The sequence below is a fragment of the Pinus tabuliformis genome, chromosome J (genome assembly GCF_031772625.1).
Source record: "Pinus tabuliformis cultivar Carrire ecotype Pingquan chromosome J, CPIR1, whole genome shotgun sequence".
Lineage (NCBI taxonomy): Eukaryota > Viridiplantae > Streptophyta > Pinopsida > Pinales > Pinaceae > Pinus > Pinus tabuliformis.
Genome location: NC_142295.1, coordinates 242,854,394 through 243,142,751, shown reverse-complemented (window position 1 = coordinate 243,142,751; position 288,358 = coordinate 242,854,394). Strand labels below are relative to the sequence as shown.

The 288,358-nt window shown below is 39.4% G+C and overlaps 2 protein-coding genes across 2 annotated transcripts; one reads left to right on the top strand and one right to left on the bottom strand.

The window, feature by feature from the left end:
* Positions 1 to 47,243: 47,243 nt before the first annotated feature.
* On the bottom strand, positions 47,244 to 48,209 carry LOC149226659 (uncharacterized). Its single transcript, XM_089380261.1, has one exon. The coding sequence runs from the start codon at positions 48,207 to 48,209 to the stop codon at positions 47,244 to 47,246; it is 966 nt and encodes a 321-aa protein (XP_089236387.1).
* A 5,407-nt stretch (positions 48,210 to 53,616) lies between these two features.
* Positions 53,617 to 283,627, top strand: LOC149226658 (uncharacterized). The gene is made up of 5 exons (XM_089380260.1): positions 53,617 to 54,236; positions 108,754 to 109,727; positions 180,804 to 181,140; positions 181,321 to 181,359; positions 282,885 to 283,627. Exons 1-5 carry the CDS (start codon positions 53,617 to 53,619, stop codon positions 282,982 to 282,984), a joined length of 2,070 nt encoding a protein of 689 aa, XP_089236386.1. The 3' UTR covers positions 282,985 to 283,627.
* Positions 283,628 to 288,358: the final 4,731 nt, after the last annotated feature.

Genomic DNA, 288,358 nt, shown 5'->3' with positions numbered 1-288,358 from the left:
AGGCTAGCCTCCAGACCACTACCCAGAACTTCTTGTAACCTTCCAGAATCATATTTAACATGATGGCAATTCTAAACATTTAAAATTGAATAAGAAACTTGACCTAGATTGTCGAGAACACACTAGACATTTCATTAAACATGTAAGATACAAGTCAAATGCATATCTGATCATAAATTGATGGTATTCATATGAGAATCACCAAGAAGGCTCTAAGCCTTCTCTAACTATCCGCACTAACACTTATTAGTCCATGGATTCATCAATCATTCAATAACTTATAAAAACATGTCAGGATCCATGTTGCCATAATTTTTCTTTCCATTTTTCTTACCAACCTGAATGCCTTCTCCAATGAATTAGGTTCCCAAAGGCAAACCTCATGTTGGATGTTATCCTTAAAAGTCCCTATGAAAAACATCAATCCTATGTTCCTCTAGAATATATTTTACCCTTATATTCAATTTTTGGAAGTCCTCAATGTGCTCCATCATTGAACCCTTTTGTTTGAGATTTATCAATTGGCTAAAAAAAGTGTTGTGTTTTGTATCCTCATAATGTGCTATCATTTCTTCCATAAAAATTTCCCAAATGACAATTTTTTTACGAGAGCAAAGCCATCAATACCATACAAACTGATTTCTTCTCAACACACTTATGACCTTTAGTGTATTTGTTATCACAACTATAACAAATCCATTTTGCTCTTTTTTCTTCCAATTATTGTGGTGTCAATCTTGTAGGTTGTGGAAGGCTAGGGGCAACAACACTTCCATCTTTATAGTTGTGAGTGGTATGCTTCCTTGTTGACAATTTTTCTTTCAATTTTTCTTGCTAACTTGAATGCCTTCTCCAATGAATCAGGTTACCAAAGGTGAACCTCATGTTGGATGTTATCCTTTAAATTCCCTATGAACACATCAATCCTATGCTCCTCTGGAATATCTTTTACCGTTATATTCAATTTTTGGAAGTCCTCAATGTGCTCCACCATTGAACCCTTTTGTTTGAGATTTATCAATTGGCTAAAAAAGGTGTTGCTTTTTGTATCATCATAATGTGCTATCATTTCTTCTCTAAAAATTGCCCAAGTGACAATTTGTTTATGAGAGCAAAGCCATCGATACCATAAAACTGATTAGGTTCCAAATAGAAAGTTGAAATGAGTACCTTTTGTGTGTTTTGCACATTATGGAGATCAAAATATTGCTCCATCTGTAGTATCCATGTTACGGAATCCTTGCCATCAAACTTCCTCATATCGATATTTGGAACATGGGGGGTCTTCAATCCACCGTTAGAGTCTATGAAATCATGATTAACATTTATTTTGTTCTCATCATGAGTTTTCTCTACTACCTTTTCGCCATTAGGAAGCCTTTCTTGTAGCAAATTTGTCAAACCTTCCACATCTTTCTTCAAATATTCAATGTTGTCATTATTTGAATCATGATTAACATTTATTTTGTTCTCATTCTGAGTTTTCTCTACTACCTTTTCGCCATGAGGAAACCTTTCCTGTAGCAACTTTGTCAAACCTTCCTTCCAACCTTCCATGTCCTTCTTCCAATCTTCAAAGTTATCTTTCATACCATCCATATTAGCTTCCATCCTTTTCTTTAAACCATCCATCTTATCTTCCATGCCTTTCTTTAAACCATCCATATTATCTTCCACACCTTTCTTTAAACCATCCATCTTAGCTTCTGTTAATATTGGTGAGACTGAAATTTGTTGCACTTGGTCTCGTAATTTTGATATATCATGTTGCATTTCTTCCTCTTCTTCATGAGTCATGTTAGAGATTTCAAATTTCTTAGTAGATGTTTCCATTTTCTTTCTTCAGTGCATCAATTATTGATAATAATGCTTCACTATGCCCTTTGAATTCCTTCAAACTAATTTTTTAGACCAAACTTATGCAAAATTAAAAAAAAACTACACGCATTTTTTCACTTTGTAGGAGCTCGATATTGAATCTATTATATCCCTGAAATTTCGGATATCCAAGGTCTGAAATTGCATCTTGAGGTATCCCTCTAAGTTCTCTTTCCAACCCCACATGTCTTGATCCAGGTCCGGGTGTGACAAAGGACCCCTCCAAGACCTTTTACATTCGTGATGTGTTAAATTGAATTTTTAAAAGAACATAAATGAATACATGTGCATGCTATAAATAAGAGGAACATGTCAATCATCAACAATATAAAAACATAAGCCGTTGATATTGGAGTTCGTCCAGGAGGGACTACGTCTTCGAGCCCCGGTGTCAAGATGGTGTAGGCCGCTACATTAAGTGCTGTCAATAGTGATGATGTACATAAGAGGTGATGTTGATATCATACAAGGAAAATGCCCTCACACAGGAGTGGCTCCAAGAGATGTTCCACTACAGGAACTCTCAATCAAAAGAACCCTATCAGTATGACACAAACTCATGCTTGATGAGCATCCCGCCAACATGGCATAAAAAGGATCTCAATGCAAACATGCATGATGACAACATGAGTATCCCAGCAACATAAAACAAAGGGATCTCAAAACATAACATGATGAATCATGACAACAAGTACATCACATAGACGATTCCGCATCACATCAAGCAAGGAATCATGAAAACAAGTAACAAACAAGATCCCTCATCAACATCAAACATGGATATGTGCAGCACAATGCATAGAAAAAGAAATACATGAACACACTGCATATACCTCACAACCAGGGGCCATCTAAAGAAGCAAATGTCAAACTGCTGAAGTTGTTTGTGCCATCGATCTCATGGCATCAACCGCATGGAAATGGCTGCTCGCACATGAATGCTGACACCTGCATCCCACTTAGAAAAGTGGCTAAAGAATAGAATGAGAGAATGAGAAATATGAATGCATAATCAGACTTGTGGCGTCGAATAGTGCAAAATCGACTGTACAATTTTGAATTATGAGAAATTGAGAATTTGGGGCTCAAGGAATCTTTTAGATTCCCCCTAGATTCCTCAAAGATTCTGCTCCATGGTTGGACTGGAAATCTGCAACTCAAAAGGTGAATCTGTCCTCGCCATTGTGATCCCTGCGAAAAACCGTGAAAAATGACTATAAACTTGACTATATTCCGACATGGAGAAAAATTACCTCAGGAAAATTTCAAGGATCATGGTTCTGCTCCCTATTTCTGCAGCAATCATGGTTCCACCTGCATATTGAAAAATAGCCAAAAAATGCAGAACTCGGATAGAGACATGGACAACGCCATTGCATTCGCAGCGTCAAGAAGTGCTGAAACCATATAAAATTTGTCAAAATCTGACAAAGTGAAATTTCACCCCTCCTGCAAAATGTTGCCTCACACTGTGTGCCAAGATTCTGCCTCCTCTGTCTCAAAATCTGTGCCCGCTCCTGGTTCCTCTATCTGTCCTGTGCACTGTGCAAATGAGTTTTATGTAAAATACCTCCAGCGGATTTAACAATGAGGCAGTTGTGGTGCATTGGTAAATTTGGGTATTAGTTGAGGAGAGGTTGGGTGGTCAAACCCCGCCCCTCCCTTTTTTTACACAATATCGTTTCAAAAACTGAACGAATTTTAAAAGGGGGTTGGTCCGCATTAGGCGGCCTGCCCCGTGCCTTCGCATTGGCTCGTATGCATATGGTACCGTTCGCAATAGTTATGGGGGCAGTGATCTTTATGGTGGTACCACCCTTTATGGGCTGCGTATTATTTTATGGGGCGGCCCGCTTAGGGGCCAGGCGGGTTCGACCCCCGCCTATCCCGAACTAAATATGTATACGATAGTTGTAAGGGGTTTCGGAGTGTGGACCGGGTCCACCGAAGGTGGCCTGTGCCCACCCCATTAATACAATATGTGTATAGTAGGGTGGTTGGAGGGCTCGGCTGGGGTGATGTCCGCCGAGCCAAGCTTAAAATTTTGATTTTATGTAAGGTTTTAGGGTGCAGTTAGGCCGACGGGGGTCATGGCCCGTTGGCCTTATAATAACATATTTTTTTTGTTATGAAATTGTTGTTGGGCGGTGGCGGTGGTGGTGACCCGCCGCCACAATATATATATATATATATATATATATATATATATATATATTATTTTATTAAACATAGAGGAGATTTTCCAACCTTTAGAAAATAAGGGATATTGGGAAAATTAACGAGGCCACAATTTCGACCAATTTCGGGAGCTAGGTTTCATGCCTCGGGGATGGTCAAACTATAGGACACTTAAACCTGGCCCACAACCCAACTTTGACCAAAACTTTTACTGGCTTGTTCTCCCTCATACGAGCTCAGATTAACGAACCGTTCACAACTCCACGATCAGGACGATGAGATCTACGCTCTGGTCCTAGGTCGACATCATTTTGATCACCTTGATTTTCGATCGTTCATAAGCCCTCTTTGTCCTGTGTGTCTCTGGAGCCACTTGGATCAAACCTCCCCACCAAGGAGCTTTTGGTCCTCCAAAAGCATGAAAAATATTCAACAACTTCTCTGTACCTTGTCTGCATCACAAGCATCCTTAAAAGGTCTCGCTTCCATCTCCTTCACCTTTGTTCTTCAGAGCCTTAAGCGACGAGCCGACACCTGCTACCTTTGCAACTTGTAGTACATTGTTTTGCAAATTACATGTTTGACTTGCATGACCAACTAATGATCCAGGTTCGGGTGTGACGAAGGACCCTTCCAAGACCTTTTACTTTCATGATGTGTTAAATTGCATTTTAAAAGAACATGAATGAATACATCCACATGATGTAAAGAAGAGGAACATGTCAATCATCAACACATAAAAACATAAGCGTTGATAACGAAGTTCGTCTAGGAGGGACTACATCTCCGGGCCCTGGTGTCAAGATGGTGTAAGCCGCTGCATTAAGTGTTGTCAATAATGGAGATGTACACAAAAGATGATGTCGCAATCATACAAGGAAAAATGCCCTCACACAGGAGTGGCTCTAAGAGAGGTTCCACAACCAGAACTCTCAGTCAAAAGACTCCTATCAGTATGACACAAAAACATGCATGATAAACATCCCGCCAACATGGCATAAAAGGGATCTCAAAAAACATGCATGACGAAAACAAGAGTATCCCAGCAACATACAACAAGGGATCTCAAAACATAACATGACAACTCATTATAGCAGGTACATCACATAGAAGATTCCGCATCAAATCAAGCAAGGAATCATGACAACATGTAAGAAACAAGATCTTGCATCAACATCAATCAAGGATCTATGCAGCATAATGCATAAAGAAGATGTACATGAACACATCATATACCTCACAACCAAGGGCCATCTGAAGAAGTGGATGTCACACTGCTGAAGCTCTTCGGACTATCGATCTCAAGGCATCGATCGCATGACAAAACACTACTCGCACATGAATGTGAACATCTGCACTGGCACTTAGAAAAGTGACTATAAGAATAAATGAGAATGACAAATCTGAGTACACCATCACATTTGTGGCGTCCAGTAGTGCTGAATCGATTGTCCAAAATCTGAATTCTGGGAAGTTGAGAATTCTGGGCTCAAGGAATCTTTTAGATTCCCCTAGGATTCCTCAAAGATTTTGCTCCATGGGTGGACTGGAAAGCTACAACTTAGATGGCGAATCTGATCTCGCCATTGTGATCCCCGTGGAAAACCATGAAAAACAAGTATAAACTTGACTATATTCCGACATGGAAACATTTTACCTCTTTGGGAAAATTTCAAGGCTCATGGTTCCACTCCCTGTTTTCGCTGAAATCATGGTTCCATGTGCATTCTGAAAATGACCGAAAAATGCAAAACTCTGATGGAGAAATAGACAGCACCATTGCGTTCGTGACGACGAGAGGTGTAGAATCCATATAAAAAATTTCAATTTCTGACAAAATGAAAATTTTGCCCTCCTGTAAAATTCATGGTTCCTGCATTAAAAAATTAATTAATCAACTGCCTCGAAATCCGTTCCCTCCTTCTACCTCCTCGAACTCTGTGCACTAGTAAAATACGTTGGGTTTATATAATTTTTCCTCTGGTGGATTTACCAAGAAAGTGGTTGGCGTGTTGGTTAGGGCGGAGCTATTAAAGCGAGCAGGTCGGGGGATCAAATCCCGCCTACCCATATATAACATAACCAAACTTTTTATAAAGAAATTCCGGTGGCTGGCCCTGCCTTGGGCGGCCTGCCCCTGAAATCCCCGCAGTATTGCATATCGGCGATCGACGCTTTTGGAAATCGATGATCGACATTGTTCGGTTGTCGGCGCTAGCCCCTGAAATCCCTGAACTATTGCATATCGGCGATCGACGCTTTTGGAAATCGGTGATCGACATTGTTCGGTTGTCGGCGTATTAATCGGCGCATTAAAATCAGCGATCGACAGTTATGGTGGTTGGAATATATAATATCGGTGCAATATATGGTATTGGGGTGATGGGGTGTGGGCCGGGTCCATCGCCGATGGCTTGCGCCCACCCCATAATACAATGTAATATATAACATATATGCGGCAGGCCTTCGGAGGGTTTGGTGGGGGTTATGGCCGCCGACCCAAAACAATATATTGATGCGATTTGCGACTAGGCCGGTAGGGGTTATGGCCGCCAACCCGAAACAATATATTGATGCGATTTGCGATTAGGCCGGTGGGGGTTATGGCCGGTGGGGAGTTATGGCCCATCGGCCTTATAATAATTAAAATATATATTTTGGATTTTTATAAAGAGGAAGGTTGTTTTGAAACTTCTAGAAAATAAGGGTCATTGGGAAAATTAACGAGGCAACAATTTCGACCGATTTTGGGAGCTAGGTTTATGCCTCGGGGTTGATCAAATTGTAGGACACTTAAACCTGGCCCACAGCCCAACTTTGACTGGCCCGTTCTCCCTCATACGAGCTCGATTTGACGAACCGTTCGCACCTCCACGATCAGGACGACGAGATCTACGCTCTAGTCCTAGTTCAAAGTCATTCTGAACACTTTGATTTTCGAGTGTTCATAAGCCCTCTTTGTCCTGTGTGTCTTTCTAGAGCCACCTGGATCAATCCTCCCCACTGAGGAGCTTTTGGTCCTCCAAAAGCATGAAAAATAATCTGCAACTTTCTTTGTACCCTGTCTGCATCACAAGCGTCCTAAAAAGGTCTCGCTTCCATCTCCTTCACCTTTGTTCTTCAGAGCCTTAAGCGACGAGCCGACACCTGCTACCTCTGCAACCTGTAGTACATTGTTTTGCAATTTACATGCTTGACTTGACATGACCAACTAATGACCCAAACGTCCCACACTTACCACGAGTTTATAACACATACTTGGTGGTCAAGTTTACAACAAGATGGACGTAATACCCCCGCTATGACAACAAGGCCAACCTATCATTGTTACTTCAAAAAGTGATGGGAAACACATCATCACTGCAACACATGATTTACATACATAAGGCCACACACTATTGTTTTGACAAGTGATGGAAACATAACATCACGTTCAGAGTGTAAAATACGACTCAAAATATGACCAGACATCATTGTTGTTGAACAAGTGATGGAAACACATCATCACTTTTACATTTTAAATTGCAACAAATGATTTACAAAGTACGACCATGAAATGACAACATGTCTGGAAACCATTTCTCACTGATCAATGTGAATGGGTCGCCTCCTTGTGGTGATTTTGTTTGTCGAACAATGGCTTCACCTAGTTCACGCACCGATGCTTTGTCTTTAAGGGGCTACTCTGGATGGAGCCTCCAACAAGTGGCTCTTTGATGGCCACTTCTATCGCAATGACTGCAGTAGGTTTTCTTCCTCCATACTTGCTTAACCTGTTTCTTTTCATGTTGTTGAGAGGGTCTTTCACGCCTCATCCTTTTGAGTCTTGCCATTCTTTTCCAACACTTAGAAAATGTATGGTTACATAATCCACAAAAGTTGCATGTTTTTCGATGCCATGTTTTACGTCCATTATTATCAACATGATCATAATCGAAATGAACAGTCAAAGATCGAAAGTGGTTATACCTTCCCTTGCTGTCTCTGATGTTAGTATGGCGATGAGAGCTTGCCTCAGCTCTCTCCCTGCAATGGAAACTACCATGGGATGATGGGGATGTTTTCCCATCATTCTCTTTCCTCGACGATGTCTCTGATGAATCTAACACCTTCAAGCACTCTACTTTAGTGTACCTTGAGCCTGCAAATCGATGTTCATGCACAACCTCCAAAGGTTGAGTTATGCCTTGGTTATTAACACCAAGTTCTTCTTTGTCCTCGTGCTTCGTCCTTGTAAGGAGCCTCATGTTTGTCCCTGTAATTCGGATCTCAAAATCTCTAACAGACATCATAATATGAGAAGATGAAACCGAAAGGAAATCAACATCTTTTACCTCCTCTTTCGATTTGGAAAGAACTAATCAGGGCTACTCATCATCCGTCGTTGGTGGTTCGCTAACTGTCATGGCGCATTCCGCAACTTCCTTTCTGACATACCCAAGTCCTGTTTGACACAGTAATTCCTCCACTTTGATGGGGTTGACAATGCCTTGGCCATTAACGCCCAAGCCTTTTCCTTCATACCCCATTCTCTTTAACAGTTTGGAGCCAATTCCTGTGGTGTGATTTTCAAACATAGTGAAATCATCATCAGGAAACATACATGAAGATGGAGAACTACTTTTTACCTGACATGGGTCTCGCTGCAACTTTTCCAAGGCCTCGTCCTTTGCTTGCAACTGTTGTATCAAACTTTGTTTTTCCTCTTTCTCTTCATGTAGGTGCATCTTCAATTCATCATTTTCTGTTTGAAGATTTTGTTTGTTTTTCTTCAGTTCTTCCATGGCCTCTTCCGTGGCTTGCAACTGAAGTCGTAATCGCTCCTTTTCCTCTGTCTCTTTCTGTAGATTTTCATACATACTTTCCACTCTCTTAGAAATGCTAAGCATGGTCTCGCACATCACTCTTTCATCCTCTATCACTGTTCACACTACAATTCACATCAACGCAAAGACCGCTCCGATACCACTTGATCCAGGTCCAGGCGTGACGAAGGCCCCTTCCAAGACCTTTTACTTTCGTGATGTGTTAAATTGAATTTTAAAATAACATAAATGAATACATCCACATGATGTAAAGAAGAGGAACATGTCAATCATCAACACATAAAAACATAAGCGTTAATAACGGAGTTCGTCCAGGAGGGACTACGTCTCCGGGCCCCGGTGTCAAGAGGGTGTAGGGTGATGCATTAAGTGCTGTCAATAATGGAGATGTACACAAAAGATGATGTCACGATCATACAAGGAAAAATGCCCTCACTCAGGAGTGGCTCTAAGAGAGGTTCCACAACCGGAACTCTCAGTCAAAATACTCCTATCAGTATGACACAAAAACATGCATGATAAACATCCCGCCAACATGGCATAAAAGGGATCTCAAAACATAACATGACAACTCATGATATCAGGTACATCACATAGAAGATTCTGCATCAAATCAAGCAAGGAATCATGACAACATGTAAGAAACAAGATCATGCATCAACATCAATCAAGGATCTGTGCAGCATAATGCATAAAGAAGAAGTACATGAACACATCATATACCTCACAACCAAGGACCATCTGAAGAAGTGGATGTCACAATGCTAAAGCTGTTCGGACCATCGATCTGAAGGCATCGATCGCATGAAAAAACACTGCTCGCACATGAATGTGAACTTCTACACTGGCACTTAGAAAAGTGACCAGAAGAATAAATGAGAGAATGACAAATCTGAGTACACCATCAAATTTGTGGCGTCGAGTAGTTCTAAATCGATTGTCCAAAATCTGAATTCTGAGAACTTGAGAATTCTGGGCTCAAGGAATCTTTTAGATTCCCTTGGGATTCCTCAAAGATTCTGCTCCATGGGTGGACTAGAAATCTGCAACTCAGATGGCGAATCTGATCTTGCCATTGTGATCCTTGCAGAAAACCATGAAAAGCAAGTATAAACTTGACTATATTCTGACATGGAAAAATTTTACCTCCTTGGGAAAATTTCAAGGCTCATGGTTCCGCTCCCTGTTTTTGCTGAAATCATGGTTCCACGTGCATTCTGAAAATGACCGAAAAATTTAGAACTCTGATGGAGAAATGGACAACACCACTGCATTCGTGGTGACGAGAGGTGTATAATCCATATAAAATTTGTCAATTTCTGACAAAGTGAAAATTTTGCCCTCCTGCAAAATTCTTGGTTCCTGCATTAAAAAATTAATTAATCAACTACCTCGAAATCCATGCCCGCCTTCTACCTCCTCGAACTCTGTGCACTGGTAAAATACGTTGGTTTTATATAATTTCTCCTCTGGTGGATTTACCAAGAAAGTGGTTGGCGTGTTGGTTAGGGCGGAGCTATTAAAGCGGGCAAGTCGAGGGATCGAATCCCGCCTGCCCATATATAACATAACCAAACTTTTTATAAAGAAAGTTGGGTGTCTGGGCCTGTCTTGGGCGGCCCGCCCCCGAAATCCCCGCGCTATTGCATATCGGTGATCGGCGCTTTTGGAAATCGGCGATCGACATTGTTCGAGTGTCGACGTATTAATCGGCGTGTTAAAATCGGCGATCAGCAGTTACGGTGGTTGGCATATATAATATCGGCGCGATATATGGTATCGGGGCAATGGGGTGTGGTCGGGTCCACCGCCGATGGCCCGCGCCCACCCCATAATACAATGTAATATATAACATATATGTGGCATGCCTTCATAGGGTTCGGCAGGGGTTATGGCCGCTGACTCGAAACAATATATTGATGCAATTTGCGATTAGGCCGGCGGGGGTTATGGCCGTCGGCCTTATAATATGTGATGGTTGTTTAAAGGGTTCGGTGGGGGTTATGGCCGCCGATCCTAAACAAATATACTGTTTATTGTTGCAATTTGGCTGGTGGGGAGTTATGGCCCATCGGCCTTATAATAATTAAAATATATATTTTGGATTTTTATAAAGAGGAAGGTTGTTTTGAAACTTCTAGAAAATAAGGGCCATTGGGAAAATTAACAAGGCAACAATTTTGACTGATTTTGGGAGCTAGGTTTATGCCTCGGGGTCGGTCAAATTGTAGGACACTTAAACCTGGCCCACAGCGCAACTTTGACCAAACTTTGACTGGCCTGTTCTCCCTCATACGAGCTTGGTTTGACGAACCATTCACACCTCCACGATCAGGACGACGAGATCTACGCTCTAGTCCTAGTTCGAAGTCATTCTAAGCACTTTGATTTTCGAGCGTTCATAAGCCCTCTTTGTCCTGTGTGTCTTTCTGGAGCCATCTGGATCAACTAATGACCCAAGCGTCCCACACTTTCCATGAGTTTATAACACATACTCGATGGTCAAGTTTACATCAAGATGGATGCAATACCCTGCTACGAAAACAAGGCCAACACATCATTGTTGCTTCAATAAGTGATGGAAAACACATCATCACTGTAGCACATGATTTACAAAGATAAGGCCAAACACTATTGTTTTGACAAGTGACGGAAACATGACATTACATTCATAGGTTAAAAAGCAACTCAAAATAAGACCAGACATCATTGTTGTTGAACAAGTGATGGAAAACACATCATGACTTTTATATTTTGAAATGCAACAAATGATTTACAAGAGTATGACCATGAAACGACAACATGTCTAGAAACCATTTTTCAATTATCAATGTGAATGGGTCGCCTCCTTGTGGTGGCTTTGCTGGTCGAACAACTGCTTCACCTGGTTCATGCACCGACACTTTGTTTTTAAGGCGCTGCTCTGGATGGAGCCTCCAACAAGTGGCTCTTTGATGGCCATTTCTGTCGCAATGACTATAACACATCTTCTTCCTCCATATTTGCTTAACCTGTTTCTTTACTTGTTGTTGAGAGGATCTTTCACGCCTCATCTTTTTGTGTGTTGTCATTCTTTTCCAACACTTAGAAAATGTATGGTTATGTAATCCACAAAAGGTACATGTTTTTCGATGCCATGTTCTTCGTTCATCATTAACAACATGATCATCATCAAAATGAACATTTGAGTGTCGAGAGTGATTATACCTTTCCTTGTTGTCTCTGGTGTAATTATGGTGATGAGAGCTTGCCTCAGCTCTTTCCCTGCAATGGAAACTGCTATGGGATGATGGGGATGTGTTCCCATCATTCTCTTTCCTTGGCGATTTCAATGATGTCTCGGAAGCATCTGACACCTTCAAGCATTCTCCTTCGGTGTATCTTAGGCCTGCAAATCGATGTTTATGCACAACCTCCAAAGGTTGAGTTATGCCTTGGTTATTAACACCAAGTTATTTTTCCTCCTCGTGCCTTGTCTTGGTAAGGAGCCTCATGTTTGTCCCTGTAATTGGGATCTCCAAATCTCCAACAGAAATCATATTATGTGAAGATGAAACCAAAAGGAAATCAACATATTTTACCTCCTCTGTCGATTTGAAAAGAATTGACGAGGGCTTCTCATCATCTGTTGTTGGTGGTTGGCTTGTTGTCGTGGCACATTCCCTAATTTCCTTTCCGACATACACAAGTCTTGTTCGACATGGTAATTCCTCTACTTTGATGGGACTGACAATGCCTTGGCCATTGACACCTAAGCCTTTTCCTTCATACCCTGTTCTCTTCAACAGTTTGGAGGCAATTCCTGTGGTATGATTTTCAAAAACAACAAAATCATCATCAGGACACATACATGAATTTGGAGAACTACTTTTTACCTCACATGGGTCACGCTACAGCTTTTCCAAGGCCTCGTCCTTTGCTTGCAGCTATCGTAGCAAAATTTGTTTTTCCTCTTTCTCTTCATGTAGACGCATCTTCAATTCAACGTTCTCTGTTTGAAGATCATGTTTGTTTTGCTTCAATTCTTCCATGACCTCTTTTGTGACTTGCAACTGAAGATGCAATTGCTCCTTTTCCTCTGTCTCCTTCTGTAGAGTTTCATACAATATTTCCACCCTTTTTGGAAATGTTGAGCATGGTCTCATACATTGCTCTTTCATCCTCTGTCGCTGCACGTTCCATTGTTCACACTGCAATTCACATCAACGCAAAGACCACTCCGGTACCACTTGATCCAGGTCTGGGAGTGACAAAGGAGCCTTCCAAGACCTTTTACTTTCGTGATGTGTTAAATTCCATTTTTAAAAGAACATAAATGAATACATGTGCGTGTTGTAAAGAAGAGTAACATGTCAATCATCAACAACATAAAAACATAAGTCGTTGATAATTGAGTTCGTCCAAGAGGGACTACGTTTTCGGGCCCCGGTGTCAAGATGGTGTAGGCCACTGCATTAAGTGTTGTCAATAGTTATGATGTACATAAAAGGTGATGTTGCTATCATACAAGGAAAATGCCCTCACGTAGCAGTGGCTCCAAGCGATGTTCCACTACAAGAACTCTCAATCAAAAGACTCCTATCAGTATGACACAAACTCATGCATGATGAGCATCCCACCAACATGGCATAAAAGGGATCTCAATGCAAACATGCATGACGACAACATGAGTATCCCAACAACATACAACAAAGGGATCTCAAAACATAACATGACGAATCATGACAACAAGTACATCACATAGACGATTCCGCATCACATCAAGCAAGGAATCATGAAAACAAGTAATAAACAAGATCCCTCATCAACATCAAACGGGATCTGTGCAGCACAATGCATAGAAAAATAAGTACATGAACACACTGCATATACCTCACAACCAGGGGCCATCTGAAGAAGCAGATGTCAAACTGCTGAAGCTGTTCATGCCATCGATCTCATGGCATCAATTGCATGGAAATGGTTGCTCGCACATGAATGTTGACACCTGCATCCCACTTAGAAAAGTGGCTGAAGAATAGAATGAGAGAATGAGAAATCTGAATGCTCCATCAAATTTGTGGCATCAAATAGTGCAAAATCGACTGTTCAATTTTTGAATTCTGAGAAATTGAGAATCTGGGGCTCAAGGAATCTTTTAGATTCCCCCCAGATTCCTCAAAGATTCTGCTCCATGGTTGGACTGGAAATATGCAACTCAAAAGGTGAATTTTCCCTTGCCATTGCGATCCCTGTGGAAAACCATGAAAAACGACTATAAACTTGACTATATTCCGACATGGAGAAAAATTACCTCCTCGGGAAAATTTCAAGGATCATGGCTCTACTCCCTGTTTTTGCAACAGTGATGGTTCCACCTGCATACTGAAAAACGGCCAAAAAATGCAGAACTCAAATAGAGACAAGGACATCGCCATTACGTTTGTGGCGTCAAGAAGCGTTGAAACCATATAAAATTTTTCAAAATCTGACAAAGTCAAATTTCACCCCTCCTGCAAATTGTTGCCTCGAAATGCATGCCAAGATTCTGCCTCCTCTGTCTCTAAATCCGTGCCTGCTCCTAGTTCCTCCATCTATCCCATGCACTGTGCAAATGATGTTTATGTAAAATACCTCCAACGGATTTAACAATGAGGCAGTTGTGGTGCATTGGTAAATTTGGGTATTAGTTGAGGAGAGGTCGGGGGGTCAAACCCCGCCCCTCCCTTTTTTTTACACAATATAGTTTTAAAAACTGAACGAATTTTAAAAGGGGGTTGGGTCCGCATTGGGCAGCCTGCCCCATGCCTTCTCATCAGTGCGTATGCATGTGGTACTGTTCGCAATAGTTATGGGGGCGATGATCTTTATGGTGGTACCACCCTTTATGGGATGCATATTATTTTATGGTGCGCCTACTTGGGCACTGGCCACGTGGGCTGGGTGGGTTCGACCCCCGCCGGTCCAGAACTAAATATGTAAATGACAGTTGTAAGGGGTTTCGGGGTGTGGGCCGGGTCCACCGGAGGTGGCCCGTGCCCACCCCATTAATATAATATGTGTATAGTAGGGTGGTTGGAGGGCTCAACGGGGTGATGGTCGCCGAGCCAAACTTAAAATTTTGATTTTATGCAAGGTTTTGGGGTGCGGTTAGGCCGGTGGGGGTCATGGCCCGTCAGCCTTATAATAACATAATTTTTTTTGTTATGAAATTGTTGTTGGGGGGTGGCAGGGGTGGTGGCCCGCCACCACAATATGTATTTATTTTATTTTATTAAACATAGAGGAGATTTTCCAACCTTTAGAAAATAAGGGATATTGGGCAAATTAACGAGGCCACAATTTTGACTAATTTCGGGAGCTAGGTTTCATGCCTTGGGTTCGGTCAAATTGTAGGACACTTAAACCTGGCCCACAACCCAACTTTGACCAAAACTTTAACTGGCTCGTTCTCCCTCATACGAGCTCGGGTTGACGAACCGTTCGCACCTCCGCGATCAGGACGACGAGATCTACACTCTAGTCCTAGGTCAACATCATTCTAATCACCTTGATTTTTGAGCATTCATAAGCCCTATTTGTCCTGTGTGTCTCTGGATTTGCCTGGATCACATCTGATCAAGATTGGATTCTTTAAGAAAGACTTATGCCAAATATCCTACGATGGCCTGATTATAGACTGGTTCAGTAGAGTGAACTTGTACGAAGTGCCACGTGTCATTGTTTCAACCTTAGGACATAAAACCAATACATAGGAAACTACAGGCCGTCCTCTTTCTGTAACTGTTTATGAAATTTCAATCTGATGCTCAGAGAGAAAGTTATGACGAGTTTCCCCAGGTCACCTGTTTGAGATATAATTTGGGAGCATGCTAAAACCCTAAATTCCTTGGATCATATCTCCAAAAATGTAGCGAGCCAAGATCTGAAATTAGGACCCGAGGTTCAGCATGATTTCGGCTCAAACAAATTTATTTTTTTTAGCTTCTGAAATGTTGCAAAAATAAAAGTTATAGTGAAAATGCCACAATGGCCTGTTTGGACTAGCGAAACCCTAGAATCCAAAGCTCTGATACCAAATGTTATGCAATGAGCTCATAAAATAGAATAAAAGAGAGATCAATGCCTTCAAAATCAACCTCTTCGAGGGGGAAACCTCCTTTAAATTACACAAATGAGCAATCCTTTGATGATACCAATGACAAAACCTCCTTTCTATATATAGGATTCAAGGGGTTCACAATATAATCAAAGCTGACATAACAATAATAATATAAGGGCACAACAATAACAATAGTGGGCTTCTATGGGGCACAATAATAACAATAAGGGCTACAATGACAATAGTAATGGGGGAATCACTAGTATTATAGGGACCTAACAGCTACAAGTCGAATTCATATCTGATCATAAACTGATGGTATTCATCTAAGAATGACCAAGAAGGCTCTATTTCTTCTCTGGCTATCTGCACTAACACTTGTAGTCCATGCATTCATCAACCATTCAATAACTTATCAAAACATGACATGATCCATAGATATAATACCTCATATAAAAAAAATATAACCAACAAATAAACAATGGAAAATCAATGATAACATCACCATCATAATCAATACAAATATTTGTAGGTCACAATAGGAAAATATCTCATATTAAAATGTGAAAATGCCAACCAAGTTAGGGACTTCCATGTACCACCTGACCATAGATTGGGCTGAACCAAATCTCTCTTTCAACCAATCACCCCTACGCCATATTACAAGCATGAATGTGGGATCTCATGGAATAAACCAAGATAAAACCAACCAGGGCTTCCAGAGGCCAAACCACCTCAACCCTCAACCATAATGATTCCACCTCTACGGTTCAAAAATCACTAACATCAACCATATCATTCACTACCCAAGTTTTCAAGGGCTCCATGAACTAATAAATCAACCCATAACCTTCTAGGGCTCTAGAGCCTTTGTTCCAATTGTGGCTCTAGGACTAGTAACTCAACCCACCAAGTGCTCCAGAGAATTTGTCCCAACCTACTTCTCCTAAAACTAGTAACTCAATCCAAGTTATTATAGGGTTTCTAGAGTGTTTGTTCCAACCCAAAACCATAAATAACCTGAGCACCAATCATAAAAACAAGTGGAAAAATCCACAACACCATGGCTATCTATGAAGTGGCAAGGCAAGGCCGAAACCATTGTCAATCCACACAAATATCCATGCCAATGAAAACACATAACCAAAGAATCACATGTATATATCATGCATCCAAATATTAGCAAGGAAATCACACATGCAACCTATTACTTGCAAGAAATACAACTATAGATGTTGATCCAACTACTTCCTTGCACTTTCCTTTACCTTCTTTCTCCAATCCAAGTGATTGCCCAAGTGCTCCAAGAATGCTCCAAGATTTTTCTAAGTTTGCAAGAGTATGATAGAATGAGAGAATGAAATGAGAAAGCCCAAAACAGAACTGACAAAAGCTGTGAATTGATCATCTAAAGCCTTTTTATCATTGAGGCCTCTATTTTCTTCATATTCCTTCATTCTCCTTTAATTTCCCTTGCATGTATATCTATGCCTCTTCACCTTCCTTTTCTCCTATTTTCTATTATTTTCATAAATAAATGTCAATTATTGCCACTTTGTCTTTGCCAATTTTCATAGCCATTAATTAATCACAAGTGATGCCCACTAAAGTGTTTATCTCAACATTCAACTTGGAATGTGTGTCTCATGACCTTGGTCTTATTTTTATTTATACGGATAATGAACCAGGGGTTGTTACAAACCCCTACCCCTTGGGAATGGTAAACCGAGTAAATTGTCGGCCCTGATCACGAGGCCTCACCCTAACGGAATCGAAGAGAGTCAAAGATATGATCAGTAACAACTAGAAACAATATCAAATAAATTCATGTTTGGCTCTATACCACTTGAGCTAACCCTTAGAGCTTAAAAAAATGATTAATTATTATTTATCGTTTAAAAATAGATAAAACAAAGATAATTAGTTTAATGAAAATAGAGGAATTGACATTACATATCTTATTCGTAGTAAAATTTAGGTAATAGAGGGAATCTCTAACAATATATTCTGTGTTCATTGTATGAGTTGTATATTTCCTTTGAAATGAAAAGATGTAAATGCATTAGCATACACAAGTTTTCTATATTAGGTGTTGTCCTCTCTTTGAACTCAAGATCAAACCAATATCTCAATTCAAATTCACTTGAACACTAGTTTCCAGTGAAATCATTAAACAAATATGGTGAATGGTGTTCTTGAAGGATGTCACCATCCTTGTTTTTCATCCATATCCCTGTAATAGTAGCTCGCTAAAGCCCTTGTTTGGATAGAGAGTTTATTTCCTTCTTAAATTTTTTTAGTCATGTTTAAATATCCTTGGATAGAGATTTTTCTTCCTTATTAATTTTTTTGTAGACATTTTTAAAGATTCTTCAATAGTGTAAATTCCCCTTCCCACATTTACTCACTTTTACAAGTCATCCAGGTGAATGTGAAGTTGAGTGCTACTATGACATAACCTGACCTCCAATTTTCTAGTTAAGGAAGTGGGGCCTACAAACTGAACACTTATTGACATCCTACATGCACTACAAATATCTCAGGAGTTGAACAACCACCCCAAGTGATCAATCCATGAGTTGGAACCCTTTTTCATATACATAACACCCTAAACACAACAAAACAAGGAAAGAGTGTGGTTATAGGCCTCCAACCACACACATAGGCCTGCTTCCATGCAGTTATGGCCTAATTTCCCCTGTTTTGTGCTAGTGGTACCAAGATCTGAGCCACTTTTCTAGGCTAGCCTCCAGACCACTACCCATAACTTATTGTAACCTTCTAGAATCATATTTAACATGATGGCAATGCTAAACATTCAAAATTGAATAAGAAACTTGACCTAGATTGTCGAGAACACACTAGACATTTCGTTAAACATGTAAGATACAAGTCAAATGCATATCTAATAATGAATTGATGGTATTCATATGAGAATCACCAAGAAGTCTCTAAGCCTTCCCTAGATATCCGCACTAAAACTTGTTAGTCCATGGATTCATCAACCATTCAATAACTTATAAAAACATGTCAGGATCCATAGATATAATACCTCATACAACCATTAAATAAACCATGGAATTTCAACAATAACATCACCATCATAATCAATACAAATATTTGTAGGTCACAATAGGAAAATATCAAATATTAACATGTTAAAATGCCAACCAAGTTAGGGACTTCCACGTACCACCTAACCGTAGATTGGGCTGAACCAAGTCTCTCTTTTAGCCAATCACCCCCGCACCATATTCCAAGTTTGAATGTCGGATCTCATGGAATAAACCAAGACAAAACCAACTAGGGCTTCTAGAGGCCAAACCACCTCAACCCTTAGCCACAGTGATTCCACCTCTACAATTCAAAAATAACTAACATCAACTAGATCGGCCACTACCCAAGTTGTCCAGGACTCCAAAAACTAGTAACTCAACCCATAACCTTCCAGGGCTCTAGAGTGTTGTTCCAACTATGGCTCTAGGACTAGTAACTCAACCCACCAAGGGCTCCAGAGCATTCGTCCCAACGTACTTCTCCTAGAGCTAGTAACTCAACCCAAGTTATTCTAGGGCTTGTAGAGTGTTTGTTCCAACCCACAACCATAAGGAACTTGAGCACCAATCAGAAAAACAAGTGGAAAAATCCACAACACCATGGCTATCCAAGAAATGGTAAGGTAAGGCTGAAACCATTGTCAATCCATGAAAATCTCCATGCCAATGACAAAACATAACCAGAGAATCACATGCATACATCATGCATCCAAAAATTAGCAAGCAAATTACACATGCAACCTATTACTTGCAAAGCAATACAACTGTAGATGTTGATCCAACTGCTTCCTTGCGCCTTCCTTCTTTTCTTTTCCTTCTTTCTCCAATCCAAGTGAATTCCCAAGTGCTCCAAGAATGCTCCAAGATTTTTCTAAGTTTGCAAGAGTATGATAGAATGAGAGAATGAAATGAGAGAGCCCAAAACTAAACTGACAAAAGTTGTGGATTGATCCTCTGAAGCCTTTTTATCATTGAGGCCTCTATTTTCTTCATTTTCCTTCATGTTCCTCTAATTTCCCTTGCTTGTAAATCTATGTCTCTTCACCTTCCTTTTCTCCTATTTTCCTTTATTTTCATAAATAAATGTCAATTATTGCCATTTTGCTTTTGCCAATTTTCATAGCCATTAATTAATCACAAGTGATGCCTACTAAAGTGTTTTCCCCAACATTCAACTTGGAATACATGTATCATGACCTTGGTCTTATTTTTATTTAATTGAAAATCAGGCAGGGGTCATTACAAACCCCTACCCTTGGGGGAACACTGTCCTCGGTGTTCAATGATGCTTATAACCAACAAACATGCTTCCCATGGAGCTTTATAACCCAACTCAATGTAGCATTTACATCATACCAAATTGTTGAAAACATGAACACCATACTACTTATTGGAGCTTTATAGCATAGCTCGATGCAATATTTACAACACACCACTTATTGGAGTTTTATAACATAGCTCATTGTAGTATGTACAATACACATATGCATATATATAAACATAAACTAAACACGTCTGTTTAAGCAACAAATAAATAAGGATACATAGCCCACATTTGATCAACCATATCCTATGTAGCTTCATCAGGCCCAAAGTGCTTCCACTACATTTTAACCTACTCAATTGCTTGGTTCCGTAGCATGAGTTGTTTATGCTACAAATTTCACTGAGGTTCTGGCTAGAATTCTCCTTATGGTTCCACCTGCAATACTAACCAATCAATCACATGATCAACATCCTGCACATATCTCTTAAGTAATGAAATATGGAAAGCATCATGGACTTTCACTGTGGGCAGCAGTGCAAGTATGTATTCCACTGGTCCAGTCCTCTCAAGGATCTCAAAAGGCCCGCAATACCAAGGTGCCAACTTGGTACATGCCCCAATCCTCAAGGATCTCCTCTTAGGCTTGATGCACAAATACACATGCTCCCCAACATGAAACTCCTTGAATCATATATGTTGATTTACATAACTCTTCTGCCTATATTGTGTTGCCTATAGATTCCTCTTGATAACCTGCATCTCCTGCTCCATCTTAGTCAACATATTTGATCCAATTAGTACACTATTCACTAGACCACTCCAGCCGATAAGAGTATTACAACTTTGTCCATAAAGAACCTCAAATGGACTCATATTCAAGGATTCCTAATACCCATTATTATATTCAAAGTCTACCCGTGGAAGATACTCCTCCCACATTCTATGATGATGCATGACATACGTCCTCAACATGTCCTCAAGATTCCTACTAACCCTCTTTGTTTATTCATTTTCTTGTGGATGATAAGTTGTACTAGTGTGCAAAAAAATCCCTCCAAAGTGTGGAATTGAACTTGGCATATTTTTCTGATATGATCTTCTTGGGAACACAATGCAATCTCACGATCTCCCTGATGAGGATTTTAGCCACCTCATGAGCTGAATTAGTAGAATTAACTGCAATGAAGTGATCTACCTTGCTCAACCTGTCAACCACAATCATGATGGAATCACGTTGTCTTGATTTCCTTAGAAAACTTGTAATGAAGTTCATGGAAATTACCTCCAATTTCCATTCTAGAATTGAAATCGGATGTAAAAAACCAACTGGATGCTTAGACTTTGATTTTACCTTCTGACAATCCATACATCTAGCAATAAAATCAACAACCTCTTTCTTCAAGTTTAGCCAATGATAGAACTTCTTAATAGCTATCAAAGTCTTCAGATACCCTAGGTAACCTAAATACATCTTGAGCTCACTTTTATCCACACATAAATCTTGTTCCTGAATTTGACCAAACCATCTATAGTGAGGTGATACTCCTCATCCCTATCATCTTCACCCTACTACTGCAATCTGTGATTCAACTAATAATACCTGTCATCATGTTGTTATGCCTAAAAGATCTGCTCCTGTAAGTCTTTCCCATAAGAAGTTACTGTTGAATGGTGATTCATCTACAGTCTCCTACTGAGAGCATCTACAACCATGTTCTCCTTTCCCTTGATGTATCTGATCTCGAAGTCAAACTCACTAAGGGTAGCCAACCATCTAGCTTGCTTGGCATTCATATTGGGTTGGTCAAACAAGTACCTCAGCCCACTATGATCACTCATCAAGATGAAACTCCTGCCAAGAAGATAATTTCTCCACATCTTCAATGCATGAATGATAACTACCAACTGAAGATCATGAGTCACATAGTTTTTCTCATTCTCGTTCAATTTCCTTGACTCATATCGCACCACTTGTCCTTCCTGCATCAGGACTCCAACAAGTCCTCTATTGAAAACATTTGTACATACCACGAACTCCTTATCAGGATCCATAATCTTCAAGCCCGAAGCATTTGTAAGCAAATGCTTCAACTACTCAAAACTAGCTGCACACTCCTCGATCCATTCAAACTTCTTTCCTTTTCGCTTCAAAGATGTAATAGGATACACAATCTGTGAGAAGTTCCTGATGAACCCCCTGTAATAACCTGCTAGTCCCATGAATTATCTAACCTCATCCACATTCCTAGGAGTTGACCACTCCATGGTATCTTTAATCTTTTTCGGGTCTATCGTTATACCTTCCTCAGAAACAACATTTCCCAAGTAATGGATCTGACACTGAAATAAATTGCACTTGTTGAGCTTGGAATACAACTGATTCTCTCTCAACAATCTTAACACTATTTATAGGTGCTCTGCATGCTCTTCCTCATTCTTAGAATATGTCAATATGTTATCAATGAAAATGGTCAAAAACTTGTCCAAATAAGGATGCAACACATTGTTCATAAAACACATGAAAGTAGTTGGAGCATTAGTAAGACCAAAAAGAACTACCATAGACTCATAATGCCCATACCTGGTACGAAATGTAGTCTTGTAAATATATTCTTATTTGATGTGCACTTGATGATATCCTGATCTCAAGTCAATCTTTGAGAACACTATTTCTCCCTTCAACTGATCAAACAAGTCATCAATCCATGAAAATGAATAAATGTTCTTGATAGTCACCTTGTTCAACTACTTGTAGTCAATGCACAATCTGAGAGTACCATCTCTCTTCTCCACAAAAAATATTGGTGCACCCCAAGGTGACACACTTGGCCTAATTTATCCCTTATCAAGCATTTCCTTGAGTTGCAACTTCAATTCCACCAACTCTGGAGTACTCATTCTGTAAGGTGCCATTGATGTTGATATTGCTCCTAGTACCAACTCAATATAAAATTCCACCTCCCTATGAGGAGGAAACTCTGAAATCTCTACTAGAAACACATCCCGAAACTTCTGCAAAATAAGATATCTCTTTAGAACTTCATCATCCTCAACATCCTTTCCTTTGTCACTAGAAATATGAACTGCAAACAATACACATCCCTTTCTGCAACTGCGCTTTTCCTGCATAACTATAACCATTCTCACTGATATAGGCATCGTATTACCTTGTGGGACTCTTCTTTCCCCGTCATCATCTGGGCACTCAATAGCCTTATCATAGTAGTCTGCTTTAGTCCTATGAATGCACAACCAATCCATGCCCAAAAACATACTATATGAACCCAAAGGAAGCACATTTAGATGTGTTGATGTAGTCATACCATTCAACTCAAATGCACAATCTCTCACCCAATGATGAACTCTTTTCTTGGTCCTTATAACCAACTGCACCAACCAAGACTCTGCATGCACTTTTTTACTCAAGCCACACTTATCGACCAGATCAGGACTGATATAACTATAGTTATATATAGGGTGAATCAAAATAGAAATAACTTGATCACAAAGCTCACCTTCCATCTCAATAATGGATGCATGATGATCAACCTGCCTATTATCCATCGTTGCATAAATCTGAGGCATAATTTTCCCAACATATCCAACTGTTTGTGCCTCCTAATCACTATAAATCTAAGGTCTGCCACCCTGATGTTGTGGAAAATATCTCTTGCAATTCTCTCCACCACAAGTCCAACATTGAAAAGGCTTCCTTCCATCACCCTTATTTTCTCCTCTGGCTGAGACCCATGTCCTCTGTCACCTGCATTGAACTTCTTGTATGGCACTACATTCTCTTTATCACCTGCAGCTTGTGTTCTTCCTCACTTCTTAACCCACTTTCCTTTAGTCTTGTCATTCCCTTTCCAATCCCACTTAAGCTTAGACTTATGCTTCAACTGCTCATAACAATGTTTCATCTTTCCAATGACTTCCTCCAATGACCGAGGCTCATCATACTCAATCTGATCCTTAAATGCTAAAGGAAATCCATTGATGAACCTTTGAACCTTCTCCTTCTCATCCTTAAGATATGGCACATACCTTAACAACTCCAGAAACTTATTAGTATACTCTTCATCTATCATAGATCCCATTTTCAACTCATAGAACTCCTTAGCCTTTCCATCGTAATATCACTCGGATAAGTACTTCTTTCTAAAGAGTCTTTTAAACTCATTCCAACTCAACCCCTATGTCTTGATTCCTTTGACACACTTCACATCTTCCCACCAGATATGTGCTTTTCCCTTGAGACTGAAAATAACTAGCTCGGCTTTCATATTCTTTGTATAATCAGGCAACTCAAAGAACTTCTTCATCCCAAGTAGCCATGCTTCTTCATCTTCCAGTTTGTTCAACTCTCTATTAAATATAGGAGGATTGACTTTCTTGAACTCATCTAGCAAGTAATGCTTCCCACTGTTCTTATAAGGATGAGAGTGGTGATCTCCATGATGTCTCTCTGATCCAGAACTAGAATAGAACCCATAACCACCACCTCTCCTATTAGGTGTATCCAACCATCTACCACCTCTAATTGTGTCATCCTTGTCCAACCTGTATCCTGATTGAAACCTGCTACCATACGCCCCATTAGTCCTTTCCTCCTATCCATGATTGATTTTTGGTTGTCCCCATCTCTACAAATATGATAAGCTCTAAAGGATCACTACATTAACCTCTACTCACTTATCCTGAGCTTTAACAAGTATTTCATGTGACTGAATTATCCTGTCATTATCTTCCTTACAACTTCTGCTTTCCGCCTTCAAGTTTCTCAGTGTATCTGCTATATTAGGAGAGTGCTCATATCCTTGTTGCTCAATTGATCTATAATTAGAGTCACGTGAACTATAATCCACCATTTTGTTCATCATCTTTGATCTTGTATTTCCTGCAAACATGCTATGTTAGATAAACCAAATATAGACATAATCAAAACCATACCTTAGTGGAGTTCAGGGGAGGCTATCTTGTCTGCATGATCATTCCATATTATCACTTTATATATAACCTCTACTTTCTTATCTTGAGCTCTAGCAAGTATTTGTTGTGACTAAATTATCTTGTCTTTATCTACCTTGCAACTTCTGTTTTTTGCCTTCAAGTTTCTTAGTGTATCTACTATATAAGGAGAGTGCTCATATCCTTGTTGCTCAATTGATCTATAAGGAGATTCACGTGAACTGTAATCCACCATTTTTCTCATCATCTTTGATCTTCTATTTCCCGCAAACATGCCATGTTAGATAAACCAAATATAGACATAATAAAAATCATACCTTAGTGAAGTTCAGGGGAGGCTATCTCATCTGCATGACCAATCCACGTTAGCACTTTATATATATGACATTATGATATTGAGGTGTTGATATATATATATATATATATATATATATATATATCATAATGTCATAACATACCAACATCATAAAACACCAATGTCATCATGATGATGCAAACTATAATAATAACCTTCACAATGCATGCACAACAAACACATTGACAACTAACATGCATACATAATAGTCACATTTAGTCCATGCAATCCAAGTGTTTGAACCTGGAAGCTGTTATACCAATTTGTGGTATCAAATATCACCCAAAGAGAATGAAACTTTCTCTAATACCAATATGTAAATGCCCCTCCCAAAATTTACTCGCTCTTACAATCCCTTTGGGTAAATGTGAAGCTAAGTGCTATTGTGACATGACTCGAACTCCAATGTTCCAGTTAAGGAAGTGGGGCCTACAAACAGAACACTTACTAACATCCTACATGGACTACAGATCACTCAGCAGTTGAACAACCACCCCAGGTGATTAATCCCTGAGCTGGAAATTTTTTTCACTAACCTAACATTCCGATCACACACACAACAAGGAAAGAGTGTGGTTATATGCCTCCAAACACACACACATAGGCATGCTTCCATGCAGTTATGGCCTAATTTCCCCTGTTGTATGCCATCGGTCCTGAGATCTAAGCCACTTTTCCAGGATAGCCTCTAGAGAACTGCCCAAAACTTCCTGTAACTTTCTAGAATCATATTTAACATGATGGAAATGCTAAAAATTCAAACTTAATTCGAAAACTTGACCTAGATTTCCTAGAACACTCTATACATTTCATCAAACATATGGCAAACATATAAGCTACAAGTCATGAATGCATATCTAATCATAAACTGATGGTCTTCATCTGAGAATCACCAAGAAGGCTCTAGGCCATCTCTAGCTAGCTGCAATAACACTTATTAGTCCATGCATTTATTAACCATTCAATAACTTATCAAAACATGATAGGAACCATAGATAGAATACATCATATAACCAAAAAATAAACGATGGAAAATCAGTCATAACATCACCATCATGATCAATACAAATGTTTGTAGGTTATAATAGGGAAATATCTCATATTAACATGTGAAAATGCCAACCAAGCTAGGGACTTCCAAGTACCACTTGAAGACTGAACCAAATCTCTCTTTCAGCCAATCACCCCTGTGCCATAGTCCAAGCATGAATGTGGAATCTCATGGAATAAAGCAATACAAATCCGACCAAGGCTTCTAGAGGCCAAACCACTTCAACTCTCAGCCACAGTGATTCCACCTCTATGGTTTGGAAATCACTAACATCAACTAGAGTGATCTCTACCTAAGTTTTATAGGGCTCTAGGAAGTAGTAACTCAAACCACAACCTTCGAGGGCTCTGGAGCATTTGTTCCAACCGTGGCTCCATGGACTAGTAACTAAACCCACCAAGGGCTCCAGAGCATTTGTCCCAACCTACAGCTCCAAGAACTAGTAACACAACCCATGTTGTTCCAAGGGTTCCAGAGCGTTTGTTCCAACCTACAACCATAAGGAACCTGAGCACCAATCATAAAAACAAGTGGAAAAACCCACTACTCCATGACTATGCAGGAAATGGCAAGACAAGTTTGAAACCACTATTAATCTAGGAAAATCTTCATTCCAATGACAACACATAACCAAAGAATCACATGCATATACCATACATCTAGAAATCAACAAGGAAATCACACATGCAACTTGTTACTTGCAAGCAATCCAACGGTAGATGCTAATGTAACTACTTCATTCCTCTTTCTTGATTTCCTTTGCCTTCTTTATCCAATCCAAGTGAATGTCCAAGTGCTCCAAGAATTATCCAAGATTTTTCTAAGTGTGCAAGAGTATGGGAGAATGAAAGAATGAAATGAGAGAGCCCAAAACTGAACTAACAAAAACTCAACTAACAAAAGCTGTGAATTGATCCTCTAAAGCCTTTTTATCATTTAGGCCTCTATTTTATTCATTTTCCTCTAATTTCCCTTGCATGCAATATTGTGTCTCTTCACCTTCGTTTTCCCTTATTTTCCTTTATTTTCATAAATAAATGCCTATTATTGCCACTTTGCCTTTGCCAATTTCCATAGCCATTAATTAATCACAAGTGATGTCCACTAAAGTCTTTTTTCCAACATTCAACTTGGAATACATGTCCCATGACCTTGGTCTTATTTTTATTTACATGTAAAATCAACCAGGGGTTGCTACAAATAGATAGTTCATTTCCCTATTAATTTTTTTGTATACATTTAAATAAAACTAAATTATTAAACTTGTTTAAAGATACTTTAACTTCATCATAAATTAGACTTAAAGAACATATAAATATGCCTTAACTTCATCATAAATTAGACTTAGGAGTAGGTTTTCCATTTTCTTTTTCCATTCATTCAGTGGATTAAAATCATTGAGTCGTTGAAAACATGAAAGTTTGAAATTCTTTCTTAGGCATGCAATTTTACAAAAAGTTTTAAAGTATGAAACTTAGAATAATTATTGGTTTTTTGTCATAATCTAACCTTAAATTTGATGTGGATGAAGTCGTTTAGAAAATTTATACCTCCAACACCATTTTTTGGTGAATTAGCTTAACTAGATTTGTTGAAATACCCCTAAGCTCCATATTTATCAATCCAAGCATGGAATGGTTATGTTTCATTAGTGGCTTTCGAATTAGAATTATACTTGAGAAAAAATAATTGGCTTGAGAGACATATTGGAAAGTAAGGATATACCTATCCTTAAAAACCCTCATATTCATGTTTGACCAAATACCCTGAGAGATAATTAAAAGAACACTTTTGAGTTCTTTGAGTTTTGGCTTTCGTATCCATTTCCTAATACATTCAACAATAAAGTCTCCTTGCTAGATGCTCTCTCCCTATCAAAGGGTCCATTTCAACCCAAACTTTCTTTTTATATGGGTAAGAGATTAGTAAATGACCCATGTTTTCTTCTTCTCCTTGATATAGATTGCATCTGCTTGGTCCATATCTATTCCTTTTTAGAAGTACCTCACGTATAATGGGGATTTAGTTTCCCATAATGCCTTCCACCACCTTTGAGTTATCTAATGTATATCTTTCCTTGTATACTAGTTTTGAAGTGTAAACTCCTAACCCTTGGATTGGATAAGTTCATCTTCAGTTTCATTAATTTGGACATGGCTCAATTTTAGTTGTTTTGTATATACTACCCATTGAGTTTGTTCTTTCCCTTCCTGGTTTATATGCTTTGCTCTCTTTTAATATGGTTGCCATATGGAAAAGGTCTCTAAGGAAGTTGCTTGGGAAAAACTGAAAATTCCTACTCTGTGATCTTATTTACTTTCATCTACTATTATTATCATTATTTTTTGGGCGGTTTGAGGATTTACATCTATTTTATAAGTTAATGGTAGAATTTTCTAGCAAAAAAACATGAATAACAAAGGAGAAGTGAGTTTAGCCAATAAAGGGGTGCAATTTTGTGCAACATAGGCGTAAGTTCAAAAGGTTTTCTTTATTTTTAAATTCGTTTTTTCTAAGATGATTGACTCTTCACTTTGGTTTAAATGGATTGTTGTTCCACTTTGATTTAGACATATCAATACTCTACTTTGATATATGGGCATTCTTGTTCTTATTTAGTTTGGATGCATTAGTACTCCACTTTAAATCTGTATACACTATACTATACTAAACAGCCTTATTTTTCATTTTCCTTTCTCACAAATGTACCCAAATATTTAAAATTCTATATTTTTAATAAATATTTTAATTAATTTTAAATTTGATTTATGTATTAATAAATTTTAATAATTCCATTAATTATTTTCTAACTCTAAGAAAAAGCGAAAACATCACATTCTCAAGTATTGATATTCTTTTTTATAATCTCACTCAACGGGGAGACCAAAAGTATAAGCCGAAGAAAGTGAGGATTTTTAATATTATTTTTCTTAATTTTTTAAATTAAATTTTCTTTTTTTAATATCATTATTTTATTTTTCTTCCACAGGCACGTTAATAAGTTATTGATAATTCTTTTTAAAGTTTTGAAATAGCAAACATGAACAAATGAAGGACAAATTCAACCATTAAGGAGTTCAATTTTTATTTAATATGGACATAAATTGGAAATGGGTTTTAATTCTCTTTATTTGTAAATTTAGCTTTCTTAAATGTGAACTTTGAAGTATATCCAACAAATGAGGGACAAGTAAGGACAAATTCAACCATCAAGGAGTCCCATTTTTATTTAATATGGACATAAATTGGAAATGGGTTTTAATTCTCTTTATTTGTAAATTTAGCTTTCTTAAACATGAAGTATTTCACTTTAGCAATAATAAACATATCCAACAAATGACGGGCAAGTTTTTCCAAGCAAGAATTTTGCTATGCTTTTCATTTTCAAGTTCAATTTTTATAAGATGGATGGTGCTACACATATGAATACTCTATTCAAGATACATTATAACTCACCAAACAATACTAAATATTATACTCCCCACCCATGTGAAGAAATAAAAATTTTCAATTTCAATTTTTTACTAATAATTAATATTATATTTAACTTTTAGTTTTCTAGCAGTGAACTTTCATTCTTCCACCACTAAGTTTATTCTATCTCTAAAAAAAATTTAAGAACCAAATTCTACGGTTTGGATGTTTATATAACATTTTCATTTGGTGAGGGGAAGATGGAGGACAAGAGGAAAGAGGAAGAGAAAGAGAAAAGGAAGCTAGTGATGAAGGAGAAAGGAAATTTTAGGTGAGGATTTCTTTACTATTTTGTCATTCTCTTGTTATTTTCCCATTTCCTATTGATTTATTAATTTATGGTTGATTTTGTTTGCTTTCATCTATTACTATTATTTTTTTGGTGGTTTGACCATTTTACTTTTGTTTCACAAGTTAACAATGAATAATTTTTAGGAAATTATAGCATAAAACATGGCCAAATCTTCGGAACACACTTGTAACAAGGAATGGCTAGGTGATGTTTTTGAAAAAATTATCTACCCAATAATGCAACTTGTATGTTTCCCAACCTCTTGTTGTAGTGGACACCATCCACATCTAAATGAATTTCCCATGGAAGAACCATACTTAAATCCACCTAAAATATTCACTTACACCCAAATCAACCAAAACACATATCAATGCACAAGTAGAACTATGGTTGGATATAGTATTTGGGGAGATAGAAACAAATCTTCTAAGATAATCACTCATGATTTCCTTAAGGGCTTTCTCATTCCAAAAGTAAAGAAGGAGGTTTAGAATTATAACATAGTATTAACAGAGAATAAGATTTCCATTCTGGTAAAATGATCAATACCAGGGCCACATGAAAAATCCAACTCAATCCCCTATGGATTTATTCTAATGGTTGGAGAAGTTCAATATTGTTTAAGAGGAAGCCACCTTCCATTATGAGGGTTAACTCATATGCCCAACAACATCTCTAAAAGGGAGAAGGTCTCTCCCTTTCTGGAGAGAAGTAGAGGGGCTTAAATTCGCTAGAGCAACGCTTGTCCACAACTAATTCTAGACAATAGGTAGCCTAATTGAGAAAAGAGAGTGAGAATATCCCTTGAACTTATTCAAAGATCCAAATAGGTGGACAAATTAAACATACTAGATTGATTAGAATATACGTGTAGATGAATTAGATTATGTTGAGAATGAAATGGAAGAACACACTCTTGAAGAAAATACAACACAATCAATTTCCATCTATAGTCAAAACCAAATTTTATCAATAAATATATTGTGGAAAACACTGAAATATACATAAGAATACAAAGTAGCTAGTGTTGAAATGTGTAGCTTGGGAGGGACTCCCAGAATCCCTGCAATATTGGGTTTGTGAGGAGTTGACCCACAAAAACAAATCTTTGTAGGTAATGTACCCAAGTGGTTGGTTTTGTATCCAAAGTTGTGGGTGCAAGACCAAGTGGAGAAATTGATATTTTACTCATTGGATGCATGAGGGGCACCCTTGAAGGGCTAAGGGGAACCTAAGGCTTCGATGATGTGGCAAATATGAATGAGATAAATTTAGTCTCGTGATTTAGTGGTGTTTGAGCAAGATTGCTTAGGTCAACCTAAACATATGTGACGACTCTTGGTGGTTAATGAACATCACCATGAACACTGTAAAAGAGAGACATGATTGAGTCATTTGACTCATCCATGTGAGAATATTTTCTCAAGAGATTGTTGTCCAAAAGAAGTGTGAGTTCTTTAGGATAGCCACAGACCTTAAGGAGGGATGAGTTGGAGCCTTGAGTGTCTATTCTATGCTTGGAGGAAGTTGAGTAAGCCTAGGTATGAGGACAAGTTTATGTCTATTGTTTAAGCCTTTGTGAAGGTCTGTTCTGGAAGAAATTAAGGATGTCTTCTATGTAAGTTCATGCCCTAGTTTAGGGATCCTTCTATGGTACATTGTGTTATGAAACCAACGCAAGAAAAATATAGAAAAGATAGATCAACGCCTTAGAATTCAGCCTCTTCGAGGGGGCAACCTCCTTTACATTACATAAATGAACAATTCTTGGATGATACAAATGAAAAGACCTCCTTTCTATGTATAGCAATTTAAGGGGTCATAATATAATCAGAGCCGACATAACAATAATAATGTAAGGGCTTAATAATAAAAATAGTGGGCTTCTATGGGGCACAATAGTAACAATATGGGCACTACATGGGTACATCAATATAGTAAGGGGGTTGTACTAATAAGAATAAGGGGTTACTCTAGTAGTATAGGGGCCTAACACACTGCCCTTGATAGGTCTGTCCTAAAGTCTGTGTTTTGTATGCTCAAGAACTGTACATAAAAAGGAGGGGTCGAGACCCTAAGAGAAGTAAGGATAAATCTTCCCTATCTCCATGATAAGGGTCGCATAATCTCAGGACCTACACACTATTTCTATGGTTAGTATGATCTTAAAGTGGGTTGCATTCTACTTCAATATATGTATAGTAATGCGAGTTGATGGTAAAAAAGTAAGGGATCACATAGTGAAGAAAGAAGGGTCATTTAAGGAGTAAAATTTTTGGAGATAAGTGAAACGTTGGTGTGTAGTAAATTTCTGTCCAAAATATGTTTGGAGAACATGTTAATTAGCTCTAAGTTTTGTGATATTTGATGTGTCAAATTCACAGGTGTGTGGGTTTCCAAGTGTTCCCTAGATTAGTCAACTTGAAGTATTCAAAGGGACCGTGTGAGGGTTGCTTTATGTTCCCTATGTTCAATGAATTGATGTGAATAATTCACGGTGATAGGCCCAATGGTAGAAGACCTTATGTGTAGTGACATTAGTGTGGGAAGTCATTGTAAGAAGGAAAATTGTCTAGCTCATGAACAAAGATCCTTGGAGCACCTAGGATACTGTTAGGAGTTGTGCATTGAAGACCCTAAGTACATTGACTTAGGTGGAGCTGAGTCATTGTTAGAGGGAAAATGTTGAAGTCCCTAAGAGTAGGCATCTTGGAGGAGCAAGAGGGTTTGTAGAGGGAAGATCTATGAGCCTAATATTAGTCACCTTTGGAATAGCTAAGGAATTGACAGAGGCAGTTTGAGCAGATAAAGATGCAAGCATTTTGAAGTTGCAAAAGTACTTATGAGCAATAGAAGAGGTGGCAAAGGACTTTCCAAGTGTTCAAGGTACGTCGACCAAAAGTGTTGAGTTGAGCCCTCCTTCAAAGTAAGTCAAGTGTGTCTTATTCAAGGGTAGATTGGTTGTCATACATTGTTGACATCAAGTGCTAATTATTCTTGCATCAAGGCTAATTGTAAGGCCCATGATCCCTGGTACGGGAGCCCTATGTTTTTTGTATTAAATTTTGTAATATAACAAGTTTTATGTTGAAAATTTCTCTTGTGGACTACATTAATTCATTGTTGTACATTTTTCATTGTGAAAAGTGCTAGTGTTGTGGCATTTTAGCGTGTTTGTGATTGTGTTCTTAGACATAAACCTAATTATGAAGTGTCAAGGAAAAATCAACATGATATTAGAGCTACTTTGAAGGGACAATTGAATCAGAGTGTGCAGAACGAAGCAACTTAAGAGGGAGATGTTGAATTGTATAAAATATGGAGTAGAAGGTTCAATTAAAAACATGGAAATGTGGTATTGATTGGCTATGTGACGAGATACGCAGGGATATCTGGTGGATTGGTGGAGAACCTGGTGAACAACAATTTTTTGTGTGGCAGGTTGCATATCATGGACTTCCGATGACTTGTCAAAGATTGTTGGGATTACTCAAGGGGTGCTTTGGCATGAATGAGCTAGCTCTATGTGAAGGATGATATGATGGAAAGCTAGTATCTTCATTGGGTTGTGAAGTTGCACATCTGACATTGGAGTCATGTGCGAGTGAGGTATTTGACCTAGGAGGATGTGATTACTTACTGAGTTGAGTTGCAGTGGTCTAGAGTGATTAGACCAAGTGTTCTACCACAACTTGAATTGACCTTGGAACGACACAAGTTTAGTAGTAGAAATTTCCAAGAGGGAAAGCAAGGTGGTCCAATAGAGGTTATGTAGACTCTGAGTGAGTCTAGCTTCAGAGGGATATTGTGAAGGATTGTAAGTTGCCCTATGGAAGTTTGAATATTTAGGTTCTGATGAGATCGAGGCAGGGACACTACCAAGGGTAGTGTGGTTCATTATATAAGGTATGTTGCAGTGATGAATGCCAGAGATTAGGCTAGTGATGTTGATGCTGATGAGATACTTCCAAGTGGTGGAAGTACCTCCCTCTGTAAGAGGGAGTGTTGAAATGTGTAGCTTGGGGGGTACTCCCACAACCCTTTAAGGTATTGGGATTGTGAGGAGTTGACCCACAAAAATGGAGCTTTATGGGAAGTGTACCCAAAGTTCTGGGTGCAAGACCAAGTGGAGAAACTGATATTTTAATCATTAGATACATGAGGGGCACCCTTGAAGGGCTAAGGGGAACCTAAGGCTTCGATGATGTGGTGAAAGATGAATTTTTTTTTTTTTTGTCTCGTGTTTTAATGGTGTTTGAGGAATATTTCTTTGGTCAACTTGAACATATGTGTTGACCCTTGGTGGTTACTGAACAACACCATGAACACTATAGAAAGGAGACATGATTAAGTCATTTGACCCAACCATGTGAGCATCATTTCTCAAGAGATTGTTGCCCAAGACAAGTGTGAGTGCCTCAAGACAGTCGCATGCCATAAGGAGGGATGAGTTGGAGCTTTGAGTATCTATTCTATTCTTGGAGGAAGCTGAGTAAGCCAAGGTATGAGGACAATTTTATGTATGTTGTTTAAGCCCTTGTCATGGTTTATTTTGGCGGATATTGAGGATGTCTTCTGTGTAAGTTTGTGCCCTAGTTTAGGGCTCCTTCTACGATCACGAGGGCTTCACTCAACGAACCTCAGACATAGCACGTGCATTCATGTTATACTAAAGAATACCCTTAATTTGACAACATATTGGAAACTACCTATTAAAATCACATTATTTAACCTCCTACTAATATGAACCTAATACGCCCTCCCAATTTAAAAAACCCCTACTTTCACTAGATATTGTAGGTATCCATTTTTTCATTAATTTTTTTAATACCCTTTTATATTTTCTCATTAACTTTAAGCTTAATTTTTTATACCTACTAATATAAAAACCCTTTACCCCCTATTATGTGCTCAATATATTATGTCATTTTTTCCTCAATATATACCCCCCAATATGAATGCATGTGGCATGGTATTTCTCCCCCAGTGAAGCCCCTTTTTCTATAATACACTGCCCTTGATAGATCTATCCTAAAGTATGTGCCTTGTACGTTCAATATCTGTGCATAAAAGGGAGGGTCCAAGACCCTAAGAGAAGTGAGGATAATATGTCCTATCTCTATGATAATGGATGCATAATATTAGGACCTGCACATTGTTTTTGAGGTTAGTTTGATCTTAAAGTGGGCCGCGTTCAGCCTCAGAATATGTACAATAATGAAAACTGATGGGCAGAAAGTAAGGGTTCACATAGTGAAGGAAGAAGGGTCATCTAAGGAGCAGAATAGTTGGATATAAGTGCAACGTTGGTGTGTAGTAAAGGTCTATCCAAAAGATGTTTGGATCACATGTTAATTAGCCCTAAGTTCTGTGATATTTGGTGGGTCAAATTTAAGGTGTGTTGCCTGCCAAGTGTGCCCTAGATTAGTCAACTTGAAGTATTCAAAGGGGTTGTGTGAGGTTTGTTTTATGTGCCCTATGTTCAGTGAATTAATGTGACAAATTCACAATGAGAGGGTTGCTGGTAAAAGACCTTATATGCAGTGACATTAATGTGGCAAGTCACTGAAAGAAGGCATATTGTCTAGCTCATCAACAAAGATCCTTGGAGAAACTAGGAGACTGTTAGGAGTTGTGCTTTGAAGGCCCTAAGTACACTGACTTAGGTGGAGATGAGTCATTGTTAGAGGGCATATGTTGAAGTACCTAAGAGTAGGCATCTTGGAGGAGCAAGAGGTTTGCTAGAGGGAATATCTATTAACCTAAGATTAATCACATTTGGAGTAGCTAAGGGATTGATAGATGTAGTTTTAGCGGCTAAATATGCCAGCATTATGAGGTTGCATAAGTATATGTGACCAGAATAAGAAGTGGCAAAGGACCTGCCAGGTGTTGAAGGTACGTGGACCGAAAGTGTTGAGTTGAGCGCCCCTTTAGCAAGTAATTCAAGTGTGTCTTGTTCAAGGGTATATTGGTTGTCATACATTGTTTACATCAAGCCCAAGTTGTTCTTGTATCAGGACTAATTGTAAGGGCCATGATCCCTGGTACGAGAGCTCTATGTATGTGGTATTAAAGTTTTTATTGTAACAAGTTTTGGGTTGAAAAAATATCTTTTGTACTACATTGATTCACTGTTATACATTTTCCACTATTCAAAGTGATAATGTTGTGGCATTTTAGTGTTTTTGTGATCATGTTCTTACACATAAACTTGATTCTGAAGTGCTGAGGAAAAATCAAGAACTAGAATGGTGGTAACTCATCTATGAGAAGGGATTTCACGACTACATTTATTCTAAAAAATCCCATAACATGAGGGTGAAACTAACTTTTTTCATTATGCCCAAAACCTTAAGATCTAAAAGTGCTAGCCCTAGGAGCTACTATATTAAAAGGATTTTGGGGCTCAATGAGCCTAGTTGGAATGCCAAATTCTTGGGGCCATAACTTTCACATACATACTCAAGTTTGGAAATTCTTTTGATTGTTACAAATATTGCTTTGAGCTCTACAAGTTTGGAGGGTTGGGACATTTTAAGGGCTCAAAATGTGTTGGAAGTCCAAGGCTTACAAAACTACAAAAAAATTGGCATTCAATATCATTTATGAGACAATGTTAGATCAAGCTTTCACTTGAATCAATGGTCCCCCCTTAGGAATAAATGGTCACCATTGCATCAAGTTCTTATGTCATGTGGGGATTTTTTTGTTGAATATGGTCCTTGATAAAGAACTTTCCCTTATGAAGACATTGCTTTGCTTCAACAACCTAATAGAGTTGTATGTTTTGTTGTTGGGTTCTCTTCATCTTCGTGTCCATGATCCAATCCAATGTAGCTTGCTCAATGTAGTGAATGTTGATCTCTTTAGGGTTCAAGTTCTATACTACCTCAAATGTTTCCAATAGAGGCAAAAAGTATGGTCAAAGAAAATCCACATTGAAGACTAGGTGTTAGTGAAGGACGTGTGCAAGATTTAATTCAAAGGAATTCTCACACACAATGTTAGTGATGGTGCAAGGCCCGTATTTTCAAGCTTGTTACAAGGGACTAGATGAGTTGTTGATATTTCTGTAAGTGCAACTAAACCCTGTCATCGACCTAAAAAATATGTGAAATTTGATGTTGATCAAGTTGATGCTTATATACTTTACAATATTTTTTTGTAAAACATCATGAACTTGTTGTTGGATGTGTTGAATCCATTCAACAAATTTGGATTTTTTTTCTACCTTACTCAAATTATGGGAATATTCTTCATGTGTTGATGTAATAAGAAGAGCTACATCAATTAGGGCCAATGACGTGAACCTAGGAACACCTAAAAAGTGAGGTGTCGATATAATTGGGAAGACTTCCCTTATAGTTGCGATGAACATACAAAATATTTCATTTGATGTACATGGATCCTTATAGTTTCACATTCGAAGGATACGTACAATGATTATATTGACCACTCTTTTCTATCCATCAGTTTTGCGATGGAAGACAAACAACTTGGTAATCTTAATGTCCATCATGGACCAAAGGCATGACCAAAATATACTTAGAAATTCATTGTACCAAGTGGAAACAAATGTATTTGAAAACCCAGAATGAACACAAACATGCTAGGGGAAGTGCTTAATAGTGGCCAAGTGATCAATGCAACATGAGCCATCATTTTATTTCTCTATTGCTCAAGGGCTATTTGGAGCAACAATTTGATAGGATCCTCACATTTGTTAATGTTTTTTGTTTTTTGTTTTTGTTTTTGTTTTTTTTGTTTTTTGTTTTTTGTTTTTTGTTTTGTTTTTTGTTTTTTTTTTGTTTTTTCCATGTGATGTTTCTTGGGCAAGTAAGGGATATCTTCACTAGGCTTTATTAAATTGCATTCAACTTCTCTATAACTTGACCTCATGGGGTACATACATGAAAAATAAGAGAGTAGAATGCTTTGATACCACTAATTCAAATTATCTTGAGAATGGAATTAAAGAACACATTATTGTAGAAAATACAATAGTGTTAAAAACATGATATGAAGTGAATATCAAATTATACTAGCATTTGCACCTAATGTTGCAAAGGAAACGCCGTAAGGCATAGAGTGGGGAAGAATAGCGACATGTAAATGGAAATGATTGAAAGCAAGGGTGGATGATCAGAAACCAAGTGACCAGTGTGTGTTTAATCAGAAGACTGGGCAAGTGCTCTTTGGATTGGTGATCATTGGTAAAATTCCAAGGAGGAATATATATATCAGTAAAATCTCATTGTTGGGAGAACAATGAGTGCAATTTGACTGCAATATCTTTTCCTTCTGGCACTTTTGTTGCTATATCTTTTCCTTATGCCATGCTCCTGCTCTCTAGAAAGTCCCAGAGAGCAGTTTCCCTTGACTATTTGTCATGCTCAATTGTGTAGATTTTGATTTCAGTTGGAGCTAGAGAAAGCAATGTAAGAATGTCATTCTTGATCACAATAAAACAAGTGGTTGGAGGATATCAAAAACAAAGTGACCAATACATGTTTAGTCAGAAGGCCAGGCAAGTTCTCTGTGAATTGGCGATCATTGGTACAATTGCAAGGAGGAGAAGATATAGCAATGTAAGTTCACTGTTTGGAGAACATTGAGCACACTTTGACTGCTATATCTTTTCCTTCTGGAACTTCTACCGCTATAGCTTTTCTTTCTGTCATGCTCCTACTCCGATATACTATTATCTCATTCCATTTTCATTAGCAAACACAGTACAACTATAATCCTAGGCACACCTCTCTCTCCATGAATTCCAACTAATCTTATTCCTTCCATGATGACAAGTTCTGGATTTCATTCCAAAAAGGTGCATATGTCTGACAAATTTGATATGAAAATCAAGTTTATATCTATAAAAGTTTGTATATACTAGGCATAGTCACTGCCTACCATGTAATCACATCCTTTGCATTCGTTCCTTCACTCAATAAAATGCAGCTTAGTTTCTCACACTAACATCTATCGATCTATCTACATATATGTCTAGCAGTCTCCACAAAAGACAGGGCTCATAGGTAGCTAAGTCATTAAAATTAACACTTGGATTGATTTTCCTTTCGTAGGTCAGTTCACCCTGATAGGTGCTGCAATTTTAAATGGCCAAAGAAGATGCTTCAGCCATATCACTTATGATTACAGCTATCAAACCATGTAATGGCACCCACCCTGATAAGTGCTGCAATTTTAAATGGCCAAAGAGGATGCTTCAGCCCTATCACTTATGATCATAGCTATCAAAACATGTAATGGCACCCAAAGACACTAGGAATGTTTGCAAACAAAGATATGAATATCCATTAGGTACAGTGTTGGTGGCATTATCGTTCAGAAAACCTTCTTTTCTAAGGAAGTGTAATATTTCTTGCTAATTAGAGGTATGAGATATGGCTATTCCATATTTCTACTAGAAAGGAACAAATATATCATATGACACAGTTTTTACAGTGCTGCAATTTTAAATGGCCAAAGAAGATGCTTCAGCGCTATCGATTATGATTATAGCTATCAAACCATGTAATGGAACCCACCTTGATAAGTGCTGCAATTTTAAATGGCCAAAGAGGATGCTTTAGCCCTATCACTTATGATTACAACTCTGAAGTTGAAGAACAAGACAACCATATGTCTAAAGATAACTTAAGTCAAAAGCCAGACACTTAATATATTTGTTCTTTTGAAACAGGTCTATTCATTACAAAGATGTAATATAACTCTTCACAACAAGAAGCTTCTCCATGCATGTCTTTAGGTGCCAACAAAACCACTTATTATGGTATTTCGGCAACACCAACAAGGTGGAAACTGACAAAGGTTGCACTTTCCACTATTCCCTACATGATCCATCCTTCTCATTAAAGTTCGAGCTACTGGTCTATCCTTCACTTTTTCTCTGAGAAGAAACCCACTGATTTATTATTCAAAATGCTTGATTGAGTTTGCCTAGTAAATTATATTAATTCGAAAGAGACGGTAATTGGTTTTCACCTGTGTTCATCTGGAAAGAAACATACAAGAATAAAAGCTAAAGAATGATGTCCCATTCAAAATTAGTGGGCCTCCTAATAACATTGCCAAATCTGCTTTCACTCACTCCCCATGAATTTAGATAAAAAAAACATTCTAAAGAAGAAATAAATATTTTTTATATAATCTAGATCTATCTCTATAAGCACTAGACCCTAGCAGAGCAGTTTCCCTTGAATATCTATCATGCTCAATTGTGTAGATTTTGATTTCAATTGGAGCCAGAGAAATAAATGTAAGAATGGCATTCTTGATCACAATAAAACAAGTGGTTGGAGGATATCAAAAACCAAGTGACCAATACATGTTTAGCCAGAAGACCAGGCAAGTGCTCTATGAATTGGCGATCGTTGGTAAAATTGCAAGGAGGAGAAGATATAGCAGTGTAAGTTCATTGTTTGGAGAACATTGAGCACACTTTGACTCCTATATCTTTTCCTTCTAGCACTTCTACTACTATATATTTTCCTTCTGTCATGCTCTTACTCTGATATACTATATTCTCATTCCATTTTCATTAGCAAACACAGTATAGTTATAGTCTTGGACACACCTCTCTCTCCATGAAGTCCAGCTAATCTTATTCCTTCCATGATGACAAGTTCTGTATTTCATTCCAAAAAGGTGCATCTGTCTGACAAATTTGATATGCAAATCAAGTTTATATCTAGAAAGTCTATAGATACTCGGCAGAGTCACTTCCTACCATGTAATGACATCCGCTGCATTCATTTCTTCACTCAATAAAATGCAGTGTAGTTTCTCTTATTTTGTCTGATTTCATGTTCAAGTTTTTAATCTTTTTGCTAATTATCACTTCTTATTTGTTGATTTGAGATAAGCCTCTCAATTTCTCCATCATCTTATAATTTATGCAAGATTTTCCGGTTGAATACTCGTATCTATGGTGAACTTGATGAGTTGTATCTCTTTCATTTAGCGAGCTCCTTGGTTCAGTGCTTTGTTAACTCAACAATTTTAATTATTATGCAAATGCAGGTTTCCATATCTATTCAAGTTGGATTATTGTTTCTGGATGTAAACCGCGTGCCAGCAAAAGGAACGTCTTCAAGTTGGATTGTTGTTTTTTTATGTAAATTATGTGTGAGAAAAAGCAATGGCAAAAGTTTCTAGTAGACACTCCATTTATCATCCAGGACAAAGATGATAAAGTTGCTTAAAAAAGATTTTATTGGTTCTTGATGATGGGTGGAGTGTCCATCAGAAATATCCGACATTACTTTCAGTCACACACAATTTTTCTTTAACTTCTTGTCCCAAATAATAAGTGGAGCGTCTGGCTGAAACATGGAAATTACTTTCACTCTCACACAATTTACATCAAAAACAATAATCCAATTTAATTAATATCAAACGATTAAACTTTTATCGATGTGTTTTGGAATGTCTCATCCACAAAGGCACATTGTGAACATTACTTTGCAATCATTGTGATCTCCAGTCGGGAGCAAGTTTGCAAAGCTTTAAATTCTGATTTGAATTTTTTTTTCACACAGAAAAAACCAATTGTCCTTTATATAAGAAATATTTTACATTTGCATAGTTTTGAATCTCCTATCATTGAGATTGTATCAAAATCTGTCTAGAGTGAACCCATAATCTATATTTGAATTGCTAAATATTGAAATACAAAAAAGCTCCCGCTCGATCTAAAATCTACTCAAATTTGCAATGAAAAACAGAGTTGACCCATAAAATCTTAAGACAAACAGGGTGTCTCCATTCAATACGTGTGATTTAGTAGTTATGACCCACAATAAGCAACACTGACCAAAAACAGGGGAATAACATCTTAACAAAAATTTTGCATATGATGGTTGGGTCCTCTTCGAAGTTAAAATAACTCAATTGTAACCTTGCAACTGATAAATGATCATAAATGTTGATACACCAATGGAGTAGTAGAGGAGACATAAACACCGACCATTATAGAAAGAAGAAACCAAAGCTTTGCAAACAATTATTGATGAAGGTCTTATAGGAGATAACACTCGACATAACAGTGCACCCTCCTTTGGATAGGAGATAGGCCACCTTGTTCTACTCTTTGTATATGTGGGAGAAGGAGATGTTCTTAAAGGACGGCTTCAAATATCTGATTTGTTGCTTCCAGTGATATAAATAGGGCAGACCAAAAGCAGAACACCGTTGTACCCACTCAATTACTGATTTGGAGTCACCAACAACCTCTATCTTCTCTATTGCCATCCAGCTAGCACAACGCAGTAACCCCATAGAGAAAGCAACTATGTTATTTGTACCTTCACCCCCAAACCAATTGAAGTGATAGCATTACGCGGAAACCAAAACAATGTGTTGCCCCACACCCACATACTCCATTTGTTGAAACACCATCAAAATAGCCCACCCATATGGACGAATCAATTTCTCTATTGCAACACATTCTCCTATGTGATTTTTGACACCAAGGCCCAATCTCCTTGAAATATTCCACAATCTTCAGGTTTGTTTTTCTCACTTGTGGGACAATCTCTTCAAAGATTTTGGTGTTCCTGCTCCTATAAATACCCCAAATGATGTAGAAAGGAAGTGCCCTATTTTATTTTTGTCTCTCGAACCAATGTAGTACATTTTCCAATCGAAGATCTATCCACATCTGCTTGAATATTTAGAAAACTTGTTACCTCTTTCCATATATAGAAACGCGAATGGGCATGTGAGGAAAAGATGGAAAATTCTGATATGATGTTTTGTGACAGACCATAGCTTGTTTTCATGTCAATGTGTGATTGCAAGAAAGGATGAAAAAAGTGTAGTTTCTCACACTAACATCTATTGATCTATCTGTCTACATATATGACTGGCAGTCTCCACAAAAGACAGGGCTAGCTATTCCAAATTTCTATTAGAAAGGAACAGATACATCATATGACACAGTTTTTACAGTGTTATTTAATGACTCTATAACCTATTGTCTTTTCAGTACTGTTTGTTTAACTTGATCGTTAAGACTACCAATTGGATTGATTTTTCCTTTTGACTGAATAGTTTATCCTGTTGAGGGCAAGGTTCCGCAAAAGGGTTATCTTTGGTGGTAAATTTATTTAAAAATAAGAGAAATAAGTTATTTTTTGGGCCAAGACAACTAACCAGCAGCCCAAAAAATGTTCTTAAGTTCAGGATGTGAATACTGGGGGATGAGTGAGCAGAACCCAGGGCTAGGTTCCATTCCAAATTTCCATATTAAGAAAAGAAACTCAACGGAAGGAAGTAGGAAAATATATCTTGCATTCTATAAATTGACTTTGTAGATACTAAGCCAAAATACATTATAAGCAACCATCAATACTAGGGCACAATATTTAGACTATATATATATATATATATATATATATATATATATATATAGGAAATATAATACTTGGAATATTGGAAAGCCCGAATAACTGCAGTAATAATAGATTCTACCATTTAATAAAGAGGGATATTGTAGGCGATAGGGTCTACCTAGTGAGGAACCATACCGCAGTAAGATACTTTAAAAAAACACTCACAGCATGACTGGAGATTTGGGAGTAATTATGTAATGGTGTCATTAACCGAAGTAAGGAATATTTTCGATCTGAGATTTTTACGTATCAATCCTGGAAAATAGCCACACAGGTGAAACTAAGAAACAACGTATAAAAATTTATTGATCACATCTAGAAGAAAATATTACCAATAATGGTGTCATTAACCAAAGTAAGGAATATTTTCAATCTGAGATTTTTACGTATCAATCCTGGAAAATAGCCACACAGGTGAAACTAAGAAACAACGTATAAAAATTTATTGATCACATCTAGAAGAAAAGATTCCAAGTATGCATAACTACATAAAGAAATAGTAAATTCGAAGTTGGGCTAACCACCCTTAAACAAACAAAAGCATAACATAGTTGTCCATATAGTAGTGTAAACTACCAGGAAAATGGCATACATCAAAATTGCAGATAATCTCATTCCATTTTTAAAATCCATTTCTGGATTTGTTCAACCCGGCAAATTAAGAACACTAATATGTTACAGAGGGAGCCTCACACTAACATCTATTGATCTATCTGTCTACATATATGACTGGCAGTCTCCACAAAAGACAGGGCTAGCTATTCCAGATTTCTATTAGAAAGGAACAGGTACATCATATGACACAGTTTTTACAGTGTTATTTAATGACTCTGTAACCTATTGTCTTTTTAGTACTGTTTGTTTAACTTGATCGTTAAGACTACCAATTGGATTGATTTTTCCTTTTGGCTGAATAGTTTATCCTGTTGAGGGCAAGGTTCCACAAAAGGGTTATCTTTGGTGGTAAATTTATTTAAAAATAAGAGAAAAAAGTTATTTTTTGGGCCAAGACAACTAACCAGCAGCCCAAAAAATGTTCTTAAGTTTAGGATGTGAATACTGGGGGATGAGTGAGCAGAACCCAGGGCTAGGTTCAATTCCAAATTTCCATATTAAGAAAAGAAACTCAACGGAAGGAAGTAGGAAAATATATCTTGCATTCTATAAATTGACTTTGTAGATACTAAGCCAAAATACATTATAAGCAACCATCAGTACTAGGGCACAATATTTAGACTAAACATATATATAGAGGAAATATAATACTTGGAATATTGGAAAGCCCGAATAACTGCAGTAATAATAGATTCTACCATTTAATAAAGAGGGATATTGTAGGCGATAGGGTCTACCTAGTGAGGAACCATACCGCAGTAAGATACTTTAAAAAAACACTCACAACATGACTGGAGATTTGGGAGTAATTATGTAATGGTGTCATTAACCGAAGTAAGGAACATTTTCAATCTGAGATCTTTACGTATCAATTCTAGAAAATAGCCGCACAGGTGAAACTAAGAAACAACGTATAAAAATTTATTGATCACATCTAGAAGAAAAGATTCCAAGTATGCATAACTACATAAAGAAATAGTAAAGTCGAAGTTGGGCTAACCACCCTTAAACAAACAAAAGTATAACATAGTTGTCCATATAGTAGTGTAAACTGCCAGGAAAATGGCATACATCAAAATTGCAGATAATCTCATTCCATTTTTAAAATCCATTTCCGGATTTGTTCAACCTGGCGAATTAAGAACACTAATATGTTACAGAGGGAGGCCTCTGTATAAGACCCTAAGGCGTAGGAGTAATATAAAAAAATATAATCATAATTGCATGCATGCTCAAAACCCTTTAAAAATCTAGCAGAGAAGGACTGGAGAATTACGACTGCTAACATTAGCACTGAATAACTATATTATAAATTGATAGACTGTAGTGAGAAAATTCAGAATGACTTATGATTTCATGGAAACCTTTGTCAAGCAGTTTATAAAAAGAAAATTTTATTGATCTCTTTTTAAATGGCATTATCAGTCATAAAACAATCCCAGTGCTCATAAAAACTACAGGTCTCAAGTTCACGGGAGTACACTTTCGGGGAAACTTAACAGGAGTATAATACATAAATCTAATTAAAGAGAAAATTCCTTTGAGGGTAAATTTCCTCGAACAATCCAAAAATCCCATGGCAACTGTGCTGGATAGCAAATCCCTATCTATAGTTCTCAGAGAACTGAAAATCATATATAAGCGACTGGAACCTTGGAGGGTTTGACCAATAATGGACAACCTCCAACATACATGTTAGAGGGTTGTGTGAGAACCTGGGAATTTCGAGCAAACATGAAACCTTTCCTTTAGGTAATTCTGCCGACAAGTTTACCTGCAGTTGAGAAGCAACGAGTGAGTTGATTGGCAGACCCGGAAATATGTGTAGCATAACTGATAGAAAGATGAAATTAGAATTACCTGTGGGGTTGAGACCAAGGGTCGCCATGGCCATTGCTCACGCTGTGATAAGGAAGCAGGAATTAAATTTCTTGATGAACCCAGTAATTTTGAATACAATATATTTAATGGTTGGACCTTGCATGAGGTTGTGTGAGGGTTTGGTTGCAGATCAAACCTTCCCTGAGGTTGCGCGAGGATTTGGTCTCAAAGACTACCAAGACATTGCAATTGGCGTGTGCAGGGGTGAACTTCATAATTCAATCATCCCAATCATCCCAACTCAGAATTCAATGAACTTCAATCCAATTCTTCAATCATCCCCGGAATTTACAATCATCCCCCGCTCACAATTTAATTTGTCCTTTGGAAATCTGATGGTTCTCCGTAATCTTCCACCAAACTTTTAAGTTTTTTGTAATATGATTTACACCATTATGTTTATTTAATAAAAGATTGAAAACAAAAGAGAAAAATGTCATAGAAATATTTGATTGTAAGTTTTCACTACAAAATTGAACATAAATTAAAAGCATACAAATGAACAAAATTGTAGCCAACAACATCTAACTTTTTCCCAATATTCACTAAATAAGTAGGAAATACATGGGAGTAAAAGAAGAAAAAAATAAATAAATGTCACGACTTACAATCATCCCCCGCTCACAATTTAATTTGTCCTTTGGCAATTTGATGGTCTTCCATAATCTTTTTTTTTTTAGTAGAAGAAGCCCTTTGAATTGTATCGCATTTGAATTAGTGATATCCTCTACAAAGGATAGTGAATTTTCCTAAAAAATAGAGGAACAAAATAAAACAACATGCAAAATTTTTTGAATAATATTTCACTAATAAACATATGACAGGGGAATGACTTGGTGAGCACCGGAATGTTGCCTGCATATTCCACAGTTGTATGTCAATCGCATTAATCAAACTTATCATCTACCCAACTCTAATATTTGTTTGGTATCTGACAAGTTTGGCTAGTGTCTGCTGAGCGGCTATACTGTCAGGATGATCTACACCCAACATTATCGTTCTGATACTGATGCAGGTTCTACAGAGATCCTCCCCTCCATCATATAGTCCACCTCTGAGAATTAGTTTTGCCTTCATTTCCAAAAGCAAAGCCTTCAGAAGTGTTACATTTTGCCAGAGATACTCATCCAATTTAGTATCAGCGCGACCAAGCATTCTCCAACATGTGGATTTATCCAACCAATTTTGCACTTGAGAAATAAAGGACTCTTCGACAGCCTCCAAGGCACAGGTGCAGACACGTAGAAGTTCTAAAGCTGCCTGGCATCTTGAAAAGGAAGTAAAAGAATGAAGTGCCAATGGAATTGCTACTCTTTTAATGAAGGAAAGTAATTCAGATACCTTAGGTTCTATAATCACTGGGTCATTTCCAAATCCAAGTACAAGAAAACAAGCTGCCCATAAATGCTCTAAATGTAGGGAGATTGCCCCTCTGCTACCAACACCTTGGAACATAGCTCTGGCAGTGGAGTTGCCTCCTTTTTTTCTCGCATATAACTGAATCATCTCATACATGTTAATCCATCCCTCTCTGGTGCTACTTCTTGCAATACCAAATCTAATCAACATAGTTGATGCTTCTACTTCTGATTTTCTTATCTGAGATACCCTACAACAAAAACCAATTGCATGCAGGCATTTCTTCTGTAGCTGCAATCCACTTGCTCTTTCAGGAGCCTTGTGTGCTGCAATTAAAAGAAGAGAGATAGGAATAGGGTAAGGAGCAAACCAAGCACCAACCAATAACATCTTGGTAGCTAATTTCTTTGGTTTATTTGCATGATCAAGAATGTTGAAGCATACATCCAGAAGCTGCATAAGAAAGGGATGACTTCTCAAAGTTGAATATTCTCGAATACTCCATAACATATCTCTCAAGGACACCCTATTAATGATATCAAGGAGTCTAGAAGGTGTAATGGGAAGCTCTGATAGGATGGAACCAACGATCCCGAGGCCTAATGTTAACTAACCCAACATTTCTTCAATTGTTCTTAGCGCATCAAGCTCCACTACTGAAAAATCCCTCCTCTTTCCCTTCATCAAAGACATAGCTTCCACACTTGATAAGTATGACAGCCTCACTGGATCTAGATTCATCACACAGGAGAGTCGAGTAGAAATTATCACATGCGTTGTTCCACCAAAACGTGGAAGAAGCTCCAAAAGGTCCCGACTATCCCACCAATCTCTCTCACTCTCCAAATTGTCAATCACAAGAAGGCAAGGAATGTCTCTACTAAGCTCCTTTCTCACTCTCTGCAAGGCTTCCATTTCCTGCTCCTCAAATGTCTTATTCCTACCTTTCTATGAGGCAATATGTGTCTCATTACTCACATCCAACCCAAGTAACCGAGACAGATTCAAATAGTTATGTCTCAGGTAACGAGCTTCTCCACCAACCCATAATACCATCCTATACCTCTGTGCATATCTGTAAGCAAATTCCAGTACTAACTCGGTTTTTCCAATTCCTGAATCCCATCAAACTTTTAAGTTTTTTGTAATATGCTTTACACCATAATGTTTATTTAATAAAAGATTGAAAACAAAAGAGAAAAATGTCATAGAAATATTTGATTGTAAGTTTTCACTGCAAATTTGAACATAAATTAAAAGCATACAAATGTTTTGAATCTCCTATCATTGAGATTCTATCAAAATCTACCTGGAGTGAATCCAGAATCTATATTTGAATCGCTAAATATTTAAATACAAAAAATCTCTTGCTCGATCTAAAATATACTCAAATTTGCAATGCAAAACAGAGTTTCCCCATAAAATCCTAAGACAACAGAGTGTCTCCATTCAATACCTGTGATTTAGGAGTTATGACCCACAATAAGAAAAACTGACCAAAAACAGGGGAATAACATCTTGACAAAAATTATGCATATGATGGTTGGGTCCTCTTCGAAGTTAAAATAACTCAGTTGTAACGTTGCAACCGAGAAATGACCATAAATGTTGATACACCAATGGAGCAGTAGAGGAGACATAAACACGAACCATTATAGAAAGAAGAAACCAGAGCTTTGCAAACAATTATCGATGAAGACCTAGGGTCGCCATGGCCATTGCTTACGTTGCGATAAGGAAGCAGGAATTAAATTTCTTGATGAACCCAGTAATTTTGAATACAATATATTTAATGGTTGGACCAATCCAGCAGAGAAGGACTGGAGAATTACGACTGCTAACATTAGCACTGAATAATTATATTAGAAATTGACTAACTATAGTGAGAAAATTCAGAACGACTTATGATTTCATGGAAAGATTTGTCAATAATTTTATAGAAAGAAAATTTATAATAAGAGAACTAGAACCTTGGAGGGTTTGTCCAATAATGGACAACCTCCAACATACATGTCAGAGGGTTGTGTGAGAACCTGGGCATTTTGAGCAAACGTGAAACCTTTCCTTTAGGTAATTCTACTGACAAGTTTACCTGCAGTTGAGAAGCAGCGAGTGAGTTGATTTCCAGACCTGGAAATATGTGTAGCATAACTGATAGAAAGATGAAATTAGAATTACTTGTGGGGCTGAGACCTAGGGTCGCCATGGCCATTGTTCATGCTGCGATAAGGAAGCAGGAATTAAATTTCTTGATGAACCCAGTAATTTTGAATACAATATATTTAATGGTTGGACTTTGCCTGAGGTTGTGTGAGGATTTGGTTGCATATAAAACCTTACCTGAGGTTGCGCGAGGATTTGGTTGCAAAGCGAACCTTCCCAACTGATGATTGTGAATTTCGAAGCAGATTGAGAATTAGTACTGCATTCCTTTCGAACCACCCATTTTGAGAGTTGTCGGAGTCCTGTAGGAAATATAAAACTGAATTAGGGTTTCCAAACTCTTTAAGATGAAAAGTTAAACCTTGGTACATACCTCTGTCGACAGAGGAATGCAGAGTTTCCTTGGTGAATTTGAACCCTCATGAATAAGGTCTCAACCCAGTCGAGTGAGGTGGCGGAATCGGTCACCTCCAGACTGCGATAGACCCGCATTTCTGATGGTGAAGACAAAAATAATAAGCAAACCTCCCCGCTGCTGCAACAGAAAAATTATGACAGGGTTACTGCTTGAAAGATGGAGGAAAGGAAAGAAGTTAACTCTCAGAATAATGAGCTGAGGTATTACCGGGCCTGGCGACCGTAGAAAACCATCCAAGAACCTGCATCTGTAACCCCAATGGTGAACTAGTTGCAGAGCTATTCTCTTAGTCGAATCACGGAGCAAATTGTAGTGTTTTCCTTGCTTCTTCGCTCCCTGCACTCCGTGGCCCTCCTCATCCTGCAGTAAAGAAGAAGGTACTACCTCCCTGCCCTTCGTGGCCCTCCTCATATCCTCCTAGAGCAATAAGAAGGTATTCGGTCCTTCTCTACAGCAAAGCCGCTATCTGCCCGAGCACGAGTAATGAGAATTAATTAAACTTTTAATTAACTAATTTTATATTTTAAAAGTTATTTAATGTTTTTCAATTAAATTGGACAGCAGACCATTGTTGAATCATCTAACAATGGATCTAACGGTTAAAATTAAGACAGAAAAACAATTTGGGAGTTGATTTAAGAGGGAACGCCTTATGGCGTAATAAATGAATCAATGGTAAAAGAACACTATAGTGTACATACCAAGACAATGTTTCAAGAATAATGGTGGCCCATTTCTAAGCAAAGATGTGATGATCACACTTATTCATAAAAAATACCAAAACATGATGCTAAAACCTACATTTTTATCATAATGCCAAAATCCCTAAGAGGCAAAACCCCTAAGATCCAAAAACCCTACAATACTTGATGTGATGAAAGGAAGGTGGACCTCAAGGATCTTAGTTGGAACATCAACTTATTTGGGTGATAAATTTCACATACAATTTTTTTAGCATTCTTTGGATTGTTACAAAGCTTATTTTGAGCTATACTCCTGAATTTCCATAAATGCATGGAATGGATTGAAAAAGGTGCCAAAAGGGCTTGTACATCTTGCAAGATTTGGGCCATTTAGAAGATGGTGGTAGATTCAAATGACCCCTTGGATTAATAGTAGCATGGACATAAACATATGGAAAAATTGAATAAGTTATGAATAAAGCAAACTAGAATGTAACAATACTTTTTATTTTTGTGTGGACATTCTGTGATAAAGAGCAAGAGAAAGGGAAATACAATTATTCTATGGTCTATGCTTGATGCTATGCTTCACATCATGCATAATATACATAGGAACACATATAAATTACAAGAACGTTCATACTATTGGAGAAATGATTTGATATCGTTGGTATCCATGAGGTGATTATTTGTTTGGTTGGTATAATGCATGTTGTTATTAACATGGACTATTGGGCATAAAATGCTATAGTGGGCATGTGGGATATCACATGATACATGGTAATATTGATGTAGATATATTGTTGGGTGTAGAATTTAGTAGTGGGCATGTACAACAAATTTGGCACATTGGAGTGCATATAAGAGTTCAAGCAATTTTTGCATAAGGTGATATTTTCTTCAATTGCGATTGGGGTTTTGAAGCATTTACTCTTGACCCTACTTGTTAGCAATGACAAAATAATGCTAGGGACACTATCTCTTAATCCTATAAGAGGAACTAAGGAACAAGGATGACTTGGATGAAGGAGGTTGGCACAAAGATTCAAACACTTTCTAACATAGGTGAAATTGTGTAATAAATACTATCACTATACTTGAATCACCTATTCCTTTGAGACACATAAAATAAATCATACCCTTCAAAGACAAGATAACAAAGTCAATTTCCTTTATTAGGATGGGATCGACACTAGAATGTAACAATGTTTTTCATTTATTTATAAATATTATGTGATAAACAACAAGAGAAAGAGAATATAAGTATTCTATGCTTTGTGCAGGATGCTATGCTTCACATCACATAATATACTTAGGAACACATCTCAACTTTAAGAATGTTTGCTTAAGTGTTGAAGGCAATTCAACATTGTCAGTATTCACTCAGTATTGATGAGGCACAATTTTTTTTTTCATCATGTGGTTATTAGTGTGGAATAATGTTTAGAGTAAAAGACTATAGTGGGAAAGTGGGATATTGGGGCATATGATGCGTGGTAATATTGATGCACATATACAATTGGGTGTAGAATGTAGTTATGAGTGCATGACACATGTTGGGCACATTGTAGTGCACATAAGCTCAAGAACTAAATGCATATGTTGTTCTTTGCATCAATTGTTGTTGAGGTTTCGAGACAATGACCCTTGACCATTAGCAATCATAGAATATTACTAAAAATGTTATCTCTTAACCTTTTACAAGAAACTAAAAAACTAAAATAACATGAATGAAAAAGATTGACATAAAAATAATCATTTTTAACGTAAGCAAAATTGTATCTTAAACACTATTACTATACTTAAATCACCCACTCCTTAACCCATAAAACATAAAACCACACAAACAACAAAATAAAAAGTAATAAGCATTAAACACCTCAATACAAATGCTTTGAATGTTAGTATGAACAACTAAATTCAAGGATCCAATAATATACAACCAAACATATAATACATACAAATAACAAAACAATAAATAATAAAATATTAATTATATAATATTAAACGCTTTATATGATAGAATCAACATCATTAAATCCGAAAATTTTCTTCAATACTTATCACTTTAAAAATGAAATAGGAAATGAAACATAGAAAAACCATAAGGTTGATCCTACGATAGAGGTGCCATAGATGAACAGGTAGTGTAGGGAACATTGACAATGACTAGGTCATGACAATGACATATTTTACTGTTCTTTCAAATAAAATATCCACCGTGTTTAATTTACATAAACGTAACACATCCACATCATATTTGCCAAAGGAGATTAAACCTGATAGCCAATGGTCAAGACAAAAAACCCTTCAATTTTAGGTCACGTTCATCAACGGCTATATTATATTCCTTATCCAACGGTTTAGATCGTCCCATTTTCACTACCGGAAGTATCAGTCAACTCACCCATCTTGACTGGCAATCACCTGTGCCTTGAATCCTCCTTGAAACGCGAGCATTATAACGAGTCCAGGTAATTTGTCGCCGAAAATTCATCCCTCGAAACAATTCCATTGGTTTAGAGTCCGACTGCCAAAACATCTGTAGTCTGTTTTTTTTTTTCCGGGGATCTGTAGTCTGTTTTATGCGCCATATGTTTATGAGACTTGGAATGTGTATTTTGAAAGCGAGATTGTCCTTCGACTGACAGGAATGGCAGGTGCAGAGCTTCCGTCTTTCCATGATGCCTTCGTCAGGATTATACAGGACCTGGAACTATTGAAGCAAATGCATTTAATGCAAAAAAACACGTCGGAAAATTTTTACACGGCAAAGATTGAAATAGCCAAATCAGAGCAGCATTCAGATGCCGAAGTTCCTGGCATGAGTGCAAAGATTCAGAGCTCTCCCGCTTCTCAGAGCAACCCAAGCTTCAGAAAACGGAAAAGGAAGCAAGAAAATGACAAAATTTTTAGGGTTGACATTGCCAAGGCAGAGGAGGAGGATGTGCTGGAGCAGCTCAAAGCAGAGGAATGCCGATATTTTGTCAAGTATTTTGGTGAACTTCTGCCAAATTTCACGCCAGACGACGCTGTGCTGAAGGAGACTGCCAATTTGAGCCAGAAATTGGAAGTCTGCAAGAGACTAATAGGCCGAGCCGGGCGGTTTATCAGAGAAAAGAACGTGGAGTTAGAAGCCGAGAACGCTAGGTTTGAAGAATTAGAGGAATTCCTTAGCAGGGAACAGAAATTCAAGGAAGAGTTGAGAAACAGGCTGGTTGAGCTGCAAGACAAAGTGAAAGCTATTGTTGTTACTACCGAGGAAGGAAGCAAGTATGTTTTCGAATTTTTTCCCTCTTTTATCGCATTTAATTAGGGCTTTACTTCCGCGAATGCCTGTACTTTATTGTCTGAAGTACGTTTGAAGTACTTCTGTTTAAAGCATTAGAGAATATCTCGATTTTTTTTTTCATTCAATGCTTGTAGCTTACTGCTTGAAATTGATTTTATTTATGTCAAATTAAATTCTATTTTGCGCAAAAATTGTATTTTACATTTTCAGTGAATGCTTTAGTTTACTGTTTTTTTTGTCAAATTAAGTGCTGCATTGCATGGACTGATAGATTAAGTAGCCGAACATATGCAAATATTGAAATTTAGTTTGCCAGTAAATGCTTATAGTTTATTCTGTTTCAAATTCGAATTAATTTAATAGAATTTGAGAATAGTCAATTTTAATTTAAAATTCACTTATCAAATTTAGTGAAACTTTATAGTTTGATAATTAAACTGGTGCGAGTAATATCGAGATTTAGTTTTTCAGTGTCAATTGATTTTTTTTAAATGTATTTGAGATTCGTGAATTAAAATTCACAATTCACTTATTGCTAAATCCAAATTAAGTGCAACTTTGCGTTAAACTTGTGCAGATTATGAAATGTAATTTTTCATTGATGTTTTACTGTTTAAAATTGATTTTATTGAAATGCATTTGAGAATTCTAAATTAAGACACCCACAGCTATGCCAATTAAGTACTACGTTGCATGGACCTATATATTTAGCTAAGTTTTTGCGAAGTTTGAATGCTTTCACTAAACGCTTTGATTTATTTTGTGTCAAAGTTGAATTTGTTTATATGTACTTGAGAAAGGCTACCCGGAGATGCTATCTGCTCTTAGAGCCCAGTTTGATATGCATGCTAATAAAATAAGATGAAAATAATAATAATACCGAAAGGGTTGTTGGCTAGTGAAAACGACGTTTTGTTATTTTCCAATACAGGTTAACCTACTATTTTAATTCGATGATTTTTAGAATGGCAATATTAATAACATAATCTAGCATATATTGATCTTAACTTGATTTTTTAATTAAAAAAAAAAATTAGCTTCTTATATGGATCTTAACTTATTTTTTAATTTAAAAGTATAAAAATAGTTTTTAGTTTTTTTTTTCATCCCTCTGGATACACAATATATCGGAAGTCAGTTAACAAGAAGTTTTAATTTAATCTTTAGCTTTTTAATGTTTAATAGATTTAAAATTGAAATAAATTTATATTTTTTTTTTCAAAATACAACAATTTTTTTAAGTAAAAAATATTATTTTTATAAAAACTGCAAAATTTAAGTTAAACTTTTAACTTATTTATATGGTGAAATTTGATAAGAAATTAATGCAATACTTACTTTTCTTAGAGGACTTTTTTTTTTTTTTTGTATGTTTGTTAAGTGGTTTGAGTTTATCAAAGATTGCATAGGCTTGACTTGGACATCTAGGCCATCAAAATTATTTGGGGATGGCACGAGCCTAGGCCACACCAGCCCTAATATGATTAGATTTTTTCCATAGAATTTAGAATGAGTGAGGTTCACATCAAGGAGTGACTTATCACAGTCTATTCTACACCCCTTAAGCAAAAAAACCTTATTTTTACTATCTACACTTACTTAAAAAAATACTTTCTTACAAAATTAAAACCTTTTACACATCTGCCAATTAAATTTACTTAAAGAAATTAAATAAACTATTTAGTTGATTTTATTTTAATCAAAACACTTTTACCCATTCCTATATCCACATAAACTACACTTTTACAGTTTTCTATATCCACATAAACCACAATCCTGATTTAATTATTTTCACTTAATTAAATATATTGGGAGAGGAACCAAAAGAGCAAGACTTTTTGTGTTCATTTTCTCATAGCTGATCCTATAAAATACAATATCAAACTGCGAATAAATCAGCTAAGAATCTATTCGACTTTATTGTATTTAATAATATCTTTATTAATAACTTTAGGTGAAACCAACCAGGCTATAACCCCACAATTGTATTCTTAACTTTTTCTTTAACTCATTATTAGTCAAAAGAATGAAGTAGGAGCTTAACTCCTATTGCCACGTGAGTGCCAATTCTATAAACTATCAACGGGGGAACTTATTGCTAGTGAGTTTGCTACATCAAGTTCGCTTAATAGTGAAGTATATGGTGGAGTTTATTCTAATTTTAGATGAAAGTGCAAACTACCTCTTTTGAATATTGAAGCCTTATGTCAGAATGCTGTTCACGCCAATGGAAATGATGTCAGAATGGGAGAATGTTGTTCATGTCAATCGCATCGAGTTATGCCTCTTATTTAACACTTGAACACTTTATTTAGGTTTAGATATTTAGTTGGCTGATTATATTTGTATCAGAGAGAAGTGGAGTTTTTTGTTTTTGAGTTTGGTTTATATATTTAGTTGGTTGATTATATTTGTATTAGAGAGAAGAAGAGTTTTTTGTATTTGAGTTTAGTTAAAAAATATAGTTAAAAGGATAACTCTCTTGTATTTGAGTTTTGTTTAAAAATATAGTTAAAAGATAACTTTCTTGTATTTGAGTTTGGTTAAAAAATGTAGTAAAAGGATAACTTTTTTTTGGTCAAAATTCTTTTTGGGAAAAGAGAAGAGCTACTTATACTTGAGTTTGATTCAAAAAAATAGTGACACGAAGAAGAATTTTTTTTCTTGCATGGATCATGGAGCATTGCTATTGTATCTGCATAACAAATTACAAACATGGATGCCCTCTAGCATGATAGATGCATGGCCTCTAGTCTAGAAATCTTGGCCAAGGTGCATTTTTCTTTTCATTGTTGGTTTGTGGAATTCCAGTTTGGTTTAAAAAACTTAGGGAAAGGAGAAGAGTTGCTTGTACTTGAGTTTGGTTCAAAAAATACTAAAAAGGAGAATTCGCATTTGGTTCAAGAAACTTTGGAAACAAGAGAAGAGTTTCTTGTACTTGAGTTTGGTTTAAAAAAATAGTGAAAGGGAGAAGAACTCCTTTCTCGCAGGGGTCATGGAGCTTAAATTGCTATCTATACCTACCTAACAAAATAAACACTACCTAAATGCCAGCACTTTAGTCTTAATGTCCAATTTAGAAATATTGGCCTAGGTGTATTCTTCTTTCCATTGGTGACCTATGAAACTCCAATAAGCTTATGGAGATGGTTACTAAACAGTAACTAAAATATTCATTTCATATTACATTCCACTTAGCTAAACCATTATAAGAATTCATGGCTACTAGTATTTTTGTAATACACAAATGTAAAAAAACCCAATGAATCTTATGATCCCTTTATGGAGAGGTCTTAACCCTCTTAACTTTTAAGGTATCCACTGCCCATTTATTATTTTATACAAGGTTATTTGTTTCCTATCATGCATAGGTGCCTAACAAATGTAAAAGAACCCAATGAATCTTATGATCCCTTTATGAAGAGGCCTTAACCCTCTTAACTTTTTAGGTATCCACTGCTCATTTATTATCCTATACAAGGTTATTTATTGCCTATAATGCATAGGTGCCTAATTATTCCTGTCTCAATATTGAGCATTACCTTATGCCATAGTAGCCCCTTCCCCTTATGGCCAACAATGTTGCATGTGCTTTACTATTTATGTATCTCTTTTAATTAATAGTCTAACCCGAACTTTGTTAAATACAAACTTTATTAAAACTAGAAGTTTAACATTTGTTTTATATATATACCTTAGTTATGGATAAATCCATAAAAGTTCCTTTAAATTTAAAAAAAATAAAAATATCAATTTTTTTTTGTATATTCATGAACTTTTTATAAACATTTTATTCATCTTTATCTTTTTATTTTTCTTATCCTTAAAACTTACCCAAATATTTTCAAAACAAATACATAACTATCTTCATTGCTAAATCTTTTGTTTTTTCATTTTCCACTCTAATTTATCATCTACTCTTTTCCTTTTTCCTTTTCTCTTTTACTTCCTTTAATTCCTTCCATTTTATTCCATGTTTTTTTGTTTTTCATCCTGTTTATTTTTCCTGGCACGTGACTATTTCGTCATTCCACAATTTGTCGTCTTTAGTACCTTGGTACTTACCATTTAGGAAAAATAGTTATAAGCTTGCAGCCCTGTCTGTCCCATTCAGTTATGTCCATGCCTTTTATCTCTTCAAGTTTTATCTTTACTCTTCCATATTCTACTGTCTTTCCTTTCAAACAATTGTTGTATGTCATATGGCCTTTCTAACAACGGTTGTTCGTGATACGTAGTCCCTGTTGATAAACAGAATATCAGAAATGGTCGTTTTTCGTTAACTGCACTGCTTGCTAGAGATCCTATATAATTTTCTTAGGCTTCTCAGATAGAGAATTTGTTGGGTTTTGTACATAGGCTTCTCATATAGGAGCATTTGTTCAGTTTTATATATTCTCAAAGAATAGAACAGTTCTGCGAATAGTGAATGATAGATGGTATCTATTACACGTTGATTAGAGAGGAGAATAAATTTATAAAGTTCAATCTTGAAGAATTTGTAATTTATCAATATTTGTCCATTCAAGCTAACCTACGGTCATTGTTAATTGATTGCTTGCTACAGTTTCTGTAGAATTTTCTTACCCGACAAATAAAACAGCGTTTACAAATAAAATAGCCTTATTTGTCGGGTCTTGTGCATCCTCAAAAGGCAATAACGGTGATTCGAATGGTGAAAGGTGATGATATTTATTAAAAAACACACATCGATTAGACGGAATAAAATACATTCAATATTATCAATTTGTAACTTATCAATATTAGTCCCTCTAAGCCAATCTGCAGTCATTGGTAATGTCACATGATCTTAAATAGGGATATGACTACAATATCTTCATAAGTCTTAAAAGAATATAAAACACTAAACCCTTTATTTGGAAGCCTATGATCGAATCAACTTCATACAAGTTTACTAAGTATTTTTTGAAGTGTCTTTATATGTGTGGGGGATGGATGGTCATTTACATGAAATATTTAAGAATAATGTCAAGTGCTTATGGAGAGTTTTCACAAGATTTTTGTGCAAACTAATTTTGATGTGGGTTCATTGGACATCTTGTTAAAATTGGAAACTAGGGTTAAATTCCACTCTGGACAGCTCATTTGATGGAGATGATGATTGCATTGAATTCTTCTTTTCGAGAGGAAAATCGACCTAAAAATCATAAAATTTGGACAAGGGGAAATATGTTTTTTAGGTCAAGCCCACACATGTGCAAATTGTGAAGTGTCGTGGAAAAGAAAGTTCGAATTTCTCACTTGCTGAGCAGCTAAGCAGTGCTAAGTAGTGACTAGAGGAGTCAGTTCGACAGTTGGGTAAGATGGCATCGCATGGGCTCAGAGATTAGGAAAGGTTGGAAGGAGCTTCCAACTATGTCATATGGAAGACCAAAATCTTCGCTGTTCTAGAGGAACATGATCTCGAGGCCTACGTCAATCGTGTTGTAGCTGACAACGATCAAAAAAAGAAATACAAGGCCGAGCACGGGAAGGCAAAGAGGCTCATTCTCAATGGAGTTCGAGATCATGTGGTCTCACACTTGCAGGGCAAGGATACAGCCCGAGAGATGTGGGAAGCCTTGTCTTCTCTATATGAAGGCTCTTCCGAACAGCGGAAGATGTATCTGGAGCAGAAGTTGTAGCGGACTTTGATGAAGAAAGGAGAAGGGGTGAACCTCTATCTTCAGCGTCTTCAGGACACATGTTCAGGACACTAGAGACCAGCTTGTTGCAGTGGTGTCCACTCCTTAGCCAACTGCAATGGTGAGGATAGCCCTGAATGGAGTCTCGGATGAATGGCAAGTTTTCGACCAAAGCATATTGGGCAGAGAAAAACTACCTTCATGGGAGGAGATGTGGGCGGCTTTTCAACAGGAGGAGTTAAGGAGGGACCTAGCGAAGGTCAACCTCAATGGTAGCAGTGGGAGTAGCTCAAAGACGAAGGAGGAGGATGAAAACGCAACTCTGGCTTCGAAAGGGATAGCAGAAGCCAAAGCGAAAGGAGGACATTTCGAAGGTGAAATGTTTCAGTTGTGGCGAGTTGGGCCACTATGCATCCCAGTGTACTTTGAAGAAAAATGACAAGGATGAGAAACATGATCCTAAGGCTGCTTCAACAAAGATTGACGAGGATGAGTTTGCCATGAGTGCCCACGCATCTCCAGGAGGGATATGGGGTGATATTGAGCTATAGTCGGGAGGACTATATGTGGGTAGGGTCCTTGAGGAGTCCACCTCTTGGATCAATTCCTTGCCACGGGAGCCCAAGATTCAGTAGTAGCGAGATGGACTTAGTGTCAGATGATGCAGTGGAGTGTTTGGAGGAGAGTTGCAGTAGCTGGGGACCAAAGACTGATCAACGCAGAGCAAGGTTGGCAGCAGCGCAGGAGTCAGCAGCAGCGCAGTTGGCACAACGTAGGAGTCAGCAGCAACGCAGTTGGCACAACGTAGGAGTCAGCAGCAGCGCAGAAGACTCAGAGGGTCAGAATCAACAGCAGTTAGATTCCAACATTCATTGTATTATGTTGAACACAGTTAAGTTCAACTAATTTTGGATGTTTTTCAGTTGCTTCTCTCAGCAATTGAGTTGCAGTACAGATGTAGTGTTGGCAGTGGCAGTGCTAGCAACATAGCAAATGCAGCATTTGAGAGGGAGCTGTAGTACGGATGCAGCAGTGGCAGTGGCAGTGTCATGGGCAACAATACAGTTGCAGCAGCTGCACAGTTTTGGTGGTAGAAACACTGCAGAAAGGAGGTGCTTCAGAAACAAAGCAGCATGCATGTGGACATTGTTGCTAGAGCACTTTCCTCGCTAAGAGGGAGGGTTAGTTTTTGGTAGCATCGGAAATGTTCTAGCCTTGAAAATTGGTGGAGAGGCTAAGGCACATGAGTTCTAAAGAACCCAAAAACCGTTTGGTGAAATTCCACCCAAATTGTATTTTATTAAAATAATTAATATTTTTAATGGGGTTCCTAAGTCTAAACTTAGGGAAATTAAAATATTAATGACTATTAATCAAAATATGGGTGAGAATGATCTAGAAGGTGGATGAAGTCATGTTTTAATCTTAGCCGTTATTAGAGACTCAATCTCGGTTGTTGAAGACTCAACAAGAAAAGTATAAAATGGAGGTTTGGGGTTCATTTGGAAACACACACAAAGAGATTGAGGAAATCAATTTTCTAAGGTGAGAAGTTCTCAGGGGGAAAATCGATTGGGGAGATATTGTATCTGACGGGTAGTGAGAATTTGGGAGAAGGACTTTCCGAAGAATACTAACAAAGAGGCGGAGAGAGCTTGCAGAGAGGCAGCGCAGTAGCCGGGAGAGATGACGCAGAAAAGCTGCCTGTCACACAGAATCTAGAACTGTCGGAACAACCGAAACTGCTGGAACTGTCGGGACAGCCAGGAGAGCTGACGCAGAGGCAACGTAGTAGCCGAGAGAGTTGACACAGAAAAGTTGCCTGTCATGTAGATTCCAAAACTGTCGGAACAACCAAAACTGTCGGAACTGTCGGGAATTGTCAGAACAACTGGGAGAGCTGACGTAGAGGGCAGAGAAGGTGATGCAGGGTTGATGCAGAGCCTGAAAGGCTGACGCAGGGCCTACGTAGGGCCAACATAGAAATAGCCAAGGCTGGCCAGCCTTGTGCTGGATCAACTGGAATTCTGCTAGGTGAAGTGAGGTAAAACTCACTCAGATTTTTCGCCAGTATTTTCTTTGTAAAGGATTGCTAGATGAGCATCCTAGATTTGTATTCAGATATTTCTCTTGCATAATAATAAACCCTCAAAACTGCTACGTCGGTTTTCCCGCATTGGGTTTTTCCGGGGATTATTGTGTCCAAAAATAAGTGTGTCCTATGTATCTTGTTCTTTGCTCTGTTTCTGTTTCATGAGATCAAATATTTAATTAGTGTAGGTTGCAGAAGTAATTTGCTTCAGTATTCAAAAGAATAACTTAATGAATGTAATTTAAAAATCAAGTAGGTGAAGTAGATTTAGATTTGCTGCAGTAGGGGTTCCTTTAGTGTAGGAATTTTCATACTGCAAGGGGAAGAGAGCCCTCGGTTAGGCCTTGGAGGCCTCAAATTTTTTTTGTATCCCTGCAAAAACAAAGAGAGTTACAAAAATACAAAAAAAATTACCATGAAAACCTCAAAATTTACCTTGTAGGGCCCGCGACCTTTCTTCTTGGCTTAGAATTGAGGTTCTAGGGCCTTGGGAGGCTAGATCTAGGCCTCTAGGGCTTGATTCAACCCTTCTCAATTGAGCAATTTGGACAAATGGGCTAGACGACTCCTCTTGGAGGTGAGAAACCCTTGAAAACCTAGCCTTAGGGCTAGTTACTCCAACCAAATTCGAATATCCTTCAAGCACTTGAGAATTCACCAGTACAAATGAAGAGAAAAATCCCAAGAGCCCAATATATATACAAAAAGTTAAATAAATCCCTAAAAGCTCAAATGCTACAAAAATAAAACAAGGGTTAGATTTATTTACAAATATTCATAATATTTACAAAAATAAAATAATTGCTCTCAGTAGCCAATTTGATCTTTATAGTGCAAAATTTAGAAAAATAAAATTTTGAGATTTTAGAGTAGATAATATGGATGAATAATTACTAGCTAAAACACTCCTGCAAAATCAATTGCCAAAATGAAAGCTCAAAGCTCAAACAAGGTCGATCCTTCCCCACAATCTGCGAACTTGGAGTCTAAGGGCTAGTGTACCTGTAGATCTCTGTGTAATCTTAAAAATAATTTGTTAGATCACGGGGTGAATCAAATCACCTAAGGTAAAGATAATTGTACCAATAGAATGTTCTTATTACCAGCAACTGAAATTACGATTATGAATTTTAGCATAATATAGAGCATGAAAGAATAAAATACTAGCACATACCACAAATCAATAGATAGAAGAACACCATGAACTGAAACCCCAAATTCTTTCTATTATGCAAAAAATAATTCCAGTAGAGCAAGGCTGAATACATGCGTTACAAAATTAAATCATCCGAAGATGAGATGAGAAGCTCAATAGCTTCCTTATATAGAAAATGAGAGAGAAATAAACCCCTCCAAGTGGAAATAACGGCTAGTTGGTTTGATTCTCGTCAAAATAATCTCATCCGTCGAAAATATCTTGATCTTATTTTAATCTCCACTGTCGATTTTTCATTTTTGAGGAAAAATTCGAATTTATCTTGAAAACTATTTTTTATTAATCCAAAAATTAATATTTTGGACTAATTTCCTCAAAAAAATCATTTTGACTTAACCACCAAGGTCCAATGGGTCAAATTTTCTTAAAATATCCATTTTTCCCTTGGTGGATGACATTTAAAAATTAATTTCTTTTTGATGCACGAATTTATGAGTATTTTCCACTTGGAGAGAATTTAATTATTTTCAAATTAGCTTTGATTCAAAATTAATTAATTTTTTGGCTTAAGATTTTTATTTAATTTTGTTAGAAAAATTAATTAATTGACTCTAAAGGGGATTAATTATTTTCCACCCTCAAATATTTTAGCCATGGTGTTTAACTATGAGTAACCGTGTACTAATTTTTTTTTACATCAAATTATTACAATATCAACCCATAGAAGGGGAAAATACATTTAGACATAGACCCTCAAGACATTACCCAATTCTGCGAAAAAATACGATCTAGTGTGAAACCAAGTGTGTTTATAATAAAATAATTTGGCCATGGTGTCTAACTATGAGTAACCATGCACTAGAATTATTACTAAACACGCTTTTACACAAACTTGATAAACACTAGGATTCACCTAAGACATTGCCAATGAATTCCACCTTAGCTTTGAGGTTATAACTAGAAAAAAAACTTTGCCGATTATCCGTGTTTACAAACACACATAACTTTGCCGATTATCCATTTGCCGATTATCCGTGTTTACAATGACACATAAGAATGATGAAATAACTTTGAAATTCTATAGTGGAAATTAGTGTGAATTTAGGAAAATTTGTCCAATGTGTCATCCATAGATCTCGTCTTTAATTGGGTTCGTGCTTGCCAACCATAGGGGGTGTCTCTAGCGATTCACACATTGTAGTTAATCTTGAAATCTGTGTTGGAATTTTAGCTATGGTCCAGTTTCATAATTATTATTTTAGTCATTGATGTATTTGTAAAGCATGTTCTTCATGCTATTGTCAAAAGATAAAATTCTAGGGCATGTTCTTCATATGTTCTTAAAAGAGGAAAATTTTGAATTTTTGAAAAATTGTTTTTTGGCTCCAATGAAGCCAAGTCAACCCCAGTGTAGAGGCACCCATTCGGCTAGCATGACCATTATATAAATGAGGCATTCGACCTCCTTCAAAAGCAATCATTCGGATCATCTGAGGTATGAGGACGAGGCAAATTTGAGGCACATCTTTGATAAAGAAGGATGAACTGATTTCAAGGCAGACCGAGCTGAAAACCAGGAAGTTGAGGATCGAATTTCTGAGGCAAGGAAGCTACAAGGCCGAATTTCTGAGGCAAGGAAGTTACAAGACTGAATTTCTAAGGCAAGGAAGTTGCAGGACCAAATTTCTAAGGCAAGGCAACAAACTGAATTCTTGAGATGGTATAGGACCGAACCTATGAGGAAAGGCAACAGATCATATAAGTCAAAGATTGTTGGGTAGACTTATGACTTGACTAGGAGGTAGTGGACCAGGTTTGACCAAGTCTCTTTAATGGTCAGTTTGACCTTGTAAATGACTAGATGATCTAGGCATGTCTCTTGTTTAAATAAAGAATTTCTTTAAGGAAAAGGTTGCTGGGTTTTCCCAGGGTAAATGCTCTTGTTCATGATTTGGCTCTCTTTATGATCTTAATGTCTTTTTTTGAGGATACTATGTGTAATTGCTTAATAATTAAAGTGAATATGAAATAATCTATAATGAATATCATTAGAAGTAATTACGAGTAGAATACCTACAAAAAATCAACATGGTATCAGAGCTAGGGCATGAGAGAAGATTTGAAGCAATTAGCTTGTTTATCACAGTCTAAGTTCTGAAAAGGAAGGATTAGATCCAAAAGAGACCAAGATTTGTTTGTTCCCTAATCCTAAGTTAGAATCAAAGGATCTCTGAGATGGTTAAGTAGATTGTTGTGTGAATTCAAGAAGCCCTTGAATCTTAGGTTTGCCTTGGAAAGACTCATCATGCTCCACTCTTAAGCCAGTGAGAAGGCCAAAGCATATTTAAAGGAAGATCAAAATATTAGTAAGGTTAGGCAAAAACAAACTTCTGTATATAAGTCTAAGAATTTGTGACATAGGTCTGATAAGACCTCATGACTATTACAGAGTGGCCTTAGGATGACCAAAGGAAGGCCGAAGAGCCTTAGCATAACATTCTTAGTCTCCAAGAAGTCTCAGACACAAGGGTTACACTCCTATTATGCAAGCTCTGGAAGAAGAACAAATTATTGGTACAGTGATTGTTAGACTGAATTGAACCTGAACCACTTAATTTCTTAAGGAGACAAGTTGATGTCACTTTGAAAAAGTTCTATCTGAGAACAAGCCAACCGAGTTGTCTATTTGAATAGATGTTTTAGTTTAAAGTGTGTTTTGGACAAGGTCTGACAAAAGATACTCAAACAATTCAATTTGTCTCTAATTTGATAAGCCAATATCTAACGTGAGTATGCGACCTATGGAGCAAAATTGCAATAATTAAGGAGCTCCCAATGCAAAGGTTAAAGAATGTCAAAAGATAGTCTGAAAATGCTTCAGCTAGCGAAGGCACTTTTCATGGAATTTACTAAAGTTTGATTGTATTGCAAGGCATGTTTGTTTACTCTCAAGTCAAAATTCTTCTTTGGAAAACAATCACAAGGATCTATGACATGAAGCTTAGAAGCCTTTAACTCTAGAAGTGTAAGTATAAATGCCTTAGTAGGCCTTTCAAGATGAACATATGATCTTTGAAGTCTTGTTTTATTGCAAGCTCCATACGAGGAAAGGAAATAAGTTTACGTGATTATTCAATGTTACATTGGAGATTAAATTCTGGATTGTGCAATAGTAGTCCTAGACCTGGTTTGATTAGGAACTATAATATTATTTTGAAGATGACCCATTAAGCCAATTGACTTTGTTGCCTTGTGATAGAAAGCACAATGTTATCCTATAGATCCAAAGGACTTTGCTTTCATGCAAAGGATATTACATATTGGTTCCAAGGATAGCACATTGTTTCTATAGATGAGTATGACGCTGCCAAAGTCTAAAGTTTGAAGATTGGAATGTAAGTCTTGTATCAAAGTAGTGACCATAGGAATGTATCAAAGGTTTAATTTGCTAGGGGTCCTCGAAGAAATCATTAAGGGCATTCTTAAATAGGTTGAGAATCTTTGTTTCAGAAGAATTTCAAAGCCCTAAGTTCTGAAGGTAACAATTTATTTGTTAAAGTTTCGAAATACATCAATATACAAAAAGATTGCAGACCAAGTCATGATAGAATTCTAAGAAGTATTCTTATTATACTAATCTTTGTTCAAATGTCACAAAATTCAATGTGTAATCATAGTTCAAGTGCACTACATACATAGATACTTGAATGCTCATGCTGATCAAAGGAATACAAAGAAGAAATTGAAAATCAATATGGTTTCTAGAACCATGGTAAATTCATAGTTCAATGAAATAAGAGTTTATTTGCTGTTATATGAGATATAAGGAAAAAATGGTTCCAAGTCAATGGCGTGTTGCAGGAATAGAGTGCATTTGGATTCAGTTTGTATTGCATAATGGTCCAAGATAAAGGTGTCAGTGAAAGAGTTTATTACCAAAAAATTGACAAACTCATAATATTTATGATGAGCAAAATTGTTTTGGGAAACTTGAGTATATGCCATTAGGATTTGTGTAGCATTGTTTGGCCAAGAAGGTCTGTCTTATTAACTCTCGTGATGAAGAGAACTTATTGAAAGATCCTTGATTGACATTAAGATGAAACATCTTTGATTCTAAAACTTGAAGACTCTATTTCAACATTTGGATATAGAAAAGAGAATTTGCTAAGTCTGGTGGACCTTGCAAAAAGGTGTAAAATGAATATTGCAAAAAATCAGGGTTTGTAACCCCTAGAGTAATTTTTGAAGGGTAATGAAGCCTTAGGGTTTGGAGATAAAACCCTAGCTAGACATTTTCGCTAAAATGATGACACCCCTAGATCATGGAAGGAAGGAATGACATCATGCTGATGATGTGGGCACTAATGATAAAGTCGCAAGATTAATAGGGAGTTGACATTTCCCTATAATCCTCAAAAGATAAGTATTGTCTTTTCTTTAATTATTACTATTTTTTTATTTTATTATTAATTAGTCTCTTGTCTTTGTATCCTTTGCTTGGTTTTAATTGTTCTTTCATGGCCTCCTAGTGAGGATTGCAGGTACATAGTAAAGGGTGCCAAATCTCTGGTAGAAGATGAAAGTAACGAAAGAACAAAACAAAGGCAAGAGGACTTTCCTAGAATCGTGATCTATAGGTCAGAGGGAGTAGACAAATCAACAAGTTTGAAATATACTTTAATTGTGCCGAAGAAAATGAATGCTGATTTCCAAATGTATCTATAAGATCTAGCATGCAACATTTTGCAGTATACATAAGTACCAAGCAAGAGTTGAGAAGGTTCTCCCAGTAGGAGGGAGAAGATCATGACAAAATTTTTGCTCCAGTTGTTACGTACGCTTCTGTTAGAACTATTATCATTGCTTTGAAATTGCACCAGGGGGATGCAAAGATTGTTTTTCTCAGTGAAGAGAAAGAAGTATACATAGAAGGCTTTGAAGTACATGAGAAGAAGTCTCATGATTGAAGAAGGCTTTGTACGATCACAAGAAGACACGTTGGGCATGATATTCTTGGATTGATGAATATTCGATGAGCCTTGGTTGATCTTATTAATATATGATTTGTCTCTGACAAAAGTAGGACTCGTGTCGGAAGGAACAACTGTGGTAGAAAGAATTGCTTATGTATCAGAGAGAGCAGTCAGAGAGCCTTGCTTTAGCTTAAGAGGGAGTAGACATCTGAGTTTGAGATGATGGACTGTTATTAACATTGTTAATCTAGATAGGTAATATGCTAGAAGATAGCAATTGTAGAGGGAGCAACCAAAATTACCACAACATGATTTGTTTCAGTGTGAGACGGAGCACCCAGTCAGGGTGACAAAAAAGCGACTGTGGTGATGGACCCAGTGAAAGAAGCAGATCAGTTTTATGAAGGCATGCTACTTAACATTGGTTGCAGTACCACCATGGTATAGTTGGTCATAGAACATTGAGTTATTGTTTGAGATTTGTCTCAAACAACAAAGTAAAACTACAGGGATTCATAGATTCAGATTGGGAAAATAGTGTAGAAGATAGAAAGAGTTATCAAGGTATTGCCTCAATTTGGGCTCCATTACAATTTCTTGGATAAGCAGGAAGAAAACATCTGTTGCACTCATTATTATAGAGGTTGAATATATTGTAGCTGGATTGGCAAGTTGAGAAGTAGTATGGCTTCAGAGGATACTTGCAAAATTGTCTTGATCAGGTGCAGGTGACGACCATGATGACAGGTCGAAGCACAGTGATATCTCGTATCGAGAAATGGTACAAGGAGGAAGTATTATGGCTCTAGTATTATTCTACAATCAAGCATATTGCTGATAAAGCCTCTGTCCTAGGGCAAAGTTTGTATACTTCAAGGACAAGCTTGGACTTGTTCAGAATGTCTCTCTTAGTGAGACGAAGTGTCGATGAGATAGCATCATGGACCTGGCATTCTCCCTGTGTCAAGTATATTGACCTAAATTAGGGAGACTGGTCCAGTAAAGTACAAGTCATTTTTCCTATGTCTAGTATGTTGGCCTGAATGAGGATTAATGGTCCTGGAGCATCAATATCGTTTAGCCTTAGGCCCCGAATTACTCAGTTAGAGTGTGGCCTTTGGAGATTCACTATGTGTCAAAGATATTGACTTGAATGATGGTGAACCAAGACTAGTGTGGATACCATGTGTTAGGTACCGACCCGAATTATGGTGGCTAGTTGATGCTAAATGATGTACCATGTGTCTGGAGTACTAACCAAGATTATGGCGAGGATATACCAAAGGTCTGAGGCACCAACCCGAATTATGGTAACTTTTTGATGCTGTTGATTTACCATGTGTCAAAGTTGTTTGATTAGATTATGGTAATTAATTGATGATACTGATTTAACATGTGTCACGATCGTTGACCAAATTATGGTAACTTGTTTTACCATGTGTCAAAATTGTTGACTTGATTATGGTAATTGGATTTGTTATAATCTTTTATTCGAGAAATTTGTCAACATGAGAGCATTTGGATAGTCATTATGAATACCTTCCTAGCTAAGAGGAAGCGTTGAATTTATGGTCGGTCTTCAAAATTATTATTTTAATCATTGATGTATTTGTAAAGCATGTTCTTCATGCTATTGTCAAAAGATAATACTATAAGGCATGTTCTTCATGTCCTTTTAAAACAGGGAAAAAATGGATTTTTGGCTCCAAAGAAACCAAGTCATCCCTCCTCCTAGTCAAGTTAGCCCCAGTGTAGAGGAATCCATTTGGCTACCATGATCATTATATATACGAGGCATTCGACCTCCTTCAAAAGCAAGAATTCATATCTCTTCTGTTCAAAGATAATTCAGATCATCTGAGGGATGGAGGGATGCAAACGAGGCAAATCTGAGGCACATCTCTGATAAAGAAAGACGAACAAATTTTGAGGCAGACTGAGATGAAAGCTAGGAAGTTGCAGGACTAAATTTCTGAGGCAAGGCAGTTACAAAATCGAATTTTTGAGGCAAGGAAGTTACAGGGCCGAATTTCTGAGGCAAGGAAGTTGCAAGACTGAATTTCTGAGGCAAGGCAACAAACTGAATTCTTTGTTGGAAATACTGAAAGGGCATTGAATCAGAAATCGGCGATATATCGGAAATTGCGCGATATTTTCAATCCATTTTGGCAGCCAATGTGTGATGCTATTGCTGTTGTGGGCCCAGGGTACAAAAGTGCCACATATGAGGAGTTGCGGGGGCCAATTCTTTAAGCAGAAAAACAGGACATCAACTCTAGATTGGCGGAGTTGAAAAAGACATGGGAAGTCACTGGATGCACAGTGATGTCTGATGGTTGGACAGATAGGAAGGGTAGGACCCTTCTAAATTTCTTGGTACATTGTCCTAAAGGTACCATGTTTATTAAATCGTTGGATGCATCAGAACATATCAAAGATGCAACAACGATATGTGAGTTGTTAGATGGGTTCATTCGGGAGATTGGTGTGCAGAATGTGGTGCAAGTCATAAGAGACAATGCAGCTAATTATGTGTCTGCCGGCAGAATGCTTATGGAGAGGCATCCCACATTGTTCTGGACTCCATGTGCAGCGCATTGTCTTGATTTCTTGCTTGAGGATATGGGGAAACTCTCCTTCATCAAGGAGGCAGTTGATATGGCTAGGAGCATCCCCAAGTTTATTTATAACCATGCTTTTGTTCTTAGCCTTATGAGGAGGTTCACTAGAAACAAGGAGTTGCGGCGTCCTGCCATCACACGTTTTGCCACAACCTTTATTACTCTTCAGTCTTTGCTTCGATGTCAGTTCGAGTTGAAGCAAATGTTTGTGTCTGATGATTGGCGTAATTGTAGATACAACAGGAGACCTGATGGGAAAGCCATTGCAAAAATGGTGTACTCTGAGACATTTTGGCATGGAGTAGAAGAAGCATGTGCAGTTAGCGAACCTATAGTAAAGGTTCTTAGATTGGTGGATGGAGAGAAGCCTACAATGCCTTATTTGTATGAGGGCATGGATAGGGCCAAGGAGGCCATTCGTTCCTATTATGCAGACAAGGGTTCTGCTGGCCTTGATAGGCAGATGATGTTATGGGATGTGATCGATAGTCGGTGGACAGGGATGCTTCATCGACCCATTCATGCAGCAACACTCTTCCTCAACCCCGCATTTTCATGCAAATGCAACTTTGATTTTGATGGCAAGGTGATGGAAGGGCTCCATTCCTGTATTCAGAGGATGGTACCTGATCCTGAGCTTCGTAGCAAAATCAATCACGAGATACAGTCTTATCGGGATTGTGTTGGCCTATTTGGCTTTGATGATTCCATTAGGGAAAGGAGCCTCTTCATGCCACGTAAGTGACAAGTCATCACTCATTAGAAATTAGAATTTTAAATTTAATTATGTTTTAACTTTTAAGTTTTTGAATTTTTTATTTCATTATTTTGTTGTAGATATTTGGTGGCAAAGCTATGGTGCAAGGGCACCAAATTTGCAAAAATTGGCTATACGAATCTTGAGTCAAACATGTAGCTCTTCAGGGTGAGCGCAATTGGAGTGTATTTGAGAAAATACACGCCAAAAAGCGCAACAGGTATAGTTTTGAACTCAAGCCTTCAGTTGAGCAATTACACTTATTGTAATTTTTAATTTTTAATTTATGACCTTCAAGTGTCAAGAGTCAAGAGTCAAGACTCATTACTTTTTTTGACACTCTTACAGGTTGGAGTTCGCACGCCTCAACGATTTGGTGTATGTGCATTACAACATCTGACTTCGAGTGAGGCAAATAGAATCACCAATGGATCCAGATGCCATTTCCTTAGACAATATTGATGTATTGTCTCCGTGGAGGGTGGAGTCAGAGGAGCCCATATTGGAGGAGTCACCTTCATGGTTAGAGCCAGTGGCAGATGATCCATTAGAGCAGGGGCAGCAAGAGGCGGACTCGGAGTCAGAGGAGCAGCAACACTTAGAGGAGGAGCAGGAGGAGGAGGAGGAGGAGGAGGACACTGCGGGAGCATCAGCATCAACACCATCTGCTATAGATATAGGAGAGCATAGCTCCATACCTAGCACTCATTATTTGACATTAGGTGCACAGGCAGGGTCAGGGCCTTCTACTACTAGGGGCAGGCCTGGCAAACAGCCCATCATGTTTTCCCGTAAAAGGGGGAGAGGGCAGTAGATAGATAGCTGCTAGTTTTATTTGTTATGCTACATGTAACTCATGATGATGAGATACTTTTATATATGTGATGTTATTTTGTATTGGTTCTCCACATTTGAGTCCTTGAATGGACAATTATCAGGGATCAACAGGATTTGGTATCGCCTTTGATATATCATTTCTATTTGACATCATATATATATCAGTGTTTTCTTCATATTTATGTGCCAATGTGTTTATTTCATGTTGTTATTGCTTTATATGTTTAAAAATCTGAAAAAAATGAATATATTATGCATTTTTTATGCTTGCCGATATTTGCCGATATTTTCGCCGATAAGATATTTTCTGGACCCTCGCCGATATTTTCCCAATACCAATATTATCAACACTGGTACTTAAAACCTAAATAAACAGTAGATAGTGAACAGAAAGATTTTTAGGTGGAAAACCCCCTCCGGGTCAAAAAGCACCAAATGCTTTTCTAACAAGTTCTTTTAATCTTCAGCTCCAACTAAAAAGAAAGCCCCAAATCCCTAGAACTCTAGGAAAGCATTCATTCTCCATCTCCCACTGGAAGGACACCTCAATGTGCTGGTTTTATTAGCGGTCAGCCGAAAGGATGCTCCAACACCCTAGCCAACTCCTACTTGCCCTAGCACGACCCTAACCCTGAAGTGTTTTCAGGATCCAACCTGAAGGTGACTTCAACCACCTCCCTAGCACCACCTTACCAACCTGAAAATGACAAAAAAAAATACAAATTGTGGATTCCCGTACAAAGGATAATGGTCCACTTACAATGATATACAACTTTACTTCAATTGACCAAAACCATAAGACCTAAACCATTGTCCCAACAAAAAACACTAAGACCAAATGACTCCCACAATTCCTTGCACAATAATGCCTTTTCAAAATTTCATAAGATTCTGAATTCACATATCACAACTGTATAATGAAAATGTCTCTTGAAGTGAGGATGTTGTTGATGATGAAACCTTGAGTGCTTTTCTTCCTTTACTGCTGTAGAGAATGATGAAATTTCTCTTCCCTCAATGATGAAAAAGTTGCTCAGTCCTTACTGCTATCTGTAGAAACCCTTGCTTGTAATACTGTTGAAGATGAAACAGTGAAATTGTTGTTGTTGCAATGAAATGATGAATTCTTAGCCTTTCGACCTCTCTCAAGGACTTATCACTGCTGTTATAGAACTTCTGCAAGAATATTATTTTAACATTGTATCTTCACTGTGCTGCACAATGCTCTCACTAACAAATGTTGCTACAGAAAGAATATGATAGCCCCTATTGAAACCCTTTACTGCAAGAGTGATACACTTATCAAACTTTTTACTGCTACTAGATGAGCCTTTTTATCATACTTTAGCAAGCCAACATAAACCTTCAATCAATTTATCTTTAGGTCTTTGTCAACAAGCAAATACTGATGTACAATTCTACAAAAATTGCTATGTGGTTGAAACCCTATCAGTATAGAGAGTTGCACAAGTCGAATTTTCTTTAGGGGTATTGAATCAAAGGTATATATATATATATAAACATTGTCATGTCTTGGAGTAGCCTTATCACTGAAAATTCCTTGCACCGGAATAGGCCTTTATGCACAGGTCATTGCATTTAGAATTAAATTTTAATATTCAGATCAAGTCCTCTTGTTTCAATAGGATTCAAAAGATGCGAAGGTGATTGTTTCTAAACTTCAATACTTCTTGGCTCAGAGAGATAATAGTTGCTTCAATTAGACCAAACTTTGTCTTGGCTTAGCGAGATAATAATTACTCATTTGGATTGAACTCTGTTGTGGCTCAGAGTGATAATCTTGACTCAGTTAGATTGAACTCTCTCTTCAGAGATTTTAACCGCAGGCTTGTTTAATTACTACACCCTTTTGATGGCTGCAGGAATAGGGATTTTAAGCCTCGATCTTAACAAGGTTCAAGCCTCAGACGTCTTCGCTATATTAAAAGACGAGCCTACAATAAGATTTTGTCCAATGATATCAAGGTTTATGTCTAAAATTGATAATTTATTGTTGATGAGGAGCACAAAGTTAAGCCCTAAATGAGGGCTGAAATTATGAGAGATACTTAGCATAGAACCCTACAATAGATTCCCAAAACGGATCCCAAAGACCTGCAATGAAAAGCCCAGAAACCAAATCCCAAACGAAACCCTAATCCAAAAAGGCAAACAAAAATAATTCCCAAACCCTATCTTTAGATATCTTCGCTAACTCCACAGGGGTCAAATTTCAGAGATTAATTGTTCAAATGATGTTCATGATTTTCACACATTATGATAGTAAATGAAATGTTCTTATATAGTTTATTCTTGGATAAAAAAGGGGCTCCAATGAGTGATCCGTTTGAGGAATTTTAAGGAGGATAATCCCTTTTTAATTTTCATTTCAATTGACATCCAAGGATGAGGTCGATTATCCTTTTTGCTTTTATTTATTTTTAATAGGGTTCAATGCGCCTTCAAACCCTTGATGTGATATGATCTTTTGACTTGTCAAAGAGGGGTTGCCACCTTAGTAACTTTTGGGGTTTTTTTCTCACACATTAGGTTCTTCAACTTCAATATGGAATAACTCACACACAGTGAAGCCTCTTGTGCTACATACCACCATAAACATCTTGACATGGAGAATCCATCAAGGATGATCCTGACACGAAAAACCATGAATTTCCATTTCAAATTAGTTGACAAAAGGTGGGGCATCTCCTGGTGCTACTTGGGTTGACATCAATGACAACCACATATCAACTAAGTCACCTGAGACGGGGATTCAGGATTCAACGGATGTTAATCTAGGATGTCATTGATGTCAATATGGTAGTGGCCGGGATGGAAAATATTCTTGAGATGCTACAATGTCATTGATGAAGATGCCAAGCTGCTAATGAAGAAGTGCCAAGTGTACCTTGATGATCTAGGAGCTCTTGATGACATATGCGATGAATGTCCTTACCTTTGATGGTCTTGATGATCTTATGGAGCGATAACCTTAGATGTCCTTACCTCTAATGGTCTTGATAATGGAAGACTATACGATGATGATGAAAGACTACATGCTGCATATAATTAATGACACATCACTATCTTGGGGACATGATGACATTTATGAGCCTGGGAGCCTTGATGAAGAAACTAAAGAAAAGTAAGCTCATCCATGAGAAGCCCATCCATGGAAAAATGTTGTTGTCCTATATTTCTGCACTAAATAACGACCAGTCACATTAAAAATTGTTTTTCACCTCCTTAGAGGCAGAATCTCACCATGAGACCTTCACCGTCTTGAAGAGCATAATTTTTCCTTTCCAATGAGCTATTACACAACCCAAAACTCCAAGCGGTTTGAAAGTTATGAATTTTGGAAGTTAATTTATTAAATCTGGACATGGAGCCAACCTGAACAACCTACACAAGTCGGCCTCCAAACAGGGACGTGACTGTTCGTTTATGGATCACAAAAGTGTATATATAAGAGGTTTTTCGACCTCCCTTTTGGCTTAAAATTTCGGACCTGTGAGAAGAAAGTTTGCTCGGTTCACTTAAGGACAGAATCCCGGACCAAGCTACAGGACTTCAGACCTTGACCTTGAAGCTTGGATCCTCCTGTAGCTCATATAGAAGATCTCAGACTTGGACTATGGTAGGCTGTACTGTTGAATAATGATAATCTTTCTATAGCTCGGATACATCATGAAAGGCTCGGTTGTGATATGAAGTAGCTCGGATCCTTGTGGCTCTGTCAACACCTTTTACATTGGCTGGATCTTGTGCATGAAAAGCTCAGACCTGTGGCATAATTCTTGATATTCTTCTTTGAGATCAAAACTGAAGGAAGATACTTTCCCTGTCCTTGGAAGACTGACTTGACACAAGATCTGAAATAGTTTTTTCTTTTGTGCCTATTCTGGAAAATATTCAAGCAGATTTGTGGACAAATTTGTGAACAATCTTCGAGCTTGTGCAAGCTGACCTGGAGCACCTGTTTAAAAATACTTATAGCTAACCATGGATAGAATATTGAAGTTGATCCTATAGAATTTATGATGCAGCATGTTTTTGAGTATTCATTGAAAATATTTCAGACATTGGTGAGACCAACTTGTAGAAGATCTATTGTGCAGACTTAAGTTGATCTTGGACTATATATTGGAGCAGCCTTTTGAAGCATATTGAATCAAATCTTGGAGAGTACCGTGGAGCATCTATTAAAGAGCCGATGGAGAGTATTGAAGATACTCTTTAAAAGGTTAGCTTGAAGACATTTTTGAGACTTTGATTGAAGCCGTTGTGGAGAGATCTTGAAGAATATTCCAGATTGGAGACATCGTGGAGACACCATTGAAGACCATGATGAGGACAACATGATGAGGTGACCTTGGAGGATTTGCTTGGGTATGATGAAGTGTAGTGGCGATACCTTCTAATTGACAAGGTTTTCATTGATGATGTTGCGTGGGGATTACAGTGAAGCTGAAGATTGACAAGGCTCGGTGAAGAAGGTGTTTGGGAGCCGTGAAGTACAACCTAACATATCTTGTCAAAGCAAAGCTATAGGATTGGTGTCCTTGGAGTTGGTGCTCCTAAAATCAAGGTTGGTGCCTTGGATAAGATAGGGTCAAAGCCCTAGAGGTCGGAGCCTCACTAAAGTCCAAGTAGGTGCTTGGCACATCCCAAGTTGGAGCTTGGGTGTCTTCATCAAGGGTTGGAGCCCTACCCATATTGTACATGATTCATTATAAAGATTATATTAATAAAAGCATTTACTTCTATTGTTCATTTTGTGTTCTAAATATAAATGATCTAACTGGTAAAAGTAACAATTGAAAAGAAACACTGATTCACCCCCCCTCTCAATATTTCCAACAACGGATACGGGGATTCGAGTGTTAGATACAGACACTTTGACCCCCCGGACTAGAACATGTTCAGATACGTTATATATATATATATATATATATATATATATTAAAAATTAGATATTTCTTACACAAATTCTCATTCATGATACAAATTCATTGATTTCAAACATAGATCTTCATCTAGATGTAAGTTTTACAAAGTAACATTATGCATACAAATACAATTGTGACATAAATGATAAATCATAATAAATATTCATTTCATCAATGATACAATAGGAGAAAGACAAGATAGTAAGATAAAGATACTGTAGTTTTCTCATTAAGTCATCAAAATCAAAATATGTTACATAGGTAGTGCAATGCCAATGAAAAATAGAAATAGCAAATACAAAACAAATACAAGTATACAAGCCTCATGGCAGTAGGTAGCTCATGACTCATGAGTCATCAATCCTCATAGCCATCATCAAAATTAGCATCATTGTCCTCATCATCATGGTCACCACTGCTCTCCTCTGCTGCAATCCTCCTCCCCTGTATCCAAAGTCATATTTGCATCTGCTGTAATAAAAATGCAAAAAAATAGAGAGAAAATGCACTTACCTGTTGCTTGCATCTCTTTGAAAATGCTCCCACACCCTTTGATCCTTGCTCCCAAACACCCACAACAAACCCACAACAAACTAAACAAGTGAATATGCAAATAGAAAGGCAAAAACTGCCTTTATATTGCTCGCGACATCCTTTTTCCTGAATTCGTGTCCGAAAATCGGGACACATTCCTAATTCAAACATGTCCCGATCAGACACGACGTGTCCCAATTTTTGGACATGAATCTGCCCGAATCGTGTCCGATTCACCGGATTCGAGACACGTAGGACCTGGGGGATGAATCCGGTTTCATAGCATATCAACAATCTCCCCCTTTGGCATTAATGGAAACACACATACTCTCCCTACGATCACTGCTCCCCCTGAATCCATGCCTTTGATCTTCCTGACCTGCTTTCTCTCCCCTTTTGACATCAAGGGCAAAGGGTGACTCCCCCTGACAAATTGCATGCTCCTGTGAACTTGTAACCTGCCTCTGCTCCCCTTGCCTGCTTGGCTAAATAGAAAGCATCTTAATGTGAACTTGGGAGAATCCAAAATTTTTGTCAAAGATACTCAAACGTGTCACGCGATAATGGTTTAGTGAAGATGTTAGCTATTTGTTCCTTTGTCCCAATATATTCCACTTTGATGTTTCTCTCTGCAACCTGCTAACGAACAAAGTGATACTTGATAGGAATGGGTTTTGTTTTTGAATGCATGATAGGGTTCTTGGAGATGCTAATGACGCTGGTGTTATCGCAGGACATCGGAATGAGCTCATCAAATTTCACTGAAGATCTTGCAATGTTTGTTTCATCCAGAGAACCTGAGTACAACATGCTGTTGCTGCAATATATTTTGCTTCTGTTGTGGATAAGGAAATCGACCACTGCTTCTTGCTCGGCCATGATACAAGAAAACCACTTAGGTAGAAAGTTGCTCCACTGGTACTTTTGCGGCCATCAACTCTTCCTACCCATTCTGCATCTGTATAAGTTGTGATATTTAAGTCATTTCCTTTTGGATACCATAAACCAAAATTTGTTGTTCCCTTAAGATATTGAAAGATTCTCTTTACTGCAACGACATGGGATTCTTTTGGTGCTTCTTGGAAACATGCTACCTATCCAACTGCTTGCATCACATTTGGCCTAGATGCTGTCACACATAAAAGATTGCCAATCATAGATGTATACATCCTCTAATTCGTGTCTTTGGATAAGTCATCTATCCTCAACTTGCAACTTGTCACCACTGGGGTGCTAACTGGTTTACAATCTTCCATCTGAAACTTTTTCAACATTTCCTTGATATATTTGGTTTAATAGATAAATACCCCCTTGTCTACCTAAGTTATTTGAAGCTCCAAGAAGAATGTCAACTCACCAAGTAACGACATCTCAAACTCACTTTGCATATCTGCTGCAGATTCTTTCTTAATTTGTCATCATCACTGCGAAAGATAATGTCATCTACATATACTTTAATGATGGTCAAGTTGTCATGTTCAACATTTACATAGAGGTTGCTATCAACATTTCCTCTCTTGAACCCTTGCTTTGGCAAGTACCTGTCAAGACGAGCATACCAAGCTCTAGGAGCTTGTTTGAGACCATATAATGCCTTCTTTAAATTGCAAACATAATATTTCTTGTCAGTGAGCAAAAATCCTTTAGGTTGTGCTATGTATACCTCTTCCAATTCTTCGTTCAGAAAGGATGATTTTACATCCATCGATATACTTTGATCTTCCTCGAACATGCATAAGACAAGAGCATTCTAATGGCTTCCATTCTAGCAATGGGAGAAAATGTCTCTTTGAAATATATTCCTTCAACCTGAGCATACCCTTTGCAGAACAACCTTGCTTTGTTCTTGGTAACGTGTCCATCCTCATTCAGCTTGTCCTTGAAAACCCATTTTGTGCCAATGACATTTTTTTCCTTTAGTCATGGAACCAACTCCCATGTGTCATTCTTCTCAATTTGATACAATTCTTCATTCGTAGTTGCTACCCAATGTTCATCGTGACTAGCCTCTTCAAAGTTGCTAGGTTCAAATGTGGCCAAGAATGCTAGATGTGCTTGTTTTGGATTGTGTATCTGTTGATTTCTTCTGGTTCCTATACCTTCATTTATACCCCAATGATCTGATCTGAAGGATGATTCTTTTGATACAATTCTTTAGGATTCTTTGAAGATACTTGTTGATCATTTCTTGCTTCTTCCTGATTGGCATTAGTTTCTTCATTCAATTGTACTAGCTTTGTGCCTTCCTCTTTGACTTTTTCTAGTTCTGTTTTTGTGTCTTTAGTTCGCTTGTATATGATATTCCTTATTTAGCCTTTGATCCATGTACTTCATCAAATGTTACATTGATGCTCTCAACTATCCCGTTAAGTCTTTGATTGTAACATTTGTATGCTTTGCTTTTGCATGAGTAACCAACAAAAATGCCTTCATCTATTCGAGAGTCAATTTTTCCTATTTTTTGATCTTCCCTTTTGATGTAGCATTTGCTTCCAAAGACTCGAAAATGTTTGACATTTCTCGGTCTTCCCCTCCATAGTTCATACATAGTCTTATCACAGTTGGTTCTAAGTAATCCTCTATTCAAAATGTACATGGTTGTGTCTACTGTCTAAACCCATAAGTTGTCTTCCAATTTTGAATCATTTAGCATTGTTTTGGCCATCTCTTCTACTGTCCGGTTTTTCCTTTCGACAACCCCATTTTGTTGAGGTGTCCTAGCTGCTGAGAATTGCCTCTTTATGCCATGTTCTTCACAGAGATGTTGAAATTCCTTGGATGTGAAGTCACCTTCATTATTTGATCTCAGACATTTGATTTTCAAATCATTTTCGTTTTCAACCATTTCCATGTAGATTCTGAAACATTCGAATGCTTTGGATTTCTTCTTCATAAAAGTGGTTGTTGTCATCCTGGTGTAATATTCAATCATCAACATGAAATATTGTTCACCATTCAGTCCCTTAGTCTTCATTGGTCCACATAAGTCAACGTGTATCAACTCCAAAGGTTTTGACAAGGATTGTTCCTTGGTCTTGAATTCAACTCTCATTTGTTTTCTGTGTTTGTTGTTACCCACAATTTTGTGGGTGATATCCCTAGGAGAATTTTTTTTTCTCCAAGATGGTCCTCAGCCAATAGTCAGCAACCCCTCGCAGCCACCAACTAGCTCATTATGCCATTTCTCCGCTACCTAAGCTAGCCATGTGGTCCCTCACCCATCTGCCATGATCGTATCTTTGAAGGTGGGCCTCTCGAACCTAAAGGTATGCATTGTCATTTGGTAATTGAGTATTGTAGTTTGCTTATCATAGATAATTATGGGCATGGATTAATGGGGGGATTCAACGAAAATAATGGGCTAGGTCTGTGCTCTTCTCCCCTAGACCCCTTTGGGATGCTAACCTTGGATTCTAGTTCCGTAGGATCTCTTTTACTGACCATTTGGATTTAGGGATGGTATTTCATGGGAAACCCCAATTTTGGTTGCGTGGTCCCATTCACTTATCCGCATATACTGCCCTCTTTCCACTCATTACTTCCCCATTCATCATTTCTCCCACTTGGGTCCACATTCCTCCACTAGGTCCACATAGGGCTAGCTCTCCCCTTCCCCATACCCACACCTTGGGTCAGGCCTTGAATGATGCCCCAAAGGTTGATGCAGCTAAAAAGAAAAGTAAAAGCATATTTGGCTACACTTAACAGGAAAATGTACCACAAAATGCAAAAGATGGTCGGGACAACAAATTTAGCACGTGGGCAAAAGTCAATACATGAGCTCTACCCCATCACCATGGTCATCACCCTGGTTCCTATAGGTTATATGAGCCTCCTTCACTAAATACGAACCTATGATTGTCCCAACCCCTGGTGGGAAATGAACTGCCTTACCTTAAAAGGGGGTATCCACTACTATATCTCATACATCATGCTCTTAACCCTTGAGCCCCGAGCAGTTAATCAAAGTAAAATCATAAAAAGGAAAAAGGCATATAAAAAAGGGTGGAAAAACCAAGGGTGGGCACCTCATATACCACGATGTTGAAATTTGATGACTAAAATGTTTCCCGCAATCCCAACCCGGTTTTCATTTCACCTTATCACTCCCATAAAGTTAAATGCCCTTTCCCATAAACATACATTCAACATATAGAATTCTGGAAATGAAATTTTCAGATTAAAACACATGGGACTGTCAACACATGTTGACAATAAATATGGACATAAACAGACCAGCAACAAACATAAAAATACACAGGTTTTTGGTCAACTTAGACCCAGGCAAAACCCCTTCAATCTTCTCCGGGGAAAACCTGTTAGAGAGCTCTTCAAATTTATTTATCTTTCAAGTTAAAGAAATATACATTTGCAGACAAAACAAAACAACAGAATACAACCTATCTCTTCATCCCAAAACTCCTTGAAAACTGTGCCCTCTTCGCCTCGATTTCTGTGCCCACTTGAAGCTAAAAATATGTATTGTACGGATACAGACTATACAGACTTCTGTACCGCTATAAGGACTGTACAAATTTTTATTTATTTATTTATTTTTTCAAAAATTTCTCTCGAATGGTGTGCAGCTCACAGCATTAAATGTTGTTCGTACTGTACTTTCTTTTGTCTTCTATGCCTTGATTTCCGTGCCTAGCTTTGCCCAAAAATCACTCCTTCATCTTGCTGCAACAAATTTCTCCTTCAGAACTTTTCTCTAGCTCTCAGCTTCCTTTCTCCAATTTGCTCATGAAGAATGAATGCAATCTCTCCTTTCTTTTCCCCCTTTTGTTTTCCTAAATGACTTTTGGGCAATCCTAAGATCTAATAGCTCAGATTCATTTAGATCAAAGGATGAGAATAAATGTGCATTTAATTCTCACTTTCTATTTTTTAACTCACCCATTAAATTGTTAAAATTTGGGTACCAGAGGGCAAGTGGTTCCCTAAGGCTTTGATCTTTGGCCTAGGGAAAAGTGTCTAAATTTATTTGTACTTTTCTCCTAAAGTGACTTTATAAGTGGTAAAGTTACATTCTAATTTAAAAGTGACTTTATAAGTGGTAAAGTTACATTCTAATTTAAAGGTGACTTTATTAAAGTCAATGAAGAATTAGAAAGTGAATAAGTGACTATGGAAATAAAAGGCTAAGTGGGTCTTTATTTAAGTGGGTGAGTTAAAAAATAGAAAGTGAGAATTAAATGCACATTTATTCTCATACCTAGATCTAAATGGATCTCAACCATTAGATCTTAGGGTAACCCAAAAGGTCATTTAGAAAATAGAAGGAAAAGAGGAGGAAAATATCAATTCATTCTTTCATGAGCATTTGAGAGAAAGAACAGAGAGAGTAAAGACAAAATTTCTGAGTAGTAAGGAAGTGAAGGAGAGCAGCAAGAAGACATTTCAGCAAATCTGGGCAGCAACATTTATTGGCACACATCTCAAGGCAAAATCGTACAGCAGGAGAAAGGCACAGATATCGAGGAAGAGGGATAACACAGAAATCGAGGAAGAGGGATAGCAGCAAGGGCATGAATTTAGAGGCATCCATACTGCTGAAATCGGTACGGTCCGTACAAGTTATGGGCACGTTTTTCGAGGCAAGCCGTACATAATTTAATGCTATTTTGTTGTTGTAAAAATTTTTGTTTTGGCTTTTTCCTGATTGACACGATTTTCGAGTTCAAGCATAGAAATCGAGATAAGTTGTAATTTGTGGTTGGAATTTTTACTGTGTATTTCAGTTTCTCTGTAAAAGCATTTTTAGAAATAAAGAAGAGCTCTCAAACTGGTTTTCCCCAAGAGTTGTAGGGGTTTTTCCAGGGTCACATTGACAAAAAATCAGTGTTATTTTCTGTGTGGCTGTCATAATTTTGCTGTGTTTTATTTATGTAATTTCAGCAGTTGTGAAATCTCTAAATTTGTGTTTTCAGAAAAATATTGTCATTTCCAGATTTTAGAATTTTTATCATGCTTGGATTTAAAACTAAATGCATGGAGTGATAAGGAAAACAGATAACCGAAGTGGGGGTTGAAATTTTTCATGGTATCAGGGCTTGGTTGGCTGAAAAGTGTAGTTTGGGACAACAAAGTGAAAATTACAGCAAATTGATTTTACACAGAAAACATAATCCTTTACCACAGATTTGAAAATTTTAGTTTGGTGGGTCAGTGAAACATGTCTTTGGGTTTGAGAGTTGAAGACAAGTTGGATGGGCAGAACAACTACAGTGCATGGAAGGAGAGAATCCGGAGCATCTTTGAGGAAGCAGAAGTCTGGGGCATTATGGTAAATACCACATAGAACCCAGTAGTAGTACCTGTTGACCCTGTACAGTTGGCAGCAGTGTTACTTGGGAGCGGGAGCGAAAGCGGGAGCGGGAGCGACCATTTTCAGAAGCTCCCGGTTTGGGAGCGAATCCCGGAGCGATTTTTTAAAAATATATATATTTTTTATATTTTTTAATTTTTGATACATATATGTCAACAAAAACATGTAGAATGATGAATTAGATATAAAAAACATAAAAAAGCATAGATTGAACCATATAACAACAATCATCTAGAAGTTATAATCTTCATCAACCACGTCCGCAAGTTAGTAACATAGTAACATACACCATATTGAGTCTCATGATTCATCAATCTTAAAGTTTCAAGCTTTCAAAATTCAATATATAACATTTATCATCATTGATCACCAAAGTTGTACTTGTAAGCTAAGTGTAACCATTACAACAAATAATATCTAACATGAAATGAAATGTTATAAAATGAAACGAAATGAAACAACTTTCAACTTTCATGAAGCATCATATTCATAATTCATTACTAATGAGTTATAATTGCCAACTTCAAACTTAAATTGTCATATATTGTTTAAAAAAATATCATAATAAATATGAAAGAGTCAATAGTTATAAAAGCTACTAGAAACTAGAGAAGAGAAGTAAATCTATTATCTATTTCTTATGCTTGGGCCTCTTGCCACCACGAGAAATGTCTAATTTTTTAGTCTTGTTGCAAAATCAGGATCTTTGTTATTAATATCACCCTCCAAGCATTAATATCCAGAGGTATCTTTGTCATTACCTTTGTATCTGTATAGGGATCTTTGTCATTAATATCACCCTCTAAGCATTAACATAAGATAGAAAAAGCATAGCATGTCAAGTCAAGATTTTGTTTGAGTGATGCGTACATTTTTAGAAGGGTCATGATAGAGGAGTTCGACAACCAATGTCACTAACATCAAGGTACATAGAGGGATTGGTACTCTTGATTAAATATGAGTTCCATACCCTAATACATGACAAAATTCAATGGAAACATTGCAATCCCCCAATCCTGAAATCCTGAAAAACTGATAAGTCTGCTGGATTTTGAATGAAATCTAAAATTCTACTTTCTCCATATGAAATCCAATGAGGACGAAACCACTCTCAAACATCCTGAGTCATTTCATGGTAATGTTAAAAATTTAAGTAAAAGGATGAAAATGAAAATTAAAGAAAATGTCACTTTTACTTTAAGAATTTAACATTACCATGAATAGCATATCAATACTAGGGCCTAGACTTGATCATTAAGTTGCCCCACTCAAAAACTATTTGTTTCTTTAAAAAAAATTTGCATTTCGAACATTACTACAAAAAAAAAAATGCAAAAAAGGCAAAACGCTCCCGAAAATGCTCCCGAAAAGGCAGGGAGCGAATTTTTTTTTAGGGAGCGCGCTCCCGAAATCGGGAGCGATTTCGGGAGCGCGCTCCCGACCCGCTCCCGCCCGGAGCGCGGATCGGGAGCGGGAGCGAGGGGGGGGGGGGCGCTCCCCCGCAACACTGGTTGGCAGAGTTTAACAAAAAGAATGCTAAGGCAAAAAGTTTGATTCTGGAAGAAATCAAAGATCATGTCATTCCTCATGTGAGAGGAAAGACTTATGCACATGAGATGTGGACAACTTTAATCAATCTTTACCAGAGCTCAAATGAAAACATAAAAATGGTCCTAAAGGAGAAACTGAAGGCCACTAAAATGGCTAACACTGACAATTATACAACATACTTCACAAAGATCGCTTCAGTGAGAGATGAGTTGGCAGCCGTAGGTGAGATCATTGCACCCACTGAGTTGGTGAGGATTGCTTTGAATGGTCTTCCCAAGACTTGGGAGAATTTTGTGGATGGCATTGTTGCACGGGAAAACCTTCCTGATTGGGAGAGGTTGTGGGATGATTGCATTTAGAATGAGATCAGAAATAACCATCTTGGGGCAACGAAATAGGTGGAGGAGGGTGACAATGTGGCATTGTTAGCAAGAGGCAAGAAGGGCAGAGCAAAGAAGCAAGCTTCCAACAGTGGAGGCAAAGGCAAAGGTAAAGGCAAGCAGCAAAACAAGGAGAAGGACTATTCCAAAGTCAAATGTTGGAATTGTCAAAAGTTGGGACACTATGCTTTTGTGTATCCGAAGAAGAAGAACAAGAAAGGGAAAGACAAACCCATGTCAGCTTCTGCAAAGATAGAGAGCTTCTCAGAGAGCTTTGATCGAGAGTTTGGGTTCATAGCTTGTGAGGCCACTAGTGCAGGATCACCTGCCATACAGGTTCAGAGGGAGTGTGCATTCCCCGCTACTAGCAGAGCATCTTCTAGCATTTGGTATGTTGATAGTGGCGCTTCCCGCCACATGACAGGAGTCAGAGAGTACTTCTTAGAGCTTTCAGAGGGTGATACTGATATGGAGGTAGTACTTGGTGATGACATCATTGTTAGAGCAGTCGGTGTGGGGACATTGACATTTGATAGGGGACCCAAACCTCCCTTGAAAGTGTCAGATGTTCTATATGTGCTTGGAATGAAGAAGAACCTGATATCCGTCTCAGCACTTGAGGACAGAGGGTATGATATGTTGTTTAGGAGAGGGCAGGTGCTTATATATCCTAGGGGAACTCCAGCTTCTTCAGCTAGAGAGATTAGTGTGCGCCATGCCAAGGTGTACAAGTTTTCATTCCAGCCCATGATGGCATTGAGTAGCAGCATCGAAGACAGGAATGACAACAGATCTAGTAGTTCAGAGTTGTGTGAAATTTGGCACTGCAGGATGGGGCACATGTATCATGGGGCCTTGAGTACATTGCGGGAGATCACCACTAGTGTGCTAGATTTCAGTTTTGATCACCTTGATGTATGTAGAGGATGTGCTATGGGGAAGTTTGCCAGATCCCCTTTTCCCAGCAGCGACAACAGAGCGACCGGGATCCTTGACTTGATTCATACCAATGCCAGTGGTTGGATGTCTCATGTATCCTTGAGTGGCTATGAGTACTATGTTTTATTCATTGATGACCACTCCAGGAAGACCTGGATTTATTTCTTGAAGACCAAGAGTGAGGTTTTCAAGCGGTTTCAAGAGTTCAAAGCTCTTGTGGAGACCCAGATAGGTAGGAATATCAAGGTCCTTAGGTCTGACAATGGAGGGGAGTATACCCTTGGTGAGTTTGTTGATTTTTGTGCTGAGGCGGGCATTAGGAGGGAGTTCACAGTTCCTTACTATCCCCAGCACAATAGGGTTGCAAAGAGGAAGGATAGATCCATTGCAGGGGCTGCCAAAGCCATGCTTCATGATCAGGGGTTACCTTTATTTTTGTGGGCAAAGGCCTACAACACTGCTGTGTACTTACAGAACAAGAGTACACATCATACCTTGGGGAATGCGACTCCTGAGGAGGCTTTTTTCTGGGAAAAAGCCTGATGTTGGGCACTTTCGTATCTTTGGGTGCCTTACATATTCCTATGTCCCCAAGGAGAACAGGACCAAGCTAGAGCCCACTGCAGACAAGGGCATCTTTGTGGGTTATAGTGAGACCTCGAAAGCTTATCGGATTTATATTCCTGTGCAGAGGAAAGTGGTTGTTAGGCGGGATGTGAAGTTCGAGGAGGAGAGAGCTTTCAGGAGGTCACGGGAGTTAGAGTATCTAGAGTCACTAGACCCTCAGGAGCAGCTGAGTCAGTCACAGGGATCTAGTGGTCAGGGATCAGGAGGTACATCGATTACAGTGTCAGGTCCATCAGTGAGCAGTGGCTCTTAGAGTCAGGTGGGTGGTTCTTCGGGCAGCATGCAGGGTAGTCCACAGAGCAGTTCACAAGGTAGTCCACTAATGGACAGTTCACATGGTACTTCAGCATCTACAGGCACAGATTCAGGCATGAGGTTAGTTGGCAGGCCTTCAGGAGTTCAGGCTTCTGATGATGATGAGGATTCTTTCACTCCGATGGGAGAAGTATGCTCAGGGAAGAGGAAGCCCAAGTGGCTTCAAGGTACCTTGTGCGAATTCACATCAGTCGCTGGGCCAAAGAGATAGGTTAGAGAGAGTAAACCACCTGAGCGGTTTTGTAGTTACATGGCATTGGTAACAAGCATTGTTGACTCCGAGCCTTCTAGTTATGAGGAGGCAGCCAGCTAGCAGGTCTGGAGAGAGGCCATGATGGAGGAATATTTTTCTATTATGAAGAACGATGTTTGGGAGGTAGTACCGAGGCCTGTAGGTAAATCAGTTGTTACTTCCAGATGGCTCTACAAGATAAAGCATGCTGCAGATGGCAGCATCGAGAAGTTCAAAGTTCGATTTGTGGCGAGAGGGTTCTTCACAGGTAGAGGGAGTTGACTACGAGGAGACCTTCACTCCCGTAGCTCAGTATACATCTATTTGCTCCATTATATCGATTGTAGCAGATATGGGTTGGAAGATCCACCAGATGGATGTGAAAACCGCATTTCTCAATGGCTTCATTAAGGAGGAGGTTTATATTGAGCAGCCACAGGGCTTTGAGGTGCATGGGAAGGAGTCCCATGTATGCAGATTGAAAAAAGCACTCTATGGCCTGAAGCAAGCTCCAAGAGCTTGGTACTCGAGGATTGATACATACTTGCAGTAGTTGGGTTTCACAAAGAGTGAGGCTGATCCGAACCTATACTTCATTGTGGTGGGAGGAGCCTCTCGTTCTGGTGTTGTATGTTGATGACTTGATCATCACTAGTGTAGAGAGACTCATTGAGGGCTGCAAGAGAGATCTTGCTTCAGATTTTGAGATGAAGGATATTGGCTTGATGCATTATTTGCTGGGATTGGAGGTGTGGCAGGAGGAGGGGCATTTCTTCCTGGGACAAGGGAAGTACATTGTGGATATTCTTAGCAGATTTCACATGGAGGACTGCAAACCCATGTCTACACCTATGATCACTAACTGGAAGAAGCTTCACGTTTTTTATCCCGAGTTGGTGGATCCTACTCTATACAGACAGCTGATTGGTTGTTTGATGTATTTGGTCAACACTCGACCAGATATATGTTTTGTAGTTAACACTACGAGTCAGTTCATGTGTGAGCCCAGGAGAGTGCACTGGGTGGCTGCAAAACACATTCTTTGTTATTTGCAGGGGACTGTGGATTTTGGTCTGGATTATAGACAGGGTGATGGAGTGAGACTAGCAGGGTACACGGATTCAGATTGGGCAGGTTGTGCTTCAAATAGGAAGAGTGCTTCCGGGTGTTGTTTTGGGTTGGGTTCGGCAGTTGTGTTGTGGATCAGCGAGAAACAATAGTCAGTTGCATTGAGCTCAGCTGAGGCGGAGTATATGGTTGCTAGTTTGGCTAGTTGTGAGGCCATATGGCTTCGCAAGATGTTGTTTGGTTTATTTGGTCAGGCATTGAGACCTTCAGTAATTTACTGTGATAATTAGAGTTGCATAAAACTCATGGAGAATCTACTTTTTCATGAGAGGTCAAAGCATATTGAGATCAAGTATCACTTCATTAGAGACTATGTCCAAAAGGGAGCTGTCAAGCTTGAGTACATTTCCACAAATGAGCAGGTAGCGGACATTTTCACCAAAGCCTTACCACGAGGCAAGCATGTCTACTTCAGAGACAAGATGGGAGTGTTGAGGAAAACTTTCCTCAGTAATAGGGAGTGTTAAAATTTGGGTACCAGAGGATAAGTGGTTCCCTAAGGCTTTGATCTTTGGCTTAGGGAAAAGTGTCCAAAATTATTTGTACTTTTCTTCTAAAGTGACTTTATAAGTGGTAAAGTTACATTCTAATTTAAAAATGACTTTATAAGTGGTAAAGTTACATTCTAATTTAAAAGTGACTTTATAAGTGGTAAAGTTACATTCTAATTTAAAGGTGACTTTATTAAAGTCAATGAATAATTAGAAAGTGAAAAAGTGACTATGGAAATAAAAGGCTAAGTGGGTCTTTATTTAAATGGGTGAGTTAAAAAATAGAAAGTGAGAATTAAATGCACATTTATTCTCATGCCTAGATCTAAATGAATCTCAGCCATTAGATCTTAAGGTAACCCAAAAGGTCATTTAGAGAATAAAAGGAGGAGAAGAGGAAAAGATCAATTCATTCTTTCATGAGCATTTGAGAAAAAGAGAAGAGAGAGCAAGGAGAAAATTTCTGAATAGTGACGAAGTGAAGGAGAGCAGCAAGAAGACATTTCAACAAATCTGGGCAGCAACATTTATTGACACGCATCCCAAGGCAAAATCGTACAACAGGAGAAAGGCACAGAAATCGAGAAAGAGGGACAACACAGAAATCGAGGAAGAGGGACAATAGCAAGGGCACAAATTTCGAGGCAACCGTACTGTTGAATTCCATATGGAAGTCACTACTGACTTGCCTTCAAGCCTAGGCACCACTTCCCAGACTTTGCTCTTAATGATAGAGGCATACTCCTCCACCATAGCCTCACCTAATTCATTGTAAATATCTCATAGGTGACTTGGTCAATAGCTCAAGGGATTAGCTCAGTTGGTTGTCATAACTGTTGTTGGGCATTTTGCTAGTTTCGTGCTAGTAGGTGTCTGGCTTGAATCCCCTTTGGTTAGCTGCACTAGCATACACCAATGGATTTACTTGGGATGCTATCCTTAGGTTTCCTAGCAAGGTTTACCTCAGAAAAAATGACTTGGTCAATAAAGATTGCTTAACTAACTTTATATTTTATTTTATTGGCCCAATAAACTTGTTCAAAGATAACCAAACTACATCAATTTGTACTTCTAAAAATACCTACTACAATATAGAATATAGAGCATACATTTCGACAATCTCTTTTCTGAGTACTTACATCCTTCTTGTGTTTTTGTGTGAGTATTGGCATTGTTGTGACTGCTCAATGATTATATTCAATCTCAAATTCCCAATGGACTTATTCCAAATATGTCTTATATCTGTAATTTATCCATTTTATATGTTATCAAACTCATTGTATAAATATTTCATAGTTGATTGGGCAAAGATGATTACTGTCCACTTAGAATAACTTTGATATTTCATTTTATTTTGAAGCTTTACAAATGCCTCTTTCATTCTTATTGTAAACAATATCCCAGGATAAGAATGGATCATCAATTTCTTCATCAACCCTCATCGATGTGAACTCCAAGTGGTTTGTATCATATCACCTGGAATCATATATGAAAATCATTCAAATATTGTTTTTAGTCCCAAAAACTTCTGAGAATGGAAAATGTTTCAAGTTTTTCCCCGACACAATTCTCAGAAGGATCTCTACTGCTACATGTGTACTCTCTAATGAATTCCTGAGCCCATATTTTATTGCCTTTGCCAATTCTGGAAGCTATACACTATAGGAGGAATGACTGTGCATTTCAAAGTGGTTTTATTGATTTCTTGTGTCTCGCTCTATAATGTTCTAACTAGAGAATTTTACAGTGTAATATCAAAACATGAACTAGCTACAACAAAATATGGCATGCACAATCTGAAATACAAACATGCAATTAAAAATCAAAACTCCATTGAGCAGGAATAAAGTAGATGAGCCATTTTGTTAAATTTCCATTCAAAATATGGGTACAATGGGATGGATTGTGTGCACTTGGGCTTGCTATAGCAAGTAAGCAATACCCAGGTGAAAGCAAGTGAATTTCTCCCCTCGAAAGTGGGTAACTTTGGCTGTGCGTTTTATCCAGAAATTTTTGCAACTGCTGCTGGAGGCAACCTATGATTTGGGGCCTCAAAACTCCTCCAAAAATTCTGCAAAATTAGAGATAAGATTCTTGATACCAGACCAACAAGACCCAAAAATGTTTTGGGCTAATTTCGACCTCTCAAAATTACCCAAAATTGGTGTGAATTCTTCTTTCACTGTTTTTGCGTCCCACCTAGTGAGTAGCTGTTGGTTTACTCCTGATTCCTCCCTCCAAATGGATGGAAAAACTCTGAAATTCCCCCTCGGAAATTTAGGCCAAAATCCCTGCCCAAATTAGCTTTCCCTTTCTGCAATTCTGGCCCACGTATTTCCGCCCAGAAACTACTGCTCAGGTCTTAGGAAGGATGAATTTGGCTCTCCTTGTAGTAGTGGTTTCCAGCTCTGCAACTTACCTCAAAACCTTGTCCTCCCCCATGGATTATTTCTCCAAATTCTCTAGCTTAAACTACCCTGTAAACCCCTCAACTCAGTGGTACCAATTTCTGGCCTTGCGTCCCCCTGGAAGCTTGAACTAGCTGAGAAAATGGTTGAACAGGCTTACAGTAATCAACAATGAATTCTCCAATCAGCTCAAGAATCTGTCCTAGGGTGACACTCTTAGTTCACCGAAAGAGAGTTGGGATTTTCCACTTGGAAATCCCTGTTCTAAACAACACTACTTAACTTGGCTAAATAGCTCAAGTGAACTCTCAATTTAAGATGCACAATCAAGGAACCCCCAAAATGAGCTTGCTTTTCCTTTTTATAGTTATTGCCCCTTCTCTTCCTTATGGGCCCTACTAATTCGAACCCCCTTGTGCATTTCCCTCCTTGTGGATCAAATTCCTCCTAAGAGTTCGATTTCCCTCTTTGTGTGGCCACCACAACCAACCAACCTTTTAATTTTTCATTTTCTTATAAGGCGGCCTTCCTTTCTTTCGCAAAAATTAATTTAAGCTTCCTAACCCCTTTTCTCCTAAGTCCAACGCCAAAATACTTAACAAGTATCAAAATTGCAAAATTGGGAATTCAGCTTAGCCAGATTTATTCGTTAGGGACATGATAGTCCTCCCCTTCCAAATGTTTCTTGTCCTCATCAACTAAAGTGTTGGATGTTGCAAAATTTTCTCTCCCTCCCATTCGACATCCTTATATGGCAAGTCTTTCCATCTCACAAGGAATTCCCTAATAGTCCTACTCCTAAGCTTCCTTTCCCTCTCCTGCAAGATAGCCTCCGATGTCAAAACCAAGTGCCCCTCATCATCCAGGGGTGGTAGCTTTGTAGTAGCTGTCACCTGCTGCCCCAAAGCCTTTTTCAGGCATGAAACATGAAAAACGTTGTGCACCTTGCTTCCTGGTGGAAGCTCCAGCTCATACGCTACCTCTCCTACCCTCTTGGTCACCCTGTATGGTCCATAGAAGCATGGTTTGAGCTTTTCAACTCCCTTCTACTTCAGCGTGGACTGCTTATATGGCTGAAGTCTCAAAAAACCAAGTCCCCCACCTCAAATTGCCTCTCTACTCTTCCCCTGTTTGCATACAACTTCTGTTGGTTCTGGGCAGTGTGCAAGTTATCCTTGAGAGCTCTAAGGATGTCTTAGCTCTCCTATATCCAATCCTTCGCCCCTGGGGCCCAACTGTCTCCAAAGACCATGTCAACAAAAGTTAGTGCATCATAACCATATAGAGCACGAAAGGGTGACATACCTATGGACATGTGATACATGGTGTTGTAGCAATACTCCCCAAGGTGCAACCACTTTACCCATGCTCTCTATTGCTTGGTCACATAGTTGCACAGGTAGCTCTCCAACCACTTGTTCACATCTTCGTCTGCCTATTTGTTTGGAGGTGGTAGCTTGTGCTAGGGGTATGCTTTATGCCTACAAGGCGAAACAACTCCTACCAAAATCCTCCCATAAATTTGTTGTCCTAGTCACTAAAAATTGTCTTGGGCAGCCCATGCAGCTTGAACACCTCTCTGAAAAATAACTTGCCCACCTATGAGGCTGAGTATTTGGCTGGAATGACGAAGAAGTGGGCGAATTTTGTCAATCTGTCAACCACCACATAGATGCAATCTCACCCTTATATTGCTGGCAACCCAGTGATGAAGTCCATCGGTATACTCTCCCATTTCCTCTTGGAAACAGGAAGAGGTTGTAGCAAATCCGCCAGATGAATGTTCTCCCCCTTTTTCCTCTGGCAGACATCACACTCTCGAACATGCTTCAAGACATCCTCTTTAAGACCTCTCCAAGTGAAACACTCCCGAATGGCCCTGTAAGCCTTTAGGAACCCTTGGTGCCCTGCCAATGGTGAATCATGAGCTGCGTGAAAATTATTCCCCCTCAACTGTGATCCCGGTACCAAATAGATGTTGTCTTTGTAATAAATAGCGTCATCCATCACCCAGTACCTATCATCCCCATGAGTACCATCTAATATCTCACATGCCTGTCGATCCTTGGAGTACTCCACCAATAGTTGCACCTTCCAATCCTGGGTGATATCCATCAAAGAGAGTGTCGCAAGCCTCCGTGATAGTGCATTAGCCACTATGTTCTGCTTTCCCTTGACATACTTGATCTCAAAGTCATATGCTTGGATCTTACTGACCCATTTCTACTACCTCTCCTATAAGTTCTACTGCTCCAAGAAGAATCGAAGATTGTTGTGGTCAGTCTTCACCTTGAACCTATTTCCAACCAAGTACTATCTAAACTTAGCCAACGCATGCATCATGGCCAACATCTCCTTGTCATAGATGGAGTACAACCTCTCATGTGGATGGAAATTCCTACTCTCAAATGCTATAGGATGCCCCCCCCGCGTTAGAAATGCCACAACTCCCTCTCCAGATGCATCACACTCCATAACAAATGGTTGTGAGAAATCTGGTAGGGCTAAGACAGGGCAACTGCTCATCACCCTCTTGAGGCGCTCAAAGGCTCTTGTGCATCTGTCCACTCAAAACCCTCCTTTGTGAAATTTGTGAGGTGTGCTGCTAGCTGGGAAAACCCCTTCATGAACCTCCTGTAATATTTGCATATGCCCAAGAATCCCCTCAACTCCATTACAATCCTGGGCGTAGATCAATCCAAGATGGCCCTGATCTTCTCCTAGTGTAACCATACTCCAGACTCCCCGATCACATGTCCAAGGTATAACATCTCTATCAGTCCAAACTCACACTTAGACATTTTCGCATGCAATTGTTGCTCCTCTAGTATGCGTATTACCTCCTTTAAGTGTTGGAGGTGCTCCTTCCATGTCGTGCTATAAATCAGAATGTCATCGAAAAAACAAGGACATATCGCTGTAATTGCTTACAAAACACATGGTTCATGCAAGAATGGAATGTGGCTGGTGCGTTGGTTAGCTGAAAATGCATCACCAAGAACTCGAAGTGTTCGTAATGGCAGCGGAAGGCGGTCTTGGGGATGTCCTGCTCCCTCACTCGGATCTGGTGGTACCTCGAGCGCAAGTCTATCTTAGAGAAGTACTTGGCTCCTCTATGCTCATCAATGTGTGGAATGGGATACTTGTTCTTCAACGTCTTCTTGTTAAGGGCCCTGTAGTCTATGCACATGCGAAGGGTCCCATCCTTCTTCTTCACCAACACCACTGAAGAAGTGAAAGGACTCGAGCTAGGCCTGATGTGCCCCAACTTCAACAACTCCTATATAGTGTTAGTTTTTGTAGCGTTGGGTGTGTTCTAGCCACGAAATTTGGTGGAGAGGCTATAATATATGAGATCTCCAAAACCCAGAAATCTTTTTTGGAAATTCCGCCTAGAAGTGTCTCGATTAGATTATTAAACGATTTTTAAATATTTCCTAAGTCTAAACTTAGGGAATATGATTAATTAATCAATATTAATTGAGATAAAGTGAGAATCATCTAGAAATTACATAGATCGATCCAAAGATGATCCTAACCATTTATTAAGGTTTAATCTTGGTCGTTGCTGCTCCAACAATGGATTATAAGAGGAAGTTGATGTGGTGATGGAGAATACACCAATGCAGATATTCAGTTGCCCAGGCAGTTCGATTTTCTCAGTAGCAGCAACTCAACAGAGAAGATAGAGCCAGAGGGTGAGTAGCAAGTGGAAGAGGAGGGAAGCAGCATTCCAAGAGGAATATTTCCAATTCCCGGAAGAAGCAAAGGAAGGAAAGATGAAATTTGCAGAGGGCCAACATAAGCTCTACGCAAAGGGTGACGCAGGGAGCTCAGTGCAGAGGCTAGGGAGGCAATTTCAGAGGTAGAAAATAGTTGTGGGGTGAGGGAAAATTCTCATGATGTTTTTGTCAGTATTTTCCTCAGATTAGATTTCCAGTTGAACATCTGAGTTATTGTACTCAAAAATTAAAATTGTTGCTGAAGATTAATAATAAAACCCTCAACTGCTGCACTGGTTTTCCCAAGTTGGGTTTTTCCTGGGAAAATTGTCCAAAAATAACTGTGTCAAAATTGTTGTGTGTGTGATATAATTTCTCAGTTTCCAGTATTTTATTTTCCGTAGTATTTTTATGGTGAAAATTGCAATTGTGATTTTATTTGTTGTTTGTCATAGCAAATAAACTACATAATTAAATTTTCAGTTAGAAGAATAATTTCCAGTAGCTGCAATAGATAAAATTTCACATGGTATCAGAGCACAATTGATCAGCCGGAGAGCTCAGAAGCGAAAAGAAGGAATTTCGCTGCTCAGTGTGGGCAGCAGGTCGAAATTCCCAAGGGGCAACGCAATCTTTTTTGCCAGGAGGCCGAATTGCTTGAGGAAGACTGATTTTTCTGAGAGGGGCAGAAAAATTCGATTCTTCCAAAGCAAGTGATTCCAGAGGCAGAGGGAGCAACTCAGATTTTCTTGTTGAGCAGATCTCTAGCTGGACGCAAAGGGTTTTTGTAGCAGTTCGCTAGAGTAGAGCCAACGTCAGGGTGGAAAAGAGGAATAACACACTATAAATTTTTCAGCATAGCCATGGACAAAAGTAACATTCAGGAGACTTCAGATTTGTCTTCTAGATTGGAGGACGAATTTTCTTGCTTAGCAGGATTAGCTTCACAGGGAGTCTAGTATATAGATAGTGGAGCATCAACTCACATGACAGGGGTTAGAGAACATTTCTCTAGCTACAAAGAGGAGCAGATGGACTTCCATATTACTATGGGAAACAAAACGAAATGTATTCTAGTAGGGAGAGGTACTATAGATTTTCAGAGGGAGTCAAGAGCAAGCACCAACGCTATAGATGTTTTGCATGTGCCAGGATTGGGTATGAACTTGATTTCAGTATCCCAGTTACGGGGCAAGGGGTATGATATTCACTTCATAGGGAAGAAAGTGTATGTCAAACACCCAAGCTGGAAAAAGGTAAGACAAATTGAAGTTCGAAGTAACAAATTGTACCGGTTACAAATCAATTCTCCAATGGCACTAATAGGTAGTGACAATAGTAGTGGGAAGGAGTTGAATGAGTTATGGCGTAGGAGAATGGGACATCTACACGATGGAGCACTGAGGATGCTCAGAGAAATGGTAACAGGGGTTCCAGAACTTGGCACGAAACATGATGATGTGTGTATAGGATGCGTACTTGGGAAGTATGCTAAGGAAGCACTTCTAAGAAGTGACAGCAGAGGTGATGGCATGTTAGGACTCATACATTTAGATATTTGCGGCCCAATGTGCACTAGAGCTCTCAGCGGTGCTGAATATTTCGCCACCTTTATTGATGACCATTCCAGGAAAACTTGGATCTACTTCTTGAAGACTAAGGATGAAGCCTTCGATCATTTCATATAGTTTAAAGCTTTCGTGGAGAATGCGATAGGGAAGAAGATCAAGGTGCTTTGCTCAGATAATGGTGGGGAATATATTGATAAGGGCTTCATAGATTTCTGTGCAAGGAAGGTATCAAGAGAGAATGGACAACTCCATATAATCCATAGCAGAATGGTTTAGCGAAGTAGAAAAACATAACCATTGTTGGAGCTGCAAAGGCTATGTTATATGACCAAGATGTACCCAGATTTCTATGGGAAGAAACATGTAACACGATAGTATACATTCAGAACAGGACTCCTTATAGAGCATTGGGGAAGAAAACACAAGAAGGAATCTTCACAAGGAAGAAGCCAGAAGCTAGCCACTTCAAAATTATTGGTAGCATTGCTTATTGCCACGTGCCAGATGATAAACGGACCAAACTGGATTAGACTACCATTGGGTACAGCGAAACCTCAAAGGCATACATAATCTACATTCCTAGCAATAGGAAAATTGTAGTAAGGCGAGACATGAACTTCATGGAGGACCGAGCTTTCAAAAGATCTCGTGTGATGCTTGCAGGTGATCAGAATCAGTTAGCAGAAGCTCCTTTGGTCTAGCAACAGGGGCAACTAGTGGGACAAGCAGGAGGATAGTCACACGGATCAAGTATTGTGACCAGTACTAGTATTTCCTCAGGTGCAGGAAATCTGGGGAGTTCTCAACAGATGGAGCAACAGAGACAAGATGAGGAGGAGTTGGTAGAACCTCACATGACTAGTGGTCGAGCCAGCAGAGAGGTTCTTCAAACATTGAGAGATACAAAGGAGTTTATTGGAACTCCTAGGACGAGCAAAAGACAACGTAGGCAACTTGACAGGTACTAAGAATTGGTGGCTCAGGTTGCAGAACCTTCCAACTTTTAGGAGGCCGTGCAGCATCAGGTGTGGGTAGATTCCATGGTAGAAGAGTATAGCTCTATCATGACGAATGATGTTTGGGAGGTAGTGCCAAGGCCAAAAGACAGATCAATTGTAGGTTTTATATGGATCTATAAGATCAAATATGCGGCAAATGATAGTGTTGAAAAGTACAAGGCTAGGTTCATGGCAAAGGGGTGTGCACTAAAATAAGGGATATATTATGAGGAGACCTTCGCCCTAGTTGCCAGATAGACTTCTATCCGGTCAGTTATATCTCTAGTAGCTCAGATGGGATGGATGATTCACCAGATTGACATCAAGACAACCTTCTTGAATGGGGTGATAGAGGAATAAGTGTACATAACAACCAAAGGGCTTTGAGACTTATGAGACGTGCACTCATGTGTGCAGATTGAAGAAAGTTGTATACAGACTCAAGCAGGCTCTTAGGACATGGCATGGTAGTATTGACAGCTACTTGCAGCAGATGGGATTCGTCAAGGGTGACGCAGTTCCCAACCTTTATTATTTGATGGTAGAGGGTGTGCCACTAATTCTAGTTTTGTATGTGGATGATCTCTTTTTGACAGGATCGTCAGGGCTCATAGAGGAATGCAATAGAAACTTGGCAGTCGAATTTGACATGAAGGATTTGGGGTTGATGCACTATTTCCTAGGATTGGAAGTGTGGTAGAAGGATGGGGAGACCTTCCTTGGGCAAGGGAGATATGCTACAGATATTCTGAAGAGGTTCAAAATGCAGGATTGCAGACAATTGTCCATGCCCATGATCACCAACTAGAAGAAGATAGATGCATCAGATGACAAGGATGTTGACCCCACCTTGTATAGACAACTTATTGGGTCTCTCATGTATTTGGTCAACACTAGGCTAGATATCTGCTTCGCAGTCAATACCCTTAGTCAGTTCATGGTAGAGCCGAAGAGGGTACATTGGGCAGCAGCGAGGCATATTCTGAGGTATATTCACGGCATAGTCAAGTATGGGTTGAGATATACTCGAGGGGATGATGTCAAACTTTGTGGGTACACAGATGCAGATTGGGCAGGCAGTTTAGTGGACAGGAAAAGTACCTCCGGGTACTGCTTCAGTGTTGGATCAGGGATGGTTTCTTGGTGTAGCAGGAAGCAGAATTCAGTAGCACTGAGCTCTGTAGAAGCAGAGTATATGGCATCCATCACAACTACATACAAAGCTATATGGCTTCGAAAGCTGCTAGTAGGCTTGTTCAGGCAGAGGATGGAGGCGACCAATGTCTATTGTGACAATCAGAGTTGCATAAAGCTCTCTAAGAATCCAGTGTTTCATGATAGGTCGAAGCACATCGATATTCAATGTCACTTCATCGGAGGTTGTGTACAACGTGGAGTAGTTCGGCTACAATATGTTCCCACAGAAGAGCAGGTTGCAGATATACTCACGAAAGCTCTAGGGAGAGCTAAGTTCGTCTATTTTAGAGAATAGGTGGAGAACCCGTTTCAGTACCAGGGACAGGCTATTTTGGATGCTTTTTAGTTGCAGATGTTGCAGTTGCAGAAACAACAAATGAGAGGGAGATGAGTGCAGATGTAGTGTTGGAAGTGTCAGCAACAACACAAATGCAATGTATATCAGAGTTGCGCAGTGGTTGGTGAGCAGATGGCCAGACCTCAACAACGTGACAGGAGATGGTTTAGAGACAGGTAGCTACTACAGGTTGTGCAGTAGCACTAGAACACATTCCTCACTAAGAGGGAGTGTTAATTTTTGTAGCATTGGATGTGTTCTAGCCACGAAATTTGGTGAAAAGCCTAGAATACATGAGATCTCCAAAACCCATAAGTCGTTTCCAGAAATTTCCCCTAGAAGTGTCTCAATTAGATTATTAATTGATTTTTAACTATTTCGTAAGTCTAAACTTAGAGAATATGGTTAATTAGTCAGTATTAATTGAGATAAGGTGAGAATCATCTAGAAACTCATATAGATCGATCCAAAGATTATCCTAGCCATTGATTTTAATCTTGGTCGTTAGTGCTCCAACAGTGGATTATAAGAGGAAGTTGATGTGGTGATGGAGAATACACCAGTGCAGATACTCAGTTGCCGAAGCAGTTTGATTTTCTCAGTAGCAACAGCTCAACATAGAACATAGAGCTAGAGGGTGAGTAGAAGGTGGAAGAGAAGGGAAGCAACATTCCGGGAGGAAGATTTTCAGTTCTTGAGAGAGGGAAAGGAAGAAAGGCTGAAAGTTTCAGAGGGCCAGCGTAAGCTCTGCACAGAGGGTGATGCAGGGAGCTCGGCGCAGAGGCTAGGGAGGGAATTTTGGAGGAAGAAAATAGTTGTGGGGTGAGGGAAAATTCTCACGATATTCTTGCCAGTATTTTCCTCAGATTAGATTGTCAGTTGAGCATCTAAATTATTGTACTTAGAATTGTTGCTGAAAATTAATAATAAAACCCTCATATGCTGCACCATTTATCCCAAGTTGGGTTTTTCCAGGGACAATTGTCCAAAAATAACTATGTCAAAATTATTATATGTGTGCTAGAAATTAGAATTTCTCAGTTTCTGGTATTTTATTTTCCGCATTATTTTTATGGTGAAAATTGCAGTTGTGATTTATCATTTTATTCATTGTTTGCCATAGCAAATAAACTACATAATTAAATTTTCAGTTAGAAGAATAATTTCCAGTAGCTGCAATAGATAAAATTTCACATATAGCTCTCTCAATCTCATCCCGATATGCCTTGGGATGTCTATAGGGAATCACAGTGACTGCATGTACTCCCTCCTCCAACTCAATGGTGTGCTCGAATCCTCTGTTCGGTGGTCTGCCTGGTAGAATCTATCTAAATACTGCCTAATGCTTCTCCAAGACAACCAATATGTTCAGATGTGTTTGTTGCTTTGGTCCCCCTATCTCTGAAATCCTCAACTCTACAACCAAAGCTATGTCATGATGCCCCAAGTTAGCCTCCATCCCGTGCGCTGATACTCTTTGAGGTGGATATGAGTACATGCATCTCAACACCACTAGCTTCCTGTCCGGGCTCATGAACTTTATCTCTAACTTCTTCCAATCTGTAGTGACACTTCCCAAAGAATACAACCACTGAACTCCCATCACTACATTGGTGTCTGAAACGTCCACCACAAAGAAGTTATCTGTCATCGAGTAGTTTACCATGGTCACTGTCATGATGGGAACATATCTCGTACACTGCATGGTTTTATCCCCCGGCACCAACATTGAAAATCCCTCAAATGTCTCGATTTGAATGCCTCGCCTCTCAATCAACTGCGCGTCAATAAAATTGTGGGTAGCCCCACTGTCCATGAGCACTGACATTCTTTTCCCCTGTACAGTGCCCCAAATCCTCAGTGTCAAATACTTTAGAACTCCTTGAAGTTAAGCAATAACCCCTCCATTGGGTAGAAACGCCCCTCTGGTAGGTGGAGGCGGTGGTCCTCCTCCTCCAGTGTCTTGAGGTTCGCCCATCTCCTGTGTGTGGGTCCTACTCTATCTCCTCCTCCTCAGCCTCACTATCCGAAAACACCTCAATGTAGTGGGACTTGCCCTTGTCACATCGATGCCCTGGTGTCCATGGCTCCTGGCATGTGAAACACAATTTCCTCCTGCTAAGGTCCCTCCTGGTCTCGATCTAGCACTCCTCTCCGTGTCCACTACTTTTGCGAAGGCCTAGTGTTCTTTCCTTTCTGTGGGAAAGTGGGTCTAGTGGGTGAAGGAGCTCTCGTCTTTGGAACGACATCTAGCGTGTCCCAAGCTCGACTAATGGTGTCCTGCAATGAAACTGGCTTGTACACATGCACCCATCCTCTCAGTGGCTCGACCAACCCCTCTACGAACAACATAATTAGTCTCGCCTCTAAAATGTTTAAGACCATAATTGCGAGTCTTTGGAACTCAGCTATATAGGCCTCTACGCTGCTTGTCTGCGTCAGGTTAGCCAACTCCATGAAGTGCAACTCTGAATCTTTCCAGTCAAACCTATCCACTGTCGAAGAATCTAGGGCAATTAGGTGTAGTGTGATTCTTCTTGACTTGATAACAATTTGTGAAGCACTTTTACAATTATTTTAGCTTGATCTTCTTCTTATTATTAGTGTGTATGTTTCATCAAACTGTTACCAAAAACATAAAGACAAGAACACAAATGTCGGCTCTCTTCCAGGGCCAAAACCTCTCTCTCTTAGAGAGGAAAACCCTTTGGTAAGTTTGTCTTATTGAAGCTTCTTATTGATCACTGCCAAACCCTAGACCCTTGACTATGATATCCTCCAAGCACAAGTCAAGTCCTTCCTCTATTCTGCACTTTGTTTCCGGCACATAGACTTCCTCCTTCCGACACTTTGCTTCCCAACACTTTGTCCTCCTTCTTCTATCTTTGTCTAGAGATAGTTCTTGCTTATGTGAGATTCTTGATGTGATATGCTTCCTCTTTACTTAGAGATGATCTTCACTCATGAAGACACCCTTCCCTTGATCCAACGAGGTTCTTCTTGAGATAGGTTTGCAAACTGGTGTAACTGAACAACAACCCTAGTTTTGCTACGTGTGGTAGGAACCCTAGAGAATTAGGGCTCTTTTCCTTTGCTAGAGAGAGAGGCTCCTTCGCTAGACTTGGGAGGCCTTGTAGACTTGATTTCTCACCCAAACAATGATAATTCATGAACTGTTCTCTAGCTGCTGTTATGTCGCAGATTTGCCTTACTTTTCTTCGCACGTGTGACTGTTTCTAGCCCTAGAAACAGTCCCCTACACTTCGGTCTTCTTCCTCCTTTCTTCGCTTGTCTTGGAGACCCTTAGACTTTCCTTTTACCTTCACTTTCTTGACTTCTACCTTCACTAATTTCAAAGCTTGATTGATGGACGTTGAGAGGGAGCGGACAACCTCTATATATAGAGGACTGTCCCTCCTTTAGGCCGACTTGAGCCCGACTAACTATCCTTAGGCCGACTTGTCTATTTCTTCATTATTTTCTTCGTTTTACTTCATTTGGAGGACGTTGCTGCATGGAGAGGACTTGGACTTTGCTTGGAGGTATTCCTTTGACCTTTATACTATTTTATACATAGTGTAACATGCCCTCTAAGGGTCTTACATAAATACTTTGACTTTTGACTTCCTAGAAGCACTTAAACATGTGCTTGACCTACTTCAATGAGCAAGAAACTCATTGACATATATTATAAAAATAATATTTCTTTTCTTGAATAAATACAAATATCAAAAGTACATTTATGAAGACCGAACCTAGTTACACTTTCTTCAACATCCACCAGCCTGCGAGTGAATTTGGTATAAGAAGTGATGGAAGCATGCCTGAATGTGATTAGCCCATGGTACCACCACTCCTGTGCATCCTCCTCAAGATGTAGCGTGGCAAATCAGATGGAATTTGTGTCCCTCATTGGGTTCATATTAAGATATGTATCTAGCTTCTGAACCTAAGCCCTCGTTGTACTCCTGGCTGACCCATCAAAACTAGGAAATGTCACCTCCTTGCCAAATTTTGATTATCCCAACTCTGGTACTGTTGCCCTCCTCTGGATGAAGTTCCATCCCCCTTGTACTTCTCCTTTAGATGACAATAATCTACAAAAGTGAGGGTCCTCTTGACTCTGGGGTCCAACGCCTCATACTCATCAATCCCATCCGCGAAGGATCTAATCAACTTAGTGAAGTGATCAACCCCTCTCTCATGCTCTGGCTCCTTAGTAAAGCATGGCATGGTAGATCTGTTGGTTTGGCCATACTTATGAGTGGGTTGCTGGTTTGTGCATTGATGTATGTGGTGGCTCTCCACTCTTGTCTGAGAGCCCCCTTCTCCATCATTGGCTCCTCCTTGGGGTCCCCCATGCATGTTTTGTAACTGGAGCTCCATCATTTGTCTCATCATCCCCATCATTTGCTGGCAATATTTTAAAACTAGGCTAGTTTGACTCGGACTTGGCTTGGTTGACCGAGCCATACACTTGCCCGGACCGACTAGGTCAATTATCCAGTTCGGTGACTAGCCTATTACCGAAATGGCTGGAGCGATCGAGCCTGACTTAAACTGGATAGCCTCAGTGGAAGGAAAAAAAAGGTGGGCTAGGCAGACTTGAAAGCATTTTTTTTTTGTTTAAAATATTTCCTAGCTCCTCTACCCCTCTCCCACGCCTATAAAGGTGATCCGACCCCCCATATTTCCTCATGTTAATCTAGGTTGTCATTGATATCAATTTGGCATTGGCAAATATTCTTGACATGCCAGAGGATGACTATAACTCATGTTTGATAAAGATGTCAAGACACCTTGATGATCTAGAAGCTCTTGATGTCTCTTAATGACTTATGTGACATACACATGATGACATGTCCTACCTCCAAGGATCTTGATGAAAAACACATGATGACATGACAAACCTCTGATAATGTGAAGTCATAATCCTTGATGACCTTACCTCTGGTGATCCTAATAATGGAAGACTACATGATGTAGCATATGTTTGATGACATATCATTTATGATATGGTGACCCTATGATGAAGAAGGCAAGGGCATGTTGAAGCAGGCAAATGACCCTGCCTCCAATTCTGCACCAATAAATAACCAATCACATTAAAAAATATTTTTTACTACCTTAGAGGCAGAGTTTCTCTATGAGACCTTCACCATCCTTTAGAGCATATTTTTAGCTTTCCAATGAGCTATTACTTGGCCCGAAACTCTAAATAATTTGGGAGATATTGATTTTTGAAGTTAGTAATATTAATATGGTCCTTGAGCCAACCTGTGCTAGGCCTCTCATGTCGGCCTCCTTCAAATAGACGTGTCCCTTCAGATTTTAAGCGAAATCACTATATATATACAGTTCAGACTGCATTTCTTATCATCAATTTCAGTGATCATTTCAGAGAAGGAGCGCAAAACTCAGATTAAAAGCACAAAAGGCCGAGGATGACAGAGAAGACATTATTGTTTGGGCAAATCACTGTTTTGGTTTTCCGTGATTGATTGTTGGGATAAACAGTACTACAACAAACCCGTGACAGAGAATTCCAACACTGAGAAGGATTTTTGAAGAAATATTTGGGGTATATTTGAGATCAAACAAGGAATTTGATAGTAACCCGTGACAGAGAATTCCAACACCAGTGTTGAAGAACCTCGAACCTACAGTTCTGTGAAAGATCATACTTCGGACTAGTGGGACATACATATAGCTCGAATACACCTTTGAAGGGCCAGTGCTCAAATTTGTTGGAGGGCTCAGTTAAGTAAGAGAACTACAATATTACAGCCAAGACAAGTCTCTTATAATATCTCGGACCTGTGGACAAGACTTTGACCTGTGGTATGTGAGTAGTCTACCTGTGGAGGAGACTTATGCTCAGAAGCTCGGACATAGCAGAAGGAAGCAAGGATTGTCTTTCTTCCACTTCAGATCGTGGTTCTACTTGGGACAGTCACAATTGCAGAGGCTCGGAACAATAGATTCCTCCTACTTCAAGCTTCAGACCTCAAGAACAGACTTTACCTCAGACCTGTAGCTTAACGTGTGGACAATCAACAGTGGCCCCAGAGTTTTAATCTTTGCCTCAAAGCTGGAACTTGTTACTAAATATCAGGACCCATTGTAGTCATTTCAAATATTTATGATTACTTTTGGAACAACGTTGTGATCCTAATCCTTCTCTGCAAAAGTACTGTATTGTTTTTGTACAATATCAACATTTTAAGAGGTTGATTGGCAAACTTCTCTTAAAGCATTTATGATCTGAAGATTATATTGGAGAAGTTAAAGACACTGATATTTGTACACTTGGAGAAGAAGACCAGCTGTGTTAAAACACCATCAAAGGCAATCTTGAAGCAACCATCTTGAAGATAGACCTTGAAGTAGTTGTTGAAGTTCTTGTTAGAGTAGCTTTGTTGTGCATAACCTACCAAAGCTAGAGAGAAGACAATCCTTGGAGTTGACTTTGAAGGGTTCCTTGAAGCATCCATTAGAGACATTTTGAAGCTTCCTTGGGAATATTTTTGAGCTGTACTTGGAGCAACCTTTGAGGACATTTTGGGCTATATACTTATGTTGAGAAGCATACTCCACCATATATCTTGAGCAGATCTAGAAACTTGTTGAAGTCACCTTGAAACAGCTGTTCTTGGAGCCATCTGAAGACACCCTTGGAGAATTCTTGGGGCAACATAGAGAAGCTGATCTTGGAAAGATTATTGAAGACCATAATGCATTGAAGTCATCATGAGGTGACCTTGAAGAAGCTTTGTTTGGGTAACATGAAGAGCAATGGTGACACCTTTATGTGAAGAACAAGGTCGTCATTGATGACATGACGTGGAGACTAGGAGATTGAAGATCGGAAGCCGTGAAGTATGACCAAATACATCTTGACGAAGTAAAGTAAGGGTTGGAGCCCAAGAGCTTGGAGCCTTGAAAAGACAAGGTTGGTGCCTTGGAGGATAGGGTTGGAGCCCTAGAGGATCAGAGTTCTCAAGAAACCAGGTTGGAGCCTGAACCAGATATAGGGTTGGAGCCCTTGAGGTTGGTGCCTCAAAATTGACAAGGTTGGTGCCTTGGAAAGTCCAAGTCAGTGCTTGGCACATTACAGGTTGGAGCCTGGGGAATTGAAGATCGGTGTCTTCATCTAGGGTTGGATCCCTACATATATTGTACTTGATTTATTGTAAAGAAGAAATTAATAAAAGCATTTATTCTTATTGTTCATTTTGTGTTCTAAATAAAAGTGATCTAATTGGTAAAATCAACAATTGAAAAGAAATAGTGATTCACCCCCCTTCTCAGTATTTCCAACACCTCACAACTATCTCATTGCATTTGTGTGAGCCTTTGTGAGGAGTTTGTGAGCAGTTGGAGTTGGCTTTTGGAGTAGCATTGAGGAGGTCTGACTCCGATTCAGAGTCTGAGCCAGATGATGTTGCCTTGTCTAGCAGTAGTGACTAGTGATCACTAGATAGTATTCTATATTAGTGACTTGTAGTCCTGTAGTTGTATTGTTTTGTTGTAGAAGCCATTTAGAGTCTCCTTGGTTATGTTTTTTTGTTCTGATCTCTATATATTACATGTATTGGACATTGCGCTGGGTGCCATTTTGATATAATAGATATATTCACGAGAATACTTTGATCATATGTTGTCTACTCTCTATTATTCTAAAGCTTTGAGTTTGGAAACATGAATGAAAATCTTTAAAAATATGTTTTCATAAAAAATTAAATATCTAATGTACTTTTTACAAAGTCCGAGTCATTGGAATCAACTAGTCTGAGTCGGAGTTGATCCTCGGCCGGTTCCGAGTCCGAGTTCGAGTTTTAAAACTATGTTTGTTGGTTCGATCTCACCAGTTCCTCTAATAAGGGGTCACGTCCACCCTGTCTAGGCTGCTCATCACCACAGTGATCTCCCATGAAATCTCTAGTGTTTTCGAGCTTTGTGTCTAAAAAGTACTCGGGCTTGTCCCCTCTACCATGACCCCTTTCTCTACCTCTGCCTCTATCTCTGGGTCTATATACTGCTCTGCCAAACGGCCCTGTCATCACCTGTTCTCGTGCCCACAGCTGGCCAAGAACATGCTTTGATACCACTGTAGTGTTCTAAATAGAGAATTTTACAGTGTAATATCAAAACATGAACTAGCTACAGCAAAATATGGCATGCACAATCTGAAATACAAACATGCAATTAAAAATCAAAACTCCATTGAGCAGGAATAAAGTAGCTGAGCCATCTTATTAAATTTCCATTGAAAATCTGGGTACAATGAGATGGAATGTGTGCACCTGGGCTTGCTACAGCAAGCAAGCAATACTCTAGATTCGAGGTCAGGCTCTCTAGATTCAGATGTTCTGTTTAGCAAACAAAGATATTATTAAGATGATTATGTATGAGATGTTCTGTTTAACAACAAAGATATTATTGAGATGATTATGTCTGAGATTTTCTGCTTGTATTTGCAAGCACGTGTTCTGTGTTCTACTCTTTCCTTCTTTCTTTTACTTAGGTTCTAGAATGTTTTGGAGATGCTCTAGGCCATCTTTGTTGTTGCTGTAAATCTTTTTTCTTCCTAATACAATCGACCTATTCTGGTCACTTATGGACATTAATATAATTTCTTCTTTCTTTCTAAAACATTCTCTTCAAAATGGCTGATTTCAAAATACACTGTTTTATGCAGGACAAACTGTTTATATTGTTCATCAGTTTTTCGGGAACTAGGAGATCAAAAAAACCAAAATATGGTTGAATTTGAATTGAAACCACCAAAGACGGATTACTTGACCTTATCTGAATCTGTAGTAATCTCAGATGCAAAAGTTGTAGTAGAAAGTGCAAATCCTGCAGAGAATGCTCGGGAAGAAGCTCTGCCTTTAAATAGCATTGGGATGTCCTCTGAAGTTTTTCCTTTGAAGCAATTGAAAAATGATCCAGATGGCTCTAATGATGAAATGGAACCATATACAAGGAGAAGTGAAATTTCAACAAAGTCTAATGGCTCATCAAAAGTCAATGAGAAGTTTCAGAACAACATGTTAAGCATGAACTGTGAGAGTAGTCCCATCTTTCCAGACTTTAAAGAACCGTGCAATGTGACCTGTCTATATTTACAAAGGGAAGCCAAAGAGCCAACAAAATCTTATGGAAAAGAGGTTGATATCCATCAGATTCATATCAATATGGGAGCAAGAAATGAATGTATGAGTGTTGGAGATGCAAATGAGAAAGAGAATGGTGAGAGAAATGCATGTAAGAATGTTGGAGATGGAAATGAGAAAAAGAATGGTGCAGTGGACAGTAGAGAGTCTGAAGCAAAGATGTCGACAGTGAAATTGATAGAACGAAATGAATGTAAGAGTGACAGAGATGGAAATGAGAAAGAGAACGGTGCAGTGGACAGTGGAGAGTTTCCAGCGAAAATGTCTACTGTGAGAGTGATAGAAGAGAAACTTTGTGGGGCTACTGAGGACTGTGAAATAATAGGACTATATAACGGTTTAGCTAACATGTCAGATATTAAACAAGGATATGGGTTTATAGAGATGAAATGTGGATGTACAAGCTTGAATCAGATAGATACACTTGGTACGTTGAGGGTTTATGAATCTGGAGGATTTGAGATTTATTGTCAATGCAAGAGAGGCTGCAATAATGGTTGGTATTCCTTGTTGGTTTCTTCCATCTTTCAGTTTCTTTGCAACTCTCCTTTGTATCAGTGTTGGTTTGAGGCAACGTGAATTTCAAAACCTTAGAAGAATTTGTCACGCTCATCTTCTTCTTTCTCTCTGTCATTGTTTATTTTATATCCCTATTATCTCATATTGCTGCAATCAATATATCGTTTTTAGAATTTTTATTTTTTATTTTCCCCCTCACACACTAGGTAAGATATCTCTCTTTTATTGCATTTCTTCCTTGATTATTATCATTCCAACTTGTGTGCTATTAGAAAGCATTTATAAACGCGAGTATTATTAAATAAAATCTCTTTTAAAGAAGCTTGAAAATAAAAACCTCTCCGATGCAACATATTAATGTAGAATATACTTATAAAGGGGTAGCAATAATTCTCTAGGTGTCTTGTGTAGAAATGTAACCTTTTTGGCGCAGAAGTAAAATTGTGTAAGGACTGGGTTTTCTCATAAAGTAACCACTTCTTGAGGACTACAAAGCGGCAGCAATAATTCTCTTGAGAGTCTCGTGTAGAAACGTGACCTTTTTGGCGCAAAGTAAAATTGTGTAAGGTCTGGGTTTTCTCATAAACGAAGCCACTTCTTGAGGACTCAATTTTGAAAAGAAAGTGTACTTCCAATGAAATTCATGTGGGAAGGTTTGAACTTATTTTGTAAATATGTTTAAAAGAAAATGTAAAAGCTTTTCACGGTAAAATCCTGTAGGGAGCTCCTGATTTATATTTCACTAGTATTAAGCTTAGAGATACGTAATTTCACTAGTGTAGTTTTATATGAAAAGCCTGAGTGCCTGTAATATCCAATTATACCTACTAGATTCTGAGTGGATAAACCTGCATTAACAATTTCACACATTTATTTCCTGATTGCAATGTATATTTAAATGCTATTACTTCATTGGATTGTTATGTATTTTGATATTTCACTTAAAGTACAGCAGTAGTGGCTATACTTGTCTACATATTTGGTACTGCCTACAAGAGCAAAAGAAAACAATATGCCTTTTTATGAAAAACTGATTGTCTGTAGTATCCAATCTCACCTACAAAATATTGAGTGATCAAACTTGAATTTACCTTTACCGCACAATGCACCATCTACCCCATCGTTTGGGACAGCATCACCCAGGAGTGGTGACATGCAGCACGCCACTGGCACTGGTGAGGTGTTCGCGGCACCACCCTGGATTGGTTTCTGTGAGTCCCACTCCTTCGGAATTTCTTCATTTTTTCGAATATAATTCAATTTGTGTGATTTTGTTTTGGCATAATTCTCTTTGCTACTTGATGTGTGGGAACACTTTGCTTAGCACTTCTTTATGAGCATTTGTTTTGTTCGCACCGGTCTCAGTTCCTTTAATTTATTTGTGGTCGTTTGTTTTTCTCTCACAGGTCTCAGTTCCTTTAATTTATTTGTGGTCATTTGTTGAACATTTGATAAAAATTTTGTGGTCATTTTAAATTTATTTGTGGTTATTTGTTGAACATTTAATAAAATTATATCATTTTATAATGTTCACGTGGCCTCTTCATACTTTCGCTGATTTTTCACATCCTTGTGCAGAATGATTTTGCATTTTATTTTAGTTCACATGCTTGTGCAGAATGGTTTTTGCATTATTTTGCAGGAGTTTTTTTAATATGTCTGGATTTTTTTTTTTCAGTTTCAACAATTTTTTTGATAACTTTGATACTATTATATATGTGTATGGTTTCATATATATAAAATTAAATTTTTTTCTCTTTATTTTATTTTAAGAATCCATTGTTGGATCCCTCAACAAGGGACAGCACCTCATCCATGGGTGGTACCTCATCAAAAGGTGGCCCTCTAAGTGTATGCTCTACTCTCTCCACTAGGGTGTCAACCGGAGCAACCAAAGGGATCTCCAACAAGGGTGACTCCTGCGTCACACTAGACATATCGACACACTCCTCACACTCCAGTGTGCTCACAACCTTATGCTTAACCTCCTCCTCAGGCTCCTGATATCTAAAGCCAGGTCTCCACCAGGAAAAGCGCCCCCTAGTCTCACCCTCTAATTGTCACTGCCTTGCCTACTCCATTTGAGGAGATCCAGTGCCCCGAGTTTGTCGACTTTCCCCACATGGTGTAGATGGTTGCACCTAGTTAAAATTGGCAACTAGGGCCAAACTCCATGTGGGTCACCTTATTTATGGCAGCTGATATTTTTCCTCGATTCCTCTTGTCGAGAGGTGTAGGATTGATCTAAAGATCATTCGATTCCGACAAGTATTTATGGAGATATGAATTTATTTGTATTTACTTGACAAATTGTCAAGGTCGGCCAGCAGCTAAATGTGTGGCACACATGCCCAACAAATCATATAAGTACAAGTGAGTTTGATTCATTATCAACTCCTCTCATCTCAACTCATCTTCTCTCTCCTCATCTTATTGTGCCAGCAAAGGAGCAACTTCTTTCACACATGCAAGAAGGACGAATTAGGGCAGCGTTGACTAAATTAGGGCAGCATTCACTGATTTAGGGCAACATTGACTTTTTGGGCAGCGTTGACTTTTCTAGGGCTGTGTTGACCAAGTGCTGGGCTGTTTTATGGAGCATTGACCAAGCATTGACCAAGGGATGACTTGCGCTGACTTTTTGGGGCTGTGTTGACCAACGTTGCCCTGAAAGTTGACTAGCATTGGTTGGTTAGGGCTGACCGCAGATTGATGAACTTTGACTGCTGTTTGACTGAGTATTACAGACTGTTTTGGGCTGCTGAAGATAGCTGTTGAAGACCGAGTTCTTCAAGTTGACTAGAAGTCAATCCAGCGCTGTTTTGACCAAGTTTGACTTTGCTGATTTAGGGTTTGCTTCTGCTTTTATAAAATTACAGAATTCTGAATTGTACTATTTCTCTTTGCTGAACTATTGAAGACTAAAGAAGAATTGATCAAAGGGTTTCCCCACATTGGGGTTTGTCCCTGGCTAGCCGCCACATCTTGTGTCTCTTGTCTTGGCTTGTTTTCTGTCGATCGTTTAATGTTCTATTTGCACTTTACTTTATGTTTATGTGATTGCTAAACAATGGCTAATAAAAATATTTGAAGTAAACTGCTCTAAGCATAGAACATACCATAATTTAACATGGTATCAGAGGTGAGGTGAAGACAAAGCCCAAGCAAGAGCAAGAGCTAGAGCAATCACCGAAGGCTATTGAAGCAATCTTAAAGAAGTCATGGGGTCCTCAGCACACTTCCCCACTGAAGACAAACTCCGTGAGAAGTCTGACTATCACGAATGGAAGATGTCTCTTGATCTGACATTAGAAGAGCAAGAAGTGTTGGACCATGTGAGAGGCAGAATTGTTGAGCCTCCATCAAATGCATCCGCTGCTGCAAGAAACAAGTGGACCAAGGGAGAAGTCAAAGCAAAGAAGATCATCCGGGACTCTATCGACAAGCGCCTGGTGGCCTATGTTTCCGAGCTGACCACCTCCAAGGAAATCTATGATAGACTGGTGAGTTTATTTAAAGTTAATGATGCAAATCAAGTTTTGTTCCTTAGAAATAAGCTGAAGGAAATTAAGAAGGGCAAATATGAGAGTATGCAAGCATATTTCTTAAGGATCACCGAGATCAAGAATGATCTCCTATCTATTGGGGAAGTAGTTCCTGACAGGGAAATGACTATCACAACTCTCGGAGGGCTGCCACTTGAATGGTATATATTCAGGACTACTCTTCTCAACAATAATGTAATTCCTAGATTTGAGGAATTGATGGCAAGATGCATTCAAGAAGAAACAAGGATGGAAGAGCAAGAAATGCCTGCACTTAAAGGCAATCCCTCTGCCTTTTCTTCTCATGCTAAAAGAAGAAACTATTCCAGGGCTAAATCCAAAGGAAAGGCCAGATCGAAAGGTGGAAGAAAAGGATGATGTTACAATTGCAAAAAAATGGGCCACTATGCGAGGGAGTGCTCTGATAAAAGGGACCCGCACCATGACGATGATCAAAATCACTTTCAAGCCAATCAAAGGAATGACAGGTCCAATGGCAGAGGTAAAAGGAATGTTGGAAATCAAAGAAAAGGTCAACCCTTCAAGAAGGCAAGAAACTCCAGGTATGAATCTAACGTTTTAACAATAAGCAAGATGAATATTATGTACCAGCGGCCCTCTCTACTACTGCTCCCTCGGACTCGCTGGGAAATTGGCTTATTGATAGTGATGCCTCAAGGCACTTCACTAGTTACAAAGAAGCTCTCTCTAATTTGATAGAGAAGGAGACCAACCTGGAAATTGTTCTTGGGGACAACTCAAAATATCCTGTGAAAGGCGTAGGGAATGTCACTCTTCAATTGAATCAAGGAAATACAATTCATTTACAATAAGTCCTATATGTACCTGATCTCAAAAAGAACCTGGTGTCCATTTCGGCAATGGAAGACAAAGGCTACATGTTGGCCTTCATCGATGGCAAGGTACGTGCATGGAAAAAGAACTTTAAAGATGCTTTCACTCTTGGGTTTCGAGTTGATTCATTATATCAGGTCGGAGGAAGTCCGCTGGGTGTCATGTATTGTGACACATCTTTTCTATTCGAACTATGGCATCGGAGGCTTGCTCACCTTCATTATAAAGCTCTATCCGATGTGAGAAAAATGGTGACTGGGATGCCCAAGTTCAAATTAGAGCAAGAAGGTGTATGTCCGGGATGTGCCGAAGGAAAGATCAAGAGGGGACCATTCCCCTCAAGCCAAAGCAAGACCTCTGATATATTGCAATTGGTTCACTCAGACATATCTGGTATGATGCCTGTGAACTCCTTGGGAGGATATTTATATTACCTCACTTTTAGAGATGATTATTCTCACAAGACTTGGATATACTTCTTGAAAAAGAAGGATGAAGTGTTTTCTTGGTTTCGTCACTTCAAAGCTTCGATCGAGAATCAAACCGAAAAGAAGATCAAGACCTTAAGGACTGATAATGGGACTGAGTATGAATCCAATGAGTTCCATGACTTTTTCAAAGAGGCTAGCATTAAGTGGGAGACTACAACACCATATACTCTTGAGCAAAATCGTGTGGCGGAAAGGAAGAATCGTACGATTGTGGAAGCTGTCCGTGCTATGCTCCATGATCAAAGACTTCCGAAGTTTCTAGGGGTTGAAGCTGTGAATACCGTCGTATATGTGCAAAACTGATGCCCTCATCAAGCATTGGGTTCCAAGACTCCCGAAGAGATGTTCACTAGTAAGAAACCTGACGTATCTCATTTTAGAATTTTTGGAAGTCCTGTATATTTTCATGTGCCGAAAGAGAAAAGGAATAAATTGGGTGCATCTGGAAAGAAAGGAATCTTCGTGGGCTATAGCGAAAATACTAAGGGCTATAGAATCTATGTGGTTGGTCAAAGGGAAGTCAAGATTAGCCATGATGTCACCTTTGACGAAGATATGGCTCTTAGCAAAGTTGACAATCTTCCTACTCTAAGGGAATCTAAAGAAGCCGACACTAGGGAACCAAAGGAAAAGGAAGATGAGACGATGCCCGATGTGGAAGAACCTATGGATCCTATTGACCCCCCTCCGCAAGAGCCTTCCTCTTCTAGGAAGAGGCCTTCATGGCTTAGGGCGACACTTGATGACGCTGAAGGACACACCCAGGTGGACTTTTCGGGAAGATAAGAAGCCGACCAGGTATAAGCGATACTTGACCATCATGAGCACGATCATCCAAAATGAGCCTTCATCATTTGCAGAAGTTGTCAAACATCAAGTCTGGAAGGATGCTATGACTGAGGAATATGAGTCCATCATGAAAAACAATGTTTGGGATGTGGTCCCCAGACCTTAGGACAAAGTCGTTGTCACTTCGAAATGGCTTTACAAGATAAAACATGAAGCTGATGGAAGTGTTGAAAAGTACAAGGCTTTGTTAAGATAGTCTTCGGCAAAATCACATAATCAATCTTTTGTCGACGCGTTTCGAACCAACCAGTGTGGTTCATCGTCAGGACAAGTTGAAGGACTGATCTGGCTAAGCCTGATTAAATAGAGTGTGCAGAGATCCCAACGGTTATATTGTAACGGCTAATTTTGACTTAGTCAAACTAATAATTTTATTATTAACCGAAACCTACTATTATTAGTTAATTGAATATAATAAATATAATGGTCATTATATTTATTAAAAATCTATATTTATTATTATTCTTAAATTAATTAATTCCAAATAAATAGTATTAAAATACTATTAATCTTTAGAATTTAGTTACAATTGTAATTGCGTATTTAAAAATTGTTTATACCTAAGGATCCAATGGTAAAGATATAATAGTTAAGGCTTGTTTTGTCGCTCGTGGCCCGATATACCAACATTCGCTCGATCATAGCCCTTGCTGCTTCGCAAGAATGGAACCTACATGATATGGATATCAAGACCGCATTCTTGCATGGTTCAATCAAAGAGGAAGTCTATGTGGAGCAACCCGAAGGATTTGAGATTCATGATCGGGAATCTCATGTGTGCAGGTTGAAGAAAGCCCTCTATGGGCTGAAGCAAGCACCCCGAGTGTGGTATGAGAGGATCGATAGCTACTTGATGAAGCTGGGTTTCACTAGGAGTGAAGCTGATCCTAACCTTTACTTTAAGGTTGAAGATGACAAATCTCTCATACTGGTGTTGTACGTTGATGACCTCTTTCTGACAGGTGTAGACCCTGTCATTCACTAATGTAAGAGGGAGTTGGCTTCTAAGTTCGAGATGAAGGACCTAGGACTGATGCACTATTTCCTAGGACTGAAAGTCTGGCAGAAACTAGGGGAGATTTTCCTATCTCAAGGAAAATATGTGTTGAAGGTATTGGAGAGATTCAGTATGGTAGACTGCAAGCCCATGACTACTCCGATGGAGCTTGACTTCAAGAAGTTAAGCGGTAGTGCTGTCGGACCTGTTTTACAAAATGCTACCGAGTATCGTCAACTCATCGAAGCATTGATGTTCTTGGTGAACTCCTGTCTGAATATATGCTTTGCAGTCAACACATTGAGTCAACATATGGTTGAGCCTCACCACACACATTGGATTGGTGCCAAGAATCTGTTGAGATATCTTCGTGGCACAATCACTCATGGGTTGAGATACACTGCTGGAAATGTGAGACTACATGGATATACCAATGCTGATTGGGCAGGCAGTGTGGTGGACCGAAAGAGCACTTTTGGATGTTGTTTCTCTTTGGGATCTGCCTCGATATCCTGGATGAGCAAGAAGCAAAAGTCGGTGGTTTTGAGCACCACCGAGGCAGAGTACGTTGCTGCTAGTATGGCCTCTTGTGAGGTGGTCTAGTTACGGAAGCTCTTCAGTGAGTTGTTTGGATTTACATTGGATACTACTGTGATCCTGTGTGACAACCAGAGCGGGATTCGTTTATCAGATAATCACGTATTTCATGATCGCTCCAAGCATATCGATATCAGGTACCACTATATCCGGGATATGGTGCAGCGGGGAGCAATAAGGCTCCAACATATCGGTACAGATGAGCAGGTCGCCGACATTTTGACGAAGCCCTTGGGAAAGGTCAAATTCTTGACTTTCTGAGAACAACTTGGTGTCGTTGAGAGACCCTCTTATGAGGGTCGTGTATGATGCATACATTGATCTCTGGGAGCTCCAGGGGGGCGCGGGGTACTTCTTGGAGCGACATGTGACCACAGGGCGACTCACCCTCCCCTGGTAGTGTGCTTTATACAGGGTGAAAGGTTCAACCTTCCCCTATGACACCTCATGGCGATTGTGGGACATGATGATTAGTTCTCTTGTGGGCCAGGATGATTAGTTCTCCTGTGGCAACTGTTGGACAGGATGACTCGTTCTCCTGTGGACAAGGTGATTAGTTCTCTTGTCAAGGCATCCTACCCATGCAGTCTGGGACTCATGGGAAGTACCTCTCATCTGATCAATGAGTAGGGAAATGGGGTTAGGGACCATTAGTAGTACTATCGATGGACACATCGTTGTATCTACTGTACTCCCTATGCTAGGATGACCTCCATTGATCTGGGATCAATGATATTGATCTGGGATGAGTGAGAGCGGTATGACGCACTCTGAGACTGACTTCGGGTCAGTGGAGGATGGTATGATACATCCTTGATCATTTCTTCTTCTTCATAGTTCAGCAGAGCAGAGCCAAGCAGTGCAAGGCAATGCATTTGATGGTAGGGATAGTACCGACGGTCAGACGGATTAGCAGATGGAGTTCTCCCTAGTTGAGAGGGAGTGTTAAAATTGGCAACTAGGGCCAAACTCCATGTGGGTCACCTTATTTATGGCAGCTGATATTTTTCCTAGATTCCTCTTGTCGAGAGGTGTAGGATTGATCTAAAGATCATTCGATTCCGACAAGTATTTATGGAGATATGAATTTATTTGTATTTACTTGACAAATTGTCAAGGTCGGCCAGCAGCTAAATGTGTGGCACACATGCCCAGCGAATCATATAAGTACAAGTGAGGTTGATTCATTATCAACTCATCTCATCTCAACTCATCTTCTCTCTCCTCATCTTATTGGGCCAACAAAGGAGCAGCTTCTCTCACACGTGCAAGAAGAAGGACGAATTAGGGCAGCGTTGACTGAATTAGGGCAACGTTGACTGATTTAGGGCAACATTGACTTTTTGGGCAGCGTTGACTTTTCTAGGGCTGCGTTGACCAAGTGTTGGGTTGTTTTATGGAGCATTGACCAAGCATTGACCAAGGGCTGACCTGCGCTGACTTTTTGGGGACTGCGTTGATTAGCGTTGACTTGAAAGTTGACTGGTTAGGGCTGACCGAAGATTGATGAACTTTGACTGCTGTTTGACTGAGTATTGCAGAATGTTTTGGGTTGTTGAAGATAGCTATTGAAGACCGAGTTCTTCAAGTTGACTAGAAGTCAATCCAGGTGTGCTTTGACCAAGTTTGACTTTGCTGATTTAGGGTTTGCTGCTGCTGTTATAAAATTACAGAATTCTAAATTGTACTATTTCTCTCTGCTGAACTATTGAAGATTAAAGAAGAATTGATCAAAGGGTTTCCCCGCATTGGGGTTTGTCCTTGGCTAGCCACCACATCTTGTGTCTCTTGTCTTGGCTTGTTTTTTGTCAATCGTTTAATGTTCTATCTGCACTTTACTTTATGTTTATGTGATTGCTAAACAGTGGCTAATAAAAAGATTTGAAGTAAACTGCTCTAAGCATAGAACATACCATAATTTAATACACTCACACGACCTGTGCACCTCTAGTGTCTCTGCTATGAGGATGAGGACGGATCTAGTCTGACACCTTTCTCAACTGGGCCAATCTCTCATTGTTCCAATGAATTCCACGCCAGAATTCCTGCATACTAAATCTTCCTTGAGCCATGGGTTGTCCATGGTTTAACCTGTCACTGTGCTTACATGCCCAAATCTTTCATGATCTAGTTGGCTACCCCACAGCTGGCCAAGATCATGGCTCTAATACCACTATAATATTCCTAATTGGAAAATAACAGTAAATATAGAGCTATGAACTAGGAACAAGTAGCAAAATATAAAATCAAGCACCCAAATTAGAACACCAATAGATATGAGCAAAATATATGAGCCATTTTATTAATATGGGGAGATCTGAGTACAAAATGAGAGAACAATCGAACCTGGGCTTGCCAAGCAAGCTACGCAAAACCCAAATGAAATCTCGCTGACCCAACTGTTGAAATGGCTCCAAACTGATATTACGCTCTACCCAGAAAATCTCCTATGGACTGCCAAATGGAATTGGATGTTCTAGTCAAAATAATGCCTGAAATGCTCTAAAATTGCAGCCATGAGTTCCACTCCTCATACCCAAAATACCTTTCTTCATATCCAAAATACCCAGAAAGGGTTTGGGTCACTCTAAGCCAAAACTGAACCCACAAAGTGATGCAAATTTACCAACTAATTAGCAATACGCCCTGCTATAAGAATGAGGATTTCCGGCTTGAATATTTCGCGGAAAATTCTATAAAATTAGCCAAAGATTCCTCTAAATAAAGCCACATAAACCCAGAAAGGGTTTGGGTTGAATCCACTAACCCCCATTGACCCCCAACAAGTGCAAATTGCCCAATTTGGCCAGAAAACGTGTGATGTTCCTTTTTTCTGGTGTTCCTTATGGCATGGTTAGGATAGACTTTCAGAGTTGTGGGCAGACAAGTCATAGGTGCAGGTTGGTATCATCAGTGGGCCTAGGGGACTTTGAAGGGGTTTTGAGGAGTTTTTATGAGGTCTGATGGCATTCTCTTGGTATATTCCATCATCCGCACAGTTTGCCTTTCGTTCCGTTGCATTCTGACAACTTCAAAAAAACAGAGTTATTAATGGGTCTGACTCAATTAATTACGTTTAAGGTGGCATTTTGGGAGAAATACTTGGCAGAACATTTTAGTGTAATAGCTCGTTGTGTTGAAGGAAATGTAACTAGGCTAGGTCTTCATAAATGTAATTTTGATATTTGTACTTATTCAAGAAAAGAGAAATTATTTTTGTATTATTTGTTAATGAGTTTCTTGCTCATTGAAAATAGGTCAAGCACATTTTGAAGTGCTTTTAGAGAGTCAAAGTCAAAATGTAATTATGATAAGACCCTTTGAGGGCATGTTACATCATGTATGACATCATACAAGTTCAAGGGAACACCTCCAAGCATGGTGAAATCCTTTCTAGTAGCAACGAAGTCTACAAGCAACAAAATGATAAATGAAAGATGAAAATAATGTAAGTCGGCCTAGAAGACAATCAAGTCGGTCTAAAGGAGGAGGAACAGATCTCTATTTATAGACGCTGTCCACTCCTCATTTGGACACACAACTCTCTCTGAAATCCGTGTTGGACACAAATTGTCATTGATGTCAATATGGCAATATTCGAGGAGCAAACGGAGCCAAGAGGAGCCAAGAGGAGCAGAACTCAAATATATGCCAAAATAGAGCTATCGGAGCTATAGAGGAGCCATATATGTATATGTCATATATATATGCCAAAGAAGAGGAGCACACAGAGCAAACAGAGGAAGCAGAGAAACAGGGTCATCAGAGAGCTTATATGCATGCAATTAACAGGGTCATCGGGAGCCATCGGAGGAGAAATGAAGGAAGCAGATGGATGCAAGACGTGTATATATATGTATTTACCCATCAGAAAAACCATATGTATATGCATCTAACGCAAACAGAGGTAGAAAGACTTGGGTATATATGCTTTAACACTATCGGTGGGCAAAACTATGCATATACAGGCAAATACACTATCGGAGGTGGATTGCGGACTTGAAACCTTATACACGGGAGCGCTGAGACATATCGGGTCCGGTACCTCATATCGCATCGCTATAAAGGAGTGGTCTACGTTAAGGTCTAGACCTGGACCTTTGCGATGTGCGATCGCCGATAGCGATATCGCATCGGACCTCCACCAAGGGCAACCCCTGATTGCGATGAACGCATGCGGACCCGCCGCTACATTACAATATGACTTAACCTTCATCGCATCCGTCACAGATTGCATGCTGAGAAGCCTTGCTGCATGAAAGCACCGATTGCGATAAGGCTGTGGACCCGATGGGCATATAAACCATGGTTTAATACCACATCGCATCCGGTTCATCGGAGCAGTGGAGGATCGGCCGTCGGCCATTGGCGGAGTCATGGGTCCAAAATATAAAGGATCCCCGGGAGTCACGAATCGCCGATTGTGATTTAATCGCGGACCCGATGCAGAAATAAACATGGGTGTAACACACCCTGAAGTCCGCCCTTCAGTCATTTCCACTGTTTTGCCTGTGTTTTCCTGTGTAATCATGTTTTTGGCCTGCGCAGGGTTCTTAGGCCGAAAGGCCTATGATAACTGGTCCGTAACTGGTCCGATGATTTAGGAGGGTGTATCAGAGCGATGGAGAGTGCGATTGGGGCATAATGCCTCCGTTTAAACCAAAGACAAAACTCTGTGCATGCCCACAATCATTGTCAAAGGAGCGCTGTTACAGTCGTAACCAGTAAGATGTGTTCTCCGTGGAGTTTTGGACCTCTCAAATGAATCTATGTGTCCTTAGAAAGTCAGTGAACTTGCATAGTGCAGAGGAAGCCACAACGACTGAGGAGGAAGCCTCAGAGGCGGTGTAAGCGGAAACGAATGGACAAAGGCATGGGAATGTATAAAACAGTAAAAATAGAGAACTGTTGGTGCTGTTGTTGTGAAAAAGAACCAGAGTGTGAGGTAGCAGATTCAGCAGAGGCTAGGTCTTCATAAATGTAATTTTGATATTTATATTTATTCAAGAGGAGAAATTATTTTTGTATTATTTGTCAGTGAGTTTCTTGCTCATTGAAAATAGGTCAAGCACATTTTGAAGTGCTTTTAGAGAGTCAAAGTCAAAATGTAATTATGATAAGACCCTTTGACGGCATGTTATATCATGTATGACATCATACAAGGTCAAGGGAACACCTCCAAGCATGGTCAAATCCTCTCCTAGCAGCAACGAAGTCTACAAGCAGCAAAATGATAAATAAAAGATGAAAATAATGTAACTGTCAAGTCAGCCTAAAGGAGGAGGGACAAACCTCTATTTATAGAGGTTGTCCACTCCTCATTTGGACACACAACTCTCTTTGAAATGCGAAAGCAAGAGGAGATAAGAAGGACGAAGAAAAGCCAAGGTAAAGGGTCTATTAGCGCAGTGGAGCAAGGAGGAAGGACAACGAAGGTCAAGGGGACTGTCTATAGGGTTCAAACAATCACACATGCAGAGGAATGAAGGTTTGACTACGACTATAGTGGCAGAGAAGAACAGTTCAAGTATCATCGTTGTTTGGGTTGGAATTTAAGGTCTACAAGGCCTCCCTCTAGAGTGAAGAAGATACCCTCACAAACGAAGGAAGCCGAGAAAGAAGAGGACTGTTTCTAGGGCTAGAAATAGCCACACGTGCGAGGTGCAGGAGGGGATGACAACAAGCTAAACAATCCATTGTTTGGATAAGAAATCAAGTCTGCAAAGGCTCACAAGCCTAGTGAAGGAGTCCATCTCTCTAAAGTGAAGAAGACTCTAATTAGAAGACGAAGTGCTGGAAGACAAAGTGCCGGAAGAAGTGTCGGAAGTGATAGTGCAGAAAGAGGAAGGATTTGACTTATGCTTTGATCTTAAAATGGGGCACTAAAGGCTTCTTGTCAAGCTTACAAGAACCTCTCCCACTTCCAAAGCTTAAATATTCCCAAGACCTTATGATTACCCAATTGCGGAATTAATAATGCTTGAAAATAGGTGTACGCTGATGTTTATTTTTAACTGTTTAGTGCTTTAAATTTGGTTGTTTATTCTGATATGTAAATACATGTGACAGTAAATAATGCAACAATAAAACAAACACACAGAACAACAATATAATATGGAGTTCACCCAAAACTCTTGGGCTATGTCTCCTTGAGCTCTAGTCAAATCGACTAGGCTCTCTGGGATTATGGCATAAGTCCTTTTACAAGTTCCATGCTCAACTCCACTGGTTTACACAGAACACAATGGGCTTAGGACACCATCTTATCCTTGGCTCTGAAGCTCTCCGGCTTTCTGGCTCTGGCTCTGGCTCTTGGCTTTGGCTCATGGCTCTAGCTCTGGCTCTGGCTCTGGCTCTTGCTCTCGGCTCTGGCTCTTGGCTCTCGGCTCTTGGCTTTGGCTCTGTGAGTTATCAGCAGTTCGCTCGACCTCCAAGCGACTGTCTCAGCAACTTTCAGTGCTCTGGTTTTTCGCTCGACCTCCAAGCGACTCCAAAAACTCCTTCAGCTACCTGCACTTCTCGCTACCTCGTCAATTGAGCTCGCTGGCTTTCTTGAGGCATCCTTCCGGCTTTGCGGCTTCCCGTCCGTTTCTCCGTGTATAATCATTCCTTTGTCTCTTCATCTGGCCCTCTGGCTTCTGGCTCTGCGCGTTACAAATGCATCATTGTTTACAAAATGCTTGCTTGCAGCATGGCACAATGATTAGGGGTTGTTACAAAGGAATCAGGGCCTTCCTTCAGGCGAAAACCCGAAAATGGAACAAAATTCCAATACACAGAGTTTTACCGGAAATACACTATCGAGCGCGAAATCCGGACTTCAAATTCTATGAAATCACCCCTATAAACCCTATCGGGTCCGCCTTTCATCGGCATATCGCAATTGCATAGGCGGGAGGTCTAAAAACCTCAATACACGGGAATACACAGAAATCCCGAATTCCCAGATTTCAAAATTTATGAAATCGGGTCTATAATCCCTATTGGGTTCGGCCCTTATCGGCATATCACTATCACAATCACATTGGTCCTGGCATCGGGGATCGCCAATTAAATCTGGACCGTTGATCTGCTCCTTGATTGGACGGTCGATATTGCATATCGCTATCGGCATATCGTTGTTGTAATGACCCTTTGTATCGGGGATCACCGATCTCTCGACCGCTGATTAAATCCTGACCGTTGATCCCTTTTCCCGATCTGACGGCTGAGATCACACATCGCTATTGGCATATCGCATTCGCTATGGCCCAGGGGTTCTTCCCTTATACCATGGCATACGCCGATGCCGATCCGATAATCGGCAATCGCATAATCACATGTCGCGCTGCCTGGGGTTCCGATATCACATATAGCCTGCCTCCGATTGTGATATGTCGGAGATCGCTGATCGGGGGTCCCTTCCGCCTGGCCTTAAGTCCACCCTTTGAACCTTTTGCGATGCGATTTTCCTTTATAAGGCCTTAAGCCCATTTTTGGAAGAATTTGCCTCCTTTTCAAAGGAACAAAGGCAAACTTCTTTTTGCGATAACTTCATCATCCAAAGTCCATTTTAGCCCATTCAAGTTGCAGTAGATTCAGAATGAAAAGATCTATACAATGGGACTATTTCCAGGAGCATCCTTGGACTTTCATTTTCCTCTGTGAGGAACACTTTAGACTTAGAAGTCTATCCAAGATCCATTTTGGATCACGCCTTCCCACTAAAGAACTTTTGGTCTCCAAAAGACTGATATACTGATCTGAACAGTAAATGAGAGTAACATCACCCTCTTCTTTCAGCCTCCATACACTTGCCTTGCATAGTGCCTCTGAACCAAAGCCTTTGACCACTCTCCTTCTTGGATGTGCTGGTCTTCTTGGGAAGAACTGTTTTCCTCCTTGACTTCATGCAAAACTCTTGCTGAGATGGTCACAGAAGGTAGTTTGAACTTCTCTACCTTGATCATTGATCCAAGGTGGCTCAAACAAATGTGAAGTTACCTCTGCTTCACAAAATTTTCATTTGTACCTGTTTGACATGCTGTCAACGACAACTGTTAACAACAACAGAAATACAGACAACAACTGGATGGCCTAAACTCCCGCTTCAACAAAAGAAACAGATTTCACATCTTGTGAATTACCTCCATGTCTTACATCTACATACAAATGATGGACTAGATAACAAGCCCACAAAACATGCCTTTAAAACAAATGACCCTTCAAGTCAAGCATGTGGAAAAGATCTCAAGGATTCCTTTCAAAAGATGAAACACTTCATCATTATCTCCATCTTGGAGACCAAATCAACTTTTCTCAAGTCAATATTACATGCATGTTTACAACAAGGCAATCAACCCTGCAAGTTAATTACACATACATGTTCAAATACAAGGAAATCATCAGTATCCCTGTGTTCATGCATATCAAGCTTATGTATGCATTTCATCTTTCAACTTTCGCTTAAGCACACTGTATTTTCGAAGTTGAACTGAATATAATGTTGCAGCAATAAAGTGAGTCTCCTACTCAACTTTTCCATTCACCTTCTTGGTAAAATCTTGCAACTTGCATTCCATTAACAAAGAAATGCAAATAGATGCATCAATAGACATGCAATCTTAATTGGATAAGAACTCTAACCATTTCTTACCAATCCATTTCAAAGGTCTTTCCTTTGTCTGCACATCAACATCAACATGTGAATCATCCTGAAACACATCATCCATGGAAACTTCCTTTCCATTTCTTCCATCTTCTCTTTCCACTTTCTTCAACTTCTGTGGAAGCATTGTTGGATTCAGAGTCCAACACCTTTCAGTAAGATGCCCTTGCTTATGGCAGTAAGTGCAACACATGTGCATCCTCTTGACAGCATGATTTGCCTTGTCCAATGGACCTTTGGATTCTTGCTTCCTTTCCTTCAAAAGTTTCCTGTATGTGGCCATTCTCTTCCAACATCTAGAAACATTATGGTTATCCAAACCACAAAAGGAACATGCAATTTTTTTCCAATGCTTATATGGAAATTTATCATGCTGAACATAATCAAAAGGAATATGGTTAGAACCAGATTTATACCTTTCTCTTTCACCTTTATTGCCTTCATGAGGAGGTGAATCAAATGAAGAAGTGGATCCCCTTGGAACACCATCAATCATCAATCTCTTCAAGGCTTTCAGAGTTTCCACAACTCTCTGGTTCAGGTGCATGCTTATGAACATCTGCATCCCGCAAATGATGTTTCAAGCTATTGCATTCTCCACGAATACAATCTTCACACTCTTGAGGTAGAAGACCTGAAATGAAACTCCTTCTTGGAACTGTTTCAATGGTCTTCATGGCAGCGTTGGAACTTTCTTCGTAAGATTGTCCATAGCCAAGACCCAAATACTTAGGCCTTTCCTCAACTATTATTGGCTCAACAATACCTTGTGCATGTTTGCCCAAGCCCTTTCCTTCATAGCCCATCTTGGACATTAGCTTGGAACCTATGCCTCTGGTATGTTTTTCAAAAGAACCAATACAAGCATTCTTAGAAGAATTTGAAGACAAACAGGAATGGTTTACCTCTTCTTCAAGTTGATACTTGACTAAGGCTTCTTTGGCAACAAAGAGCTATGACTCCAACTCATGCATCCTTTTCAGGTTCATATTTGCAATGTGAAGTTGCCTCTCCATTTCCTGCAATTTGTCAGAAAGCAACTGCTTCTCTTCCTCCATGGAATTCAACTGCTCTCTAAGTATGCTGCTCTTCCTTCCATCCTCATACATTTCTCTCACCATATCCATCATGGTGAACAAGTCTTGCTTCTTGTCTTCATCAAAGAATCTTGTGAAGAAAGCAGAATTTGAGGACTCACTTGTAGAAGTAGTCATTATGCCAATGAACAAAAGAACTTCAAACAAGATTAATAAAGAGCTTATTCAAGCAACTTTTTGCAACAAACCTCTTGTGCTTCAAGGATTGCTTTGAGGTCCTTTGGGATAAGAAGAATGCCTTCAGCCCTTCTTCCTTCTTGTCCTTCCTGGACTGAGCTATCAATATCTTTCCCTTCACCTCTGCAAACTCAAACAATAGTCAGTCTGCAAACAAGCATACAATCAACCTCTGACTGTTTAAACACCTTTCAGACAAGCAATCTTTGCTTTGTCAATCAAGCATTCTGATCTGATACCACTTGCTCTGGTATAACCAACTTTGGTATCACCTTCCTGAAGGTGGGGTTAATCAATCTCAGGCTGCGATACCACTTGAGCTTCCAAAGCTTAAATATTCCCAAGACCTTATGATTAACCAATTGCGGAATTAATAATGCTTGAAAATAGGTGTATGCTGGTGTTTGTTTTTAACTGTTTAGCGCTTTAAATTCGGTTGTTTATGCTGATATGTAAATACATGTGACAGTAAATAATGCAACAATAAAACAAACACACAGAACAACAATATAATATGGAGTTCACCCAAAACTCTTGGGCTACGTCTCCTTGAGCTCTAGTCAACTTGACTAGGCTCTCTGGGATTATGGCATAAGTCCTTTTACAAGCTCCACGCTCAACTCCACTGGTTTACACAGAACACAATGGGCTTAGAACACCATCTTATCCCTGGCTCTGAAGCTCTCTGGCTTTTTGGCTCTGGCTTTGGCTCTGGCTCTCGGCTCTTGGCTCTGTGAGCTATCAGCAGTTCGCTCGACCTCCAAGCGACTGTCTCAGCAACTTTCAACTCTCTGGTTTTTCACTCGACCTCCAAGCGACTCCAAAAACTCCCTCAGCTGCCTGCGCTTCTTGCTACCTCGTCAATTGAGCTCTCTGGCTTTCTTGAGGCATCCTTCCGGCTCTGCGGCTTCCCGTCTGTTTCTCTGCGTATAATCATTCCTCTGTCTCTTCATCTGGCCCTCTGACTTTTGGCTCTGTGGCTCTGCGCGTTAAAAACGCATCGTTGTTTACAAAACGTCTGCTTGCAGCGTGGCACAATGATCAGGGGTTGTTACAAAGGAATCAGGGCCTTCCTTCAGGCGAAAACCCGAAAATGGAACAAAATTCCAATACACAGAGTTTTACCGGAAATACATTATCGGGCGCGAAATTCGGACTTCAAATTCTATGAAATCTCCCCTATAAACCCTATCGGGTCCGCCTTTCATCGGCATATCGCAATCGCATAGGCGGGAGGTCTAAAAACCTCAATACACGGGAATACACAGAAATCCCAAATTCTCGGATTTCAAAATTTATGAAATCGGGTCTATAAACCCATCGGGTCCGGCCCTTATCGGCATATCGCTATCGCAATCACATTGGCCCTGGCATCGGGGATCACCGATTAAATCTGGACCGTTGATCTGCTCCTTGATCGGACGGTCGATATCGCATATCACTATCGACATATTGTTGTCGCAACGACCCTTTGTATCGGGGATCACCGATCTCTCGACCACCGATTAAATCCTGACCGTTGATCCCTTTTTCCGATCCGATGGCTGAGATCGCACGTCACTATCGACATATCACATTTGCTACGGCCTAAGGGTTCTTCCCTAATACCATGGCATACGCCGACGCTGATCCGCCGATCCGATAATCGGAAATCACATAATCGCATGTCGCGCTGCCTGGGGTTCCGATATTGCATATAGCCTACCTCTGATTGCGATATGTTGGAGATTGCTGGTCGGGGGTCCCTTCCTCCTGGCTTTAAGTCCGCCCCTTGAACCTTTTGCGATGCGATTTTCCTTTATAAGGCCTTAAGCCCATTTTTGAAAGAATTTGCCTCCTTTTCAAAAGAACAAAGGCAAACTTCTTTTTGCAATAACTTCATTATCCGAAGTCCATTTTAACCCATTCAAGTTGCAGTATATTCAAAATGAAAAGATCTATGCAATGGGACTATTTCCAGGAGCATCTTTGGACTTTCATTTTCATCTGTGAGGAACACTTTTGACTTAGAAGTCTATCCAAGATCCATTTTGGATCATGCTTGGAGAATATCCTAGTCAAGGATCTAGGGTTTGGCTGTTGTTCAAATAAGAAGCTTCAATAAGAGAAATCTTACAAAGGGTTTTCCTCTCAAGAGTGGAGAGTGTTTGTCCCTGGCAGAGAGCCAAACTTTGTGTTCTTGTTATTTTGTTTTGGTAGCGGTTGATGAAACACACACATTAATAAGAAGAAGAAGATAAATTGTAAAAATACATCACAAATTGCTATCAAGCAATGGAGAATCACTTTACACTACTTTGCCCTAGATTCTCTAACACGTTGGAACCAGAACGAGAAGATCTATAGGATGGGATAGTTAGAAATGATTTTAAGTGGCCTAAGGAGGCATGGTGGCCGATTTACCAATTTCCCACATTAAAAAAAAATATTTTAATTAAGGGAAATGTGCTCAATGATTAAAATAATAATAAAATAGGAGCTTCTAGAGGGGTCCATCATATCTATAAAAAGAGGAGGAGGATACCATTAGAGGACATCTTGGATTTGTGCATTGTCTTTGTGTGAGAGGTTTGAGAACATAGTTCTCTACTCCAGTAGCCCAGGACGGAAACCCTCGGGTGATTCAGTGAGAGTTGGGCGAAAAGCCATCTCTCCCCTTGGTGGATTCATTCAGAATCCACAGGTGTAGTGATTGATTTCTTGTTTCAGTTTGGAGGTCAGCATCAACATTATAGCATATATTGGAGGGTTGTTTCCAGCGATTGTATTGACACATATTTCTCTCTATATAATAAAGTTGGATTTTGTTATTGTTGCCGCATTTCTCATTGTTCCCCATGTTGTGTTATTTTTAATGAGATTGCCATATAATTTCTGGGTTCATTGTTTCTATCAATTTCCAGTGTTTTGGTTATGTTTCTTGGTGAAATTGTTCAGAGTCAAAACCCACATGAAATTTTACTGAAAATTCCCATTTGGGTCATTACAAAATGCCTCAGAATACTGATACTATTTAATTAAGCCCAAATCCACCATTGAAAAACTCTCCCAACTCTAGCTAAATTCTCCCCCGAGGAATACCTCCAATCTCTGACTCTTATCTCTTCTCAACCTCTATTCGTCCATTCCTTGCGCAAACCTGCCTGGAGACCCCTGCGTACTTCTAGAAATGCAAAATTTCGACCCCAAGAATTCCCTCAAACTCGGCCCTTCTAATCACCACAAAATCTCCAGCTAAAATAAGGGAAAATACCTGCAAATCCTCTGGTGTTTGCTCCTCCATAACTAATCTCTCCACAATCAATTCGAGCCATCTCTAGAAGGAACACATACCAGCTAAAGTAACTTGCAATTATGCCCAATGGAATCTCTAAGTTGCGCTCCCTGTCGAAATTTGATGACTAAAATATTTCCTGCAATCCCAACCCGGTTTTAATTTCACCTTATCACTCCATTTAGTTAAATGCCCTTTCCCATAAACATTCATTCAACATATAGAATTATGGAAATGAAATTTTCAGATTAAAACACATGGGACTGTCAACACATGCTGAAAATAAATATGGACATAAACAGACCAGCAACACACATAAAAATACACACATATTTTTGGTCAACTAAGACCCAGGCAAAACCCCTTCAATCTTCTCGGGGGAAAGCCTGTTAGAGAGCTCTTCAAATTTATTTATCTTTCAAGTTCAGGAAAAATACATTCGCAGACAAAATAAAACAACAAAATACATCTTATCTCTTTAGCCCAAAACTCCTTGAAAACCGTGCCCACTTTGCATCGATTTCTGTGTCCACTTGACGCTGAAAATATGTATTGTACGTATACGACTGTGCGGATTGTACTGTAAGAATTTTTGTACGAACTGTACAAATTCTTTTCCCACTTTTTTTGTCAAAAACTTGTCTCGAATGGCATGCAACTCACAACATTCAATGCTATTCGTACTCTACCTTATGTTGTTTTCTATACCTCGATTTCTGTGCCCATCTTTGCCCATAAATCACTCCTTCAGCTTGCTGCAACAAATTTCTCCTTCAGAACTTTTCTCCAGCTTTTAGCCTCCTTTCTCCAATCTTCTCATGAAGAATGAATGCAGTCTCTCTTTTCTTTTCCCCCTTTTGTTTGCCTAAATGAATTTTGGGCAACCTTATGATCTAATGGCTCAGATTCATTTAGATCAAGGGATGAGAATAAATGTGCATTAAATTATCGCTTTCTATTTTTTAACTCACCCATTAAATAAAGTACCCACATTGTACTTTATGTCTAAAGTCACTTTTCACTTTATAATTTAATATTGACTTTACCACTTATAAAGTCACTTTCACTTTATAAAGTCACACTTAGGAAAATAATTATTTTGGAGATTTTTCCCTAAGTAGAGACTAACCCATGGGGAACCACTTGTCCAAGGTACATTAAAAATCAACATCCCCTCTTACCGATGAAAGTGTTTCTCACCACACCCATATTGTCCCTGAAATGGACATGCTTGCCTCTTGGCAAGGACTTCGTGAGAACATCGGCCACCTACTCATCTGTTGATATATATTCCAGCTTCATTTTCCCTTTCTGAACATAATCCCTGATGAAATGATATTTGATGTCAATGTGTTTTGATCTGTCATGAAACACTGGATTCTCCTTCAGTTTAATGCAACTCTAATTATCACAGTGAATAACCGTCGATCTCAACTCCTGATCAAATAGGCCATACAACAACTTGTGAACCCAAATGGCCTCTCAACTAGCCTGGCTAGCAGCCATATACTCAGCGTGAGAAGAGCTCAAAGCAATTGACTTTTGCTTTCGACTGAACCATGACACAACTGTCGAACCCAATCCGAAGCAACACCTAGAAGTGCTTTTCCTGTCAGAAGCACAACCTGCCCAATTTGAATCTGTGTAACCTGCCAACCTCACTCCATCTCCCTGCCTATAGTCTAGACCATAATCAACAATCCCCTGCACATAGCGAAGAATGTGCTTTGTAGCTACCCAGTGCACCCTCCTGGGCTCAACCATGAACTGGCTAAGTGTGTTCACTGCAAAGCATATATCTGGCCTAGTGTTGACTAGATAATATCTATCAAGGACTCAATAAGCTTCCTATACAATGTGGGATCCACCAAACTAGAATTTAAACTGAAGCATCAAGCTTCTTCGAGTTAGTGATCATAGGTGTAGACATTGGTCTACAATCTGCCATGTGAAATCTACTCAACGCATCCACAACATAGCGCACCTACCCTAGAAAGATATGCCCCTCCTCCCGCCACACCTCAAGCCCCAAAAAATAATGCATCAGCCCAATGTCCTTCATCTCGAACTCCATTGCAAGATCCTCCTTGCAACCACTAATCGGTCTCTTTGCCCTAGTAATGAAAAAGTCATCAACATACAACACAAGAATGAGTGGGTCATCCCCTACAACAATGTAGTATAGGTTCAGACCTGCATCACTCTTTGTGAAACCCATCTGCTGCAAGTAAGTATCAATCCTCGAATACCAAGCTCTCGGAGCTTGGTTAAGTCCGTAGAGTGCTCGCCTCAACTGACATACATGGGTCTCTCGCCCAAGAACCTCAAATCCCTATCGCTGCTCAACATACACCTCCTCCTCTATAACTCCATTCAGAAATGTGGTCTTCACATCCATTTGATGGATCTGCCAACCCATTTCTACAGCAATAGAAATAAGGGACCGGATAGAAGTGTACCGACCTACGGGGGCGAAAGTCTCATCATAGTCAACTCCCTCTATTTGTGAGAACCCTCTAGCCACAAACCTCGCCTTGAACTTCTCAATGCCATCCGCAGCATGCTTGATCTTGTAGAGCCACCTGGAAGTCACAACTGACTTTCCCTCAGGCCTAGGCACCACTTCCCATACATTATTCTTAATGATAGAGGCATACTCCTCCATCGTAGCCTCTCTCCATACCTCCTGGTTGGCAGCCTCCTCATAGCTAGTAGGCTCAGAGTCAACAATGTTGGTAGCCTTGGCTACATAACTGCAAAACCGCTCAGGTGGCACACTCTCCTTGTTTAGCCTCTTTAGAGGACCAATGGACTTCGCTTCCTTTAAGGTGTCTTGAAGCCACTTGGGCCTCCTCTTCCCTGAAGAAGCTTTCCCATAGGGAACCTCATCCTCTGCCCCCAAGTCTGGTGAACCTGAAGGTCTGCCCACTGACCCTGGTGTGCTTGTACCAGCACCTGGCCTCGAAGAACCTGTACTGGCACTTGTGCCTGTGTCAGCTGAAGTGCCATGTGAACTATGTACCAGTGGACTCCCTAAAGCAATGCTTGATGAACTCGCCACTGGTGCCCCAAATGTCACTAACACTGAAGTACCTCCTGTACCAGTCGATCCAGAACCCTGAGATCCTGCTCCTTGTACCTGACCTCCTTGCTGAGGAGAAGTTTGTGACTCTCTCTCATCATACTCCCGTGATCTCCGATAGGCCCTCTTCTCCTCGAACTTCACATCCCTCCTAATCACCACTCCCTGTTTAGAAGGAATGAAGATCTGGTAGGCCTTCGAAGTCTCGTTGTAACCCATAAAGATACCCTTCTCTGCCATGAGTTCTAGCTTCATCCTCTGCTCCTTGGGGATATAAGAATATGTGAGATATCCAAAGATACGAAGATGTCCCACATGAGGCTTCTCTCCCGTGAAAGCCTCCTCCGGAGTCATATTCCCCAATGCTCTATGAAAACCCGAAGATAAACAACAGTATTGCAGGACTCAGTCGACAAAAACAAAGGCAACCCCTGATCATGAATCATCGCTCTATTAGACCCAACAATAGCTCTGTTCTTCCTTCCAGACACCCCATTCTGCTAGGGGTTGTAAGGAACCATGAACTCTCTCCTAATGCCCTTGTGTGCACAGAAGTTAGAAAACCCACCATCGGTGTACTGACCACCATTGTTTGACCTCAAGACCTAAATCTTCCTACCTATCTGCTTTTCCACAAGAGTTTTGAACTCTTTAAAGCGATTGAAGGCCTCACCCTTGGTCTTCAGGAAATATATCCAAGTCCTCCTAGAGTAGTCATCAATGAATATAACATAATACTCATAACAACCCAAAGACACATGAGACATACAACCACAAACATCAGTATGAATCAAGTCTAGTATACTTGTAGATCTGCTGTCGCTCACTAGGAATGGTAACTTGGTGTACTTGCCTAAAGCACACCCTCTGTAGACCTCATAATGTTCGACATTGAAATTAGGAACTCCAGTAGTGATATCCCTTAGTACTCTCAAAGCTCTATGATGCATATGTGCCATCCTCTGGTGCCATAACTCGCACAAGTCTCTACTGCTGGTGGTACTAGTGTGAGTGCTACCAGATGTGGTACTCACCAATGCTCCTACTGACTGAAAACTGAATATGTATAGTTTCCCAGAGCAGACTCCAATTGCTTTGGCCAAAGTGATGGAAGCTCCCCTAAGATGCATCAATACCTTCCCTTCCGAGAAGGTGATGTCAAACCCCTTCTCCTCCATAGTAGACACTGAAATCAAGTTCTTATTTATCTCTGGAACATACAAAACATCCATGACCTTCAAAGGAGGCAAACACTCCCTCTCAAAGGTCATAGTCCCCACACCAACAACTCTCACAGTGCGGTCATCTCCTAGTACAATCTCAATATCAAGTTCCCTCTCTACAAGCTTTGAAAAGAACTCTCATGCACCTGTCATATGGTAGGAAGCCCCACTCTCTATGTACCACACATCGGATGATGTACTCCTGCTAGATGTAGAAGTAATAAATGCAAAGTCCTGGTCAAACTGTGAAGCAAACTGCTCCACCTCTGCTGAAGTTGCAGTACCCTTCTTCCCCTTGTTCTTCCTCTCAAGACACGTAGCAACATAGTGTCCCATCTTCTGACATGCTCAACGTTTGATTTTGGACATATCCATATCTTTCTTCTTCTTCTTCTCCTTTCCCTTAGCCCCATTTGATGAGGCCCCTTTCTTGGCTTTCCCTTTGTTCTTCCTCCTGGATGTCAAGGCTACATCCTCCTCATTTGCTATCTTCACCCCACCACTGCTAGTCTTCCGTATCTCATGTTGCACACAATCATCCCAGAATCTGTCCCAATTGGGAAGATTCTCCCTAGAGGTAACAACATCTCCAAAGACCTCCCAAGACTTAGGAAGTACCGCTACAACTATCCTGACTAACTTTGTGGGTTCAACTGCCTCACTAATAACAATCAAATCATCACTTGTTTGACCCTGCCAAGATAATGAACTACACTTTCAACCTTTGTCATCCTAATGTTCTTCAATTGTTCTTTGAGTACCATCTTCCTGCTCTCATTGGTACTCTGATAGAGAGTGGTTAGAGCTGTCCACATCTGATATGCATATGTGTTTCCTCTCACCTGAGGAACCACATGATCCTTCAAACTGTCCATCAAAATCCTTTTTGCCTTTGCATTATTTTTTGTAAATTCAGCGAGTTCATCCATAGCAGTAGGAGGTACAACCATTTGCCACACTATGTCCCAAACTTCTATCTCCTCAAACATTGTTTGAATTTTGTCCTTCCAAACGGCATAGTTGAATATCCCATCCAGTTTGTCCTGTATCCTTAAGAACTTGGCCATGACCATTGTCCAAAATATACAAAACCAAGAAAATGGAGAAATGAACTTTCTAGCACAGCTTGCTGTCCCAAAAGTTTTGTCTGTGTGAAATTTCACCTTGCTATCCCAAAATATCAGTTTGCTGTCAAAAAATTTAGTTTGTTGTCCAAACCACTGTTCGCTGTCTCAAACTATTGTCTGCGGTTCAAACTGCAATTTTCAGCCTGTAGCTCTGATACCATGTTGAAATTTGATGACTAAAATGTTTCTTCCAATCCCAACCCCATTTTAATTTCACCTTATCACCCCCATTCAGTTAAATGCCCTTTTCCATTCAACATGTAGAATTCTGTAAATGAAATTTTCAGATTAAAACACATGGGACTGTCAACACATGCTGAAAACAAATATGGACATAAACAGACCAACAACACACATAAAAATACACACATATTTTTGGTCAACTTAGACCCAGGCAAAGCCACTTCAATCTTCTCCAGGGAAAACTTGTTAGAGAGCTCTTCAAATTTATTTATCTTTCAAGTTCAGGAAAAATACATTTGCAAACAAAACAAAACAACAAAATACAATTTATCTCTTCAACCCAAAACTCCTTGAAAACCTTTCCCACTTTGCCTCGATTTCTGTGGCCACTTGAAGCTAAAAATATGTACTGTACAGAAACGACTATACGTACTGTAGGATTCCGTACGGACTATACGGATTTTTTTTCCAATTTCTTTTTTGGTAATAAAAAACTTCTCTCAATGACATGCAACTGATAGTATTCAATGTTGTTCGTACTGTACCTTTTGCTGTCTTCTATGCCTCTATTTCCATGCCTAGCTTTGCCCGAAAATCACTTCTTTAGTTTGCTGCAACAAATTTCTCCTTCAGAACTTTTCTTCTGCTCTCAACCTCCTTTCTCCAATCTGCTCATAAAGAATGAATGCAGTCTCTCTTTTCTTTCCCCTCTTTTGTTTCCCTAAATGACTTTTGGGCAACCATAAGATCTAATGACTCAAATTCATTTAGATCAAGGGATGAGAATAAATGTGCATTTAATTATCACTTTCTTTCTTTTAACTCACCCATTAAATAAATTACCCACATTGTATTTTATGTCTAAAGTCACTTTTCACTTTATAATTTAACATTGAATTTACCACATATAAAGTCACTTTCACTTTATAAAGTCACACTTAGGAAAATAATTATTTTGGACACTTTTCCCTAGGTAGAGACTAACCCATGGGAAACCACTTGTCCAAGGTACATTAAAAATCAACACACCCCAAATTGCCTCATTAGGGAGACACTCGAAGTTCTCCAAAATGAGGGTGGAATTCCGGCGCAGAAATTCCTTGTGCTAAACAACATGGTTGTCTTGGCTAAGCAGCTCAAGGGAACTAATGTTATATTGTCAAATGATCAAAGATATCTCAAATTAGAGCCTCCTTGCTCTATTTATAATCATTATCCTCTCTCTCCCTTGGTGGCCCCTAGTTTCCACTAGTTCACCCCCTTTCTTTTTCTCTCTCTTGCTCCACAAGTGTGCATTCCCTTTTTCTCTCTCTCTTGTGGACCCCACCTGCCAATGAGCTGCAATCTTTCTTTTTAACCCAAGCTCCTCAAACCAAAATCATCTCCAAAACTAGAAATACAAAATTGTGCTATGCCTAGCACCTCCCCAATAAACTTCATTAATCTCCTCAAATGAAAAATCAAAATTGGCGATATTACACCTTATGGTACATTCTGTAGAACCTGAATTCTCCTCGCTTGAGGCCTCTTACTTTACTGCATCCAAGGAATCTACAGAGACTTCCTTAGACGTCCAATATGCCACTTTCTCATTGAAGGTGACATCTCAGTTTACCTCAATTCGTTGTTGTTCTAGAATGTAAATTTTGTAGGATTTTGAAGATTCACTATATCCAACAAATGTGCCTTTCTTTCCTGAAGGCTCAAGCTTGTTCCTCTTATCCTTGGGAACATGAATATATACAAGACAACCAAAGATCCTCATGTGCCCAAACTCTGGCTTCCTTTTGGAGAAGGCTTCTTCGGTAGTCATACATTCCAGAACTCTATGAGGACTTTGATTTTGAATGTACACAACTATCTGTGATGTCTTGCACCATAAGAACAACAACAAGTCCAAATCATTTATCATGGCCTTCGCAAATTCTTCAATGGATCTATTCTTTCATTCTGCTACACCATTATGTTGTGGATTATAGGGAACAATTAGCTCCCTCTTAATCCTAGCCTACTTGCAGAAAGAAACAAACTCCTTTGAGGTGTATTCTCCTCCATTGTCAGATCTCAGTATCTTGATCTTTTTACCTGCCAAGTTTTCCACTTCAACTTTTAGCTCCTGGAACTTGTCCAATACCTCATCTTTTGTCTTCAAGAAATATATACATGTCTTCCTAGAGAAGTCATCAATGAATGTCACATAGTATAACGAATCTCCAAGGGATTTTATGTGCATCGGACCACAGACATCAGAATGAATCAATTCCAAAGCTTCCTTAGATCTATTGTCACTATTTGGAAATGGTTTCTTGATGTTCTTCCCAGGAGCACAACCTTTGCCTACACCATTGTTCTTTATTTGTAGTTCAGGAACCCCTAACACTATCTGACTTAATTTAGGCAATGATCTTAAATGAAGATGTCCATACCTTTAGTGCCATAGCTCACTTGGATCTATTTTGTCATGTACCAATGCTTGATCTGGTTGACACACAAGTGCATACAATCATCCATCATGAATCCCAATAACCCTAGCATCATCTATACTAGATCCCTTTGACCACAAAAGTACTTTGCCATCCAAAAAAGCAACCCTATCTCCTTTATATTCTAAACAAGAAACAGAGACTAGATTCATTTTCAAACCTGGTACATAAAGGACACTGTTGAGATGAACATTGATACTAGATTCCAGCTTTATGGATGCTTTTCCAACTCCTTTGACTGCATAGCTGTTATTGTTTCCCAATTCAACCCTTTGAGATAATTTCTTCTCTGTCATGCTTGAAGTATTCCCACGCTCTCCAACCATGTGTCTTCATGCTCCACTATCTACCAACCACATGCCATCATCATCTGCAAAGGAACCTATCAAAGCAGAATAGTAGAAGAAATATTTTTCACCTTTGGACTTCTTCTGCTTTTCATCTTCTTCAACTTCTACTGCGGAAGCATGTTGTTTCCCTTTTCTTTTCTTGTTAGCCATATTAGGACAATCTCTCTTGAAATGTCCATATTCTTGACAACCATAGCATTGTATCTTTGATAAGTCTTTCTTCTTCTTAGAGGAAGAAGATCCCTTTCTTGACTTCTTATGTTGAGGTCCAAACTTCTTCTTTCCCTTGTTCTTGAAGCGAGTTGCAAGGGCTTGAACTTCTTCATCTTGATGATCTCTAGTCATCAATCTTGCTTCTTCTTGAGCACATGATGTCCATAATTGCTCAAATGAAGGAGCTTCTTTGCAATTGCTTATGCCTGCGGCAAATGCATCCCATGATCTAGGGAGCCCAATGAGTGTTGTAGTCACAAGTTCTTGGTCAGGAATTGATTCTCCAATAGCTTGAATTCGATCTCTGATTTGTGAAATCGTCACGAAGTATGCAGCCATAGTGTCGTCATTAGTCATCTTTGTATTTCGGAGCTCATTCTTTAAACTCATGGATTGATCAACATTCTTGATAGTGTAGAGATTTATTGGGGCATCATACATATCCTTGGAGGTATCATACTTTGCAATGTAGGGAATGAGATGATCTCTAATGGAGTCCACTATTAGACTCATGGTAGTAATGTCATCCTCCTTGAACTTCTCTTTTCTAGCTGCATTAGTCGGTTCAATAGTCCTTCCTATCACAATATCCAACACAATAATCATTTTTGCATCTAAGTGAACCAAGCTTGAATGTAGAGGTCTATTTAATACTTCAAATAAGGCTCCCCTTCCCAAATTGGGTTCTTGAACTTGCAATGGTGTTTCCTCCCTAGGTAGGGGTGGCTAAAGGACAACCCTATTAGGTGTTTCCAGCCCCAGGAGGAACTAACACTTGCTCAATCCAACCTTTAATAGATAGGTGTTAGTGAATAATTATGATATGGAAGGGAGAAGACTTCATGGCCAAGTGCCATGGTCAAAGGGACCAACATGGTGGGTGATCCACATCCTTAGTGTTTAGACGTGAGGAGGGAGAAATCATGGATGTATGAGTAGTTACCAACTCGACCTTTGTTTTTCCACCCTTTTTTTGGGCCGTTACTTTTTCTTGATGTTTCTTTGTATTACTACTCATAGCTCGAAGTGTTAGAGTTTGCTTTGAATTATGTATAGCAGTTATATTACCCCTTAATGATGAGGAAACTCATTGCCATCGGGGTTGGGACATGCTAGGGTTCCTTTTATTAATGTAATGGAGCAACATGTGCTCAGGAATCGGGTGATGGCCATAAGGTGTGAGGTAGAGCTCTTGCTAGGCTTTTGCTCACATGCTAATGTGTATGTCCCAACCATCTTTTGCATTTTGATATTTTTTTCATGTTATTTTGTGGCCATAATATGCGTTTTCCTTTTCGTTTAGCTACATCAACCTTCTAGGGCAAAGTTCTGGCCCCTACCTATGTATGTGGATGTATGGGTGCCAAATCCTAAAGAACCAATGGTTAGTTGAACCCGAAGAATGGAGGTGGAACATGGGCTTGTAATGTAAGATGGAAAGAGGTAAGTATTAAATAGGATAGATGAAACAACCTATCTCAATCAAGTCTTCCCGAGTAGTGCCCCTTTTATACCCATTGGACCATTATAGGAGGTCCCACTAGACTAGGATCGAAGATTAACCCCCCATTTAAGGTGAGGGAATGAGATCACTATCAAAACCCCTCCTTCTTCTAGGTCACCCTACAATCCATATCAAAATCCCAAATACAAACAAGCATAAACATTTGATTGCAAAATGAATAAAGTATCTTTTGATCGGAAACCCGCCTTTGTCCATGTGCTCTTGCCAGATGGGTGAGAAGCATATGACTGATGTAGGTGGTGGAAATATAATGGCATGTTGTCATTGGCTAGTGGTGGTTATCAAGGGCCGCTGGCTAGCCCACTAGATGAGAAGAACAGGAGAAAAAAATTTCTGCTATGGGGTCACCCACTTTGGTAGATAACATCTAGCTCCAATTAGGACATGTGTTCACCATAGAGGACATGATCCATGTGCTCGAACAGGGAGTTCATGAGAACTTCATCAATACCTGGGCTTGGAGACCTGTAACCTGCATATTGCAATAAACTAGTCTGGGAGCATGTGCACTAGGCGTAGGGTATTTCCCATATTTTATATGAAAGTAATAATCTGTATAGAAGATAAAAGCTAGTCTGAATGCAATCTAATCTAGCATGAAACATGATATGAATGATATTAGAATGCTCACACAATATGCAATGCAACTACACTACTATGTGATGCTAACCTACAATGCATGACCTATGTATAGTCATATAACCGATGCATCCAGCACATCACTAGATTAACATAACATCCCTTGCCCCCATGAATCATTATGAGATAGAACAAGAAAATATCACAATCACCTTTACAAGATTGGTACATTGAATCACAAGGGTGGGGGTGGGAAAATAAGATGACCACGTATCATGAAAATGACTCATGGATGAGGAGGGAAAAGAGGAATCCAATTTGCACCATTGGATCCTTTCTCTTAGCCTAAGTATAGAGTAATCAATGATTAGGCTTAGGAACTTTTGCTAAAAATCAACCTTAGGCAGACAATCCTCCAGGCCATCTTTAAGACCACTTTCAAAGTGCTCTTCTAGTTGATCAAGGGAGGGTTCTTTTTAAAGGTACTCGTCATCATCACTAGCTTGTTCTCCTTCATCAATAGAATCATCAAGATGATCAAGGGCGATGTTTTCCTTTGAATGGCAATGATCTTCTTCAACTTCTTTGATACAATTTAGGAGGTGCTCTTCTTGGAGAGCAATTATCAAATTTTGGAGAACAACTTTAATTTGACACATTGGTCCCTAATACTTAAGGAATTATTTAATAAATACCTCCATGGAAGGGATTCTTTTTAGTCTACAAGAACATCTAAGCCAGTCTCTTTGACCATCCCAAAAGGAATTAATGAAAAACCACGTGAGAACATCCTCATGAACCATGTTGATCTTTGATATGTGCTTGATAAATTTGACAACATGATCCATGATTGAACAAGGATCACCATTGAATTTTTGGAACATTTCCCATAGAATTTATATAACAATTATTTGGATATCCAGGGACCTCCTTGATATCCAAATCGGGGAACATCTCATGCAAATCCCAAGGAGCCATTGCCTCGAGTTTTGTGTTGCAACCAAATGAGGAGTCGCATGGGTGAATTCAAAATGTTTTAAGAGATGCTTGCTTCACCCTAAAAACATTGAATTTGGAAGTTCAATGAAGAACACGGGCTTTTTTCTTCTAATGTAGTCGCTAGAAGAGGATGTATCTTGTTGTTAGGGATGAAGCTAAATCTTCAAATTACAAGGAGGTAGATTCGCTATGTCCCCTGCAACGACGCCAAAATCGTTGCCGCAAAATATAGCAGGCATTGGAGAGGGTATCCTACAAGGCTATCACTAGACTAAGTGACAATAATGGGGCGATGACCCGCTATCACCACAACCAAAACTACCTTAGACATAAACTCAAGTGAAATACCACACATGTGAGCCGTGAGGCCTTAAAAGGTTGACGTCATCCATTAAGTGAGCTCCATGTGGCATGCATTGAGGCTTTTGAATGTCAAATGTGGTGTAGAAGCCTCCAAAAATCTTCCTTTGAGGGTTGGCCCTCAGGTCTCTGTCAATATCTCTTTTTGGACACCCAAAATCCAGTCTGGGGTACCAAAGGTGGTCTCCTCGGTCTCCAAATGCTCAAAATGTTCATATCTGCTCTAACATTGAGGGATTTCTAGGTGTTACTAGCTCTCCCATGTTCCAAAAGGTGAGACAAAGGTTACTTGTGAGCGGGAGCAGGAGTGACATTTTCAGAAATTCCCGGTTTGGGAGCGATTTTATATATATATATATATTGATGCATATATGTCAACAAAAGCATGTATAATGATGAATTAGATATAAAAAGCATAAAAAGCATGGATTGAACCATATGACAACAATCATCTAGAAGTTATAATCTTCATCAACCATGTCCACAAGTTAGTAACATAGTAACATACAACATATTGTCTCATGATTCATCAATCTTAAAGTTTCAAGCTTTCAAAATTCAATATATAACATTTATCATCATTGATCACCAAAGTTGTACTTGCAAGCTAAGTGTAACCATTACAACAAATAATATCTAACATGAAATGAAATGTTATAAAATGAAATGAAATGAAACAACTTTCAGCTTTCACGAAGCATCATATTCATAATTCATTACCAATGAGTTATAATTGGCAACTTCAAAATTCAAACTTAAATTGTCATATGTTGTTTACAAAACATATCATAATAAATATGAAAGAGTCAACAGTGATAAAAACTACTAGAAACTAGAAAAGACAAGTAAATCTATTATCTATTGCTAATGCTTGGGCCTCTTGCTACCACGAGAAATGTCTAATTTTTTAGCCTTGCTGGAAAATCAGGATCTTTGTCATTAATATCACCCTCTAAGCATTAACATAAGATAGAAAAAACATAGCATGTCAAGTCAAGATTTTGTTTGAGTGATGGGTACATTTTTAGTAGGGTCATGATAGAGGAGTTCGACAACCAATGTCACTAACATCAAGGTACATTGAGGGATTGGTTCTCTTGATTAAATATGAGTTCCATACCCTAATACATGACAAAATCCAATGGAAACATTGCAATCCTCCTAATCCTGAAATCCTGAAAAACTAATAAGTCTGCTGGATTTTGAATGAGATCTAAAATTCTACTTTCTCCATATGAAATCCAATGAGGTCGGAACCACTCTCAAGCATCCTAAGTCATTTCATGGTAGTGTTAAAAATTTAAGTAAGCTTTAAGAATTTAACATTACCATGAATTGCATATCAATACTAGGGCCATAGGCTTGATCATTAGGCTGCCCCACTCAAAAATTATTTGTTTCTTTGAAAAAAAATTGCATTTGGAATGTTACTGCAATTTGTTTTTGCAAAAAGACTAGGGAGCTCCCCTAATCTCTCCCTAAAAGCCAGGAGCATTTTTTTTAAAAGGAGCGCACTCTCGAGTAGCTCTTGATTAGCTCCCAAGCAGAGCACGAATTGGGAGCGGGTTCGTGGGGGGGCCACTACCTCGCAACCCTGGGTGAGACCATCCTCGTCTGGCCCTGAATCAGCGGCTACCCCTCATATAATGTTAGGCTTTCCTAGGGGCATGCTAGGTCTAGATGTATCATCCTGAAGAATCATCAAAGGCAGTGCAAAGTGGCAAAACACTTTGGGTGTAGGATGTGTCCATGGATATGTATGATGTGCTCCTATTGCTCTGAGACCCAAGGCTCTCAACGCTTGTTTGGGGCTTGGGTACTTGTGGGTAAGGTTCCTAGGTCATGGGTTGTTGAACCACCTAACAATCACAACATAAAGTCTAGTGAAAAATACCTGTTATCAGGGACACTTATCATTTTTGCATTTAAATGAACCAAGCTTGAATGTAAAGGGCTATTTAATACTTCAAATAAAGCTCCCTTCCAAAATTGGGATATTGAACCCGCAATGGTGTTTGCTCCCTAGGTACGGGTGGCTAAAGGACAACCTTATTAAGTGTTTCCAGCATCCAGGGGGAAGTAAAATTTCCTCATTCCACCCTTCAATCGATAGGTGTTAGTGAATAATGATGATACAGAGGGAAGAAGACTTCATGGCCAAGTGCCATGGTCAAAGGGACTGACATGATGGGGATCCACATCCTAAGTGTATAGATGTGATGGAGGGAGCAATCGTGGATGCATGAGTTACCAACTCGACCTTCGCTTTTCCACCCCTCTTGTGTGAAAATTTGGTGATCCCGAATCCTTGCTGCAGTAAACTGATATTACTTCTCCTACTTGTTAATTCATGCAAGTTATTTACTGTGTTACACCGTAAATATTGAAGTAAATATGACTGCAACCTTCACTAACTAAATTATATGTTGAAAGAAGAATTGAGCAAGAAGAAATTACACACACACAATTGACATCGTTGCTTTTGGACAAATGTCCCCAGGAAAACCCAATGCACTAAAAAAAGGTTCAGCAGCTGAGGGTTTGTATTATTATGCAGTGGTTTTTGAATACAATCTTTGGATACCTTATTGGTTATCTGATACAAAGAATCTGACTGGCAGAGGATTAGTGAGAAATACCTCACACTATCATTGGAGATCCGACACTGATCCAGCCACTAAATGGCTAGCCCCACGCTGCCTCCGTGCAGCTTCTGTGTAATCACTGCACTGCTCTGCGCCACAACTGATGGTGACTGCGTCACTCCTTCTGGCTGATCAATTTGCTGGTTGGATGCTCAATCCTCTGGCCCTCCGGTTTCACATCCAGACTCCTGACACTGGATCTGATATGCTCCTCAATAAAACTGCAAATCTCCTCTAAGGCTCTGCGCTGTCTCAACGTGGCTCTAAGTTGCCTAGCGTGACTCTGCGTTGCCTATTCTGGATCTCTCTCTGCCTCCTTTGCAATGTATCCCCAGATCAGGAAACTCTCCAACCGAAAAACTATCCCTGCCCGTCACTGCAAGAATTCTCCTCGATGACTTCTCCAGAAACTATTGCGCTGCTCTCTTGAGAAAATCGATCTCTGATCTCTCACTTGATGTGTCTTCCAAATGCCCATCGAAGTCCTTATAATATTCTTGTTGAGTAATCAATGGCCCAGATTAAATTCTAATCAATGGCTCAAATCATATTGACTCGATCTTTGTCTTCTTCTAGAAGATTCACACCCAGTTTTATTAATACCCTTTAATTATTTTAATTTCCTAAGTTTAGACTTAGGCATCCATTAAAAATAATTAATTATTTTAATAAAACTGTCTCTGGGTGGAATTTCCCAAAACGATTTCTGTGTATTCTGGAATACACGTGTCCTAGCCTCCCTGCAAATTTTGAGTCTTAGAGCACATCTGATGCTACCAGAAATCAACACTCCCTCTTAGCGAGGAATGTGCTCTAGTAATGCAACCCGCTGAAGCATCACCCTGACTCTGTGACATCTCCCTCTGGGTTGCTGATGTCTGACATCATTGCCCACCAACTACTGCGCAAATGCTGCATCTGTGTTGCTGCTGACGCTGCATGGTTCTCCCCACTGCATCTGCACTGCAACTCTGTTGCTGGAGTTCTGACTAATGCTAGTCTCTGCGTTGACCCTCTGAAGTCTCTACGTTGCTGCTGACTCTGCATTGTGCCAACTGCACTGCTGCCAACTCTGTTATGCGTTGTTAGTCTTTGGCGCTCCTAGCCATTGCAACTGACACTCCAACATTCCTATACACCAACTGACATTGGTCCATCTTGCTACTTCTGATATGCGTTCCCATAGCAAGGTCTTGATCCAAGAGGTGGACTCCTCAAGGATCCCACCCATATGTAGTTCTTTCGAACTACAATACTAGATCACCCCACCTCTTCCCTAGAGGTATCTAGGCAATCATGGCAAACTCTTCTTCCTCGATCTTTGCGGTTGCAGCCTGCATATCATGTTTCTCGTCCTTGTCCTTCTTCTTGAGAGGACACTGCGTAGCAAAGTGACCAAATTCACCACACCGGAAACATTTGATCTTCGAGACGTACTTCTTCTGCCTCTGCTGCTCCTGCTACCCCTTCGGTGAAAGAGCTGCATTCTCCTCCTCCTCCTTGGGCTTCCTCCCATTGCTGTTTCCGCCATCAAGTTTGCACTTGACTAAGTCTCGCCTCGTCTCTTGCTGTTGAAGATCGGCCAACGTCCCTTCCCAATCCGGCAATTTCTCTTTGCCCAGGATACTCTGGAAAAATACTTGCCATTCTTCTGAGACTGAATTCAGGGCCAACCTCACCATCTCTGTAGGCTGAGGTGATGATCCTACAATTGTCAACTAATCTCGGACTTCCTGAAGCTTCGATAGGAACAAATCAATGCGTTCCCCCTTCTCCATCATCGCAGATCTCATTTTCTCCTCCAAGTACATCTTTCGCTGCGCAGAAGATCCTTGATACAACGTAGCCAAGGCATCCCACATCTCTTTGGCCATCCCTTTGCCAACAATGTGACATACAACGTGATCCCTCACTCCATCGAGGATCAACCGCTTGGCCTTCACCATCTCAGCCTTGTACTTCTTGAGTGGATTTGCATCGACAGGTTCAAATACCACACTATCGACATAAGCTTTGAGATCATGCTCATCTATAAGGCATGAGATCCTAGCCTTCCATATCACATAGTTGGATGCTCTATCCAATCTATCTTGATCTCTCAACCCATTAGCTGCCATCTCTGCCAACAAAAAAGTTGAATTGCTCCCTCTCTCCTTTGCATAGCTGCTAGGCTGGCCTACGCACTCCCTGCTGGAGTTATTAGATTTGCTCCTCTCTACTGTTGCTCAGCAACTGAGAAATAGAATTCCTTGCCTCGGAATTCACTAAGGAAGAAATTCCCTCAAAAAAGTGTCTTTTCCTTCTTCTCATGTTTTTCTTCCCCAATAACTGCTGCAAAAAACTGCATTCCACTTGAAGACTGCTCAACGTTGAATCTGCTACTGCATTGCTCCCTCTCCCACTGACAAATCACGAATTGGAAATCTTACCTCTTTGTCAACTCACTTAGTAAATATCGAAGTAAATACGACTGCAGCCTTCACTAATTAAATTATATGCGGAAACAAGAACCGAGCAAGAAGAAATAACATACACACAATTGACATTGTTGTTTTTGGACAGATGTCCTCGGAAAAACCCAATGCGGGAAAACACATGCAGCAACTGAGGGTTTGTATTATTATGCAGTAGTTTATGAATATAATCTTTGGATACCTTATTGGTTATTCAATACAGAGAATCTGACTGGTAGAGAATTAGTGAGAAATACCTCACACTATCACTGGAGATCTGACACTAATCCAGCCACTAAATGGTTAGCCCCACACTGCCTCTGCGCAGCTTCTACGTAATCACTGCGCTGCTCTACGTCACTCCTTTTGGCTGGATTTGCTGGTTGGATGCTGAATCCTCTAGTCCTTCGGTCCCACACTCCGGCTCCTGACACTGGATCTGATCTGCACCTCAACAAAACTGTGAATCTCCTCTTAGGTTTTGCGCCGCCTCAACATGGCCCTACGCTGCCCAATGTGGCCCTACGCTGCCCAGCGTGGCTCTATGCTGCCTCTTCTGTACCTCTCTCTGACTCCTCTGCGATGTATCCCCGGATCAGGAAACTCTCCAACCAGAAAACTATCCCTGCCCCTCACTGCAAGAATTCTCCTCGATGACTTTTCCGACAATCGTTGTGCTGCTCTCTTGAGAAAATCGATCTCTGACCTCTCACTCGATGTGCCTTCCAAATGCCCATCGAAGTCCTTATAATCTTCTTGTTGACTAATCAACGACTTAGATTAAATTCTAATCAATGAATCATATCATATTGACTTGATCTCTGTCTTCTTCTAGAAGTTTCACACCTAGTTTTATTAATACCCTTTAATTATTTTAATTTCTTAAGTTTAGATTTAGGCATCCATTAAAAATAATTAATTATTTTAATAAAACTATCTCCGAGTGGAATTTCCTAAAACGATTTCTAGGTATTCTGGGATACATGTGTCCTAGCCTCCTTGCAAAATTTGAGGCTTAAGCCTTAAAGCACATCCGATGCTACAGAAATCAACATATTGTGCGCCTTTTACTCTTGCTTGATTTTTCTTTGTATTACTAATTGTAACTCAAAGTGTTAGAGCTTGATTTGAATGAGGTCATTCGATTCCGACAAGTATTTATGGAGATATGAATTTATTTGTATTTACTTGACAAATTGTCAAGGTCGGCCAATAGTTAAATGTGTGGCAGAGATGCCTAGTGAATCATATAAATACAAGTGAGGTTGATTCATTTTATCATCATCTCATCTCACTCATTTCTTCTCTCTATCCTTAGCTTTGGGTTACACAAGGAGAAGCTCATACGTGGGAAGGAGGACATAGAAGCTGCTGAAGGTCTCTTTGACTAGCGTTGACCTTAGAAGAGTGTGGTGTTGGTGTGGCTGCCTCTCCTAGGCAGGCCGCACTTTTTGGGACGAAAATTGAGGCAATCTAACCTTTAGGTTTGATCAGCGTTCACTGCCCTAGTTTGGGGCAGCAGGTTGACTTCAGTCAACTGCAGTTTGATTGTGTATTTGGGGCTATTTAAGGGCTGCTTCTTCAAGCTGTTCGAAGACTAGTTGACTGGGAAATTGACCAAGCATATTGGAGGTCAATTTCATCTCGTTTGACTCAGTTTGACTTTGCTGATTTAGGGTTTGCTGCTGCTGATATAAAATTACAGAATTCTGATTTTGTACTATTTCCCTCTGCTGAACTATTGAAGATAAAAGAAGATTTGATTAAAAGGTTTCCCCGCATTGGGGTTTGTCCCTGGCTAGCCGCCACATCCGATGTCTCTTGTCTTGGTTTGTTTTCTGTCAATTGTTTAATGTTTTATCTTGATCCAGATTTAAACAGGAACGCAACAAATTACAGAGATAACCATAAACACAGAGATGCAGTGGAAATAATACTTCATTTCATTAATGTAAAATACTGAAATATGCTTACAAACAAAAATGGAAATAAACCAGCTAGGGCAATGGTAGCTTATCTCTAAGAAGAGATGTGGCGGCTACATGCCTCTGAACTGTGTTACAATGAGGCTTGAAGGCCTATTTATTGTTGAGAAACAATGGAAAACCCTTAACATTCCAAAACCTAACCCTAGAAGATGAAATGCCAATTTGTGGGCCCCGTTTTGGGTAAGTTGGTATATCAACTTCCCGGGGTCGTAATTTTGGCACCCGATCTTCGTTTGACTCGTACAATAGCTCGTTAGAAAGATCTATCCGAACACTACAACTTTGGGAAGAGCAACATCGGTCCATGGAACCATGTTGCTCCTAGATTTCCCAAAAAACGTCGTTTAGGCAAAACGGCTTCGGAAGTTCAGGACCCGAAAAACTGCTAAAAATAGTAAATTGTGCTACAATTAAGGAAACTGAAAAACTGAAAGAGACAGTTGTGGGAGTTCAAGTGGGATAGATGGGTGGCCACCAACATCCACCTGGATCATTCCTCCTCCCTTAGGAAGCAATGGTCCCCATTGCGTTGAGTTCCTCCATCTGTTTAACTTGGTCCCTGGTGTGCTGTTCTGGAATCTCTGATGTGTCTAGTAATGGTGGGGAGCATGGTTGAGGGCATTCCACATTGAACAGTTGGGGCAAGCGAAGGAATGGAGGAATGATGTGCTCTGAAGCATTGTTTCCCACAACCTTGGTAATGCTGTAAGGACCATGTCAGAGTGGTCTGAGCTTCGGTGGGCTCTTGTAAGGCGTTCTTTCTGCAGATGCAACCAAACTTTGTTGCCCACTTGAAACTTGTGTGGTGCCCCTGTGGGTGAGGAGAAGTTGTCCCTGTTTTCTTTCCTGACCGCATCCCTTTGCTGCTACTGCCGCTGCGTGGAGGAACCCTTTGTGGGGGTCATGGATGTGGTGACGATCTTCCCCTTACTTTGGGAGCGAACCAGACAGAAAATGAATTTCCTAGTCTGGGAGATGAGCTTGCTACCTTTCTTAGCAGCGATCAAAGAGGTGGCGGTAGATGGAGCTACCTCCGGTATCATGTATAATGAATTACACAAAGAAATAATGACAGTGCGAGGCCTTGACTCATACACAGCATGTCGCCTCCACAAGTATGGCTAGCCAAATAGTACATCACAAACATCCAGAGGTGCAACATCACATAATACCTCGTCTGTGAAGGGCTTGATGCTGTAGGGAAGGCAGCACTGCTGGCGAACTTGGAGATCTCGTCTTTGGTGAAGCCACCCGATACTGTACGGTTGCGGGTGTGGTGTAGTCAGTAGGCCCAACTGCTTCACGACCTCTGCTGAAATGAGGTTATTTTCCCTGCCACTGTCGACAATGAAGTGCAGCGGCGAACCCTTCACCCACATCTATGAGTGGAAAAGACTCTCCCCTCCTCTGGATCTTCGGGCTCATTCTTCTGGATCTTGGCGGTGGCAACAGTGACGCTGGGCTCCGCATCAATGATCTGCTTCCCTTTGCCATTCCCCTTGTCGGGTTCTGACTCAGGGTCGGAACATGCATCTGATTCTGAAGCCTTCAACTTGGCCACCAGCGACTGCTTGGTCCGACACTCACTTGTGTTGTGAGTGGGGCTCTTGTGGAACTCACACCACTTTCCTGTGTCCTTCTTCGACTTTGTGGTGTTGTTCTTTTCTTGCAGCTTCGACGGGTTGTCTTGGGTCACCTCGCCTTGGCTTTATCCTTTGGTTTTCGGATTCGCAGATCCAAAGTCTCGCTTCTTCTATTTGAACTTTTTGCGCGATTTTGACAACGTATCGGTACGTCGCGCCGAGCGAAGAGATGTTCAGGAACTCCATCTCTTCCTGGATTATCTGTGTAAGCAACCACAATATTTGAGTACCAAATGTAGCTCAGAGTCCTTGATACCCAACTGTGTGCGAAGGGTATGAAAAATGTTTGTGAACTCGGCACATCTTGGTCCCTTCCCTGCTGTAGCGTGGTCCACTTGATGTATTTGTCCTCATAGCTTTTGACAGGGTAGTACTGCTCCTTGATGGCGTCCCGAAATGAATTCCAAGTGGGTGCGGCTGAAAATAGTGAGCCCGTACTTTCATCCTTCTGCTCGCAGTAGGTTTCCCACCAGTCCTTGACGTGGGGGGCTGCTTTGAGAAGAGCGAAAATAATCTTTTCCCGACTCGAAAATTCATGAACAAAAAAATACCCTTCTAACAGATTTAACCATTTATCTACAGCATTTGCGTCTATCTGACCCTCGAATATGGGGATTTCAAAATTAACTTGTACCTTAAACGGTGTGGCGTTTCCACAGTAGCTGTTGGAAGCCGATGCGTTGCCTCTGAGTAGCCGCTGAAGGATCTGGGCAAAGTTGTCCATCATCGCATTCCTTTGTCGCTCGAGGGCTTCTTCGAGCAAGATTTTGATAGGATCTCTTGCCCCCTCGTCTTTCTTTTCATCTGCCATGGGAGGCCGTCGGTATTTGCGAGGCTAGTCTTGCAAAGGTTCGACCAGTTCAAGCCCTAACTCCTTTTATCTCGACCTCGTTGGGGACATGCAAAGAAAAACAGAGAAAAATCAGACCCCTCTGATACCATTGATCCAGATTTAAACAGGAACGCAACAAATTACAGAGATAACCATAAACACAGAGATGCAGTGGAAATAATACTTCATTTCACTAATGTAAAACACTGAAATATGCTTACAAACAGAAATGGAAATAAACCAGCTAGGGTGATGGTAGCTTATCTCTGAGAAGAGATGTGGCGGCTACATGCCCCTGAACTGTGTTACAATGAGGCTCGAAGGCCTATTTATTGTTGAGAAACAATGGAAAACCCTTAACATCCCAAAACCTAACCCTAGAAGATGAAACGCCAAATTGTGGGCCCCGTTTTGGGTAAGTTGGTACATCAACTTCTCGGGGTCGTAACTTTGGCACCTGATTTTCGTTTGACATGTACAATAGCTCGTTAGAAAGATCTATCTGAGCACTACAACTTTGGGAAGAGCAACATCGGTCCATGGACCCATGTTGCTCCCAGATTTCCCAAAAAACGTTGTTTAGGGCCTCAAAACGGCTTCGGAAGTTCAGGACCCAAAAAATTGCTAAAAATAGTAAATTGTGCTACAATTAAGGAAACTGAAAAACTGAAAGAGATAGTTGTGGGGGTCCAAGTGGGATAGGTGGGTGGCCACCAACATATCTGGATCATATCTGCACTTTATTTAATGTATATGTGATTGTTAATTAGTGGCTAATAAGAAGAAAAGAAGTAAACTGCTCTAAGCATAGAACATACCATAATTCAACATGGTATCAGAGGTGAGGTGAAGACAAAGCCCAAGCAAGAGCAAGAGCAAGAGTAATCACCAAAGGTTGGCAAGGCTATCCTAAAAACTACATGGGGTCCTCAACACTCTTCCCCGCCGAAGACAAGCTCCGTGAGAAGTCTGACTATCACGGATGGAAGATGTCTCTCGATCTGACTTTAGAAGATTAGGAAGTGTTGGACCATGTGAGAGGTAATATTGTTGTGCCTCCATCAAATGCATCCACTGCTACTAGAAGCAAGTGGACCAAGGGAGAAGTCAAAGCAAAGAAGATCATCCGGGACTCTATCGACAAGCATCTGGTGGCCTATGTTTCCGAGTTGACCACCTACAAGGAAATCTACGATAGACTGGTGATTTTATTTAAAGTTAATGATGCAAATCAAGTTTTGTTTCTTAGAAATAAGCTGAAGGAAATTAAGAAGGGAAAAGATGAGAGTATGCAAGCATATTTCTTAAGGATCAACGAGATCAAGAATGATCTCCTATCTATTGGGGAAGTAGTTCTTGATAGGGAAATGACTATCATAACTCTCGGAGGGCTGCCACCTGAATGGTATATATTCAGGACTACTCTTCTCAACAATAATGTAATTCCTAGATTTGAGGAATTGATGGCAAGATGCATTCAAGAAGAAACAAGGATGGAAGAGCAAGAAATACTTGCGCTTAAAGGCAATCCCTCTGACTTTTCTTCTCACGCTAAAAGAAGAAACTATTCTGGGGCTAAATCCAATGGAAAGGCCAGATCGAAAGGTGGAAGAAAAGGATGATGTTACAATTGCAACAAAATGGGCCACTATGCGAGGGAGTGCCCTGATAAGAGGGACTCACACCATGACGATGATCAAAATCACTCTCAAGGCAATCAAAGGAATGGCAAGTCCAATAGCAGAGGTAAAATAAATGCCGAAAATCAAGGAAGAGGACAACCCTTCAAGAAGGCAAGAAACTCCATGTATGAATCTAATGTTGTTAACAATAAGCAAGATGAATATTGTCTACTAGTGGCCCTCTCTACTACTGCTCCCCCAGACTCGCTGGGAAATTGGCTTATTGATAGTGGTGCCTCAAGGCACTTCACTGGTTACAAAGAAGCTCTCTCTAATCTGATAGAGAAGGAGACCAACCTGGAAATTGTTCTTGGGGACAACGCAAAATATCCCGTGAAAGGCGTAGGGAATGTCACTCTTAAATTGAATCAAGGTAATACAATTCATTTGCAAGAAGTTCTATATGTACCCGATCTCAAAAAGAACCTGGTGTCCATTTTGGCAATGGAAGACAAAGGCTACAAGGTGACCTTCATCAATGGCAAGGTACGTGTATGGAAAAAGAATTTTAAAGAAGCTTTCACTCTTGGGTTTCGAGTCGATTCATTATATCAGGTCGGAGGAAGTCCCTGGGTGTCATGTCTTGTGACACATCAATTCGGTCCGAACTATGGCATCGAAGGTCTGCTCACCTTCATTATAAAGCTCTACCCAATGCAAGACAAATGGTGACAGGGATGGTCGAGTTTTGAGTAGAGAAAGAAGGTGTATGTCTTGGATGTGCCGAAGGGAAGCTCAAAAGGGGACCATTCCCCTCAAGCCAAAGCAAGACCTCTGATATATTGCAGTTGGTTCACTCAGACATATCTGGTATGATGCCTGTGAACCCCTTGGGAGGATATTTATATTACCTCACTTTTACAGATGACTATTCTTGCAAGACTTGGATATACTTCTTGAAAAAGAAGGATGAAGTGTTCACTTGGTTTCGTGACTTCAAAGCCTTGATCGAGAATCAAACCGAAAGGAAAATCAAGATCTTAAGGACTGATAATGAGACTGAGTATGAATCCAATGAGTTCCATGACTTTTGCAAAGAGGCTGGCATTAAGAGGGAGACTACAACACCATATATTCTTGAGTAGAACAGTGTGGCAGAAAGGAAGAATCGTACGATTATAGCAGCTGTCCGTGCTATGCTCCATGATTAAAGACTTCCGAAGTTTCTATGGGCCGAAGCTGCGAATACCATCGTATGTGTGCAAAACTAATTCCCTCACCAAGCATTGGGTTCCAAGACTCCCGAAGAGATGTTCACTGGTAAGAAACCTAACGTATCTCATTTTAGAATTTTTGGAAGTCTTGTATATTTTCATGTGCCGAAGGAGAAAATGAATAAATTGGGTGCATCTGGGAAGAAAGGAATCTTCATGGGCTATAGCGAAAATACTAAGGGCTATAGAATCTATGTGGATGGTCAAAGGGAAATCGAGATTAGCCATGATGTCACCTTTGACGACCCCAGGACAAATCAGTTGTCACTTCAAAATGGCTTTACAAGATAAAGCATGCAGTTGATGGAAGTGATGAAAAGTATAAGGCTCGTTTTGTCGCTCTTGGCTTCTCTCAGAAGGAAGGTATAGACTATGACGAGATATTTGCACTTGTTGCCCGATATACCACCATCCGCTCGATCATAGCAGTTGTTGCTTTGTAAGGATGGAACCTACATTAGATGGCTGTCAAGACTACATTCTTGTATGGTTCGATCAAAGAGGAAGTCTATGTGGAACAACCTGAAGGATTTGAGATTCATGATCGGGAATCTCACGTGTGCAGGTTGAAGAAAGCCCTCTATGGGCTGAAGCAGGCACCCCAAGCTTGCTATGAGAGGATCGATAGCTACCTGATGAAGCTGGGATTCACTAGGAGTGAAGCCGACCCTAACCTTTACTTTAAGGTTGAAGATGACAAACCTCTCATACTGGTGTTGTACGTTGACGACCTCTTTCTAACAGGTGCAGACCCTCTCATTCTCAAATGTAAGAGGGAGTTGGATTCTGAGTTCGAAATGAAAGACCTAGGATTGATGCACTATTTCCTAGGAATGGAAGTTTGGCAGAAACCAGGGGAGATTTTTCTATCTCAAGGAAAATATGTGGTGAAAATATTGGAGAGATTCGGTATGGTGGACTGCAAGCTCGTGACTACCACGATGGAGCTTGACTTTAAGAAGTTAAGCGGTAGTGCTGCCGGACCTGTTTTACAAAATGCTACCGAGTATCATCAACTCGTCAAAGCATTGATGTTCTTAGTGAACTCCCGTCTGGATATATGCTTTGCCGTCAACACGTTGAGTCAACATATGGTTGAGCCTCACCACACACATTGGATTGGTGCTAAGAATCTGTTGAGATATCTTCGTGGCACAATCACTCATGGGTTGAGATACACTGTCGGAGATGTGAAACTACTTGGATATACTGATGCTGATTGGGCAGGGAGTGTGGTGGACCGAAAGAGCACTTTCGGGTGTTGTTTCTCTTTGGGATCTGCCTCAATATCCTAGATGAGCAGGAAACAAAAGTCTGTGGCTTTGAGCACCGTCAAGGCAGAGTACATTGCTGCTAGTATGGCCTCTTGTGAGGCGGTCTGGTTGCGGAAGCTCTTCAATGAGTTGTTTGGATTCACATTGGATACTACCGTGATCTTGTGTGACAACTAGAGCGGGATTCGTTTATCAAAGAATCTTGTATTTCATTATCGCTCCAAGCACATCGATACCAGGTACCACTATATTCGGGATATGGTACAACGGGGAGCAATAAGGCTCCAACATATCGCTATAGATGAGCAAGTCGTCGACATTTTGACGGAGCCCCTAGGAAAGGTCAAATTCTTGACTTTCCGAGAGTGACTTGGTGTCGTTGAGACACCCTCTTATGAGGGTCGTGTATGACGCATATATTGAGCTCTGGGAGCTCCAGGGGGCGCAGGGTACTTCTTGGAGCAACATGCGACCACAGGGCGACTCACCATCCCTTGATGGTGCACTATGTACAGGGTGAAAGGTTCAACCTTCCCCTCTGATAGCCCATGGCGACTATGGGATAGGATGATTAGTTCCCCTGTGAGCCAGGATGATTTGTTCTCCCGTGGCGACTGTAGACAGGATGATTAGTTCTCCTGTGGAGGCATCCTACCCAATGCAGTCTGGGACTCATGGGAAGTACCTCTCATCTGATCAATGAGTAGGGAAATGGGGTTAGGGACAATTAGTAGTACTATAAGTGGACGCATCGTTGTATCTACTGTACTCCCTATGTTAGGATGACCTCCATTGATCTGGGATCAGTGAGAGTGGTATGACACACTCTGAGACTGACTTCGGGTCAATGGAGGATGTTATGATATACCCTCGTTCATTTCTTATTCTTCATAGTTCAGCAGAGTAGAGCAGAACAGAGCAGAGCAAAGCCAACAGCGCAAGGCAGTGCATTTGATGGCTGGGACAGTACCTATGGTTAGACAGATTAGCAGATGGAGTTCTCCCTAGTTGAGAGGGAGTGTTAAAATTGGCAGCTAGGACCAAATTCCATGTGGGTCATCTCATTTATGGAAACTGATATTTTTCCTAGATTCCTCTTGTCGAGAGGTGTAGGATTGATCTAAAGATCATCCGATTCCGACAAGTATTTATGGAGATATGAATTTATTGGTATTTACTTGACAAATTGTCAAGGTTGGCCAACAGTTAAATGTGTGGCACACATGCCCAGTGAATCATATAAATACAAGTGAGGTTGATTCTTTTTATTATCATCTCATCTCACTCATTTCTTCTCTCTCTCCTTAGCTTTGGGTTACACAAGGAGCAACTCACACGTGGGAGGAAGGAGGACGCAGTAGGGCAAGGAGGACGCAGAAGCTGCTGAAGGTCTCTTTGACCAACATTGACCAAGTGTTGACCTTAGAAGAGTGTGGTTTTGGTGTGGATGCCTCTCCTAGGTAGGCCACATTTTTTGGCACGAAAATGTAATATTCCTAATTAGACCCAGCTAATTGGAATTTCGATTTTGCCAAATTTTGCCTTTTATAGTTATTTTGTAAATAAAAAGTGAGAAAGGGGGACATAACTCACTTTTAGAATAAAAGTCACTTCCTAGTAGCACAACGTTGTGACTTAAAGGGAGAGCCAAGGGGGCCAAAAGGGGGATGCAGAAATGGAGCCCACGCAGAGACATGGAGGGACTGCGCAGGAGGGGAGGAACACATGGCAAAAGGGGAATCACGCAGGAGAAGGTGAGCATTGGGATTGAGAGAGGCAGAAGCTATAAAAGAGAGAGGAGCCCCTTCATTTTGATCATTCGGTTATGTGCATTTGTGATAGTCATTTTGGCTTAGAACACATTGGTTGTTTAGCTAGTCTGCAGCACTGTTTAGTGCATTGAGTGTCTCCATTCGAAGATCTCACCCTTAGCCCCGGGGAACTTCGAGCGCCTGCTCGGGCAAGGTATTTTCGTTGGCATTTCAGTAGCAGTATCTTCAGCATTTTAGCAGTGGTTTTATCAGTGTTTTGGAGGATTGCGCAGCACTGGGAGAGGGACGCAGTTCTTTTTGGGAGCAGTCTTGATTGAGGGTTTGTGGAGGATTTGAGCCGAGGGATTGAGCAAGAGATCAGCGCTTGCATATTGGAGGAGTTTGGCAGAGTTCTGGGTTGAGTTTCGGAGGGTTCTATTCACTGGAAGCGCAGAGCAGTGTGGAACTGCGCAGAACCCCAAGGGGGTCATTTTCGGGGGTCGGCCATTCCAGGAAAGCTTTCTGGGTTTCTTGAGTAGAGTCGGATTCCAAAGTTTTAGTTTTTTTTTTAGGAGGGGAGCAGTCCCAAATCCTCGTTTGATTTCTAGCAGCAGCAGCACAACAATTTTCCCAGCAACTTGGGCGCAGATCAAAGAGGGGCCATTCCTTTGCTATTCTGAGTGTATTTCTTCACTTGCCTTGTGCAAGTAGAGGTGCCATTTTCCTGATCACCTCCTGTACTCATTTTATTACTTAGTATAATAAAATGGCTTAGCATTCTCTCTACATTTCTTGTGTATTTGTTTATGGTTTATTTGATATTTATAGTATCATTGTTACTTGTATCTCTGTGAGCATTCTCGGCTATTATACCACTTGTGTGTTTCTATTATACTCCTAGACAGAGTCTGGAAAGGGCCAGGTAGCCTCTGGATCTCGTCCTCTTTTTAGAGGCGACATATTTGGTAAATACCTTCCCAGTCCATCTCTGGTTGGAGTTTGCTTGTGTTTGGGGTATACTCCTGATATGGGATATTACAGTGGTATCAAAGCTTAGATCTGGCTCAGCCTGTGGAGCTAGCAATCTATGACACCGGGGGAGAAGCCCTATATCTGTTACAGAGGTCGAAGATACAGAGACGCTGGGCGTAGGTTGGAGAATACCTACGGAGAGGGAGACTGTGTTTCAGTGGTGGATGCGGAACAGGAGGAGCCTGTGGTGGACACAGAACAGAGGGAGCCGGTGGTAGACACAGAGCAGGAGGCTCCAATGGCAGATGATGACGGGAAGAGATTTGCGGATATGCTCCTCAAATCACTGCAGGATTTGTCGAGGCAGATTGAGGTGATGGGGCAGAGATCCACGACAGTAGAGGCCAGACAGTGTGAGAGCCCACGGGTTTTCCAGGTTGGTGAGGGATCAGGTGCATCCCACCATTTGCCAGAGCAGCGTGATACTGTGCAGCAGGTGGCCTCACATGCCCCTACATGCTCTACCATGCCCACTTTCTTAGGAGCAGACACGGGGGCCGTAGCCCAGCAGGAGGCAGAGCCTGGACACATGGGTGATTATTTTGCAGAGTACCAGGCCTATGGGCAGGAGTTCAGGGAAGCCCTCTCATTCCGTGATTTTGTTCAGCTCCAGCAGGATAGTAGACCCCGCGACCATCACAGAGGGTACCGACATTATCATGATGGTGACACCCACCGTGCAGCGAGTAGATTCCACTTGCCTACGTTTGATGGCTCATCAAATAGTTCGGCAAAGTCTTGGGTGGAGAAGCTGGACATTTATTTCCAGCTTAACCAGATGTCAGAGACATAGGCCATTAAGGTGGCGACATTGCATTTGGATGGTGAGGCCCAGGATTGGTGGTTTCATGGGATGGTTACACTAGGACACTCCATGGTGATGACATATGTCGAGTTCACCAGGAGATTGATGGAGCGATTTGATCGGAGGGATCCAGAGCAGCATTTTGTTGAGCTGACAAGGCTCAAACAGACAGGGAGCCCAGAGACCTACATTGCAGATTTCTTGAGGGTCTCAGTGATGGTGCCAGATCTATCCACGACACGGAGGATCTATATGTATGTTGAGGGGTTAGCAGAGCCACTTCGGGGTCTAGTCAAATCCGCTAGACCGACCACCCTTTAGGATGCTATCAGCAGGACCCGGGACCTACAGGATGTCTTACCCAGGACCCGGACACCTTACCCCCAGAGACAGACTTTCCAGTCTAAGGGGAAGGATGTGAGGATTCCACCTCCAAAGGGGAATCCAGGACGAGTGCAGATTGACGATGATGTCAAGAGGGAGTTGAAGAAGAAGCGGTTGTGCTTCACATGTCAGGAGCCATGGGCATCAGGACATAGATGTGCTACTGACAAGGCACATTTCATTGAGGTTTTCTCCGAGAGTAGTGGAGAAGAGGATGACGAGGATGGTGTGGAGGCAAGAGATAGCCATGATGGACAGGGACCTTTGCCACCTCCACTGCCAGCAGTAGGTGGTGCATCTTTTGCACCCACCAGAGGGGCCCTTGCCGCATTGCGAGGAGTTCCCAAGTATCTGATGCTACGCGTACGAGGGACGGTACATGGCCAACGAGTGTCAGTTTTGGTTGATAGTGGGGCGACCCACAACTTCATTGATGCACAGATGGTTGAGCAGAGAGGCATACAGACAAAGAGCTTCGATGGGTTTTCAGTCTTGGTCCCAGGAGATTAGACCATGACGTGTGCTCAATATGTTCCAGAGCTTTCAGTGACGATGGGCACCTACACATTGACTGACCACTTTTTCATGGTCGATATTCCGGACACCAACATGATACTGGGTGTTCAATGGCTCATCACTCTAGGGAAGGTCACGACGGATTGGAAGACCCTAGAGATGGAGTGGGATGATGAGAAGACAGGGAGGCATGAGAAGATACGGGGATAGCATACGTATCTGCCTCAGACTGTTTCGGCTCATCGGATGGAGGCAGTCTTCCAGAAGGGAGACATAGAGTGGGCAGTAGAGCTGCGTGCATCGGAGGCAGGGACTACAGGGCAGACAGTGCACCCGGAGATACAGTCCATCCTTGACCGGTATGCCATAGTATTTGGGGAGATTCCGCCAGGTCAACCACCAGACCGGGGGTTTGAGCACACTATTGAGCTTGAGCAGGGCATACAGGCAATGATTACTACCCCCTATAGGCATCCCAAGGCCTATCGGGACGAGATAGAGCGGGCCATTCAGGAGTTGCTGGCTCGTGGGCACATCAGACCGAGCATGAGTCCTTTTGCTTCTTCTGTGGTGTTGGTTAAGAAGGACAATACATTAAGGATGTGCATTGACTACAGGGCCCTGAAAAAGAGGACACTGAAGAACAGATACCCCATACCCAGGATCGATGAGTTGATGGATGAGTTGAGACGAGCAATGTTCTTTTCAAAGATTTATTTGAGATCAGGGTACCATCAGATTCGCATGAGGGAGCAGGACATTCCCAAGACTACCTTCAGATGTCACTATGGGCACTTTGAGTTTTTGGTGATGCCCTTCAGGCTAACCAACGCCCCAGCTACATTCCAGTCTTGCATGAATCACATCTTCCGTAGTCACTTGAGGAAGTTTGTGTTGGTGTTCTTTGATGATATACTCATTTACAGCAAGACGTGGGAGGAGCATCTCCAGCATATTGAGACAGTATTACGCATCTTGGAGGAGCAACAGTTCTATGCCAAGCTCTCCAAATGTGAGTTCGGGTTGACGGAGATGTTATACTTGGGACACATCATTGGATTGGATGGAGTGAGGGTCCACGAGGAGAAGATTAGGGCCATCAGAGATTGGCCGGAGCCGAGAAACGTGATGGAACTTCGAGGATTCATTGGCATTTGTACTTACTACCGGAAGTTCGTCAAAGGTTTTTCATAGCTTGCTGCACCCCTGACAGATTTGACGAGGAAGGGGGCATTCAGTTGGTTGGATACAACGCAGCGAGCCTTTGATAGGCTCAAGGAGGTTATGAGCAGCTGCCCAGTGCTTGCATTGCCAAATTTTACGCAGCCATTTGTTTTGGAGTGTGATGGGTCGGGAGAGGGGATCGGTGCAGTATTGATGCAGGGAGGTCACCCTATAGCCTTTGAGAGCCGGAAGCTCCTTCCGCACGAGAGGTTGTATTCTATATGCGACAAGGAGATGTTGGCCATCATGCATGCATTGGCTAAGTACCGGCAATATTTGGTGCGAAACAGGTTCAGGGTGAGGATTGATCATAACAGTCTCAAGTTCTTTTTGGAGCAGAAGCGGTTGCAGGAGAGGCAACAGAAGTGGATCAGTAAGATCCAAGCATATGACTTTGACATTGAGTATGTCAAGGGTAAGAACAACGTGGTAACAAATGCCCTTTCACGTAGACCAGCCACGTTGTCTCTTATGAGCTTGGATACAGATTGGAGGGCTCAACTCTTAGTAGAGTACTCCAAGGATAGGTTTGCATGTGAGATTCTGGACGGGCAAATGGCAGATGACAGGTTCAGGGTGATTGATGAGATAATCTATTATAGGGATCAGATCTTCTTGATTGAGGGGTCTTAGCTCAAGAAGAAGATACTCCAGGCATCACATGATTCACCATTGGCAGGCCATCAGGGGTTTACCAAAACCTACAGGGCCATTAGAGAGAGGTTCTCCTGGAAGGGCCTCGAGGAGGATGTACTCCGGCATATCAGGGGGTGCGATGTTTGCCAGCGGAACAAAGGAGAGATGAGCCATCCCACGGGTTTATTGCAGTCGCTACCTATTCCGGAGGGGAAATGGGAGAGCATTTCGATGGACTTCATCACAGGATTGCCCACGGTACAGGGCAAGGATTGTATCTTTGTCGTCGTTGACCGATTGACAAAGTACGCGCATTTCTTTGCCATATCCGCACACTACACAACAACACAGGTGGCCGAGTTGTTCTTCAGGGAGATCTTCGGGCTACATGGTCTTCCTAAGACCATTGTCAGTGACAGGGACAGCTGTTTCATGGGCGGGTTTTGGCAGGAGCTTTTCTGGTTGGTGGGGATGCAGTTGACTCCGAGTACCAGTTATCACCCACAGACGGATGGGCAGACAGAGATAGTTAACAAGTGGCTAGAGGGCTACTTGCGTAACTATGTCAGTGGACAACAGCGAGCATGGCTGAAGTGGCTGCATCTGGGGGAGTATTGCTACAATACTTCACATCACATATCCATTGGTATGTCACCATTCTATGCCTTATATGGGTATCATCGTTTATCTTTTGTTGACGTGATGTTTGGTGACAGCAGGGCTCCTAGAGCCAAGATTTGGATCCAAGAGAGTCAGGATATCCTTCGAGCTCTCAAGGATAAGAGCGTAGAACCAACATAAGCTATATGCCAACAGGGGTTGGGTAGAGAGGCAATTCGAGGTGGGGGACGTGGTCTACCTACGATTACAGCCATACCGACAGTCGTCACTGAAGCAGAAGGGGGCTGAAAAGCTCAAGCCCCGCTTTTATGGGCCATACAGGGTGATACGCAGGATTGGACAGGTCGCATATGAGTTGGAGCTGCCCCAAGGCAGCAAGATTCATAACATTTTTCATGTATCATGCCTGAAAAAGGCATTGGGGCAACAGGTAACAGTGACAGATGAGCTACCACCTATGGATGATGAGGGGCATTTGGTATTGCAGCCGGAGGCTATCATTGATACCAGGGAGAGGCAGCTGCGATGCGGGACGGTCCAAGAATTCTTGGTGAGGTGGAAGAATTCGCCAGATGAGGATGCCACTTGGGAGAATGAGAAGATCTTACAACATCCATCACTTCAGTTGCTTGAGGACAAGCAGCATTTTGCTGGGGGAGACTGTAATATTCCTAATTAGCCCCAGCTAATTGGAATATTCGATTTTGCCAAATTTTGCCTTCTATAGTTATTTTGTAAATAAAAAGTGAGAAAGGGGGACATAACTCACTTTTAGAATAAGTGTCACTTCCTAGTAGCACAACGTTGTGACTTAAAGGGAGAGCCAAGGGGGCCAAAAGGGGGACGCAGAAATGGAGCCCACGTAGACACATGGAGGGATTGCCCAGGAGGGGAGGAACACATGGCAAAAGGGGAATCACGCATGAGAAGGAGCATTGGGATTGAGAGAGGCAGAAGCTATAAAAGAGAGAGGAGCCTCCTCATTTTGATCATTCGGTTATGTGCATTTGTGATAGGCATTTTGGCTTAGAGCACGCTGGCTGTTTAGCTAGTCTGCAGCACTGTTTAGTGCATTGAGCGTCTTCGTTCGGAGATCTCACCCTTAGCCCCGGGGGACTTCGAGTGCCTTTCGGGCAAGGTATTTTCGTTGGCATTTTAGCAGCAGTATCTTCAACATTTCAGCAGTGGTTTTATCAGTGTTCTGGAGGACTGCGCAACACTGGGAGAGGGACGCAGTTCTTTTTGGGAGTAGTCTGGATTAAGGGTTTGTGGAGGATTTGAGCCGAGGGATTGAGCAAGAGATAAGCTCTTGCATATTGGAGGAGTCTGGTAGAGTTTTGGGCTGAGTTTCAGAGGGTTCTATTCAGTGGCAGCACAGAGCAGTGTGGAACTGTGCAGAACCCCAAGGGGGTGATTTTCGGGGGTCGGCCATTCCAGGAAAGCTTTCTGGGTTTTCCTAGGTTTGTTGAGTAGAGTCCGATTCCAGAGTTTCAGCTTTTTCTGAGGAGGGGAGCAGTCCCAAATCCTAGTTTGATTTCTAGCAACAGCAACAACACAACAATTTTCCTAGCAGTTTGGACGCAGATCAAAGAGGGGCCATTCCTTTGCTATTGTGAGTGTATTTCTTCACTTGCCTTGTGCAAGTAGAGGTGCCATCTTCCTAATCACCTCCTGTACTCATTTTATTACTTGGTATAATAAAATGGCTTAGCATTCTCTCTGCATTTCTTGTGTATCTATTTATGATTTATTTGATATTTATAGTATCATTGTTACTTGTATCTCTGTGAGCATTCTCGGCTATTATACCACTTGTGTGTTTCTATTATACTCTTACACAGAGTCTAGAAAGGACCAAGTAGCCTCTAGATTTCGTCCTCTTTTTAGAGGCGACATATCTGGTAAATACCCTCCTAGTCCATCTTTGGTTGGAGTTTGCTTGTGTTTGGGGTATACTCCTTATATGGGATATTACAGAAAATCGAGGCAATCTGACCTCAGGTTTGACCAGCGTTGACTGCCCTAGTTTGGGGCAGTAAGTTGACTTCAGTCAACTGTAGTTTGACTTCAGTGAACTGTAGTTTGACTGTGTATTTGGGGCTGTTTAAGCACTGATTCTTCAAGCTATTCAAAGACTAGTTGACTGGGAAATTGACCAAGCATATTGGAGGTCAATCTCATCTCATTTGACTAAGTTTGACTTTGCTGATTTAGGGTTTGCTGCTGCTGATATAAAATTACAGAATTCTGATTTTGTACTATTTCTCTCTGCTCAACTATTGAAGATAAAAGAATATTTGATCAAAGGGTTTCCCCGCATTGGGGTTTGTCCTTGGCTAGCTGCCACATCTTGTGTCTCTTGTCTTGGCTTGTTTTCTGTCGATCGTTTAATGTTCTATCCGCGCTTTACTTAATGTATATGTGATTGCTAATCAATGGTTAATAAGAAGAAAAGAAGTAAACTGCTCTAAGCATAGAACATACCATAATTTAACATTCTCACTAATCTTAGTTGATACAATCAATCTTGGCCTGACTTGATCTTGACCCTCTAGCACACAACTGTTCCCCTACTGAATATACTTGCCTTGCGTGCAAATCCCCTAATCCTGCTCCCTAATCTTTTTGCACTGGAAGCTCCTTAATCCTTGCACACTAGGTCCATATTTCCTAGCGCACATGAGCCCCTATTCTCTTATGCAAATCTCCTATTTTATAGTGTACAAGTCTCCTATTTCTTGGCGCACTTGTGGCTCCTATTCTCTTGTGCACTTGTGAATTCCCATTTCTTAGGACACAAGTTCCTCAAATGTTTACACAATCTCCTAAATCCTTGCGCACTTGTGATCTCCTATTTCTTAGGACATGAGCTCTCAATTATGTGCTCTCAAAAATCAAAGAAGATCTCACAAACTTGTGAACAAACTTGTGAACAAACTTGTAAATTCTTGTGCCTTTGTCCTCCTCTTTATAGACCCAATTTGAGTAGCAAGTGGCCTAGCTCAATTTAGAAGCTCGAGTTTTGCTAGCGAGTTAACTGAGAGTGATACTCTTTCTCTCTCCAATCAACACTTGAAGTTTTAACTTGTTATTCCTTAAATCAAGACTGCAGACTAACTCGCTCTAACTGAACCTATAATTGCCACCTGGTTCTGTAGTCGCACTGATGAAGTCTCCAGTTAACTGAAGCTCCTACTCTACGCATGCCATCTTGATGATTATTCCAGTAAACTGGAAATAAACTCATCTTAACTGAAGTCTATCTCATGAGCTCGCGCTCATGGCTAGAGAAAGACAAATTGAGGTCTTCACTGGCTAAGGCACAAGCTAGAAGACCTTTACTCGCTACATTTTCAACAAAAACCTATCCTTTCAGGTCACCCCATAATCCATATCAAAAGCCCAAATACAAACAAGCATATACACTTAATTGCAAAATGAATAAAGTACCTTTTGATTAGAAGCCCACCTTCTTCCATGTGCTCTTGCCAAATGGGTGAGAAGCATATGACTGATGCAGGTGGCAGAGATATAATGGCATGTTGTCATTGGCTAGTGGTGGTTGTCAATGGTTGTTAGCTAGTTGGTTGGGTGAGAAGAACGGGAGAAAAAGATTTCTCCAATGGGATCACCACTTTGGTCGGTTACAAGACCATAATTGCATAACATTGGAAGGTGATTAATGTGCAAGTACATTAATTTCGACTGCCTTGTCCAAGATTTTTGGGTAGATACCCAAAACTTGACATTAATCATAGATTTATATTTTGTAGTGCCCTTCTTTCTAAACTTTGACAAGGCCTTAGGTGAGTCGTAATGTTTTTAGTCAAGTCTATTGTAAAAGTGCTTTGGCAATAATTTAAGCTATTTGGCTAAATTATTTTATTATAGATCACTTCGTCTACTAGATCGTATTGTGTCCCAGAATTGGGTAAATATTATGAGGGTCTATAACGAATGGGTATTCCCCCCTTTGAGGGTTGAAATTGTAATTATCTGATGTAAAAACTATTTTAGTGCATGGTCCCTCGCAATCAGACAGCATGACTAAAGTATTTGAGGGCGGAAAAAATAATTAATCCCCTCTTGTGGCAATTAATTAATTTTTCTATCAAAAATAAAATTAAATCCCAAGCCAGAAAATAAATTAATTTAAAGTCAAAATATTAATCTTAGAGTAATTAATTTCTCCAAATGGAAAATGACCAAAAAATTCGTGATTAAAAAATAAGTTAATTTTTGGAGGTCCCACACCAAGGCAAAAATGGATATATTAAGAAAAATCAAGCCCTTGGATCTTGGTGGTTAAGTCAAAATCAGAATTTTGAGGAAATTAATCCAAAATATTTATTTTTGGATTAATAAAAAATGGTTTTTATGAGAAATTCGAAAATTCCTCAAAAATAAATATTTTCGATGACAAAGATTAAAAGATGATCAAGTATCCATCAAGGTTCAAGATTACTTTGACGGGGATCAAACCAACTAGCCATTATTTTCCACTTGGAGGATTTATCTATAAATTGGCCATTTTGCTTCGCAAGTCATGATGAAATTTGTGACTCTGGTCTATGTAATCTTGTAACGCTGGTGTTGTTCCACTGATCTATTGGGAACGTTTGAAATATCATAATAAAATACTTTGGGGTACAGTTCATGTTGTTCTTTGTCTGATGATCTGTAGTATGTGCTTTCCTATATTGTGCTTAAAATTTTATAAGCTTGTTTATTCATTAGATGGTGATAAGAACATTCTATTGGTATATTTTGGCCCTTGGGTCTATCTTAAGTGATTTGATTTGCCATATGTCTAAGTTTGCTTGAAGAAAATATATAGAGTTTGCATGTATACCGACCCTTGGGCTCCAAGTTCACAGAATTTGGAGAAGAGCTGACCTTGTTTAGGCTTTGGGAATTTTGCTTGATTTTCTTACCTCGCTAAATTTGTGGGAAATACCATAACTTTCAAAACACATTTGATCTATTGTCATTATTCATCATTTAAAAAAAGTATTTTCTCAAAAATATTTCATCTTCAAGTATTGTACATTTGTAAATAATTGTAAATATTTTGTAAAATAATTTTTTTAACCCTTGTTTTGCAGCTAGTTGGGGTTTGAGGTTTTATTTTTTATTTTTTGTATAAACTGGGGTTTTGGGTATTTTTATTTTCATTTGAGCAGGTGAGATTCAAGGTACTCCAAAGGATTTGCTGGGGTTTTGAGCTATATCTAGGCCCATGAGTGTAAGATCTAGTCTCTATTCTATTTGTAGGGCCAACATCGAATATTTTGCAGCGAATTTGGGAAAATATTGCAGATCTGAAGCAAATTAATTTTTTTGGCAAGGGTTTCAAAATTTTTAGGGCCTTTAAGCCCAACGTTTCCTCTTAGCCCTAGCCGCTGCCTTGGTTAGCCTGGATGCAGCCCTAAAAGGGCCATGAACCCCTTGGGTTACCCCTGCCGTGAGGCATAGAGGCCTCAAACTCTTCTCTAAGCTGGATGACAACCGTTTTAGGGCTTGCTGTGGGCCTCTTTAGGCCTGGCCGTAGGTCTTAGTGGCCCTCCTTTGCTCCTCTGCCTCCCTTCTTTCCCTCTGCTCATCCTTTTCTTCCCTCTTCTTCCTCCTCCATGCCCTTTTCCCCCTCGTCCAATTCCCCTTGCCTCTCTCGCTGCCCTTTGTGGGTATCTCCCTTGATCGTAGTCCCTTAGGGACTATTCTCCCTAGGCCGCGATAGGTTTTATGGCCTCCCTCCCCTTGGCCGCAGGGCTCATTAGGCCTCTACAGCCCTAGCCGTAGGCCTAATAGGCCTTGTTGCCCTCTCATCGAGCCATTTCCCTACCTCATTTGCCCTCTTTTCATCTCTGTGGATGATCATTGATGTCTGAGCTAATATTTGGGTGTTTTGCGTAGATATTGGTCATATTTTTCGTGGTTGCAGGAAGGCTCTCCATTGGACAATTTTTGCATAGGGTCTCTATTACTGCTCAAACTAGCAGGGGATACTAGAGGGGCACTTGCTATGTCAAGAGCAATAATGAAGCTAAAGCCCACTATCACCACAACTAAAGCTTCCTACTCTTTACGAAATTTCACCAATGAGAGGAGACCCGATATATAGAGAATCACTTATGAAGGATAGATCAACTAAGGTGGCTGTTAAGTGATCTCGGGGATCCTTTCCCAGGGGAGGCTCAAGAATGGGACTTGCATTTTTCTTAAGCAAGGTACAAGGCTTTCTAGGAGAAGGGGATGAGGATTTAAGGGCTAGGTTTAAGGAGTGTGAATTGTAAAGGAGCTTCAAAAACCCTAAATCCTTGATGAACTTGGTTTCCCAAGTGGTTTTTGAAGAGTTGACTTTGATAAGGTATGGGACCACACGGGAACAATTGGACCCAAGTTAGGTCAAGAGGAAGAAATTTATCAACCAATGGTAGATTTGACCTAAACAAGGAGGAGAAGGGGATCAAAGAAGTGATTTCTACTCAAAGGTGCAAAATGATCCCTATGAGGAACTAGCCTAGGGAAACTTATGGAAAAAACCAATCTCGAGGCTAAGGCTTGGGATATCTGACAACCCCACCGTCGGAATTTCGTCAAATTTGGAGGAGGCCTAGGAGAGACACCAACGCAATAGAGGTCAAGAGATCGAATTTTTTCTATGGGTGGTTTGTCGGGAAAATGATGCCCTAGGAGCCCTAACGTGGCGAGACCTAGAATAAAGAAGGACAGGTGAAGAAAAATTGTTCTTTAAGTGATCACCTTATGGTAGACCAATGTCTAATCCTTTGGGAAGATTGGAGTCAAGAAGAATATGAAGATGGACTTCGTTTCTAGGTCAAGGAGGCTTTAAGGACAACTTCGATTGTCATTAGGGCAAAGGAGATTGAACTTAAAGATTTTACACTTCGTTTTGCAAGGTAAGATGGCTTGTCAAGATAAATTCAACCATAGAATTATCCCTAGGAGAATTCGTTCAACATACATGGCCCATACATAATGATATACTATATAGAAACGTAATTCCGCAATTTCGCAGTAAATGCATGCAATAACTAGCCCTAGTATAGCAAAAATCTCATCATCAATGTATGTGACAAAGTAAAAGAATAAATAACATTAAAGTTGTACTTACATGTAAGAGAATATATCCAACCACCAATAAACTTGCCAATCAAGAAGCTCCAAGATAAGAAAAGACAATCCATACATCAAAATTCATCCATGCTCCAAAAATTCGTCCACCAAGAAGGAATAGCTAAAATCTCAAGAGAGATACAAGGCCAAACCAAGTGATGCTGAGAAATGAACTCTCATCATTTGTATTTATACACCTCTAAGGAGTTCGATTTAGCTACTTGAGCCTACATTAGCCCCTAAAATAAAAATAATGTGCAAATAACTAACTTTTGGTGACAATCCCACCAAACTAGCTCATAAACAAAATAACAAGCCTCTCAAGAGGTCGAATGATCAATAATACATGTTATTGGGCTCTCTAGGAAACCTGATGAAGTCCATAAGTGCTATAATGATGAATAGGACTCCCAAAAGTTATAGACAAGGGGTTGGCCCCTTGTTCTCCACATAATAAACTTGTAGTGCTCCTAATGGGTGTGAGGGCACACAAGTGACCTCATGGGTCTCCAAGTAAATCGAAGATGCTTGTAGACCATCTGTAGGGGCTCAGATGATTGTGTAAGTGATGCCAAATCAACATAAAAGTCATGGGTCATCTGCCAAGTGCATGGTACAACTGTGGGGCAGGCTGGGCAAAGGTGAACCAGGTGCATCTTCTTCGTCTAATAGGGGAATCTTGAGCAATCTATGAACATCTTTGGGGATCCATGGGTTGTTTTCTACTGCTGTGGAGGCCGATGGCTCTCAACACACACCCTCCATGTGCCAATGTAGCTCTCTGGAGGGTTAGGACCCCGTATAGGGAGACCAATCTCAAGATGGAGACCACCTGCAATCCTGCATAGGATACAATCCGTCCCCTAGCCTTCCAGTACAACAAGTCATCAAGGAAATCGAGTAAAAGAGCTTACAAACCATGAACAATAGGCGGGGACTTCATAATGGCATGCCCTTCCATAGTGGGCTTTGGTATATGCTAATGTCCCCAAGCTCCAAATGGGGTTAACCAAGTATCTTATTAGGTGGTTTCTACTTCTAAAGAGGATAGTATGTCCAAAGTACATCCTTTAAAGGGTGGTGGCATGTGATAAAGAGATGAATGGAGTAGGGAATGAAAGGGGCAACCCAGGGTCACATGCTGGGGTACAAGCACAACTAGTACAAGGGAAGCCCACACTTGGGTACGTAATGAATATGAGGGAGCAATCGTGGTCCATGAGGTGCCCCAACCTTGATTTTTCCACCCTTCTTTATATGCGTTTTGCCTTTTATGATTTTTTTCTTTAATTGGCTGCTCGGGTCTCAAAGGGTAAGAGCATGATGCATGAGATATAGTAGTGGGTACCCCTTTAAGGTAGGGCAGTTCATTTCCCCCCAGGGGTTGGGACAGTCATGGGTTCCTAAATGATAAAGGAGGCTCATCTAGGGCCTATAGGAACTAGGGTGATGACCATGATGATAGGGTAGAGCTCATGTATTGGCTTTCTCTCATATGCTAAATGTGTTTGCCCCGACCATATTTTGCATTTTGTGGTACATCTTCTTGTTGACTGTGGCCAATTATGCTTTTACTTTTCTTTTCAGCTGCATCAACCTCCGGGGCATTATTCTAGGCCTGACCCAAGGTGTGGGTAAGGGGACAGGGAAGGCTAACCCTATGTGGACCTGGGTGGGAGAAATGATGGATGGGGTCATAATGAGTGGAAGGGGAGTGATATATGTGGATGAGGGAGCGGGACCACACAACCAAAATCGGGGTTTCCCATGTAGTGCCATCCCTTAAGCCCAAGGGTCAGTAAAAGAGATCCCACGGGGCTAGGGTCCAAGGTTAACATCCAAAATATGTCTAGGGGACAGGAGCACAAACCTATCCCACTCTTTCTATCGAATCCCCCCATTAATCCATGCCCATAATTGTCCATGATAAGCAAACTACAATACTCAACTACCAAGTGACACGGCATACCTTTAAGTTCAGGAGTCCCACCTTCAAACATACGATCATGGTAGGTGGGTGAGGGACCACATCGCTGGCTCAGGTGGTGTTGAAATGGCACTACGAGCTAGTTGGTGGCTGCAAGGGGCTGCCGGCTGCCGGCTGAGGACCACCTTGGAGAAAAAAATTCTCCTCGGGATATCACCCACAAAATGGTGGGTAACGTCTGGCTCCAACTGAGACGTGATCTCTCGAAGAAGTGGACAAAGCTACTTGAACGGGAGGTCACGAGAACTCCAACAATCTCTTGGTTACCACAAACCTGTTACCTACACATATAGCAGATGAAAAACACGGTGCAACATGCTTTTGCGACGTCTCATGATTGTTCATGCTTGGATTAGGACCATAAAATCAACTCATAGAAGTAAAATGTAGTTTTTAAATCTAAATGCAGCTAATCTACCATGAGAAATATCATATGGCATTAGTTCTAATGCAAAAATCAACATGTAATGCATCCTATTCTACCATGCATATGATACAATATCAAGTCTCAAGGAAAGGGGTGATATGACTTAATTTGACTGGCTCGGGCCAAAGTTCGCTATTGAGTTTAGCAATGTAATAATACTCCTCCCCAACTTTTCCATGAATCTTGATAGGCATTGGGTCTCTATTAACCAAGACCAAGTCCCCGATCTTATATTCCTTTTTAGGCTTCCACTTTTTAGTTGTCTTTAGATTTGGTCATTTGAGAATGCAGACTTCTTGTGATGGGAGAATAGGAGAAGGCTTCTCGATCTCATGTGTTTCATAGTATGGGATTGGTCGAGGCTTGATCACATGAGAAAAGTAGGTAGGCTCTCTATAGAGGACAAAAAGGGTACCATCGATTTACGGGATAGTTGCATATGACAGGTCCATTTGGAGATGGCCTCCAATTGTGGCTTCCCACTTCCTAGATAAGAGCATACCCCACACATCAGGGACATCTATGACCACAACATCCATGAGAAGTGATATATCAGGGTTCCTAGCCAAAGAGACCTTTAGGTCTTTTATGAGACCTTCCACCTCTACGGGCTTAGAGTTAAAACCACATACCTTTTTGTATGGGCGAGTGATGTTGAGACCCAATTGCTTCATAACTTTTAGAGGCATGATGTTTGCGGAAGCCCCTGAGTCTAACATACAATTGTGCAAGAAGAGGTCATTGATAGCCAAAGTAAACATAAATGGTTCATACCCAGGTTTTGGTCAGGAATATGAATGTTTTGTAAGTCTTTGGGTAATTCTTCTTCTTGAATACCTAAGGTTTTCTTGATTTGTTCTTGTTGCTCGGGAAGTTTTGCAATTTCTTTCAAAGGAATGGGTATGGTTATTTTTCCTATGACATCCCCTATGTCAATGTCAAGCTTAGCCTCTTTTCCCTTCTCTTTCTTCTTGATGTTTTCCTTCCTTGGAGGATCCTTTTTTGAATTGGATTTGGTTGGGGGATCCTTCTTGGGAGGAATTTTAGGGAGAGACTCCTTGGGAGGGGCTTGCTTGGGCAATGAGTCTTCTTTAGATGGTTCTTTAGGGGTTGTAGGGTCTTTGTTATTTTCCTTTCGTGAATATTGGACCCCTTTGAATCTTCCCTTGTTATCAGAGTTAAGAATGGATTCTTCATTTTCTTCCTTAAGGGTGACCTCACTAATGGGAGGATGCATGTATGAGCCTCCCAACAAAATGTTGAAGATGTTGAATTCCACAAGGTCAGCTTGCTCATCAATTTCCTCATCCTCAGATTCTCCATCTTCACTTCCCTCATCCTCAAAAGATGATTCTAGCTCAACAATGTTAGTTGGAGCCAAAGTGTTTGGGAATTGAGACGAGCTTTGCCTATCTTCTTCATTTTTCTTTTTAGGAAAAGGTTTGGAATATAACTAGATTTTTGGGCCCTTTCCAAGGCAGTGATTTTGTTCATGATAACTCTATGACGTGAGTTGGCTTCTTCAGTAAAATTCTCCGTTTTCTTGAGGATGGCCAAGAGGGTTTCTTCATGTTGATCTTTGGATTTCTCTTTTTGACCTTGCTTTTAGCTTTAGGGTGGTCAGTGACATCTACCTTCGATATTCGTAAGTTTTCCTCAACTTCCATTGCTATCTCTTTGGCTTCAGCCAATGTGGAAGGTTTCTTGTCCCTTAATGTATAGACCTTCTTCCTCCCTGGTAAGGACGCCAAAATGTTATCGCTCAAACTAGCACGGGGTCCTAGAGGGGCACTTGCTAGGTCAAGGGCAACAATGAAGCTAAAGCCCATTATAACCACAGTTAAAGTTTTCTACTCTCTACGAACTTTCACCGATGGGAGGAGACCCGATATATAGAGAATCACTTATTAAGGATAAATCAAGTAAGGTGGATGTGAAGTGATCTCGGGGACCCTTTCCTAGGGGAGGCTCAAGAATGGGACTTCCTTGCTTCTTAAGCAAAGGTACAAGGATTTCTAGGAGAAGGGGATGAGGATTTAAGGGCTAGGTTTAAAGAACGTGAATTGTAAAGGAGCTTCGAAAACCATAAATCCTTTTTGAACTTGGTTTCCCAAGTGGTTTTTGAAGAGTTGACTTTGACAAAGTATGGGACCACACGGAACCAAGTGGAACCAAGTTAGGTCAAGAGTAAGGAGTTTATCAACCAATGATAGATTTGACCTAAAACAAGGAGGAGAAGGGGATCAAAGAAGTGATTTCTACTCAAAGGTGCAAAATGATCCCTATGAGGAACTAGCCTAGGGAAACTTAGGGCAAAAACTAATCTTGAGGCTAGGGCTTGGGATATCTCACAACCCCACTGTCAGAATTTCGTCAAATTTGGAGGAGGCCTAGGAGAGACACTAGGGTAGTAGAGGCCAAGAGATCGAAGTTTTTCTATGGGTGGTTTGTTAGTAAAATGATGCCCTAGGAGCCCTAACATGGTGAGACCTAGAGTAAAGAAGGATAGGTGAAGAAACATGGTTCTTTAAGTGTTCACCCTATGGTAGACCAATGCCTAACCCTTTGGGGAGATTGGAGTCAAGAATAATATGAAGATGGACTTCGTTTCTAGGTCAAGAAGGCTTCAAGGATAACTTCGCTTGTCATTAGGGAAAAGGAGACTGACCTTAGACCTTTTACACTTCATTTTGCAAGGTAAGATGGCTTGTCAAGATAAAAATCCAACCATAGAATTATCCCTAGGAGAATTCATTCAACATACATGGCCCATACATAGAGATATGCTATATAGAAACATAATTCCACAATTTCGCAGTAAATGCATGTAGCAACCAGCCCTAGTATAGCGAAAATATCATCATCAATGTATATGACAAAGTAAAAGAATAAATAGCAGTAAATTGGACTTACATGTAAGATAATATATCCAACCACCAATACACTTGCCAATAAAGAAGCTCCAAGATAAGAAAAGACAATCCATACATCAAAATTCATCCATGCTCCAAAATTTCGTCTACTAAAAAGGAATAGCGAAAATCTCAAGAGATATACAATTCCAAACCAAGTGATGATGAGAAATGAATTCTCATCATTTGTATTTATACACCTCTAAGGAGTTCGATTTAGCTACTTGAGCCTACATTAGCCCCTAAAATAAAAATAATGTGCAAATAACTAACTTTTGGTGACAAGCCCACCAAACTAGCTCATAAACAAAATAACAAGCCTCGCAAGAGGTCAAATGATAAATAATACATGTTGTTGGGCACTCTAGGAAGTCTTATGAAGTCCATAAGTGCCACAATGATGAATAGGACTCCCAAAAGTAATGGATAAAGGGTTGGCCCCTTGTTCTTCACATTACACCGGTGGTGCTCCTAGTGGGTGTGAGGGCACACAAGTGACCTCATGGGTCTCCAAGTAAGTCAAAGATGCTTGCAGACCGTCTATAAGGGCTCAGATGATGGTCTAAGTAATGCCACATCAACATACAAGTACTGGGTCATCTGCCAAGTGCATGGTACAACTGTGGGGAAGGCTCGGAAAAGGTGAACCAGGTGCATCTTCTTCGTCCAATAGGTGAATCTCGAGCAATCTCTGAACATCTCTGGGGATCCATGGAGGTTGTCTACTGCTGTTGTGGCCCATGGCTCTCAACACACACCCTACATGTGCCAATGTAGCCCTCTGAAGGGTTAGGACCCTTATAGGGAGACCAATCCCAAGATGGAGACCCCCTGTAATCCTGCATAAGATCCAATGCGTCCCCTAGCCTTCTAGTACAACAAGTCATCAAAGAAATCAAGTAAAAGAGCTTACAAACTATGGACAACAGGTGGGCACTTCATAATGGAATTTTCTTCCATAGTCGGCTTTGGCATGTGCTAATGTCTCCAAGCTTCAAATGGGGTTAACCAAGTATCTTATTAGGTGGTTTATACTTCTAAAGGGGATAGTATGTCCAAGGTACATCTTTTAAAGGGTGGTGGCATGTGATAAAGAGATGAATGGAGTAGGGAATGATAGGGGTAGCCCTAGGTCACATGCTGGGGTACAAGGGTAGCTAATACAAGGGAAGCCCACACTTGGGTATATAATGAATAGGAGGGAGAAATCATGGTACATGAGGTGCCCCAACCTTGATTTTTCCACCCTTAATTTATATGCCTTTTTCCTTTTATGTTTTTTTCCTTTAATTGATTGCTCGGGGCTCAAAGGATAAAAGCATGATGTGTGAGATATAGCAGTGGATTCCCCCTTTAAGGTAGTGCAGTTCATTGCCCACTAGGAGTTGGGACAATCATGGGTTCCTAAATGATAAAGGAGGCTCATCTAGGGCTTGTAGGATCCAGGGTGATGGGCATGATGATGGGGTAGAGCTCATGTATTGGATTTTTCCCACGTGCTAAATGTGTTTGTCCTCACCATCTTTTGCATTTTGTGTTACATCTTCCCGTTGAATGTGGCCAATTATGCTTTTACTTTTCTTTTCATTTGCATCAACCTCTGGGGCATCATTCCAGGCCCAACCCAAGGTGTGGGTAAGGGGAGGAGGAAGGCTAACCCTATGTGGACCCAGTGGAGGAATGTGTACCCAGGTGGGAGAAATGATGAATGGGGTCATAATGAGTGGAAGGGAAGCGATATATGTGGATGAGGGAGAGGAACCACGCAACGAAAATCGGGGTTTCCATGTAGTACCATCCCTAAAGCCCAAGGGTCAGTAAAATAGATCCCACTAAGATGTTAACAGCGAAAAGATGTCTAGGGGATAGGAGCACAGACCTAGCCCACTCTTTCTGCCGAATCCCCCCATTAATCCATGCCTGGAAGTGTCCATGATAAGCAAACTACAATACTCAATTACCAAATGACAAGGCATACCTTTAGGTTCGGGAGGCCCACATTCAAACAAACGATCATGGTAGATGGGTGAGGGACCACATGGCTGGCTCAAGTGGTGGAGAAATGGCATGACGAGCTAGTTGGTGGTTGCAAGGGGCTGTTGGCTGCCGGCTAAGGACCACCTTGGAGAAAAAAATTCTCCTAGGGATATCACCCACAAAATTGTGGTTAACAATGTCCTAGCTATCTTCTAGGCCTAGGGCCTATTGGTTTACCTCCTAAACTCTTCATACCATAACTGTTTTGTTACAGCAGTCTAATATCTTCCTAACAATGGTAAATATTTTATTTAAATGCTCTAAAAATCATTCATGAGTTGATTAATATACTAAGGAATTATTTGCATAGGTTGGGTATCCATTTGTTGGGCATATTTCATGAAGTTTTGATGACTGTCATCCTCTTTAGCGCTGCATTACAAAGTCTGATTATAACAGTGACAATGGCATCTAACCTCATCAAGAATCTTGTTTTGGCAAGGCATTTTGACTTTGGGTTATCTCATTTGCATCCTTGCATTTGTAGGTACCTCATATCTTGCATTTTAAGTAATATAAAATAAATTAACTCACTGTGGTCATAAGGTTTGCTTACCGCTCATTTGGATATCATTGGAACATAAGTAAAATAGAGTTTTTATTGTTTCATGTTCCATAGATAATAATTTCTCATTGTGGAAGGAATTGTTTGTTTACATTGTTTACGAGTGATTTGACAATTGTTATCGCTAACAGGAGTAGTAACATATTGTTGTCTTGTGTGATTTCAAGAAGTTCCAATTTTGCACTAATAAGCTCGCTCACCTAAGCACATAATCTAATTTTGTTGAATGGTTGCTTAAGTTGGTAAATCTAAGAATCTATTGGATATTGGTGTCTCTTTCTCTCTTACATGTTGGCATTAAAGATCTAAGTATTTGCTAATTTAATTGAATATCTCTCGAATAATTGGTATTGAGGAATCTAATTATAATATTGGCATTATCTTGTTGATATATCTTGGAAGGCTTCTAATGTTCTAAGAGCATTGATAATCTTATTGTCTCTTTTGAGTAAGAATCATTGGTTAAATATCTTAAGTGGGCAAGTGCTCTATTTGTCATAAGATTTATGATTCATGCCTAAGGTGGATATCTATTGTGAATGATATTTCTATATTGGTGAATCATTGTGCAATGTGAAGGACATCTATCTTGTTTATCTCTTGTATCTTGTTGGCACTTGTAAAATTGGCACATATTCTTGTGGTTGAGATTGTCTCTTATTTACCATTGTTAAGTACTTATTGTCATAACTTAAGATCAATCATAACTAAGTACTTAAAGGAACATTAAACAATCTCACCTTAAGAAGCACTCAACTCATCTTGCATTGACATCCTAGTACTAGCCTTGCATTTGATAATTTACCTCCAAACATATGCTTGGTTGATAGATTGATAGGAACTCCCTTCCATATTTGCTTGAGAAGTCTAGGCACACTAGTATTTAAAATGGTGACCTTGCGGTCGTCAGAGCCACAATCTCTGCAACGCTGGAGACACCGGTATGTTAGATTTCAAGGAGAGGGATTGCTAAGCAAGCCATTTCTTGCTTCACCTTGACTTCTCTCTTCCACTTACTTTAAAGACTAGGCTCGATATAGATAAAGATCAAGGGATACACTTAGCTAGGCATTTAATTAAAATAAACCAAGATCTTGCATCTCACTTAAGTCATAGGATCTGCATTTCATCTAGGATAGTGAATCATTCACTAAGCAATGGTTGTTCATCCGGTTACTTGGTCTCTAATTGATTCAAAGCAAGTAGTTGACTCCATAAGGCACTGGTCTCATAATAATCTAATTGAATCCTTTAAACTTGCTAAAATCAACCAAGTGACTAGGCCATTCAATCGTGTCTCCTAGACTTGTTGGTTGCCAACTTGTCCTTCATCTTCACATTCCATAGGGACTACCCCCCATATTTTGGTGTTGGGAGACAGTTAGAATGGAGAGGTCAGGGATCAAAGTGACAGCCCCTGACCTGAGTCGTTGTCGCACCGTGCCGTACAATCTGAGTGACGACAAGACCCTCAAATTTATCATCTTCAACTGCCTTAACTAATTACCCTTCCCATTTCCTTGGTTATTTCACCCCTTTAATGATTATAATGCTGAGATTATCCTCTTTGTCGTTAAATCTCTCGTTGGCTATCCAATCTGCTTCTTTGTTGGCAGTCCTTAAGGTGCTCCAGATTCAATCTGCTTGACGATACTTCTTTGACTCATCTAATCTAAGTTTCAAGCTTTCATGCCTTATATGATGTTAAATCCTGTGTGAGTTAGACTTTGACTTGAGGGTCTCTCTTGCTCTCTACTATTCCGAAACCTAATTTCAGTTAGGCTTTAATTTGTCTAATTAAGGCTCATATAAGTCTGATTATTCCTATCAGACCCTATGTTTTGATGTGGATCATGATAATATCCACATTTTCATCTCTTATGACCCCCCAATGGTTTCTTTTTTGGGATTTCCTTTTACAGGCCCATGAAAATTTAACTTGTATGTTTCTCCCTTAATGAGCTACCATTGCTCCTCATGGGGAGTCCGGACAAGGAAACTAGTAGGCTGTCCTTTATTGGTAACATCAAGGTCAAATACTTGTTTTAAAATATGCAAGATTTGTTTTTAGTTCTTTTCATTATTAAGCACGTTTTCTAGCCTTCTATGCTTTCGATATATTAGGTTAGTTCAATCACTCTCATTATATGAAGCTGTCATTTGCATTGGCCGAATATTTTGGCTGGTATAGAGTTATCATCTTTGAGAATTTCGAATATGAATTGAAAGTAATTTAATTTTTGGCCATGTAAAACATCAAGATTCATGTAAAACTTTTAGATTTTAATCATTCAATATTTCCATGCTTGAGCATCAATAAATCTTCTATTCAACAATATAAATCATGGATTTTGGCATTCTTAATTACCAAATTCTGATCAATTGGAATTGCAAACATTTTGATTTGATTTCATGAGTATCTTATTCGAGCATTTTATCTCATCAGCTATGCTATATTGAGAGGGTCTATTTGCTATTCAAATTTTACAGTGATACAATTTGAGCACAATATCTCATCAGCTGTCCCAAGTTGAGAGGATCTATTGGTATGTTCTTTCAACATTGTTCAGATCTAGTGGAACTTTAAAATAACATAATCAAGCATTACTTATAATTTTTTGCATGCCATGTTTAGGTAAACCTATGACACCATCTGCTTTTGAGATACATGGGGGATGTGGGCATAACAGGAAGTGGAAACATTCGATTTGGATTCTCATGAGGGAGGAAAAGGTCCAAATCTCAAAGGCTAAAGCACTGAAACTATACTATCAGAAGTATAAAGAAATCCAGAGCATGAGAGCCCCTCAGATGGAGAAAGTCAGGCAAACTTTCCATTGTAATGGGCCCATTCCTGATAAAATCTGTGTTGAGAAGTCAAGCTTCAGGCAGAGGAGAAAAGAAGATTGCAACATAAAGCACAATGACCTTGGCACTGCAGAATGGAGATCTTCAAGAACCCCTTATCACAGGTACTATTTGCTGAGATGCTTTTACAATTACATGGTAGGTTCTCGTTAGTAAGCTTTTATCTGAATGGAACAAAGCTACAGTAGATACAAAAATTGTGAAACTGCGGTCTATTTCAGCTTAGCCTTTGGGCTTTATGACATTTCTTATTACCTACCATCTTTCTGTTTGGATCTGTTCAGATGGAAGCTTCCTTCATGCTTACATGGATTTAAACATAAGTAAGTTGCCTATTACTAACAACTCAGATTCAACATGAAGAATGATTGTATACGACATTTGATTCGATGATTCAAATACACACTTTTGATGCAATAACTTGTCTTTGTTGACACCAAGTTCCTTGTGGTCAAATTTATCCAACAACCCAAAATGTTCTCTTCAAGGCATTGCTATGCATTCCAGCTATATAAAGTAATATTTTACTCCATTAGCTGGTGACATTCCTAATGAGAAATAAATTAAGATATGATGACTATATTAATGTCCAATGAATGACCAAAAAGGTCAGTTGATGTGACATAAAAAATGTACTATCATCAATAAGCATTATAAGAGTACCTGTTGCCTCAAAATATAATAGGTCTTGTGAGGGGAGCTCACAAGGAAAAAACTATACCAAGGGACAACAATATTACGTGTGGCCCCTTGTCACCACAACCACTACCTCATGCTCTTTTGTGGACTTTCACCACTAGGGAGGCATCCTTTTAGTAGGTCACCTAAAAGATATGCTAAGTCCTATTGAAGAATGTAACTAGGTTTGGTCTTCATAGTTGTATAAAGTAATTTATTTGTTAAAAGAAATTTTATAATGACTTATTAAAGCATGAGTTTCATGCTTGGGTCATCATGTTTATAGATAAAAACCTCCATTGTAGGCTTCTAGGTTTTATATTGAGTTAGCAGAGTCATTGTCAATTTTATTAGACCCTTCATGGGCTTTTGTATCATGTAAAAATAATTATTTTTGAGTCAAATAGGTCATTTGACCGCTCCACACTAAGTTGGCCCTATGATGATGAAATTGGCCTAAATTAGGGCAATTCGACCCATAGAAGAGGCTATATATAGATAGATAGTTCGATCCATTTGCTCACTCACTCAACAAGTTCGATACACAAGAAAGAGAGGTAGAAAAAGGTGTGAAATTCCAAGAAAAAGGAAGAATATTGAAGAAGAAGACAAAGTCAAAGTTTTGGGCTACCTTTCTCTCACACGTGCGAAGTTACTGGGCTATTGTTGGGGCCGAAATTCTGAATTCTACTGTAGGTTGAAGTTTTGCTGCTGGGGTCAAAGTTCTGCTGCTGGGGAGGCCAAAATTCTGCTATTGCTAGGTTGAAATTCTAGGTCGAAGTTGCTGTTGGGAGAACATCACTTGGAGAAGAAGGAAGGGATGACTTGGTGATTGGGGGAAGTCTGTGTCTAGGTCAAAAGAGTCTTGGACTATCTCATCTTGTCTTTGAATCTACTGAAGGAAGAGTTTTGACTGGGTTTTCCCCAGTGTTGCAGGGGAGCGCCCCCCCCGATCCCGCTCCCAATCCGCGCTCCGGGTGAGAGCGACTCGAGAGCGGGTCGGGAGCGCGCTCCCTAAAAAAAATTTCGCTGCCTGCCTTTTCGGGAGCGTTTTGCGTTTTTTGCATTTTTTTTTTTTGTAGTAATGTTCGAAATGCAAATTTTTTTGAAAGAAACAAATAATTTTTGAGTGGGACAACTTAATGATCAAGTCTATGTCCCTAGTATTGATAAAGTAAAAGTGACATCCTCTTTAATCTTCATTTTCATCCTTTTACTTAAATTTTTAACATTACCATGAAATGACTCAGGATGTTTGAGATTGGTTTCGGCCTCATTGGATTTCATATGGAGAAAGTAGAATTTTAGATTTCATTCAAAATCTAGCAGACTTATCAGTTTTTCAGGATTTCAGGATTGGGGGATTGCAATGTTTCCATTGAATTTTGTCATGTATTAGGGTATGGAACTCGTATTTAATCCAGAGCACCAATCCCTCTATGTACCTTGATGTTAGTGACATTGGTTGTCGAACTCCTCTATCATGACCCTCCTAAAAATGTACGCATCATTCAAACAAAATCTTGACTTGACATGCTATGCTTTTTCTATCTTATGTTAATGCTTAGAGGGTGATATTAATGACAAAGATCCCTACACAAATACAGAGGTAATGACAAAGATACCTCTGGATATTAATGCTTAGAGGGTGATATTAATGACAAAGATCCTGAATTTCCAACAAGACTAAAAAATTAGATGTTTCTGGTGGTGGCAAGAGGCCCAAGCATAAGAAATAGATAATAACAGTGTTGCGGGGGAGCGCCCCCCCCCACTCGCTCCCGCTCCCGATCCGCGCTCCGGGCGGGAGCGGGTCGGGAGCGCGCTCCCTAAAAAAAAATTCGCTCCCTGCCTTTTCGGGAGCGTTTTCGGGAGCGTTTTGCCTTTTTTGCATTTTTTTTTTTGTAGTAATGTTCGAAATGCAATTTTTTTTGAAAGAAACAAATAGTTTTTGAGTGGGGCAACTTAATGATCAAGTCTAGGCCCTAGTATTGATATGCTATTCATGGTAATGTTAAATTCTTAAAGTAAAAGTGACATTTTCTTTAATTTTCATTTTCATCCTTTTACTTAAATTTTTAACATTACCATGAAATGACTCAGGATGTTTGAGAATGGTTTCGTCCTCATTGGATTTCATATGGAGAAAGTAGAATTTTAGATTTCATTCAAAATCCAGCAGACTTATCAGTTTTTCAGGATTTCAGGATTGGGGGATTGCAATGTTTCCATTGAATTTTGTCATGTATTAGGGTATGGAACTCATATTTAATCAAGAGTACCAATCCCTCTATGTACCTTGATGTTAGTGACATTGGTTGTCGAACTCCTCTATCATGACCCTTCTAAAAATGTACGCATCACTCAAACAAAATCTTGACTTGACATGCTATGCTTTTTCTATCTTATGTTAATGCTTAGAGGGTGATATTAATGACAAAGATCCCTATACAGATACAAAGGTAATGACAAAGATACCTATGGATATTAATGCTTGGAGGGTGATATTAATGACAAAGATCCTGATTTTGCAACAAGACTAAAAAATTAGACATTTCTCGTGGTGGCAAGAGGCCCAAGCATAAGAAATAGATAATAGATTTACTTCTCTTCTCTAGTTTCTAGTAGCTTTTATAACTATTGACTCTTTCATATTTATTATGATATTTTTTTAAACAATATATGACAATTTAAGTTTGAAGTTGGCAATTATAACTCATTAGTAATGAATTATGAATATGATGCTTCATGAAAGTTGAAAGTTGTTTCATTTCGTTTCATTTTATAACATTTCATTTCATGTTAGATATTATTTGTTGTAATGGTTACACTTAGCTTACAAGTACAACTTTGGTGATCAATGATGATAAATGTTATATATTGAATTTTGAAAGCTTGAAACTTTAAGATTGATGAATCATGAGACTCAATATGTTGTATGTTACTATGTTACTAACTTGCAGACGTGGTTGATGAAGATTATAACTTCTAGATGATTGTTGTTATATGGTTCAATCTATGCTTTTTTATGTTTTTTTATATCTAATTCATCATTCTACATGTTTTTGTTGACATATATGTATCAAAAATTAAAAAATATAAAAAATATATATATTTTTAAAAAATCGCTTCGGGATTCGCTCCCAAACCGGGAGCTTCTGAAAATGGTCGCTCCCGCTCCCGCTTCCGCTCCCGCTCCCCGCTTCCGCTCCCGCTCCCAAGTAACACTGGATAATAGATTTACTTCTCTTTTCTAGTTTCTAGTAGTTTTTATAACTATTGACTCTTTCATATTTATTATGATAATTTTTTAAACAATATATGACAATTTAAGTTTGAAGTTGGCAATTATAACTCATTAGTAATGAATTATGAATATGATGCTTCATGAAAGTTGAAAGTTGTTTCATTTCATTTCATGTTAGATATTATTTGTTGTAATGGTTACACTTAGCTTACAAGTACAACTTTGGTGATCAATGATGATAAATGTTATATATTGAATTTTGAAAGCTTGAAACTTTAAGATTGATGAATCATGAGACTCAGTATGTTTTATGTTACTATGTTACTAACTTGTGGACGTGGTTGATGAAGATTATAACTTCTAGATGATTGTTGTTATATGGTTCAATCTATGTTTTTTTATGTTTTTATATCTAATTCATTATTCTACATGTTTTTGTTGACATATATGTATCAAAATATAAAAAATAAAATATATATATATATATATATATATATATATATATATATATTATATAAAAAACGCTCTGGGATTTGCTCCCAAACCGGGAGCTTCTGAAAATGTCGCTCCCGCTCCCGTTTTCGCTCCCGCTCCCCGCTTTCGCTCCCGCTCCCAAGTAACACTGGTTTTCCCCTTATAGGGGTGTTTCCCTCGCTGTCTGCTTACATCTTGTGTCTCTTGTTCGTGTGATCTTCATATATACATAACTTGGTAATTGCTTGATGAAATATAATATAATAATGAACTAAAAGAAGCCAACATAATTCACAAGTAATTATCAAAGAAGAGGAATCAACCCCTAATTATTACTAGCATTGATTTCTCAACATGGTTTCAGAGCTAAGGTCGAAAAAGGTTGGAGATCACTTTGTTGGATGGAAAAGGAAGGCTACTACCTCTATAACAAGTTACTTGAAGATGGGGTTCAATATCATAAGAATTGCAGGAAGCTGGATTGGAAGTATCTTCTACATCCTATCTAAGAAGGTCAAAAGCAAAGGATTCTTGGCTGCACATACATGTACTCTTGATGATGACAATGCATGGATCATTGATAGTGGAGCATCAAGACATATGATAGGAGAAAGCGGGCAGCTTGATACTCTATCAAAGGAACAATCATCTCATGCAGTGGAGCTAGGAGACAATAAAAGTTATGCAGTCAAGGGCCTTGGATCTACATCTTTGAAGCTGGAGAATGGAGCAAAGCTACACCTCAACAATATACTCTATGTTCCAGGTTTGAAAAAGAATTTACTTTCAATTTCTTGTTTAGAAGATAAAGGAGATAGGGTTTCTTTTGTAGATGGTAAAGTCTTGGTTTGGGGAAAGGATTCAAGCATTGAAAAGGAAAAAGTTATTGGAGTTTGTGAAGGAAGACTATATAGAGTTATAACACCATCTCCTCAAGCTCTAGTTCACACGGAAATCAATCCCATCGAACTATGGCATAGAAGATATGGGAATATACACCACAAGATCATTCCGTCTCTCAATCAAATGGTAAATGGCATCCCTAACATCAAAGAAAATTCTGAAGGAGTATGTAAGGGATGTGTTTTGGGAAAGAATACAAGGAAGCCTTTCACAAGCAGTGATACAAGGTCTTAAAAATATTAGACCTCATTCATTCCGATGTGCGTGGGCCTATGTCTAACAAATCACTTGGAGGCTATCTTTATTATGTGACCTTCATTGATGACCACTCTAAAAAGACATGGCTCTACCTTCTCAATAAAAAGGATGAAGTATTTGAAAAATTCAAGGAGTTTAGATCTGAAGTAGAGACCTTAACCGAAAGAAAGATAAAGACCTTGAGACTTGACAATGGTGGGGAATACACTTCAAAAGAATTGGTTACATATTGTAAAGAAGCAGGTATTAAGAGGGAGCTCATTGTTCCCTACAATCTCAAACAAAATGGAGATGCAGAAAGGAAAAATAGAACAATTGAAGAATGCATACGAACTATGATATTTGATCAAGACCTTCCAAAGTTTCTATGGGGTGAAGCAACTATGACAATAGTATATATACAAAATAGAAGTCCTCATAGAATTCTTGAGAATATGACACCTGAAGAAGCATTTACAGGGAAGAAGCCATGTGTGGACTATCTTCGAATCTTTGGGTGACCCGCATACATCCATGTTCCAAAGGATAAGCGAAAAAAACTAGACTCTACAAGCATCAAAGGGATCTTCGTTGGCTACAGTCTTTCTTCAAACACATATAAAACCTATATTAAGGAAGGAGGACAAACTGAAGTAAGCAGGGATGTTATATTCGATGAGAATCATGCCTACAAGAGATCCACGGATATTCCAATTGATTATGATGATGAAGATACACCACTATTTGAAGAAGAAAAACATCATGATGAGACAACTCCTAACCAAGAAGAAGATGAAGGACCAAGTGAGCCGATTCAACCTATGATCATACCCGAAACAAGGAAGAGGCCAAATTGGTTGAAAGCTACTCTTGAAGATGCTGAAGGACATGGAGCTGCTAAAGGAACTTTTAGAGAAAGTAAAAGACCAAACGAATATTCAAGATATGCAGCGTACATGACAAAATTGATACAAGCTAAACCAACTACATTTGAAGTAGTTGCTCATCAAGAAGAATGGAAGAAGGCGATGCAAGAAGAATACCAATCCATCATGGAGAATGGAGTCTGGGAAATCGTTCCTAGGCCAAGGGACAAATCAGTTGTCACTTCAAAATGGATTTACAAAATCAAACATGCGATCGATGGAAGTATAGATAAATACAAAGCTAGATTTGTTTCAAGGGGTTTCTCTCAAAAGGAAGGTATAGACTATGAATAAACCTTTACACCTACTGCTAGGTATACTACTATAAGATCTTTGGTTTCGCTAGTTGTTATAATGGGATGGAATATGTTGATTTTTGGGTAGCATCGGATGTGCTATAGCTTCGAAATTTTGGGGGGGGGGGGGGCTAGAACGCATAAGATCTCCAAGACCCAGAAATCATTTGGTGAAATGCCCACCCAGATTGTATTTTATTAAAATAATTAATATTTTTAATGGGGTTCCTAAGTCTAAACTTAGGAAAATTAAAATATTAATGGGTATTAATGAAAATATGGGTGAAAAGCTTCTAAGAGACAAGGATCAAGTCTAATTTAATCTTAGCCGTTGATTAGAGATTATATCACGACTGTTGATATCTCAACAGGAAAAGTATAAAGGAAGACTTGAGAGTCATTTGGAGACACACCAGGCAAATACTCAGTAACTCGAGGGAAATCGATTCTCAAGGAGTAAGAATTTGATTTTAGAGGGAGAGTTGCAGGGTGAAGGAAGAGGGCATCAGCATCAGTCGGAGACTGAGGAGGAGGGGATGCAGTGCATCAGAGGGACAGGGAAGAGGGATAGCTCAGAGAGGCAGCGCAGCAAGGGGCACAATCCTTACGCAGAGATGATGTAGAGGTGACGTAGTGGAGGTTGGAGGGTCTCTTGGGTGTCAGAATTTCTCCAAAGGGTGGAGGAAAATTATCTCAGGTGTTTTCTCAGAGGTTTCTCTATGTTCTGCAAATCATTCCTTGTAAAGAGATTTTTGCTGAAGAATAGTAAATAAATTCTCATTTGTTGCATCGGTTTTCCCGCATTGGGTTTTTCCGAGAACTATTGTCCAAAAATAACTCTGTTGATGTGATTGATTCTTGTGCTTGTATTTCACTGTTCTTTTCTCTATGCTATTATGTGACAATTGTAGTAGAATTTACTTTGATGTTTACTGAAGGGTTTTGTAAATAACTTATTGTGGAAAATAAGTAGGAGAAATAAATCAATTACTGCAGTAGAATTTCGTGTTAGAAATTTTCACATGGTATCAGAGCAGAGATCGGGCAACAGGATTAGAGAATTTGCAATGAGTCGTGAACATGATGCTGGAGCAGCAACTCAAAAGCACTCATGCAGTTCTCCCGGGAAAGAGGAAAGCATAGAGAATATAATGGATCACAACAATTCTGTGTTAGCTTCCAGACTGGAAGAAGAAGTCGCTTGCTTGGCAAGTTCTGCTTCCTCTAAGGTTTGGTATATTGATAGTGGAGCTTCTACGCACATGACGAGAATACGAGAATGTTTCTCAAGCTATCAAGAAGAACAGATGAACTTCCAAATCACCATGGGAAATAAGTTAAAATGTATCCTCGTAGGAAGAGGTACTGTAGTTTTTCAAAGAGAAGTAGGGGATCAGCTTCGAGCTACCAATGTGCTGCGTGTACCTAGATTGGGGATGAACTTACTCTCTGTATCTCAGTTACAGAACAAGGGCTATGATGTTTACTTCATTGGGAAGAAAGTATATGTCAAACATCCGAGTTGGAAGAAGAAGGCCCAAATTGGAGTTAGAAGTAATAGACTGTATAAGTTATAGCTAGAATCTCCAATGGCACTGATAGGTAGTAGTGGTGAAAAAGATTTGAATGAACTATGGCACAGAAGGATGGGGCACTTACACCATGGGGCTCTAAGAATTCTCAGAAGAATCGTCATAGGAGTTCCAGAATTAAGTACCAAATGAGACGATGTATGCAGAGGTTGCGTATTGGAAAAATACGCCAAAGCGGCTTATTTCAGAAGTAACAGTAGGGAAAAGAGTGTTCTAGGATTGATACACTCAGATATCTGCGAACCCATGTCCACAAAAGCTCTTAGTGGTGCCGAATACTTCGTCACCTTCATTGATGACCATTCCAGGAAGACTTGGATCTACTTTCTAAAAACCAAGGATGAGGTTTTTGATTGATTCAAAGAGTTTAAGGCTCTGGTTGAGAATCTGACAGGGAAGAGGATAAAAGTGTTGCACTCAGACAATGGTGGAGAATACATTGATAAGGACTTCACTGATTTCTGCGCAAGGGAAGGCATCAGAAGGGAATGGACAACTCCATATAATCCGGAGCAGAATGGAGTAGCAGAGAGGAAGAACAAAACTATTGTTGAAGCAACGAGGGCTATGTTGTATGATCAGGATATGCCCAAATTTCTATGGGCAGAAGCATGTAGCATAATAGTATATGTTCAGAACAGTACTCCTCACAGGGCATTAGGTAAGATTACTCCAGAGAGTTTATTCACCGGCAAGAAGCTTGAAGTGAGTCATTTCAGAATATTTGGTAGTTTGGCGTACTGCCATATACCCAAAGAAAAGAGGAAGAAATTGGATCAAACTACAGAAAAAGGATATCTTGTGGGATATAGCGAGAATGCTAAGGCATATAGAATCTACCTTCCAGGAAATAGAAAGATTGTAGTACGACGAGATGTAAAGTTCATGGAGGACAAAGCTTTTAGGAAATCCCGAGAAATGCCTTCCGAAGAGCAGTCAAAGGATGATCCGTTGGTCCAACCACGTCGACCAGCAGAAACCAGCACTAATATTTCTCGAAAGGACAAGAATCTAGAGGCATCACAACAAGTGGAATATCAAGAGGAGGAGAAAAAATATCTACCCATTACCAGTGGAAGAACGAGCTGGGAACTTCGACAGATACTACGGGATGCAGAGGATTTCATTGGAGCTCCTAGGAACGAGAAAAGGGAGTGTAGAAAACCAGATAGATACCAAGCTTTGGTGGCTCAGGTTGGAGAGCCCTCTAGTTTTCAGGAGGCCGTTTAGCATCAAGTATGGGTAGAAGATTTCATTGGAGCTCCTAGGAACGAGAAAAAGCGTAGAAAACCAGATAGATACCAAGCTTTGGTGGCTCAGGTTGGAGAACCCTCTAGTTTTTAGGAGGCCATTCAGCATCAAGTATGGGTAGATGCTATGGTGGAGGAATACAATTCCATAATGATCAATGATGTCTGGGAAGTGGTACCTAGGCCTCAGGACAGATCAGTTGTAGGTTTGAGATGGATCTACAAGGTCAAATATGTTGCAGATGGCAGTGTGGAAAAATACAAAGCCAGGTTCATGGCTAAGGGGTATGCTCAGAAGGAAGGGATAGACTACGAAGAAACCTTCGCCACAGTAGCCAGGTATACTTATATTAGATCCGTGATATGCCTTGCAACACAGATGGGGTGGGAGATTCACCAGATGGACATCAAGACTGCGTTCTTGAACGGGGTGATAGAAGAAGAAGTATACATTGAACAACCAGAGGGTTTTGAGACACATGAGAAGAAAACTCATGTATGTAGGTTGAAGAAAGCCTTGTATGGGCTTAAACAAGCGCCTAGAGCATGGTACGGTCGAATTGATGGTTACTTGCAGAAGATGGGATTCGTCAAGAGTGACATAGATCCCAACCTCTACTATCTGATTGTAGAGAATGAGCCTCTAATTCTGGTGTTATATGTGGATGACCTTTTCCTGACAGGTTCATCTAGGCTCATCAAAGATTGCAAGGAAAACCTAGCTACAAAATTTGACATGAAGGATTTGGGATGGATGCATTATTTTCTGGGGTTGGAAGTTTGGCAGCAGAAGGGTGGAATTTTCCTTGGACAAGGGAGATACGCTACAAAATTTTTAAAAAGGTTAAGAATGCAGGACTGTAGGCCCATGGCTATTCCAATGATTACCAACTGGAAGAATATTGATGCGTCTGAAGATAAAGAAGTAGATCCCACCTTGTATAGGCAACCCATAGGGTACCTGATGTATCTGGTCAATACCAGGCCATACATTTGTTATGCTGTCAACACCCTTAGTAAGTTCATGGTGGAACCGAAGAGGGCACACTGGGCAACAGCCAAGCATGTTCTCAGATCCATTCGGAGACCCATGAGGATGTTTTGTGCCCCCATAGCCACTTAGGTGCACCACAAGTCATTTGCTTGATTGACAAGGGGTCAACCCCTTTATCACTATGTTTGGAGCTTTTCCCTTCACTTTGGCACATATTGGAATCCGCTAGGCACATATTGGAATCTGCTAGGCCTCTTTAATGGTCCTTCAACCTATTGTATCTATCATTTTTACCTCTTGAGAGGCTTATTTTTGTATTTTAGAGCTATCTTGGTGGGATTGTCACCAAGAAATGTTATTTTTTCACATTATTTTATTAGTTGGGGCATCATCAAGCCTAACTATGCAAATCAAACCCCTTAGAGGAGGATATATATTGATGTGATGATCATTTCATTTGATCATCACTTGGATTTGGAGTAGTATCTCTAAAATATTTCCACACTTGTTCTTCTTGGATGAAATTGAAGCATCTTAATGCACTATGATGTTTGGATTTTCGCTATTGTCTTTGGAGCTTCTATTTTTGTGAGTATGATTAATGGATATACTCTTGTCTCTCTCTTGTAAGTGCACTTTAATGCTATTGTGTCTTACTACTTGTCTAACGCATGGGATATTTATCATTGTTCTTGTACATGTCATGAATTAATGCAAAAGTTTTATTGAATCTTGAATAATCGATATATTGCATGTGTTACTCATTGGGAGGAAGAGCGAATGTTCCTAGGGGTGGCCTAAGAGCTTAACAAACCTTGAAACTTCATCTATCTTGCAAATAGAAGTGTAAATCCCTATGACCTAGTTGCTGCACTTGGGAAGGTTAACGAAAGTCATCTAGGGCTCCTTAGCATATCAAAATTCGATATCTTGGTGTATCTTGACTCCATTAAGCCCAAAAGACAAGGCACTGATCCTCAAATTCCTTTGGTGGTCACTATAATCTTGTCTCTTCTTCTTTTCTTCCAAATAAAGCCCTAACCCTAGTAGGCTCCCTAGGGCATCATGCGAAATTAATTGTAGCCATCCAAAATTGATGAAACTTGTTTTAGAATTGCGTTGGTGTGTCCTTGAGAGGACCTCCAATTTTGAAGCCATTCCAACAATTGAATCTAAATTTTTTCCAAGCCCTAGCTCAAAGACCATTTCTCCCTAGGTTTCCTTTGGTTAGTGGCTTCTTCAAGGATCATTGCATTGAAAATTCAAGTCAAATTTTATCTCTTTGATCCTTTTCTTCTCCCTCACCTGGTCCAGGCCTTTTGTTTGAAGTTTCACCCCAAACCCTTGACCTTGTTTGGGTCCACTAAGGTTTCTTTGTGGTACCTCAACCTTGTCACTCCAATTTCACAAGGATTAATTAGAGAAACTTATTCTTCGAGGATTCTTAGGTCTAGGGCGCTTCATATAAAGAAATACTACTCAACACTAGGTCTAAGTCTGCCTGTAGCCCTTCTCGAAGAGCCATTCATCTAGCTTCTTGAGCAAGTAAACCCTATCATTAGAGTCTCTCCTTTGAATAGGCTCTTGAAATCACTACCTCTCCATCATTGATATAATCTTCATAGACATTTCCCTAATACCGAGATTCCTCCCATCAATGAAAGTCTATACATAGTAGGGAGCTTTAGCTGATGTGACAGTGGTCTATTGCTTCATTTTTGCCACTTGACCTAGTAGTTGCTTTATAGGAACCGCTCCTAGGACCCCTACTAGATTGAGCGGTAATAGGGCTAACCATCTAACCATCCCTAACACAAGTAGGGAACACTTTTACGAGACTTGGTCTAGTTAGATATTTGACGGTGATCTCAGTTGGAAGTGTTATAATGCCCTTAACAATTAAGTATGGTCTATTATGGTGCATCTATGGTCATTGTCCCTAATTATTGGCGGATTTCACTTAATCTTGAGATGTTTTTTTCAGGTGCTTTTTCACATGGCAATAGAGGCCTCTGAGGGTACATTACATCACTCCACTACACATCATGCCCAAACCATTTTGCACCTTACAGAGAGTAGTGATGACCTTGCATATGTCATGTTGCCCCTACAGAGCATAGTGTTGGGCACTTTGATGGTTCCATATGATGGTTGAAACCCCAGAGTAACCTTAGATGTTGAAACGTTGAGCTCCTCTTGCTTGGCATTGTATTTACTTGATATTGTACCCAGTGGACTCAAGATGCCCCCAAGCTAGCCTTGACACTGGATGATGGGCATTGCTTGTTCCAAAGTCCAAATGATGATGGTCATCCACAAGATGACAAGGGAGGACTTGTAGTCATCCTTGGAGTGAAAATGTTGGAGAGAAATAGTGCCATGTCATGCATTTAGCCCTCGAGAGGGTGACATAGGGCACCCAAAGCATGGTTTTTGGACATGGAGGCACTTCTTAAGGCTTCCACTATGGATTTGGAGTTTATTATGATGACGGGACATCTCCTTAGACCATTTGACACATTTTCGTGGCACTTATTGCTAAAAAAGGAGATGAAATCATGCTTTTGGAGGATATAAACCCACACATGTGGGAATTTATGCCATTATTTTATTGTTTTGAGCTTCAGGGTTGGCTTGTAATCTTTTTTCTTGTCAAACACACAATGTCAAACTTGTTTTAGGGTTCGTAGATTTATTTATTTGTAAAAATGAAGGGTTGGTCCTCATATAAAAAGAGGATCCTATAGAAAATTATTGTTTTGTTGTAGTCCAACCTAGTTTCAAGTTTGCATGGTTTAATGCCCAAAACACATCATAAATATGTCACTGATATAAATATTAAATTTGCATTTGACTTGAAACAAAAGGCTACTCTACCACATTTCACTTTTCAGCTAATGTAAGAGAAAATATGAAAGCACACATACAAGATTTTACACGCTTGTTTTTGGTCTAATGACTCTGGAAGAACCCACAAGGGGAAAACCAATCTTCAAGGAGTTCTTAGATTTCTTTTAATGAAATTTTGTACAACAAGAAATTAGGACTTATCTCTTACCTTGAAGTAGTGCCTCTGAGGTTCTCTTTCAGCTAATTTCTAAACTGATAACTTTAACACAGTCAACTCTCCTGTAGCAGAAATTTCGGCCTCTTAATTGCTCGTTACACACAGGAAATCAAGTTTTTGTACAGTCAATAAATCTGATTGAAAAATGGTCCTTCTCAGCTGAATATACACCCTCAATCACAATGGTTTCCTCTCTAAACTCAGATGCTTCAAGCTCAGGTAAAAACACTGACTATTCTGGCCTGGATACCCAGGAATCTCGGCCTGGGTTCCTCCTGTAGATTGGGTCTGAACACAACCTATATACACACCCAAATCTCGACCTGGGTTCCTCCTGTTGATTGGGTTTGAACACGACCTATATACACACCCAAATCTCGCCTTGGAAAGTAAGCTTATGACCAGTGAAAGTTTAGGCCTTAACTCATCTTACCACTGTGAAAAACATCTAAAATAGGACCCCAAAATTTTTGGGACTCATTCTTAGAAACTCGGGATATGTGCCTGAGTATTAGCTGTGAGATTCAAACTCCTGTTGTTCAATCTTCTCCTTTGACTGCAACCTTGCCTCCATGGTCCCCTCTTCTCTCCTTGATCTCTTCTCAGTGGCTCTCATGAGAATGAATAACGAGAGAATTATTTCCTTTTCCCTCTGTTGTCTCTTCAAAGTGAGGAGAACCGTAACCCTTAGATCTAATGGCTGAGATTAAATCTCAACTCATTAGTTCAAGGGTGGAGATCAGTCCCTCTCTTGACCTTCTCCCTCATGTGGTCCCCCTTTTATTAATTTTATTAATGAGCCTCCCTAGTACTTTTTAATATTTGAGTACCATGGTCAGTTTTTCTCTCATAAAGTCAATTTTAGAACATAAAAGTCATTTTAATATCATAAAGTACACTTAGTACTTTTCACATAAAGTCACTCATATAAACACATGTGACTTTAATAATTAAAAGTATATAGTACATGACTCATAAAAAGTACTTCAGCTCCTTGATATTAATAAACTCATAATATCACTTGGGTGATAGAATGGTGTTGGGTTACACTTTTTGGCAAGAGAGGGCGTGTTTAGGTGGAAAAAAGAGGGCTCGATTGAGCAATTTAAGCGCTCGATCAAGCCATATTTAAGCACTCGATTGAGCTCCTCGAGCGCTAAAAAAATAGCTCGATTGAGGGTTAAAAACAAACCCTTGCTTGAGCTTTAGGGCTCAATCGAGCCATTTTTTTCTATTAAAATGCTCACCCGAGGTCCGTGCGTGCCATTTGCATGGAAAACTTTTTGTGACCCACCCATATACCATGGCATGGACAACATTTTTAAGTATTTCAATCAATTTCTTATCTCAAGGTTCAATTAAAAAAGGATTGAAATAAGTTTTATTCAATTTTAAAAGATGCTCATGTAAATAACAAATAGGTTTTATTCAGTGTTATTTCTTTTGAGATTATCTATAAGAGCTTAGACATAACATGATATAAGTCAATCGTATTGAAATTTAATATATAGGTCAAAAAAAATATATGACAACATTTCTATAATTTTATATAATGTTATCAACTTTCCTAAATTTACTTAGTTATCCAAGTATTTCAATCAATTCCTTATGATTGAAATAAGTTTTATTCAATTTTAAAAAACTCAAATATGATTGAAATAAGTTCTATTCAATTTTAAAAGATGTGGAGATGTAAAAGTTACAAATATAAGTTTTATTCGATTTTATTTTGTTTGAGGTTATCTACAAAAGCTTAGTCATAATGCACGTCGTCAATAATTTTTTTGTGCTTACACTGAAATCAATGCACAATGTTAAACTAATTACCTTGAAATTAATGTACACCATACATCTAGTTACATCAAATTAGAAATCAACATCTTCACTGAAATCAATGCATCTAATGCAAGCAATCAAATAGGATGAGAAATCAACATCTACACTGAAATCAATGCATCTAATGCAAACAATCAAATATGATTAGAAATCAACATCTACACTGAAATCAATGCATCTAATGTTGCAAGCAATCAAATAGGATTAGAAATCAACATCTACACTGAAATCAATGCATCTAGTGCTAGCAATCAAATAGGATTAGGAATCAACATCTACACTGAAATCAATGCATCTAATGCAAACTCAATCAAACAATATTAGAAATTAACATCTTTAATGAAATCAATGCATCTAATGCAAGCAATGAAATATAATTAGAAATCAACATCTACATAGAAATCAATGCATCTAATGCAAGAAATCAAATAGGATTATAAATTAGCATCTGTACACTGAAATCAATGCATCTAGTGCAAGCAATTTTCTTCCCTTTCTCTCCCTCCTCCATCTATATCGATATCTCCCTCCATCTCTCCTTCTTTGTCTCTCTATCTCAGCCCCCCAAACACACATGCTCTCTCTCTCTTCATATCTATCTATCTCTCCCTCCCTCCCTCTATCTCTCTCTTCTTCCCTCTCTCCCACTCCAACTCTATCTCTATCTCCCTTTGTCTCTCCTTATTCGTCTCTCTATACCACCATGCAAACATACACATTGTTTCTCCATATCTATCTATATCTCCTTCCCTCTACCTCTCCCTCTCTGTTATGAAACCAACTCACAAAAGATATAAAAGATAGATCAACGCCTTAGAAATCAGCCTCTTTGAGGGGGAAACCTCCTTTACATTATACAAATGAACAATTCTTGGATGATACAAATGACAATACCTCTTTTCTATATATAGGAGTCTAAGGGGTCATAATATAATCAGAGCTGACATAACAATAATAATGTAAGGGCACAACAATAACAATAGTGGGCTTCTATGGGGCACAATAATAACAACATGGGGACTATATGGGGGCACAACAATATAATAAGGGGGTTGCACTAATAACGATAAGGGGTTACACTAGTAGTATAGGGACCTAACATGCCCCTCCCCTTCAATAAGTGTTGTCCTCAACACTTGGGTAGTTCTGGATGCTTCTGTATAAAATTATCACCCTTCAATGTGGAATCTTCAGCAGGTAAGTTCTTCCACTTGATGAGATACTCTGAAATTGATCGATTTCGTAGTTATCGATTTCTCAGTTCTGTGACTGCTTCAGGTTCCAATATGATTTTTCCTTCCTTGTCAAGTTTCTTATGCAACTTTTGAATGAGTTCCCACCCTGCTTCATCATTCTTCCATTCATCCCTTGCTCTGATACTAGAAAACTACAGGTCGTCCTCTTTCTGTAACTTCTTACGAAATTTCAATTTGATGCTCAGAGACAAAGTTATAATGATTTTACCAAGGTCACTTGTTTGGGATGTAATTCTGTAGCCTGCAAAAACCCTAAATGTCTTGGACCATATCTCTGAAAACATAGGGAAAAAAGATCTGAAATTCGGGCCCGAGCTTCACCAAGGTTTCAACTCAAATGGATTTTAACTTTAGAATCTAAACCTTCGTAGAAAACAAATTATAGTGAAAATTTCACGATGACCTGTTTGAGATGGAATTCTGGAGCTTGCAAAAACCCTAACTTCCTCCGATGATATCTTCGAAAATTTAGTGAGACAAGATCTGAAATTGGACCCAAGGATTAGCAATATTTCACTCAAATGTTTTTTTTTTAGATTCTGAAACATCGCAGAAAAACGTTATAGCGAAAATTCCACGATGACCTATTTGGAGCAACGAAACTCTAGAATCCAAAGCTCTGATACCAAATGTTATGAAATCAACTCACAAAAGATAGAAAAGATAGATCAACGCCTTAGAAATCAACCTCTTCGAGGAGGAAATCTCCCTTACATTACACAAACGAACAATTCTTGGATGATACAAATGACAAGGCCTCCTTTCTATATATAGGAGTCTAAGGGGTCATAATATAATCGGAGTCGACATAACAATAATAATGTAAGGGCACAACAATAACAATAGTGGGCTTCTATGGGGCATAATAATAGCAACATGGGGACTATATGGGCACAATAATATAATAAGGGGGTTGCACTAATAACAATAAGGGGTTACACTAGTAGTATAGGGACCTAACATTCTCCCTCTCCCTCTCTCTCCCTCTGTCTCCCCTTCTATCTCTCTTCCCTCCTACTCTCCTCTCTCTCTGTCTCTCCATCTCCCTTGTCACTCCCTCTCTCTCTCTCCACCTTTCTCTCTCTATATGTCTTTCTTCTTACCTCCCTCTCTCTCCCCCTCCAACTCCATCTCTCTCTGTCCCTCCCTCTCAAGTCCACTCTCTTCCTTTCTTTCCCACCTCCCTCTCTCTCTCTCTCTCTCCATCCTGCAAGTCTGTTGAATATCTCCCCCACTCTCTCATTCTCTTCCCCTTCTCTCTATCTCTCTTTCTTTGTCTTTCTATCTGACCTCCAAACATACACACTCTCTATCCATCTCTCCCTTGTCACTCCCTCTCTCTCTCTGTCCACCTTTCTCTCTCTATATGTATTGAACTTCTTCCCTCCCTATCTTTTCCTCCAACTCCATCTCTCGAGCTCCCTCTCTTTCTCCTCCACTCTCTCCTCCTCTCCCTTTCTCCATCTGTGTCCCCTCCTCTCTCTCTTACCATTCTCTCCCTCTCCTCTATATTTCAAAAATTTTAAAATACTTTGACAATTAAAATATTATGTTTATATATATATATATATATAATTTTGATGTCGTACAACATTTTTTTTTTTGTTATATATAATACATATTTAAAATGCAAGATTTCAAAGGTGTGTTGTACATTCATCTAGAGGGAAATGGTAATTTTCCATGGAAATCTTATCTAAAATTTTCCAAAATATTAATGTTCCAGCTACCTCCATCAGAGATACATAGAGCGCTTCATGTCTTCCAATTGAAACTGTTTAGGTTTTATTTCTTTAGGTAGCTTCAGGTTATGATTACTTCAGGATTTTAAAAATATTATATTTTATTATTTTATATTTATAAAAAAATTAGGTTAAATAAAATTAACATATTGAGTCAGCTTGTATGACTCATTTTTGTTGAAGAAAGTGTAACTAGGTTCAGTGTTTACAAATTTAATTTTGATCTTTGTACTTGTAAAGAAAAAGAATTATTATTTTTGTCATTTATAAAAATGAGTTTCTTGCTCATTGAATAGACTGAGCAAGTCAAAGAGTCAATGTCATGCTCTTCTTGAGCCTATGTTCTACATATAAAAGTCTATAAAATGTCCAAAATCCCTCCAATTGACATGTCGGCTTGCACGTCTCTTTGTTGGTTCAAGTCGGCTTATTATGGAGTCGAAACTACTATATATACCTCGCTAAGGGTTTGTGCAAAAGTGACAAGTACAAAACTCAATTCTCTGTGATTTTTGGATGGTCTGAGATCCGCATTACAGGAAGAAACTATTTTGGATGCCCGTGAAGCTTCGTGGGTGATTACATAAGCAATTACAGGATTGGTGTAGGGAAGATCTCGATACAGGGAAGAACTCTATCACAACCATGATGGATATCACAGAGAAAAGATCGGACTAACAATCTTTGCATACATTTTATGAGAATTGGTAACCCTCGTTGTCTTGACAAACACTCTAAGACGCAGTCACAATCTTGTGACTCACTATCTCGGCATAAACTCTAAAACACAGTCATGTACTTATGATGGAGAGATACACTCTCGACATACTCTGTCTCGGCATATGGATGATAAACAAATCTCACAGTAACACGCTTTGGATGAAGTCATGATCTCGATCTTAGTTACAAAGTATTGATCATGAAAAGATCTCTGTGCAGCTGTCAAAGATATATACATATCTCAATATTGAGATCTCATTGTTATAGTGATGATTTCATTAAAGGTGTAGAGATGATCTTAGTAAAGAAACAGTGAATATCTCAGTGAAGATGTGACAATGGAGGTGCAGTAATGATCTCATTGTTATAATGAATATCTCAGTGAAGGTGCAGCAATGATGACCTTGATGAAGCATAAGTAATGATGATGATCTCAGTAGTGACAAATAAGAGGATTGGTGTCTTGATCTTGGAATGCCTTAATAGGTCAAGGGTCCAGGTCTTGGTGTTCGTCAATTGGAATCTCCATAAGAAGAATTTTGTGCTGGTTTTCCTCTCAAAGAGTGAGAGGTTTTGGCCCTGGTAGAAAGCTAACATCGTGTGTTCTTGTCTCCTTTTTTTTGATAGCTATTTGATGAACTAAGCAAACACACTCTAATAATAAGAAAAGATGGTACTAATAAGAAAAGTTAAAAGAACATCACAAATAGTTATCATGGCGAGAAGAATCTCATTAATCTTAATTTCTCTAGATTCTTCAACAATTTTGTGTTAATGACTCTTTTGTTGACGCCGACGACGTATATCAACCACATTTATTAATGTGGTTGTGCTAGTATATATTATAATATAACAAATGTTATATTATGCTAAAGTTAATATTATATCAATCCAAAATTAATAAATTTAATAATATCAACATTATTTATATATTAATATTAAATTTTTAATATTAATATTAGATTTCATAGTTTAATTTAATAATAATAATAATAATAATAATAATTTTTTAATGTTAGTATTAGCTTTAATAAGGTTTCTACATGACATGATAACAAAAATTATAATAAAATTTGGAATTTTAAAATGTGGTAAAAACTTTTGTGGAAGGTAAATTTATGATCTATTCAAACTCAAGGTATATGATAAGGTATATTTTGAGCACAAACAAACATACTTACACATTGCCCCCATACTGGGATGTACAATGTGCATCTTGGCGCAGTAACATAAAAGTTTCTAATGTTGTTCATAACCTAGATCCAGTTGAATTTTATTTTTTAGTAAAATAATATCATATCAACTCTGTTAAATTATTGATGGATTAAATTTTAGATATTTATTGATTCTAAAATCTAAATTATGGGATTCACAATTTTTTTTTAATGGAGGCTCGATCAAGCCCTTGTTAAACACGTAAATGGATCGATTGAGGGTTTACGAAACCCTCAATTGAGCTATTTGAATTTGAAATTTAAGCACTTGATCGAGCTTTTGAAGTCCTAAAATCCACAATTTCAGCACCCCTTCTGCAAAATTTCCTACAACACCATTTTGTACCCTAGCGGACTTAGGGAAAAATTTGTCCTTAGGTGGCGGAGTTGATCATGTTGGATTCATGAAGGAATCCTCTATCCAATGGCATATGAGTTTGAAATTTTTGAATTCATATGATATTTTTCATCTAATTTCTTTTAAACATAATGTTTGAATTTTTTTTGAACAATTTTAAAGAGGTTGAATAAAAATCAATAACATAAAATATACACAACGAAAAAAATTCAAAAAATACCACTATCTTTGTTTATGAGTCCTCTTCAAAAGGTACTCTTGGTTTTTCAATTTATTTAAATAGTTGAAAAAAACCTACGCGAGCACATGTGTCTTCAAAATGAAATTATAATATTACTTCACCAACTTCAAAAAATAATAAAAAATAGAATCTTTCATAAAAAATAAATTTTTAATATGAAAAACATAGCTCTTTGTGTGTAGATCATGCTCATATGTATATATATATATATATATATTCTAATTACACATTTTAGACTAAGTTATGCTACGTGAACATGTTAGAAAATCAGAAAGGCAGAAATATTTTATTTATATATATAATTACTTGTGATTCTCTTATCTTTATGTTCTTCTTTTATCTTTTAGTTCATCAAGCAATTACCAAAACAATAGCACAAAGATCATAGACACCAGATATAGGCGGACAACCAAGGAAAAACCCCTATCTAGGGGAAAACCCAGTCAACAACTCTTCCTTAATAACTTCTTGAGATAATCCAAGACTCTTGACCTAGACCCAGACTTCCTCCACACCAAGTCAGCCCTTTCTTCCTTCTTGCAGATGATAACCCTTCAATAGCAACTTCGACCTAGCAGCAACAACTTGTAGCAATAGCTTTGACCCAAGAACTGGTAGCAGCAACAACAACAACAACTTCGACCTGACAAGAGAGACTTCGATCTCCTAGAGAAATCCACCTGAGAGAGAGATAGATAGCCCAAAATTTCGATTTTCTCTTTTTCTTCCTCTTTCTCCAACTTTGCACTCCTTTAGCCTTCCTTTCTTACTTCACACTTTTCTAGTTGTTTCTTCTGGATATCGAACTTGTGAGAGAGAATAAATGCTCCAAATGAAATCGAACTACTCCAATATATAGGCTTCTGGTGAGGTTGAATTACCTAGTTTGAGGACGACTTGATCTCCTTGAGGCCAACTTGGTGTCGAGGTGACAAATGGCTTATTTGACTCAATATTAATTCTTTTTACATGATTTAAAAGCCCAAGAAGGGTTTCTTTAAGTGGACAATGACTCTAATGACTCAGAATAAATCCTAGAAGTCATCAATGGGGACTTTGACCTAAAATATGATGACCCAAGCATAAAACCCATGCTTTAATAAGTCATAATAATAATAATAATAAAAATATCTTTTTCATTCTTTTGATAAAATACATTTCATTGTGACTCAAATACATTTATGAAGATCGAACCTAGTTACATTTCTCAACACTCCCTCTTAGCTAGGGAGGTATTCATAATAACAAGTACAAGGAAGATCTCAAAACGTATGAACTATGAATAGTTTAAGCTTCGCAATGCCATGGACTATATTCCTGACCAAGACAATCTATCCAAGGTCTTTCAACAATTTAGGCACTCATGGTGCCACGAACTAGATTCTTGACCAGGGCAATGTATCTGGGTTGGACTTGTTACCGCTCAAACTAGCAGGGGACCTAAAGAGGATCTCTTAAGGGCAAATGCTAGGCCAAGGGCAACAAATGGAGACTTAGCCCACTGTCACCTCAGCTAAGGCTCCCTACTATTTACGGACTTTCACCTATGGGAGGAGACTCGACATATTATGGAGCCACCAATGAAGGATAAATAAATGAGTGGATGTGGAGTGACCCAAATGATCCCTTTCCAGAAGAGGTTGAAGGATAGAGCTTGCTTACTTTCTAAGCAAGTCACAATGTCTTTTAGGAGAGGGATGAGAGGATTTGAGGGTTAGGTTTAGGGGATATGATTCGTGAAAGAGTTTTCCAATCCCTAAAATGCTTATTGAAATTGGTATCCCGGATGGTGCTAGAAGAATTGTCTTTTCAAATAAATAGGACCACACGGGACCAAGTTGACCCAACCTAGGTTAGGAGGTAAGAGTTTAGCAACAAATGATGTTTTTAATCCAGAAAAGGTGGGGGAAAGGATCAAAGAAAGAATATTCACTCGAACGTGTTGATTTGATCCTATGAGGCAATAGCGTTGGGGATACTAGGGAAAAGTTTGATCTCGGAGCTAGGGCTTGGATTTTCTCACAACTCCACTATTGGATTGGCTTTAAAATTGGATGAGGCCTTGAGGAGACACCAATGCTGGAGGGGCTAGGAGATTGAACTTTTTGGAGGGCTATCTTGTTGGGAAAATGATGCAATAGGTGACCCAACTTGGCTAGACCTAGAAAAGGTGAAATAGTTGATTTTAGGTGACCACCTCTCGGAAGATCAGTGCCTTAGTCTTGAGAGAATGGAGTCTATGATAAATATGAGTGGGGTCCTTTGGTTTTTAGTCAACGAGGCCTTATGACGACTTCGCTAGCCTCCTAGGTCGAAGAGAAGAAATCTTGCAGCTTTTATACGTTGATGTGCAAAAGGCGATGGCTTATCAAGATGAATTTGTTGATATAATTACCCTAAGGAGATTTCATTCAGATTACATGGCCCATACATCGAGAGATGCTATATACAGACAAAACTCCACAATTTTAAGCAGTAAATGTTGTTGAATAATCTAGGGCAAATAGGATTAGTAAGATTCTTATAGACTTGACAACAATTTGTGAAGTGTTGTTACAATTTATCTTAACTTAATCTTCTTCTTATTATTAGAGAGTGTGTTTATTTCATCAAATTGCTACCAAAACTAAAGAGACAAGAACACAAGATGTTGGCATTTTGCCAGGCCTAAAACCTCTCCCTCTTGGAGAGGAAAACCCGCAAGAAATTCTTCTTATGGAGATTCGATTGACAAACACCAAGACTGTAACCCTTGACCTACTAGGCCACTCCAAGACCAAGTCAACAATCCTCTTCTTTGTCATTGTTGAGATCATCATCACTGCTGCTTCATCATTGATCCATCTTGACTGAGATCATTGCTGCACACTGAGATCATCTCTACCACTATTACTGTTGCACCTTGTTGCACTACCACAAAGATCTTCATTACTATTGTGTCCTTACTGAGATCTTCTCCACAACAAAGCGATCTAAGATATATAGTAGAGTTGTGGTGGGCTCCAGTATTGTAGCAATAGTGCAGCAACTCCTGGGGCTTCCTTCTTTACTTTTATCAACCCGGTAGTTCGTAACAAACTTGGAAGCGACGGTGTTGTATGCACAAGTACTAGCTTTTACTGCAGCCTGTCACTTTGTCAGCTGGTGCAAGATCACTAGGAACTTAAGCCAACTTCTATGGATTCTCAGAAAAGCTTTTAACTGCGATGAAAGAAAGCTAACTCTACAAGAACTGCTCTACTTGCAGAAAGAGAAGGAAAACTGAAATGTAACGCAAACCTAGCAAATCGTAGCAAACCCTAATTTACCTGCTAACCCTAATTTTGTAGGAAAAGAGATGAAAACTGATGAAATGAGTGCCATTGACTACTGAAAAGGTAAATTGCATTTATTCAAGCTACTTCTGAAAAGAAATGAGAAGAAAACATCTTTTTGTGCTTTTGAGTGTTTTTATGTGGAATTATTATGCTTGTGATTTATCTGGTTGTGATTGTGCAGAGGTTTGGTGGCAAAGGAAGATGGAGTTGGCTTTTGCAGAGGGTGAGGAAGGTGTGGAGAGGTCCTAAGAAGCCCCTAGTACCCTTCTGAAGACTTTCATAGCGATCGGACTTCGAAAAATCACTCACAGGAAATTCTACAGGAGGCTGCAGGGGATCTACAGGAGGAGGTCGAGAGCTATTTTTGGAGTTTTGAAGGTGGAAAAATGATGGGAAAGGGTAACTGAAGGTTAGATGAAGGTGTTGAGGTGTCTGGAGTTTGTCCAGGAAGATCAAGAAAGAACAGGATGGTTGGGTTTGTTCAAATGGCAAGAAAGAAGCTTATGGAGAAAAACACAAAATTAGGGCAGATTGGCGAAATGTTGCGAATGACTTGCGAAATCTATGAGAAATGAGCTGGTGCTCGCTGTTTTATGGATGTATGGTGAGCTGAGGTGTCCTGCAAGAGATTTGCGCATCTACTTACGAAAACTGATCAAAAAAAGGACTAAAAACTGAAATTTCTCTAGCTTGACCTAATTTCTGACCTACAACAGGAAAATGCTGAACAGTAACCTTTGAACAGAAAATCATGCAGAGAGATCTATTGTAAAAGAATAGGAAATGATCTAGGCAACTGAATCTGAACCAATATCAATCTTTCCAAACCAAGGTATCACACTAGCAGTTGCATGGAAGAGCAAAAACTGTGTTTTTGGTGGCAGCAGTAGTGCTTTGACCTCAAATCATAGTCCCAGGAAGGGAGAAAGGAGATTAGGGCTTGCTATTGGCCTTTGTGAATCTTATTCTGTCACTGCAGTAACCTACTTGAGCAACTGAAACAAAAACAACTATGCTAACCATCAAAAGCAACCTAATCTAACAAAGTAAAATGAATCTATGCAACAAAAATTAACTCATGAACTGAAGCAAAAACATATAAGTACACAGTAGGAGGTGTTGGGCAGCTTGGGTTGGGCCTTAACCCAAGAGCTTCAGCCCTCTGAAAGAGATCAGTGCTGGCTCAAAAACTATTTCATCTTCATTATCAAAAATAGTAGTCACATTACATAAACTGTTCTCAAAAAGGAACTCGAAAATGAGCTGAACACAATGCTACACAAAAGTGCGAAAATCTACTAATAACTGGCCAACCTACTGAGCCTGTAAGCCCCCTTATTTATACAAATGGAGTCCTCCAATAGTCCTCCTAAAATCAAGGAACTCGGCTTCCTAGAACTGGAGATAAACAACAGTCCTTGTGTACTTGCTTGGCTGTCCCTTGAATGCATCAATGTGGACCTTTGTGCTCCAAGTTGCTGATGGAGGATTCGAGGAAAGGGGCGATAAATGAAGAAGACACCCCCCTACAAATCCTCTTCCTTATTTTCCTCGAGTTTTGGCTGCCATTTGCTCATAAATCCCTTGACTTTGTCCAAAATTGACCAAAAATTCTGCATAAGGCACACATTAGACTACATGGCAAAATGAGTAACCCAATTCACTCTATTAGCATAAATATATTCAAAAACATGCAATAAACTAATGAGAATGGTGGATTAAGTCGAAATAAGAGGTAGAATGAGCCCATATAATTACCCATTTCTGGGGCTCATCAAGTTGCAATTAGATTCACCAAGACAATGATATTATCTATTAAGGCCTTGACTGTGGTTATACTGAGATCATTATTACATCTGCTATGACTGCTTCTGGACTGAGACATAGTGTCACTTCATAATCCTTCTCTTCACACATGCCGAGATAGTGGGACTGCTTCACAGTGTTAGTAGGCCAAGATTGTGACCATTATTGAGACCTTCATTACTACTGCTTTACTGAGATAATTACTGCTATCCTTGTACCGAGATTATGATTGCAGGTATGCTGAGATTTCCATCACCGAGGAGTATTAGACTGCAATTTTTTAATTGCCTACGAAATTGCAGAGGCATCCGAGAACCTTCCTGCACCCATCCGAAGTTGTGCCATTTGAGATCCTACACCTCCTGTACCCATCCAAATTTTTACCCTGTGACAGACCCGAAAATCTCAGACAAGTCCGAGTTTTGTGTCTCTGTTTTGCGGATACCCTAGCTGGGTATATATAGTGGTTTCGTCCCCATATTTAGCCAACCTGTCAGTGTGAACATATGTGTCTCTATTTGCAAGCTGACATGACTTTTATTTAGTTCATTTGTTGGCTAACTTCATCCACAGGATTGTGCTTGTCTTGGAGCGCTGTTTTAGACATTCGGTTTGACCCATATACATTACACATAGGTTCAAGAAGAGCTCTTCAATTTTCTTTTGACTCTTTGACTTTCCTAGACCTATGGAATGAGCAAGAAACTCATTCATATAATTTATAAAAATAATAATTCTTTTTCTTGACAAGTACAAAGATCAAAAGTACATTGACAAATACCGAACCTAGTTACCTTCAACACTCCCTCTTAACTAGGGAGGTATTTACAATGGTACTTGGTTATTCTCAATCTAAAGAATTTTTCATAAGAAGAATCGAATTGGGAATGCCATCTGTATAGCATCATATCAATCAACATTGTCATAGTGCAAGGCCTTGACTAACAGCTCCATCTCTCAATGAGACCATGAACTACAATGTTGGCGAGACCAATGATTTATAGACACCTTCATCATTGTCTCTCAAGGTACATACCCACTCGGGTGCTCATTGAGTATAACCTTCTAGGACTATTCTTATCTTGGGTTCCTAGCCATCAAAGAATATAGGTCCTCTTGCCTACTCTTATTTTGGATGCCCTACACATCTTCAAAGAGTATCGGATGCCAGATGATTACCCAATCCTCCCATTATTTATTCCCAAGTGAAGACAAGAATGTTGTGTTTATCATGTGTCTACATTTCTATTCATGGCTTTCATCTAGAATTGTGGTTGTTAGTCTTGGTCTAGTGCATGACACAGGAAATGGAAAAACAAAATTGTCACTCCTTTGTAATCAGGGGTGATCTAATTCAAAATCCCTCTTGATCAGGGATCTGTCAGAGCTCCCTCTTAGCTAGGGACTCTTTTACACATTAGCAACTTCTTCTTCGTGGGTTCTTCAGCCGCTTGATCAACTTCTCTCCTTGATGTCATGAAATTTAGTTGAGCTTCTTCCTTATAGGGTAACAACCATCGATTACTTTCCTTCTTATTCCGTCATGACATTCCTTTCTTCATGGAAAGTGGCCTTCTTGGCATACATTTGGAACTTTCTTCATATGGCTACATCTTTTCTCTCCATGCTTCTTTCAGGAGTTTCCATCCATCGCATGAATGCTGGTTGTATTTGTACAAGTCTTATTCTAGTAGCCCTACATGAACTCATTCAAATATTATTCAAGAAATCAAAACATCATATTAAATTAAATCATACCTTACGAGGTGGCTCTTCACCATGACATCTTCTTGTAGGTATCAACATCCTGCACACTTATTGACATATCTCCCAAAGATATCCATTTTCAAGGGTCTTCATCTTTTTCAGATTTTCATCAATCTTTATATCTTTCTGGGAGATTTCCTAGTCAAATCTTCTTGGTCTTTTGGATGTTGATTTCCTTCATCATGGTCGCATATCTCACGATCTCTTCCTTCCTTACACATTCCATTTCCCAGAGCTTTTAATCAGTGTTTCTTAGTCAACTACATCATACTTCATATGAGGACATATTATGTTGATTTCATCTAGTGTGACTTATGCCTTCCTGCATTCTTTCAAAGGAGAAGATCTTTTTTCTCTTGATCATGCTTCTCAAGATAGAAGTAATGATCCATTGTTACCTGCAACCATATGACATGACATTATAATATTAAATACAAGCATACATACCTCATTTTACCTTTAGACCATCTAGGCTTCTTCCAGCAGCTTCCTTGATTGAAGAGATCTTCAATCCCTTGATCTGCTTCATGTCATCACACCATTATCCCGTAAATTCAATAAGTTGGAGTTCCTGATGAAAAACTTGATTCCTCTCTAGATTAGTGAACCCTTCGACGAGGATTCCATCAGAGAACCTTGAGGATCATGCATATCCCCATATGGCAGATGTTTCTTGATGTATGATGAGTCTTGTAATGGATGACATCTTTCTTTCCTTTAATGTTCAATGAGATTCCCAAAAGCTATATCCTTCATGTTTGACTGCCATGGATTTTGTTCTTTTTGTTCTTCATGATTCCCATGGTGATGTCACAAGCTCTTGCTTCTAATACTTTCATGATGCCATGATGCGTTTTGTTATCATTGTCATATCTTATAACACAAGATATATGAGCTTATGATAGGATCCTTTTGTGAGGGATACTATCTTACTCATAGGAGAGATTTGATACTCCCTCTCTCCTTGGCCCTTTTCTTTAGCTTCCTCCATTTTTCATTTATATGAGCTTCTAGAATCTTTCTATAGCATTGAATCTTAACTATACTTATTTTTGTCTTTGCTTGAGGACCAACCTTGCCTTTCCTTTTTGCAGAAGGTTGAATTCTTTTATCCTTTAATACTATAGACTACAACTTGTCTTTCTCTATCTAGCATAGAGACCACAAATTCCTGGGTGAGGTAACCTTCTTTGTTCATTGATATTTGTTACCTTCCTCATCAATGACAACTACCTTCTTATCATCTTTCCTAGATATTCATGAAGTTATTCCTTCATTCTTTGATGCCTTTACTATTGTGTAGGTCTAAGTGACCTTCTTTACGTTAATTTCCGAGAGTATATCTAACATTTCATATAACTCTCTTTATGTCTCCTTTTCTGCTATTTAGTTATAAGAGGACTTTTGAGTGATATCAAATGAATCCTATGAATCTCTTGATGGATTCAAACAATGCTTGACCTTCATATACCTTTTCATAGATATCAATGATTTCTCTTTTCTATGAGGATTATGAGAATCCTCCTTATTCTATGCAAGGACTTTCAATTATCTAACCGATTTATAAATCCCCTTGCAATCATGAAATCATTTAACCAAATATGATTATAAAATTGAAAGATACTTACTTGGTGTGTGAAGAGGAGATCTTCACCTTGATGCTTCTTTCTCTTGAGCTTCCCATCATTAGTATCCTTTCATCACGACTTCCTTGGAGACCTTCTAGCACCATGACATTAGTGGTCTTGACATCACCGATACTGCTTCATGACCTTCCCAATTCATCTTTAAGGTATTTTTGACTTCAACATATTGTTGACATGCGAGTGATACTATGTTCTGATCCGAGCATCATGCTATTGAGATCTTATTCATAGACAAAATTTGAGACTGCGATAAGTATATTGATATGGTACTTCACTGAGATAGTGATGTCTATGTGCATAGATTTGTGTAGAGATGCAATGTATAGAGAGCCCAAACTTGTCACTAAATAACATAACTAAACTGTGGGTGGCACTGTCTCATCACCGAAACTGCCTTGATGTAATAACTATATTGAGATTGTGATGTAACATGGATTGTGAGAGGTATTCCTTGGATTTCTTCTGCAATATATTACTTCTGCTTTGATGTCCTTGAAGACAGATCCTTGTATGTCTCTTTTGCCGCCCTTCCTTTGACTTCAACACCTTGGCTTCGATTCCATGTTGAAGAATCTAGGGAAAATAGAATTAGTAAGATTCTTCTAGACTTGATAACAATGTGTGAAGTGCCGTTACAATTTATCTTATCTTTATCTTCTTCTTATTATTAGAGAGTGTTTATTTCATCAAATTGCTACCAAAACTAAAGAGATAAGAACACAAGATGTTGGTATTCTGCCAAGTCCAAAACCTCTCCCTCTTGGAGAGGAAAACCTGCACAAAATTCTTCTTATGGAGATTCAATTGACGAACACCAAGGCAATAACGCTTGACCTACTAGGCCACTCCAAGACCAAGTCAACAATCCTCTTCTTTATCACTGCTAAGATCATCATCACTGTTGCTTCATCATTGATCCATCTTGACTGAGATCATTGCTGCACACTGAGATCATCTCTACCACCATTACTGTTGCACCTTGTTGCACTACCATGAAGATCTTCATTATTGTTGTGTCCTCACTGAGATCTTCTCCACAACAAAGAGATCTGAGATATATAGTAGAGCTGCACTTAGATTCATCGAGACAGTGATATTCTCTATTAAGGTCTTGACTGTAGTTATATTGAGATCATTATTACATCTGTTATGACTGCTTCTGGACTGAGACAGAGTGTCACTTCAAAATCTTTCTCTTCACACATGCTGAGATAGTGAGGTTGCTTCACTGTGTTAGTAGGCCAAGACTGTGACCATTATTGAGACCTTCATTACTACTGCTTTACTGAGATAATGACTGCTATCCTTGTACCGAGATTATGATTGCAGGTATGTTGAGATTGCCATCACTAAGGAGTATTAGACTGCAATTTTCCTCACTGTAATTGCCTACGAAATTGTAGAGGCATTCGAGAACCTTCCTGCACCCATCCGAAGTTGTTCCATCTGAAATCCTGCACCTGCTGTACCCATCTGAATTTTTACCCTGTGATAGACCCAAAAATCTTAGACAAGCCTGAGTTCTGTGTCTTTGTTTTGCGGATACCCTCGCTGGGTATATATAGTGTTTTCATCCCCATATTTAGTCGACTTGTCAGTGTGAACAAATGTGTCTCTATTTGCAAGCCGACATGACTTTTATTTAGTTCATTTGCTGGCCGACTTCATCTGGAGGATTGTGTTTGTCTTGGAGGGTTGTTGTAGACATTCGGTTAGACCCATATACATTATACATAGGCTCAAGAAGAGCTCCTCAATTTCCTTTTGACTCTTTGACTTTCCTAGACCTATGGAATGAGTAAGAAACTCATTCATATAATTTATAAAAATAATAATTCTTTTTCTTGACAAGTACAAAGATCAGAATCACATTGACAAATACCGAACCTAGTTTCCCTTTTCTTCAACAAATGCATGCAGCAATTAGCCCTAAAATAGAAAAAATTCCAGTCCAATGTATATGACAAAGTAAAACAAGAATAACATTAAAAGCATGTACTTACATCTAATCATCCACAATTTGATAATAGAGAAGCTCCAAGATAAGATAGACCAAATCCACGCATCAAAATTCATCCATAAAGCTCCAATTCATCCTCCAAGAAAAAGTGCGAAATTCTCAAGAGAGAGAAGAGATCCAATCCAAAGTGATGATGAACAAATGAACTTATCTCACTTGTATTTATACACAATAAGGAGTTCAAATTAGCCTCCTTGGCCTACATAAGCCTCAAAAATAAAATAATGTTCTAATAATCTAACTTTTGGTGACAATCCCACCAAACTAGCTCACAAATGAAAGAATAAGCTTCTCAAGAGGTCAAATGATAATCTATGCATGTCATAGGACTCTCTAAGAGGCTTGATGGGTTCCATGGGTGCCATAATGAAGAGTAGGACCCTCAAAAGTGATGGGCAAGGTGTTGGTTCCTTGTTCTCCAAACAATAAACCTGTGGTGCTCCCAATGGGTGTTAGGGCACAATAATAACCTCATGGGTCTCCAAATGAGTTGAGATGCTTGTAGATCGTTTGCAAGGGTCCTGATGATGGTGTAGGGGATGCCACATCGTCCTACAAGTCTTGGGTCAGCTACCAAGTGCATGATACATCTGTGGGGCCAACTTGGAAAAGGTGAACCAGATGCATCTTCTTCATCTAATGGGAGTATCTTGAGCATCTCTGACCATCCTCGAGGATCCATGGAGTGTTGTCTACTGCTGTGGAAACCCATGACTCTCAACACACACCCTACATGTGCCAATGTATCTTTCTAGAGGATTAGGACCCCGTATAGGGAGACCCAGCCAAGATGAAAACCATCTACAATCCTGCATAAGATCCATTGCGTTCCCTAGCCTTCCACTATGACAGGTCATTAGGGAAATCGAGTAAATGATCTTACCAACCATGGACCACAGGTGGGGACTTCATAATGGCCTATCCTTGCATAATGGACTTCGAGAAGTGCCAATGTCTCCTAAACTCCAAATGGGGTTAACCAAGTATCCTATTAGGTGGTTTCTATTTCTAAAGGGGATATTATGTTCAAGGTACATCCTTCAAAAGGTGGTGTTATGTGACAGATAGGTGAATGAAATAGGGGATGAGAAGGGGAAGCCCTAAGTCACATGCTATGGTACAAGGGTAGATAATAAGAGGGAAGCCCACACTTGGGCTTATAATGTATTGGGGGGAGAAATCGTGGTACATGAGGTGCCCCATCCTTGATTTTTCCACCCTTCATTATATGCCTTTTTCCTTTTTATGATTTTATTTGATTAACTTCTCAGGGCTCAAGGGGTAAGAGCATGATGCATAAGATATAGTAGTGAATATCCCCTTTAAAGGTAGGGCGGTTCATTGCCCACTAGGGGTTGGGACAATCATGGGTTCGTATGTGATGATGATGGCTCATAGAACTTGTAGGAACTAGGGTGATGGCCATGATGATCGGGTAGAGCTTTTGTATTGGCTTTTTCCCACATGCTAAATGTGTTTGTCCTAGCCATATTTTACATTTTGTGGTACATTTTCCTATTGAATGTGGCCAAATATGCTTTTGTATTTCTTTTTAGCTACATCCACCTCTGGGGCATCATTCCAGGCCTGAACCAAGGTGTGGGTGAGGGGAAGGGGCAAGCTAACCCTATGTGGACCCAGTGGAGGAATGTGGACCCAGGTGGGAGAAATCATGAATGGGGTAATAATGAATGGAAATAGGGTGATATAAGTGGATAATGGAGCGAAACCATGCAACCAAATTCGGGGTTTCCCGTGAGATGCCATACCTAAATCCAAATGGTCAATAAAAGATATCCCCTGGGACTAGAATGCAAGGTTAATATCCCAAAGAGGTCTAGGGGACAAGGGCACAGACCTAACCCATTCTTTCCGTCGAATCCCCCCATTAATCCATGCCCAAAAGTGTCCTTGATAGGCAAACTACAATACTCAATTGTCAAATGACAAGGCATACCTTCAGGTTCGGAGACCCACCTTCAAACATACGATCATGGAAGATGGGCAAGGGATCACATGGTTGCCTCAGGTGGCAGAGAAATGGCACAATGAGCTAGCTAGTGGCTGCAAGGGGCTGGTGGTTACCGAATGAGGACCATCTTGGAGAATTTTTTTTCTCCTAGGAATATCACCCACAAAATGATGTGTAATGGGACTAAGATGGACTAAAGCTTTCAGCCTCTCTATGTACCATTAGACTTACTTTCTAAACATCAACCCAGGGATCCAGGTGCAGGTCAGAGCTCTATGACCAACGCCACCCTCCCTACTTCGAGATCCAAACATCAACACAAAGTGTCGGCCAAATCTCCTCCCACGCAATGTGTCTTACACACAAAGCCTCAACACTCCCAATTATTCCAATCGGTAGCAAATCCTCCCCAATCAAACAAATCGGCAACAAATCCCTCTCGTGTAACCAACATGCTATCAGACCTCTTGAGAGATTTCCCTGTACAAACACAACTCCAATCAGTAACAAATTTTCAAATGTACATAAGTAAACCCGGGTCTTTCAGACAACTTGATGTTTCTTCTCAATTTATCACAGTAGGACTTTCAAACAAATCTTGACAAAATATTCCTCAATTATACATCTTCCTTTCCTACTTCACATGTAGCAACATATTCTACAATCAGATCCTGCTTTCCTTATCTCAGCAGCCCCTCAAAATGCATTCTCCAATTTTCTTCTTTCAAGGTGTCCATCATGACTATAATATGTCCTCCCTATTAACTAGGGAGATTTCTTTTATCCAGGCTTCCTCTTAACTTAGGGAGATCAACTTCTTCTTATGACATTGGAGAATCTTTCATGGTTTCCATCCTTCTTATCAGATTTATCATGACCATCATCATTCATATAACTTTCTTCATCATGCTTATCATATCAACTTTTCTTACGAACATCTTCACTATTTTCAAGATTATGTACTTGCACAACTTAGATAGCAAGGACATCCAAATCTATAGAAGCATGAAGTTAACCACATCATAAAATAATGGAAGCATTAGTCATTAGATATCAAATACCTACACTTCGTTAGGTTCACAAGAGACACATACTTTTATACTTCAACTACATGCCCGGGTTTTGTGATAAACCCTAGATTTCATCATCAAGATAACAACCTTCATTATATATAGGGCTTCAATATTTCTTTTAGAGGTATGACATACCCTACTACAATATATTGCAAATGCTAGAAGAAATTCAAACGAATATAGTTCTACAATGCATCCAAGAACTTTAGAACTTATATGTTAGACTTCCACTAGGATTTAGTGCAAGATCCTAGATATCATACATGAGCCACTAAGCTTCAACAATCAAAACCAATCACAACACAATTTTAGATTTCAATAACCTTTTATAAATCTTAGATTATCAAATTGTCATCATATATATTAGAAAATTGAACCTTTACTAAGGTTTAGTTGCAAAACCCTAGAATTCACAAACCCTATCATCCTAGAGAATCAAACTTCGACTAGGGCTTAGTTCCAAACCCTAGGACTCATGACCATCAACAATTAGTTCAACACATATATCATGCATAAGCATATCATAACATGTGTTAGTCAAACCCAATGACACAAATATCAATATATTAAAGTTATATATATATAAAACTTGATCAGACTAGGGTTTTGATCGGACAAACACACATATACCTAGGATTTCATTCCTAGGATAATACCTAAGATAACGCCTTTTCTTATAACCCTACCAAAACCTAATGATCTAGTGTTTCAATACATAGCACACCAGACACTAATTTATCAATACTTCAAAGGTTTAGGATTTTCAGATATCACCATTCAACCCTAACAAGTTAGGGCTTTCATAACCATACCAAAACCCCAAACATGACATCAAACATTTTCTTTAGACTTCATCAATAACCTTAAGTAGGCTAGGGTTTCACACATTATCATCGACATACCCTTAAGTTAGGGTTTTACAAAGAACCTTTTTATGGTTTCACAAGAATAATCAAAGATATGAGGAGGTTAGATTTATCTAATGATGAATCACTCAATCAAGAATCTTTATGATTCAAGAGAGCTAGACACAATAATGTTAGTGATTTAGAATAGCTTACCAAGAATGAATGAATAGAGCAAAACTTGTAGTCCAAGGCATACCTTTTGTTTCTTTAAGAAACCTTGTAATTCATATGCTTTGTCTTGTGAGGCCTTCTTCCATAATTTTTGAGTATTCATCAAGCCTTTCCTAAACAAGGAAAATATGAATATAAATGTGATTAGTATTTAATGCAAACAAACTTAGAGAAGTAAGGAAAACCAAAAATGAACAAGTAATACAAGGAATAAGATTCTTATCTTTGGAAGTTTGTGAGGGCTCCCTCCAAGTTCGAGGGATACCTATAACCTTATAAAACAATTCAAAAATGTTTTTCCATAATATGTAAAACCTACAAATACTAGAAATGAAACAACTAGAGCTTAGAGAAAAGAAACTTAGTAGTGTAAGTCCCTTATATCGAATTCTTCGACTTTATTCTTCTTTGGAGATCCTTCTTTAGCGACATTAGCTTGATCCCTGTTCCTTTTCTTATTCTTCGAATTGTCAGGACAATCACTTTTATAGTGACCCATTTTATGACATTGGTAGCATTCTATTTTGGACATGTCTACCTTCCTTCTTGGCCCTTTTGACTTCTTGAAGTTTCCTTTCTTGTGATAAGCGGAGTATGCATTTGAAACTTTCTCTTCTTCGTTGTTGGATACTAATGAGATTCTCATCTCTTCTTGGCTATAGGCATTATGTAATTGTTCAAATGATGGAGTTTCTTTCCAGCTGTTGAGTTCTGAAGAAAAATCACTCCATGTAGGTGGCAATCCCAATAATGCAGTAATCACTAGCTCTTTTTCTAGTACATTCTCATTGATGGCCAAAAGGTCATCTCTAATTCTAGCTATCCTTACAAAGAAGGAAGCCATAGTGTCAGACTTGCTACTTGACCGATATTCTTGACAGTGAACAATTTTGGTAAGGCTTCATACATTTCTTGAGCATGGTCTATGTTGGAAATGTATGGGACAAGATTGTTTTTTATACTTTCTACCATTAGTGTCATAGCCAATATCACTGACTCTCTAAACTTCACTTTATCTGCATCACTAGATCCTTTGGTAGGTTTCTTCACTTTTCTTTTGACCAAATCCATGACTTTGTTCTTTTCAATAATGAGGTTTGTTCTCTCCCTTTATTGTGTTAGACATTGTCCTTGAAGGTAGTAAGCTTCTTTCCTTATAAGATCTCCTTATATGATCCCTTGCTCAATCCTTTTGAGGTTTCTTAGACTCCTTTCAGTAGATCCTTAAACTACCTTTTTCCTTCTTCACCTTAGCTCTGATACCATGTTAGAAAATCATAAAGGCAGAAATATTTTCTTTATATAGATAATTACTTGTGATTCTCTTATCTTTATGTTCTTCTTTTATCTTTTAGTTCATCAAGCAATTACCAAAACAATAGCACAAAGATCATAGACACCAGATATAGGTGGACAACCAGGGAAAAACCCCTATCTAGGGGAAAACCCAGTCAACAACTCTTCCTTAATAAATTCTTGAGATAATCCAAGACTCTTGACCTAGACCCAAACTTCCTCCACACCAGGTCATCCCTTTCTTCCTTCTTGCAGATGATAACCCTTCAATAGAAACTTCGACCTAGTAGCAACAACTTATAGTAGTAGCTTCAACCCAACAACTAGTAGAAACAACAGTAGCTTTGGCCCAACAACTGGTAGCAATAGCAACAACAACAACTTCGACCTGACAAGAGAGACTTTGATCTCCTAGGGAAATCCACCTGAGAGAGAGATAGATAGCCCAAAATTTTGATTTTCTCTTTTTTTTCCTCTTTCTCCAACTTCGCACTCCTTTAGCCTTCCCTTCTTACTCCGCACTTTTCCAGCTCTTTTTTCTGGATATTGAACTTGTGAGGGAGAGAATGAATGCTCCAAATGAAATCGAACTACTCCAATATATAGACTTCTGGTGAGGTCAAATTACCCAGTGTGAGGCCAACTTGGCGTGGAGGTGACAAATGGCTTATTTGACTCAATATTAATTCTTTTTACATGATTCAAAATCCCAAGAAGGGTCTCTTTAAATGGACAATGACTTTAATGACTCAAAATAAATCCTAAAAGTCCTCAATGGGGACTTTGACCTAAAACATGATCACCCAAGCATGAAACCCAAGCTTTGATAAGTCATAATAATAATAAATTATAATAATAATTACTTCTTCTTTCTTTTGATAAATACATTTCATTGTGATTCAAATACATTTATGAAGACCGAACCTAGTTACATTTCTCAACATACCACACACATACCTCTTCAGATGTGTGAAAATTTGCAAGGACAAGCATTTCATTTAATGGAAAATTGACATATTATACGACACTAAATTTTTTTGCAAAAATATCATTAGGACAACATAATTCTCGGCAGATTGTTTTTTTACTCCAAATCAAAATTCACAATGCTTATATGAACTTTGAGGGCTTCAATTCGATAAAAGAGTAACATTTTGAAATTTTGTCGCCACATTTGGCCCAAAAGTGTAGCCCATCTTCGTGCATTCACTCACTTAGACAAAAGATGATTAATGTGTCTCCCTAGGGCATAAGGACAAATGCCTAGGAAACATCTCCTTGGTACCCTATTTTAAACACTTTCTGTTACCAAGGAAGGTGTTTCTCACCACCCCCATTCTGTTTTTGAAGAATACATGCTTGCCCATTGCCAATGACTTAGTGAGAATGTCTGCTACTTGTTCATTAGTGGATATATACTCAAGCTTCATAGCTCCCCTCTGAACCTAGTCTCTAATGAAGTGGTATCTGATCTTATTATTCTTTGATCGATCTTGAAATACTAGACTATTAGAGAGTTCGATACAACTTTGATTATCACAGTATATCGCCGTTGGTATCAGCTTCTAACCAAATAAACCAAATAACATCTTGCAAAGCCACAATGCCTCGCAACCTTCATGACTAGCCGCCGTATACTCAACGTTTGTGTTGCTCAATGCCATTGACCTTTGTTTCTTGTTGGCATGACACAACTGCTGAGGCCAATGAGAAACAACACCCGGAAGTACTCTTCTTGTCACTAGCACTATCAGCGCAATTTGAGTCTGTGCAACCAATCAATATGACTCCATCTCCCTTGACATAGTCTAGGAAATAGTCCATCATTCCCTCAAGGTACCTCAATGCATGTTTTGCAACCACCCAGTGCAATATCTAGGGCTCCATCATAAACTGACTCAATGTGTTGATTGCGAAACAAATATTTGGTCTAGTGTTGACCAAATACATCAAAGAACTGATCAGCTGACGATACAAGGTGGGGTTCACCAACTTAGAGTTTGAAGCATGCAACTTCTTCTAGTTGGTGATCATAGGAGTAGCCATAGGCCTGCATCCCTCTGTATGGAATCTCCTCAAGTTATCACCCGCATGCCTTCTTTGGCCAATGAAGATATGCCCATCCTATTGCCAAACCTCCAACCCCAAAAAGTAATGCATTAGTCCCATTTCGGTCATGTCAAACTCTAAAGCAAGATCTCTCTTGCAGTGTTGTTGGATGAGTTTGTCCTCTCTTGTAATAATCAAATCATCCACGTACATAACCAAAATGAGTGGATCATCACCAGCCATGATGAAGTATAGGTTCGAATTTGCATCACTCTTTTGGAAACCCATCTGTTGCAAGTAGGCATCTATCCTCTCATACCATGCCCTTGGCACTTGCTTCAGTCCATACAAGGATTTCTTCAGCCTGCACACATGAGACTCCCTCTCATGCACCTTAAATCCCTTTGGTTGCTCAACGTACACCTCCTCCTGTATAACACCATTGAGAAAGGCGATCTTCACATCCATCTGGTGAATCCTCCAACCCATCTTAGTTGTTATAGATATGACTGCTCTAATGGAAGTGTAACAAGCAACTGGAGTGAATTCTCCTAATAGACAACTTCCTCTACTTGTGAGAATCCCCGTGCCACAAAATGAGCTTTGAACGTCTCCACACTACCATCTGCAACATGTTTGATCTTGTAGAGCCACCTAGAATTCATCACCGACTTCCCCTCAGGTCTTGGCACTACCTCCCAAACAACATTATTCATGATGGAGGCATACTCCTCCACCATGGCATCCCTCCAGATCTGGTGACTGGCGGCCTCCTGACAACTAGTTGGCTTTGTCTCCACAATGTTAATTTGCCAACTCAGGGACAAATTCCCTCCTTTGGAAAACCTTCCTCATCCAGAGAAGACCTTGATTGCCCCTGGAAAAATTTAATTTGGTCAAGGAAAAATGTATTTTTTATATGAAAGCCTACATGTGCATATAAATAGAGGACAAGTCAACCTCATTTCGACATCATCAAAAGCATCTTCTTCTCTCTCTTCTTTGGATTGGTTCATATAGGTCTCCAGTTGAGAGGTTTGAGCTCGTACATACGAAAGGAAAGAGGCAGTTTTGAAATTCTACGTTGACTTTCTGATTGGGTGACCATTGACCAAGTTTGAATTGGAGTTTTGGCCTCTGACTTGCAAAATTTCGATCTTTTGAGGCCAAGTTTTCTGTGGAGGAGCCAAGATTTTTTGGGCATTTTTTACTGCTATTTGTTGAAGAAAGTGTAACTAGGTTCGGTCTTCATAAATATGAAATGTACTTTTGATTCTTGTATTTTGTAAAAAAAAGAAAAATGATTATTATTATTATTGAGTTTGGGTTTTTTTCCCAAGAAATTTGTTTTATAGATCAAGCACTAATTGAAAGTGCTCCTAGGATTGTCCTAGGTCAAGAAGTCAAATAGGGACATTGTCATAATATGAAGACCCCATCAAGCATCTTGTAAATTGTAAAAAGAATTATATTTGTATTTTCTTGAGCCTTCCAATACCAAGGCGGTCTACTAGCCTATCAAGTCGGCCTAGAAGCTGGAATTCGTACCCCTGGAAGACCTATATATAGAAGACAATTCGATCTCATTTGGACACATTCATTCCCCTCTCTCTCATGCAAAGGAAGAAGCAGAAAAGGGAAAGAAAAGAAGGCGGAAGAAGGATAAGAAGTGTTTTTGGGTTCCTCTCTCTCTCTTTCTCTCCACACATGCGAGGAAGAGAGCTGAAATTCTGCAGCTTTTCGCTAGGGTTTTTGCTGTCGGGCTAGGGTTTAATTGTGGAGGTTCGATCTAGTGAAAAAGAGCTGAAGGAAGGACCAACAAAGTCCCCTTCTAGATCCAGAGGACAAAGTCGGTCAAGTGAGGTAGTTGGAGGCAAAGAAGAAGCAATTCTAGTCCACACATGTGAAGTAGCTGCCGTTGTCGGGGGTCCAAAGTTGCAGATCTGCAGTTAGGGCTGAAAAGTTGTGGCTGGAGGTCGAAGTAGTGTTGTAGGAAGATATTCTGCTGGGTTTGGAAAGTAGTGAAGCAATCATACTTTTGAGACGCTGATCTTGGTCTTGGAAGGGCTTCAATGTTGGTCAAGGGTCTTGGTATTCGTTAATAAAGAATCTATAAGAAGAGATTGAAGGGTTTTCCTCTCAAGAGGAGAGGTTTTTGTTGAAGAAAGTGTAACTAGGTTCGGTCTTCATAAATGTACTTTTGATATTTGTATTTATTCAAGAAAAGGAATATTTTTTTATATTATTTGTCAATGAGTTTCTTGCTCATTGAAGTAGGTCAAGCACATGGTTAAGTGCTTCTAGGAAGTCAAAAGGTCAATGTATTTATGTAAGACCCTTAGAGGGCATGTTACACTATGTATAAGGTCAAAGGAATACCTCCAAGACAAGTGCAAGGCCTCTCAATGTAGCAATGTCCTCCAAAAGAAGCAAAACAAAGAAAATAATGAAGAAATAGTCAAGTTGGCCTAAGGACAACAAGTCGGCCTAATGGAGGGACAGTCCTCTATATATAGAGGTTGTCCACTCCCTCTCAACGTCATCAATCAAGCTCTGAAATCAACGAAGGTAGAAGCCGAGGAAAGTGAAGGTAGAAGGCAAGTCTAAGGGTCTTGAAGACAAGCGAACAAAGGAGGAAGAAGACCGAAGTGTAGAGCACTGTTTCTAGGGCTAAAAACAAACACAGGTGCAAATAAAGGAAGGCAAGTCTATGGCATAACAACAAGGGTGAGAAATCAAGTCTACAAGGCCTCCCATGTCTAGCGAAGGAGTCTCTCTCTCTACTGATGGAAAAGAGCCCTAATTCTCTAGGGTTCCTACCAAATGTGGGAAAACTAGCGCTGTTATTCAATTACATTAGTTTGCAAACCTATCTCAAGAATAACTTCGGTGGATCAACGAAAGGGTGTCTTCATAAGTGAAGATCATCTCTAAGTAAAGAAGAAACATATTTCATGAGCAAGGACTATTTCTAGACAAAGATCGAAGGAGAACAAAGTGCTGGAAGAAGGAATTCTATGTGCCGGGAACAAAGTGCTGAATAGAGGAAGGACTTGACTTGTGCTTGGAGGACATCCTAGTCAAGGGTCTAGGTTTTGACATTGATCAATAAGAGAAACTTACCAAAGGATTTTCCTCTCTAAGAGAGAGAGGTTTTGGCCCTGGCAGAGAGCCAACATCTGTGTTCTTGTCTTTATGTTTTTGGTAGTAGTTTGATGAAACACACACTAATAATAAGAAGAAGATCAAGCTAAGATAACTTGTAAAAAGGCTTCACAAATTGTTATCAAGTCAAGAAGAATCACACTACACCTAATTGCCCAAGATTCTTCAACATGGTTTCAGAGCTAAGGTGACACATCAAGGAAAGGGCATCTCAAGAACACTCATCAAGGAAGGACAAGAAGGTCTATCATCTATCATTCATCAGGGGAAACTACAAAGCTAGACGAAAACCCTGATATAAAGGCACCTACAAAGAAGAGCAAATCAAAGAGGGACCTACATCAGGCCACAAATCATCAAGCAAGTCTCATCAAGATTCAAGGAAAGCAACCCATCAAGACTTCAAGGAGAAAAGAAGTCAACTACATTTCAAAATCTATTAAGTAATTAAATGCCCCCTTCTGAATATACATCAATGTCTTTTTGCAAGGAGAGCAACAAATTGGTAGGTACCTATAACTTTCTTGCATGGAAGAAGAGGATTGATTTACTTCTCAAGGAGAATGAACTTCTATAACATGTCAAAGGGAATATCACTATCCCTGCTAAGGAAAAAACCCAAGCCTTATCCAAGTACAATAAGGATGAGACAAGAGCTCAAAGAATTCTAATAGAATCTATCAAAGACTCTCATTCCTTATGTCTCCAATTTTGAAACATCAAAAGAAATTTATGATAAGCTAGTAGAGCTATTCTCGGTATCCACAACCGGAGAAGTGATACCTCTAAGAAACGAATTGTACAAGATGAAGATATCAAAGGAAGGAATAGCTCCCTACTTCATGAAGATCTCTGAGATGAGGGATCAACTTCAAGAGCTTGGGGAAGTCATGTTTGATAGAGAAATGACAACTGTAGTACTCAATGCTCTACCTGAGGATTGGGGCAACTTCACATCAAGCATATATGCCAAGAAGGAAGCAACTACACTCAGTGAAATGTGGTCTCTATGCAAGACAGAGGAAACCAGACTTAAAGCAAAGGAAGATGTGGGATCAAAGGAGAAAGCATTTGCTACCATGGCCAAGAGAAAGGGAAAATTTGGCAAATTTGGTCTACAAAGAACAAACAACAAAGATATATCCAAAATCCAATGCTATGGATGTCAAGAATATGGACACTACAAAAGGAATTATCCTAAGCTTAAGAAGGTAAACAACAACAAAAGAAAGAGGGAGGAAGCTCACATGACTCAAGAGGTGAAAGAAGAAGAAAAGAATCAAAAGAAGGAAGATGCTTTGGATCTCTACTATGACTAAGTCAAACTCTTTACTTAAAGTCTTCTTTCAAGGTTTTGAGTAGGATAGGAGCATGTAAGAATAAAATAAAAATTGCATGGCTAGAAACATCTTCTAGAATCTAGAAGAGTGAAGTACATAGAGTTCTAGATACTCATGTAGAAGTAGCATTTATAATGAGAACAAAATGCATGGTTAAAAATATCTTTGAGAATATAGGAGCATGGTAGATATAGCTCAAGATATTCATGTAGAAGGAGCATACATAGTGTAGGACCTCATCCACAATGAAAGAAAATTGATCATGATTAAGAATCTTAGAAGACCTCCATCATCAAAAGAAAAGAAACATTTGCAAGGCAAGGGTCTTTAAGATCCTATGATGGAATCTTCAAAAGAAGGTTCATGAACCAAAGCAGATGTCTCATTGGGAATCCCATTCATGGGATTCAAGAAAAGGATGATATGTAGACAAGCTAAGATGAAGCAAGAAGGGCCACACCAAGGACAACCAAATGAAGCTAAGATGATCAAAGGAGAATCAAGATGAGGTATGTATGCATCAAATTTTAGTCATGTTATCATATGTATATTATTGAGTCATGGGAATAGTTCTATAACATGATCAAGTATGAAAGAATCTCTTTCACCAAGGACATGCTCGAAGGCATGTACTACAATGCAATGAAGGTCAACAAAAGGATATGCTCACATAAGGAGTATAAGATTGCTGACTAAGAAGCAAGAAGAAATGCTGACTAGTCCAGGAAGCAAGCAATGAAGAAGTGCTCTCACAAGGAGCATAAGGTGGTTGACCAATCTATCCAAGAAGAAGCAAATGAAGAAAGAGATCAAGCATGTGAAGAACACCATGATCACAAAGAATCACTATCTAACAAAGAACCATTGAAGATATCTCCCGAAAGAAGGCAGGACAACTCTAACAAAGGAAGGACCCTTGATACCTATGAAGGCCTTGGAGATATGGAAGATGCATATAACTGATTCTACTCTACGAAGATGTCATGATGAAGAAGCCATCCAACAAGAGCACCATTTAATGTTGAAGCAATATTAGAATGAAGTCATGATGGACTCCTAGGTCGAAGCATGTAAACAAGCAAGTACAACAAAGCATCCATGAGAAGAGTATTCCGAAGCATGGATAGATGACAAAGGAGTAGCCAGATGACAAGAAAACCTAATGTATGACAAGAAAGCCACTTTCCATGAAGGAAGCAATGACATGAAAAACTAGGAAAGAAAGCAATCAATGGATGGTGCCCTACCTAGAAGAAGTTCGAACAAAGATTTTATGACATCAAAGAAAGGAAGGAGATCAAGCAGCTGAAGGACCCACGAAGAAGAAGTTGCTGATAAATGAAAGAGTCCCTAGTTAAGAGGGAGCTTTGACAGATCCTTGATCAAGAGGGAGTTTTGGATCACCCCTTATTACAAAGGAGTGACAATTGTGTTTTTCCATTTCATGTGTCATGCACTAGACCAGGACTTACAGCCGTAAGTCTAGATGAGGGCCATGAATGGAAATGTAGACACAAGATAGACACAACATTCTTGTCTTCACTTGGGAAGAAAGAATGGGAGGATTGGGTAATCATTTGGCATCCGATACTCTTTGAGGATGTGTAGGGAATCCAAGATAAGAGTAGGCAAGAGGACTGATATTCTTTGAGGGTTGGGAACCCAAGACAAGAATAGTGCTAGAAGGTCATACTCAGTGAACACCCAGGTGGGTATGTACCTTGAGTGACAATGACTAAGGCGTCTATAATTCATTGGTCTCGCCACATTGTGCTCTGATCTATTTAGAGATAGAGCTGTCAGTGAAGGCCTTGCTGTGGAAACAATGTTGGTTATTATGATGCTATAACAGATGTATTGCAAATCTGGTTTCTCTTATGTGAATTCTTCAAGATTGAAACATAGCCAAACACCTTGTAATGTTGTATGAATACCTCCCTAGTTAAGAGGGAGTGTTGAAGAAAGTGTAACTAGGTTCAGTCTTCATAAATGTACTTTTGATATTTGTATTTATTCAAGAAAAGAAATATTATTTTTATATTATTTGTCAATGAGTTTCTTGCTCATTGAAGTAGGTCAAGCACATGGTTAAGTGCTTCTAGGAAGTCAAAAGGTCAATGTATTTATATAAGACCCTTAGAGGGCATGTTACACTATGTATAAGGTCAAAGGAATACCTCCAAGACAAGTGCAAGTCCTTTCCATGCAGCAACATCCTCCAAAAGAAGCAAAACAAAGAAAATAATGAAGAAATAGTGAAGTCGGCCTAAAGGAGGGACAATCCTCTATATATAGTGGTTGTCCACTCCCTCTCAATGTCATCAATCAAGCTCTAAAATCAGCAAAGGTAGAAGTCGAGGAAAGTGAAGGTAGAAGGAAAGTCTAAGGGTATCCAAGACAAGCGAAGAAAGGAGGAAGAAGGCCAAAGTGTAGAGGACTATTTCTAGGGCTAGAAACAGTCAGACGTGTGAAGAAAGGAAGGAAAGTTTGCGGCATAACAACAACTAGAAAACAATTCATGAGTTATCATTGTTTTGGGTGATAAATCAAGTCTATGAGGCCTCCCAAGTCTAGCGAAGGAAAAGAGACCTAATTCTCTAGGGTTCCTACCACACGTGGCAAAACTAGGGTTGTTGTTCAGTTACATCAGTTTGCAAACCTATCTCAAGAAGAACCTCGTTGGATCAAGGGAAGGGTGTCTTCATAAGTGAAGATCATCTCTAAGTAAAGAAGAAGCATATTTCATGAGCAAGGACTATTTTTAGACAAAGATCGAAGAAGGAGAACGAAGTGCTGGGAAGCAAAGTGCCGGAAGAAGGAATTCTATGTGTCGGGAACGAAGTGATGAATAGAGAAAGGACTTGACTTGTGCTTGGAGGACATCCTAGTCAAGGGTCTAGGGTTTGACATTGATCAATAAGAAGCTTCAATAAGAGAAACTTACCAAAGGGTTTTCCTCTCTAAGAGAGAGAGGTTTTGGACCTGGCAGAGAACCAACATTTGTGTTCTTGTCTTTATGTTTTTGGTAGCAGTTTGATGAAACACACACACTAATAATAAGAAGAAGATCAAGCTAAGATAACTTGTAAAACAGATTCACAAATTGTTATCAAGTTAAGAAGAATCACACTACACCTAATTGCCCAAGATTCTTCAACAATTTTTGCTTGGCTTGGAGCCTACATCTTGTGCACTTGTATCTTGTTGATCTTCTTGTTTTGGTAGTTGTTTGATGATTGAAGAACACACTATAATAACAATAAGAAGAAGATAATCCTAATAAGTAAAAAGATATCACAAGCAGTTATCATAGTTAGAAGAATCATTAATGTCATCTTGCCTTAGATTCTTTAACATGGTATCAAAGGTATGGTTCGCACAAGGCATGAAGAAGGTCACCTCTATTGTGAATAAGCTTGAAAATAAGTGTTCATCATTAGCAAGTCTCATCAAGCTATGTTTCAAGGCAGTATGGAATAGTCTCTTCTTTTCCAAAGATCTCAAATCTTCAAAGAATGAAGGATTGTTCTTAGCCCTCAACAAAACATTTCAAGATGAAAATATATGGGTGATAGATAGTGGAGCTTCAAGACACATGACTGGATATCACAAGCAACTCAAAACCCTATCCAAAGGGAAGTCCTCATACTCTGTGGAGCTTGGTGACAACAAGAGCTATCTGGTAAAAGGCATTGGATCTACATCAATTGAGCTGGAAGGAGGAGGTAACATTCATCTCAACAACATTCTATATGTTTGTGCAAAAATCTTATTTCCGTTTCACCATTAGAAGAAAAGGAGATAGAATTGCTTTTATAGATGGTAAAGTAGTGGTTTGGGCTAAATATTCTAGCATTGAAAAAGCTAGAACCATTGGAGTTCGAGAAGGAAGACTCTACAGACTCTCATCTCCTCTAAATCAAGCACTTGTCCACATTGAGATAAGTCCATGTGAACTTTGGCATAGAAGATTGGGCCATCTTCATTACAAGATCTTGCCAACTCTAAACTCCATTGTGAATGGGATACCAAATCTCAAAGAAGACCATGAAGGAGTCTGCAAAGGTTGTGCTCTGGGAAAGAATGCAAAGAAACCATTTGCAAATAGTACATCTAGAGCTCAAGAGATTCTAGATCTCATCCACTCTGATGTATGTGGTCCCATGTCTAAATCACTTGGAGGTCATCTATATTATGTTACTTCAATTGATGATCATTCAAGGAAAACTTGGGTTTATTTACTTAAATCCAAGGACGAAGTATTCATAAAATTTCAAGAATTCAAGGAAGAGGTAGAAAATCTTACAGAAAGAAAGATAAAGATTCTAAGGTCAGACAATGGAGGTGAGTACACTTTCAAAGAACTCATTTCTTTCTGTAAGGAGGTTGGGATTAAGAGGGAGCTTATAGTTCCATACTCTTAAAATTGGAAACTAGGGCCAAACTCCATATGGGTCATCTTATTTATGGTAGCTGATATTTTTCTTGGATTCCTCTCATCGAGAGGTGTAGGATTGATCTAACGGTCATCCGATTCCGACATATATTCATGGAGATATGAATTTATTTGTATTTCTTGACAATTTGTCAAGGTCGGCCAGCAAGATAAAGTGTGTGGCACACCCCCAGCTAAACCTCAACGTTGCATATAATGGAAGGAGACATTGTGTCTCATTTCACCATCAATCGTCTCATCATCTTCTCTCTCCTAATCTGATTGGGCAAGCGTAGGAGCAGCTGATCTCTCACACGTGCTAGAAGGAGGACGGATTTCTATTTTTAGGGCTGCATTGACCGAGGTGCAGGGCTGCTGATTGTTGACCGAGCTGCTGGGTAGTGTGTTGACCAGATCTGAACTGCGCATTTTTGTTTTGGGTGATACGTTGACCAATGCTAACCAAATGTTGACCAGCATTGACTGGTTAGGGCTGACCGCAGACTGTGTTGTTCATTGACTGTTGTTTGACTGTTGACCGAGGGCTGTTTTGAGCTGCCTATGTTTGCTGTTGAAGATCGAGTTCTTCAAGGTTGACTTGAGGTCAAATTGGAGTTGTTTGACCAGCTTTGACTTTGCTGGTTGGTGTTGTATTGCTGCTGATATAAAATCACAGATTTGTGATATTGTACTATCTCTCTCTCTCTCTGCTGAATTATTGAAGAATATAGAAGAATTGATGAAAGGGTTTCCCCGCATTGGGGTTTGTCCCTGGCTAGCTGCCACATCTTGTGTCTCTTGTCCTGGCTTGTCTTCTGTCAATTTTATTTATGTTCTATCAGCATTTACTTATATGTTAATGTGATTGCTATACTGAGAATTGACATTCGGCTAATAAGAAGAAATTGAAGTAAATTGCTCTAAGCATATAACATACCATAATTTAACATGGTATTAGAGATGAGGTGAAGACAAAGCCCAAGCAAGAGCAAGAGCAGTCACCGAAGGCAGTTGGAAAAAATCTAAAGGCTTCAAGGGTTCCTCATCACGCTTCCCCACCGAAGACAAGCTCTGTGAGAAGTATGACTATCACGGATGGAAGATGTCTCTTGATTTGACATTGGAAGAACAGGAAGTGTTGGATTATGTGAGAGGTAGAATTACGGAGGCTCCATCAAATGCACTGGCTGCTACAAGGAACAAGTACACGAAGGGTGAAGTCAAAGCGAAGAAGATCATCTGGGACTCTATTGACAAGCATCTGGTGGCCTATGTTTTCGAGCTGAACACCTCCAAGGAGATCTACGATAGACTGGTAAGCTTGTTTAAAGTTAGTGATGCAAATCAAGTTTTGTTCCTCAAAAATAAGTTGAAGGATATTAAGAAGGGCAAAGACGAGGATATTCAATCCTACTTCTTAAGGATCACTGAGATCAAGAATGATCTCCTATCGATTGGAGAAGTCATTGCTGACAGGGAACTGACTATCACTACTCTTGGAGGGCTCCCATCCGAATGGTATGTATTTAGAACCACTCTTCTCAACAATGATTGAATTCCGGGATTTGAGGAATTGATGGTGAGATGCATTCAAGAAGAAACAAGGATGGTAAAGCAAAAAATGCCTTCAAGAAAAAGCAACCATACTGCTTTCTCCTCTCAAGCTAAAAGGAGAAATAACTCTGGGTCTAATTTCAAAGGAAAGGCCGGTCGAAGGGTGGAAGGAAGGGAAGATGCTTTGCTTGCAATAAATTTGGCCACTATGTGAGGGAGTGTCCAAATAGGAAGGACACATCTCATTATGATGATCAAAATCACTCCCAAGGCAACTCCAACCACAATTAAAGGAATGGCAGGTTCAATGGCAAAGGAAAGAGGAATGCCGGAAATCAAGGAAGTGGTCAACCCTCCAAAAAAGCAAGGAACTCCAGGCATGAATCAAATGTTGTTATCAATAAGCAAGATGAATATTATCTGATCTCAGCCCTCTCCACTACCTCTCCTCCAGACTCGTTGGGCAATTGGCTTATCGATAATGGTGCCCCAAGGCAGTTCACTGTTTACAAGGAAGCTCTCTCTAATCTGATAGAGAAGGAGACAAACTTGGAGATTATTCTTGGAGATAACTCCACCTATCCCGTAAAGGGTGTAGGGAATTTTACTCTTCAATTAAATCAGGGTAACATGATCCATTTTCAAGAAGTCTTATATGTACCTGATCTCAAGAAGAACCTAGTGTCCATTTCGGCAATGGAAGACAAAGGCTACAAGGTGGCCTTCATCGATGGCAAGGTCTGTGTGTGGAAAAATAATTTTAAAGATGCTTTCACTCTTGGGTTTCGAGTTGACTCTTTATATCAAGTAGGAGGAAGTTCGTTGGGCGTCATGTCTTATGACACATCTCTTCAGTCTGAACTATGGCACTGGAGGTTTGCCCACCTTCATTACAAGGCTCTACCTGATGTGAGACAAATGGTGACAGGGATGCCCAAAATTCCATGATCAAGATCTATTGAAATTCCAATGGGGAGAAGCAACGAAGACTGCAGTATACATTCAAAATAGAAGTCCTCACAGGTCGCTTGGCAATATAACTCCAAAAGAAGTCTTCACTAGAACGAAACCAAATATTGATCATCTTTGGATATTTGGGTGTGCTGTATATTTTCACATTCCAAGGATGAAAGAAAGAAGCTAGATCCCGCAAGCAAGAAAGGAATATTTGTTGGATATAGCAACTCTTCAAAGGCTTACAGGATCTACATAAAGGAAGGACATCAAATAGAATTAAGCAAAGATGTAATTTTTATGAGAGCATTGCCTTCAAGAAATCCAAAGATCTCCCATCCGATTCTGATGAGGAGGATCTTCCTACGTTTGAGGAAGAAGTGAATAAGGAAGAAGAAGCCTCTCATCATGAAGAAGAAGGTCCCATGAACCAATCTCTCTCCCTGAAAGAAGAAAGAGACCTAACTAGTTAACTTCTACACTTTAAGAAGCAGAAGGTCACACCACAAGAGGAAGATTCAGGGAAAGCAAGAAACCAAAAAGATACTCAGGATATGCAACATACATGTCGAAGCTCATTGAAGATGAACCTTCGACTTTCGAAGAAGCAACCAAACATCAAGAATAGAAGAATGCAATGAATGAGGAATACCAATCTATTATGAAGAATGGAGTCCGGGAAATTGTCTCAAGGATGGAAAACAAATCAGTGGTAACCTCTAAGTGGATGTATAAGATCAAGCATGCTGCGAATGGAAGCATAGATAAGTTCAAGGCTAGATTCGTGGCTCGAGGCTTCTCTCAGGAAGAAGGCATTGGCTATGAAGAGACCTTTTCTCCCACAACAAGGTATACCACAATCCGATCTCTGATAGCATCAATGGGATTGAAGGTACATCAAATGGATGTCAAGACAACATTCTATGGTGAAGAAGTCTACATAGAGCAACCATTGGGATTCGAAGTAAAGGATAGAGAAACTCATGTTTGCAGATTGAAGAAGGCACTTTATGGCCTCAAGTAAGCTCCTAGGGCATGGTATGCTATAATGGATGCATACTTGCATAGTTTGGGTTTCAGGAAAAGCACGACAGATCCCAATCTCTGCATCAAAGTAGAGAATGATGAACATGTATTCATTCTTCTATATGTAGATGATCGTTTATTAACTGGTAATGAAGAAGGAATTCAAGAGTGTAAGAAAATGTTGGCAACTGAATTCGATATGAAGGATCTAGGACTTATGCATTATTATCTGGGACTGGAAGTCTGGCAAGAACCGAATGAAATCTTCCTGGGACAAGGAAAGTATGTGATCGAGCTATTGAAAAGGTTTGATATGATGGAATGCAAACCCATGACAACTCCGATGATCACAAACTTGAAAATGTTAAGGAATTCTGAATCCAGTCCAGTGGATCCTACTAAGTACAAACAACTGATTGGCTCCCTGATGTATTTGGTGAATACTCAACCAGACATATGTTTTGTAGTAAATGTTCTCAGTCAATTTCAAATGGAGCTGAGACATGATCATTGGATAGCTGCCAAGCATATACTGAGATATCTGCAGGGAATCATCCATTACTGCCTGAAGTATGAAAAAGGAAAAGATGTTCATCTTGAAGGATTTACTGATTCTGATTGGGGAGGCAATCAGAAAGATGGAAAGAAGCACTACAGGAGAACACTCCACAAGCCATAAGATTGCCAATACAATAATCCTTGACATCTCTCAATCGGGAGTCTCTAGCCTCTATATAGGCATCATACATACCATGGGTCTCTCAATACCATATATCTAATACCATGGGCTTATCACATTATTACTAACTACTTGTGGCTCCTTACATGATGCAGGTTAACCACTTTATTTATTAACTATGGTCCATCCAATTATTACATTATTCCCTTGGGTACCTCCATCTGTACCCCATACTATCCCCCCGAGGTATACTACAGATGAGATGTCGTTCATTGTTGAGGGATCCATTGATGAGGTGTCCAAGGTTGTGTGAGTTTTCAGGGGATAGCAGCACACAAGAGGTTGATGAGGTGCCAGGATACATATCCATCATTGATGAGGAGTCGATAGGTATAGAGTCATCTGTGAAAGAGTTTCCAGACGGTAGCTACTTATCGCTAATTGTTGAGGATGTTATGCATGATGAGCTATTTTTGGAGGGACAATTAGTGGCTCATGTTGAGCCCATGGTGGAGGAGGATGAGCAACCATCCTTAGAGTCATCCATCGATGAGGAGCAGTCAGATGCATTGGTAGCCAATAGAGATGTCATACTTTTAGACGACAATCCCCTTCAGGCATACATTGATGAGGCTTGCAACATTATTGGGCCACCTCTGCATGTTGGTGAGAGAGAGGCTGCGTTACCTAGGCAGATTACATGGATTGGCCAGGGTAGTGAGATGGGGCGACATGAGCTGCGCAGGGTGCCTCATTCGCACGATGGAGGACATGTTCCGTGTATGGTTGTTCATGCATTCGATCCCTCTCTTAGGGTTGGATGGCGAGAGATATTGAGTTGGTATCCGGTGGAGCCTGGCTAGGAGGTTAGATGCATCTGTGGCCATAGTTCAACAGAGGTTGTGGATTACTAGAGGGGCTCGAGGGATAGATTGTTGTTGTGATCCCGGTTGGATTCTCCATCACATCGTGGAGTCGGTAGGTGATGGTAGTAGCTGCGTGATGGACTCGGTGGTTGGGCATACACACCTTTTCATATCCCCTTTAGAGTTCTTGACAACACTAGTGACATGATGGATTGACAGAGGAGCAGGTAGATTTCATGAGTTGTCATGGCATGTTGGGTTGACATGGGATTGTAGGATGATTAAACTACTTTGGTAGGAGTTGGTAGGAGGAGGTGGCATCGTCAGGCCATTGGACAGGGCATCATATGGAGACAGTGCTCTCTCATTGATGTATTGGGCACTAGAACTATTGAGGTTCGACATGGTAGCGTTATTCCCGATTTCATGTGAGGAGTTGGGCCACATAGGTGTACCTGGGCAGATGAGGAGGTGTAGATCACATCGTGGTGGGTGTACTAGTAGAGTGGTGGATGCATGGGCACATATGGGATGCCCTATGGTACATGGTGGCATGGCATTGAGCGTTGGTATCCAGTGGTGCATGGAGTTGTGCCACAGAGTTCAATGCTATGCAGAGGAGTGTAGGGGTACGTATTTGAGTGCAGTAGAGGATGATGATGCACGACAGGTTGTTGAAGTGTTGCCGCCAGAGAGATCTCCTAACGAGGGCATCAGGCACACCATTGGGTTTGGCACACTCAGATTTGGAGAGCGAGTTGATGACAGGGATGACTGTGAGCTTCCATTTATCACTCTCCAACATTGCACACTGACACAGGGGACTTGGATATCATCTCTTGATGCTCTCATCATGAGCAACAGGACCCTGGAGGATGGTCTGAGATAGTTGGACGGGACACGGTGCATCAGGAGAGAGGCTTTCCAGCTGTGGCATATGGTCAGGGTGCAAGTTGGTGGATGCATGCTTGACGGTAGTCTGATCTTCTGTAGAGGTAACACTTGCACCACCCTTGAGCCCACACTCAGGGAGATGCATGACACCCTTTTGGCGAGACATTCTAAGGTGTCTCAGGAGCATCTAGAGCGGTTGGTGTACCTTTCTTGCAAACGGATGTTTAGACTCTAGGCAATATTTGGGAGCGGTTTTAGGAGGCAGGATGACAAATCCCACTATGTGGTATGGTCAACGAAGGGAAATTTCACACGCACTAGATTGGTTCGTGATGTAGGGAGTCCATATATTGATTGCACGGAGGGACTTGAGACGTGGTACAGGTTGGTGCCAGCAGTTGTCAGGGCTATGTTGCAACCGTTTTGGCTGTGGAATCCAGGGAGTTGGTTGGTTGATGGGACACTTTGTTTTATGATGAGTGGGATCAGGACAGAGGATAATCTAACTCACACTTGGTTTGACATGTGGGGGAGCGTTGAGGCCTTTATCGCATGGCAAGTTTGGTTTTCCTTGTTGCTACTACGGATCACGGTGAGTGTTGGATGGGTAGGCTATGACATCGTGGAGAATCCTGGGCCAGATGCGTTTGAGCTCTATAGACATTTTGCTATCAGGTCCAAGGAGAGGAGGATACAACTTGCACATGATGGGTAGACTGTCATGGTCAGAGTTGCGCAACGACAACATGGTGGCACCCATTTTAGACTAGCATGGGATCTGGGCATCATAGGATTTGGCAGTACAATTACCCTTGAGGATGAACCGATTTCTACAGGGGGAGATCATTCAAATCTTCCATTGGGATTTAGTGATTCACTGATGGCATGGGGGACTTCATGAGCATGGCAGGGGCATCAACAAGAAGATATCAGGGGAAGCTCATGCGAGCAAGACTTTATCTCTGCAGGGATTGGGTGGTATCTTCAGGAGTTTACTCTTGGAGTGTATGAGATGGACCACTCAGTAGGGAAGCTTCATGAGTAGTTGGACACAGTGCTACATTATCATGATTGTGATTCCCTACTCATTTATGGTGTGTAGAGGGCTTCTAGTACTTATACATGGCAGGATAGTGAGTGGAGCAAGGGGAGATTCATGTTGGACATGATGGCTTGGGATCCTGGTAGAGGGATTCCTTCATGACAGGACAGTCCAAATGTTAGGGACGATTCAATGGCGTATCTGGGACCCTGGAATAGTTTGCAGTGACAGTGGGGATCAACAGCTAGAGAGGGTGCTTGTTCAGGCATTTCTTGAGTTCAAGCAATTTTTGGCGGGGAGGACTATAATATCCCCAATTTTGATTTTTCGTTTGAGGAGATTAATGAAGTTTATTGGGAAGGTGCTAGGCATAACATAATTTTGTAGTTCGAGTTTGGGATATGATTTCAGCTTGAGGAGCTTGGCAGAAAAGACAAGATTGTCACTCATTGGCAGGTGGGGGCCACAAGAGAGACAAAAAGGGAATGCGCACTTGTGGAGCAAGAGAGAGAAAAAGAAAGGGGATGAACTAGTGAAAAGTGGGGGCCACCAAGCGAGAGAGAGGCCAACAATTATAAATAGAGCGAGGCTGTCATTTGGGAAATCTTTGGTCATTTTACAATTTCAACATTAGTTCTCTTGAGTTGCTTAGCCAAGACAACCGTGTTGTTTAGCATAAGGAATTTCCAAGCGGGAATTCCACCTCTACCTTTGGTGAACTTCGAGTGTCACTATAGGTGAGTAAAAAGGAGTCCATCTCATGGCTTCTCTAGGAGCTACATTGCAGACCATTTCTAGTTGGAGCGTGCTTCACTTAGGGCGCAAAAGGAAATTCAAAGGGGCTGGAAGAAGCTAGAAAACAGTGGAGATTTGGCCAGAGAATTTGCAGAGATTTATCCATAGGAAGGGCATGTTTTTCGTTGGTTAATTGCAGGGCCAGGAGTGCTGCATTTTGGAGGGCCGAATTTATCTATTTCAGGGGTTTCTGGACAACTACTGCACAAACATTTTGACAGGGAGATTTGGGGAGTTCGAGCTAAGGAGAAATACAAAGGCTTGGAGGAGTGATTTATAGGGGTTGGAGGAGATTTTTCCAGTCATTGATTGGCCTTCTACAACTGAATTCTTTCTATAGGGAATTTTTCTAGTTAGTTAGAAACATACACATTTCTTGGGGTCACCGGGGGCATGTTGGATTCAACCCAAACGCTTTCTGGGTTTTTGTGGGTTTATTGAGAGGAGTCTCCAACTAATTTTATAGAATTTTTAGGGCAATATTCGGGCTTGAAATCCTCATCCTTATAGCAGGGCGAATTTCTAGTTAACTAGAAAATCTACATCACTTGGTGGGCTCATTTTTGGCTTGGAGTTGGGCCAAACCCTTTCTAGGTATTTCTGAGGTTTTGGAGGGGAATTCGTGGCTGCAATTTCAGGGTGATCTGAGAATTTTTTCAGGGCAAAATCTTTAGTCTCATTCCAGCAGCAGTAGCAGTCATTTTCTGGGTAGTGCGCAATACCAAATTGGGCCAGTATTTCCTCCAGTCCAGAGTTGTACTACATAGGGTTTGCATAGCTTGCATAGCAAGCCCAGGTTCCCAAACTTCAGCTCATTTTATGTACTCTTTATCATAAAATTAATAAAATGGCTTAGATTGTGTTGCTGGACATTTTGGTGTTTTAATTATTGTGTATGACTTCCAGTTTATTTACTGTTCCTAGTCCATTGCTTGGTATTAGCTGTTAAATTCCAATTAGGAATATTACGGTGATCCCCCTGTCAGGAAGAGGCCCCTTTGGTTTCGTGATACATTACAAGATGTTGAGAGACATGCCGTTTCCAAGAGGAACCTTTAGAGAAAGCAAGAAGCCATGTCATACTAGAGATACGTTGTAGCCATGGGCTCCAACATACAAGATGAGGCTCCCACCTTTGAAGAAGCTGTGAAAGAGCAGGTTTGGAAGGATTCCATTGCCGAAGAGTATGAGTCTATTATCAAAAATGATGTATGGGATATTGTACCGAGAACTAAAGGAAATTTTGTCGTGACCTTGAAGTGGCTATACAAGATCAAGCATGGAGTTGATGGAAGCATTGAGAAGTATAAAGCGAGGTCCGTGGCTAGAGGTTTCTCCCAGAAAGAGGGAGAAGATTATGATGACATCTTTCCTCTAGTTGCCCGATACACTACAATCCATTGTATTGTTTCCCTTGCTGCAAGTCAAGGATGGGCCCTTCACCACATGGATGTAAAGACTACATTTCTTCATGGCATACTACAGGAAGAAGTGCTTTTTCAGCAACCAAAGGGATTTGAGGTGAAGGACACGAAGACTCATGTTTGTAGATTGAAGAAGAAAATTTATGGTTTGAAGTAAGCCCCCAAAGCCTAGTATGCTTGCATTGATAGTTACCTGATGAAGCTTGGATTCACAAGAAGCAATGTTGATCTGAACCTCTACTTCAATGTGGTCCAAGGTATACCTTTGATTTTGGTTTTATAAATCGACGATCTATTCTTGACAGGTAGTGAGCCTCTTTTTTTTGAGTGTAAGGGGGAGTTGGCCTTTGAGTTTGAGATGAAGGATCTTGGCGTGATGCATTACTTCCTGGCATTAGATGTGTGGCAAAGACCTGGTGAGATTTTCCTTTCTCAAGGAAAATATGTACTGAAACTTTTGGAAAGATTTGGAATGGTAGAATGCAAGTGCCTAGCCACACTGATGGAGATGAACTTCATGAAGTTATGTGGAGATGCTGCTGGACCTAATTTGGAGAACCCTTATGAGTATCGATAGTTGATTGGGGCATTGATGTTTCTTGTGAACACCTGTCCAGACATATGTTTTGCAGTTAACACTTTGATTCAATTCATGACTGAGCCTCTTCATACACATTGGGTTGCTGTCAAGCACGTGCTGAGATCTTTGCATGGGACGATCAATCTTGGTTTGAGATATATTGTCGGTGATGTGAAACTTCATCGATACACTGATGTTGACTGGGCCGAAAATGTTATTGACAGGAAGAGCGCATCAACGTGCTTCTTTAGTTTGGGTTTTGCCATGATATCTTGGATGAACAGGAAGCAAAAGTTTGTAGCTTTAAGCACGGTCGAGGCAGAGTATATTGCTGCTAGCATGGCTAGCTACAACTTATTATGGTTGAAGAAGCTCTTTGGAGAGTTGTTTGAGCAAGTCCTAGATACAACAATGATATATTGCGACAAGAAGTAGGATTTGAATGGCAAAGAATTTTATATTTCATGACAATTCCAAGCACATTGAGATCACGTATCATTATATACGAGACATAGTGTAGAGAGGAGAAGTGAGACTCCGTCATATTTTGACTAGCGAGCAGATAGCAGACATACTCACCAAGGCTTTATCGAAAGGGAAGTTCTTGGTCTTCAAAGAGTAGCTTGGACTAATGGATGTGACCCTCCCGAGTAAGGGTCTCGGTTGATCGAGGACACTGAGTTATGCTCTTCCCCCTGTTTGAGCTCACAAGGAAAGAAATTCAGCCAAAGAGCTCCTGGGGTTGAGGGAACTCTAAACTATAGGATAACTGTGATCTTTACTTCACAGTAAGTAGTATCCTGCCTATTTTCTGACAATAGGATAGCTGAGATCATTACCACATGGTAATTAGCATCCTACCTATTATCATATTTGGGACTTGACAGAGTATACCTCAGTTGGCATCCTACCCACAAGTTGATCTTGTTGGGATTATTTCTCCCCATCTGACCAATGGGTGAGCATACTTGGGATAGTTGCTATCCTTACCTATTGGTAAGTATTATCCTGCCCAAGTGAGAGGATGCATGTGTTCTACCACTGACTCTTGATGGTCAAGTTGGGAAGATTAGCAGACAATAGGATAGTTGTGATCCTTACCTCATGGTAAATAGTATCGTGCCTATTGTCCCGACGATAGGATAGTTGTGATCCCTAGCTTCCATGGTAAGTCCTATCCTGCCTATTTTCCTTAGATAAAGGGTGGTAGCTTGAGCTCCTCTATGATGTTAAATTCTTCTTCTTTTAGGTTCGAGAGTGTTCATCAGATGAGCGAAGATGAGTAGAGAAGACATTTGAATTGATGATGATGAGACATTTGAGATGGGACATATGTTGCAATTGGAAATTTCTCCCAAGCTGAGAGGGAGTGTTAATTTGGAAGCTCAGGGACAAATTCCCTCCTTTGGACAACCTTCCTCATCCAGAGAAGACCCTCTTTGCCCTTGGAAAAGTTTAATTTGGTCAAGGAAAACTATATTTTTGATATGAAAACCCACATGTGCACAAATGTTAAGGTCGACCTAAAGGACAAATTGGGTCTCCAAGGAAGCATATCAATACAGGACAAGACAACCTCTTTTGGACATCATCAAAAACATCTTCTTCTCTCTCTTCTTTGGATTGGTTCGTAAATGTCTCCAATTGAGAGGTATCAGCTCACATGTGTGAAGGGAAAGATGCAGCGTTGAAATTTTGCATTGACTTTCTAATTGCGTGACTATTGACCAAGTTTGACTTGGAGTTTTGACCTCCTTTGACTTGCAAAATTTCAGTTTTTTAAGGCCAAGTTTTTCTATGGAGGAGCCAAGATTTTCTAGGCACTATTGACTACTGTTGATCCTTGACTTTGATTTTTGAAATCTGAAGTTTGACTGCAAGAATCTTCTCTCTCCTTTGACCGAGTTGTTTGGGAATGTTTTCACTGAGGTTTGACTAGCTTGGAGGGCCGAATATTTTGATTGTTGACTGAGCACTTTTGGAGGAGTTTGACCATTGACTTTTGGACTAGTTAGGGCATCTTTGACTACTGTTGACTATGATAGAATTGCAAACTTTGACGTGTTAACCAGATTTGACTTTGAAGTTCATCTATTGGATATTGGTTGGTAGATCTCTTGATAGTCAAAGGATTGACTTTGACTCTTTTGTTTTTGAATTGAATCATTGTATCTCTCTACTAAACATTTTATGACAATCTAATAAGAAGAAGAATTTGAAAGGGTTCTCCCCCTCGTGGGGTTTTTCCTTGGTCTTTGACCAAATCTTGTATCTCTTATTGCTCTTGATTTCCTTCTATTGTTCATTGCATTTATTGTTTTATCTACAATTGCTATTTGTTACTAGAAGATTAAATTGATTTGAAAGTGATTGCTAATTGAAGAAAAGAATTGGGCTAAAGTGATTGTGTCAACATAGAGTAGTGGAAAATTAACACAACATCTGCCACAAAGCCACCCATCCTCTTTGGTGGTTTTCTCTCCCTCACTGACGCTTGGGTTTCCACACTGCCTCAAGGGTTTCCTTTAGGGTGTCGTGAAACCATCTTGGCTTCCTCTTCCTTGTAGTAGCCTCCTCTGCTGGTATGGAAAAATCCTCAATTGAAGCCTTCCTTCCTAACAAGGAAGGATCTCCTATGATGAATGGAGATCCTAGACTTTGAGATCCTGCACCTGATGACCCTACACCAAGTTATCCTGGACTCTGTGAACCTGTCACCCCTGAAATAGATGAACCTCCTGATCTTGGTGTACCACTTGATGCTCCTGAAATCTGTGGTGTGGCCCCTTGCTGAGGAACCTACTATTCTACTTGATCAACCTCCCGAGGCCTCCTTAAGACCCTCTTCTCCTCAAATCTCACATCCCGCCTTTGGACAACTTTCCTCTGTGTAAGAATATATAAATGATAGGCCCTATTGGTTTCACTGTAATCCACAAGAATGCCTTTTTTTGTAGTGGGTTCCAACTTCACCCTCTTCTCCTCAGGGACATGTGAATATGTAAAGCACCCAAAGATCCTAATGTTCCCAACCTTTGGCTTCTTGCTGGTAAACACCTCCTCAAGAGTCTTGCTCCCCAAGACTTTGTGTGGGCTCTTGCTTTGCAAATATACTGCAGTGTTACATGCCTTGACCTACAAAAAGAAATGTAATTTATGATCATGCAACATGGCTCTCATTGCACCCACTATGGCCCATTTCTTCCTGTCTTCCACCCCATTTTGCTGGGGGTTGTAAAGCATTATGTACTCCCACTTGATGCACGCACTCCTACAAAACTCCTTCATCTCCATGGAGGTATAGCTACCTCCATTATCTAATCTCAACACCTTGATTTTCATCCGTATCGGGTTCTCCATAAGAGCCTTAAAGTCTTGGAACCTCTTGAAGACCTCGTCCTTGGTCTTTAGAATGAAAATCTAGGGCTTCCTGGAGTGGTCACAATGAAGGTCACATAATACTCACATCCACTCAATGATACATGAGACATACGACCACAAACATCAGAGTGTACCAAGTCAAGGATACCTGCAGCACCACTGTCACTGCTCAGGAAAGGTTTCTTGGTGTACTTTCCTAAATCACACCCCCTGCACACATCATGATGCTCAATGTTGAACTTTGGTAAACCAGTAACCATCTCCCTCAACATCTTGAAATCTCCATGGTGCAAGTGGGCCATCCTCCTGTGCCATAACTTGCACAACTCACTACTGCTGGTCTGCACCACCAAGGCTCTAATAGGCTGAAACATAAACCTATATAGCCTCCCACTCCCGACTCCAATAGGTCTAGCATGCTTGACACTAGATCTCTTGAGATATATCAACACTTTTCCTCTATGGAACACCACCTCATACCCCTTGTCCTCCAAGTTGTAGACTGATATCAAGTTCTTCTTCAACCCTAGAACATAAAGAACATCTGTCACTTTTAGAGGACGTAATGACTGCCTTTGAAATAATATTTTCCCCACTCCTGCTGCTTTGACATTGGAGTTATCTCGGAGCACAACATCCAAGTCAATGTCATCCTCTGAGAGACTCGTGAAGTTCTCTCTCACTCCGGTCATATGGCAGGATGCTCCACTATCAACAAACCATGCACAGGAAGATATAGCATGAGTGGCTAAACTCACCACAAAGACAAACTCATCCACCTCTACTGATAAGGCAAACTCTATGTCAAATTTATAAGTGAACTTGTCCACCTCTGTTGAAGTTGCAACTCCCTGCTTCTTCTTACCCTTCTTGTCAAGACACTAAAAAAGATAGTGACTCATCTTCCCACAAGAAAAGCATTTCACTTTGCTCATGTGTTTCTCTTTCACCTTCTGCTTCCCCTTCTCCTGGTTTGCTCCACTAGAAGACCCCTTCTTGGCCTTCTTCTTCTTTCCCTTCAATACAAAAACAACATTCTCCTCCTCGCCTCTCCCACTGCTCTGACTGTCTGCCTTGGCACTCCCCCTGATCTCCCCCTGGATGAAATCGTCCCACATACTCCAATATAGAAATTTCTCTTTAGCGATAATGCCATGTATGAATCCATCCCATTTCTTGGTGAACCCATCTAATGCAATCCTAACCAACTAGTATTGTGGGATAACCTATCCCATAGTAGCCAACTCATCCTTCACTTGAGAGATCCTACTGAGGTATGAGGTCACACTGTCAATCTTAGTAATATTGGTGTTTCTTAGCTTTTGCCTCAACACCATCTTCCTGTTCTCATTAGAACTCTAGCGTAATGTGACTAGAGACTCCCACATCTCGTAGGAAAACCTCTTCCCGATCACGATGGAATAAGTGATCTTTGATTACATCAAGAAGGATCCTCTTATCCTTCACATTCTTCTTGTTGAAGTCCACTAATTGAGCTAGATTAGTAGGTGGTTGCACAGGAGCCTCAACAATGTGCCACACTTCAACTTCTTCTAGTAAAAGCATCATCCTCTCCTTCCAGTGGCCAAAATTATCAACCCCACTCAATCTGTCCTCCACCTTCAAACTAGTAGCCTTGATCCTCACAACCAACAAATTGGAGCAAATTTGATACTAGGCAGTCTCCTCCCTCTCAACCAACCAATCTCCGGGTTTCTGACTGAATTTAGTGATTGTTGTTCACTAAAATTGTAGAAGTTTTGCTTGTTGGTCTTTATATCAGCTTATGAAGATTTTAGATCTGACTTCTCTCAACTTTGATACCATGTAGAAAATTATTGCTCTGTTGTAGTCCAACCCAGTTTCAAGTTTTGCATGGTTTAATGCCCAAAGCCCATCATAAATATGCGACTGATATACATATTAAATTTGCATTTGACTTGAAATAAAAGGCTACTCTACCACATTTCACTTTTCAGTTGATGTAAGAGAAAATAAGCAAGCACACAATATTTTACACTTATTTTTTATCTAATGACCCTAGAAAAACTCACAAGGGAAAACCAGTCTTCAAGGAGTTCGTAGATTGCTTTTAAGGAAATTTTGTACAACAATAAATTAGGACTTATCTCTTCCCTTGAAGGAGTGCCTTTGAGGTCCTCTTTTAGCTAAGTTCTGAACTGATAACTTCAACACATAGTCATCTATCCTGTAGCAAAAATTATGTCCTCGTAATTTCTCTTTATACATAGGAAATGATGTCTCTGTACAATCAATGACTCTAATTGAAAAATGGTCCTTCTTAGTTGAATATACACCCTCAATCATAAGGGTTTCCTTTCTAAACGCGACTTCTCCAAGCTTAGGTAAAAACGTTGACTATTCTGGCATGCGTATCCAAGAATCTCGGCCTGGGTTCCTCCTATAGATTGGGCCTGAACTTAGCTTGTATGCACACTTAAATATCGGCCTGGAAAGCAAGCTTATGACCAACGAAAGTTTAGGCCTTAACTCAGCGTAATAACCTCTGTGAAAAACATCTTAAATAACAACTCAAAATTTTCGAGACTCGGCGCTAGAAACTTAGCATATGTGCCTGAGTTTTAGTTGAGAGATTCAAACTCCTTCTCTTGTTGTTCAATCTTCTCCCTTGACTGCAACCTTGCCTCCTTGGTCTCCTGTTCTCTCCTTGCTCTCTTCTCAATGGCTCTCATGAGAATGAATAATGAGATAATTCTTTCCTTTTTCCTCTTTTGTCTCTCAAAAGTGAGGAGAACTCTAACCCTTAGATCTAATGGTTGAGATTAAATCTCAGCTCATTAGATCAAGGGTGGAGATCAATCCCTCTCTTGACCACCTCCCTCATGTGGTCCCCCTTCTATTAATGAGCCTCCATAGTACTTTTTAATGTTTTAGTACCATGGTCACTTTTTCTCTCATAAAGTCACTTTAATAACATAAAATACACTTAGTACTTTTCACATAAAGTCACTTTTAGAAACACATGTGAATTTAATAATTAAAAGTACATAGTACATGACTCATAAAAAGTACTTTAGCTCCTTGATATTAATAAAATCATAATATCACTTAGACAAAAGATTATTAATGTGTCTTCCCAGGCCAAAGGGATAAATGCCTAGAAAACACCTCCTTTGTATCCTATTTTCAACAAATCCCTCCACTTATTTTTATCATCACACTTGTGAGTTCGACCTCATTAGAGAGAGTGCAAGTTGCCTTGTCTATTTTGCCACTTGGTAAAAATGTGATTTTGTGGAGCATCTTTGTATTGGAGATTGATTTTTGCATGGACGATGTCTTTTTGGGATTGAAAGAAGACTTTTCTTGGAGGGATTTGTACGTTTATTGTTGATTTTTTTATATTTTGTATGTGAATGAATTTATGCTAGGGTTTCTAAATGTTTCATGATAAAATGCATATTGTTTATTGGAAATATTGGTGAAATTTTGCATGTTAAAATTATTCTTCCTTGAAACCTATAGAAAAACTCCTAGGTTGTATCTTTATATTTAATTTATCTCTTCATTTTCATCTGCCTTTCAAATTTTCCCTAAAACTCCATTTACCCAAGTAAGATTAGGCACTGGCCAAGGTTGTGTTGATAGAAAATTTATTAACACTTAAATATTTTCTTTTTTTAATCTCCACTAGGTTTTTTTAAGTCACTAGGACTTTTCTATGGTTGATTTGCCATAAGGGTGATTTTGAGTAGATGCTTGTGGATGGAATTCAATCATTTCCCTCCTTAACCTTTTAAACAGAAAATATAACATTGATTGTGATAAAACCTCCCTTAGTGGGGTTGATGTCATCCTTTCTGAACTCCTTTGTGCCATTAAAACCCTAATCCCTAGCCAAGCTTCAGCTTGAAGCCTATTTGAGGGTTTTCCCTATTACTGTAATAACCTTATCAAATAAAATTCTCAGATTCTAACAGCTACAAATTTTAAAATGAATTTGTCACTTTAATTTACAGATACCTATCTAGCTTTGGAGTTTGAAGTCAATCCTGCGTTGTTGTAGCACCAAATTTTCTCCCGTTACCAAAAGACCAAAACCTCCTTGCCAAACTGGGCACAATCTCAGTACCCATCTCCAAAGAAATGTTGTCGGAACTGAACCCGTCATCAAACTAGAAAACCTTGTAGATCGGGAACTGGTCGGAACCGGAAAAAAAGGGGAAAAAATGTTTAACAAAAACACAAAAAAATCATATTTTAAAGAAAAACAGATATTTTCATATGCATCCATATGAATCCAAACCATTTATACACAAGTATGCAAAAGTTCTCATTTATATAGCAAGTAATAGTGCATATAACCAAAATAGCAGTTAGTGCAAAACATCAATGAACCAAAAATGTTACAAACATCAAGAAGCGGGCTATAAAAGGCCTTTATTGTCCAAAGTAACATGATAGATCATAGTATTATACTACAGCCTACAATACTACAAGCTATAACTACAACAAATCAATGATCAAATCATCAATCATCATCTGATTCCTGATCATCCTCCTCATCCTCATTTGAAGAATGCGTAGCATCCAAGTCTGCAATGGGATTATGGTTTGATTCCCTTGGCTCTGAAGCTGCTATTGGTGTTTCTGATATATCTGCCTTTGCATCTTGTGAAGGTGGATCCAAGTCCAACCAAGAAAGGTCTTCATTGTCAAACGCTAGAGCTTGGTGCTTGACTCTCCACAACCCATTCTGATGTTGGATCGATGTCAGCCAAGACAATGTTGCCTGATTCATGAGTTTTATTGAGCAATTAGTTGCGCCTCAACCTAAGGTTGTACTGAACAAAAGCCATGTCATTCAACCGCTTTTGCTCCAAACGGTTCCTCTTCTTAGTGTGCATATGCTCAAACACACTCCAATTCCGCTTACACCCTAAAGCACTACATGTCTGGCTCAAAATTCGAATTGCAAATTTTTGCATTTGAAGACATTGCCACCAATAGGCTGCAAAAAGGGTGGAAGGAAAAAAAGTATTAGCAAATGAATTTGAAAGTAAATTATTAATATAAAAATTTGTAAATTTAGACAGTTCTTACCTGTGGGACTCTTTGTTCTATTTCTTATAGCCATAGAAATTCCAAAGGTACCAATACTCTCACTGAAATTCAAGAGCTTGTTATGAATTTGATCTTGAGTCTTGGAATTTGGGACCATGTGCTCAATGCATTTAGACAATCCCCCTAAAGCCTCCCCATCAACGTCAAAATTTGTAATGTAATGGTACCTTCAAAATTCAGAAAACAAAAACATATTAATCAAGTCAACAAAACTAAAAGTTAAAAGTTAAAACTTATAACTTATGAGCAATGAGCATTGAAATCCAAAATTACATATCTTGGATTTAAGTAGTAGCCGGCTGCATGTAAAGGTCTATGGAGTTATTTGTTTCATATTTCATCAATGGTTCTCCATAGAGGAATGTACTTTTGTTTGTTTTCCCCATATGATGCTTTTATTTGTTCCTTGGCCTGATCCATGGCCTCATAAACAAACCCCATGGCAAGTTTATCACTATCCACCATTCACAAAACTCTGACAGGAGGCTCACTAAATAGCACAATCTCCTCTACCTTTGATCAAAATCTTTGCCAAATACTTGGTCAAATATCTGTTTCCCTTCAGTATTTTTGCTCCACTGGGATGAATTCCATTCATCGCATGAAAACATCTTCCTCAAGTTTGTTTTTTGTTGAACAAGGGATTGCAACGAAAGGAAGTTGGTTGCAAATCGTGAGATGGTTGATTTAACAAGCTCTTTACCCCATATGTTCTTTCTCATAAGGTTCAAAATCCATGAGTGGTTGTAGATGTACTTGGTTATGGATTTTGCATCTTCCACAGACTTCTTCACCCACTAAATTTTGCCAATATCCTCAAGTATGAGGTCCAAACAATGGCTTGCGCATGGAGACCACCAAATGGTGGGGTGTTTTTCCACCAACATATTTCTTGCCGCAACATAGTTAAAGGCATTATTTGTGATAACTTGTACAACATTTTCAACCCCTACTTCCATAACTACTTCATCTAAAAGACGAAATAGCAATTGTGCATCCTTTATCTGATTAGATGCATCAATAGATTTGAAAAACATAGTACCTTTTGGACAAATACTTAAGCAATTTAGTATGGTGCGAGATCTACCATTAGTCCATCCATAAAATATAATTGTGCATCTTATTTTTGTCCATGATTGCTTGAATTTTGTAAGATACTCTTGTATTCTTTGGACCTCATTTTGTAAAAGTGGCCCCCTGATATCATGAAAACTAGAGCCTTTGAAGCTTGCTCCACATGAAGCTATAACATTAATCATGGGCTAATAATATGCAGAATTAGTAGCATTAAAAGGTATGTTTAAATCATACCACCATCTAGCAATGCATTCATATGCAACTTCCTTCTCTATCTTCTTTCATTTAACATCAAGGGTTAGTTGAGAACCAGGGGTCCTGTGGGGCACAAAGAAGGAGTCAATCGCTTTATGGGTTGTTGTTCTCTTCAAGTTAAAAGCACTTGAACTACCCTCTCCAACTCTAGCAGGGAAACTAGAGGAGTATTCAAAACTGGGCACATATTTTTCAAAATCAGGGTCACTAAGCAATGCATCATCCTTTTGACTTTTGCTTATATCTGTTTTAATTCTTTTGGTTTACCCGTTTTCTTCATTGTAGGCTTCAATTAAACTTTGCATCTTTGCTTTAAGATCATCAGAAACATTTTCACAAGGTTTTACTTTCTCTCTCCAATGTGTTAGGTGTTCTTTAATTCTATGGACCCCCCCACCCTTATCTTTTTTCTCACAATAGTTGCAGACTTTTACCTTTTGTTCATTTAAATGGCAGTGAACCCAAGTTGGATCATTCTTGTTTTTGGGGGCCATGAAGAAGAAATGAAAAATTTGCATAGAAAATCCTAAAGTTTTTAGAATTCTATGGCATTTTTTTTTAGAGAAAAATAAAAGAGAAGTAGAGGCAATGAAATACTTGGAGAAGATTTGTAAATTTTGAGAAGAGAAGAAGGTCCAATCAATCTGAAAATAAACTTTTCAATCAGTTGATTCAACTCCAAAATCCTCCTCAGGAATTTGCCAACGAAATCCCTCAAAATAACCCTGCAAATTTTAATAATTGAGAAAAAAATAGAAGAAAATAACAAGCACAATATTTTTTCCAACAAAAAATTACAAATCTGAATTCTGCATAAAAACACTAGGGTTTTAAAATTTTTAGGGAAAAAAATAGATTTTTGAAGAAAAATAAAACATTAATGGTTGAAAAAAATACCTTAAATTTCTCTCTTAATTTTCTAAAGAAAATCAGCTTTGGAGCAGCCCCTACAAATCTGCATTAAAACACTGGGGTTTTAGTTTTTTTGAGAAAAAATGATTTTTTGAGAAAAATGAAAATCAGTTCCAAAATCTTCTGAAATCAGCAATGTAGCAACTCTAACAAAATAAAAATTATGATCATTCTTCCACCAGCTCCAAAAACCACTAAAGAAAACCCAAATATCACTGGCAAATTTTTTTTTTTTGACGTAGCTCGAAAATCTTCCAACCCAACAGCTCTCCAAGACTCCAATTAGATCTTCAAATCTGCAAAAATTCTCTGTTAGAACAACCCTGCAAAAAACTCTCTTAATTCTGCTCACCAAAATCAGCTCAAGAATTGCAAGACTCAATAGTGTGAGTGAAATAGAGGGTTGGCAGTGTTTAAATAGCTTTAGGGGGGGCTAGATTAGGTTAGAAATTAGGATTAGTTATTAGGAAAAAAAAAATAAAAAATTATTGTCCAGATCGCGCGTCTGGTAGAACCGGTCACCAAACCGGTCTTTTCTGGTTTTGAGGGCCAGTTCGGACCGGTTTTGCCTCCAAACCAATCGGACTAGTGGGTTTTGCTGTAACCAATTCGGTTCCGATAATATTGCTTCAAAGTACTTTAAAATCTGAAGTAATTTGGCCCCCATGGCCAAAAGCTTCAAGAACAATCAAGGCTTCTCTCAATCTGTGGCTCTCTATTGTAATTTCCTCCTCCCTGCACTCCATCCCAAAGACCCAAAAGACCCATTTCTAAATCACAACCTCTTCTCCTTATATTTCTAAGAACCATCACCTTTCTTCCCTTTCCCGTCTTAATGTCTTTGTCCCTGTTACGTGGAACTCAACATGCCCTTCTATCGACTTGAACCTTATTTGATTTTGTAAGATTTGTTTGCGTAGGTTCACCTTTAAAAGATATGTTGCGTAGGATTAATTTGATTTATTAGTTTAGTTAGGGTTAACACTATTTTATTAATTAAAATTTTTAATTAAATCAATTTACTTTATTTATAATTTTAATTAAATTTTCTTATTTAGAATTAAATTATTTTATTTATTTTAATCAAATTAAATTTGTAAATTAAATAAAATTACTTCATAATTCACTATATTTTATATATATATATTTTATTAAGGATTATCATACATATATATGTATATAAGGGTTGTATACATATCAAATACCTAACTTGATATATTCATTATATTCCGGTGAGATAGGAATTTATTTCGATAATCAATTCATTATCTTAACTTAGATATTTTCCAGTATTAGCCAGTGTGTATACTAGTGCAATACATGTGGTTCATGCATGTGTAGCTATCATATGGATGCCTCATATGTATGCTAATATTCACATTCTGTTTGTAATTGTAGGTGGGTCATTACATACATCTCTCCTTTCAAAAACTTCATCCCGAAGTTAGGGTTTATATAAAATATTGATAATTATTTAGTGATTAGTATAATCACATAAGAATTGTATTTCAAAATTGAATTTTGTTTGATATGGGGGCATTTTAAAATTTGTGTTTTTGAACATTTAAAATTTTACAACCATAATAGTCTGACTCGCGCTTGTTGGGTTCCCAAACTATTCTAGAATCATCATATCTTTCCTAATCTCTTCCACTCTCATCCTATCTATCCTCTATTGGAGTATGCCATGGTGTCAGCGATACTGTCCTAAGCATTTATAGACCTAATTTCCCAGTAGGCATCTGGCAATCATTATCACACGTTTAGGGAAGCGTGACTCGCATAGTCTACCTATGACACCAGGTTTTTGAGGAGAAATGGTGGGTAATACTTCCACCCCTTTAAGTGGAACCAGGGTCAACACTCTTTCATGGAATCTTATTGAGTCTCAATTGTTCTTGGAGTTTTTGTTATCACATGGTCATTTTGGTAACGATGCGATCTGCAATATAAACACTTGTCCATACATTACATATATGTTCCTATCTACGATATAATGTACTTGGCCATGTCCAACCCATATATTTGTAAGTTAGCTTTCATTATTAAGTAGTCATCCATTTATTTCCATCTCGTCAATCATGTCAATATGCGAAATAAAATAAAATTATAGATATCTCATCCATAAAACAATTCATAATTTAGATTTCATAGTAAAGTTAATCAAATACTAAATCTCATATTGGTATTTGTATTCCAGCAATGTTAATTAAATAACATATTTCATATTGGTATCCACGTACCAGCAGGGTTAAACAAATAACATATACCATGTACCAGTAAAATAAAAATTCATTTTTACAAGTGATAGTTCAAAATGATAACCTTAAGTATCTAACTAAAATAAAATAGTCATATACAAAATAAGGTTTTAAGTTCGTAAAAATCAACACAGGTTGGGGTATTTTCGACATATGGTCTTTGTATCTTCCCAGATAGCCGATCCTAGGCTAGTTTGTCCCACTGGACCTTAACTTGGTCTACCAGGTGGTTCATGAGTTGTTGAACCCTATGTTCCATCATACATAATGGTTCGAACGAAATGGTTCCTTCGTCCAATACCTGCAGTTCCTTCCATTGAGGGTTACGAGATTTGTTTGTTATGTAATGTCTTAATACAGATACATGAAATATATTATGAATTTTATGAAAGTAGGGTGACAGTGAAAGACAATAGGCGACAGGTTCAAATTTTTACAAAACTTTGAATGGTCCAATAAATCAGGGTGATAACTTTGTTCCTTTTCCAAACCAGATAGTGCTTTTTTTGGGTTTGATGCGGACGAAACCCTGATCTCCTACTTCATAATCCTTATATGTCCTATGAGCATCAGCGTAACTCTTTTGTCTATCTTTTGTCTCTTTTAACCGTTGTCTAATTTGTTTTACCTGTTCTTCCATTTCTTGAATTAATTCTGGCCCCACTATCACTCGGTCCTCTAACTTATCCCAACTCAACGATGTTCCACAAGGTCTGCCATATAATGCTTCAAATGGAGGCATTTTGATTGAACTGTGGTAATTGTTATTGTATGCAAATTCAACTAAGAGCAAATTCTTTTTCCAGTTTGTCTGTTGATCCATAACGTACATCCTCAATATATCTTCTATTACTTGGTTCACCCTTTCTGTTTGCCCATCAGTCTGAGAATGATAAACTATGTTTAAATGTAGTTGAGTTCCCAAGGCTGATTGCATAAAAGTCCAAAATCTTGAAGTGAATCGTGAGTCCCTATCTGATATGATCTTCTTAGGTATTCCATGAAATTTGATAATTTCATTTACAAATACCCAAGCTACGTCAGCGAGTTCGTAAGTATGTTGGGTCCCTATAATACAAGAACAAGTGCAACATGATATATCAAAATTACAAGAACAAGTGCAACAAATGTCACGCTCACAAAAGCTAACAGAGGCTAAGATAAGTGGCGTGGAATCTAAGATAAATGGCGTGGAATCTAAGGTAAGGGGCATGGAAGCTAAGATGGATGATTTGAAGATAGATTTGAAGACAAACATGGAAGAATTGAAGAAGTTGCTACAAGAAAGGGTCACTAATGGTGAAAAGGTAGTAAAGGAAACTTATGATGAGAACAAAAGAAATGTTAATCATGATTCCATAGACGCTAATGTTGGATCGAAGAATCACCATATTCCAAAAATCGATATGAGGAAGTTTGATGGCAAGGATCCCGCCACATGGATATTACAGATGGAGCAATTCTTCGATCTCAATAATGTGCAAAACGCACAAAAGGTACGTATGGCAACTGTATATTTGGAACCAAATCAGTTTGTATGGTATCAATGGCTTTGCTCTCGTAAACAATTTATCACTTGGGCAATTTTTACGGAAGAATTGATAGCACATTATGAAGATACAAAAAGCAACACTTTTTTTAGCCAATTGATAAGTCTCAAACAAAAGGGTTCAATAATGGAGCACATTGAGGAGTTCCAAAAATTGAACATAAGGGTAAAAGATATTCCAGAGGAGCATAGGATTGATGTGTTCATAGGGTCTTTAAAGGATAATATCCAACATGATGTTCGCCTTTGGGAACCTGATTCATTAGAGAAGGCATTCAGGTTAGCAAGAAAAATGGAAAGCAAAATTATGGCAACCAGGAAGCATACCACTCACAACTATAAAGATGGAAGTGTTGTTGCCCCTAGTCTTCCACAACCTATAAGGTTGACACCACAACAATTGGAAGAAAAAAGAGCAAAAGGGCTTTGTTACAGTTGTGATAGCAAATACACTAAAGGTCATAAGTGTGCTGAGAAGAAATTATTCTACATAGATTGTGAAGAGGAAGAAGAAAAGGAGCAAGAAAGGTCAAAAGAAGAAGATATACTCCAGGAACAAAGCCTAGATGAAGAACAAATAAATCCGACCATATCTTGTAATGCATTGGCAGGAATTACCACTCCTCAAACCATCAAGATAGAAGGACAAATCAAGAAGAAAAAGGTAATAGTGTTGATTGATTCAGGAAGCACCCACAATTTTATTCATTGTAGGGTAGCAAAAGAATTGAATTGCTTCCTATATCCAGCACCAGAGTGTCAAGTGATGATTGCAAATGGAGGAACAATAAATTGCTCTGGAAAGTGCCATAATATCAAGCTATCCATGGGAGAATATGTATTGACTAGCCCAATGCTTTCCATTCCAATGGGAGGTGCTGATGTTGTACTAGGAGTCCAATGGCTACAATCCTTGGGTACAATAGCTTTTAATTTTCAAGAACTTTTCATCAAATTTTCTACGGAAGGAAAGGAAGTTGAATTAAGGGGTATTGCAGGGAAACCAGGAAAGATAATCAGCTCTAATGGCATGACAAAGCTTCTAAAAAAGGAGCAAAGAGGTGTAATTGCACAATTATGTTCGCTAGATGTTTCCACATTGGAATCATCTATTTCTCCAGATCTCCAAAAAGTCCTGGACAATCATTCCAAGGTATTTGAGACTCCAAAAGGTCTCCCACCTATGCGTGATCATGATCATGCTATTCATCTGATTCCAGGAAGTGTTCCTCCAAACATCAGGCCGTACAGATATCCCTATGCCCAAAAGAGTGAAATTGAACGTATGGTTGCAGAAATGCTAGAGGCTGGTATAATTCAACCAAGTCAAAGTTCTTTCTCAGCTCCAGTAGTATTGGTGCACAAGAAGGATGGATCATGGCGCATGTGTCCGGATTATAGGGAGCTCAACAAGCTCACTATTAAAGATAAGTTCCCCATTCCTGTTATTGATGAATTACTGGATGAATTGCATGGATCAATTTACTTCACCAAGTTGGATCTTCGTTCGGGATATCATCAAATCAGAATGAAGATTGAAGACATTCCGAAAACGGCATTTAGAACTCATGAGGGTCATTATGAATTTTTGGTCATGCCTTTTGGCCTTACCAATGCACCTTCAACATTTCAAGGTTTGATGAATTCAATTTTCAAACCATTCCTTAGAAAATTTGTGTTAGTATTTTTTGATGATATACTAATCTACAACAAGTCTTGGAAGGATCATGTTGAACATGTTGACAGGGTGCTACAACTATTGGAGGAGAAACAATTATATGCAAAAAGATCCAAATGTTTCTTTGGAGTCCAGGAGGTGGAATATTTGGGTCATATTGTATCTCATGAAGGAGTTAAGGTAGACCCTAGCAAAATTAAAGCCATTAAGGAATGGAAAATCCCCACATCCATAAAGCATCTGCGAGGATTTCTTGGGTTGACAGGGTATTATCGCAAGTTTGTTAAGAATTATGGGAGAATAGCAGCACCTCTAACAACATTATTGAAGAAAGATTCATTTTCATGGACTCCGGAAGCAACAAAGGCCTTTGAACATCTTAAAGAGGCAATGTGCCAAGCACCGGTCTTAGCTACACCGGACTTCACAAAAACCTTTATTGTGGAATGTGATGCTTCAGGAAATGGAATTGGTGCTGTTCTAATGCAAGATGAAAGACCCATTGCTTTTGAAAGTCGTCCAATCAAGGGAAAGTTTTTAAGAAAAGCTATTTATGAGAAGGAAATGTTGGCAATACTCCATGCACTTAAGAAATGGCGACCCTACCTAATGGGAAGACACTTCAAGGTAAAAACGGATCATGATAGCCTTAAATACTTTTTAGAACAAAGATTATCCTCTGAAGAGCAACAAAAGTGGGTCACAAAGATGTTGGGTTATGACTTTGAAATCATCTACAAAAAAGGGAAGCAAAATGTGGTGGCAGATGCACTCTCAAGAAAGGATGAGGATGTGGAAGCATTGTTGTGTGCCATTTCTATTATCCAACCAGATTGGATAAACGAAGCAAGGGAGGAATGGAAGAATGACGAAGAAGTGTGGGCACTTATTCGAAAGCTACAACAAGATTCCAGTACTTCTGATACATTTAGCTGGCAAAATGATTCGTTATGGTACAAAGATCGCTTATACCTCTGTAAGAATTCCCAGCTAAAACAAAAGATTCTTATGGAATTGCACACTTCTCCCTTAGGAGGGCACTCAGGATTTTTAAAAACTTACCACAGGGTTAAGAAGGAATTTTTTTGGGATGGCCTTAAATCAGATATTCAAAAGTTTGTGGCGGAATGTTTGGTTTGCCAGCAAAATAAAGTTGAAACAATTAAGACACCGGGTCTATTACAACCTTTATCCATTCCAAGCCAACGTTGGGAGGAGGTTTCAATGGATTTTATCACAGGTTTACCCAAGTCTGAGGGAAAGAGTGTCATCATGGTGGTAGTTGACAGACTTACCAAGTATGCACACTTTTGTGCATTATCACATCCATTTAAAGCCAGTACAGTTTCTACTGCATTTATGGAAACAGTTCAAAAGCTACATGGAAACCCAAAGATTATTGTAAGTGACAGAGATCCCATTTTCACTGGAAATTTTTGGACAGAATTATTTTCTTGTCTTGGTACTCAGTTAGCTCATAGCTCATCTTATCATCCTCAATCTGATGGGCAAACTGAGATAGTAAACAAATGTTTGGAAGGATATCTTCGTTGCTTTGTATCTGATAAACAGACACAATGGGTCAAATGGTTGCCTCTGGCTGAATGGTGGTATAACACTTCCTTCCATACAACAACAAAAATGACCCCATTTATGGCACTTTATGGGTATCAACCACCATCCATCACATCATATTTAAGAGAAAATTCTAAGGTTCAGGCAGTGGAACATCACATCGAACATCAACAACAAGTCCTCCAACTCTTAAAGGATAACCTCGTGTTGGCACAAAATAGAATGAAACAACAGGCAGATCAACATCGCAGTGAAAGAAGTTTTGATGTAGGTGATTGGGTATTCCTACGGCTACAACCATATAAGCAAATGTCCCTAAAGCAAGCTAAGAAGGATAATAAATTATCACCAAAGTATTATGGTCCGTACAAGGTGTTGCAAAAGATTGGTACTATGGCATACAAATTGGAGCTTCCTGCAGCTTCTCGATTGCACCCAGTTTTCCATGTTTCATGTTTAAAGAAGGTTATAGGTGACAAGCTCCCAATTCAAACAATATTGCCAGAACTTGACGAGGAAGGAAAAATTATATTGGAACCGGAAGCAGTCACAGAAACAAGAACTCGACAGCTACGAAATCGATCAATTTCAGAGTATCTTATCAAGTGGAAGAACTTATCCGCTGAAGATTCCACATGGGAGGATGAGAATTTTATGCAGAAGTATCCAGAACTACTCAAGCGTTGAGGACAACACTTTTTTGAAGGAGAGGGGCATGTTGGGTCCCTATAATACTAGTGATTACCCCATTACTATTGTAGTTATACCCCTTATTTATATTGTTGTGCCCCTATTACCCCCATATTGTTATTTCTGTGCCCCATAGAATCCCTCTATTGTTATTTTTGTGGCTTTATATTATTATTGTTAGGTCGGCTGGATTATATTGTGACTCCTTAGACTCCTATATATAGAAAGGAGGTTTTGTCATTTGTATCATCCAAGAATTGTTCATTTATGTAATGTAAAGGAGGTTGCCCCCTCGAAGAGGCTGAATTCTAAGGCGTTGATCTATCTTTTCTATCTTTTCTTGAGCTGGTTTCATAACAAAGTATCTCTTACGGGAAAAAAATGAGTGTTTTTTGTTAATTTATCCACCATAACTAGAATGACATTATGCCTTTGTGGAGAAAGAGGTGGCTCGACGATAAAATCCATAGAAATCACCTCCCATTTGGTCGTAGGTATGTCGTGAGGTTGCAGGAGACCTGCTGGATGACAATGGTCAACCTTCACTTGCTGACATTTGAGACATTTTGCAACGAATTGAAAAATATCGTGTTTCATGCTTGCCTAAAAGAAAAGTTTTTTTTTATCTGTATACATTTTCTTTACACCAAAATGTGCACAATACAAGGATGGTATTACGGAGATCCCTACTATCAGGGATGTACATCTTTCCATGGAATCACAAAATTCCATCATCTTCTAGTTCACATCCCTCAAATTTAGGTTCTTTTGGATTTTTACTATCAATCCTAGATCTCACTTTTAAATATTAGCTGTCTCTTAAGAGATATTCTAGTACTAGTTTCCTAAAGTCTACCTTGATAGGTATGAGGGAAAATATCTGTGGCCTTCTACTTAAAGCATCTGCCACTACATTCTTTTGTCCTTTAATGTATGAAATTCCAAAGTCATACTTAAGAATTCACTCCGTCATCTTTGCCTAGCATTCAAGTCTCTTTGGGTAAACAAATATTGTAAACTTTGGTGGTCGCTTTTGAGCATAAATCTTTTCCCTACCAAGTAGTATCTCCATATCTTTAAAGCTAGCACTACAACGACTAACTCTAAATCATGTGTGACGTAGAGTTCTTCATGAGACTTTAACTTCCTGGAGGCATATGCTATTATGCCTCTATCTTGTATTAATCCTGCACCTAATCCTTGCTTGGATGCATCATTACATACAACAAAATCTTTGTCCATATCAGGGACTTGCAAGATTGGTGCACTGGTCAATAATCTTTTAAGTTCAGAGAATGCTCTATGAAATTCTTCGGTCCATTCGTATTTAACTCCTTTATGCTGGAGGGTTGTGATAGGTTTTGCAATTTTTGAAAACTCTTGTAGAAACCCTCGATAGTATCTAGCTAAACCCATAAAAATTCGCACTTCATGTGCATTCTTTGTTATCGACCATTCCATAATTTATTTTACTTTCTCAGGATCTACTGAGATTCCTTCATCCGATATAATATGACCTAGGTAATGAATCTCCTTTCGAAAGAAGGAACACTTGGATAAATTTCCATATAACGGATGTTCCCTGAGGTAAGATAATATTATTCGCAAATGTTCTTCATGCTCTTTTTCATTTTTGCAGTAGATGAGAATATCATCTAAGAAGACTTATACAAAGTGGTCGAGATATTTGCAGAAAACACTACTCATAAGATTCATGAATACTACTGGTGCATTGGTCAACCCAAATGGTACCACTGTGAACTCATAATGCCCGAAGCATGTTTAGAATGCAGTCTTAGAGATATCACTTTCCTTAATTCTTAATTGATGAAAACTTAATCATAGATCGATTTTTGAAAAGACAGGAGCTCCTTTCATTTGGTCGAAGAGGTCATCAATTCGAGCATAAGGTATCGATTCTTTATTGTAGCTCAATTTAAGTTTCGATAGTCTATGCATAGTCACAAGGAACCATCATTCTTCTTGACAAAAATCATAGGTGCACCCTAAGGCTTGGTGTTAGATCGGATGTGTCATATATCCAGTGGTTCTTTCAGCTGGATTTGTAACTCTTGAAGTTCAAGAGCCGTCATTCTGTAGGGTGTTTCAGAGATTGGTTATGTACCAGGTTGCAATTCTATTGTAAGATCAAGCTCCCTTTTAGGTGGTAATCTTGGTAGTTCCATTGGGAAGATATCTAGAAATTCATATAACACTGGATATTGCTTTAAGGACGGTCCTTTCTCTTTGCTTGCTTCTTGAACTGCATATATTCCACATCCTTTTCTTAAGCAACGTTTCATTTGCATTGCTAAGATGAAGTGTAAAGATACCTTCCTCTTAATACCTTGGATTTGAATCGTCTCTCCTTCATCATTTATGCATAGAATTCTTTTCCCGTAACAGTCTACCCAAGCTTGATGAGCTTCTAACCAATCCATCCCTATGATGAGGTCATAAGTTCCTAGGGATGTGACATAAAATTTCAATTTAGTCGAACAGATCCCTAGATCAACTTTGCATTTCTCAACACTTAAATCTACAGATTGAAGTTATCCCGAAGCCATTTCCACCTGTCTAAAATCGTTTTGCTTGCAGGTTGCCAACCCACATTTATATAATGCATATGATGAAATGAAAATATCATTCGCACCAGTATCAAATAAGATTTTGAGTTTTATGCCATTAATAGTACCTGAGGATTCCATTATTGTGGACTAATGTTCTACCTGGTTGTTGTTGACTACTGCATGGATTCTATGATTGCCTTGGGTGTTTGATGATGGCTCATTTCCTACTCTATACATTACACTTGATGAAGCTTCCGGACAATCATGTTGAAAATGTAGTCCTCCACACCCCCAACAATTAACTTGGGTGATCCCCTTGAGTCAGATTGTGAGTTTCTAGAAAAGGAGCTCTGTCCTCTTGTACTACTTTCTCTCGTGCTTCTTCCTCTATTAATAGTTCCTAAAGACTTCCACTGACTTGTATTTGACGATTCAACAACTATAGTATTAACTGTCATGGGATCTCTTGCTCCTACTCCTCTTGGGGTAAATCTATTATCATAAGGAGGTGGTCTCGAGCTACTCCCCCTAAAGAAGTTTCGGGGAGTCTTCCCTGGAAATCCTGGTTGTGGGGGTCTTGTCGGCCTGGCATCCCTTTTTATATTCAGATGCTCCTCTGCATAACGGGCACATTCAACTACCTCAATTACTGATGATGGCTTCCACCTTCTAACCATGGCCCTGATTCGAGGATTTAATCCATATACGAAACGTTCAACTTGACGTTCGTCAGTATCTAGATAAGGAACAAATTTCGCAAGCTCCAGAAACCCTATCTTATATTCTTCCACTGTTTTAGTACCTTGGAATAATGTGTGGAAGGCTTCGACTTGTTGCTCTTGAAAGTAAGGTGGTAAGTATTTAGCGCGGAATCTTTCCTCGAACAACTCTTAGGGAACATTATCCGATGTAAGACATAGTTTCTTTTCTAGATTTCTCGACCAAATCAACGCACTTTCTCTAAGTTGAAATATAGAGATCTTTGTTTTAGAGGTAGAAGAATATTCTCGCGAAACACCTTGTCATTCCTTCCAGCCACGCTTCAGCATGTTCTCCAGCTTACCCTCTTATAAATTTTGAGAGTTTAATATTTTGCGGCTCCCTATAAATATCTTCCTTCAATTGTCTACAATCAAAAGCCTTGGGATCCTCTGGGTTCCTCTCCTCAAGTTGAGGTTGCTCTTCCTTGGTATTGGCTATCGACAATCTTTTAATGTTTCCATAATGTCTTCCAATGAGCACATTGTAATGGTTAATTCTGGTGCTGAAGCGATTGGTGTTGATGATGGTATCAGTGGTGGCCATGGCGTTGGCGATGGCGATGACGACGGTGGTGGTGATAATGAAGGTGATGCTGCCTGATGGCGTCGTCGTTGATAAGTCTTTACCATTGTAGCTTTCCCTGGAAATATAATAAGATTATGAATATCTGAGGTATAATTTAGATTAATAAATACAATTTTGTAAATTCAGCTCACATATGGGTATAGTTTTTCTGTTATTATTACCTGCAGGCAAGTCTTACTGATACTGAGGTCAAGGAGTGTGGTATCGCTACCTCCTTGTCCTAATGCATGGTGATCTATCTTGATGCGTAATAATACTTATTAAAATGCATGGGTCTCCATACATCATAGTATCATTTCGTAATATTTGCCTAGCATTTCTAGTCCTAAATGCTCGTCCTAAATGGTTATGGAAAGGGTTATATATTTTTATTATCTTTACAATAAAAATTTCCAACCTATATCTATATATTTAATAATTATCTTAATTTCTAACGTCTATATATACTTAATAATGATCTTAATTTCCAATATGTATTTTCATATTTAATAATTTAATAATTAATTATATTTAATTTATTTAATAATAATCATTTTTGATCTTTTGAATATAAGTGGAATATTCAAATATAAAAAAATTTCATAACATAACTAGTTGCACCATTATTAATAATGTCTTAACTTCTTATCTAATCGACCATATCTTATTGCATATAATACCTTTATAATTGTTGAAGAATCTGGTGCATGGAGTTAATGATATTCTTCTTACCATGATAACTATTTGTGAGGTATTTAACATTTAGTTTATTAGCAACTTCTTTAATGTTAGTGTGTCTTCTTTTGTTCATAAAATAGCTACCATAACAAAGAGACAAGAATGCAAAAATGTTGGCTTTCTGCTAGGGCCAAAACCTCTCCCTCTTGGAGAGAAAAACCCACACAAAATTATTCTTATAGAGATTCCAATTGTCAAACACCAAGACCATGACTCTTGAGCTAATTAAGCCATTCCAAGACCAAGACACCAATCGTCTTCACTGCTGAGATTAGCATCTACATTTCTACTTTACCGAGGTGATCTTTGAGATCATCATAGCTACGCCATCATCGAGATCATTATTGCGCATTCACTGAGTTTATCACTATACATTTACTGAGATCATCATTGAGTCATCACTACATATTTCCTGAGATTATCACTGTGTAATTACGAAGATTATCACTATTTCTACGAAGTCTATCTACTGAAGCTGCACTGAGATCTTCTATTATGATTATGCCTTTGTAATTATATCTACATTACGGTCATGAACTCACTATGCCATGATTATAACTGCGTCCAAGACGTGAGACAAGGTGTGTTTGTCAAGATCCCTATCATCATACTTACACCTTGATTGTGACTGTTCTTATAGAGTGTTTTGAGTGTGTATCCCTTCATCATTAAAGATACCGAGACCATGACTTCATCTTATAAGTATGTCGAGACAAAGATACTATGATTATAGTTATGCCGAGAGTGTAATATAACAGATGTGTCGAGACTGTAGTAGGATCATTGTGATCCTCTCCATCATGAATGATTGTGCTGAGACTGCAACTGTGCCACTGCAAATATCCACGAAATTTCAGAGACCTCGAAATAGTGTCCTCCTGTAATACGAATTACAGACTCTTGTACCCATCGAATTAATTCAGAAAGTCCGAGTTTCTCCTCTATACTGTACCCACAAAAATCACAGAGGAATCTGATTTTTCTTGTCTATTTTGCGTAGATCCTTACTAGGTATATATAGTGGTTTCGTCTCTATAATTAGCCGACTTGATCAAGTGAATTGTTGTGTAAGCTGACATGACTTCTATTTAATTCATTTGTTGGCCGACGTGAAGAGGATTGTGCTTGTCATTACTGGAGGGCTGTTAGACACCATTTTACAGACTTGTATATATTACATATATGCTCAGGAAGAGCTCTTTACATATGTCTTTGACTCTTTGACTTTCCTAGACCTATGGAATGAGCAAGAAACTCATTCTTATAATTTTACAAAAATAATATTTCTTTTTCTTGACAAGTACAAAGATCAAAATTACATTTGTAAATACCGAACCTAGTTACACTTTCTTCAACACTCCCTCTTAACTAGGGAGGTATTTATAATGGTACTTTGTCATTCTCAATCTGAAGAATTTCTCATAAGAAGAATTAGATTGGTAATCCCATCTGTATAGCATCATATCAATCAACATTGTCACAGTGTAAGGCCTTGAATAACAACTCCATCTCTCCATGAGACTATAAGCTACAATGCTGATGAGACCAATGATTTATAGACACCTTCATCATTGTGTCTCAAGGTACATACCCACCCGGGTGTTCACTGAGTATGACCTTCTAGGATTATTCTTATCTTAGGTTCCCAACCCTCAAAGAATATCGGTTCTCTTGCCAACTCTTATCGTGGATGCCCTACATGTCCTCAAAGATTATAGGATGCCAAATGAATACCCAACCCTCCATTCTTTCTTCCTAGGTGAGAACAAGAATGTTGTGTCTATCATGTGTCTACATTTCCATTCATAGCCTTCATCTAGACTTACAACTGTTAGTCTTGGTCTAGTGCATGACACATGACATGGAAAAACACAATTGTCACTCCTTTGTAATCAAGGGTGATCTTAATTCAAACTCCCTCTTGATTAGGGACCTGTCAGAGCTACTTCTTAGCTAGGGATTTTTCTATATATCAACAACTTTTTCGTTATGGGTCCTTCACCTGCTTGATCAACTTCTCTCCTTGATGTCATGAAATTTAGTTGAGATTTTTCCTTGTAGGGCAACAATCATCGATCACTTTCCTTCTTATTTTGTCATGTCATTCCTTTCTTCATGGAAAGTGGCCTTCTTGGTACATATCTGGAACCTTCTTCATATGGATACTTTTCTCTCCATGCTTCTTTCAGGAGTTTCCATCCATCGCATGAATGTTGGTTGCACTTGTACTTACAAGTCTTGTTCTAGTAGCCCTGCATGAACTCATCCAGATATTATTCAAGAAATTAAAACATTATATTAAATTAAATCATACCTTACGAGATGGCTCTTCATCATGACATCTTCTTGTAGGTATCAACATCCTGAACACATATTGACATATCTCCCAAAGATATCCATTGTCAAGGATCTTCATCTTTTTCAGAGTTTCATCAAAATCTTCATATCTTTCCAGGAGATTTCTTATTCAAATATTCTTGGTCATTTGGATGTTGATTGCCTTCATTATGATTGCATATCTCACGATCTATTCCTTCCTCACACATTCCATTCTCAGCAGCTTTTAATCAGAGTTTCTTCATTGTAGTCAATCACCTCATCTTTCATATGAGGACATATTATGTTGATTTCATCTAGTGTGATTTATGCCTTTTTGCATCCTTGCAGAGGAGGAGATCCTTTTCCCTCTACCATGCTTCTTAAGATAGAAGTAATGATCCATATTACATGTAACCATATGACATGACATTATAAAAATTTAAATATAAATATACATACCTCATTTTATCTTTAGGTCATCGAGGCCATCATCTAGCAGCTTCCTTGATTGAAGAGATCTTCAATCCCTTGATATTCTTCATGTCATCACATCATTATCTCATGGATTCCATAAGTTGGAGTTCTTGTTGAAACACTTGTTTCCTGAGCCCTTCGATGAGTATTCCATCAAAGAATTTTGAGGATCTTGTATATCCCCAACTTGCAAATGTTTCCTTTTTGAATTGATGTATGATAAGTCTTGTCCTCGATCATTTTTTCCTTAAATGTCCATTGAGGTTCCCAAGAGCTATATCCTTCATGTTTGTCTGCCGTGGATTTTGTCTTTTATGATTCCCATGGTGATGTCATGAGCTCTTGTTCTGATGCTTCCATGATTGGATTTTTCCAGGGACATTAGTCCAAAATAACTGTGTCAATGTGTGCATATGTTTGTTTTTGTATTACAGTGTAATATCTGCAACAATATTTATTTTAATGTTTGTTGAAGTAATTTCATGAATAACTTATGATGAAATAAGTAGGAAAAGTAAATCAATTGCTGCAGTGATAAAATTTTCACAGTCATAGGATGAAAGAAACAAGGAAACGTCAACAGATCATAAGCCTCCTTGTCTGTTGCAACGAGCTCCATCTTATTATGAGGAGGTCATTTGTTCCATTGAAAAGTGGCTAATTGAAGGTGACCCGGATAAAATGAAAATTAATAAGAATTAGGTTGATTCTCACATGGTTAATCCACCAGTGATAAAAGATTAAGTTAAAGATTATAACACCTATGAGACTTATCCTTCATTCTTGACAGAGCAGATGCAGAATGAAGAAAGACATGTCATGCATATATTACGTACTTCATTTGAGAGTTTTGAAGTAGAATGTTCCACATCATCAGTGATACAGCCTGCCACAAAGAAAAAGCGCAAGAGAAAGAGAATGAGAAAGCGGTTTGATGCATTTGATGGCCGCAAGCAACTTGATTTTTGGATAGGAAAAAGTCCTATTGTGTGTGGGATTGGACATGGCACATTTGAGAAACAACCAGCAGATTTTCCTGAACGCAGGCAAATGCTCAGTATGCACTATATTGAACACATTTGATGCCATGGGGTGTCTTTGTATTGTATTTCTAACCTTATACCCTGTTATTTCAGTATTTCATTTTGTAGTTAGATTTGTGTTTTTCATGTTATTAGGGTAGTTAATAAATGAAGAGATTATATCTTTCCTGTGCTTAATGTTATATGATGATTTTTGGATGGACGCTACTTATGTTAAATTGTGTGTTGCATGGATGCAGATTCTGGATTCTCACATTCCTCCGATGCAGCAACGTGTCTCCAAGTAGAGCCAGATGTTGACCACTACGTGTCAACGACCCATAGCAGTACACCCCCTTTTTCGCAGAAGGGATAGCGCCTGATCGATGTGTTGTGCCGTCCAGCTATCATCATCAACCTGATATCATATTACAATGTAAACCCATTCTGCATGTATATGATGTAAATAATCTCAGTAGATTTGTGTCATGTATGTAATTGCCTAGGTAAACCTATCCATTCTCGGATGGTCGGTAGAGTTTTCCTTCAGTCTCACCCCAAAGCCGGAATGTATCTTGTCACTGGAATCTTAGGCAAATCCTAGTGTTATAAATCGAGTCTATGTGAAAGTGATTTGGGAATAATCCTAACTATTTGGTTAGGTTATTTTATTACAAATTGCTTGGTCTGTTGGATTATATTTGTGTCGTAGAAATGGGTAGTCTGTGAGAGTCTGTTATAGATAGGTTTTCCCCCTTATGATGTAAAGGATATGAAAATTATGATGTAAAGTGTCTTGAGGGTTGGAAAAATCATTTTTCCCCTCATAAGTTAAAGGAGCATTGAAGTAACTTGTGCTAAGCATAGATCATACCATTGTTATCTAAAATTAACATGGTATCATAGCTCAGGTGAAGACAAAGCCCAAGCAAGAGTGAGGAAAAGAAATCACTATGGGAAGTTGTTGGACAAGAACTTGGAACTAATCTCAATGACGACAACATCTTACTTCAAATCCGAGGACAAGATTAAGGACAAATCTGACTATCATGCATGGAAGATGTCTCTAGATTTGACTTTGGAAGAAAATGATGCTATGGACTATGTCAAAGGAAGAGTGGTGGAGCCTCCTTCAAGTGCACCTGCTGCTGCAAAAACAAAGTACAAGAAAGGTGAGGTTAAAGCTAAGAAAATTATTGTTGATTCTATTCACAAGCCTTTGGTTGCCTATATTTCTGATTTGGAAACATCTAAGGAGATGTATGACAAGCTGGTTGGGATGTTCAAAGTAAATAATGCAAATCAAGTTCTCTTTCTCAAGAACAAGTTGAAAGACATCAAGATGGATAGAGGAGAATCCATTCAATCCTACTTCATGAGGATTACCGAAATCAAGAATGATCTCCTATCTATTGGAGAAGTTGTTGGTGATAGGGAGCTCACTCTTATTGCACTTGGAGGTCTTACAAGAGAATGGGATGTGTTTAATACTACCATTCTAAAGAATGATAGGATTTTGGGATTTGATGAATTATTGGTTAGATGCACTCAAGAAGAAATTAGGATGATGGAAAGAGACAAGCCCTCAAATGGAAACAATCCTACTGCCTTCTCTGCTCATGCAAAGAGGAAGAACAATGTTGGTCCAAGAAGACAAGGTCAAGGGTTCAAGCCAAGATTCAAAGAAGGAAGAAAAGGAATATGCTTCAATTGCAACAGGTTTGGCCACTTTGCTAGAGAATGCCCTCGCAAGAAGGATACTCCAAGATATGATGACAATAATAACAACAACTACAAAGGCAATGGAAATCAAACGAACAATAGGTTCAACAACAAAGGAAAGAGGAATGCTCCCGCTGCTCGATATGGAAATGGTCGTCCTCCCAAAAAGTCGAGAAACTCTAGGTATCGAGAAGCTAATGTTGTAGAAAAGAAAAAATAATTTTATCTTATTTCTAACCTCACCACCGCCTCTCCTCCAGATACATTAGATCATTGGTTGATTTATAGTGGTGCCTCAAAGCATTTCACTGGGTACAAGGAGGCCCTCTCAAATTTAATTGAAAATAAGACAAATATGGAGATTATACTTGGGCATAATGCCACTTTTCCCGTGAAAGGAATTGGGACTGTCACTCTTCACTTAAATTGAGGTTGAATCCTTCATTTACAAGAAGTGTTGTATGTACCTAATTTGAAAAAGAACCTGGTCTCTATTTCTGTGATGGAAGATAAAGGTTTGAAGGTGAAATTCGTTGATGGGAAGGTTCGTGTTTGGCAAAGGAACCTGAAAGATGCATTCACACTTGGATTTAGGGTTGAAGGTCTCTATTAGGTTGGAGGAAGTTCGTTGGGAGCAATGACTTGCGATACTTCTCTTCAATCTAAATTATGGCACCGAAGATTTGCTCACCTTCATTACAAAGCCTTACCTGATGTAAGGAAGATGGTCACAGGTATGCCCAAATTCAACTTAGATCATGAAGGAGTTTGTCAGGGTTGTGCAGCTGGAAAACATACAAGGGGACCATTCCCCTCAAGTGAAAGTCAAACTACCGATATTCTTCAATTGGTCCATTATGATCTATCAGGTATGTTGCCCGTAACATCTTTGGGAGGATATTTGTACTATGCAATTTTTGTGGATGACTTCTCTCGCAAAACATGGATCTATTTCTTAAAGAAGAAGGACGAAGTGTTCAAATGGTTCTGCTCTTTCAAAGCCTTGGTCGAGAATCAAACAGGGAAGAAGATCAAAATATTGAGGACCGATAATGGAACCAAATATGAGTCAAATGAATTCAATGACTATTGTAGAGAAGTTGGCATTAAGAGGGAGACCACTACTACATATACTCCTGAGAAAAATGGAGTTTTCAAAAGGAAGAATCAAACGATCACAGAAGCCACCCCTGCCATGCTTCATGACCAAGACCTACCAAAGTTCTTATGGGGAGAAGCTTCCAACACTGCTGTGTATGTTCAAAATAGATGCCCACATCAATCATTGGACTTCAAGACACCCAAAGAAGTTTTCATCGGTAAGAAACCTGATGTTTCCTATTTTAGAATTTTTGGTTGTCCTGTATATTTTCATGTGCTGAATGAGAAAAGAAACAATCTAGATGCATCTAGGAAGAAAGGAACGTTTGTGGGTTACAATGAAACTTCAAAGGCATATAGAATCTATGTGCCTGGTCAAAGAGAAGTGGAAATAAGTCATGATGTCACTTTCGATGAAGATTCTGCCCTTGGGAAAGTCTGAGATCTTCCTATCCCTAGGAAGGACAATGATGATGATGCAGGAAAGTAGGATGAATCTCCGACTGATGATCTGATGCCCGATGTTGAAGGTCCGATGGATCCCATTGATCCACCTCCTAGTGAGCCCTCTACTTCAAGAAAAAGACCTTTGTGGCTCAAAGATACTCTTGAAGATGCCAAGAGACATGTTGCACCAAGGGGAACATTTCATGAAAGCAAGAAGCCGAATAGGTACCAAGGGTACTTAGCTACCATGAGTACCATTGTACAATCTGAGCCATGTACATTCGAAGAAGCCGTGAAGCACCAAGTTTGGAAGGATGCAATGAACGAGGAATATGAGTCGATCATGAAGAATGATGTCTGGGATGTGGTTCCTAGACCCAAGGACAAGTCATTCGTCACTTCAAAATGGCTTTATAAAATAAAACATGGAGCTGATGGGAGTGCTGAAAAGTTTAAAGCCAGGTTCGTTTCTCGAGGCTTATTTCAAAAGGAAGGAGTGGTGTTAAAATTGGCAACTAGGGCCAAACTCCATGTGGGTCATCTTATTTATGGCAGTTGATATTTTTCTTGGATCCCTCTCATCGAGAAGTGTAGGATTGATCTAAAGATCATCCAATTTCGATAAGTATTCATGGAGTTATGAATTTATTTGCATTATAAGACAATTCATCAAGGTCGGCCAACAACCAAATAAACCCCACATGTGCTCAACGTTTTAGTATAAATAGAGGTGGCCTTCAAGTCATTTCAACACACTTGGGATCTTTTCCTCTCTACTTGTCTTTGGGTTTTAGTAGGAGGAGAGATCCTAAGGAATAACGTTGCCCTGATCCAGATGGCAGAAAGCCGGAACTGCCAAAAAAGCTAGAAACGCTGGAACTGTTGGAAAAGCCAGAACTGTCGGGAACAACCGGAACTGCCGGAACTGCCGGGAACAACCGAAACTGCGGGAACTGCCGAGAACAACCGAAACTGCCAGAACTACCAAGAACTGCAAAAACAGTTGGGGCATCTGTCTCCGAAGGAGAGCAGCATGCAAGGGACATCTAACTAACATTGGGACAGTTGTATGGTACTTAGCAGCAAATACACCAAGCATGCAATGTTACAGCTAGCATGCAAGGGACAACTAGCATGCAACAACAAGCATGCTAAGGACAACAAGCATGCTAGGGACAACAAGCAAACAAGGGACAACAAGCAAGCAAGGTGCAGCCAACACATAGGTCAGGATGGCAACATGTTGCAACAATGGCACATAATGTAGTACAGTGATGGGTACAATCATGATTAATGAAGCGTGATGAGACGCAGCATAGTGATGATGGGTGCATCGCGGTGAGGTGCAACATGATGACGAAATGCAGCACAACGATAGGTGAAGGAGTCACCTTGGAGAATTAGTTGAAGCAACATGTCTTCAACTGATCTCATGTATCATCTTCTTAAAGATGATCTATGCTCTTATCTGTATAAGTCAAAGTGTTGACTTCTGTTGTAAACGTACTCTCTCTGTCTCTCTGCAGAACTATTGAAGAACATATAAGAAGAATTGATCAAGGGTTTCCCCACATTGGGGTTTGTCCTTGGCTAGCGCCACATCTGGTGTCCTCTTGTCTTGGCTTGTCTTCTGCGATTTATGTTTATGTTCTATTTGCAGTTTACTTAATGCTGATGTGATTGCTAATTTGGAAAAGATATTGAGCTAACTGTGAAAATTGAAATAAATTGCTCTAAGCATAGAACATACCTAAAATTAACAAGTGGACTATGATGAGATATTTGCATCGGTTGCCCGATATACCACCATCCGTTTGATCATAGCCCTTGTTGTTTCGCAAGGATGGAGCCTACACCAAATGGATGTCAAAACTGCCTTCTTGCATGGCTTGCTTAAGGAGGAAGTCTATGTAGAACAACCCGAGGGGTTCGAAGTTCAAGATCGTAAGACACATGTATGCAGGTTGAAGAAATCTCTCTATGGGTTGAAGTAAGCCCCTAGGGCTTGTTATGAGTGAATAGGTAGTTATCTTATGAAGCTAGGATTTACAAGGAGTGAAGCTGAGCTGAACCTATACTTAAACGTTGAAATGGACAGGCCTCTCATTCTGGTCCTTTATGTGGATGATCTCTTTCTGACAAGTGATGACCCTCTCATTCATCAATGCAAGAGGGAATTGGCTTCTGAATTTGAGATGAAAGACTTAGGACTGATGCACTATTTCCTAGGGCTGGAGGTCTGGCAAAAGCCAGGTGACATTTTCCTTTCTCAAGGAAAATACATTGTGAAGCTGCTTGAGAGATGTGGGATGGTGGATTGCAAGTTTGTGTCTACTCTGATGGAACTCAACTTCAAGAAGCTATGTGGAAGCGCTGCTGGGCTTGGATTAGCAAACCCTTCCGAGTATCGTCAACTTGTGGAGGGCTTGATGTTCTTGGTAAACTCTCGTCCTGACATATGCTTCATTGTGAACACATTGAGTCAATTTATGGTCGAGCCTTATCACATTCATTGGATTGTTGCTAAGAATCTCTTGAGATATCTTCAAGGCACAATCCACTATGGACTAAGATACACTACTGGGAATTTGAGGCTACATGGATATACAAACACTGACTGGGCTGGTAGTGTGGTGGATTGTAAGAGCACATCTGGGTGTTGCTTCTCTTTAGGGTCTACTTCAATATTTTGGATGAGCAGGAAGCAGAAATCAGTTGCTTTAAGCACCACCGAGGCCAAATACTTTGCTACGAGTATGGCCTATTGTGAAGCTATTTGGTTGAGGAAGCTCTTCAGTGAGCTATTTGAGCACGTTCTAGATACCACCTTGATCTTCTGCGACAGCCAGAGTGGGATTTTCCTTTCAGAGAATCCCGTGTTCCACGACTGCTCTAAGCACATTGATATTAGGTACCACTTTATCCAGGATATGGTACAATGGGGATCAATAAGGCTCCACCACATCAATATGGATGAGCAGGTTGCAAACATTCTCACAAAGCCTTTGGGGAAATTCAAATTCTTAGCCTTCCGAGTGAGACTTGGAGTCGTGGAAAGACCCTCCTATGACGGTCCCACACGAGTTGGACACTGAGCTCTGAGAGCTCCTGGGAGCTTGGGGTACTTCTTGGAGCTATGAGTGACCATAGGGTGAGTGGTTCACCTTCTCCTAGTGGTGTGTTATGTACAGGGTGAGTGGTTCACCTTCCCCTATGACACCCCATGATGGTTGACATGTGTGTAGGGTGAGTGGTTCACCTTCCCCTACGATTGCGGACACATGTATGTAGGGTGAGTGGTTCACCTTCTCCTACGATTGACATATGCAAGGATGAGTGGTTCACCTTCTCCTGCTGATGCTCCAGCATACATCCTACCCATGGAGTCTGGGACTCATGGGAATTACCTCTCATCTGGCCAATGAGTTGGGAAAAGCGGTTAGGGACCATAGCACTACCGATCAACGCATCGTGTATTGCCGTGCTCCCTATGAATAGGATGCATGGTGTTCAACAACTTGATTTGGGATCAAGGACTGACTTTTATTAGTGGAGAGTGGTAAGGTCTTGTGACTCACTCTCGTTCACTTCTTCTTCATTATTACTTCATGGTTCAGCAGAGTAGAGCAGAGAAGTGATGACAGAGATGGTACATGATGACAGGATCACATGATGATGACAGATGGATTGGCAGGTGGAATTCTCCATAGCTGAGAGGGAGTGTTAAAATTGGCAGCTAATGCCAAATTCCTCCTTGGGAAAACTCATATGATGAAGATGATTATTGCATTGGATTCCTCTTTTTGAGAGTTCCAAGTTTGATATAAAGATCATCTCATTCAGACAAGCAGAAGTGAAACTTTGAATTTATTCTCTCACATGCACAAATTGTTAAGGTCGGCCTCAACTTAATGTAGTCTCAAGAAGCCCAATAGATGTGTCCTTTCATCCTCATCAAATTGTATAAATAGGAGTGACCTCTCTCCCCATTTGGACATCACTCTTCTCTCTCCTAATCAGATTGGTTCATACAGCTTGGTGATCATCTCTCTCTCTCTCACATGTGTGGACGAAGGATGAATTTTTGGGAAAGTTTGCAGGCCAAATTTTCAGAGTTTCAAGACAGCGTTGACCAAATGGATATTGACCATGTTTGACTACATTTTTGAGGGCTAAAGTTCGATCTTCTTAGGCCACATTTTTGGGCACAAAAATCGAGGTTTTCTAGGAATGTTGACCAGTGTTGACTTCAAGTTGACTTTTGTTTTGACCGCAAAAAATCACAACATATTTTCTCTCTCCTTTGATCGAGTTTGACCGAATTGTTTTGGGCAGAATTTGACCTCCTCTTTAGGCTGAGTTTGACCAAGGAAGACTGAGATGCATTGTTGAAGTTTTGCTGTGGTTTTGACCAGTGTTGACTTTCTAGTTAGGGAAAGCTTGACTGCAGTTGATTGCAGAATTTTACAAGGCTGATTTGACTATGTAATGGGCAAGTGAATTTGATTTTTGTACTCTCTCTCTTTGCTGAACTCTTGAATAATAAGAAGATTTGATCAAAGAGTTTTCCCCACATTGGGGTTTATCCATGGCATCCGCCAAATTTGGTGTCTTTTTGTCTTGGCTTGTCTTTTGCATATGTTTTTATGTTCTATCTGCATTTACTGTCAATGTGATTAATGGTTAATGTGATTGCTACTGAAAATAATTGGAAATTGTCATTGGGCTGCTAAAGGAACATTGAAGTAAATTGTGCTAAGCATAGAACATACCACTGTTATCTAAAATTAACAACCCCAAAGGCCCAAAAGATCTCTTTCTAAATGGCACCCCCTTCTCCTTATATTTCTCAGAACCACCACCTTTCTTCCCTTTCCTGTCTTAGTGTCTTTGTCCCTGTTACGTGGAACTCAGCATGCCCTTCTATCGACTTGAACCTTATTTGACTTTGTAAGATTTGATTGAGTAGGTTCACCTTTAAAATATATGTTGCGTAGGATTAATTTGATTTATTAGTTTAGTTAGGGTTAACACTATTTTATTAATTAATCTTTTAATTAAATTAATTTACTTCATTTATAATTTTAATTAAATTATCTTATTTAGAATTAAATTATTTTATTTATTTTAATCAAATTAAATTTGTAAATTAAATAAATTTACTTCATAATTCACTATATTTTATATTTTCTTTTGATTAAGGATTATCATACATATATATGTATATAAGGGTGGTATACATATCAAGTACCTAACTTGATATATTCATTATATTCCGGTGAGATATGAATTTATTTCGATAATCAATTCATTACCCTAGCTTAGAAATTTTCCAATTTTAGCTAGTATGTATACTAGTGCAATACATGCAGTTCATGCATATGTACCTATCATATGGATGCCCTGTATGTATGCTAATATTTGCATTCTGTTTGTAATTGTAGGTGGGTCATTGCAATTACTTTATTGATTTTAATCTTTAAGGAAATCCTTTCTTTAACTTCTACATGTGTAGATATTCTTTTATCGTTGCATATCGATAAGCCCTAGCTTGTAGTAGTCCTTAGCTAGTCTAGGGTTAGAATACTTGTTCCTTTCTAGGGAAGATTTGAGCCTACTTCAACTTTAAGGTGTCTTTCCCTAGGTTATTCATATCACCTTGATCCCCCTAGTTAGAAAACCCTTAAAGGTGAATACAAGGAAGCCTCCTTTGTGGTGAAATTCCACTAAACAAGAGGAAGATTGTTGAGGTGATAGTGGCAAGCCTTCCTCATTGTTGCCATAGGGTATGGCCCTCACCTTGTAAGTCCCCGCACAAGGCCTACTAGATTTTGCAGCAACAACACCAACACAAGGATCCAAGATATGGAAATAGAGTGAGAGTGTTTTTAAGCTTTGATTTAAAGGGGGTAATAGATAAAAGTAGTATTGGCTTGTCTAAATCTTTCGGATATAAGTATTGTCTTGTTAAGGGAGGGAAGGAGTGGGTGTATTGGAGTATTAACACTTTAATACTAAGGTTAAGATGTTATAGTGCTATCAATGACTTTAATAAACTGATATTGGGTTTTTATTATTAATAAGTAAACAAGGCAATTAGGTAATATAACCACCAGGTTGATGTAATAAAAGCAGATTTCCTTCATTGTATACAATGACTTCATTTCATAATAAAAGTGTATATATTATAGTCTTTGTTTATATTGTTCATCTTATCAACATGAAGGAGGAGGTGATCAATCTTGTACACCAACCTCTTGAAGATTCAAGGCCAAATCTGGATAGCAAAATAAGGTAGTAACGGATCTCCAAAATCTCTATACAACCCAATTAAATATGAGAATTTCTCCATTCAAGCAAGAGAATGAAAAAGGAGTATTTGCCTTCTTATATAGAGAATTTCTCTAATTATAAACCCCTTTAAGTGGTTTTAATCTCCTTTTGACTTATGACTTGTGCTTAAGTATCAATTTATGTTAAGATGATGAACTTCAATAGAGGTTCAAAATGGGTCAACCCTAAGATTTCTATGTGATTTGTCCCGAAGATCTTTGCTTAAATCATGAATCGCATAAGCATCCAATCTGAGGTTTATTTTGTTCATGTTACAACTATTTTTTCAACCTTTACATATGTTATCAACAGCAAACAACCAACTAATGCCCATCCAAGTCTAAACAAGAAACTCGATGCCCTTATGGTTGGACTTCAGTAAGAAGTGATAAGCTCCAATAAAAAGATAATTATTAGGGTCATTGCCTGCAAAAGCCATGCATATCACCACCCAAAGCCACAAAAATATGTAGTATAATATCCTAAATTTCACCCACACACAAGATTGTTATTGTTATAATATGCTATGCAAAATTTCACCGCAGTAGAGGTCATTACATCGATTATGGAGGGTGATACCCTTTTGCAAGGAAGACTTATAGAAACAAGTTTGAAACGAGCAAAAGAAGTCGGAGTCTTAAATGAAATATCTTGTAATTTCGTAATATAAGGCTCAATCTTTCCAAAAACAATGGCCAGAAAAAGAAAACACCTCAAAGGAAGCCCTCCCTCAAAATGCAAAAGCCAAAATATATTGTATAATAGTTTCAAGTGATTACAATCATAAAATTGTGTGTAAATAGGAGAATTTTGCGACTATTTAGAATTGTAAGGTTCCCTAGTTCCCCATGTTGGAAGTACTACACACCTACATGCAGACTCTTAGTTAGAGTATGGGACTACATGCAAGATTCCTTCTGCATGATTTACTCCTTAATTTGCTCCTTCTTTAACTCCGCAACTGGTTAGTTCTTCTACATGATTTACTCCCTGATTTGCTCCTTCTTTAACTCCGCAACTGGTTAATTCTTCTGCATGATTCACTCCCTGATTTGCTCCTTCTTTCACTACGCAACTGGCTAGTTCTCTCCGGAACTTGTTGTAGGTGTTGAGTCTTCTCATTGATCACCACTATGGTGCATTACCTTGGGATCTTCACCCAGTAATGCTATATCATGAGCGCTGTAACCTATTTTTTAATGAATCATTCTTTTGTTCTTTCGATTTTCTTTTAGTGTTTTTGCTTTGCAAAGCTGTGTGTTCAACCTTTACTAGCTAGATTCATCTGTGCAGGTTTTCTAACACATTTACATGGTATCAGAGCCCACAGGCTGCTAGATAACAAGCGCACCAGTGCTTTATTTTGCAGGTATTACAGCTTGGAGATCGAAGATCGACAGAAAAATGGAGTTTCCCAAAGCATCGATCCTAACACCGTACAACTATCACGAATGGAAGGACCAAATGGCTCGATACCTTCGTCAAAAAGGGTTGTACAAGATTACCATGGCTGCAGAAGTGGAACCCACTTTAGCCATAGAGAAATCCAAGTACCTCAACCGTATGGATGAGGCTCACGGATCCATATGCATGTGCATCTCTCCAGAGTTGCAGTTTCATCTATCTGCCTGCAATACTCCCAATGAGATTTGGAAAAAGGTTGAAGAACTCTACGGGAAACAGGATGAGATGAAAGGACATCTGCTTGAAGTGGAGCTGCTGTCATTGGATCCACGGAACTATGACAGAATTCAAGACTTCTTCACCAAATATAATGATCTATTGCTGCAACTCAAGGGTTGTGGAATTGACAAATCCAAGGAGGAGAGTCGCCAAGTTCTCTCTATTATGTCAAAGCTCGGACCGGAATACTCCGTCTTTGTGTCTACATTTCATTCAGTAAGGCTCGCAACAGGTAAATCCTACACTATGCCTTCTCTCAAAGAGTTCATGGAGTCCCTTACTTTTGAGCAAGATAAACTCATTGGCATGGGGAAAATCAAACCTCCAAAAGCGCATGCACTTGCTGTGCATGATGGCAGCCACAATAAAAATCACAGATCTGATTCAAATAAGAAAAATTAGCAGCAAAAAGACAAGGGAAAAGCGCATTCCCATCCAAAGAAGGAAGGGTACACCAAACCCTTCAATTACTCCTCTGACTCAAGAAATGAGAGAGGGAAGAAAGGAAACAGATGCACCTACTGTCAAAGAGGATTCCATCCAGAACCCTCTTGAATGAAGAAACAAATTGACCAAATGGCAGAGATCCTTCAGAAGCACAACCTTGGGGATCACATCCCTCAGGGCGCCAAGAAGAACACTGAGGATCTGCCACACGGGAAAGGTAACAATTTTCATGCTTTAGTTGCAATTAATTCTTCCCCTGATGCATGGATTATAGATTCTGGTGCATCACATCATATGGCTACTGCAAAGGAAGTCTATACCTCTTTGGATGCATGCAAAGGACCTCCCATCCTCATGGGAGATGACTCACCTATTGAGGTCACCAGAAAAGGTAGAGTGGAACTTTTACAAAAAAGCTTTGAAGATGTGCTTCATGTTCCAAAACTTTCGGTAAACCTGCTTTCAGTTTATCAGATCACTCATTCCGGCACCGGAAAGAGAGTGGAATTCACTCCAGATGTAGTGAACATATATGACTTACATAGCAGCTCCAAAATTGCAACCAGTGAGGTAAATAGTGGAGCTAGACTGTATACATTTTCTGAATTTATTGAATCTGAATCCTCCTTATTGCTTACACATGCTGATGATAGTAGTAGGCTTTGGCACGAGAGGTTTGGTCACTTAAATTACAGGTATATGCAGCAACTAAGCAAGCATGAGATGGTGGAAGGCTTGCCAAATATCAGTTTCTCCAATGGAGTTTGTGAAGGGTGTGTCCTTGGCAAACATCCTAGAGAAATGTTGACACTGGCAAAACTCACAGAGCATCCTCTCCTCTAGATCTGATCCATAATGATCTCATGGGGCCTTTTCCTCATCCTTCCATCAACAAAGCAAGGTATGTGCTTACGTTTATTGATGATTTCTCACGGTATACTTGGGTGTATCTTCTCAGGAACAAATCTGAAGTTTTTGCGCACTTTGAAGATTTCAAAGCACTAGTTGAGACACAGTGAGAGAGAAAGATCAAAGCCCTCCGTATAGACAATGGGAGGGAATATGTTAACACAACACTTCAGAACCTTTGCCTTGAGTCCAGCATACAGTTACAGTACACAGTTCCATACACTCCGCAGCAGAACGGAGTTGCTGAGAGAAAGAACCGATCTCTCAAAGAGATGGCTTCCTGCATGTTGCATGCTAAGTCACTGCCTCATAAGCTATGGGCTAAAGCACTTAATTGTGCTAACTACATCCAGAACAGATCTCCTCATAGGTTTGTCAAGGATCAGACCCCCTTTGAGGCCTGGAGCGGCACTAAACCAGAGGTCACCCACTTCCGTGTTTTCGGCTCCCGCGCATGGGCTAGGATCCCCTCTGAAAAGAGAAAAGCTCTGATCCACAGAGCATTGAGTGCATCTTTGTTGGATACCCTAATGGTGTGAAGGGATACCGACTCTTGATTTCCTCTACGGAGAAGCTTATCATTGAGTGAAGTGTCAAATTTGAGGAAAGTCTCTCGCATGCACCTCAATTGCCGCGTGCAGACACCTTTTATCTACCTCATGTCCGAGATGATGACTCAATACACGCAGATGCAGATACAGAGCATGCAGATGCCGCGGTAGAGCATGCAGATGCAGAGACAGAGTCTTCAGATACAAATCCAGTGCATGCGTATGATGATCCACGTCCAAGCCCAGGTCTGGCTTCCAGCAGTGAATCAAATTCCCCTGTCATAAATCAGAGAACAAGGAGCTTACGTGAGATATATGCACAAGACCACCCAACTGCTAGAAATGGTCTTGTGGGGGATAATTTTGATCTGCAAAGGACTAGCTCAGAGTTTATTGAGCCTCCTCTTGTCCTCACTGCCACTGAACCATCGCCATCCTGGCATTGTCATTTGGTTCAGTCTTCTGATCCACAGTCTTACGCTGAGGCTGTTGGGCATCCATCTTGGGAGTCCGTCATGGAGGAGGAGTATAACTCCCTCCTCGAGAACCAGACCTGGGATCTGGTCCCCCTTCCTTCAGGGAGGAAACTTGTCCGATGCAAATGGGTCTATAGGACCAAGAGTGCTGCAGATGGGAATATCACCAGACGGAAAGCAAGGCTAGTAGCTAAAGGCTTCCAACAAGTGCATGGCATTGATTATGACGAGACATTTTCTCCAGTGGCAAAGATGGATTCCATACGCCTTACACTTGCCATTGCAGCTGCCCAGGGATGGGAAGTACATCAGATGGATGTGAAGAATGCCTTTCTTCACGGAGACCTATCAGAGGAGATTTACATGGAGCAGCCACATGGTTTCATTCAGGATTCATCTTTGGTTTGCAGACTGAAGAAATCTCTCTATGGCCTTAAGCAGGCCCTGAGAGCTTGGTATGCGAAGATGGATTCTTTTCTCTTATCACAAAACTTCGAAAGATGTAAGTCTGATCCGAATGTTTACATGCTCAAGACACATGATTCTCTTCTTATCTTAGTTTTGTATGTGGATGATCTCCTGATCACCGGCAGCTCGGTTTCAGCCATTGCTGCAGTCAAGAGGGCCTTGCATGATAGGTTCTTGATGACGGACATGGGTCCATTACACTTCTTTCTTGGTCTTGAGATCAGCCAGGATGCCACAGGCATCAAACTCTCTCAGGCTAAGTATGCACGAGATCTCCTCGAGAGATTTCACATGACTGACTACAAGCCAGCACCGACTCCTTTTCTGTCTGGGGTCCGCCTTGAGGATGGAGGTGACACTCCATTAGTTGACAACACTCTCTACCGACAGCTAGTGGGGAGCTTATTTTATCTCGCCCACTCAAGACCAGATCTCTCATATGTAGTAGGGGCAGTTTCCAGATACATGCAGGAGCCGCATGAGCTACACTGGAATGTTGCCAAGCGCATCCTCCGATATGTGCAGGGCACCATCACCTTCGGGATTCACTATGCAGCAGGCATTGCATTGAATCTCCTTGGCTTCACTGATTCTGATTGGGCGGGCGATAGTATTGATCGCAAGTCCACCTCTGGATATTCACTCAGTATAGGTTCTGGCCCTATCTGTTGATCGAGCAAGAAGCAGGCTGCTATTGCTGTCTTTTCAGCCGAGGCCGAGTACAGAGGAGTAGTCAACATCACCATTTAGGGTCTGTGGCTACAACACTTCCTCACTGAGTTGGGCATCCAGTTCCACCAGCTCATTGTCATCTGGTGTGACAACCAGAGCACTCTCAAATTTTGCAGGGATCCAGTACAGCGGCAGCGGACGAAGCACATAGAGATCCATATGCACTACATCAGAGACTTAGTACATGATCGGGTCATTGATTTGCAGTTCTGTCCTTCAGCAGAACAAACTGCAGACATCTTCACCAAGACATTCACTGAGCAGAAGTTTCGCTCTCTGCACGATTGTCTTGGAGTGAAGGACACAGTTACTTAGCAACTGTCTTTTCTTCCTCTTTTCTTTTGATTACATTGTATTTTGAGGTGGGGTTTTTCCCATGAGGTTTTCCCTCTTTCCTCAATTTTAGTACAAGTTGCACTGTATTTTGGGTGACCTTTGGCCTTAGTTGCCAGGGCCCATTTTCTATTTTTCCCCATAGTGGTGTTCAGGGGGGGTGTTGGAAGTACTACACACCTACATGCGGACTCTTAGTTAGAGCATGGGACTACATGCAAGATTCCTTCTGCATGATTTACTCCTTAATTTGCTCCTTCTTTAACTCCACAACTGGTTAGTTCTTCTACATGATTTACTCCCTGATTTGCTCCTTCTTTAACTCCGCAACTGGTTAGTTCTTCTGCATGATTTACTCCCTGATTTGCTCCTTCTTTAACTCCGCAATTGGTTAGTTCTTCTGCATGATTTACTCCCTGATTTTCTCCTTCTTTCACTCCGCAACTAGCTAGTTCTCTCCGGAACTTGTTGTAGGTGTTCAGTCTTCTCATTGATTACCACTATGGTGCATTACCTTGGGATCTTCACCCAGTAATGCTATATCATGAGCATTGTAACCTATTTTCTAATGAATCATTCTTTTGTTTTTTCGATTTTCTTTTAGTGCTTTTGCTCAGCAAAGCTTTTACTAGCTAGATTCATCTGTGCAAGTTTTCTAACACATTTACACCCCATAGGTTGGCATAACGTAAATTTTCCCGTGGCAACCAAAAATATAAATTGCTCGGTTGGCCAACCCATACTTTGCACATATATCGGCCAAACTCTTCTAGCCGGGAACTATCCTTTTTCCTTTAGTTAAATTGCCATTAATGATTCTCAATGACACACTTACTCTGTTCGTTAATTATTCGCTTGTCCAACAAAACCTGCATTCCTTGAATTAATAATAAATGCAACATGAAAGAACATATTTGTCAAAAGGATACTATATAGTCATTGTTTCCGGCATGCTGAGAATTTTACATGCAAGTACACAGATTTCCAAGGTGTGAACCCATTTTGGTAGCCATGTACGTGTTGCTTAGTAATAAATGCCATCAGCAGGAAATCTGTACTGTTAACTACTATATAATTTACTGGAATCAAGATGTGGCCGTTACCTCCCAAAGCAAAGCAATCAAGAACCCAACAATTTTCCAATTTCTGTTCTTTATTGACCCATAATGCTAATGCCACTATGGCAGTAAAACTTACATTGAGATTCAAAATTCTCAATGTTGGAGGCCTTCAATCCTGATATGTGGCCATGTTTGTAAATTCAATATTATAATCCTATCACAAAATTATTTATTGCTCATCATGTGAGGAACAAAGCAAAGATAAAAAATAAACCTTCAACATATATCTACCTTTATGAATGATCCCTGATGAAAATATATTTATTACTGTCACAAGTGGCAAATGTGTCCAACCAAATCATGTAGGAAGAGAGTTCACTCTCTCACAGCATCATTGGAAATATTTCCCTCTTGCAAAGGTACCAACTGTTTTATATCATTTATGAATACATTGAATAGGTCTCTCTTCCCAGTCATTGATACTTGTGCCATTGCAATACCACTTGGACTCTTTACAAAATTCATGGATTTACATATGAATTCTGATCACTTAATTTTACACTCATTCAACATCGCTTAGCCAAGATTTCATAAACACTGTCAAGCTTTGGCCCTATACAATGCTTAAAATTTTAGGGCTAAATTCCATGGCCATCATTGAAATTGACTTATCACCATGCTTAATTGATTTAAGCCTCGTTTTATGTTCTGCATATATCTGTTGTTCCATAATAAGTGATGAGTGGACAATGAAATAGCAGTTTCAAATATGCTCATGTTAGCATTAAGGAGATAGTGTTGAAATAATAGTTTCTTATGATTCTCATTTGTGGTTATTGCAGAAAAGAAGGAAACTTCTCAAATCAGGGAAAGGTTTCTTGTTTTGACAAGGAAGATGATTTACAGAAGAAAAATGGTTGTTATAACCTCCGATCAGGGTAAAAGCTGTAACCCTTTGTTAGGGTGCCATAGATAAAGAGTGATATCGCGTCTTATATATATAATTATGCTAGCCAGCGAGGAAGGTGGGTGATAGAAATGAAATCTATCTAATAGTTGATAGAAAAACTATGGAATAAGGATGCGCAAGCAGGCTCGACCATAAGGGAAAGGTGCCGTTATGCCGCTCGACCATAAGGGAGAGGGAGAGGAGGTTTCTATTGGTGTAGAGAAAATATGACCGATATTCATATCCTATCTATCTTAATAATTAGGCGGGTAAAGTGAATCAGTTCTTCCACACTGATAATGTGGAAGACAGCTAGCACAGCCCGCTGATTTGATACCACCGTTACCACCATTAGGTAAAACATTTACACGTTTCTTGTAAACATTATGGCCTACTGGATATCTACTTTTGTCAATACCAGAGCCAGGGATGGTGCAAGTGATGGTAATTGACTACCTCATTAGAAACAATTTAAGGAAGAAAAAATGAGTATCGGCAGTCCATAAATATTTGATCTCTTGAACTGGCAATGCATCGCATTGCAAAATGTCAGAACAGAAAGGCTTTAAGAAAGAATGATATCCATGCGAAGGTATATTTTTCTTCATTTTACATGTACTTATTAATTTTCAATGTTATTAAAATGGATTATCCACAAATATCTATGTGGTGATTTTTACCAAAAGCAATATAATTATAAATATACTAACTCCTGCAATGGTGCTAAATTCTCCACCAATAATAGGAAAGAGGAAATATCTATATGGTGATCCTTGACGCCAAAAGCAACATAATTATAAATATACAGAATTTTCCGCAATAGCGATAAATTCTCCACCAATAATAGGAAGAGGAAATATTTATATGGTGATTCTTAACACCAAAAACAACATATAATTATAAATATACAGAATTTTCTGCAATAGTGATAATTCTCCATCAATGATGCGAAAGATTTAGAAATCGTAATACCCCAAACTAAGTTTCCAAGAAAAACAAATAGATGTTTCATTCTTGTCTCTACCACAGTTCCTAGTTTTCCCATGATTTATATATGGTATTTATTTCAAATATTCAGATATACGTGAAAGATTTAAAAATTGTAATACCCTTTCATTCTTGTCTCTACCACAGTAGCCTTAAGTAGCATAAGAGGTACAAACATATAAGGCAATACCAAAACCTTGCCATGAGAAATCTTGTCAATAAATGGTAGAGCTATTTTAGTGCATAATTTTTCGGTGTTACATATTTAAGATAAAGTTTTTTTTGGTAGGTAAGCACCCATGGGGATTTGAACCAATGACCTATCGCAAGGAGTGCCTTAACAATGCACCCATTCACTGTCAATTCAAAGCCCCGTGGGCCTATATTTAAGATAAAGTTATTATTAATGAATTTGTTGAATTTTTTCAAGAATATTTTTAATATAATTTTGGAACTTTTATTTAATTTTGAAATTTTTAAAGATTAAATTTGAAATATAAATTATAGTAATATATATTTCACTCTGGTTTAACCAAATATATAAGGAAGTCCAAGAAAATAAACACTAAACATATGTACTTTAAAGGAAATTTTTTATCATGCTTAAGGTATTGTTCCCAACATATAATAGATACGAATATACTTATCACAACATATTCATTACAGTCATAAAACTGCCTACCTAGCATCTATATGTTAATTCACTTAATAAAATCTACTCATTGTTATGTAAAATCAACATGCATAACCAGCGCTAGAAATTACTCAATTACCATACGAACATAAGTTGAGAAGGGATCTGTGAATGCACAAAGTTTGGATAGCAAAACATGGTCCATTAATACATAAACTAAAACTATTATACATACCAACAATGTAATACATGTTCGTACAAGTCGTCCTCCAAACTCTATCTAGTGTATACACCATGAATAGCAAACCCTAGCCACCAACTCCTCACTAGGAATCACTTTCAACCAGGTTAATTACTCCAATAAAGATCCACCACTAGCACATATACATGCCAGTGAGTCCTCTTTGGCACTTAGACTTGCATCACACTTGCATACAAGAGAAATAAAATATTCTTTCCCTATCTTCTCTACATCAAGCACTCCAATTAATAATAGGATTTCTAATGCTACAAAACCTAAGAACCACAAGAACAAGGCATCATTTTTCTCCTATAGTGTTTCTTCCAAACCCTAGCTTCGTTTGTCTTCTTAAGGAAAACTTTAAACCTGGTTCCTTGTTTATATCAACACAAAAACGTTAGTGCACTAGACTAAGAGTGCAAATTACAATGAAGAAGCACAAGTGAAAGAGACTAATTTCTCTCTAACTCTCACATATTTAAAGTATGTCATCAATGGAGTCCCAAGGGTTAGCTCAATTGGTCCAGTTCCCGTCATTAAAAACACCTCGCTAATGGGAGGTCACAGGGTCAATTCTCCTTAATGCCCTTGGGGTAAGTCTCTGCAAAAACACCAACGGGAAGTGATCCCTTTGGGTAAATTTGCCCGAATAGTTACCATGGACATAGTGGTCATCAATCTCTGATGTCTGTGAACCACATTGAAAAAAATGTCATCAATGTGATGATGAAAAGACTCTCCTCCATTTATATGTATGATAGGTGAGGAAGGCCAATAATTAATAAAGTGGACAAGGTCCACAAACAAGTAATTTAACTAATCACTAGGTAGCTTCACATGTCAAGCTCCAAGGTATGCACATCCATCAAGCAAGGGTCCCAAGGTGAGCACTCTATAAGATGGGTCCAATGCTTCTCTACAAAGATATCCAATACTCCAATGTTGTTGAAGAATCTAGGGCAATTAGTTATGATAGGATTCTTCTAGCAATGGTAACAATTTGTGAAACACTTTCTTTTCTTATTAGCTTGATCTTCTTCTTATTAATAATGTATGTTCTTTAACTTCATTAAACTGCTATCAAAAACATAAGAAACAAGAACACAAGATATTTGCTCTTTGCTAGGGAAAAACCTCTCTCTCTTAGAGTGGAAAACCCTTTATCAAATTTCTCTTATTGAAGCTTCTCTTGATCAATGCCAAACCCTAGACCCTTGACAAGATTATCCTCCAAGCACAAGTCAAGTCCTTCCTTATTTCGGTACTTCGTCCTTCGGCACTTCGTCCTCCTTCTTCCGACACTTCGTTCTTCTTCTGGCAACTGATGATAGACCTTGTTATGCTAGCTCTAGAAGAGATATTTCTCCTTGATCCTTAGTGGATTCTTTCACATATGAGGAGACCTTTCTCTCTTGCCCAACTAAGCTTTTTCTTAAGATATAGTTGCAGACCTGTTATGATAGTAGTGCAACACTATTTCTTCGCACATGTGAGGGGATTCCTTGTGAGATTGACCTCTTCCTTCTTTGCTTGAGTGAGAGGCCTTATAGGCCTAATTATCTAGCCCAAATAATGAAGTATGTGTGACTGTGATAGAGGGCTTCTATGACAATAGAGAGACCCTCTCTTTCTCGCACGTGTGACTGTAATAGGCCCTAGAACAGACTTCCAAGGTTTGATGTTTCTTCCTCCTTTGCTACACTAGAGGCTCCTTTTCTTCACTTTCCCTTCACCCTTAACTCATCTTCCTTCTAGCTGATTTCAGAGGTGATTTTGTCTTGTTGTTGGAGGAGTGGACAACCTCTATATATAGAGGTCTGTCCCTCCTTTGGGTCAACTTGAGGCCGACTTCATTTTTCTACTTCGGATTTGTTTCTTTGGTGATGTCGTTGCTAGGAGAGGACTTGTGACTTTGCTTGGAGGAGTATCTTTGACTCTAATACATAAATATACATGGTGTAACATGCCCTTAAGGGTCTTCAACATTTCTTTTGACTCTTTGACTTTCCTATAACACTTTGACATGTGCTAGACCTATTCAATGAGAAAAAAACTCATTGATATAAATAACAAAAATAATATTTCTTTTCTTTTATAAATACAAATATCAAAATTACATTTATGAAGACCGAACCTAGTTAAACTTTCTTCGACAAATGCTTCCTTTAAAGCCACATGCTCCTCTGGGTCCACCACACCTCCAACAACACTCCTTAACCCAAGAATCATTAAGTCAAACACATGATTCCATGTAACCAACCAAGTGGCCCCATGCCACCTAATGTTTAATACCCTCCTAAATTCTTGATTCTTCTCCTCCAAATAGGTTGTCTTCCTCATCAAGAGACTAAGTCCTCAATTGTTGAAGAATGAAATTAGTGTCGGTCTTCATAATTGTATTTGAGTTGTAATGAAATATATTTGTCAAAAGAAAGACAAATAAATTGTATTATAAAAGAAATTGACTTATTAAAGCATGAGTTTCATGCTTGGATCAATTGTTTATAGGTCAAAGCCTCCATTGTAGGCTTCTAGGGTTTATATCAAGTGTCCTTTTCCATGTCATATTGTAAAACATCCTTCTTGGTCTCTATTTGTCAAAGAATAAATTTATTTTATTGTAAAATAGGTCAATTAGGCCTCCTCCACCAATTCGGCCTCAAACTGGACAAGTCTGCCTAAAATGAGGGTAGAAACACCTATATAAAGGTAACAACTCGACCTCATTTTTCATTTTCACTCATCAAGTTCGATCTACAACTTCTGGGGCTAGAAAATGTGTGAATTTCAAGGAAAGAAGAAGAAAGGGCTAGCAAAGAAGGAGGAGGTATCCCTCAAGCATAAGAAGTCGAAATTCTCTCTCTCTCTCTCTCTCTCTCTCTCTCTCACATGTGAAGTTGTGAAGCTTCTAGAGGGACCGAAAATTGCAGAGTTGAAGTTAGGTTGAATTTCTGTAGCTGGGGGGTCGAAATTCTATAGCTGGGAAGTCGAATTTATGGATTGTTGTTGGGTTGAAGCTGTTGGATAAGAAGAGACTACTAAATCATCTTGGAAGGCTGACTTGGTGGAGGAGGAAGGTCTGTTGGTCTAAGGTCTTGGTCTATCTCATTTTGAATCTACTGAAGGAAGAGTTCTTTAATTGGGTTTTCCCCTATATAGGAGTTTTAGCCCTGGCTGAGTGGTTGTATCTGGTGTCCATGATCTTCATGTTTTTGCTTTGATTATTTCTTGATTAGAAGAAAATAAAGAAAGAAGTTAAGCTTGTTGAATGTTCAAGGGTTATGGAGGAGGATTCAAAGGATATAATTGAAGCATGGAAGAAGTTCTTCCCTTTAAGAATCGATGTCTTGCAAGGCTTGTTAAGGAACAACTCAAGGTATGTCTTAGACTATAAGCTTTGTTATAAAGTTCTCTTCATGTAAAAGGTATGATCATTCTTCTTTTGAAATTTGTTTTACATTACTAACATCATTATGTATAGGGTTTTGAATCATAAAGATTCTTG

Excerpts from the sequence above, each read along its gene's own strand:
- LOC149226658 (XM_089380260.1), top strand. The coding sequence starts at position 53,617 with ATGGCAGGTGCAGAGCTTCCGTCTTTCCATGATGCCTTCGTCAGGATT. Across the intron at positions 54,237-108,753 it reads ACTACCGAGGAAGGAAGCAA|GACAAACTGTTTATATTGTT; the intron begins GTATGTTTTCGA and ends TGTTTTATGCAG. Across the intron at positions 109,728-180,803 it reads CAAGAGAGGCTGCAATAATG|GTAAACCTATGACACCATCT; the intron begins GTTGGTATTCCT and ends TGCCATGTTTAG.
- LOC149226659 (XM_089380261.1), bottom strand. The coding sequence starts at position 48,209 with ATGTTATGGAGTATTCGAGAATATTCAACTTTGAGAAGTCATCCCTTT.